The 252,261-nt window shown below is 39.3% G+C and overlaps 5 protein-coding genes and 1 long non-coding RNA gene across 12 annotated transcripts; 4 read left to right on the forward strand and 2 right to left on the reverse strand.

Moving 5' to 3' along the window:
* Positions 1–9,912: 9,912 nt before the first annotated feature.
* On the reverse strand, positions 9,913–16,759 carry LOC121314075 (activated RNA polymerase II transcriptional coactivator p15-like). Its single transcript, XM_041246902.1, has 5 exons — positions 16,652–16,759; positions 15,248–15,320; positions 12,824–12,949; positions 11,814–11,922; positions 9,913–10,288 (listed from the first exon to the last, which is right to left on the reverse strand). The coding sequence occupies exons 2-5, from the start codon at positions 15,317–15,319 to the stop codon at positions 10,209–10,211; spliced, it is 387 nt and encodes a 128-aa protein (XP_041102836.1). The 5' UTR covers position 15,320; positions 16,652–16,759; the 3' UTR covers positions 9,913–10,208.
* A 3,958-nt stretch (positions 16,760–20,717) lies between these two features.
* LOC121314079 (zinc finger RNA-binding protein-like) lies at positions 20,718–41,293 on the forward strand. Of its 6 annotated transcripts, none has more exons than XM_041246916.1 (20): positions 20,718–20,825; positions 21,038–21,119; positions 24,124–24,391; positions 24,760–24,952; positions 25,827–26,039; positions 26,254–26,510; positions 27,118–27,327; positions 27,712–28,015; positions 28,935–29,134; positions 29,294–29,413; positions 29,629–29,774; positions 30,163–30,328; positions 30,738–30,952; positions 32,355–32,505; positions 32,716–32,857; positions 35,490–35,587; positions 36,453–36,548; positions 37,202–37,313; positions 39,602–39,699; positions 39,994–41,293. In XM_041246916.1, the coding sequence occupies exons 1-20, from the start codon at positions 20,789–20,791 to the stop codon at positions 40,174–40,176; spliced, it is 3,291 nt and encodes a 1,096-aa protein (XP_041102850.1). In that variant the 5' UTR covers positions 20,718–20,788; the 3' UTR covers positions 40,177–41,293. The 6 variants fall into 6 exon arrangements, with proteins under 6 accessions (XP_041102850.1, XP_041102869.1, XP_041102860.1 ...); XM_041246935.1 differs by having other exon boundaries at positions 30,738–30,937; XM_041246926.1 differs by having other exon boundaries at positions 25,839–26,039.
* A 7,886-nt stretch (positions 41,294–49,179) lies between these two features.
* On the forward strand, positions 49,180–70,205 carry LOC121314096 (myotubularin-related protein 12-like). The gene is made up of 16 exons (XM_041246981.1): positions 49,180–49,460; positions 53,507–53,570; positions 54,617–54,756; positions 56,562–56,634; positions 57,502–57,638; positions 57,762–57,855; positions 58,227–58,350; positions 58,865–58,940; positions 59,916–60,013; positions 61,828–61,952; positions 62,734–62,812; positions 64,035–64,105; positions 64,950–65,119; positions 65,532–65,708; positions 66,983–67,141; positions 67,446–70,205. Exons 1-16 carry the CDS (start codon positions 49,392–49,394, stop codon positions 68,007–68,009), a joined length of 2,220 nt encoding a protein of 739 aa, XP_041102915.1. The 5' UTR covers positions 49,180–49,391; the 3' UTR covers positions 68,010–70,205.
* A 4,795-nt stretch (positions 70,206–75,000) lies between these two features.
* Positions 75,001–97,896, forward strand: LOC121314099 (Golgi phosphoprotein 3). The gene is made up of 4 exons (XM_041246996.1): positions 75,001–75,424; positions 87,375–87,506; positions 88,067–88,181; positions 95,882–97,896. The coding sequence occupies exons 1-4, from the start codon at positions 75,212–75,214 to the stop codon at positions 96,304–96,306; spliced, it is 885 nt and encodes a 294-aa protein (XP_041102930.1). The 5' UTR covers positions 75,001–75,211; the 3' UTR covers positions 96,307–97,896.
* A 9,355-nt stretch (positions 97,897–107,251) lies between these two features.
* On the forward strand, positions 107,252–230,286 carry LOC121314102 (PDZ domain-containing protein 2-like). 2 transcript variants are annotated; one of them, XM_041247010.1, is made up of 26 exons: positions 107,252–107,788; positions 122,083–122,221; positions 129,448–130,314; positions 173,989–174,448; positions 183,167–183,312; positions 188,150–188,282; positions 189,688–189,858; positions 195,333–195,432; positions 196,785–196,933; positions 198,825–198,944; positions 199,481–199,595; positions 200,537–200,610; positions 201,762–201,984; positions 202,643–202,760; positions 203,024–203,156; positions 206,838–206,925; positions 207,357–207,460; positions 208,252–208,420; positions 208,720–209,459; positions 210,559–210,703; positions 214,879–217,840; positions 218,966–219,083; positions 222,832–222,933; positions 224,091–224,361; positions 224,655–224,789; positions 227,268–230,286. In XM_041247010.1, the coding sequence occupies exons 3-26, from the start codon at positions 129,830–129,832 to the stop codon at positions 227,432–227,434; spliced, it is 7,428 nt and encodes a 2,475-aa protein (XP_041102944.1). In that variant the 5' UTR covers positions 107,252–107,788; positions 122,083–122,221; positions 129,448–129,829; the 3' UTR covers positions 227,435–230,286. The 2 variants fall into 2 exon arrangements, with proteins under 2 accessions (XP_041102944.1, XP_041102952.1); XM_041247018.1 differs by lacking the exons at positions 107,252–107,788; positions 122,083–122,221; positions 129,448–130,314 and adding an exon at positions 139,362–139,838.
* Positions 230,287–230,372: 86 nt separating this feature from the next.
* On the reverse strand, positions 230,373–232,871 carry LOC121314112. Its single transcript, XR_005950078.1, has 2 exons — positions 231,930–232,871; positions 230,373–231,371 (listed from the first exon to the last, which is right to left on the reverse strand). It is a non-coding gene; the product is annotated as an uncharacterized LOC121314112 (long non-coding RNA).
* Between the last annotated feature and the right edge of the window lie 19,390 nt (positions 232,872–252,261).

The raw sequence follows: 252,261 nt of genomic DNA on the forward strand, positions 1-252,261 counted from the left end.
TATATATATATATATATATATATATATATATATATATATATATATATATATATATATAAAAACAAAAAATAATAAACAAAGGGGCGGGACACTCCGCCACAGTTACCCACACTACCAAACTGCTGAGTTACTGAACAATACTGAAATGATGATAACATTAACTTTTTTACTTGTGAATAGCTCAGATCTCAAAGCTGTAAAAAAAAAAAGTATTTTTCACTCTGGAAACTTTGTAACCTTACAGGTGTACAATATTTAAATTTAGAAAAGTATTTTCAAAACATAGCCTGATAATTTCACAGTCCTCCTCATAAGCCTTGCAATTGATCTGTCTGTTTAAAACACTTCATCCCATCCAATTGAATGCACATTATTTATATTGTTAATAGACAAAAAAAAAAAAATCTCCTCAAACTGAAATAAATAACTGAAACAAAAATCTATCTTAAAATAAAAATTATTTCAGAAGTTAAGATTTTTTATAAAATGCTAACCACACTAAAAGCTTTTGTTTTATTAGGTACATCGACAAAACGTATTAGATAAATTAAATATCAATCAGTCCAGAGAATAAATATTTTGCAGTGTATCGTTGTAATAAATAGCATTTTGTATGTTCACTGTTACCAACACATATTCCCATTTTGACAAAGATGACATTGTGAATTATTCTCATATATGGGAACTAATATATATATATAGCCTCCATATGGTTTTTGTAATTTACACCAGCCAAACGTTGAATCCAACACGCTGCCAGCCCTGTATCTACTGAGTCCTGTTTTCTATCAGCACTTGTGACAGACGTGTCTTCCAGGCAGAGTATTACAAGTGCATGTGCCTGCCTTGTTAACAGCACCCACTCAGACAAGCACCTTGTCAGAACTGTATCAGCCAGCATCTGCTGAGGAAATATTGTATACCTGCAATACTGTACATGCTTTTCTTTCCAGTGAAAGCCTTTCCATTCCCCAATCTGAACTTGTTGTGGGATAAATGCTAGTCTCCTATGTTAGTTACTAGTTAAAAGCATGATTGAAATGAAAAATATTCTAGGAGCCCAGCTGGGTTGTTTTGCACTCAAAAGGTCCCTTTTTATTGGCAAGCCTTAGTTCTCAAATCTACGCCTCAGTTCATAAAGGGGAGGTTTCCTGTCGGGTGCTAAAGAATTCCTTTACAATTATATTGGGCTGTAAATATTGAGGCTCAGACCAAAATAAGTGTCCAGCTGTCTGTCCCAAAGACGAGCCACTGTATATCACGACACGATTCAGAGCAGTGTCCTGTTGTGAATGGAATGCACCTCTCCAGCAAAGAAGACCAAAGAAACAGTGAAAGCAATGTTTAAAAGGATAGGGCTTCATGTTTTATAAATATTGAACACTTGCACAGCACATATTTGGGCCTGCCCCTGACAGAGTTTGCTGTTTTTCCTGTTGAACTGCAGACAGCTCCCGCTGTTTTTTTCCTCTTCTTCCTCAACCAGTGCGGTTCAGCTAACTTGGGGCCATTCTTGGAGACGACTGAAATGAAGCAATGGTATTGTGTCAGCATTGCTTGTAAAAACAAACCATCAAGGGCAAGATAACAGGACCCCGAGTCTCAAGTACCTGAAATAGAGTGCTTGAGGAATGTCATTCAAGAGGGAGCCTTGTTTACCATTGTAAACATGGGACTATGCTTTTAAACACTTACAATACCTGCTGGGTACATGACATCGGTGGTGTAGTAAATCCAGAACCACCCACACAACAGGCAAGCTAAGACACATGACTCACATTAGGAACCTCTTCTATTACAATCTACTTCTTTAAGAAGGTTCAAAAGATGACAGCAATGACAGCAACAGCTCATCAACTTTGAAAGGGGACACAAACACAAACGAAGCCACTGACACAACAGACACGCACATAAAGTAAAGCATTCTGACAAGATGGAGGAAGACACTTTGTGGAAACACTTGGAGTAATGAGATGCTTTACCTATTATATGTGTTACTAGAAGTCCAGTATACAATTAAAATGTGAATTTGTAAATTCTTGTTTAAGAAAATCAGTATTTTAGTGGTGTTCCGGTACCTTCAGATTTAGGACGAAGCTGCATGACTTACGAATTTCTGATAAGCTGAATTTTTTGCTGGCCCTTTGAACTTTGTATGAACGAGAACTGACTTGAATGTCACATTTGAATGTATTTGTTATGACTTTGGTTCATTAACCCTTTTGAGGGTCACTGATACACTGGCTTCCAGCTCACATTGCCCTTACACTGGTACAAGCCATGCTGTTGTCAAGTCCACAAGGGGATGATGTCTGCTTAGACACATCACTGTTTTCATTGCTCTTGTCTGCCTCTCCACAAGGCATGCAATTATTATTGATACCTTCTTTGAATGCAGAGTAACAGCTCTCTGGGTTTCCTCAAACAAGTGTTACCAGACTGAATAATATATTATTGAAATGTTTTCAACAACCTTCAAATGACCTCAGTACAAGGTGTGCCTGGTTATTATTATTATTATTATTATTATTATACAAAAAAGGGCCTGTCCCTACAACCCGAGGCAGACTACCAGGGAACTGGTGCAACTGAAGCGAGTATTACAGTGTTGTTAAGAGAACCTATAAATACTTCCAGGCAATCGTGTGTTTTTAGTTCTTGATGGGATAAAGGGATTAAGCTGAGCCCAACTCTCCCCCCTCCCTCCTCCAGTTTAGTGCTACCATATGACTCCATGTACACTAGAACAGTTTGGGGCAGTTCAGGCTTTTCAACTCATATCCCAGTGCATTCTGGGAAGTTTAGTCCTGCTGTGAAAGGTACCCGAGACAGGTAAAACGTACCTGAATGCATTGTGATGAGAGTTGAAAAGCCTCCTTCTGCTTTTATGAGTACAGTTTTTTACAACCCAACAGTCGCAGATGTTTAATAGCTGACTGCACTAGTGCAACTGGATCTGCTCATTGTATCCACTGTGTCCCTTAAGGATCACTGCCCCAAGAGAATGCCACATGAGGTCTCCAGAGACTCTTACATGCCATGTTCTTCTTGTGTTTGTATCCTTGATTGACTTTACTAACAAGCCTTGAGCTGCCACCTGACAATCTTAATTTTAATCTTAAATCACTGCTCATTTAATAGCCAACCAACATCAGTTGGTGTGATTGAGACTCTGGTCTCTCATCCTGTTATTGTAATTGATTGGAGTGAAGTTATTAATCCCCATTAAGATGTGTTTATCCTACATTTCTCTTTAACCTTGGTGATGAAAAATGTGTTTACAAAACGGATGGTAGTTCTCCTCACGACAATCTGACTTCATTTAGGTTTAAAAGGTGCACATTTAGAAGAATCTTATGATCCATTGCTGGCATTAGGGGTTTAAATCTTCATCAACCACCATACTTTTTTTGTTTTCATTCAGATCAACATTTCGGAATTTAATTTGCTTATCTTTATCAGGATAAAGACAAGTTTGGAACATTCTCTTTGTTTTACACACAAAGAACCTTCCACAATAATAATAATAATAATAAAACTACAATCACTGCTGTTAATAAATATCTCATAAATCAACATTTATTTATACACACATCATTTTAGTTCCTGGTAAACAGCAATAAATCTCACATTGAATTGTTTCTACATTGTTTGTGCACATCTTTCACTATTTCTTATTGGTACCCCAAATTTTTTTTCCCAACATTATTTCACATTCGACCTGGTTTTCTGAGGCACTCGGAGCTTGCTGGGAACACACTGGTTCACTGTCTTGAACCAGACGGAAGGTGAGTCGGAGGTAGAAGAGGTGAAGTCAGCTGCACGGCACAGGCTGGACTCTGTTGTGACTGGTTGTTGCTGAATGCTTGGTGATTGTACTTGCCTGGCTTCAAGCTTGTTTCCACGAGCACGGACTGACCGCGGGTTCTCTTGCATTGCTCCTGAACTGGCATTGATAAACTACCTGAGTTGAGTGAAAAGGCATGTTGGCGGTTCTTTCCCAGCAAGCCTTGCGGATAAGGTCGTAATTTGTTTACAAAACCGAGAGAATAAGCACTATTGCTTTGCTTCCAACAATCCTAACAACTCTTGGGAGCTTTCTGTTACAAGAGTATTAAAGCATGGAGAAACCTGCTCACCACTGAGGTGGGTTACATGTTTACACCCACTCCTCACTTGATTGGTCAGTGCTGTGCACTTCCACCAATCCTGCTTTGGGAAAGGTTCTGACAAAAAACAGGAGCAGCTCGGACTGGCAGCCAATGCAGGTCGGCTGAATGAACATGGAAACGCAGTATCAGGGGCAGTTGGGTTTTCAACCCAGATTTGAGTTGTGCTTGGGAATGAGTTATTAGTCTTTTCTTCTACCCTCCTTCATGGGTGCCTCTTCATTTTATTTATGTTTGTAGAATATATTTTCCTGTCTGAATGATTGCTTTTGCTAAACATTTTAATTTGGCAAACATTTAAGAAGGGCCAGATGACATGATCAGGGTAAATAGGATAAAATTACAATAAACGTCTTTTTCCAAACCTTTATCTTTCTTTCATTACATATGGTAGGTTTTCCTTAGAAACAGCATGAAATCGTAGGGGGAAACTGTACAGGCAGCATACACTTTCCAGGTCCCTAGCCAAAAATGACAGATTGTACATATTATTTATTAAATCAAATTAATAGTGTTCTATGTGCAGTCAGGTCTACAACTCTTAGGGAGTTAATGGAATGGCAGATTTTGCACGATATAAAATAAACGGGGTTGCACTGCTATGTGAACTATGGGGTTATAAACAAATGAGCCTAAATAAAAACAACCCATATATTCGCTTATTTGAGTAAGGGTTATCATTAATTAAATACCGAGTTTTTGTTGGCAGATTGAAAACAAAGCGATCCTTTCCTCCCTTACTCCTCCACGGTCACACTGCAGGTGCAGATGGTTTAACTTTTGGAGATTTAAAAATAATTGGCATTTAAATGTAGAACTGCAAACGTCAAGTGCCAATAAATGAAAGATATTTAAGGTAACAAAATAATCCTAAAAACAGTCCCTGTTGTGCCCTTTCATCTGAACCAAAAACACATTGGAAATGTGAAAAGTTATCAAAAGTGCCCAGCCATTTAAAGTGGAGATATCAAAAACACAAGCCAAGCCAAGAAACCATTGGGGCAACCTTGCCCAGCACAAAGCAAATAGGCACAACTGTAAAACCAATGGGGGCCAAGGTTACCCCAATTGTTTCTTCTAACTTGTATCAAAAACACAATCTAAATTAGAAAAAACAAATGTTAAGAAAATTAACTGTTTTCAATAACCTTCTCCTCCATTAATCTCCTCCATTGTAATTATAGAAGGTTCCATTTACCTTAGGATTCCACCTCATTTGACGATCGAATCTCAAATTTTATTAAAAGTGAAAGGGGAACCAATGACAAAATCAACAGATTCAAACTTTGAAAATGAGGTTTTATGGGGCTCCCGAGTGGCGCATCCAGCAAAGGTGCTCCACGTGGATGTGCCCTATAGCCTGGGGATCGCAGATTTGAGTCCAGGCTATATCACAGCCGACCGTAACCAGGAGTTCCTAGGGGGTGGCGCACAATTACCTCTTGGGTAGGGAGGGCTTAGGTAGGGAAATCCACGGATCACCGCGCATCAGCGAACCCTGTGGCCGATAGGGCGTCTGTGGTTCTGCAGTGCAGCCTCCAGATCTGTGTTGTCCTCTGGCACTATAGGTCTGGTGGCCTCACTGTGGTTCCACAGTGCGAAAAATGGTTGGCAGGAGCACGTTTCCGAGGATAATAATTGGGCACACTAAACTGGGGAGAAAACCGGGACAAAAAACTGGAGAGGACTAAATTTATTTTAAAAAATTTAAAAAAAGAAAATGAGGTTTTACCAAAAAAACATCTGCCTGCAAATCATGTTCTTACTTGAAATATCCTTAACACATAAATTGCTTATGTGGTGTTTTTTCTCATGTATTGTCCTGTTTATGAAGGTAATAAGCGGTGAAAGAATAGACAGCACCTTCTCGGTTATTTCGCAGCATTTAAAAACCGCTCACAGCTACACGTTGCTATTCAGCCTTTGTCTTTTTTTTTTTTTACTACTAGACTGTTAAACTACTAGACTTTGCACCAATCACTTTAAGCTAGTTTAACCATCAGTACTGGTTTGTAAATGCATGGACTGTTTTATTAGATAAAAGAAGCACTTACCATAACAGTGTGAAATTGGTGGGGGTAACCATGGGCATTAATAAAAACATAAATGAAGGTAGAGTTTCCAGTACAGCAGCCAGGGGAAGTTTCTGTTTTCTAAGCATCATTACATTGTAAAGACTGTGCCTGCTTTGTGCCAATTCCCAGCTCTGTGTAGAGGAGACTTCCCAACCTACAAGTACTTACCAAGTTAAAATCAAATGTGTAACAAAGTCTACGATACCCATCACTGACAAATCACTGAAAACTCAGGTCCGTTGCATTGCTATGGCAATGTATGCAGAAGTCAAGCCCAGTATCATTTCCTCACTAATATAAATGTTTGAAACAGCTTTTCAGCAGTAGCTGCATTAACCTGTTGTTTTCCATATCTCTTCAGTATTGTTCAGTAAATTCATCACTTTAATACCCAGACATTAAACAGTGATGAGCCCTTCCACATCATTTAAGCCTGACACTGTACATTTCACATTTTAATTTGCACAGTGGCAGTCCATAATTACCCTATGATAACCATTACTTGAGCAAACAGGCAGGCTCCTTCACAGAGTAGCACCTCACACTTAAAAAGGTTAATGACAGGGGGATACATGAAGGTACTGTAATTGCCAATGCTGTTCTATTAGAACGGTTATGAAATTCTTACAGAATGACAAAGCACATCACAGCTTTGGGCAGCATATCCTGCAACAGTACACAAAAACACATGGAGTTGGTTCAGGTGAACTGGAGATTGTACCACCTGAGGCCAGGAATAGTTCACAGCTGTGTGATAGTAATGTGGTGAGCCCAGGATTACATTTGCTTGTGTTTTATACTTCTATTAAGAATATGCAGAGAAGTTGCTGCTTCCAGGTACCTAATCGTTAATCATGGGTTGTGTTTAAACTCTCTCCAGTCGTCGATCTGCAATCAGACCATGTGATCTGCAGTAAAGGTACCATTGCGTTGCATTACAAGTATTTACATATCATGAATTATTGTAAAAAAAAAAAAAAAAAAAAACTATTGAAGAACTAAAAGATTCTCCTTGTATTAAAAAAGGGGGATAATTAATAATATGTTTATAGAAATAAGGCGCTAGGAAATAGGTTTTAATGAATTTGCTAGCACTGCTTGTATGATCTCGGAATGTGATGATTTGTGATCCTCTCAAGGATTCTTACCTTACACTGACCTCTAATGGTCATTTTAAGATTGGTGCAATTTTCAGATGTTCACATGCCAGTGTTATTACAATGGTACAGACCAAAATAATCTGCTAAAGCACTGTAGTACTGAACACTGCACAATACATGTTACAAACATGTGCATGGTCCAGTGTTGAAAGTTTCTCTGATTTGGACTACTGTTGCTTGTCACAATAAGTTGTCTTTAGGATTAAACCACCATGACCTGAATGAGAGTGCAATGCTTCTGCAAATTCTATATATATATATATATATATATATATATATATATATATATATATATATATATATATATATATATATATATAACACACACATATGCACACATTTCCACTGTTCTGCTTCAGCCCATGTCTATGTACACGCATTTGAATTTCCATGCTTGGTTACCATGTGTGATAAAGAAAGATAAATATCACATGATTGTAAATCCTGCACCTGAATGCTTCAGTGTCAGTTTTTTTTTTTTTTAATGAAACTGTTTAGCTAGTCTGGTGCAGTTCAAATAAGGTACAGCCAATTTTACAGCCCTGAACACACAGCGACAGCAGCATACACTGCACAGCAAGAGTCATCTGGTGGCAAGAAGGAGGGCATGTCTCTTCACATATTTCAATATTATTTAATCAACTACCTGAATTGATCAGACAACAAAGGGGCTGAACATTGTGGATGGTTAAAATGGGAGGTTTTGTTTAAAAAACAGAACTCTTCAGTACAGGTGGTTGTAAAAAGTAGGTTTTTCTGTAGTTTTACACACTGTATTCCCACCCTTCCAAATACGTTCATGCGGTTATACAAACTGTGAAAGACTATCACAGCATGTAGTTATAAACAGGCACTGAAACAGTTAAAGTTCACAGAACTGACATGGGAGTTGAAAGAAATACTGCAGTAAAATGGTTCCTTTTTACTAAAACAGAACTGATTATGGAAGTTAGAAAACCAAAGAATACAGCTGTGTGCCAAACACTAAGACAGTAACTCCAAGGGCAAAGATCTTTATTATCCAGAACCCAAGTAAAATGAACCCAATAATCTTAGATATTTGATAGAAATGGCCAGCTAATGGTGTGTAACAGGGGTGTCCAATCATGATCCTTTGTCAACAATGTGTTGGTCAAATATTAAAAAGTGGGCGTCTGCAAATAACGACTATTTTTTTGCATGTATTATTTCCTACCTGTCACGTGGAATCATTGTCATTGGATGTTCATCTCCCAATATCCAGCATGCTTTTGGTCACGTGACTAGTCAGCTTCTATGACAGATAGGGAAAATTTAGGAAATGATAAAATTTGGGCTGAAAAGAAAACACGGTTGATTTATTGAGACGATTTCAAATGGCAGTTTTACTGCGGTCAGTCAGATAAGTACAAACTATTGCTATTAGTGAATTATTATTTAAACAGAATATTGATTTTTTTTAATTAACGTGATACTGTACTTGGAATAAAGTCAGTTTGGCAAAGCCTTTTTTCATTACAAGCAGAACATACAAACAAGATCAACACATGATAATAAGCAACTAATCTATTAAAGCAATACTGAAAAATAAAGCGTTTTGCTGGACACACTACTACAATCGTTATGACGAGTAACTAATTAATAGTGTAAAAACTGTAAATTAATAAGGATTATTAATTTAAGACTTACCATTTAAAAGTCTGTTTAGTGGTTTCACAGGAAAAAAACAGACCTAACTTACGCCAATTTTTCTATTAACTTGTTTCTCAGTTGTGATTGAGATACACAAATGGATTAGCAGGTATCAGTTGCATTTAAGGAGTAGAAAAACCAATGTAAAATACCTATTTATAGACATATATGCGGTAATTTACAGAAAGCTAGTTATTTTAAAATGCTCAGAGCCTTTGCACGTAACGCACTTCCACCAAGATGGCCGACTTCCTGTTTTCTCCTGTTGTCAAATTTAAACTATATATTTGTAAAAGTTTAAACGTGTATTAAAGTAAACGTAATCTAGCACCCCTGATTACCATCCATTAGTGCAAGTGTGACACACACAAGCACACATGGATGGATGAACGAACGGAGCCCCTACTTATCCTCAAAGTACTTAACTATAACATTTTAAAAGTAACTTTAACTCTGCAACTATTTAAGAACTGAAAAAAAGGTCTAATTAAGTAAATTATCAGTTCACTTAAGGGTCTAGATAAGTAACCGAGCTCAGTTGGAATGAAAACCAGCAGACACGGGGTCCCCAGGACCAGGATTGGGAACCACTGATTTAGAGGACAGATCTCAAACCCTAGTGCACTAGCGCAGACACTTTCAACAGATCTTTAGAACAGACTTTGAAGTTATAAGTGTAAAAAGTTGTTATGATGTTAACAATGAAAAGAAAATGTACAGGTATGTTAATTAAGAATATATTTTTCGGAACCCCACTACTTGCTCTTTAAGAATGTCCAAACCAAGCCTTTGGATAAGTTTGACATGGGAGCCTTCCAACAAAAAGTGAGACATGAATTCAAGCTTTAAACAGCTTTTATTGTACATTAAGAACCACTGTGCTCACAAAAAAAAAAGAAAAAGAAAAAAAATTCAGAAGTACCAACCTGTCTTGCTTTTCACACGTTTGGATGCACATGCATAGAAAGTTACAAAGAATACTTAACTGCAAATATACACACTTTAGTTTAAAAAAAAGTCTAAGTTTTTGTTTGTTTTTTAATTGTCATTTAGAAAACATATGCCAGTGTAAAAGTTTGTGGTTAATAAGATCTACAAAAAGAAAAGCAAGCTCAATTTCTCAACAGCGTCCACTAGATTTTCTTCACAGCATCATCAATTTCAGAAATCTGATCTTTGAGCTGGTTCCACTGCTCTGGGTTTAAAGAAATTCCTGAAATAACAAGGACACATTTCTCATGAAAAGGGATAGCAAAGGCCTAAACCATTTATGCAAATGCATGTTTATTGAGTGCTCAATTTTTCAACGTTTTGCCGTGTTACGAGCAGGGTGGAATCTGGGTGGGATATGAATTACATGTAAAAGGTATGCAGTTTGGGATTAGTTAGGCATGGAGAACGCTTCTGCCCAGTCACCCAGTAGCTATAAGAGAACGTGACTGGGTGGCAAGCAGTTTTGAATGATGTCTAATGAAATTATTCAAATTGATTCTCCAGCTGCAAGCCCAAGGCAGACTTTCTAAAATGTTATTAGCGTGTAATTGGTTAAGAAGTCTTTTCAAAGAAGGTTAAGGCAAGAGTCTTAATAAAAGCAAACATTTAAAGAAACCATCAAAAAGAATGCACACAAAACAGTTGACGTATAGTTATATTTTCACTATTATTGGTGTATAGGTACATTTTCATTATTTATTGGTATATAGGTACATGTTCATTATTCTGTGTGTACAGGTATATGTTCATTATTCTTGTTTGAAGCATAAAGTTTAGTTATTTGGGTTCAATAGTGCACATTATAAAGGTCAACGGGCTTTTGTGTAGTAGAAAATCATTTTTAATTTTTTTTAGCCCTTTGCAGTCCATTTATTCAGCGATTGTCAGGCGCGTCAGGTCCAATTTATTTTCATGTGCGCTGTTTATTTTAAACGTGCTGTTTAAAAAAAAAATTTTCCCCCAGAGTAAAACAGGCTTAAAAGGCACTGAATCGCAAAAGGACACTCAGTACTGTATCTCCAGCCAAGCCCCACCCCTTGTTCGCTGTATTTTTCACATACCTCTTTATAGATGTGAATACTGATTGCTCATTTTACCACCAAACTTCTCAATAATGCGATTCAAGTCATTATTTTATTTCTGTAATATCAAATAAAAGCTCTGTAAATGTCTGTGATTTTCTTCGCGCGCTGGATGCAGAAGCAGCTAGTTCCTTTGTTGCGTCCGTGTTATCTCTGTAGTGGATAGGGCTATGAGATATTCCCTTTTTTTCGGTTTCATTCAGCTCCTATCGGTCTCACTCGGCCATTGAAAGGTTTTCTCTGCTTTTTCCAGAGAAAAAAAGACTGGAGACCTGTGCTTTACGTCAGGGTCCGACATCGGGCTGGAAAGGGAAAATTGTAATGTCGGACCTGGTCCGACATTGGACTGCAAAGGGTTAAAGGTTAGGGGTTTATTTTCCATTAGCCATGAACCAATAAACCTAAGAATGATTTTGAACAGCCCTTAAAACAATCCATAAAGTAACACAAGAGTTAACTTGCTCAAATTAATTAGCACGAAATGATGTTTCTCAATATGGCTTCCATATTTTGGTCAGTAAAGCACAACAGCATGTTATGCAGGATGCTTACTGCTGACTAAGCAAAAGAAAGCTACACACTGCAATGAAAGCATTTGCGTCCATTAGAAACTTCCCCAGAAAACAACATGTAAACAATACTTAAAACTTCAGTTTCTTTTACCTTTTCTTCCAGGTTTCATCTCGCCTTCTTGGTCCATCCAGTATTCTCTGATGTCTATCAGGACTTTGCCTTTAAATTCCCGGACACTGACATACCTCATCTTCCCAATCTGTGGGATTAATAACAGTCAGTCTCTTTCTCTACTAGCATGATACTGTACAGAAAACAACACTGTAATACACGCCGTGTATAACCCACAAGTACAAATAGCTACACTGTTTAAACATGACTGACGTGAAGGAGCACACAGGGTTACGCACAGGTTTTCAGAAATCAATCAAACTGATGTACTGTAGAATACAATGGATTGTGAGCATTTTCTTTATTAAAGAAAAAAAACAATCTAGCACCCCTAACATTGATATTATAACAGTCAATAAAGAACCCCCCCCCCCCCCATATAACTGACACAACAAATCATAGGATACTCCTTGTAGCTTCTTTAAAAAAGCTCAAAAAAAAACAAACAAAAAACCAATAGTAACTATTAAGTTGACAAAAAAAAAATGTTGACAGTTTTATGGCATTAATTATGCAAGGAGCAATTGACTACTATTGTGAAACTGCTTTATTAAACAAATACACACATGCAAATGCCAATGTAGAGGCTACTAAAACTATTAAGCAATCACTCCTGTTTTTCTTTGCTGAAAATTGTGGGTCAATTCTTATAATATTCAGAACACTTCTCTTGCACATTCTTACTCTTGCACTGTAAAACTGCTGACTTCTGCTGGTTGCACAGTGGCTCCTGCATCATGCAACACTGGCTGTGGAATTTGCCACTGATGTTTTCCCTGGGTGCAATGGTCATGGAGTTGCTGTATCTGCAGTTGCAGGACTGCAATGAGAACCGCAGCAGCAGAAACCACTACTGTTGGGGTTAACAACAAAAAGGAAAGGTGTCCAGGGGTTTACGGACTGCCAAGAACAGGAGGCTGTTTACGCAGGTTCTACTCCCTGGACAATGCCAGAGAATGGGGCGCTGGTAAAGGGGGTTGAAGTGGTACCTGAAACATGTTGTCATCCTTTTCATTGCTGCTCTTGGAGGAAGCTCCTCCCCCAGCTCTGGAACTCTCACCACTCTTCTGCCTCTTTGATGGCTTCTCTGGGGCAGATGGCTTCTTCCTCTTTGCCTATGGAAACAATACACACAGATACAGTCAGTGCCCCACATAAGCTGTACACAGGGGATTTTACGCACTGAAAACACATGAGTTATGTATGGGGGGGGGGGGGGGGGGGGGGGACAATCAGCGTGAAAAAGGGTTCATAAGAAAATCCAAGATACTGTATTGAACCACAATTGGGAGAAATCTTGGCACTAATTGGCTGAAAATGTTTGTGTAAATCATGAACCAAGTACAGCTCTGTATCACCCTATACAATTAACAAATTTTGCTTCATAGTCGAATGAAACCTGCTGAATAATGTTACGTTAACATATTGAACTACATACTGCTTTGTTGTTTTCCATATACTTAACGAAAAACTGACAATTGAAAAAAATGTGACATTTCAAAATCTAACATGAAATATTGTACTACTATTATGGCTTTCAGTAGATTTTTGCAATATAATTTTGTAGTTTCTTTGATTACATGATATTAAATAAAATACCTAAATTATGATATATATATATATATATATATATATATATATATATATATATATATATATATATATATATATATATAAAGACCTGGGATAAATAGTTATAAATATGGTTTGTGAAAAGTAACTTATTTGAAAATAAGTAAATACAAATTGTAAATAATTAAATACAGATTACAGAAAGCAATTATTATTTGAAAATATTTAATATGGGTAAAGTAGTTGAAATACTTTAAACTCTTCATCAATATGTAACTGTAACATACAGCAGCCTAATTATGATCCTGCATTCCAAGCAGGTTAAGCTTTGTCCTTGTTAAACACTCAATTATCTTTTGGAAACTGCTCTATTTCAATTAGATTTTATTTGATCAATTAACTGAAATATTTGAAAACAATTGCATCTTTAACTTCTGGTTTAATTACCTGTTTTGAAGTTACTGAATTGAACATGTTAAGCATTTTCCTCGTTAGAAATCTTCCTCAACCACCATGTGGTAATTGTAAAACTTGGTACATAATTATACATTTAGGGTAATAATTAGGTTTTACCTTTTGATTATTCATTAACTACTTGGGAATAGCTGAAGATTTTTTTCCCCCCCAAATAACTTACATATATTATTTTCAAATAAGTGACTGTGCAATTAATATTTGAATATTTAAAAACAAAATTGATAAACACCAAATATTTCAACTATTTGAAATAGCTGGTGTTTACAAATAAAATATTAAATACAACTATATTTGTCCCTGGTCTGAGATTATAACAGAGTTTAACAGAACAGTTCCTTGGATTCCCCTAAATGTTGTAGACACCACAAATTGCTCAGATTAAAACACAATCTGAAATATAATACAGACTTTCATTTAATTTTTTGACTTGCTGGATTCCAGACTGACAAACACAGAGAAATCCTATAGGCTAGTTTAGCCGTCACTCATCCACTGTTTAAATGACGTAACCGATACACCATTCACACATTGAGAGATGAAATCCTCCACACACTTAATACAATTTTTGAAGCGTGAAATATGGGAAAGACTGTATGAAATATGGGATGAGGTATGCCATAGCACTGAAGGGGTTAATTATGGATCAATCCTAAAATTCGAGGTGCAACCATAGCTGTACATGAAATTCAGTATAGCTGTGATAACTCTATTCAATGCTGTGTCTTCAGTTAACGGCAATGCAAAAACATTTTACATTTACTTTCAGGTTGAGTTCCAAATGACTGAAAAGCAATAACGACCATTATATCTTATATCTTGAAATCCTCAAATCTTCAATAATGTACACACGTGTTTGTTATTGCTTAACTAAAAGATGAATGCTTTGACTAATAAAGAACATTTCCTGACTTTTTTTTTTTTTTTTTATAAACAATTGAAGGGTAAATAGCTTCAAATGTCATTTGACTTTGTGTTTGCCTTTTCCTTGTCATGGTGCTTACAATTATGGAGAGGTTCTGGGTTCTGTTGCTCCAGTATTTGATTAAAATGCTTTTTCTCTGTATCAGAATCCACCTAGCATTATCTGTGCCTGTGGAATCCTAGCTGCCGACTGCTTTTTAGGACTTCCTGTTTCTTAGGAAATGTTATACGGCTGCGACCTTTTCAACTCTGCTGGCTCAATACGATACAATTCACATTTCTGAAGCGCCTTTCATCACAAGGATCCAAAGCGCAACAGTAATAGTATGAACACGGTATTAGACATTGCATAATACAACCCAGAGCTGCTTAGAATGATTCAAAACACTAGAATAAAAGGAAAGCATGAAAAATAATAAAGTTCTCGGTGTAAAGAACCATACCTTCTTATCCACTTCACTGTCTGAATCAGAGTCAGAAGAGGAACTGGACAGAACTTCCTTTGATTTTGGCATTCTGTACGTAAAGGAAACAATTAAAAGCACTGGCCTAGGTTATTAAGACAGTCAACAGCACAAACACAACACTTCTCCCTACCTCTGGTAGGGAAAATGGCCACCAGAACAGAACTGTCGTTGGAAGCGACTGTCTTCTGAATGGATTAACTTGAGGTGAGGGAACACTATGCCACTTTGTGGCTTGGAATTTGGGTTCAGGAGACTAGGTTGCAAGCCACTGCATGGCACACCAGGGGAGACCTGAGGTTTGATACAGCACAGTTGCCTCAAACTAGGTCTCCCAGTCTCCTGCTACCAGGTTTCCGGCCACTGCTCCAGAGTGGCTTCGTGCTCCCTAGGCTTTAAAGCTTTGTAAAGGGCCCCAATTGAAATGAAATCAGCAGGTGGCTCCAGGGTCACTCTTTCAGAAGGTGATGGGATTATAATCAGGGCTTGTGTATTTGTTTTCACTGAACCCAGTGATGTAGTCATTGTATAAGGAACTTGAAAAATAATGAATTTTGAAATGTGGAACACTAGCACGTGACTTTCTGACAGTGGTGTGTAGATATGGTTTATGCAAGTTATGGATATTTCATAATACCCCTACAATAAGAATAAAGCTGGATCAAGTGTATTGTATCTTACCCTAGACTGAAAATCCAATTCTGTACTAACGGCCACCATGCGTCTTGGACGCTGTATTAAAACTGTACAGCTTTGCTCAGGTTATAATAATAATTGCCAACTCACAGGAGTCCCCACTTGAGACATAATTAATTTTTTTTTTCAAGGGTAACGTTTACCTGAAATTATTATAATTGTTATTTTTTTTAATTGTATTATTTGCCAATTTGTACTCTTTATTACAGAATTGGAAGAATTAGGTTATTTTTTTCTTAAGGCCTTTTTTGTCTTTTAAATGGATCATTTAATTTTCTACCTTTCTTACTTTTTTGCAAGCCCCAAAATCCTTTGTTTTGCACGGAACCTTAAATTAATTTCATTACAGAAAGCGTTTCAAACCAACGAATAAAACGCCATGATAAAACCATCATCAACACCCTGCAAGCCCGTTTTTCGTTTAATTACTTCTACAGCATTAGTAATTAATCACATTTGCGTCTGGGTGCGTAAGAAACCATCCAGTATTGGTGCAGTACTAACACCCGGCTACAGTCAGTGTTCGAGAGAGCGCATCATTTCTTTACGACTTCGGGCCTGTGCTTGTCTTTCATTGTAGCTACCTGTACTCCTAACCGAGGGGAAGCCTCGTTTATTTATCCTAGCCGGTGTACTGAAATGAATACTGCTGGGTCGATATCGCGCAGAACAAAACTGATTACTTACCTACAGCAGTACTAGCTGATTTGAATATTGCTGGTACTGATCTTAATGTCAGGCGGGAAGTTGCAGCTGTATGTAGTCAACTCGCAGTTGCTAACCTACTTTGCAGCTATTGGACTGCACCGTCATGCGGTCATCGTATTGGCTTGTGGGAATTGGAGTTTTGTTAAACAAGGGCTGCTAAACTGAGGGAAAAGCGAAGCCACTTTGTGTCTTGAAACTGGTTTCAGGAAACTTGCTAATGATATCACAAATTAATAAATATATCACAATCTGGGTCTTTATGGAGGCTCTGTCTGTCCATCTTACTGTTGATCACTCTGCATGTTTAAATATACCATATCTATAGAACCGTTTCTCCAATGACTATGACATTTGAAAAGGAAATGATTTAGCTATTGCACGTGTCATAGTAGTTTATATCTTTACATAAACGTACATTTCTACATAAACATGCAGTTGATGCATACAGGCCACCGTGCTAAGCGTGTTCATGTTCCTGACGGCTCTCATTATAAACGTACATCCAAGTGGGGGTAGGGGGATGGGAATCATCCTGGGAGTGGTATTGCGCCTGTTGTGAATTCTAACACTATAAATAATGTGTTCTAAAGAGTGTCCTTGTTAAGTTCCATCACAGTTGGCTATATGGTTCTCCATACTGGCATACAGACAGTCACACAGACCGATTATAAACCCCAAGAGCATCATACACTTAATAGCTTATGCTAAAGAATGCTCTATCAAGTTTCATCTTATTTGGACAAGTGGTTCTCTAGCTATATGCAGAGCTCTAAGGCACAATGCGGTGTGCGTGTGTAGGCTCCATTCATTGCCTACACCTGCCTACACTATAACCTGTCACTATGGGTTATGAATCTCCTGCTGGGGACCATTGTTCCCAAACTCTTCCCTGCTGCACACGCCTGCTAGTTATTTTTATTTGAATGCATGATATCTGGTACCATAAAGATGTGTGTGCATGTCCTCAGGCAGTGGTGGACTCAACACAAGTGGAAGTGAAATTGTCCCCACCCCTTCAACACCTTTCCTTTCCTAAACCAACCAGCTGCTTCCTTTAAAGACTGACATGCTTTGCAGCCAATGCCGTACAGTATGTGTAACACCCACTGAGCCTGTCAGGGTAATAGGTTTGGTTCCAGTCACCCAGGTTCTTTTACTGCAAGAGAGCAGATTAGCCTGACAGGGCAAGTACCCAGGAGAGTGTAACGCACACACAACACAAACACACACACACACACACACACACACACACACACACACACACACACACACACACACACACACACACACACACACACACACACACACATGCACGTGCGCGCACACACACACACACACACACAACCCTTGAGTTATGTTTCGAGTTTAGAGAACTGCTTGTCCCATTCTCATGAAGCTTGCAAGTGTATTCTTTTACACACATTACTGGACACATGGAGGCTGTTTTTGGTCTGTATTCTATTGCTATGGACCAAAGTTTTGTATCCCCTATTATATTATCATTGTGAATTCTTAATCTATACTATTTTGTACACACTATCAGCATGATTTTCAAAAGGGGCAAAATAAGCACTAGGTCACAAAATTATTTTTAAAGGCTGATTAATGTAACCACATCACTTGATTTACACTGAACAAAAATATAAACGCAACATGCAACAATTTCAAAGATTTTACTGAGTTACAGTTCATATAAGGAAATCAGTCAATTGAAATAAATTAATTAGGCCCTAATCTATGGATTTCACATGACCGGGGATACCTTAAAAAAAAAAAGGTAGGGGCATGGATCAGAAAACCAGTCAGTATCTGATGTGACCACTGTTTGCCTCATGCAGCGCGACACATCTCCTTCGCATAAAGTTGATCAGACTGTTGATTGTGGCCTGTGGAATGTTGTCCCACTCCTCTTCAATGGCTGTACGAAGTTGCTGGATATTGGCGGGAACTGGAACACGCTGTAGTACACGTTGATCCACAGCATCCCAAACATGTTCAATGGGTGACATGTCTGGTGAGTATGCAGGCCAGGAATTGTGTACAGATCGTTGCGACATGGGGCCGTGCATTATCATGCTGAAACATGAGGTGATGACGGTGGATGAATGGCATGACAATGAGCCTCAGGATCACATTACGGTATCACTGTGCATTCAAATTGCTATCGATAAAATGCAATTGTGTTTGTTGTCCGTAGCTTATGCCTGCCCATACCATAACCTCACCGCCACCATGGGGCACTCTGTTCACAACGCTGACATCAGCAAACCTCTCGCCCACACAACGCCATATACGTTGTCTGCCATCTGCCCAGTACAGCTGAAATCGGGATTCATCCGTGACGAGCACTCTTCTCCAGCATGCCAGTGGCCATCGAAGGTGAGCATTTGCCCAATGAAGTCGGTTACGATGCCGAACTGCAGTCAGGTCAAGAGGACGACCAGCACGCAGATGAGCTTCCCAAGACAGTTTCTGACAGTTTGTGCAGAAATTCTTCAGTTATGTAAACCCACAGTTTGATCAGCTGTCTGGGTGGCTGGTCTCAGACAATGGCGCAGGTGAAAAAGCCGAATGTGGAGGTCCTGGGCTGGCATGGTTACACATGGTATTCGGTTTTGAGTCCAGTTGGACGTACTGCCAAATTCTCTAAAATGACGTTGGAGGCGGCTTATGGTAGAGAAATGAACACTTAGTTCTCTGGCAACAGCTCTGGTGGACATTCCTGCAGTCAGCATGCCAATTGCATGCTCCCTCAAAACTTGAGACATCTTTGGTATTGTGTTGTGTGACAAAACTACACATTTTAGAGTGGCCTTTTATTGTAACCAGCACAGGTCACCTGTGTAATGATCATGCTGTTTAATTAGCTTTTTGATATGCCACACCTGTCAGTTGGATGGATTATCTTGGCAAGGGAGAAATGCTCACTAACAGGGATGTAAACAAATGTGTTCACAAAATTTGAGAGAAATAAGCTTTTTGTGCATATGGAAAATTACTGGGATCTTTTATTTCAGCTCATGAAACATGGGACCAACACTTTACATGTTGTGTTTATATTTTTGGTCAGTGTATATTTTTTAAGCGTCAACAAGTAAACAAAGGACTGATTTCATCTAAATCCTTTGACAGCCATATACTTAGTGACCAAAATCAGCTTTTAGAAATCACTTTGCAACCTAGTTCTTAATTTATCTCTTTTGAAAATCATGCTGTATATGTCGTGATCATTATTTTTTATATCATACTGACTGCTCTAATTTTGAATTTACATGTATGTTTCAGTTCATTGTTATTATTATTATTATTATTATTATTATTATTATTATTATTATTATTATGATTATTATTATTATATTATTAGTCCCTCAGGGATGGAAAAAGGCTACCATTGTTAGCAGGTCTGGTCCATTCCAGATTTTACTATGAGCTTAATTAACTTCATTAACCACCATGTACAGGCAACAAGTCTCAGAGATTGACTGGTTAACCAGGGGTGCTAATACAGCAACGGGAGTCTTATTTCTGGTGTTGACCTTGTTAATAATAATAATAATAATAATAAATAATAATAATAATAATAATAATAATAATAATAATAATAATAATATAGAGACAAACAAAATATATATTTTCTGCAGATGAGATGTAAAATTAATGTCCTATTGTAAGTGACTCTGCATATAATGCACAGTTCACAGCCTACCTCTGTAAAGGGCTTTGTGATGGTGGTTTACTATGAAAGGCGCTATATAAAAATAAAGATTATTATTATTATTATTATTATTATTATTATTATTATTATTATTATTATTTATTGTTGTTGTTGTTGTTGTTGCTGTTGTTTTCTGCCAGTTTTTATTACATTAACGTTCATCCATATAGATAGATACATATATGGGTGGATAGATAATACCATTAGATAACTACATTGCACTGTGTAACTGCGACCTTGAAAAATAATCCGATGCAGAGCTATCTTTTTAAAATAAAACTACATTTCCCAGACGGCCTTTGGTCGCTGCGCGTATTCAGTGATCGCCATTTCCTGGTTCGACCTTCGCGTATAAATGAGAAAGGGTGAAGAGTCAGAGTTCGTCAGAGAAAAGGAGCCCAATGATACCTATATGCCCAGTTGTCTCCTTCACCTATGGTGGGTAAAACACAATAAAATGCAGGAAAACGATGTTCACTTATGGTAAAAAACGCGAAATACAAGAGTTAATGCAATCATCTGGAAGAATGCGGCGGTTGACGGGGCGTTGCTTGCGTATTTGTGTGTTTATTTTGCTCTCCGTTTTGTGTGGAGGGTTTTCACGGTTACAGACAAACGCTCAGTCTCCATGTCTCTCTGTCTCTCCGCAGTGCCCAGCCGGCTAGGTGAAGATGCCAAAATGGCTACCAGCAACTACTTTGGCTTCACCCATAGTGGTGCTGCGCAATACAGGTGAGAATGTCTACATTCACTTCTGTGTGGAAATGAATCCAGCGAGCCTGCTCCAACAGCACAGGAATCAACCGTGGTTGCTGCAGTTTGTTTAGCAGTGTCCGATTGAGGAGAGTGATGGATGGGGGCGGGGGAATGAGTATGCAGTAAAGATGCATCCTACATACATTACAATCGCAAGCGCCAGGGCACGAATGTGTTATTTACACATTATGTACCGGTCAAACTGGGGTTATAATCGCATAGAATTGTTATAATGTCACTTTGTTGTTGTTGTTGTTGTTTAAATTTATTATAATAGATTTAAAAAAAAGACATTTGGTCGATCCCTTATTGTGCTGTAAACATAAAGTATATTTACGATGGTGGTCCGGCGCTTTTAAAACACCAATGCGGCAGCTTAGCAAGGACTTTAATGACGGTATTTTTTTTTTTTTATATATATAACTGTCACTAGTTTTTAGTTATGTATGCAGTTTTGATGCTATTGTTGCGGTTTTGCATTATCTGATAAATACATTCCCCATACCCGTAAGTCATGCATGAAGAAAGTGGAAAGGTCAAATATGCCACAACAAAGGGATTGAAATTGAAAACAGATGTCTAAAAAGGATGGGCCTAGGATTTAAAAACAAAAAAGGCCATTTTTTTGCACGTCTTTTTTTTGTTGAAGAAAGCACTGTCGTTTTACTGTGGTGTTCTCCAGTTTTTTTAGTCCTAGGGAGTGAAGGTTCACTGTGCCATGTTATGACAAGCGTGTTTTGTTGTTTTTAAATAAATGCATTGCAGTTAAGCCTACTTGTATTTTTTTTGTAATCTTCTCTTATTGTCTCGCATGTCTAGATAACACTTTTTTTTTGTTTGTTTAATAAAATGTACTAGTAGATCCTTGTTCATCCTGGGGAAATGAAATCTGATCAATATAATACAGTACAAAACCACAGTTCTAAAGATGTAAACATGGTGTCAAGCAATATGAACTTTAAGGAGCTTTTAGAAAATTGATTTTATATGCACAATTTGGAGGGCAAGTTGACATGTACAGAATGTGGACTTCCATAACCTGAATTAAATCAGATTTATGAAACAAATTAATATCAGGAGTATAAGTAAAAAAAAAAAACAGTTGCTCTTAAGTGATTAATGGTACATCTGGTCATTGTTTCTCAAGCTTGGCCTAATCATTTTAGTGTCCTCCCTTGTCCCAGTTGAAGTTGTTTTATTAAAGTTTTTAAAAGGCAAACGAGAGTACCGCATGTCTCACGTCATTGAGCAATGAATAAAGAATCTGAGCTTGTTTTGTGTAAAACCTGCAGGAAAGCTTCTGCTTCTCATTGGGACAGAAGATGAGAGGGAGGTGGGTATATTGATCAAGCATTACCATGCTTTATCAATACCCAGGGTTGGAAATGGGGAGCTTGAATGTGTTGCTTGGATTCTGAGCCATTATCTAAGAATGGCTAGCCGGTGCTCACTACACGAGATTGAAGTCTTGTTAAAGAATCAGCTTCCTAAAAAATATGGTTGCATTCAGCATACTTTTAGTGAAATCCCCCTCCTATCAGAACTACACGGAGTAAATAGAAATGTATGCAACTGAATGGGTGAAATGAGTGGCTGCAGAATTACACAGGAATACAGCTCTCTGGCTTGTTTTTGCTGCCAATGCCAACACGTGTACAATGTTTATGGTTATAGAAATGTATTCCAACTGCACCACTGTTTTAAGCCTTCAGCAAATATAATGTGTTACTTGTGTCCTATTGCAAACAGTATTTGCATGCACTGTTGATGTAGATCAAACACCCTTTATATTTATCAATACATGATTGAGCAGTGCATGTATCCAGTCCTCCTTTTCCTATGATGTTTGAGAAGCAATGGGCTGCAGTTGTAATTTGTGGATCCAGTGAAGAGCTTTCTTAACCCTTTCTTGACTCAAGGGGATTTGTTATTCAGATGCTGTTTATTTGTCATTACCACTCATTCTTCAAACTCCCTCTTTTTGTGCAGAACAACTTTTAAAGTGATTGTGAAGAGGTACTGTTTTTAAAGTGTTGCACTGATCAGAAATCAGGTTTATATTTACAAAGACTAAATGCAGTTTGTCTATGGAGAAAACATCTCTTTACTGTAATGTCTTCAGACCACAGCACAGTGATATGTTACCTGTACCACAGTCTAGATGCACAGTCTTGGACCAATGCTGAATTCTCAATATTGGCACAGTATAATTGACACAATAATGCCTAGGGAAACCTTTTAGAACAATGTCTGTACAAAATCTTTACCTGTTAGCATGGGCCTGTTGAACGCGTTCCCATAGAAGGACATTCACTTACTCATCCTGTATCTGCATGCAGGATTCAGGCTTTTTTTGCTGGCATTCAGGTTTTCTCTGGTGCTTTTAAGTCAGCATCTTTGCAGAAAATCTGAAATGGTTTGCTTGTGTTCAGAATTTCACTTGCTTAGTGTTATAAAAACTCTGCAGGTAAAATGTAATGCTACCCATAATTTTTACCTGACAGACTAATATGAGATCTGCCAAATCTTGTAGTCCAGTGGTTAAAGAAAATGGCTTGTAACCAGGAGGTCCCCAACAGTCACAATCACTGTATGACCCTGAGGAAGTCCCTTAACCTCCTTATGCTCTGTCTTTTATGTGAGATGTTTGTAGCTGATGCATAGTTCACACACCCTAGTCTCTAAGTTGCCTTGGATAAATTAACAAATAATTAATTAATATTGGCTTCATGTTTGTTGCACAACGGTATTTTGGGATTCTCTTAGCAAGTTTGATCGTGGGTATTGACAGAGCACACTCAACAGTAGTTCCAGAATGATTTAGTGTTGACCTTTCTGGAGAGGGGTGGGGTGGGGTCACAAATATCATCTTTAAAATAAAACACACACAAGCTCTTGTCCTGAATAACACTTGCGCTAATGTCTGGCTAGTTCAATCTGCAGTTGTCCTTGTCTGAGTTTGCTACTTTTATCTTTCCAGCCAGCAGCCAGCAGCTGGGGTAGCCTATTCCCACCCAACAACAGTGGCCAGCTATACTGTGCACCCGGCGCCGGTTGCCGCACACACTGTGACGGCAGCCTATGCCCCAGCTGCTGCCACTGTTGCTGTGGCCAGACCAGCCGTGGCTGCCACTGCTGCAGCCTACGGAGGGTACCAGCCAGCACACGCTGCTGCGGACTATGGCTATGCACAGAGACAGCAGGAAATGCCACCACCACCACCTCCGGCCACATCGCAGAATTACCAGGTGACCTGTCGCTGAGTAAACATTTTAGTGCTGACCTCGCTCATAGTTTTTTTTTTTTTTTATTTGAATGACCCTTAAGTATATTCTTGCTGCTTTTCAAACGTGTTTGTTTCCTTCATATGTGACTGTTTTGAACAAGTATACCTTTATTTTCGGAGGCGGGGGGGGGGGGGGGGGTCTGTTTTGTAAACCAGTAGTAGTAAATCTGGGTAGGAGCACTGATTTGGAAAAAACAAGTGCACCCTCTAAGATATGCAAATGTGTGTTGTTGGTGATCAGCTGTAAACCTAACCTTGGCTCGCTGTACAGCATTTCCTCAGCTTCACTTCATTCATCCTAATCCGCTCAGTTTGCATGTGTGATTTCAGGATTCCTATTCCTATGTGAGGTCCACAGCTCCGGCTGTAGCCTATGACAGTAAGCAGTACTACCAGCAGCCTGCTGCCACAGCGGCTGTGGCTGCAGCAGCTGCCCAGCCACAGCCTACTGTATCAGATTCCTACTATCAGACAGGTACGCTTAACACAGCCTGGGATTCGTCATGGAAGAAAAGTCTCCAAGGTCAATACAACTTTCTTTTCTTTTTTAAATCTATATAGATGTATCCAATAAGTCCTGGCTAGAATGACTGTGTGCTGATTTGATTGTGTTTTTTTAATTTAATCTTGTGTTTATTGCAGCATGTGGCACTACAATAGGAGCAGTAATGCTGTGCCTATTGGATTATTGTATTTATCTTTTCCATCAGTATACTGTTTAGAAGTTTGGTTTGGTAAAGATTCTTTTTTTTTTTTTTTTTTAAATAAACATAGAATGATTCTGAATGTGACATATATCCCAAATTACTTTGTAATTTACCAGCCCAAACACATTATGTTCAGGTCATAGTTTCCATTCATTGCTTGTTTGTACATGATTTTAACTTTATAATTTTTTATGTGACAAATGGGTTTAGACCTATAGTGGTAGCGTTTTCTTGGAATACATAGGAAGATTGCTGTTCCATAAGAAAATAAATACCAATGCTATATTAAAAATGAAGTGTTGACATGTCTTAAAGCTAGAAACAAACTTGCATACCAAGTCAGTAGAATTTCAAAATGTTTTCTTCTGTTTGAAGCTGCTGAAACACATTCAGTTTAAATCTTTGGTGGGAGTTATAGCTGTGTATGAGTACATGTTGAATTGTTAAATGATTGATTTGCAATGTGAAATATAGATTAATCCGTAATGCATGTGAATGCAAGAATTTTCATTGCGTGACGTTTTTTTTTTTTCTCCAGCAATTAAAATGTTGATAGTTTAGATAAATTGTGTTTTCAGTCTAGTGATATTGATACATTAATTACTAATCTGATCAATTTAGGTGACTGGATTTATTTCACTTTGTATTTTAAATTGATGCTTGTTTGTTTATGCTGCGTGTTCTTCTTAGCACCCAAAACAGGATACAGCCAAGGTGCAACACAGTACACCCAAGCCCAGCAAACTCGACAAGTGACCGCTATAAAACCAGCCACTCCTAGTCCTGCAACCACCACCTTCTCAATATACCCTGTATCTTCAACTGTGCAGCAAGTGGCAGCTGCAGCAGTGCCCTCCTACTCCCAGAGCCCCACCTACAGCACAACAGCTGTTACTTACTCTGGTAAGCTGGAGGGTTCTACAGAATTGTATTGCTTTTATTGTATCCATTTTAACCAGTTAACCATGGCTGGGTGTAACGTCTGAGTGCCAGAGTCGATGACGTTGGGTGATATTTTGCTCAATGTTATGGAGATCAGTTTCATCTTGCAATCCAAATAACTGGATCTTGTATCAAACTCTCAAAGTTGATTCTATGCACTTTTTTTTTTACCCAGGCACATCTTATTCCGGGTATGAAGCTGCAGTATACTCGGCTGCATCCTCTTACTACCAGCAGCAACAGCAGCAGCAGCAGCAGCAGCAGCAACAAAAACAAGTGGCAGCGGCTGTAGCAGCTTCAGCAGCCTGGACAGGAAGCACGTTCACCAAAAAGACTCCATTCCAGAACAAACAGCTCAAACCAAAACAACCCCCAAAACCACCCCAGATACATTACTGTGACGTCTGCAAGATCAGCTGTGCAGGGCCTCAGGTGTGTTCTGTGAACTATAAGGCAATTATGAGGTTTTACTGACATTTTGGGAAACCCTAAACGGTGTGCACAAACTTGCATGTACGTTTTGCTTGTAAAACATACAAAAAAATCTTTCAATGTTTTGATTGGAAGTCTTCTGTGGTATAATAAAGCATCCACTTAGAGCACATGTAATTATGTGAGTGATGTTTGATCATGGCTGTTGTAAGAAATTAACTCTTGTGGTAATTTTATAAAGATGCCTCATTTATTTTAAACACTTGCTGTACAGGTTCATTTTGTGAGCACCAACATGTACATTGCTTGGCATGTCAAAATACTATTTAATGTATACTGTCACAGTTGGTGGGTGGTTTTATGCTTGGGACATGACTTGCATTACGGAAGTTAGTGTGACCAAGATGAAGCCACAATTTTTACTTTTTCACTAATACAAGAATAATTGTGTTGTGTTTTTTTTTTTTTTTTTTTTTTTTTTTTTTTTTTTTTTTTTTTTTTTTTTTTACAACCCTTTTAAAACTGTATGGAAAAAAGTCCTGTGCATTATATTCTAATTATATTTTGTTTAACTAATTTTTGTTTCTTAACTTAAATTTCTCCCCAGACTTATAAAGAACATCTAGAGGGGCAGAAGCACAAGAAGAAAGAAGCTGCTTTAAAAGCATCCCAGAGCAGCAGCAGCAGCAGCACCAGCACCACCAGTGGCAGCTCTGCCCGTGGTACCCAGAACCAGCTGCGCTGTGAGCTCTGCGATGTCTCCTGCACTGGGGCCGATGCGTACGCAGCTCACATCCGGGGAGCAAAACACCAGAAGGTAAGCATGCCCAGCCAGCTCACTGTATACTCTGTGGTCTCCGCCCTAGCTTTCCTTGCTCTAGAGCTGACGTCATGTGCTGCACTGCAGTTGTGTTGGCTCCATCTCTAATCACTGTTGCATCTTCCAATGCTGTTGGTCCACTTCTATGATCCTGATATGGGATTCGGGGTTATTTTCAGTGCACGGTAAATAAAGTGAAAGGCTTTCTGATATTTCATTAATGTGCCGTTCTGGGGATTATATACAAGCAGAATTTGGATTACAAAGCTATTAGCATTCATTTTTAGAAATGTGTTCATCTTGTAGTACCCAAAAAGGAGCGCTGCATGTTGTACATAATTAATACTTCTTTCTGTTCTGACTTCTTTATTTTTTAAATAGGTGGTTAAGTTACACACAAAGCTTGGCAAGCCCATTCCTTCAACCGAACCCAGTATGGTAACCCAGACTTCCACCTCTTCAGCTTCCAGCAAGCCAGCAGGTCCAGCCACGGCCAGCGGAACCAGCAGCACTGCTTCTGCTGCCTCCTGTAGCTCCTCTTCATACTTGAAACCTGTCAATATAGTGAGCAGTAGTGTACCGAACAAAACCACTGCCTCTGCTGCTGCTGCTGCTGCTGCTGCTGCTTCCATAGTCAATGCTGCCACTGTGAAGAAAATAGCTGCCCCGAAGATCAATTTTGTGGGTAGGTTCTCAATGTGCCAATTTGTTTTGCCCAAGGAAGAAAGTAAATGTGATGGATACATCGTGCAGTATGACAATCTGCCATATCATGTATTGGTTATGGAGGTCACACAGTGGAGTCTGTAAGACTGTTTCAATAAAGCATTGCATAAGGTAGTCAAACGACGGCCTAAACAATTAAGACATCTCTTTTTGGATTTTTTTTTTGTTTTGTTTTTTTTACACCTGTGACGTTGAGTGGTGGAGAATCATGCATGGCTTAGCTTTTTCTCTGTCTGCACAAATAAATGTTCGATTCAAGCTTGCCAATGATAACCTGATTTTACCCAGAGTAAGTATGCTGTAAGCCAGTTAGTCATTGCCAGAGATCCAGTCAGTACTCACTGAAGGGCGCTCAAGTAAATCTGCTGTGTCGGAGGGTGGCAAGTCTGAATAAATGGCAACCTCTTTTCTGTTGGCATGTTGGGTCTTATGCCACCTCCTTTGTGTCCAGAGAAAATATTGAACTGTATTTCTGGGTCAGATCTGGTACACTTGTACCAGGGAACCTGGGATTCCATGATGTGTTAGACTTTTTTTTTTTTATTAATTGTGCATCTTGCCATCCATTTACATTAATAAATATTTTAGCAGTAACTGGTGTCTAACAGGAAGCTGTATAAGGAGAATTCTGTTAGTGAGTTTTTACAGTGTTCATGGTAATGTGCACTTGTCTACCAGTTGAAGTGCCTTACACATTTATTGGGGGTAGGGGGCAGGGGATAATGTATTCTGGCTAATGTGCTGGTTTATGTTCTTTTGGAATACTGTGCTTTTTGTCAAAGGGGAACCATTTTATAATGTAATGTCATTCAGTTGCTGTAACAAATGTAATGTTTTCTCAGAACTAATGATTTCCTTTCTCTCATTCCTTTCATAAGGAGGTAACAGATTGCAGACTACTGGTGCTAAAATAGAGGAGATTAAAAATGATGGTGCAAAGTCAGTGCAGCCTGTGATGCATGCCACCCAAACACAGGAGATGAAGGTTGACGTGGCACCGGAGCCAGTTTCGACACAGTCTACACTTGCTGCTTTACAAAGTGATGTGCAGCCTGTTGGACATGACTATGTGGAAGAGGTAAGAGTTATTGATCTTGAAAGGATGATTGTATATGACTGGAAGAGGTATGATTGTTGTTCTTGGAAAGATGATTTTATATGACTGGAGTGTTGGTTGACGGGCGTGGCTGTGAATTTAAAAGCTGTTCTGTGTAACCTCAGTTTTGTTTAATATCAGGTTCGCAATGATGAGGGCAAAGTGATCAGATTCCATTGTAAGCTGTGTGAATGTAGCTTCAATGATCCAAATGCAAAGGAGATGCATCTGAAGGGAAGGAGGCACAGACTACAGTACAAGGTCAGTGGGGGGGGGTCTGGGTTCTGTTGAATATTGTGCTTTATAGTTTGGATGCTGACTTGCATGGGCACATAGTATCCTGAGAGCCTATTCCTTATATCATGTGCTTCAGGAAACCAGTGACTTTTAAAAATAAACCTTATGATTGTATTGTTGGATGGATGCTGATGTCTTAAAGATCAGCATGTGCATTACTGTCTCTTTATACAAAACAGAAAAAAGTAAATCCAGAATTGCAAGTTGAAGTGAAGCCCAGCATCCGAGCCAGGAAGATCCAAGAGGAGAAGATGAGGAAACAAATGCAGAAGGAGGAATACTGGAGGAGACGTGAGGAAGAGGAGCGCTGGAGAATGGAAATGAGGTACAATGAATGGACAAAGAGCGCTTTTAAATAGGAACACACTATGCAATCTCTTCCCCTTGTAATACCAAGCTAAGGGATTGGGGAAACTTTAGCTTCTGCCTAATTTACGAATGGCTTGCCGTATTGTGTAGTGATATTACTAGCTAATGAGAAGTGAGAAAACGTTGAGACACGGATAGCTGTAGTGTCCTTTTTTTTGCCCAATGGTCATACAGATGATGGCCAAGTTAAAATTTACAAGCAGGATATCCTGTGTTTTGTTAGTGCACGCAAATCGATAGTGTGTAAAGTTTGATAGATGGTGCTTTGAGGCGGGTAAGTGTTTTGAAACATGAAAGGTGTTTATAAAAGTGAATTGCTTCAGGGAATGCTGTGTTGGTTGCAGGCGATACGAGGAGGACATGTACTGGCGCCGGATGGAAGAGGAGCAGCACCACTGGGATGAGCGCCGCAGAATGCCAGATGGGGGATATCCACAGGGACCCCCTGCTCCCCCAGGCCTGCTGGGAGTCCGACCAGGCATGCCCATTCCTCAGCCACAGGGACCAGTGGTAGGTTCGGTATATTACCCTCATCTAACAGTAACCCAAGCCATACAAGTGTTTCAGATATATAGTGCGACCCTCATCTACTATAAACCATGCAAGGGTTTCAGATATATAGTGTGACCCTCGTCTAACACTAACCCAGACCATACAAGTGTTTCAGATATATAGTGCTACCATCATCTAACGCTAACCCAAATGGAGTGTTTCAGATATGTAGTGCTACCTCAGTAGTTTGGTTTGTTCCCAGGTACTCCTGGACACTGCAGTACATTTACTGTACTTCACTGTAGAAGAGCCCTTTGCAGACTCACTATTTCAGTATTTCACATCTTTTCTGGTGTAAGTTGGTAAGCAAAATAGAGGGAACACTGTATATAAAAGCTCCCCAGATTAAACTTTGTACTGTTTTCAGCCCCCTCGGCGCCCAGACTCGTCGGATGACCGTTATGTAATGACCAAACACGCTGCTATTTACCCAGTGGAAGAGGAACTGCAGGCTATCCAGAAAATAGTGTCCATCACTGAGCGAGCTCTCAAACTGGTGTCGGATATTATTACTGACCAGGATAATAAGACCAAGGAAGATGAAAAGAAGGATGCCCAGAGAGACAGGTACACAGGAGCAAAGTATGTGTTCAGTTTCTATATCTACAATATCACTCTGTGTGTGTATAACTTCATTGTTAACGCTTTATGAATATCTTGCCCATTTACCACCGGTAAAACAAAAGCCTTTGTGTTAATAAGTTGTAATCTTGTCTGTATATAACTATGTAGTTACATTGATGGTACCGATAACACTATGTAACACAATTTTTGTTCCTGGGTAGTAAGTGTTATTTCCTAATTGCTTATGCCTCAAAAGTATAGAAATTGGCTATTATTCCCCACAAACTTTGCTTTTGTGACCAGGACAGTGATATTTTGAAATATCACTATTTCCAATGAGAAAACGGGCGAATGTGTGTAAATACAGTAATTGTAAATCTCAAAACTACTCACTTCTAAATCTTAAACTTGATGATATTATTTATTATTATTATTTATTATTTAGCTGCTGCCTTTTATCCAAGGCAATGTAACAGTGTTGGACAAAATAAACTTTCATTGTTGTAAGATACTGGATTAATGAAAGTACAGCTGTTGTTTAACACAAACTGAAGTACGGACGTATCATATTCTGACATTCAGAGTTTTTATAATGTTTTGGTTAGAAATAACTTCTATTTAATGAGCTCAACAATGCAATAAAATTTAAATAACCACTGCATTCTAAGTAATTTTTTTTTTGTTTGTTTTGTTTTTTTCAATGTAATTGACGTGTGAATGCCAGAAAAAGACCCGTTATTTCATTTTCGGTTAAGAACGCACTGAAAACGTAAATAACAAAGGAGTTTCTTGATTAAACATACAAAATTTATGACCTGCCCACACACACACACGCACACTTATTCATATTTTCAGGAATTCGGGTATTGGATATTTTTGGAACAGTTTTTTCGTGTTCTGAGACATAATAATTTTAAGCTGCTAATTGGCTGCATTATGCAAATAAATTGAACTAAGGATTTTAGGGATTGTAATATCTAGTCTTTTTATGGGCTGTTAATGTTTTATAGATGCCTCATACACTGAACTAGAGTATCCAGGGTTACTAAAGATACAATGTCCTGTTACACGCACCAAGTATAAGCCTGTCATTCTTGGCCTGCTACGTACAAATCAATAAACTCAGCAATATATGAAGGCATACAGTTCCTTTCAAAGTACCATAGATTAAATTCATAGTGATTCTGTTCCAGGTCAAATCAAATTGTTCTATTTTTATAAACTAGCTTTTTATCTTGGTTTTCAATCAAAACATCTTACATTTTTGTGTATGAAGTGTTTTGGGATCCTTGTGATGAGAGGCGCTGTAGTTTTTGGGAGCATGATTGTGAAGAATGGAAGTACAAGCTGATTGTATTAGTGTTTTGCATTGCTGTTCGCTGGCTTCTGTGTGGTTACCAAAGCAGTTTGTTGCACACAGGGCTCTGAAGGGCGTGATGCGTGTGGGAGTGCTGGCTAAAGGACTGCTGCTAAAGGGAGACAAGAACGTCAACCTGGTCCTCTTGTGCTCGGAGAAACCCAACAGCAATCTTCTGACGCGCATCGTGGAAAACCTCCCTAAACAGCTTGCGGTATGGAGTCTTCTGAAACTTTGTTCAGGAAGATGAATTGGAGCTAGCATTTAATGGGGCTCCATGTGAACAACATGTGGTATCCAGGGATGATCATAAGCATGTCATCATTTTGAGATTATGACCAATTACATTTTTTTTGGTTGAATTTTTCCTGAACTATAATTCAATCTGTCTTGCTTTTCCTTTTTTTTTTTTTTTTTTTAACAGCTGGTCACACCAGAGAAATACGAGGTCAAGGGTTCTAATGAAGAAGCAGCCATCATCCTGACTTCCTGCGTCGAGCCTAGAATGCAGGTGATCATCACCCTGACGTCTCCAATCATCAGAGAGGAGAACGCATGCGACGGAGGTTGGAAAGAGATTCTATTTCATACGTTGTGCTCTGACATTAACTTCTCAGAAAATATACACTTGATCGTGTTGAGCATTGTTGCTGGCACAGCAGGAGCAGTAATGACATTTCTAGGAATTCGTAGGCTTTTAGTAGCTCGGAATGGTTCTGTATTTGCAAGTATCTTTTGCGCTCCAGCTTTCAACTTTTTTTTTTTTTTTTCACCAAAACATTTAAAGTAGTTTGAATAATATGTCTTCAGTACTGCCTTCAAAAAGCCTTGGTGTGTACAAGCTGTGCCACCACCAGTTTAAGCAGACTGAATACAGTTCACCCTGCACAGCGACGCACGCCAGCCAGCCTGTTGTGTCCTTGTTTACCATGGAGCGCTAGTTTGAGGGCTGTTCATTGCCAGTCTTCGTTTTTAATTTTTTTAATTTGAAGTCAAACGGTGTGTTTGTCAAGAGATCCATTCCACATGGAGGCATCTGAGACATTACTCTGCCCCTAGTAAAGAACAGGGCCTTAGAGGAAGGCTACTGCATTCCAGTTACACAATACAGCCAAACTAAAAGCATAGTTCTCCTGTGCCATTTGAAATGCACAGCCTCATTTTTGTTGATGTCTTTATTTTATGCACAAACCACGTAGGTGCTCTTGCACGGCAGATGTGCCGATATACCTTAACCCTGTTTCACTCTTTTATATGTAGCAGTTGCCCATTCAGCAATGTGCTGATGTTGAATACGTTTATTACTGCTTCTCCTGTGCCAGTTGGAAGCTCTGGGCTCTCCTCTTATGGTGCTTTTTATATAGGTTTCTGAAAATTCTCAACAAGCATGATCAGTGTTTGCATTCTGGTAAATTGAACTGAGATGTCCTAGGTAAGATTAACTTTTGTTTCCTGTGTACCAGTGGGATTTGCATGACTTTTTTTTAATTAGAAATATTTGCATTGAGTTAGTTAAAGTAATGCATTCTAGAAGCAGTGTTATGTTCATGTGACAATGGATAATGAAATCATCTAGTCAGATCACGCTCTGTCTGTTCGATTGTAAATGGTCACCTTATCGTCTGAATATTCCCAGGGAATGGGTGGAAAGACATGACTGTTGCATAAGTGCGTTCATCAATAACAACTTCCCCCACAGGAAACAAATATTACTTTTGTCTGGATAAGTGTATATATGTATAAAAAAAACATCACCATTCTGAGGTCCCCCTGTCTTAAAGTGCTCCCCTGAGAATCAATATGCTCCTTTGAAAATCTTCACTCTTTATTTTTTACAATTAAGAGTGGTCACTTTATTAAACATAATACGTTTAAGGCTTAGACAAACCATTCTAATGAAGATCCATTACCTCCGACTTGGTGATTTTAAACTGTTACATAAATGGAGTGGAGCTGTGCAAATTGATGTGATTTTTTTTTTTTTTTTCTGCCTAATGGATGGCCTTGGGGGAGTAATTGAAACGTTGAGGAAGGCTTTGTGAGAGGAATCCTTAGCAGGATCTGGGGTGGAGGAGACTGTGTTGAAATGTGTTCTGGGTTTGAAGACAACCAAAAAAAATGGAATGCATGCAGTAATGTTCTAACCCTTGCTGGGAGCATATTTATTTATTTTTTTCCAGCAAGATGGCTGTATGTATCCATAGCTTATGAATCCAGTCCAAAGCCTTCTTTAATCATCTGCAAGAACTATATTCCATCAGGGGCTGCTGCTGCCACGGCTTCGGAAGGATTTTTGACCAAGGTTTTTCCCTGAGCACATTGCCACACCTAACACGCACTACTAGGAACACGGAAGGTCACACCGCACTAGCGTTCAGTGTATCAGCACAGGCAAGATCTAGATCTCCTTCATGCTGTGCAATACAGTGTTCACGTTCTAGCTGGGCACACTTGGGATCTTTTTGGATTGCCCAGCATGGTCCTTTACTTGTTTGAGGGACTGTATGGTGACTGAAGGAGAGAGGAACAAAAACAAATTATCTTCTGATGACTTCTGGAGTCCCAGTGTAAATAGTTTGCCTGGGTAGGTCTCTGACTACGAAGTACATGTTCTACTGTTCAGTGTGAACACAGCACATGTCTGAATGTCTTCATTAACCTCTTGTGTTGATTTGTATTGCTAAAGTATGCATTTAGCGCTTCTGTAGGAGCCAGCTCTTGCCCTGGTTGTTTTTTCAGATTCTCTTTTGATCTGCATACCCTAATCTTCAAGAGGTTAATCTTCTTTTTTTGTCTAATGTAGATTTTTGATTTGGTTCATTCGTACATTGTGGTGGCAGTACCGTGCTGGTGTAAAAAACATGCTCACCATAAAATATAGCTTTGCATCTGCACAGGTCATATGAACTTGTCATTGAAGATTTTCAGCATGGATTTTTTTTCCTTTTCTGCCGTCTTACTCTAGTGAGGTGTGACCCAGCAGTCTTCCTTTCAATCTCAGTTACTTCAGCATTAGTCACACAGGTTATTGAAAGTTTCCACATTGTTTTGTGGTGTTGAAATTGCAAAATGCTAGTGTAGTTTTATGGAGTGATCCTTTGGTATGTGTGGCATTGTGTTTTGTGTTTCAAAGTGTCTTGCTCTCCTGGTCAAACACCCGTTCCTCACCACACCTTTGACAATTCGATCCATTTTTAGATGTACCCTCGGGTATGGTGAAAGACCCAGCGGACGTCTTGGACAGGCAAAAATGCCTTGACGCTCTGGCTGCTCTCCGCCACGCTAAGTGGTTCCAGGTTCGGAACATTTTACTTTCTTATTGTAGCCTTATGAGATCCTACGTTTTAGATGCAAACTACATTATTTATTTTTCTTGTGGTTTTAAAATCAATATATAAATGAAATATTTTACATTTTTGTTTTTACTGAACACACATCCAAGGATGCCTGAAGTAAGTTCTTATGACCAGAAAACATGTTACTTCAGTGTCCTTTTTTATTTTTTTTTTGTTTAATTTTCTAGTACTTTTGAAAATTGATCGATTTTTTTTATTTTTTTTTTTCTGGTCATTTAAGTCTATTGTAACATAAGGCATCCTTGTATTGCTTCAACATTTTTTCATGGTATTTCTTATTCTCTATCGATATTGTGTAGTTTTAAAACCTCGCTCCATAAGGCTGCAGAGTATCTTGGCTTAATATATATGACCCCTCCCCCCCTATAAGCTTTCATGTGAGCTTTTGTAATCCTGTATTGATTCTTCGAATAGGGAATGACAAGAGAGGACAATCTGATTGGTTTACTGTGACATTGTGCTCTCAGGGAATGCACAGCGAAAGTAAAGCAGATTTCCTTCACCTTTTCAGTCCCTATGCTTTTCTTCTAAGCTGTTTAACAGAAATTATACTGTAGTATGTTAAGTATGCAACTACTACTAGAGGTCAAGGTTTGTAAGGCGACAGAGTTTTCTTGTGCGTCTTGCAAACTTTGAGCTCTGTTACTAACGGCGAGGTAAAATACTGCTGTGAATGGCAGCTGCTCTTGTTGAACCATGAGATTTCATATCGTTTACAAGCTTCCATTGTGAACAGTAGTGTTAAGCCTCTAAAGAATATTTGAAGCTGCTTTTACTAACTGCTTGTGAATTTATTGCACTCAAGGCTAGAGCCAATGGACTGCAGTCGTGCGTGATTATTATTCGCATTCTACGGGACCTTTGTCAGCGTGTCCCGACCTGGGCTGCGTTTCCAAGCTGGGTAAGTAACACAACGTTTATTTTTTTTCTAGCTCTGTTTTGGCATCATTACAGAATCTAAGATGAGCTTCTTTATGCTTGCAGATGGGGCTGTAGCAGCAGAGCTAGCATTGTTCCCAATAGGGACACCTTGTAGGGTGATTATCATTTGGGAGGTGTGTGTGTGTGTGTGTGTGTGTGTGTGTGTGTGTGTGTGTGTGTATATATATATATATATATATATATATATATATATATATATATATATATTATAATATATTATATATATAGATATTTCTATATATATTATATATATATATATATATATATATATATATATATATATATATATAATCACATATTTCGTGTTTAATAACTGGGTAAACAAAAAAGCAGGATGTTAAATATCAAACCACATGACATTGTGAAAATGAGCAGTGTGGATAATATCGGTAGAAGAAAAAGGTCTGATTTTGTTGTAATACATGTTTCTGCTGTTAAACTGGTTGATTCGTCCCACTTCTATAAAGATCAGAGTTGTACTCCTGGTAAGCCTGCAAACAAAAATAATCTGAGTGGAATTAGAGTGCACCAAAGAGTTTTCTGCTGAACTGCAATTTTTTCTCCAGGGTAAACTAAGAGCTTCATTGTGTTGTTGTGTGTGTTTGTGCTCAGGCTATGGAGCTACTTGTGGAGAAAGCTATAAGCAGTGCTGCTGGACCCCTGAGCCCAGGAGATGCATTGAGAAGAGTTTTTGAATGTATTTCTTCTGGGATACTGCTTCCAGGTAAGACTGTACAAGAGGGTCAATTCAGTGGTCTTTAAGGTACTTTGCAAATAAATCATTTTTTATTTTAGCAATGCATTTCACATTGACTCCTCTTCGAAGGTGGTCATTGTACAATTATTGCATACAGCCCTCAAGTTATAGAAGAGTAACCGTTTTGCGCTACATTTATTCAGCACCTGTCAGGCACGTCGGGTCCAATTTATTCACACGCACTGTTTATTTTATACATGCTGTTTAAAAGTATTTTTTTACAGTAAAACCAGGTTTAAAAGGCACTGCATAGCAACATTACACTCGGTACTGCATCTCCAGCCCCGCCCCACTCTTTGCTTGCTGTATTTTTTCACATACCTCTTCATAGTCATGCATACTGATAAGTCATCTCCTGATCACTCATTTTATTACCAAACTCCTTAGTAATGCGATCAAAGTCATTATTTTATTACTGTAACGTCTCAAAAAGCTTGCCAAATGTCTGATTCTTTGAGTGCTGGATGCAGAAGCAGCTGTCTTTATGTCCATGTTCTGTTTGTGGTGCAGGGGCTATGTGTATTGCTCAGATCCACTCCCTGTTTTTTTTCTTTGCTCCTATTGATCTCACTTGGCCATTAAAAGCTTTTCTCTGCTTTTTCTGGAGAAAAAACAACTACACCTATGCTTGACGTCTTTTTAGTGATATCGGACTGGAAAGGGTTAAATGTGTTATGTAGCTGAAAAACACCAAATCCATTTTTCAGAAGCCTTTCACTTATTAACTTGTTTATAAATGTAAGAAGTATTTTGCTGAACAAGATAGCCGCTATCTTGAAGTTTATCATGCATTGTAATGTTTTAAAGTGCACTATATGTAAAGGAAGGTAAACCAACTGGATGACTATTCAGTCCTGTCAATGTCTTTGCTGTTAATGTTATTTTTGAAAGTCTGAATTCCATGTGACTTCAGTGGATGTCAGTTTGAAATGGTCAGTACGTAGAATACACAATTTGAAAACCCCCTCTAATTTTCCATCTTGTAGCTGGTATTCTTGAAACCCAGAAGAAAATGCTGCTTTTCTTTTTTTCTCTCAAGTTACTGTGGAGAACCACCAAAATATTAACATTGTCTGGGCTCAGGCTGGAATGATAGGGGGTAATGATGTCACCACTGCAACTGAATACCCTCTTCATTTTTATTAGTTTGGACGTCATCCTAATATGTAAAGATGGGTTTTTCACTGGGGTACCCCTGGAGGTACTTCTAAGGGTAATAGGGGGTACACAGGATGACTCGGAAATGCACAAATGAAAATGAAAGTAAGAGAAAGTAATAATCTTGAGTTTAACGGTATGATGTATTTTCTAAACCACGATGTATACTTAGTTAATTACTTATCTTACTTACAGTGCAGACTATTTTATAACGACTTTTCACAATAGAAAGCGAAAGATTCCTAAGCACTACATTTTTAATTCTTTTGCATCCAAGTTACGAATGAAGCCTTTGGTTTTCTGTCTCAGCAATTTGTCAGTCTCAGACTGTTTTTAAATAAATTGTGCTTGCTGCGTTTCTCTTGACTGATACGATAGATAATAGCTACTGTTGCTACTTTGGTAAATTAATAGGAAGGTGGTGATGAAGTGTTAGTGCCTTGTTCTTGCTGATATTTTTGAGTATTTGTTTCATTTACTAACAGTCTCGCAGTTGTTTAGTAGGACGGTTCATATTAAATGTGACTTCTCTTATTTAATAGCCTTCATGGATATTCTCGTGCATGGCAGTTTTCAGAACTTGATGTCTGTGTTCATTAGTTGGTTCTAATGAACACAGTAGCTCACCGATGGACAAACGTTGAATAAAAAAACGCACCCATATCGCCTTAAACTGTGTGAACTCTGATCTTGGTATAGAAAAAGTTGCGGGTTCACAACAGTGGTAGTTTATACCACGGTTTACCATAAAACTGGTATACCGTGACATCCCAACCCATTACACTTGCTTGTTAGCTTTTCAGAATACATTGTCATCGCTCGTTAGATTCGGTACAATGTTCTCATTCGCTGCTAGTCGAGATGGACTGTGCGTGTGTGTAGCACTGATACAGCTATGTTAATGTTGCACTAGAGAAACAAGTGTCTACAGATAGCTTATTGAGTGGAGTAGTACCTAAATGTAATGAATTGATTTTACAGTGCTGACACTTTGTAACCTTCAGCAGTGACAGACATGTAATATGTGTAACCATGTATTCCTGTGGCAATTGATTTAACCTATTGATTTGCTTAATCTTGCTAACTCTTGTGTGTAGGTGGTCCAGGCCTGGTAGACCCCTGTGAGAAGAATCCCACTGATACACTAACATCAATGTCCGAGCAGCAGCGGGAGGACATTACCTCCAGTGCACAGGTATGGCTTTTATGTTCTTTTGTAGACACACGATCAGTGCCTTGGGAAGACAGTCTGTGGATAAGTGCCGAGAGGCCTTGCATCTGTCATTTTACAACAACCTTGCAAATGCTGCTGTTGTACGTCTTGTGATTTTAATCCAGTTATGTAAGTATTATAAAATGAGTCTTGTAAATCGTAGCACTGTAGAAAGCCCCTTTCAGTTTTAGTATGGATGTGATCAGAGCTACACACAGAAAATGCGTGATCAGGATTTTCTGTTAAATGTGCCTTGTCCTCCTCTCCCTCCTGCAGTTTGCTCTGAGATTGCTTGCGTTCCGGCAGATCCACAAAGTCCTGGGAATGGACCCCTTGCCGCAGATGAACCCGCGCTTCAGCGTCCGCAACACCCGGAAGAGGAGGCGGGACAACAGCGATGGCGTGGATGGGTTTGAAGGAGAGGGAAAGAAGGACAAGAAAGATTATGACAACTATTAGAGTAGCATTGAGCCTTCTTTCTTACTGACCACAACATGCTCATTTAAACTAGTGTCTGCATAGAATTTTGCTTTTTTACTTTTTTTTTTTTTTTTTTTTTTTTAAATTGTGTGCTATCTGTATTGTAGTAACACAGCATACAGGAGTGTGACTCGCCCCACTAAAACGGACAGAACTGGGTATTGCAGAATGAAAACGAGCCCTTTTGCAGGCAGACATTTAGTTTTGGTTCTTCCCCCTAGCCCGCTAATAATGTCTGTGCACACCATGTCCTTTTGATGATGGCTCATCTTTGCAAATAACTGACTTTTATATTAGTGTGTGGAGTTGTTTTACCACTTAAAATACTGAGATATAAATAAGCCCTATAAACACACCAGTGCAACATGAGCTGTTGGTGGTGGTTGAACCCACCTAAATGAGTGGTGTAAGAACTGCTTTAATATTTAAGTTTAGGAAAAAACTTCATTTTTAAAGACGCCACAAATACTACTTCAGTTTGTTTTGTTTGTGGGTGTTTGTTTTGTTTAAGTCTTTTGATTTTGTCAAGTGGTCGTCTTCCTTTGCACATTGCAAAGTGTGTGTAGTTGCTTTAACATTTGGGCTAAAAATGGTTTCCTTTTCAAGGTCAGATTTCTTTTGCCAGACACCATTGAATGTGTCTATAGATCCTGGCTCATTGTGTAGTCCAGTTCTGAGGTGAAGGCACAGATTGCTGCAATTTTAAACTTTGTGTTTTGGTAGTGAATTTATAAAAAAAAAAAAATAGGTCTAATAATATATAGTCTTGCAATAGATGTTACAAAGCGTAGTGTGTTGGCACCCTTTTATTACCTAAACCAAACTAGCATGGCTTTTCATTTTGTTCTTGTGTTATGGCTTTTTAAAGTTTTGAAGGTTTTATTTCCTAATTTTTGAAGATTAATGCATAGCTCTCCACATTGCTTTAAATCTTGCATAGTACCTTAAAAGAAAAAAAGTTTGTGCCTGTGACATTTGAGTGTCACTGTAATGTTGTAATTGCGGTTTAAATGTAAATCCACCCTCTCCTCTTTGATGCTTGTTAGTCCCTGTCAAAGTACTACTGCGTTACAATGGGCAAATAAACTGTTCAAAAGAAGAAAACCTGTCTTCCTATTTTGTACCCACACACAGATATGTTGATATGCTTCCATTTCGAATGATTACACCGCGTAACAGTTTTTTTTTTTTTTTTTTTTTTTTTTTTTGGTTCCTGGGTAGTAAGTGTTATTTCCTAATTGCTTATGCCTCAAAAGTATAGAAAATGGCTATTATTCCCCACAAACTTTGCTTTTGTGACCAGGACAGTGATATTTTGAAATTTACCTATTTTCCAGAACATTCCAGATAGATTCAGTGCTGAGTAAACTTGGAGTAACTTCTAGAACTTTCCAGTAATATAAATAGTAGTATAAATACAGGGGCCTTAAGCCCACCAGTTCAGTTTAGTTCCAGCTGCTTAAGTGGATACATATCTGCATTTTTCTGAGATGGCATCAAGAGGCTGCAAGCATCCGGCAGACGCATTTTGCTATGTCTGGCCAATTTATCAAGACAAGAGCGAAAAAGTACTCCATGGAAGCATCTGCTAAGATGTGTGAGGTCTACAAGGCATATTTTGGGATGCCTGTCAGGTATCAAGACAAACTCTGGGCACCTCATTTCACCTGTGAGCACTGCAAAAAAAACTCTGGAAGGTAAGATGAACAATTGTTGTTCTGAATTTTATGTTATAAAATTTTATTTTTAAAATTGTAAAAGTTTTTAATTTTAAAATGTTTTACAATTTTCAATGTTATTGAAAAAATATATCATATATGAAAAATGTTGTGAGAATCTCTTACACATTAGTCATGGGTGAAATAAATGTATTTTTGTAGGATGGTACAGAGGGGAAAAGAGAGCCATGAAGTTCGCTATCCCAAGAATTTGGCGGGAACCCACTGACCACTCAAGCAACTGCTACTTCTGCATGGTGGACCCTTCCAAACGTCGGACTGGCAAGAATGCACCTGCTATCACGTATCCGGACCTTCCTTCATCCATCGCCCCGGTGCCACACTGCCATGAGCTCCCCGTACCCACTCCTCCGGAGAGAGAGAGAGCAGCCGTCTTTAGAAGAGAGCAGCAAGTCAGAGAGCGAGGAAGACGTTGTAGATCCAGATGACAATTTCAGAGGTGGAGCTGAGGAGAGAAACCCATACTACCCCAACCAAAAAGACCTCAATGACTTGATTAGAGATGTTGGTCTCTGCCGTCAATGCCGAGCTTTTGACGTCTAGGCTGAAGCAGTGGAACTTGTTGGATGAAAGTGTGCAAGTCGCAGATCAGAGGAAGCGTCGCCAACCTTTTTCCAGCTTCTTCACCCGTCAAGATGGGCTCTGCTTCTGCCACAATGTGACCAGTCTGTTCAAGGCAATCAGAATCGCCTGTAACCAGAATGAGTGGCGCCTCTTCATTGACAGCTCATCCAGGAGCCTCAAAGCCGTGCTGCTCCATAATGGTAACAAGTACCAGTCTCTTCCCCTGGCTCACTCGGTGCACCTCAAAGAGGATTACAGCAGCATCAAGACCTTGCTGGACGCCTTGAAGTATGATGAGTACGGCTGGGAGGTCATAGGAGACTTCAAAATGGTGGCATTCCTGATGGGTCTCCAAGGCGGTTTTACCAAGTTTCCCTGCTATCTTTGCCTTTGGGACAGCAGGGACACCAAGGTGCACTACCACAGGTGGGACTGGCCACAGCGGACCGAGTTCTCTGTGGGGAGGAACAACGTCAAGTGGGAGCCACTGGTGGACCCCCGGAAGGTGCTGATGCCACCACTGCACATCAAATTGGGCCTTATGAAACAATTTGTCAGAGCTCTAGATAAGGAGTCGGCAGCCTTCAGAAACCTTCAAGACTTCTTCCCTAAGCTGTCTGAGGCAAAGGTCAAAGCCTGTGTCTTTGTCGTACCACAGATAAAGAAGATCCTGGAGTGCAATGAATTCCTCAAGAAGCTCACTAGTAAGGAGAAAGCAGCTTGGAACAGCTTTGTCGTAGTGGTTCGGGGCTTCCTGGGCAATCACAAGGCCGAAAACTATGTGGAGCTGGTTGAGACTGGTGAAGAACTACGGCACAATGGGCTGTAGGATGTCCTTCAAAGTCCATATCTTTGATGTTCATCTTGATAAATTCAAGGAGAACATGGGAGCGTACTTGGAGGAGTAAGGCGAGCGCTTCCACCAGGATATACTGGACTTTGAACGCCGCTACCAAGGGCAGTATAACGAGAACATGATGGGAGACTACATTTGTGGGCTGATTCGTGAAAGTGATTTACAGTATAATCGTAAATCTCGAGAAACTACTCACTTCTAAATCTTTTGTAGTCATTTTTGTATTACTTTAGTATAAATACATGTTAATTTGGAATCACGTTTTTTTCTGACTTTGTGAACGAAAAGACACATTTGCCCGTTTTCTCATTGGAAATAGGTAAATTTCAAAATATCACTGTCCTGGTCACAAAAAAAATAGCCATTTTCTATACTTTTGAGGCATAAGCAATTAGGAAATAACACTTACTACCCAGGAACAAAAATTGTGTTACATAGTGTTACTGCTACTTGTCCAGTCATATTTATATTGTGGAATTGCGCTTGCAGTAGTGCATAGAGGGGTACATTCACCGTTCTTCAACTCCTCCCTTCTATTCACAAAACAAAGACCTTGAGCAGCACATCTTTCAACTTTAAATCTTGACCTGTAGAAAACGGTGGTGATGATGACGGTGGCAGGGAGAAGCTAGTCCATAAACAGCAGTGAGTGTAACTTTAAGAATGAGGAGTTGAAGAACATGAGCAGGGACAACAAATGAGGAGTGGCATGACATGCAAAAACAACAGCAAGGAGGCAGTGGAGTTAACTGTTGCACTTTACGGAGGAGTGGGACCAGACCATATTTCAAATTAACAATGTTGGAAATACCCCACTACACTATGTGTCACAAGTATTAATAAAGATAAGCAGTTAATCAGATTATCTGGAGCGACTGATTTACCAATGGTCCATGATGACTCTGGAGGTATTCCTCCATGCCTTGTATTTATACTATAGTATGCTCAGGACATACATGTCTACAGTCTGATTCTGTTCTCTTACTAACTATCAATACAGCTGTTGCTCCATTCAAGTGCAACTAACCACCCTGTTTTAAATGGTTACTGTAGTTAGTTTACCATATTCCCATACATTTCTGCACATACCTTCTCTCCAGTCATTTTAAACCTAAGTTACCGCAGCAGCTCTACTTGCAAAGTCACCTCCAGCAAACTAGTTTAATAGTGCCAGTACCTTTTCTCTTGTATCATTATCCACCGATTTGCATGAGGTAGCTGAAAATATGATCAGTGTAGAAATTGTTTCAAACAAAACAAATGCTAAAGTAAATTAATGTGACAATGTCCCAATATGGTGGGTGGTGGTTGCAGTTGACCCATAGGGATTTAAAAAAATAAATATTTGAAAAAAAAAAACTCTTTCTGCCTTTTTCCCCTCCCGGCCAGGAAGACTGGTTTAAGCATAATCAGACTAAACCAACGATTGATATGCTGACTGCTTTGTCCTAGCACCACAGGTTCTCCTTTTATCCATTCCTTATTCCCTTGCTCAGCCTCGTGAGGGCTGGTGAGTACACTGACATACACACAATCATATTGAAACCAGGTCTTAGAAGCTCATCATATAACGTATTTGCTATAGATATCTAGTGTGCAAAAGCGAATTCTTCATATGCAAAAGAATAGGGAAAGGAGGTTGGAATATGTCATGGGAAAATCGCTGGGCATTAGTGGCATTTCCTTTGCTTGTTTTTGTTTTATAATATGTTTAGTTGTAGGATTTTTTTTTTTTTTTTCTCCATAAATTTTACTCCTGTTCTACCCAAGTTAAAATGGCTAATTCCAATGGAGTCTCACCTAACCAATGGATGTTATCCAGTTACTGAACCCTGGAGCTAGGTGCCCAACCTGGGATGTTTCTGTCTAGACTCACTGGACACCTGCGAGGGGGGGACCGGTGCAGCGCTCCGTCCCTCCCTGATCCAGCGAGGGGGCCGGTGCAGCGCTCTGATTCAGCGCACCATTTGGGTCCCCAACCAAGATCGACAGTGTGTTTCTAACCACGCTTACATGGCTGACCCTCCACATGGCACTGCCTTTACTAACACTATTAGAACATCTTTGTAATGTTGCTGCAAAAATCTTGCCCAGTGTTAGGTATTACTTAAGTTCACATGAGCAGTTTTCTTTAATCATATGAAAAGCACACTGCTCAGAGCATTTTGAACCTCAATCTCAACTGCTTTTAGTGAAGGAGATGCACTGCAGTCTTGTAAGGCTCAAAACAAGAACTGAGTGTAATTACAAACCAGGAACTAGTGAGTGAAAGTGTAACAGGAAATAAAATACACACAACTTTTTCTCAAACCATGCATAATGTGCATGGAAAATGTAAGATAAAATATCACCTGAAGCAGGTAATAAACTAAAGCTAATTGTGTTAATTTGCATATGGATGTGTTTGTGTTTCCTGCTTTGTGAATTAAACATGATCTGGAAGATAAAACAGAAGCTTATTATCCCTAGCTGGGCACACATATAAGTGGCAGGGATGTAGTGCAGATGGTCTACATCCTATCACACTTTAGAGTCTAGAGAACCTCTTGCCTTGTCTCAAAACCTACTTGGATGTTTCTGCAGCACAGGTATAGTAACTGTCAATCCTGCACCCATAAAATAATTTTTGTTTCAACATTTCAAGAGGAAATTCAGCACCAATGCTTCATATAAATAAGAGTATTGCATGACGAAGCTGGTACATTATTATAACAATAAAAGCACAGGATTTTACAATTCTGTCATGTGCAGGAGCCCAGGACCTCACGCACTCTTTGACTGCTTCTGCTGTTGCTGCCTCAGGGTGTTCAATAAGCCTGTACACTGCACTCGGTGTTCAATAAGCACACTGCACTCAGAGGTGTTCAATAAGCACACTGCACTCAGAGGGTGTTCAATAAGCACACTGCACTCAGAGGGTGTTCAATAAGCACACTGCACTCAGAGGGTGTTCAATAAGCACACTGCACTCAGAGGGTGTTCAATAAGCACACTGCACTCAGAGGGTGTTCAATAAGCACACTGCACTCAGAGGGTGTTCAATAAGCACACTGCACTCAGAGGGTGTTCAATAAGCACACTGCACTCAGAGGGTGTTCAATAAGCACACTGCACTCAGAGGGTGTTCAATAAGCACACTGCACTCAGAGGGTGTTCAATAAGCACACTGCACTCAGAGGGTGTTCAATAAGCACACTGCACTCAGAGGGTGTTCAATAAGCACACTGCACTCAGAGGGTGTTCAATAAGCACACTGCACTCAGAGGGTGTTCAATAAGCACACTGCACTCAGAGGGTGTTCAATAAGCACACTGCACTCAGAGGGTGTTCAATAAGCACACTGCACTCAGAGGGTGTTCAATAAGCACACTGCACTCAGAGGGTGTTCAATAAGCACACTGCACTCAGAGGGTGTTCAATAAGCACACTGCACTCAGAGGGTGTTCAATAAGCACACTGCACTCAGAGGGTGTTCAATAAGCACACTGCACTCAGAGGGTGTTCAATAAGCACACTGCACTCAGAGGGTGTTCAATAAGCACACTGCACTCAGAGGGTGTTCAATAAGCACACTGCACTCAGAGGGTGTTCAATAAGCACACTGCACTCAGAGTGTGTTCAATAAGCACACTGCACTCAGAGGGTGTTCAATAAGCACACTGCACTCAGAGGGTGTTCAATAAGCACACTGCACTCAGAGGGTGTTCAATAAGCACACTGCACTCAGAGGGTGTTCAATAAGCACACTGCACTCAGGGTGTTCAATAAGCACACTGCACAGGGTGTTCAATAAGCACACTGCACTCAGAGGGTGTTCAATAAGCACACTGCACTCAGAGGGTGTTCAATAAGCACACTGCACTCAGAGGGTGTTCAATAAGCACACTGCACTCAGAGGGTGTTCAATAAGCACACTGCACTCAGAGGGTGTTCAATAAGCACACTGCACTCAGAGGGTGTTCAATAAGCACACTGCACTCAGAGGGTGTTCAATAAGCACACTGCACTCAGAGGTGTTCAATAAGCACATTGCACTCAGAGTGTGTTCAATAAGCACACTGCACTCAGAGGGTGTTCAATAAGCACACTGCACTCAGAGGGTGTTCAATAAGCACACTGCACTCAGGGTGTTCAATAAGCACACTGCACTCAGAGGGTGTTCAATAAGCACACTGCACTCAGAGGGTGTTCAATAAGCAACTGCACTCAGAGGGTGTTCAATAAGCACACTGCACTCAGGGTGTTCAATAAGCACACTGCACTCAGAGGGTGTTCAATAAGCACACTGCACTCAGGGTGTTCAATAAGCACACTGCACTCAATAAGCACAGCACTCAGGTGTTCAATAAGCACACTGCACTCAGAGGGTGTTCAATAAGCACACTGCACTCAGAGGGTGTTCAATAAGCACACTGCACTCAGAGGGTGTTCAATAAGCACATTGCACTCAGGGTGTTCAATAAGCCTGTACACTGCACTCGGTGTTCAATAAGCACACTGCACTCAGAGGGTGTTCAATAAGCACACTGCACTCAGAGGGTGTTCAATAAGCACATTGCACTCAGAGGGTGTTCAATAAGCACACTGCACTCAGGGTGTTCAATAAGCACATTGCACTCAGAGGGTGTTCAATAAGCACACTGCACTCAGAGGGTGTTCAATAAGCACACTGCACTCAGGGTGTTCAATAAGCACACTGCACTCAGAGGGTGTTCAATAAGCACACTGCACTCAGGGTGTTCAATAAGCACACTGCACTCAGAGGGTGTTCAATAAGCACACTGCACTCAGGGTGTTCAATAAGCACACTGCACTCAAGGTGTTCAATAAACCTCCACGCTGCACTCAGAGAGTATTCAGTAAACCTCCACACTGCACTCAGAGAGTATTCAGCAAGCCTCCATACTGCACTCAGAGTGTTCAGTAACCCTCCAGGATACATGAAGGAAACAGATGTATAAACTGACATCATTCCAGAGCCATTCATTCTTTCCCTTCACAATGTCCTGCTGCATTTCCTGAAGGCAGGCCTTGTATTGTGCCTTAAAAGCTGCTCTCTCCACTCTGGCGCTATGGGGGAAGGGGAAGTACACTCATATTGTACAGTGTGCATTTGGCTGCATTGCTAGTTGTTTTATATATAAGGGTTCTTTCCATTATTGTTTAAGATTCACATGCAACCCTTAGCCGCAGGCACACGCTGTGGGAACTCCCATTAACATCCACAAGTGGACAACAGCGTTCCGTTGTGAACATAGCTTTTGAAAGTACATGACAGAAAGACAGCTGTCAGATCCCTTAGGGTTGATGCGCTGCCCTGTAAGAGAACCCAGCTGCCAACAGAACACTGCCATTATTTTGTCACATTATTTATACAGCTTTTTATTTCTGGAGTAATTGCTTATAGTCACGAGGGGCTAACTCAAATAGCTGCCAGACATTACATATACCTGTTCAGAGAAGGATATTGAGCACTAAAGGGTTTTGTAGGGCTATGACATTTATAATCACAATCTTAAACTTATTTTCCTTATTTTTCTGCTCGGCACAGAGGTTTAAACACTAGGTATGTGCAGCAGTGCCTTAAGAACAAAACACATTAACAATTCTAGACATTGCAAAACCTTAAACCAGTTTCTGTACACAGGCTGCCACACAACTCCCTCTCGCTTGCCGAAGCTATACACTGCACGAACAGTGCGTTTTTGTCTCCGCCCCGGTATCATTCCAAAGGCGTTTCTCCCATGCGCATATATCAGACCGGCTGTTTTCCTGGGATAAGGAGAAGAGGGCGTATGTACTAAATGAATACGAGTGGTGTTCGGAATGAGTGATGTTGATGGAAACCAATGGTTGTTGCAGCTGAAGCAGTGGTGTACCGTATAAGGAGAAAGGGAAGTTAACTGCGTGCGGTAGCTGTTAGTAATATGAGTGCGGAAGGGGTGCAGCTTGAATTGGATGCAGGTTATTTCATTTCCTCGGCCAGGAGGCGCCTCTCTACACCTGACTGAATAGATTTTCACAAAGTTGCAAAAATGCTGAGTTTGGGAAGTGGGGGAGGAAAATCTACAAAGCCGTCTTTTGTCTCTTATGTCACTCCAGAGGTAAGTATTTTCTAACTAGTTTAGTGTTATAAACGGCGGCAAGGGAGTTAGAAGAAGATTACATCTCTACTACTGTATAAATTAGACTACTGGAGCGTATAACTTGTTCTGGGCGGAATTACTATTTCTGTACTAACTTGTAATGCTGCTGCACCCTGTGCCAGTGATTGCACGTTTGAAAATGCAGACGAGCACATATGTAGTACCTATATACATAATGTATGTGTCAGTTTGTTTATTCATAATGCACATTAGTGTAATGCAACATAATGTACAGTATTACAATGAATATGTACTGTAAATGTGAATATGCACTGTCGTTTAAATGAAAGCAATACAACGAGATGTAACGCTGGAATAATCTCGTGTGCAGAGTCCGTGAAACTCTGTGTAACTTGATGGATTGCCTTCAGTTTTCTTTTTCATGTAACAGAACATGTCAAGCATTATTGTTTAAGTGTTGCACTTTAAAGGTTGTTAACAATGTGTTACTATAGCAGGTAGCCTGGTCTTGTATTTCTTCCTGTAAACGATGCACATTTTGTTGAAGTGTTTTCTTCAACCCAATAGTATGCATATGAAAAGGGGTTAAAAAGACCTGTTTAATGTTACAAAACTACAACCAAACAACAGTGTTATGGAAGGTCTGTCTGGGGCCGTTCCCTTTTCTGTTTGTATGGCAGTTCATTTCAAAGTGAACGTGGTTCTGTTGTTTGAGCACACTTTGCTGCTTCAACTGAACTCTCCTCACCCAGACTGAGTTTGAATTGTATGTTTCAGTGCAATGTCAAGGTCAGATGAGTTTAAAAAACAATAACACGTGACACAGAACCAGCTGAGGGAACTGCTGTGTCTTCCAACTGTAAAAGGGCTTCAAGTTGTTTTTGTTTCAATGTTTTGAACATTTAATGTGGAATTTTCCACTTTAGAAAAAAAAAAGAGTAAATTAAAAACTGTAACGTTTTGAAAGGTGTGTTTTTGTGGGACCAGGGCTGTTGATAGCTTGGCCAACATGTACTGTAATCTGCAGGGTTGGGTTCAGAAGCACGTTTTCATAGCTTTACACAAGCTTTCAAAGGCTAACCAATGTTTATTTAAAACTCTGTACATTACAAAGTGGCGGGATGACAAATAGAAACACTAGCCACATTAGTGCTGTTGTACATTTTTATGTATTTATTTTTAATCCAACCATGTTGCAACTGATATGCTAATTCCCTCAGCACTTGCCAGATTAAACATCCTGCACAAAGAGATTTTGCTGTAGTGTACTAGTTTTGGGGCTGTTAATATTACCAGATCTGTTTCAATGTCAGTAAGAATATTTTCAAGTTACATATTTCTACCCCCCCCCCCCCCCCCCCCCCTTTTTTAAAAAAAAAAAAAAATTAATATGAATATGTTAAAAATTTAAATATGAATATGCTAGTAGTTGGGAAAACACTCCTCATTTAAAAGGAAGTTTTTTTTTGGTAGAAATATAGTTCATACTGTCTGTTAGAAATAGCATGAGGTGATGGTTTTAAAAAAAAAAAAAAGCACCACCTGCTGATTTGAAGGGACTCTTCACTGATGCATTGAAACTCGTTCTCAGACCTTGGCTCTTCAACACAGATTGCAGCTGAACATTCATTGTGGTAAGTGGTACTGGTTATGCAGCAAATGCCAAAGCTGTCTGTGGTTTTCAAACCTGGTCATAAAGTACTCCTTTGTTTCAACCAGGAACTACGTTTGAGGTTTAAATGTGCATTGTTCACGTGCCTTTGAGAATTTAAACAGCCATTGCTCCACGTTCTGTGTTCATTACCAGGCTATAATAAAATGAATTAAAAAAAAAAAAAAAAAAAAAAAAAAAAAAGAAAACTGGTTGAAACAAAACAAACAAAAAACAAAACAGCTATAACATGATGCAGCAGTATGTGTTTTCACAGGCTAATTTTTTCATTTGTCATTCAGGGTCAGATTAAGATTCATGACATTTCACAAGCAAGAATCCAATAGAAATAGTGCTGTGAATTGAGAGATTGATGGGAAGGGCATATTTGCTCTTGGAAGCTAATGCTGGGGGGGGGGGTTGAATATCCATTTAAAGCTCAAGCACATATTGAAGTTACAGTAAAATAAACTAAACCCTGTACCCCTATCAAATTGCCACCTGAACAGAGGACCGAAAGAATCCAGTTTGAATGATTCCAGTGGTGAAGTATTCAGACTCATCAATTGAACACAATTGAGTTGTGTGTGTGCGCTGCTGTGCGCGCGGAGTGCTGTGTTCCTGTTTCAAGGGCTCCTTGTTCATAGTTATTTCTTCTGATGTGGTATGTTTGTATATAAACTTTCTACATGAAGGAGGCTTGGAGGCACTGACATTTGTCTTCAAAGATAACAGTCCCTATGTATTTCTTATTAAAATTGACAGAATTTGTGTTGAAATCAAATAATTTTTTGTTTAACAGCAAGTATTCTTTGCAAACTCAAGGTACAGCTATAGGTTCAACTGTTGCTCCCAATTATGCAAACTAATACATGGGCCACTGGGAAGAACAATTTATGAATGACACTGCCTCCAATCGACATTCACAAGACATTTTATTCTGCAAAAGATACTGATGATACATTACCAGTATGGACAGGGTCTGAGATGAAACAAAAACTACTTTCATGTCCCAATCACATGCTAAATCTAGCGAAATTAAAGGGATTTTTCAGTACTATTTATCCTCAAACTACAGTATATGTAAAACTGTAATCCAGAATAGGTTGTGAATGCTTTATTTTGCTCCACTGAAAGCAGAGGATGTTAAAACTTAACACTTTTCATGTGTGTATTTCAAGCTGAAACAGTACAAAAGTAGGCTTTTTTTTTTTTTTTTTAATCTTTGCCATTGTAGTTTCTTCGCAAGAAATAAAGTGGAAAGTGATTTATTACTCTCCTAATAACAGAAAATAGGATCAGAACAAAACAAAACGTTGATCACTATACGTAACAATTCCCTTGCTAGTTTGGCCAGTGTCTGGAAAGTGTGAAGCATTTGAGTGATGTGCATTACCTGCCCCTGTATGCCCCGATTCTGTCTCGCTTGCCAAATCTGAAGCATCACTTTGTTGATGTTGTGTTAATACCACACATAGGGTTGCCTCCTGGCCCCATAATTCCAGAACACTGGAGATAGAACATGATTTTGAAATTGCCTTTAAACTGAAGGAAATCAACATGTGAATTGAGCTCTAAACCTTTGCTAAATTGATTCTGTTGATGAATTATCTTGAGGCAGCATGACAATACAGTAACAGCTTTTAACAAATTAAATAAGTGCAATCATCAATATTTATTTTATTAAGTTTCAAAAATATATATTAAGTTTCTTTACAGTTTCTAATGGTATATCACCTTCTGCCACTCAAATCATTAATACTGACCAGCTGTTCACTATTCCTGACACAAGACTGCGTAAATGTCTGATCAGTCTTATTTAATTGGAGGAGTTGTTGTAAATTAGTGCTATTTGTTACTAATTAACAGGATATAAATAGCAACTTTTAAATATTGAGAACTGAAATACTAATTTTATAAAACAGTGTCTTTAATAATCCTACACACGTTTATTCAAGATGTTTTTTTTATTTTGTAAGATTTGTATTCTCACAATGATTTGGATAATTAAGCAGTATAAATTAAGCAAGTGTTTAGCGCTCAATTTACATTTTCTTTCAGTTTAGGGCTGGGTTCGGCCTGCGGGCTGCCAATTGAGGAACCCTGGTGTAAAGGGTTATACTGCATTGGCACATGTAAGGACATTGTATAAAGTGCATACTTCTTCTGCCCAAGGGAGGATGGCAGCCCAGCTGAACACTGCTGTGGGTATATCTTGCTGACTCCTGACCTTCCTTTGCCAGCCGGAGGCACTGTGGTACAAGAGCAGTCATACAGTACAGGAGCTGTGTTAGGGGACAGTGACGTACATATGGGACATTTATCAGCATTAATTTTGATCTTTCTTGCCTCTTGTGTATCTTTGTTTGACATGTTGTGTTTTATTTAACAGGACATGAAAATAAAAGAAAAAGAGGAGGGCTTAAAAAGATCAAAGCATCCAGATTTACTGCCAGGTAATGTGTTAAGCCTATTTTACAGTTCAGTGGGTTTCATAACCTGTTGTACAATATACTGTAATCAGTTCCTGTTGATCCAGAGCACAGCAGTGCCAGAGCTTGGGTAATGTTTACATAGCTCCCTGTATGTGAAACAGTGTGAAATATAAATGGAAATCCTCTTCTTGCACCAGTACAGTAAGTGCATTGAGCCAGTGGCAGTGCTGCATTGCTCTTTGTGCTCCCAGTGTGTTATAGAGGGAATGTGTCTGGGGATCATTAGTCTCCCCGCACTTCAGTGACTCCTACTGGTCAGACCCGTCATTCCACAGAGGATTCCCAGGCTGGGCCTCGCTTCCAAGGTTCGCTTGCTTGGTAACCTCCATTGCTAAAGCAGGGGTGTCCTATCCTAGTCCTGGAGGACCATTCCACTCCAGGTTTAACAGGAAAAAGTATAGAATTACCTAATTCTGTCCTGTGTGGAGGTTTAATTAGCCTGTCGTTACAAAGGTAACACGCAATTCTCCTGTCAGGACACTGCACTCTGATTGGCTATCATAATATTTAATAAAACAATGAAAAATCCTCTGGCTAAGGTCCCAAGGTCAGTATCCTATACTGCAGTCATTAAACATCTAAAGTATTTCATGTTTGGCAGTGAATAAGCAATTTTGTGACCAGAGGTGCTGACTTCCTGACATTTCGTGGTACCTTTGTAAGCACTGCTTTAAGCGGTTCACTTAAAAAAATTTAGAACTGTTTTGAAACAAAGACCAGGAGGGGAAGGTCCGTTCACTATATTGGTGTGGACTACAAAATCTACAGGCCACTTGCTATTAAACGGTGTTCAAGTTGTATTTCTATGATTCTCTCAATAAAATTCCATTAGTTAGTAAGACAGACCCTTTGTTTGTTTTTGTGAAATAGACTGTGTTCATGTGGCTAGAGAGTAGTTTGGCTATCCAGAAACCTTTACACTATTTATTATCATACAACAAACACAGCGACACAGTATGATTGTCAGTAGGTGGCGCTGTATTGTAATTGCTGTGACTGTGCTGCAGGTGAAGTGGTGTTCTGCAGTGCGAACCATGTGCTGAAGTACACCCAGGATGATGTGTCACAGCACGGCGTGTACGGGACTCTGCTCTGTACCAACTTCAAGATCGCCTTCATCAGTGACGAGACCTCTTCACAAGAGACGGTGAGTCGTGTTAACTCTTGTACCACCGCTTGACAAACCTGGACCAGCATTCTGAATCCTTTTGTAGAACCTGTTTCTTTACCACTGTTATACATTGACATGAACAATCCTCTCTTTTTAAAATGTGAGGAAATGTTCCTTCCACTAACCTGGAATGAGGGACCTTGATTATAGGAAGAGGAAGTGCATTGTGAGTGTCATTGCCTCCTGCAAGAAAGCTGACAGACATATTGGATCTTTTGGTGTTTCTGTGAAGCAAGCAAATAGACTGCTGTGTAAAATAGTGTAAATAAACATATTTTTGTATCTCTTAAAAATAAATACAGCAACTGGTTTGCTTTGACGCACTACTGGTTACTCTGTTAGGAACCTGGCATCCAGTTTAGCTTGCTTCCAGTAAATGTTTGAAAAAACACATTGCACAATTTCTTTAAAACATCTTCAACGAAAAAGATACTAGCTGCACCAAAGAGTCATTGACTTGGTTGCTCTGTGATATTAGCAGCGGCTTATAAATACTGCAGTGAGCAGGCTTCTTTTCTGTCGCAAGACCTTCATATCTACAAATAGCTGTGCACTGCCAAGATTAGCTGGACAAAGAGCTTTTTTTTTTTTCCTCACAGATCAGCACCTCATTAAACCACAGAAGCAAACCAAGACCTATTAGCTGTGTGTGTATAAGTGGCTTTAAGATGGTTTTATATCTGAATGTATTGTTGTTCTGATAATTTTCCTGAAATAGACTTTTCACTAATTTGCTTATTTTGACAATTTTCCAAGATTTTCAGTTCCAGTGGTTTGATTTAATGTGCACAGCAAATCAAAACTAGAGAAGTAATGGGGTGTTGTAATAAATGTGCACCCTGCTCTGTCACTGACGTAATATTCCTGGAAATTTAAGATGCACTGTTTAACCATTTTTTGCTTCTCAAATAGTTTGCGTCTTAAATTCAAGTACAGTATAATGATGCGTGTATTACAATCGCCAACAAAAGACTTGACTACCTCGGTACACAAACAGCAACATAACTGACTGCCGAGAAAAGATGAATAAAGTCACCACTGCCAAAAACACAAGCAACAACGTAACTTACTGCCGAGAAAAGACAAACCAAAACGTTACTGACCGATCTCCTATCATCCATGACACAAGGCAGCCATTTTCAAAGAAGTGACCTTGGCTTCCTGAGGAATTCAAAGAAGCTTTTACAATCTCAGCATTTCTAAAAATACAGGACCAGCTTGGACAGATCGGAAATGCCGATCAGACCCCTGTATTTTTGTGACATGCCAAACAATACCACAGTTCAGAAATTGGGAGAAAAGCAGGTGTGAATAATCTCCATATGCACATGTTCTGTTAGTTGGTTTTGTACATATCGTTCTGACTGTTGGGTTTGCAATGCGATTAATGCTGGGTTACATGCCTGATGTAGTGGAGTGTTATGTCTTGCTTGCTGTTGCCAGGATGTGTGATGCCATGAGTGAGCGAGTAGTGTGTGTACAACAGAGACACCATCTTAAGTATTATACCGTGCGCAGCACAATAAGAGCTCTGTGGTGAATCTACAACGACGCTGTTTCGGGTCAGATTTGTACGATACGACAGCATAATTGAGGTTGTGTCTTTCTAAAGGCATATTTATTTGATTTCTTTTTTTCTCAAATTTAGGGTGGTAAAATTGGGCTGTGTCTTAAATTTGAAGGAATACGGTACTTGTTTATACTACATTGCTGCAGAAATATGTGTCTGTAGTTTTATAGTTTACATAATGTCGGGAATATATTTTTTTTTTTTTGTTTAGGCACCTCCGTTTAGGAATAAACTTTTAAGAGAAAATGATATTCCCCTGACTTGCGTGGACCACATCTACGGAGGTTTGTGTGTAATATTTCAATTGTTTATTCCTTCATTCCAAGCCCCAGTGTTTGCTTATTGTTTCGTATTTTTGTATGTGTGTTGAATTGATTAGTCAGTTCTGATAAGACGCTACAGCAGCATTTCTGTCTTATTCTTCACACTGTAGCAGCCTGGGAGGGCCCTTGTAAAAGTTAACCAGTTAACTACATTTTTCACGTGGTTATAAAATGCAATTGCCATACAGTGGTTTACCATGGGTTTCCATATTTTTTTAATATGCTTTACCATACCGCGTCTTGGTGAAACAATGCTTTACCATGTTTTTACTGTGCTTCATCATATTTTGCTGCGCTCTTTGGTAAACTTTTAGAAGGATGAGGACGCACTGTTTTTGTCGTAAGAGACATTCAGGCTGTTTTTAGCCATCTAAAGAGGATATACAAAGCTGGTAGAATATTCTAATGTAAATCTCACAGAAGCTGCCACTGTAATGAAACTACAGCTCTATAAAGTGTGAACTTTGTGTAAGGCATCAACAGTAATTTGAGTTGACCTCTATTGCTTTCAATCAGGAAGCATCATCATAATAACACTTTAGACAAGCGGTTGCCTGAGCCAATGAAAAACCTGTATGTCCTTGTCAGAGTCAATCGGTGATACTGGGAGGAGGGCAGATCTATTAGATAGCTTTCATTGCAACCCTTGCATCTCCAGTGTGCTGGGATCCCATTTCCCTGGCCTGCACCAGGCTCGGATATCATGGCTGTATGTGAAAGAGATGCTATGCAAGTTCAACATATTCTACTGACAACTTTACTCCTTTTTATATAGAGCCCTCACCGCACCCAGATATTCCACTAACTACACTGTATTCTTTATTGCAGTGAATGATGAAAAGAAAAAGCTGATAATAGGATGTCAAGTTAAGAGCAAGTACCCTTCAAAACTCATAATCCAGTGTAAGGATCTGAGAGTCTTTCACTTCTCGTTGACATACGCAAAAGAAGAGGAAGCTAAAAAGGTTTGTGGCTGGGAATGTTACACAACTGAGCAGCCTTTGTCTGGTGATTGAGATGAGCTGTTGCCTGTTCTTTTTCTGTATAGAAGTGTACACTTGACTTTTTGTCTTTCACTCCTCTTTCAGATATTCCAAGGAATTGTTCACCACAGCCTTGAACCCAAGTCTCTCAAATGTGTTTTTGCTTTTTCTTACTGTGAAACAGCATCACCATCCCAAGGTAATCAGGTGCATGTCATTTTCCTTTTCAATTTTAAAACTAACAGAATGCCTAACTAAATCAATACCGCAGCCTCTAATGTGCTGAGTGTTGATAAAATAACAGTGCTGTAGAAAGGCAGGTACGTGTCTGTATCCGATCACATGAGTTATTGTATAAGTGGCAGGTAAGATCACTTAACCTACCATACACTTCCAATTCATATATATTGTAGGTCTCAGATGTACAGTTGTGAAAGAAATACATGCATAACAAGCATGGATTTTCCTTTCAAACCATTCTATCTGGTACTACACTAGGTGGAAGAAAGTTCTTGGTTTGCTTGCCTTACCTTTCCAGTTGGGACTGACCCAGTTGGTGCTCTTTTACAGCCTCTCGGAAAAGAAGTTTGACTTCAATGTTTGAAACAAAAGAGGACTGGAGCATGGAGCTGGGCCGCACTAAAGGGAATTGCAAAGTGTCGAGTGCCAATGAGCATTATGTTATCTCTGAGAAGTGAGTGGTGATTATTGTATTCTTCATTCTGTTGCTGTTGGATGACTTCATTAATCATATCCCAGACAAAGTGGGTGGAGGTGGCTGAGTGTCTTTGCTTGTTTTCTTTGTGACACACCTTGCTGATTTATGCTTTAAAAAACATAGGGAATAAGCTATGAAGATAGGTAGAGGAAGTGAAGTCCATTGTTAAAGGAAGATGTGTGTGTGGAGGTGGGGCTTGATTTGAAGTCTAACATCTTTAAAAGGTGTTGCAAAGTTAACCATCACCAATAATCTAAGCACAACATAAAAACCTGGACCAGAAGACAGTTATGAACCTTACTTCACAGTATTCAAGTTCATAGTAATATGTGAAAAGAATGAGTGAGGGAACAGAAACCATAGGGTTCTACATATAAACATATGCACATGTATGTGTATACAATATAGTAATATATACACATACACACACATGGTATTTATAAATGAGTTGCAATACTGAGGTGTGTAAATCGCTTTGCTTTTTTCACAGGCTGCCACAGTTCTTTGTCGTCCCCTTTGCTGTTTCAGACGACGATATTTTGAGATTCCTCGGTAAAGGAATACCTGTACGTATTTTACGTAGTTCATCCAGGGCTTCACTTTATTTGTCAGAAAATGTGTCCACTTGGATACAACGAAGCACAGGACCCCAGGGAATACTGGTTTGTAAAGCAATCTGAATCTGTAATTGTGGGTGTGGTTTCCTGTTAAGAGCTGCAGCTCACCGGTGCTGATTACAGAGAGGGTGCTGAAGTCCACACAGGCAAGTCCAACTATCTCCCCTCTGGGGCTCTACCAGTCTATGTAGGTGTCATGTTGTGGGGTGTAAAAGAAGCAGACATCATGTCTAGAGGTGTAACTATACACTAAAGACACAATAAGATCACTCTATCAGTCGCTTTCTGAATTCTGTTTTTGCAATTGAGGACAACATTTCAGTGAAATTGTGTCGATTTTACTGTATGAATCAAAATGTAGGGTAGCTTGTGTTCATAATAACTATACATCCCATCATTCAGGAAGAGTTTGGTGCTGCATACACTGAGATTGCTGTATCTGTTGCACACACAATGGTTTATTGAAGCTCGGTGAATTCTTCCACCCGTAATCATGACATTTGAAACCTGAAAGCAGGATTGGCTATTTCTGACCTGTGTCTACCCCTTTAACTTATGGTTGTTGAGTTCTGACAGTGCTCACAAGGAAGGAGACGGTCATTGAGACGCTTCAGCACTAGGTGGGCTCTGTTGCTTTGAACCTGGATATCAAAAAGATGCTGCAGTGGACCTCAGCGAGAACACATTCCAAAAGAATACCTAATTAAAGTTTTAAAATGACCGTCCTTATAACACTTACAAATATCGGGCTTTATGTATAATATTAAAATTTCATTTAGGTTCCGGAGATGTATAAATGAGGTTCACGGTTTCTTATTGTTATTGCCGTTGTGCATGCACAGTCTATGAAAATTATACTTCATGTTTCTACAGGCTCTTAGGGTGAAAATGGTGCTGATGTTCTCTGCTTTGTTTCCCACGCAGTTCTGGTGCTGGTCCCATCACAGTGGCTGTGCTCTTTTTAAAATGGCTTGTTTACCTGCCATTCAGGAGGATGGTATTTCACAGAAATACATGCACAGGTCAGTCATTTAATTCAAATGTTTGTTTGATTGGGCTGTACACTGAATATCCATCGGGCTGCAGGGAGCTTTGGATTGGAAGTTAGCTGTGGTTAAGACATTACCTGGACATGGAGTTGCTTCAAAAGCTACCAGAAAGTTAAAGTGCTTTTAGCAAACCAAATTATTCCATTAAAAGTGCACCTCGTACAGACTGCCATCACTTGGTATTTTCCTGTATAAAAGATGCACTCAGTATGGGAGATGTGTACAGTATTGGAATTGTTTTAATGGTTTATGAAGTCTTCTGTTGTCCGTAAACCATTGTGTTGAGAGGCCCATGACATTAGCTGTATCATTTATTTATTATTTATTTATTTGTTCCAATTCCAGTCTCATTGATGTTCCTACATGAGAATTTCATTTTTTCTCTGTGAAAGATGTTAAAACACTGTACAGTGCGCTGAATACAGCAAGTCTTCATAGCGATTATTTTAGTTCCAAAAGTGCATACTTGTTGTTTTTTGACGAACGTTCCAATAATTCCTGTTCATTTCCAGTATTGTGGATCATCTTGGCTTTGAGTGGTATCTGTGCATCAGTGTAGTTGTCATGTCAGTCTACCCAACAAAGAGACAGCTATTAAGATGTTTCTTGGGACGATGCTTGGGACAGCTGTTCCACTTGGAATTGATGTGTTTACCCTCCAGGAGGTTTGTTTACAGCTTGCATAGGGACTGGGTTAATTCCTTTAATGGATATCTCATTTTAAGGCCATCTCATGTAATGGGTAATGATTGTTCTCATGATGGCATATGCTGTATGTATTGAACAGACAGTCTCTGTTCTCACCAAGTATCAAAGCTAACCAACGAATGCAGCAGAGTTCGACAGGATCGTTTTCCAATGATGGTTTCATGAGGATCACTGTCAAATAACTGGACATAGTACCTTGTATTGGAATTTATCCCTTCCTGGAACTAAGACCCATCTTTGAACTTTGTAATCCTGCTATTTTGAATTCAAAGCATTTTAAAATGCACTGTTGTATAGTGAGAAGTTGTACCAATTAATGTAAGGTAAGATTTATGGACGTACACCTGCCTTTACGCAATGTTAGATTTATCTTTTTCAGTAGAAAAAATAAGGAGCCTTAGTTATTCCAAACCACTTGAAAAAGACAGGGTGTGCATATGAAATGTAGTCTAGACTGAAGTTGCTAATTCTGGCAGAAGATCAAGTAAGGTGTTGAAGATTCCAAGGTGCTAAGCTTAAAGGGCCTGATTCATTTTTAGCACAAGTAATGTACATCAATGGCTCTGTTTGTTTTAATTCTAAACATTCCTGGTGGTTTCCAGTTATCTATTGTGCACTGTACAGTATGTGCACATTACCATACAGTACATTCTAGAGCCAAAATGGGCATCTGTTCTGCGTGGTGTTGTATACGGGCCACAACAGGTACATGCATTGCTATTCACACAGGATATACAATCTTACTAACTGTCATGTGCAATTATAAGCGACCATTTTGGAGCCCCCAGATTTGCCTGTTGGGTAGTATTGCACAACAGGGCTGTGTGTAGAGAAACCCTTGAGTGGTGCAGGATTTCAAGTGAATAAAGTGCTTTGAATTGAATGGGATTACTGTAGCTGTATGTACCACCGTGGCATTGGTCTTCTGATAGACTGCTATTCACATTACAATTGTATGAAACACAGTGAGTGGATTTAATGCCAAAACCCCTCTAAAGCAAAGCTAGTTGCAAATGTGAACATATGAGTGCTGGCATTGTGCAATATATTCCAGCCTTTTTAAATGTGCTGTTTTGTAGGATGCTTGATGCAGTTACCCAGGACCAGCTCTGTCCAGTGAAAGTAGAGGACCTGTCCAGCTGCCTCCCTGCCCTTCAGGACCTCCAGCTGTCATACAACAAGTTCAAACAGCTCTTCCTCATTGGTAAGCACTCTTCATTGACAACCAAGCATCGTGTTCTGTAATGCAGATGCAGGGCCCCTGGGTTAAGTTGTGTACCGTGTTGGGATGAAGCACATCTAAGCTTTTGACTGTCACAGACTCGTCTGACTGGTACACAATGTACCAAAGCAATCCATTCCCTTCATAGCTGAATTCATGTGATTGTTAGTCTGTTCCATGAAGAGATCATTTGCCTACTACATTCAGTTGTGCAGTTTGCTTGTCTGGTGATCGAACGGATCAAATGTTGGGATATCCGCCCCCTTACCCACAAACCATACTTTTGTTTAAGGTAGGTGCTTGCATGTCTGCTCGCTTTCATATCTGGCTTGGGTAACATGTGAAATGACTTTGATCCCAATTTAGCATCCGAACTTTTGAAAGCATTCTGTAAAATAGATGCGAAGGAGTGGTTTATTTTCCTGGGGCAGGATATTTAACCCTTAACTGCCCAGGCTATGTTCCCATTCTCAATGTCAAATTAAATGTATCTGTGTTAGATACATTGGACACTGGGCAGCAAAGGATTAAAAGTACTTGCTAGTCCTCCAGGACGCTGTGAGTTTCGAGTGTATGCCCTTGCTTGATTTTTACATTCACTATTCATCCTGTAATCCTTGTATTTCATTAAATGGAATAGTTTTGGATTACATTCAAGATTCTGTTTTTGGGTATTTTTCAAAATGGTTTTTAAAGACAGATTGAAAATGGTTAGCTATGCTATGTAACAGGTTTGTTATGCTTTTTTTTTTTTTTTGTACAGATAGTACTGCTGAATTTTGGGTATCTGATATGAAATGGTTTTCTTCATTGGAAAATTCTGGCTGGCTGGAAATCATCAGGTTGGTAGAAAAAACAACAAAGAAAACTTGCAGTCTTAACCCAGAGGTGTACTAACAGCTCTGATCACATCTAAAACAAGATTTCAATCTTGGGGCCAGCTGAATGTAATTGCAAAGCACACGTCCAATCTTTTACATTAGTCCGTGTGGGAATGTTCATCAGCAGTGGAGATTACACTGCAGTGGCTTGTGATGGAGCACGTGCAGTCTGTAGGTGTTGACATGCCCTGCTGTCAGTGTTCCACAGCTCACAAGATTATAGGCATGCTGGGGACAGGCCTGCCCACGTTTTGTATAAGCAACACCAGTTCAGCACGGAGAATCCGCAGTGAATGAATGATTTATTGATTGCAACTGCAGATGATTTAATGAACTGTGCTGGGCGCTCGGGGCCCGAGTGAATGATAAATTTGGCCGGAGGACTGTTCTGTGGGTGCACGAGGGCTACCTTCGTGAGGCCAACTGGAAACACGTTAGCTTTTACATGCATCCCAGTGCTGCAGATAGGATGTGGCTATGGGCCACCTCCCTCCAAAAGACGAGGCTGCCAAATCATCAATTGAAAAATAATAATAATGATTAACGCACCCCACAGAGACGCACTGCCACTTACCCCCCAAAATATTGAAAAATTGGTGAAAGTGAGCAGCTGAGACACAGCCTATCCCCTAGAGCGTGACTGCGTTGGGGGAGAGACTCCAGCCTCTCCAGCCTGACCACACACCCTGCAGAACTAAATACGAACCACTCCACACTCGGTTAAGGAAAAACCCCTACTCACATTTTTAATTTTTGATGTAAGGGGAAGCCTCGGGGAATCCGTGGCTGAGGGTAGCGTTTCCTCCAGGCCTTAAGCGCTTGACTACCGTTTTGGCTTCCCATCATGTGACAAAGGAGAGAATAACACACTGAGCCTTTATGCGCTTGCTGATGACGTGTTGATTAGGGGTGGATTCTCCTTGCAGAAAAGCAACCAAATTTACAATTCTCTCCAGTCTTGTACAATATAATGAATCTGTTCATTTAAAGATGAACTTCAGAATTGACCAGACTAACATTCAAACTACAGCAAGGCTCAATACCTTCATCTCAGCCTCTCTAGGGTTACTAAACAAGGATTCAAAAGTAGACTTTCTAATAAAGCATTAATATATTGCTGTCACATGAATGAAATATTATATATGAAGTGTATATTTTGACTTTTTTTTCTCTTAACTGACAGGCAGTGTCTTGTGAAAGCAGTTGAGATTGTAGATTGTCTGGAAAGTGCGCACACCAGTGTATTGATCGTAGGTGAGTAGCAACTTCTTTATCCTTTAAACCTGTTTGGTTTTATTCATGTATTTGATAGTTTTTGTTTTTTTCTGGGATAGGTTATCTCGATAGAAAAGGAGGGAATTACAAAGAGCACAGTAGAAGAGCGACTGCCTGATTTTAAATCCTAATAATAATAATAATAATAAAAGGTGCCATATTCTAGACAGAAAGGTGTTAACCTTGTAAAGATGTGACCATAGAAAAGTGTCCAAGGTAAACAAGACAATGTTTGGGGTATCATAATATGACTGACCCCTCTAGGCTAATTTGGCTTGTTGTTTTGTTCAGTATTTATATTTATAGGCCATGCTGTCCTCTCCAATCTTATTTTCTATATTCCAGACTTGGCTTGAGTCACACATTTCCATTCTGTTGCTCTCCAGACCCTATTGTCAATATAAAGTTATTCCAGATATTACATTTAGTTTTGCATGTGATGTTGGTGTCCAGTTGAATGGTGTTGAAGCCACTGGGCTAGATGTGCAATACCCTAGATTCCCCATACAGCTGGGTTCTGTAAAGGAGGTTTCCTATATCCTTTATTCTAACTTTGCTGGAGTGACTCCCAGGAGTCCATCTCAGTAGTGCAGCACTAATACAGAGAGAGACGGAGGTAAACGATACTCAATAAAATAACAATATCATCACAATTCCAAAAGATTAGTATACATCCAGAAGTAATATCTGTGCAGTATGCACTACATGCATATTTGGATTAGCTGCTCTTCATCTGTGTCGTAGTCCCCCTGTCCGTGTGTAGCATGCATCCAGCTGTGTTTTGTACGGTGCACAGAGCGCTTGTTTGTTCCTGCCGTTCCAGAGGAGCACTGCTCAGACCTGTGCTGCGTGCTGTCCAGCCTGGTCCAGATTATGCTGGATCCATATTACAGAACCCGCTCCGGCTTCCAGAGCCTCATTCAGAAAGAGTGGGTGGCAGGCGGCCATAGCTTTCTCGATCGTTGCAACCATCTTTACCAGAAGGAAAAGGAGGTGAGGAAACTCTTTTGTTTTTATTAGTTACTTATGCCTTTCATATACAGGGCATTTATTCCAAATCTGCATGGCACACTTTAATAGACATTCATCTGGTTTGTAGCTGTGTGAAAACGTTGCATTAAAGCTTAACATCTGTAGACCTTTTTAAAGAGAAAATGTAATTACCGGAAAAAGGCTGACTGCTCAGTGTAGGAGAAATAACTCCCAACTGACCAGTTACCCAGTGCTGGTGCTGGATATGCCCTTTTTAAATCTGGCATGTATTTCCATATAGGACGCTGTCACTTTCTTAGTTTCAGTAAGGTTGTCTTTTGACTTTTGTTGCTGTGCTCTGTGCTGAACGGGTTGTGCAGCTCTAGGTCTCTGGAGCTCAGGGAGATTTTATTATGAAGGTTTTCCTTTCCAGGTACCCGCTCCGGTGTTCCTGCTGTTCTTGGAATGTGTCTGGCAGTTACTTCAGCAGCATGCTCCTGCATTTCAGTTTTCAGAAACATACCTGACTGTCCTATCTGACAGCATCCACATTCCTCTCTTCAGCACGTTCCTCTTCAATTCTCAACACCACAGAGACACAGCTATGAAGGTACAGCATTACTAGGAGACTTACTAATGTCGTAAGTTAAGATAAATAGGACCTTGTTTCATCTTGGTCTTTGCACTAATGCTATTAAGAGGTTTTCAGGAATCCTTAAAGGATGACAACCCAGTTATCATTCATTTGTAGTTGGATGTCAGGTATGCTGTATGGAAGAGATTGCATGCTTTTACATGGTGGCATTTGTGAGTGATATTTAATATAAAATTAAAACTGGCTTTATATTGAATAAGCTCCAGTCATACTTTCCACAGACAATGTTTTGCATAGCTATTGTTGAAGTGTGCAGGTGGCCAGATGACTTGGTGCCATCCAGTGCGGAGTTCATGAAAAGCGTACAAATAAATGATTCGTACACTGAAGAAAATAAACCGTCATGAAGCAGAGTCATGAGGAGTCTTTTGGGAAGTGAATAACATTTCCCTGGATTAACAAAAAAATCTCTTGACAGGACTAACAGATAATCGTACAGAGCACACATCATAGGAAATTAAACAGGCTGGGCTAGCTGGTAGAAGCTGGTGTTCTTCTTGCATAACCTTAGACTCTTGTCTTTTGTTGCAGGATCTGACAGGATCTTTCGTAACGAGTGATGCAATGTAAATATGTAGGTCGGAGCAGGTCTCTGTTCCAGGCTTGTTTGTTGTCAGCCCTGCATATATTGTGCCTGTTGCTGACTGTAAATCACTACCATGTTAAGTGGTAAACGCTGTCACAAGAGGTGTTGGAGTTTGATATTTGAAGTAATTCAAGGTGAAGGGGTTTAATTCTGCCTAAAAAAAAAAAAAAGAATCTCATAAACATAGTAGAAAAGTGACAAAGCCATGTTTGGAAATCCTGTGTATGTTAAAAGCGGGCTGTTGTATGGCTAAGAGAAGCAGCAGGCAGTAGAGAGGGATGTGCTCGGTTAACAGACATTAAAAACCTGCGCAAAATCGGCTCCAGCTATTCCAATGGATTCTCAGAAACCTACACTTGAAAACGAACCACTTTCTTGCTAGCCTTCAGGAACATGTGAACCGGGTTTATTAAGCTTTAATGGCACTGCTTGCTCAATAAAATGACAAATAATATATATAAAAAACACCCTGTGTCCCATCTCTCAAGGCGATCACATGTTCATCAAACTGAAAGGTCTGTAACACAATGAATTGGAAAACTTGATGGTGAAAGGGTGGCCTGTTTTGTGTACTGCAGATGTTTTCAGTGGAATGCCCCAGTACCCTTTCTTGCTCGTTTACCGTCTCTGCTTGTTTTGGCAGCCAGGTCACCCTGAAGCACAAAGGAGCCCTTTGAATTTCCCCTCTGTGTGGGATTGGTCAGTGCAGTTCGATTGCAAAGCCCAGTCTCTCTTCACTAACCCCCTTTATGTGGAGAAGCCAATACAAGACAAAACCCTGAGGAAAACTTCTCACCAAAAAGTAAGCATTGTTTGAGCAATCTGTTGTAGTAACCCAAGACTTTACCAGGAGTGAAAAGTCAAATAATCTGATCTGACCATTTCTCCCCAAACGCACACCTCCACAACATGTGCAGTAAATGCCGATGTTGAAAACAGAGCAAAATTATAGGTATTAGGGTTGCAGATTAATATTATATTAGGATTGTAGATATGATATGTATTAGGTTGCAGATTGGGTAGGGTTACATATAGGACTGCCTTTTTGCAGCCCTAATACTGTGAACACATTTCACCCTGCTCCCTTTGTTTCTTTTCTTTTAAAGCACCAAAGACAGCTGTCTTTACCAAATGCCTTGTCCAAGCCTTCTCCAAAAAAGGGCTTCTTTAAGGAAGAAACAGATAACCTCAAAAAGATTTTTTTAGGCAAGAGGATCGGCAAATGGCTGAACCCAACGGAGAGCTCCAAGGAGTTGTATGAGTCCTGGCAGAGGAAGCCTCTGGATTACCAGGGCCTGCTACTGCCCTGTCTGGACGGCCCGGCCATCCGAGTCTGGATACAGAGGTACCTGCGCTGGGTTCCAGAGGCCCAGATCTTTGGAGGTGGCTCAATCACGACTGTCAACAGAGTCTTGGAGCTGGCTGGCGAGATCCAGAACCTGCAGAAGGAGGTCGATAGGCGCTCCTGCAGAATGAACTCTTCCATTGCGTGGACGCCGGTCTACTCGGGCCCTCCTTTGTCTGCCCGCCTCTCTTCCTTCCCCTTCACTGCCATGCATGCCTGGTCTTTCAAACCTGCCATACCAAGCAGCATTCGGCAGAGTCTGGGCTCAGTGAGCAGCCTGGCTGACAAGGAGGATGATGACTGTCAGGTGTCAGGTGTGCTTTAAGAGACACACAATCCAGTTGCTTTCCATTGCCGTGTTTAAGAATCAGCGAGAGGAGGCTGTTAGTCCCATTCAAGCTCATCCTGGTTTCTACTTTCTGATTTGAAAAAAATCCTTGCGCAAAGATCTTCACATGTAAAAAGAGGAGCATAAGAATCCAGAACAGTTCTAGAATTCCGTGACTAATCGGTGTTTCTGTTTGTCTTAACCCTTCATATGGATGCTTGTCATATAAACATGTTTGTAGAGTTAATGAGCCCTACAGTCTCTGTCATTCTCCATGTCTAGTAAAATAGGATTCCTGGGGCACAGTGTGCTACTTTTGTGGATAGTTTATCATCTTGTTCACCAGTTCTGTTCCCCACAGACTGTTTTAAATTGGATTATGTTGTAGGCTCCTGCAGGGAGTTTGAATCGATACAGGAAACCTTGTACTCTTTTAAAATTTTTATCTTAATCACGCAAGGACATTTTTATATACAAAAAAAAACAATTGGGTCCTAAAAAGCTATTTACCTTTGTTTTTTATAAGAATAATAGCAGATTGCTTAATACATTCACCAAATATAATGCACAAGTATTTACACTTCAATGCTGCACAATAATTCTGTCTTGCCTTTGGTTGTATGTACTGTAAGTAAAAGAATTCACATTCTAGTTTGAAACTACCTTCTTAAAGGTTGCTTTTGACTGCATTTTAAATGGTAATTGATGCTCGCTTTACATGTTAAGGTGCAATCCTTTTTAATGAAGAAGAATAATAATAATATTGATCTAAACCTTGTTATACAGTAGAAATGCCGTGCAGAAATACCATGTTTTATTTGTTCAGCTGCAGCCTGGTCATGGCTGCTATGAATATAACAAAGAGGTTAGTATCCTGGCCAGCTATATAGAACAGTGTGCACATGTATTAGAACACCTCATTGTTTCTATATTGCTGACATGAAATTGAAATTCTCACACCCACAGGTTTTCATACAGGCAGGCATTGTGGTTTTTTTTAAATTTTGTTTTATTGAAACAATACAAAACCATTAATGAAAATGCTGATCACATTTAACTTTAAGTGACCCTTTAAAAGCACTTTTAAATTTGGATAGGATAATAATGTTTTAACCAATTAAATGTGCACTGACTTTTTTTTTATGAATCAATGTAAACAGAGTTGTGAATAATGTCAATGCTGTGTGGTGGTTTATGCAGCAAGTCCTTACACTGTTCTCTTTTTCATTGGCTGCTTCATGTCTTTAATACTACTGGTGTATTCTCTGAATAATAATACCATCAATTCTACATGTGTAGAGGTTGGGGTGGCATGTAAATGCAGATTCTGAAACTCTGTCTGCGACAAGAATTTCTCCCTTAAACGGTCAATTATGCGGCAGTAACCAAATTTAAAGTTGTGGTATTCCACAATTAACTATCTTCTTTCATGTCCGTTAACATAGCCTGCTGTTAAATGTGTTCAAATAAATGAAACGTATGAGGCACCTTTTTTAACGATGTGACACTTGCACTCTTATGCTACGCACACGTCACTTCATTAAAGCTGTGCTGTTTACCAGCCGTTATCTTCCTTTCTTTCTTTGTCGTCACACGTGTGTGTCAAGGAATGAAAGCCTTGTAACTGTGCCTTTGCACTGTAACAGAAAGGGGCCTCTATGCAGGGTGAACCTGAGTTTTGCTACTGCTATGGTAAGTTTACATAAGCTATACAAGATCAATATCCTAGAGATTTTTTTTTTTTTTTTTATAGATGGTTTTTTGTTTAATCTCCTATTCATGTGTACAACTGTATTAAATCACAGTGATAAACACTGAAATGACTGTTTTATAGCACAGCACTGATGATGATATGAACGGAAATAAAAAAAAAATGAGGACCTTTGTTTAGCTTGGTGTGTATTGTTGGATAGTGTAGCGGTTGAAGGATGTATTTTTTTTTTCATGTGTACGTTATGTAATTGCTGTTATTAAAGATTAATTGATCTTGTTTTCAGTAGACACTGAAAACATGAACGTTTGGTTTTGTTTTGCTACTTTGCACGTTTGTATCCAAAATGTAATTACCTTCATGTGTGCTAATAACAAAAATAAATAAAAACTGCCAGCAAAAACAGCAGAACAACAGCATAAACAAAACTTAGACAAACTAAAATGTCTCATAACAACAATAAACAGTATATTTGTCCTGTCCTTGTAAAGTGAAAATGAGCTTGTTATTTAGCACTTTTAAAGTTTGCAGTTGTTTCAAATTCACTTAGGGTTTATTGCTCAACCAAGATAAGCCACAACTGCCTTATTTGCATCTGTTCGTGTGTGGATTGCAATTGCCCACTTTGAAGGAGCATTTAAATGGTTGGTGTGTGATTGCAGTTGCTTTCCATGCTGTTGTATTACTTATTGATGTATGTAAAAAAAAAAAAAAAAATCAGCAGTATTTGAGCTAATCGTGCCCACAGTGTGACATTCAGCACTCTCCTGAGGGAAGGGATGGTGTATGTAGGGGATGGGAAACCACTTTGCCAAGTTGAGTCAAGATCTATTTTCAGTGTTTTCCCTATCGCCATGTTTTAGTTAAATCTCCAGAGCTGTAACCCCACCCCCAGTATCTCGGGAGCTGAGCGAACTTTGCCTGAAATGTACTTTAATTAGACCAATAATTGGTCAAAATAAATACATTTAGGGCACAGTGGGAACAAAAGCCACGGGGGGCAGCGGCGCTTCAGGACCAGGATTGAACACCCCTGCTTTACAATGTGATATTTGACACATTTACCTCTAACTTGTCAGAATGAAAAAAAAAACTATATATATATATATATATATATATATATATATATATATATATATATATATATATATATATACACAAACAAACATGCACGCTACACCTTGCACTGAATAACAGAAATTTGTCCATGTATCTGGTTGGAAACTGCAGTGTGATAGCACCCCCTACTGGAATGGTGTGGGGTTATGAGATTAAGTCATGCTGAATGCTTGGTGGGAGGGGATTTTGTTGTTACTCTGATATTTATTTATTTTTTTGTTTGTTTGAAAGAACAAAATGATCTAGACAAGATTCAGAACTGGGCAGACACATGGCAAATGACATTTAATAGAGAAAAGTGTAAGGTACTGCACGCAGGAAATAAAAATGTACATTATAAATATCATATGGGAGATACTGAAATTGGAGAAGGAATCTATGAAAAAGACCCAGGAGTTTTTGTTGACTCAGAAATGTCTTCATCTAGACAATGTGGGGAAGCTATAAAAAAAGGCTAACAAGATGCTCGGATACATTGTGAAAAGTGTTGAATTTAAATTAAGGGAAGTAATGTTAAAACTGTACAATGCACTAGTAAGACCTCATCTTGAATATTGTGTACAGTTCTGGTCACCTCGCTATAAAAAAGATATTGCTGCTCTAGAAAGAGTGCAAAGAAGAGTGACCAGAATTATTCCAGGCTTAAAAGGCATGTCATATGCAGGCAGGCTAAAAGAATTGAATCTGTTCAGTCTTGAACAAAGAAGACTACGTGGCAACCTAATTCAAGCATTCAAAATTCTAAAAGGTATTGACAGTGTCGACCCAAGGGACTTTTTCAGCCTGAAAAAAGAAACAAGGACCAGGGGTCACAAATGGAGATTAGACAAAGGGGCATTCAGAACAGAAAATAGGAGGCACTTTTTTACACAGAGAATTGTGAGGGTCTGGAATCAACTCCCCAGTAATGTTGTTGAAGCTGACACCCTGGGATTCTTCAAGAAGCTGCTTGATGAGATTTTGGGATCAATAAGCTACTAACAACCAAACAAGCAAGATGGGCCGAATGGCCTCCTCTCGTTTGTAAACTTTCTTATGTTCGAACAGACCTTCAACTGGAGACCAATAGTGTATGCACAGTTGGGTTTCTTTTGTTGTAAACTGAGAAGTTTACATTGCCAACAGTGAGTAATAGCATGTCAAAACAAGAACGTCACGTTCAAAAATAAATCCTTTACTTGGAATTTCATGGATGGTCCTGTTAAGAGAAAAGCAGAAGATTTTTTTTGGATACAGTTGTAATCCATGACTGATCACACCTTTCAGAATGGGTTTAGACAAAAGCCTTAGTATGGTTACACTTACATCCAGCAGGTGTTTATCAAGCAATTGTATCTCCTTTTCTAGTTTTCTCATTTTCAGTTGGCGATAAGCAATCTCCTGCCGAAGGTAGTGCTTGCATAGAGACCGCACATCTTCCTGGCTTTTGCTGTCTCTCTAAAAGACAGCATTCATAATTCAGTTTAACGTGGTGGTCAACTGGTCACAACAGTCTTGCCTCTCCTTACTACAATGACACTGGTATGTCCTGAATGAGCAGTCACCTCTCTATTCCCAGCAGGTCAGGCTCAGCATGCTCTGGGTGTGGTTCAGTGCCCTAAAGAAATGTAAAGTTTAGTCCAATGTAGCACTCGATGGAGAGACAGTTTAATCAACTGTGATTAGCACAGTTGAATAGGAGTAGTACTTCTGTTTTCACAAGTTGCTTTTACCTCCTCAGGAATACAGCACACTGATATGGTCTCCACGTCATCGTCTGGATCAGCAGTCTGCTACAGAATATTAGGAATAATAGGAACTCCAGAACAATTTCATCTGTTTTAGACAACACATGCAATGTAGCCTACGCATAGAGTACCATTCCATAACAAACCAGGCACTATTAACTTACATCAGCAGGTCCCTCTGCTGGTTCCAAAATTATTGTGGTCGCTGCAGCAGGGTCACTGAATGTCCTGTCACTGCAAAATGTGCGTAATACGAATTCTGAGAAAGCTCAGAGATTGGGGTGCACTTACCTTTGACATAAGACCTCACACTGCTGCCAGCCTCTTCAGAGGAACTGCCCCCAGCAATGCCCTTCATCATTGGCCTACCCAGATTGTGCTGGAGGGCCAGCTGCTCTGCAGGTGAAGTCAGATGCCGCAGGTCCCCCTCCAGTCTTCTGCCGTTCCTCCCTCTTCTTGTTCGCTGATATTATAGAACACATCTCATTGACAAATCATTCTACACAATGACATGCCATAATTAGTATAAATACTTACCACTTTGAATAATGTTTTTATATTTTAACCTGCTGCCAAGTCCATTTAATGCCCATGGGATTGTTACTACATGCATGGGAAAAATAAATACCTAATCATTTCCTGTTAATTTGGCTACAAAGTTAAAGAAACACCAATTATATCAGACAGATTAATTAGTAAAACATAATACTACAGTATTATATATTAAAAAAAGAACAAGGGCAAATTATGACAAAACAATAGAGAGCTAACCATTCTCATGCAGCAAACTCTCGGTTAAATGTTACATTCCATTATTACAAGCATGCAAATTTAAATTGAACGTGTGTGAAATAATTATATTGGGGTAAATACATAGCCTGTGTAATAAAAAATAAATTAAAAAAAAACAAAAAAACAACAAAACACTTATGCATTTAGCTATCTGCAATTTTTTTTTTCATGCTTCCTCTCTGGACTTGGCAGCAGCAGCAGCAGTTTTGCATTCAGTTGTGATAATGCTTTTATATTCCTCAAAACATTCCATGATAAGCTCTTGCTCAGTCAGGCTGAAAAAAAAGTTCCTCTCTCTTTCGACGTCATCTTTCGTGAAGATCATTGTTTCAGTGCTCTGCGATTCTCCCTTTTGAGGTAGCGTGAGCCCCGCAATTATCTGGATTTCTTAAGTCGGAATCGATTTAACGAGACACTTTTAGCCTGTATTCGCCGTCGAGGAACGGAGATAACCTGACTTCAATTATCGGGTTAATTGAATCTGGCTAACGTCTGATTAGCCTGAATTAGTTAAACCAGCTACGAGGAACAGGGCCCAGGTCTACACACACCCAGGACTGACACAGACATAAAACACACCTTACAGACCTGTTTAGATACATGCCTGCTAAATCCCAGACAGAGGTCCCTCATTAAATGTTAACTCAAGTGATTCCAATGCTGGCTAATACTAAACCTGTGGCATTCTGGGGTATGCAGTCCTGCCCTGGACTACATCTTTCCTCCCCCTACTCTGCCACAATACAGGGATGTCAATAAGACTCCCATTGTATAGCAGTTTCAGCAATTCCTGGTTTTACTATGAGTTTAATATGACACACCTGACCTAGTTACCTATAAACTGAGGCTAATCAAGCTTGTAGTAAAACCTGGAATGTGTGAAACTGCTATGCAATAACAATCTTATTATTTGAGACTTGGCATTTATTTGAAGTTTTACAGTATATATATATATATATAGTAGTGATCTCGGTTAACATAGGCAAGCACATAACACAGGCGGAGGGCATGCGCGAACCCGGGACCTCTCACACAAACACATAGCGCCAATACGGCTGTAGGCAACCCTAGGTGTAACTACACAAAGTAAAAGCAATTTCCACAGGCACCATCCTGCCTTCACTGTGCAGCTGGGGAGTGTGTCATACAGGGGCTGGGGACCTCCGTTCAGGTGACTTGTATACTGAGAACTCACTGGCTTAGGCAGGACCCAAGCCAGGCCATTACAAAGACATTAAGAACCAGCACTCAACTTTTTTAAAAGCAGGCAATTTACAATGCATTTATTCTGACCTGCACAGCATGAGAATTACTAATAAAATCTCTACCTGGCCACTGTTTCCCAAAGACAACTGGGTAAAATCATACAATCTAGGGTAGGAATAATATTAAACTAACAATAATAAGGAAGAGTGGGGTTGTTTATTTGAAGATCTTCATCTTCTTCTTATCTGCATGCTGCAAACCCAAACAAGTGTCTTGAATAGACTCCCTCGAGTTCACAAAAGATAACGTAGTGCTCATGTCGTAAGCGTGGGTCTATGCCGTCTTTAACATTTACACACTGTCACCCAGGCTGTGGTGCTCAGACTGGCTTCTCCTCGACCTACCTGGAGTGCCACATCCACTGCTGTCGTCATCGCTCACCGCCATATTGGGTGAAGCCACTGAAGAGACGAGAAAGAAAGAGTGGAGGCAAAGAGAAGGAGGGGGAGAGACCGAGATCTCGGGTTTATAAACAGCTGCTTTTTAATGCCAAAACGGGAATAAAACGGTAGCCTCTTAGGATCGGAATCGCAGGCAAGAAGAGATCAGGATCTTCCCATTTTTTGGACTTGTCTGGTGAGACTATGACTTCCCTGACCCAGCGAAGCTCGGGCCTGGTGCAGAGGCGAACAGAGGCCTCACGCAGCGCCGTCGCCGACAAGGAGAGGGGATCCGGGGACGAGGATTCTGAGCCCCGCAGAGGGGAAGAGCAGGAGGAAGATGACAAGGGGGATTCTAAAGAAACTCGGCTCACCCTGATGGAGGAGGTGCTTCTTCTGGGACTAAAGGACAGAGAGGTTGACATTTTCTCTTTTTAACAAATACTTATTATTTTATGTAAGGTTTTTAGAGGAGGAGGCATGTTCAACTTACTCATAAGATTTAAAAACAAAAAAAAGCAGTGGGTTTTTAAAAAATCGAAACCGAGGTTTGATCAGATAGGCAGTATGTTTTTACAAAAGTGTGCTTTTAATTTACAAGGTTTAACTAAACAATAACATACCATTTATTTATTTAATGTAAATATTTTTTAAATAAAATTGTCTATTTACGGTTTCTATAGAATTATGTTATGGAAACGATGGCGACGATCATTATGATGTTAATGCATAGATCTTTCATGTATCTTTTTGGCTACTTTGGTCACACTGGGAAAGACAGTCTTGAGAGCCCAGGTGTTTAGTGTGTCTTGCCAGTGCTCTGCGTTCGTTTAATCAAACGAATTCACCAGCTGCACTGTTTTTGTAACATCACCCATGCTGCATTGTTTTTTAAAAAGAAAAAGAAGATAACTGGTGCCAGTATAAAATCTGGGCTTGATTTCTATTAAGTCGCACTCTGCACAGAATTGTGGTGAGATTGTTTATGATTGTCCTAATAGATTCTGTTCATTTCAAAAGCAACAAACAAAAACAGCACTTTATAATACCAGGGTCGGAGTAACGAAACAATGCTGCATTATATTGGCTATGTACTTTTGTTTCTGAACGCCCCATTTTGTAAATGCTTCTGTACAGTACATTCTTCTTGTCCATTCATGGTAGGTCTTGTTGATTCTAGTTTTTCAGGCAGTCTCTAACCTTTGCATACTGGGATATTTGCATATGGAATAAAACCTAATTGCCACAGTTCCTGTTAAATCGGTTCTGTTCTCCATTTCAAATCAACTTACTTTTGCGTTTTCCGACTCATACAGTATGTTGTGTAAAATGTGTTTATTGCAGATTTTGAATATAAATTATACAGACCAACACAAATACAATGCTGCTGTAGTTTGGCGGTCACTATCATGAAGTAGACAAGGCACTGGCATTTGGGTGGGTGGTGCAATTTTTGAAAAACACTTGTTGACCAAGGGACAAAGTGCTAGAAAAATCTACTTTTTATAAATGTTATAAATTACACAACATATTTTTTTCTAATCTGCTAATACCTTAGTGACTATGGTGGTGTTTTTGTTGTATGTTTACTAGATTGCTGCATTTAAATATCAGGTTCATGCATTAAGATAGCAGCATCACATATTTGCTAATTTACAAAAAACCTAAATAATACCTGAAGTTTAAAAAATCTGCCCGTGCACTGCCAGAGGCTCTCTTGGCAGCCATTTCTGGGTTTCTTTGTAATCAATATTAGATAATCTTTTCCCACATCTAGCCAATCAGAAGTGATAGGGGTGGTGCATGAATACTTTTTAAATGTTTGTGTGTAGGTGCTAGACTTCCACAATTCAGTTTTCATTAACTTATGTGGCTCTCTAGAAGTATACCCGCAGTGTCTTTCTAGCAACAGCAAGAACATTGGAAAAATAAATAAATGAAAACTACTTGTCCAACGGGCAAAGTATAACGGCAAAACTTGTTGCCCCTCCCACAAATCTTGTTACCCCGGGCGTCGGGCAATACGAATTGCACACCCAGCACTAGTGTTCTGCAACACCTCATTTAGGAGCATCGATACGATACTATGCACAGTATCATGATATTCCATACTATTGCCATAGTTTGGATCTTACGTCCAATGCATTTTAAATGGCTGCCAAATGTATTTATTTTTTGCAAGTACAAAGTGCATAAGAGGCTAATACACAGTTAATATTGCTACAACATGGTGAAATGCTTTCTGTTTAAATATTTCCAGTTCCAGTGTATTCAAAGGTCGTTGCCTTCTAGAATACACAATTTTCTTTATTTCTTGCATATAAAAAGAGAACTCTGGTGTTTAAGGAACCTTCATATACTCTATTCACAAGGAATGTCTTTATTCTTATATATAACAAAATAATAGAAATACTTTCCCTCAAGCAGACTTTTGATAACTAGGCCAGATGTTTTACATACAGGGGTATCTTTAGAAGTGCCCTAAAAATGTGAGCAAGGAATGAAAAAATGAAACACTGTTGTGGAAGCCGATTTACAGGGTCACTTCAAGAAATGGCTTGATGAGGTTAAAACCGAAACTCAGAAGCCTTAATTATATTTAATGCTATATTTGTAAAATGAAATGGTCTACTAATGTAGATGCCTTCCTCTTACGTGCCATTAGAAAATAATTCTGTTTAAGTGTGTTCAAGCCAAATGTCTTCATCAAAACATTCCAGTGCACCTTAAATAAGAACAGAAGATGTTTTACTAGCGAGAGGGGTCAATTCGCCAAAGAGATTGGGTTGACGATCTGAAAAGCTGAATTCATATTGTTTTTAAAAGCACAAAATTACAGATTTTTTTTGTTTTAAAAAGCTCAAACCCCGTCTCCCCCAAAAAAAACAGTATTGAAAAATCATGATATACTGTAGGTATCAATATACCGCGGAACACTACAAGGCACAGTGTACCGAACAGTTGCATTGATTAGGCTTCATGATCGAGAGCTCCCCAACAGTCCTGTAAAATGTTGTTCTTCTTGTTGTATGTAGTGCACATTATTACTAGAGCAGGCTTTTGAAAGGCATACTTTTAAATATATCAGAGGGATGACATCAGGGTAGTGCATTTTACATTCAAATTGCAGAATGCTCACTGGTTTCCGATTGCTGTGCTTTTCTATGTCTAATGGATTGGCTCTTGCAGTATGATATTGGAAGAATATAGTTTGATTATACATAGTTATTTTAAACAGCTTTAGTTAACTGCTGTTCAAGAGTTAAGTCCAATTTACAGACTACGGCTGTATAGTCCAGCTATCCAATGTGTAAAACGGCCTTGGACTGCATAACACTAAATGTACAGTGTTGCTATTGCTGTCTGAATGCACTCTCACTACAGCCGTTAATCTACATTGTTGCTATAGCTGTCTGAATGTACTGTCACTGTGACAGTGGACATTTGTAAACGATAATGCATATTAAAGAAACATTGTGATCATAGAACTGGCACCCATTTGGTGTACAGTATCTTTATTAAAATGAGTACCTCCTTTTGACAACTTGTAATGCTTTTCGTAAATGATGCAATGTGGTAAATTTATGCCACTCTTCCGTGTCAGCTGCTCAGTGTGTGAAAACTGTCATCTGTACTGATCAGTGAAAGTGCTGAGTGAAAGCTTCCAAAATGTGACCCTACTGATATCTTGGACCCATCTAGCGCTCTTATTTTTAAAGATTTACAGAATTGGGCTCAAGGATCTTCTGCTGCTTCGAGGTTCCAACCATTGGAGCCCCACAGCCAACCTGGAGTGACCCCTGCCTAGACTGAGACTAGTGTGAGATTCCGTGCTGTTAAAAGCATTGACAAACTGCTTTCTGTGTCTTAGTTTTGGGAAGGGGTTTACTAGCACACATATTTGTAATCCTTAAATAACAATGATATGTCAATGAATTGTAATAATTTGATATTCTAGAATGTCTAATGTTTAAAAGACTGGAATCTGATAGTCTAGTCTAGTATTCAATATAGTACACATTTTGTTTTCTAACAAAGTTGAAACAGGTCTTCCTTGTGTCCTGTAAACAGAGATGCCTGGTTGATTTGGTTCTGATAATCTCCATGTGTTTATTACATTAGTCAAAAGCTCTGTGCTTTAATAATGTTAAATAATTCAGTATCCTCCTTGGGAGTGCTTGTATGTTTTATTAAATCAGCTTCTTTTTCATCAGTTTAATATATTAAATGCTTTGAAATGCCAGCTTCATATCTGCAGTGTTGTGGAAATTCCTTGGGTGAAATGGAACGTTACCCTTCACTTTGGTCTGTGACTTAATTTGGCTAGGATACTGAGGTTTTATTAGCTGGATATTGACGTTGCATTGTACACAGCTATATAGGCCTCCTGTCATTCTGTAGGTCAAATTTAACATAAAAGTGAACTACTGTACTGTAGAGAGCTAGCTTCAAAAAAGAACTGCATGATGTCATCTACACACCTGACCCTTGCATTGATTCTTTCAAAACCAATAGATAACCTGCTAATACAGAGCCCTATTCACATTTTTTTTTTTTTTCAATTAAATTTTTTTTTTATTATTTGAAATCGCCAATTGTATTTTACCCTGATTTCTCCCCAGTTTGAAATGCCCAATTTGTAAGCCTGGCTCACAGCTGCAACCCCCGCGCTGACTCTGGAGAGACGAAGACAAACGCACACGTCCTCCGAAACGTGTGCTGTCAGCCATCCGCTTCTTTTCACTCTACAGCCTGGCCATGCAGCTACCTCAGAGCTACAGCATCGGAGGACCACGCAGCTCTGGGCCGTTTGCAGGCAGGCCTGCAGGTGCCCTGACAGTCTACAGGGGTCGCTGTTACGCGGTGAACTGAGGACACCCTGGCCAACTTCAGCCCTTCCCACTCCGGGTGGCGCTCGGCCAATTGTGCGCTTTCCCCTGGAAACGCCCGTCCACGGTCGGCAGTGAGATAGCCTGGATCTGAACCAATGACTACCAGGCTATAGGGAGTGCCTTTACCAGATAAGCCACTAGGGAGCCCCCACAAAACCTTATTTTTAATAGGGCTGGATATCGGCAGTGTCTTTACGATACATACTGCTATACAGGGTTCACGATACAATACGCATCACAATACAGTAAATGAAGCATGAAACATAAAAATCATACAATTGAATCATTTGCTTGTGCAAATGTTTGCAGTAACACTGAAGTACCTAAAAAAATAGATGGTGAGTAAGTAGATTCAAGAAAATGCACAGAGTCCTTTTCTTCAATCAGTTGCCAGGTTTATTGAAATATGCAGGGAGTCTGGTCCCAGGTACAGGACATACAGAACTCAACATTACAATGTTTGCATGACATTAAATACCCTTCTGTATAGATGGTCCACCTCCCCTTTCTCTGACATTAACCAATGGTCAAGGTAATTTAATTTATTGTGTGAGTGTTAATGTGTGTGTGTGTCTGTGTGTGTAGTCTAGTGTGACAACCTCTGAACTCAGTGCATTCTTCACACTCCTGGAGACAAAAGGTCCATACATCTGCCTTTTGTTATCTCCTTGCGACCCCCATTGATGCCAGTGGGATTATCTCTTTTGATCTCTCTGAAGTCTAGAGCCTGTTCCCTTCTAGTCCACAGCATTGTTATCTCATTAGCTTGCAGTCATTGTTGGGCAGTTTGTAGACGCATCGTCTCTATCAGTGGTTAGCAGTACATGCAATTTGAACCAAACAGTCTGCTATCTGCAATATTAGTCTCTTTTCAGAAAAGAACACCAGTATAGCTCTGCTAGTCCACATGCGTAGCAAACCCCTAATCAATTCTCAATCCATGTTTTCCAACAAACACTGGTAAAACACTTTTTATTCTTTAAAATACATTTCTTTAAGACAAAAGGGCTCCAGACTGAATTGTTGCCTTAGGAGCCAGTTGCTGCTCGGCCAAATGCAATTGCTGCATGCAACTTCAGGAGCAAGTTGGTTGCTATCCTATTCAACTGCTTAACACTAGCACTGCCATAGCTGCTTTTTGAGCGGCTTTTGCAATTCAAATTTAAATATCTCTGTGTGTGAATATCTCGTGCAAGTCCGTTCTTAAGTGTTACTAAATATTTGAATTAAATACCCATATGATGTTAAGCTGCAGAATCATAAAAATGAATAAGTTATAAACACTTGCTTCTTCAACCACCAGACCCGCAGTTTATGCGGCATATTGAAATCAATGCAATATAGTCGACACTTTAGTCTGGGCTTTGTAATAAAATCAAAGTCATTGTGAAAGAGCGTATTATATATCGCAGTCAAGCCGTGTGAGCCCCCCTGCACTCAACTACGCTTCTCGGGCAGAACGATTGTGCCACCTTATGCGTGTACAGGTGTAAAAAAAAAAAAATAATAATAAAAAGCTCACTGCACAAATCCGTGACCATCGGGACTAATGCTAGACGAAAGCTAGAGTCTGTTGTATTTTACAACGCAACGAAGTACGGTGTGGATATACTGGATCAAACGGCACGGCTGTATTCTGTCAAAGATGGGACTTGCAGGTGGCTTGTGGCTGTTTTTTATAGTATTTTGGACCTGGCAGCCATCAAAGCTTTGGTTTTGTACAAGGAGTGCACCGGCAACACAATCAAACGGAGGGACTTCATTTTGCAGCTAGCACTGGAGCTACAACAGAAACATTTTGATAAGAGAAATGAAAGCCGGCTGGCAAATGCTCCTCAATCTTCAGCCAGCGCTGTGCCCATTGGCACATAGAATTAAAGGCAATGCCAGGTTGCTAAATGCAATAAAAACAGATATTTTGATGTCTGCGCCTGTTGTGAAAAGGCAGTCTGTGGCAAATGCACTGGTACAGTTGAAAAGCATGTGTTCTGCGTAAATTGTACTTGGAAAGCTGTACTAGAACTCTGAACAGACAGACTGAGCCTTTGAGCTGCTTTATGCTATTTGTATAACTAGTATTTGTTTTATATTTATATATTTGTGTTTACTGCTTTCTGCACCTGTTTACACAGAAGTTTATTGCGTAAAGTTTATTTTATTACACTTTTTCATGTTTATGTATGTGCTCTTTTCCAAAAAAAATAAGAAAAGTTAGTAATTTTCATTGTAAATATAGTGTTTCTGCTCTGTGTTATGTATGATGCTCATAAACAAAAATATTAAGTTGTATCCGATTGTTTTTCATTTTCATATCAAAGCCGTTTTAAAATGGAGCCGCACATCTTGCGGGGGCAGCGATTGTACCTAGTCTGAAATCTCACTTAAGACACTGAAGTGATACTAAAACAGTGACTTAATGTCTGTACTCACTAGTTTGCCACATTCTGCTGAATGGTTGATCTGTGCAGCTGCTGACTGTAGTTAACTCGGCATGTTTATCTTTTACATATTTGCGTCTGCAATTTGTGGTGGCACCTCTAATTGTGTACAGTGTAACGTGAGAAACAGCATTCTGCAATGCAGCAGCTCCCATGCCCGATATCAGTGAAGTCCTGATCTGACAGCGTAACAGGCAGCTCTTATGATTACATATTACCATTTTATTCTTTTCAGTACATTTACGATATCTGCACACAAGACTCCAACATAGTGGCGGATTAGAGTACTCTGAATAATTTATAATTACTTGAGCACTAATTTATTACTCGAGTACTCAAAAAATAAATAAATAAATAAATAAAATAGGTATCTCTTCATGAATGTAAGTTCAATATATTGTAGTGACCCGGTCAGTTCAGGTCGGCAAGACTTCCTTGTTTGTCTTTCTTGTTTGTCTTGTTTCGTCTGGTTCTGTTCTTTCACATTATCTGTATTGTTCCTGGGAGGGACCATACCACTAGTTTCGGTAGTGTGTGTGAGAGCCGCTGTTTGGTGCAGACCATGTCATTTAGAGCCCTTACTCTGCACCCCCCATGAGAGTAGTGGTCCACTGTGTGTGAGGGGGACAGAGAGCTGGAACCTGTGTGTGGAATAGAGCGAGCGAGAAACTGAGCAAGTTTTTGGGATAGAGACAGGAGGAAGGATTTATTGTTTTTGTGGTGTGGTCCTGACCCAAACACAGACCCTGTTTAATAAAGTAGTTTTGTTAGCACCTGGATCCCATCTCCATCTCTTGCTTTGAGCCTCAAGACCAGGGGTCATTACAAAATTGTATTCACATATACCACCTTAACACTAGCCACAGAAGTAATTTGGATGGTTTGGTGTCTTCAAATTTAAATTACTCTGCATGCCAAAATTATATGGTTGTCTGTTTATGATTTTCCTAAATACATGTATTAAATACCCTGATGGTGTTTGAAAGGCAAGATCAAGAAAATAAGGAAGTTATAAGCCCGCCCACCTAGAACCGCCAAAGCCGTCATTTTGACTGCCTTTTACAATACGTGTTTTTACTTTGAATGTAACCTACGGTATTCTATTTTTTTTATATGTATACAAGCCTGTTATCTCTACTGGACCTTGCAGCCTTCAAGTCCTTCGTTTTGTACAAGGAATGCACTGGGGAAAATATCAGTAGGAGAGATTTCATCTTAAAGCTAGCCGCAGTGCTTCGGCAGAAACATTTTGATCAGAAAACTGCAAAGCAGCAGGCTGTAGCAGCTCAACCTGGATTCTGTGCTGCATTGAGTGACACAAGCAAGAGCTTTCGTTTTAAATTAAACTACTTGTTTTTTCAGTTTTGTATGTACATATACCTGTTTACACACAAGCTTCTTTTGAAATGTTTTTTTTATTATACTTGTTCATTTTCTGAAGTAGTGCTTTACATGCGATAAGTTAGAAAATAAACCCTTTTATATTTAATTGTTCATTGAAATAAGGCGTTTTGGCTGTGCAAATGTTTGATATGATGTGCTTACATTTTAATATTGATGTTTGAAATGCACCCTCATAATGACTGCTGGCGGTGGTTTTAGGTATGAGTATAACGGCAGTGGTTCTAGTGTTAACTTGTGGTAATTAACGCTCAAGTATTTCCCATCCCTACTTAAACACATTTGGTCACTGTCACAACTGTTGCATGAAACTGTGGCTATTGTATTCTGCTGTTGTTAATACAGCACCTATCTGCGCTTACAAACATTTGTATTCAATGTTGTTGTTAGTATAACTTCACGCACTTCAGTTTATATCACACCCTTTCATGCAGTTCTTGCAGACTGACGTCCATAGCGCATTCATAAATATTGACACATGCTTTTAAAGGGAGAGGCAGCATTTTTCTGTTACAGGTGCCAATGTGCCTAACCCCTAAAATTAATTATTTTTTTTGTCGCATTTGCAACCATTTTAGTCCAAGTCCAGAGCCCTGCAAATTTGAGCCTTACACATTGTATACACAGCATTACTCTTATCAAGAACATGAGGCAAGGTCACACTGGATTTTAAACTGATCAGTGCAGGTCGGATTTCACTGTCGCCCTGACGAGATTATCAACAATAATAACTTGCCTCCGCTCTGCTTCTGTCTCACGCTGCTGCCGGTGGACATGATAAAACCCTTAACACAGTGATTGATAGGCGAGGCTTCTAGAGTACATGATAAAAATAATATGATCTAATTATCAGTGCAGACACAAATTATTGCATGCTTATGTTTGTTAGCAGGTTCTTAATCGTACCGTCAAAAAAATGTTCACCCCTAATGTTTAAGAAGGGTTTTCTGAGCATGTATACACATTAGTGCTTTGAAACATGAGCAGAAATGTCTAACTCTTCTGAAACAGCTGAAAATGTCTTCATGGACTGCCCACTTGATTTAATCAATCAAAACTAGTGTTAAATATAGCAGTCCTTAATAAATCCTTTGCTAAACTAGTCCCTTTTAAAAGTGATTCAGGCCATCAAACACCACAACACAGGTTGGTGGTGAGAAACAATACCTTATAAAATTCACAGCTAAGCTGTGATTAATACACTGTAACAACTCCTTGAGGAATGTATCCACATGTTGTATTACCTGGAATGCCTTTGTAACAGAATATCAAAACATAAAAGAAGGAAACTGACAATACGACACTTTCAAAAAGGTGTCCATGGGACTTGTTTAGCTGGAGCCATGGATTATTCCTCAGTATTTAGCATTTAGTATCACTCAGTTAATTTTCGCAAACTAAACTGTTTTATCTGCGGCTGCTTTGTTGAGCTGTGAAACACAGTAAATAGTAGATCTGGGACCAATATGTGAGCAAACATAGCCTAAAATATATTTTGATGGGGAGATGGAAGTGTAGCAAAATAAAATTCACCGTAATCGTTCCCTTTTGATATTTACAAACAATAGCTTCACTCATTTACAGAACCCCTCCATTGAGTGAATCGCTTTCATCAATCTCACGCACAGGCATGTGGTGTTGTCTTTTTAAAGTACTTGAAACTCCTGCGGTGGACATGACGGGAATCCAAATGAAATGAAGTCCGACTGCCCTGGGGCTACATCGCCCCACATTAAGACACTGCGTCTTGATGAAGGGACGTGCAAGATAAGAAACAAGTGGAGTCTTATCAAATACAAACTTGTTGGGGGCTTGTTTATTGCCAGAGAACCAGGTTTGTTACAAATGCCAGTACTGAATGTGATTCTATCCTGCGTGTTCTTATTGTACCCAACACTCAATTCACCAAATGTCTGAAAGATTGTGACACTCTGTTAAGAAGTTTCATCCCTTTTGGAGAAGTGGTTCTGTAGATAGGCCTGTATGTAAAACTCTAAAGCATGGCATGCAGTATGTACAGTACGATGCAGTACAGTGAGCAAGCGTGGACCGAGTGAGTCTGTAATGCACTAATACATTTGTATTCCTATTACTATGCAAAGCCTGCCATAAACCTTTCCTAGCACTGGTATCAAACATGGGTTACTGTGGGAGGCATTCAGGTGATTGTGATTGTCATTATTGATTCATTGTGTGTTCCCTGTGTACATGTCTGTAATGGCATCATGGTTTTGGAAGATACAGCATACAGCTTGCATCCAATGTGGACACGCTTAAAGGTATGACAAAACTGGACAGGTTTGTGTTCCACAGCTGTTAATACCCATTAAGTGTGTGGAGCAGTGTAGTTAGTCAGACTAAGCACGTCTCATAGTTTTCTTTATTTCAAAGAAATGAGACTAGCTGTATTGCTCAGCTCTGCCACTCCCAACTATTGTGAAGAAATAAAAGGATGACTGCTCTTAAAGGTCTGCATTTGGGTCTTCTGGGATTGTTAGGAACTTCAAAAAAACTTTTTTTTTGTGGAACAGTATTTGAAAGTGTTGAATTTAAGCCATAAAAGGAAAAAAAGGGAAAAGAGAAGTCACAAGCGTCTTCTTTTGGCTTTCAAATAAGTATAGTTTATTGAAGATAAGTTCTGAGTTTCAAAGTTGCACAGATTGTGTGAAGTTGAAGTTGTGAATCGTTCCCCTGTAGTACTGTATCTGAGAATGACCCTACTGGAGATGTGCAAACCAGACTCTGTGCATTCCAGGGATTTCAATGCAGTGCTTTTGTTATTCACAGTAGAGTGATAGCTGGATTTATTGTGGAAGTGTTTATGCTCCTTGATCATACGAGAGGCAGGCTCCTCTCCTGGGTCTCTGGAGTCATAAAGCCCTGCTGTATATACTGCTGGGGAGGTCCAGCTACAGCACTACACTGTGCAGTTCCAGTGCTGAGCTCAGTGGTAAGGCTTCATTATGTAGGTCTTTTTTTTATTTGCATTTTTTAATGTATTATTAGTATAGCTATTCATAAGCTAGCTGTTCATAAAAGCAACTTTGTCAGCTGTAGTTTGGTAGATGTACAGTAGGACCTATATATTCAATATACAGTCAAACCTGCTCATGTAACCACCTGGTCTTAAGTGACCCCTTTAAACTCCTACCAATGATATCTGTGCTTTTATTTAACTGTATTAAACGATCACCTGTTTAACAAGACCAGTGACCACAGTTTTCTTACCCAGCAACGGACTCAAACCTGTATTAAGTAACCATTTTAGCGGACTTTCATCATTTCAATACTGTAGCCTTTTAGGCAGGAGGCAGAAAACAGAGACACACTTGGTTCCAGTAATCGTTTATATCGGACACTCTCGCACCCGCCAGAGACCACCGCTCTGCCAGCTTCACAGCGACACACCCAGGATAATTGCGTCTTAAATTCAGTGGGTTTGGTGGATATGTTGGAACAAACAACAGACATGCTGCAGTGGCCCAAATGGCCAGCCTTCAGCACTGGAAAGACCCCTGTGCTACACTCGGCCACCCTGGAGCAGTGCTAGAAGCGCAGTTCATTTGTGTAGAACACGCTGAATGATTGTAAAAGCTCAGTGACTCTTGTGTGCATGTGTGTGTGTGTGTGTTCTAGGGCTACACATCCTTTTGGAATGACTGCATCTCTTCTGGTTTACGGGGCTGCATGCTAATTGAACTGGCATTAAGAGGTCGTCTGCAGCTGGAAGCATGTGGAATGAGGCGGAAAAGTCTATTGGCAAGAAAGGTAAGGCCATATGAATTTCAGAACTATTTTCAAGCCTTATTTTCTGCTACACCTTTTTCAGAAATCGTTAACTACTGTGAAATATCTATTTTTAGACTGAAATAAACAATGTTTTACTGTGGGAGAAATAAAGCCTAGTTTATAACGCCCCAATGTTGTTAATGCAACTGTAATGTAGTATAATGATTCCCTCTGAGACGCGACATTGTTACATATACAATGGATTTCAGGAACCAGTTAAATCACAGTTGGCAGGTTCTACTGTATTTTAAGTGTCGTATTTTAGAAATTTTGTTTTAGAATTGAAAGTTTATGAAAGAAATGTACATTCTTCTAAAGAAACTCGTTTTACAACTTGCATGTTTTTTCTCCATATAACATCATGCAAGGGTATATTATTTTTAACAAGCTCACTTATTTAAATTCTGGTCTGCTACCGCCAAAGTATAAATTGGTATTTTATTCTGCCACGCATCAGCAAATAAAACGTTGTATTCGAAGCGTTGTATTCCAAATTTGTGTTTCTTTAAAGCAGTAAGTTTGGTGTTTGATGTTGCTAGGTGATCTGTAAATCAGATGCTCCGGCTGGGGACGTGCTGCTTGATGAAGCTTTGAAACACATTAAAGAGACCCAGCCTCCTGAAACTGTGCAAAGCTGGATCGAGCTGCTGAGCGGTAAGTAGATGATGAGGACCTACCGGGGTCCTACATCCACAACTACTGACAACATGTTTGTTTAGAGGATCAGGAGCCAGGGATTTGAGTAGTCACACCCCTGTTACAGTTCATGAATTGCTATCACCTATAGCTGCATGAACAGCTCTGGATACTAAACATACACAACTGGGTGAGACTTCTGCCTGCCGTGATTGATAAGTGTGTTCAGTTCAGAGCAGACTTAGCAGGGGCTCTGATTGCTCAAATGCCTTGCACCTGGTCATTTAGTAAGAGACCTTCCTTCCTTAAGTCAAGGTTGTTATAATAGCAGAAAACACTTGTGGAGACTTTTTTGTAAATTGTTGATGCTCATAATTCATCAGAGTAGAAAAATGCAACATGTCTAAGACTCTTGCACAGCAATGTATATATATTGTAAAGTTATTTAAAAAAAAAAAAAAAAAAAAAAAGAAGTGTTTGCAATCGACATAAGTGTATGGTATAGATGCTGTGCAGCCAGGACAGCCCTAATTCATTAGCATGGTGTTCCGCAGAGATAGTTGGCTGCACTTGGCTGCACTACCACCTGTAATTGATGACAGTCTGCTCTCCAGAATAATTGTTAGGTCTGCTGATTTGCAGATTGACTGGAACTGTCATGCAACAGTGGCATGCAATTTCAGCGATTCTGCAGAACAAATGAATCGGTCATAGGAATAATAATACTAATAATCTTTATTTTTATATAGAGCCTTTCGTAGTGGACCACCATCACAAAGCGCTTTACAAGATACGAGACTAGGGTGTGTAAACTGTGCATCACTTGCAGAGTCACTTACAACAACTTCTCACCCAAAAGATAGAGCACAAGGAGGTTAAGTGACTTGCTCAGGGTCACACAGTGAGTCAGTGGCTGAGCTGGGATTTACAACGGGGATCTCCTGGTTACATGCATTTTTCTTTAACCGCTGGATCACACAGCCTTACAAAAAAGAATAAAAGAAAAGAATGACAGGTTCCTATTTTATATTGCCCTGCATTGTGGAGCTTTCCACATGAGAATTCTGCTAAAAATGTAATTCATGATTTAATCAAATGGAAACAAACACAGCACACAGAGACACGTATGTACAGTGGCTCTCAAAAGTATTCGCCCCCTTTGGACTTTTCAACAGTTTATTGTGTTACAACATGGAATCAAAATGGATTTAATTAGGAGTTTTTGCCACTGATCAACATAAAGTTCATAATGTCAAGTGAAAAATAAAATCTACAAATTTGTTCTAAATTAATTACAAATACAGAACAGAAAATAATTGATTGCATAAGTATTCACCCCCTTGAGTCAATATTTGGTAGAGGCACCTTTGGAAGCAATTGCATCCATGATTCTATTTGGATAAGTCTCTATCAGCTTTGCACATCTGGACACTGCAGTTTTTGCCCATTCTTCTTTGCAAAATTGCTCAAGCTCCATCAAGTTGGATGGGGACCTTTGGTGAACAGCAATTTTCAACTTTTTCCACATATTCTCAATTAGATTGAGTTCTGGGCTTTGACTGGGTCACTCCAGAACATTGACCTTTTTGTTTTTAAGCCACTCCAGTGGCTTGAGCTGTATGTTTGGGCTCATTGTCCTGCTGGAAGATGAATCTTCTCCCAAGTCCCAGGTCTCTTGCAGACTTCAGCAGGTTTTTCTCCAGGATTTCTCTTTACTTTGCTGCATCCATTTTGCCCTCTATCTTAACAAGCTTTCCAGGCCCTGATGCAGAGAAGCATCCCCATAGCATGATGCTGCCACCACCATGGTTCACGGTAGGGATGGTGTGCTCAGGATGATGTGCGGTGTTAGGCTTGCGCCAAACATAGCGCTTAGCTTTGCGGCCATAAAGCTCTATTTTGGTCTTGGCAGACCATAGAATCTTCTTCCACTTGGTCTCAGAGTCTCCCACATGCCTTCTGGCAAACTCTAGCTGAGATTTGATGTGAGTTTTTTCAACAATGGCTTTCTTTTTGCAACTCTCCCATAAAGGCCAGTTATGTGACGCACCTGGGCTATTATTGCCGTATGCACAGTGTCTCCCAGCTCAGCCGTGGAAGACTGTAATTCCTTTAGAGTTGTCATAGGCCTCTTGGTGGCCTCCCTGACTAGTGCCCTTCTCGCCCGGATGCTCAGTTTTTGAGGACGGCCTGTTCTAGACAGATTCACAGTTGTGCCTTATTCTCTCCATTTCTTAATAATGGACTTTACTGTGCTCCAGACGCATATTCAATACCTTGGAAATGTTCTTATATCCTACCCCTGATGGGTGCTTTTGAAGAACCTTATTCCGGATTTGCTTTGAATGTTCCTTTGTCTTCATGATGTAGTTTTTGTTAGGAAATGTACTAACCAACTGTGGGACCTCCCAGAGACAGGTGTATTTAAGCTAAAATCATGTGAAACACCTTAATTGCACACAGGAGGACTCCATTCAACTAATTATGTGACTTCTAAAGACAATTGGTTGCACCAGAGCTTATTTAGGTGTGTCATAACAAAGGGGGTGAATACTTATGCAATCAATTATTTTCTGTTTTATATTTGTAATTAATTTAGAACAATTTGGAGATTATTTTTCACTTTGACATTATGGACTTTTTTGTGTTGATCAGTGGCAAAAACTTGTAATTAAATCCATTTGATTCCATGTTGTAACACAATAAAATGTGGAAAAGTCCAAAGGGGGTAAATACTTTTGAGAGCCACTGTAAGCCCTTAGAATTTCTGTGGCTTTGTGTGCAACCTCTTGAAGTGCAGGTCATATTACCACTAGAGGGTGCTGTCACCTTTTGTATGACAGTGTACTTTCTTAGGACTTACTGGACAAGAATAATTAAAATGCTAAACAGGAAAACATATCTTTTCAAACTCCTGAATTGCTTATGAGCAAAAAATGTTTTTCCTAAAGTATAAACATGGATTTCCTCTAATGAATCTTTCATTTGAATTGTATGTATTTTTCCCAAACCCTATAGCTGAGGTGTACAGTAAAAGCTGCCACAATAGCATCCCTTTTTTATTTTGTGTGAAACTTTATGTTCTTAAACAGTTTACAAACAAGAGGAGGCCATTTGGCCCATCTTGCTCGTTTGGTTGTTAGTAGCTTATTGATCCCAGAATCTCATTAAGCAGCTTCTTGAAGGATCCCAGGGTGTCAGCTTCAACAACATTACTGGGGAGTTGATTCCAGACCCTCACAATTCTCTGTGTAAAAAAGTGCCTCCTGTTTTCTGTTCTGAATGCCCCTTTGTCTAATCTCCATTTGTGACCCCTGGTCCTTGTTTCTTTTTTCAGGTCGAAAAAGTCCCTTGGGTCGACAATGTCAATACCTTTTAGAATTTGAATGCTTGAGTTAGGTCGCCGCATAGTCGTCTTTGTTCAAGATTCAATTCTTTTAGCCTGTCTGCATAAGACATGCCTTTTAAACCCAGAATAATTCTGGTCGCTCTTCTTTGCACTCTTTCTAGAGCAGCAATATCCTTTTTGTAGCGAGGTGACGAGAACTGAACAAAATATTCAAGATGAGGTCTTACTAATGCATTGTACAGTTTTAACATTACTTCCCTTGATTTAAATTCAACACTTTTCACAATGTATCCGAGGATCTTGTTAGCCTTTTTTATAGCTTCCCCACATTGTCTAGATGAAGTCATTTCAGAGTCAACAAAAACTCCTGGGTCTTTTTCATAGATTCCTTCTCCAATTTCAGTATCTCCCATATGATATTTATAATGTACATTTTTATTTCCTGCATGCAGTACCTTACACTTTTCTCTATTAAATGTCATTTGCCATGTGTCTGCCCAGTTTTTAATCTTGTCTAGATCATTTTGAATGACCTTTGCTGCTGCAACTCCTCCTATTTTTGTGTTGTTTGCGAATTTAACAAGTTTGCTTACTGTACCAGAACCTAAATCATTAATGTAGATTAGGAATAGCAGAGGACCTAATACTGATCCCTGTGGTACTCCACTGGTTACCACACTTTATTCTGAGCATGTTGTCCGTATCCTCCTTTGTAAAAACTTGTGAGAAATAATCATTTAATATATTTGCTATTTTTTTCTTCAGCTATGATTTTGCCATTTGTATCTCTTAGACATTTAACCTCCTCTTTGAATGTTCTCTTGCTTTATTTAACATTTGGCCTGGTGTCTTTCCCCAGGTGTCCTGATTTCATAGATGCACCATTGGTGCAGCATGGCTTTTTATTATGGAAAACTGCAACCCGATTGATTGCCCAGATAGCTCCGTCCCTCTTAAAGGGCACTAATGATGTTTGTGTTCCAGACGCCTGCAACTCCCAAGAACTTTCTTGCTTTGTGGGTCATTCAAATGATTGACACATTGCTTAGCTTCCTATCGGAGTCATGCCTGTAACACCAGCCTATTGATAGCAAGTTCAGCTACGCAGTGCTGATACAAGACAGGAAGGCTTTTCACAGAATTATCAGGTATACCCAGCAGTTCCAGATAAACTGCGTACTTGACGTTGTTACGAGTAAAAAAAAAAAAAAAAAAAAAAAAAAAAATTGAAATGCACACTAAATTTTTAAATTGAATGTGTAAAAATTGGCATAACTTACTTGTCTGCCTCTCTTCTCGCCCTAAAATTTCCACTAACTTCAGTTACTAGGAAACTGTCCACAAGGAAAACCAAGCCAACAAATATTATGCAATCTCTGGCTAGCCCTGTTGTCTTTGCAGCCAATCACAGTAAGAATAGAGAAAAATTTGAAGCTACACAGGTTGAAGTGTAAACGCCCCAGTCCAGCTACAAATCCGACTGTAACCATCGTCGGAGGCAACTGCTAAAAAAAAAAACGGTGCCTATAATATTAAACAAACTATTTTATAACTTAATGAATGTCCTTATTTTATTTATCTATATGACTTTATATTGACATTTTAACATGTTCATTGAGTGTAGAATTTCATGTTAAAATATAAGTTCTGTTTCTGTGCTTCTCTTCAAAGTCATATTGGCTGTGGTGAATAAAGTAAATAAGAATAGCTGTTATCTCTGATTTTATTTTAATATTTTTTGTACAGTAATTCAAAGTAACATTGCAGTTAAAATGGAAGGCTATCTCTCTCTTTTTTTTTTTTTTTTTTAATGCGTACCCCATTATTATTTAAAGATTGTACAGTATTACCAGAGATTACTCATGACTTCAAGGTAATGTTGCATTTTACCCCCTGTGTTAAAATTAGAGGGTAAGTTACTCCCAGACCCAAAACCTTATCTGAAGCACTGAGCATAACCAATGTTCTTCCCAGGAAACTTGCCATAGAACACATCTTATACCAAAGAACAATGCTATTCACTACATACAATATGTCTCTCTGTTGTGCCAAAACATTCCTCTTAACAGCCAACAGATTCAGTTATTTCTTGAATAGTCTGTCTGTGTATTTGGACTATGTTAAAGCATCCAGCTGCACTAACTCATGCATTAGGTGCATAGCACCGTCAAAGACACACGAGCCGTGCAGGCCTCCAAACTTGTCAGAAGAGCTCTGATTTTTTATTTTTTTTTTCCAATTAAACCATTATCCACTAATTGTTACAGGTTACTCTGCCTGTACAGTACATACATATTCTTACAAGGGGAGATTTGCAGAGGTGTCAGCACGGTTTTTAAGTTAATTGGTCATTTAGCAGATGCTTTTATCTAAAGACTACTTGAGCTATCCACACGCCCCGGGTGCTTTAAGTCACGAGGCGAAGCCAAGTGGCTTTAACCGACCAGCGTGTGGATATTGGAGAGTATCCCACACCCTGAAGTGCCTTATTGTGATTATAAAATGGGTCAACTAACTAAATACAAAATTTAAAAAAAGTAAAAACATGTTTTAATGAACAAAAAAGTACATTTTATTAAATATCCTTCCAAAAAATGCATTAATTAAATTAATTTTGTATTATTTAATACAGTGAATTGATTAAAAAAACAAGAAGCACTATTTCTAGATGTTAAAGCTCGGTTTTTAAGTTAATTGGTCATTTTGCAGATGCTTTTATCCAAAGACTAGGTGAACTATACTGCTGCTGAGTCACTTTCAATAGAACCTTGTTTGTTTTGCGTCTCATCCGAAGAATGGAGCACAAGGAGGTTAAGTGACTTGCTTCAGGTCGCACACACCCAGTTAGTCAGTGGCTGAGCTGCTGTATTTATTATAGTACAAACACACGCAGCACATTTTAGTAGTGGTTGGAGTGCTTCCTCTTATCAGCAGTAAGGAGATAACCTGGGAGTCTGGGTAAGTGGAGGACCATATAAGTCTGCTCCCAAGGACAGTAATAATCGCTACAGTGAGTGCATTGTTTTAGTTTTTGTTCCCCTCTGCCCTTATTTTGTAATAAAAAAGAAACGTGACAATGTGCTTTCTTCTCTGTTCTGTGAAAAGGATCTGGATGTGACCATGTCTAGTCAATCCAGGTGTGCAGCTGCAGTCAGTAGCTTAATAGGATATGTACAAATGAAAAGGAGACTGTCGGTGCCAGAAGATTCAGTTGCACTCTGTAATGGTGTAATGTACCTAAATATAATAATACACTATATTAAGCAATTCTTCATTTTTTTTTTTTTTTTTTTTTTTTTTAGGTAGACAGTGAATGTATATGGTAGATTTGAATAAAATACTATAGTAATGTGGAACCCTTTTCCTTTTTTGTATAATTTTATTATGGTTGAGGAACAAAGTGTTCTGAAGAGATTGGTTTGATTTTTTTTTAATGTACATTTTGTAATAACTTTAAAGTGCTGCACAGTAAGATACTGTGTATTTAAATAATAAAGCATGCACATGTGATATATTTAGTTTAACCTGAAATGTCTATGTATTGTGTATTAAATATAAATTAGAACTTAACGTTCAGTCTCAAGCAGCAATTGGCTACCGGCAAGTTACAGTGCATGTATGATTAGTATGCGGAGTGTGCATAAAAAGACATCTAGTAGGCTACGATTATATTATGAATATAGGTGTACTTTTACTTAAATTTGCCCGAATCACGCCTAATGTAATAAAAACACTTTTATCATTTTATCATTAAAGTATTTGCTTTTTTCATATCTTTTCATATTTCTGACTTTTGTTCTGGTTCAATATCTTCAGTGTAGTTTTTTTTTAATCAAATGCTAGTAATGACAATGTACACGTAAATGTCCGAGTTTGTCTTTACACTTTGGAAATTGTGAATTTCCATCTGCATTTGCAATGGCTTATTATGGGTTAGTCCTCATTATCAGTGTAACTTGTTCCACTTGTTCAGGTCAGCTAAACCAATTTTCAGGATTGGCTGTTTGGTACGCTGCAATCAGGACTAACTTGGTACAGATCTGCAGGATTTGCTAGACTGCATTTTAGTCCACTTGATGCGGACTAAGTCACTGGTACACTGCAATCGACCCAGTAGGGTTAGTCGATCAAAAGACATCAGGTAATACTTTTATATTTTGCAGAGTACTGCCTAGTTGTATATACAGCAGGGTACAATGTAACAAACCCACGTTCCAAATAAAAAGCCGATCAGACCAAGGGTGTCTGACTAGCAGATATGTTGTGGCTTTGTATTTGGCTGGTGAGTTTCCAGTGTGTTTGATTTTGTATGTATGTTTTAGTTGAACAAGGAAACTGCATGACTCTTACATATTTCTTTTTTGTTTAGGTGAAACGTGGAACCCTTTGAAGCTACACTATCAGTTAAGGAATGTGCGTGAACGACTGGCCAAGAACCTGGTGGAGAAAGGAGTGCTCACCACAGAGAAACAGAACTTCCTGCTTTTTGACATGACCACGCACCCCCTCACCAACAACAACATCAAGCAGCGCCTCATTAAGAGAGTTCAGGAAGCCGTGCTGGAGAAGTGGGTGAACGACCCCCACCGCATGGACAAGCGCCTGCTGGCCCTCATTTTTTTAGCCCATTCCTCAGACGTGTTGGAGAACGCTTTCGCCCCTCTTTTGGACGACCAGTACGACTTGGCCATGAAAAGAGTACGACTGCTGCTGGACTTGGACCCCGAAGTTGAAAGTATGAAGACCAACACAAATGAGCTTGTTTGGGCTGTTATGGCAGCCTTTACTAAATAGATGTTTGAAGTGGACTGATATCAAACTTGTTCTCCTGTCGCTATGTCATGTAGTTTTCTCTATATTGAATTAGGCCATTGATGACTCCACATGTATCCTCATTTTAATATTTCTTTTTCAGTCCATGTATTTCTTTCTTTAAAAAGAACTTTGCTTTTATGAATGCTCATGTTTTTCTTCTGTTTCAACCAGGACAAAAATTGGTTTGTTTTGAAAGCCACTGGGTGATATTTTGAGCATTACTCTGAGACTGTGGAGGGACCTATTCATAGTATTTACATTTTTATTGATCAACCTAATTCATACTGATTATTTAGTTTTGTTTGTTTTTCAGCAAATATTTCCAGTTGTGTATTGTGCAGCTCAAGATAATTCACTGTGACATTTGAATGCCTGATTCTTTTTCTCAGTGCACCTGTGTAATGCAGTATCATCTGTGTAAGGCCCTCCAGCTGATAGTGCACACTTCTACAAGAAGAGGTACTGAGATTTACCATCCAAGTCAGTCCACCTAGCAAAACTTACATATTGCAGCAGTTTGCAACAATTCAACACTGCTGTAGAAATATCTTTATTTTTAGTTCTTCCAAATCATAAAACTAGATATTTTTAAATCCTTAAATATATATATATATATATATATATATATATATATATATATATATATATATATATATATGATTTTACTAAATACATCCTTAAAAGATTGGTTTATGTGAATTGCTTTTCTATGTTGATGGATGCAGTGTGTTAGCCTCTTTTAAACCTGTAATATTTCATTTTTATAATTTTAAAAAGCGCAACCAACACAGCTTCCCGTTGCCTATACATCACACTATTGAAATAGATCAATCCTGGGATGGGGTACATTCCAGTACACTCTGTATATAATTTACCATGTAGAGTAAACCCCTGTACCCTTGTATTCTGCAAGACACAAGTATGCACGTGGCCCTCATTCTTACTTTACCCAGCAGCTGGGCTTCATAAAGCATGTGTGTTTCTGGTGTAATGTTGAGGTGCACTGTATAGGTATCCCCACCCATGCAGATCATCTTCTAGTTTTGTTTTTCCCAGTGTGTTGTACGAAACAGTTGTGATGTTCTGTTTGTATAATCCATAAAGGAAGCTTTTGTCCAGTTCTCCCAACCTGGAGTGTAAAATAAGATAATGTGTTTCTTTGCAAATCTTCATATACAGTAAATATTCTATGCCTATTTTGCATGACATTTTATTTTTTTCAATATACAGTACTCTAATTCAAACGATTTAATTACTCATTTTGTATTGCATATACCTTTTTAGTTACCAAATTCCTTAAGCAAAATCCTTTTTTTAAAACTTGCTATTGTTACCTCTTATGGCTTGCTTTATGGTAGCTAACTTCATTTAGTGTATATAATACTTTGGGCTGATAAGCCTTCAATGATTTGGGTGTATAGCTGACTTGTGATGGGGGTTTGCAGGTGTCTGACCTTTTTGTTAATATACTAGATAATGTATAACTGTATACAAGAAATTAAAGGGATTCCTAATCTGTATACATGCTTTTTACCATACAATAAACCAAGATCTTGAAAGTGCCTGAAATAGACAGAGTTTATCTTTTTATTTCCTTTTTATTTATTTTATGCCCATAAACCAGGTCATACAATTGTCTAGACCATGGCTGATGTTTTCTAAGGGAGTTCAGTTCATCCTGCATGTAAATCTACTTCTGCTTACACTCTGCAGGGCTATGACGGTGGTATATGGAATCAATAAGGCACGACAGGGTGTGGGATATATATTCTATCCACACGCCCTGGGTGCGTTAAGTCACGAGGCGAAGCCGAGTGGCTTTAACCGCCCAGCGTGTGGATATTGGAGAGTATCCCACACCCTGAAGTGCCTTATTGTGATTATAAAATGGGTCAACTAACTTTAAAAAAAAAAAGTAAAAACATGTTTTAATTAACAAAAAAGTACATTTTATTAAATATCCTTCCAAAAAAATGCATAATTTTTTTTTTTATTATTATTTAATACAGTGAATTGATTAAAAAACAAGACACACTATTTATAGATGTTAAATTGAACACTGCCATTAATTGCAGCTTTGAATTTTTTTTTATCCTTTTCTTTTTCTACGTCCAGAAGCTGGGCTTCGTTAAGTTTGATGCCTAGCAGTATTTTTTTGTTTTTGTTTTAAACACTTGAATAAGTGCTGGTGTCTGATTCAGAATCATCCAAAATCTCATCTAGAGTTTGGTTTCCCAAAATATCAAAATTGATATACACTCGTCGGTCATCTATTTCAAATTTAAATATGGCTACAGTTTCTTAATTATATATTAAATGTGGTTAGTCCTGTTTATTAATAGAAATTTAAATATGGCTACTGTTTTTTCAAAATTCTAGTGGAAAGTTCACCCCTTTTTGAAAAAAGTTCCAACCCATGGGAATATGCTGTAATATTCACACCCTCACGTGACCTGTTTTGACGAATCAGGATAGAGTATTTAAAAGACCCATTTTATAGGTTGGCAGACAGTTGTGTGATGTACTGCAATTACGGATACTGCTGAACACTGCTTGTGAGTTGAGGATGAGGGAATATGTGTCTTCATCCAGTATGGTAGATTAGAGCAGCATAGAGGCCTGGATTGACAAATCCTGAAAAACACTTCTCTCTGCTAATCAGATGGACGTGGTGCTCATTAACTCTCGGAAAACATTGATTTAGACTGTTGGTTGGATTCGTACAATTGTTTGTATATGTCTTCCATGTAAAGGGGAGTGATGCATTTGTTACAAAAGCAGAAGTAAATGCTTTAATGAGATCTTGTAGAACCTCTCTCTATACCTCTCCCAGCATGTTACTGACTGAAATGCATAGAGGCGATGAGGGTTTGTTTCTGATGGCCACCACAGAATCGGCAGGAAGCACTTTCACCACATGTGCACTGGCACACGACCGAGAACGTTGCTGATGTGTCAAAATGTAATGGGGAGATGCACAGTATTAACAAATTGAAAATATAATCTCCCTTATATGTACACAACATTACAATTGTAACAAAGTTCATGTGACCACAGAGGACATCAAGGAAGGTTGCCAGAGACAATGAGAGCTGCACATCAAGAAATCAAAGGTCCCTGCCCGATGATGTAAAATTGTTGCAAAAAAGAAAATAATTTTGGTGTGGATTTTCTCCTCGCTTCTTAATACGATTCTATTGGTATAGCTACAAATTTATTGTTTTTTCTTCCCTAACTTGGCACTCTTAACAGGAGAAACTACACACCTGTCAGCTGTTTTTTATTATTTACGAAGACTAGTTTTATTTGGTAACCAGATATTCAATTTGAGTGAATCTGCAGTCCCATTAATTGTTGCCATTGTTAATTGACAGGTATAGTTTTCTAGACACTGGCAGCAATCGAATTGGAACTTTACCAAGGTATGTGGTGTAAACCTGGCATATACCATCATGCTAATGATCCTGCATCTGGTATGGAATAGTTTCAAATTAGAATAACACATGAAATGGGGCATTTAACTACTTTACCAACACTATTATATTCAGACCAATTAGATGAAATGCATTATTTCATTTAGATGTTTACAATTAAAGATGGTAGACATCATATGTCTGGTCAAAATGTAAAATACCATAGGCATGTCTAAGCAGCAGTGTTTGAAATATAGAATACATGCCATAGGAAATTGCTTTATCTGTGCTGGAATTTTCTCTCAGGGCAATTAGTGTGATGCCTGCAAAGGATGTCCCCTGGTATCCTAGCAACAACAGGGCTCCTTGTGTTTGCAAACTCTCTGGAAAGTTGTGTGCTCAGACAACTTTGATTTAACCGCGAATCTGCCCACATTGATTATGGCTTGGTGAATCAGGGTCACATGCTTAATGTACTAAAATGATTTGAAATGACAGATGTCTGCTAGACATCCACCCCAGAAGTTAACTATGCAGCACATGTGCAAGTCGTATTCTTTAATGAATGAAATATTTATTGAAACATTTTTCACAATGGATTTTCCGTATAAACACATGGCTATTTGTTGTATTGTTTTCATCATATATCACGCATTTCCACATGTTGGCACATGTTTTTATAGGAAGGCCGCCAGCACTTCCTTTGGAGACATTTTATGTACATGTAGTCCATTTGGTTCCTGGTTGAATAAGCAGAGTCTTCTTTAGATACAAGGTGTATATACAGTACATGTGAGTAGGCCATGTGAGCATTGAAAAGCAAAACATGTTCAAATCACATATAACTTAGAGTACAATAAGGGCAACATAGGATTCAAAATCCACTCTGGACTGTCTGTAACATGATTAGGAAGGAGCTGTTAATGTGTTTGCTGGCAGTCCCCACGCTAACCCTGGAAAACATCAGGAATACTGCAGCATTTGAGCTCCTCACAACCTTGGGTGAGGCTCCTGCACAGGGAAGCGTTTTACAGTATGTCTTGCTATGAGCAGTGCTGCCAATGACTGGGAGACTGGACATAATCTAATACCAGCACAAGGAGGAGCAAATACTCGGAATGTGGCAGCAGAAGGGCGAGCACAGTGACAGACAGCAGATGGATTGCACTCCCAAAGTCCTTACTCATATACTTCTATCACATTAAAGTGGCCTATTCACTTTGTGTACATAAAACAGTGTTGGTTTTTAACCACTATGAACATGACATTAAGAACACAATACAGAAAATATGAAAAGAATTCAGAGAGCATAATAATAGCGTTTGGGTTTCTCAACATTTTGGGGGGGGGTGTTTAAATAACACAAAAACTTCCTCAGTCAAAGCAATCTTTATGTAATGCTTAAAAATTATAAATCTTCCCAGCCTGTGCTACCAAACTTGACTAAAATCCATGTAAACGTAACAATCGTTAACATGTACAATTCTTGAGTTACATAGCAGATACAGGCGTGCCGTGCCGTTGGTCGTTGAAGGATTGTGGGTTGGAAACTCTTGAATACCTATTGAGGGTTATGCGGTTTTGTTCTTGCTCCTGTACCTTGTTGCTGGTAAACGCTGTATTTTTAGTTTTGGATATGAAATGAATACAGCTTGACACAATCATCAGTCCATTTTCTAGTATACCACAGGAATGCTTTAAAAAAAATGTGGGCTTGTTTTCTCTCTGATGAATACAGCAATGCGTCTAGAAAAAGAACACAACTCGCAAGTGTGAGCAGCTGTCCTGTGAAGGGTAAGCACACAAACCCAAGCAGGTTTTTTTTCTGGTTCTATTTTTTTTAAGCTTTTAGACATTAAACACTTTCATGTGACCGCTGGCAGCAATTTTTATTTTTATTAAATATTATTTTGTTAAATTATACAATTCCCTTAGCACAGAAATAGCCAGTCCTCAACAAAACAGCCTCTTCCCTCACACACAAAATCACTGACAAACATTGCAGCCTGTTCAGGTTAGGAGGTTGAATCCACTCCCTAATCCCCTCAATGAGTCCTTCTTCTGTGATAATTATTCAGTGCTTTCTGACAGTCCAATCCCACGGTTTGAGGATATGTGTGTTTATAAGAACAGCAGCAAGCTGACTGAGGGTAGCAGAAGCACAAGGCTGGTTTCACAGCCCCACCAGTAGTTTATGACTGCAATACCCAAGGTCTGTGAAACCAGTCAATAGAGTTCTACGAGACACAATCAATAAACCATAAAGGGGCTCTGGAATTACATACAAAATGTGTTTGTGAAGCTTCAATCAGTCAAGTTCATGTTGAGTAAATAATGTGTAATGCAAGCCATGCACAATCTCCACCTTTAGTAACTTGATTGACTGATATGTATATGTGGAAATTACATAAGCCACAGTGTGTAAACAAGTATAGCTGTTAAAATGGAAATCGTTTGCAGAAGCCAATCCAATAACAGGAGAAACTTCAAAATGTATGTATGATCCTTCTTATATGTGCCCCCATGAAATCAAACCCAAACACAGCTAACACTGTATCCAAGGAAACTGCTGAGTATGAGGATGGGGGGGACAAGACTGTAATGGGGTACTGTAATGCACAAATGTAGAGTAACAGCTTATGATTCAAAGATCAGTTCATCGATAATAATACATATGAATTTATATATCCAGTATTATATCATAAAATTAACACATTTGAAAAACAGGAACTTGATTTTTTTTGGTTATTTATTTATTTATTTATTTTTTAATTTGCTGTATATTCTACAGTGGTTTACCATGGTTTTTTTTTTGTTATATTGTCCACCTATGCTTTTCAACCCCTTGCTTATAGACTTCTCTAGTCAGCTGATCCTTTGTTTTTCATATTCCAACCACTGGCCTGCCACAAAACCAGCTGTAATTTTAGATTTCATATTCTCTTCCTCAGAAGATGCAGATGCCCAACGTTTCAGTATTTATGTTTGTAATTTCTAATTCATGATTTATATTGAATAGTGGCTTTTGAGTTTAGTAGCCCTCTGACCTATTCATCTGCACAGCATATGCTGCTAAACATAGCAGACACCGCTGCTCTTGTCTTGTTGCCATGGCAATTAATAAGCAAAAAAATCATAACCTTGAAGCTATACTGTATCTGACTCAGATAAGCTCAGAATTGTAACCTTTAGAACTGTCCTGTTTATGTTCTCTCAGACTGTAAACAGATATGTTTTCTAATGATATTGAAGGTGCTGGGTGAATAGTGTAGAATTATACTTTTTAAAATGTCCATTTCTACGATATTGAAGGTGCTGGGTGAATAGTGTAGAATTATACTGTTTTTAAAATGTCCATTTCTACGATATTGAAGGTGCTGGGTGAATAGTGTAGAATTATACTGTTTTTAAAATGTCCATTTCTATGATATTGAAGGTGCTGGGTGAATAGTGTAGAATTATACTGTTTTTAAAATGTCCATTTCTTTTTCAGTGTGAATTACTGAAATGTTTGCTATTTGTGGTTGGCATTTAATGGAAATCTCATCTACTGAAGTTCGAGTTCCAGTTTGTTTCCAGCCTGGCTAAGCGCTAGTGATACTCCCAAGTTCCTGCTGTATCATAAAATGGAGACCCGTGCCATTTGAAAACCCCTTCTGATGGCTTGTCATCTGTCGATAGCAGCACAGGAACACGTTATCAGACACTTTAATCAGATGAGCTGCGTTGGGTTTGTTTCGTCTTTTTCACATATATACTAACAACTGCTGTAGTGGAAAATGACGTATGAAACATAAAGTTCTACGTAGGAGACCCTTTTTAGTTCTTTTTTTAACTGTTACTAGGACGCTGTCGTACTGTGGAGGTTTGTTAGTCAATGTTGCATCATTTGCGTTGCTCCGTCTGAGTTTAGTAATCCAGCTCCGTTGCATCTGTATATATTGTCACGCATACAATATTTACAACAAGCTATCACTATTATAATGAATAACAGCTAAATTGCAGTTATTTGATTGTACAGGTGCATCTTTTTTTCATAATAATGATTGTCTGTTGCATTTTTTTCCAAAATAAGTGTTTTTTTTTTTTTTTCGACAAGTATTGACGCTCTCCACGTTACGTTTCTTCGGCTGTGTGTTGACGTTGTAAGCACCAAATAAACCAAAATAACGTAAGCCTTTTTATGTCCAACTTTTAAGCTAGGTAAAACTTGGCAAATAAGAAAAACTATGCGACAAACACTACGGAAAACGGTATAAGTCGACTTTTTAAATGAAGTTTTTACTCGCATAAGAAGCTTGTTAGAGTCGTGTTTGTTTTTTACTCGCAGCGACTTTTTACCCGACACTTACCTGGAAAACCGTATCGAGCGTACTGGTCCCAGCGCCCTTCTTGCCGTTATAGTGACGTCATTGTTTTATGCGCAAGCGCTGATGATAAAAACAAGTTGTCGGATTTGGAACAAATAAGAAACACAACTATTTCTACAATTACTGTACGAAGTCTCTGCACTTGATTTCTTTATGTTTTAAAGTTCAAAGTTTATACCCATTAATTTCAATTAAAAACAAAACAAAACAAACAAAAAACCGAAAATCACTCTGTTAAAAAAAAATGCTATTTTCTTTTAATAAAATCTTTGCAAAAAAAAACAAACAAACAAACAAACAAAAAAACAAGCTAAGAACATAAGAGCAAGAAACGTTTTAGCACTAAGATATATAGTATCGGGGGTTTCCCCAAATATAAACCAGTGTTAGTATTTTTTATTTTATCGTGTCACTGCCAGGAATGCGCCGATTTGCCTGACAATCACACAAACAAATGTTATTGAATGCTAATGATTTACACACACTGCATTTTGTAAATCAGAGAACTGCCAGCATTATTTTGTATAATTTCAGATGTACGCAATAATAACACAAACTGAGAAAATATCTGAATTAGTTAATATTTTTATTCTTTATTCAGTAGTTATTTTCTCCCATTTCAAAAGTGGGCTTTTGATTGGCTGATTTGGCGCCTAGTCTCCTCAAGTCTCCACTTGAATGTTTAGTTGTCTTTTTTTCTTAAGAGCGTCCACATATGTAGCACCTGTGTAACATATGTGCATTTTGTGTGTTCGTTCGTTCTCTCTCTCTCTCTCTCTCTCTCTCTCTCTCTCTCTCTCTCTCTCTCACACACACACACACACACACACACACACACACACACATATATATATATAATATATAATATATAATATATATATTATATATATATATATATATATATTTTTAAAAAGGGCCAGTTTCCAGTTGCTATTGCCCTTGCCTTACTGGCTAGGTGTTACGCCTGCCCACCGAAACAGAGCGGAGCAAGCGCCACATAGTGAACAAAACAGTAGCCAGACTACGCCACAGAGGGAATTTCGCTCTCAGAATTAAAGTTATAGATTTAAACAATGAACTAGGTGTCTTAATTTATTAGGTTATTTTATAGGGCGTGGAGTTGGAGTGAAATTAAAGAGGAGAGATGGGCACGCACAATGCATAACAGGAATTACCAGTTTAGTATTAGGAACCAATTAGGATACAGGAACTTGGACGGATCAAATAAACAGCAAACAATAAAAAAGTAAATACATTACTACAATCAAGAACAGTTTCAATAAATGCAGTGTTGTCATGTAGAATTGTTAAAATAGAGCAGCAAGTAGAAAGTGTGCAAATACGCTAAATACATAAATCAAAAAGTTTAAATGTATAAACCTAAAAACAACGTGCCAGTGGAAACCTTATCACAATCTATCGTTAACTATTCTATTTCTGTACACAGTCATAAACAATGCCGATCATTTTCTAGTAAGTAATAATTATTATTTATTGCGAACGTGAGTCGGGTCCTGTACAGGAGATTAATCACAGAAATATTCATAATACACAAATAGCCTACATAAAAACATGATAAAACAATTGAGGTGCATATAAAATACAGAAGCTAAAGCACGTAAATCTATACCGGGGGAGCAGCAGGCTGTCCGCGCATCAAGCCTGTTTGGTGATCCACGAGTAGCCGGCCATGTATCCTAAGTAAACGAACTTGCTGTTTTAAAACAATATTTCTTTTGAACTGGTCGGTCCGTTTAAGGATTTCAGAACAACCAACGAAGGTTGTAACTGACTAGGAGAGAATAATCAAACTGGCTTACTTGGTTGCTGTGATATGTGTAATTTGCATCATATTAGATTGAGTTGACATCATGCGCTTTAATAGTTAAGATGATTGCACTGCATTTTGCTTTGTTCAGAAATCTCCATTGGGTGTCTGTAGTAAAACTAGAACTGTCCCCTGATTTTATCACAATTATTTTTTTAACCCGTTTTAACGCTCATTCTGTGTGTCCTATAGTTTAAAAACACGTTTTTAATATCATTTTAAGAAGGTTACCTCACAAGCCCTGGCTGAAAATGTTAGCTGTGTGGGTGTTTTGTTGTTTGTTTTACATGCAAAGGCACCAACAAGTAGGACTATTTTCCATCTTTACAGTATGATAAAGCAAGAGTTTACAGTTACGTTGTATATTTAGTTTGATCTGCATTAGTGTTCAGTGTTCTAGGAGGGGGGTAATGTGATCTAAACACACCGATAAACCAACAAGGCTGGCTTTAGGAGAAGCGGTGTACAGAAGTCTAAAGGGAGAACACATTCGCCCAGATACTGAACATGAGTGTGCAACGTTGTCTGCAGCTTTGAATAACGAACGGACTAGTTCATGACTCATTTCTGGGACAGTACTGAGCACACCACACAGCACCACATCTTTAAATGGTTTGAACAGCTGGTTAAATACTATAGCAACTTGTCCCCCTTACTCTGGGGTACCCCGTTGCTTTTTATGATTGGTTTACTGTCCTATATAAAACCCCGCCCTTATTGAATATTGACCACCGATTGGCTTAGAACGCCATGAATCACACTTAACACACAGACTGCGGCTCCTCCTCACTTGGTGGAAAAACGCCGGAGTGGAAGTTTTTTGATCGCAGTTGTTAGATTTGAAACAGGCTTTGCAGTGAGTGGATCTATATAAAGACATAACCATTCCATATAAAGCATTATTTTATAAATAAATGAAACCATATTTCCACCAGTAGTGTTCTTTTACATATTTTCATGGAGAACGTTTAAACTTAATACAAATCGCCTGCTGTCTGATTTGTTAATCTGCATGCACCATTAATTTACCGTCATTATTTCCATCGGATAGATAAAGGAAGGGTTTTTGTTTTATGTTGCTTTAGATATAGATTATTGTTAGACGCGGCGTGCAGCTGTAGGGATGCAGTTGATCAAAGTGGGCAATAAAAAACAAAATTACACAGAAGGAAATGACAGTAGCTAAATTCAGCCTATTGGAATAAAACGAGACTGCGCTCGTCTGGTGAGGTAATTCTCTCCGTACCAGCACTGGGAAACAGACTTGTGCAAGCGTGGTGCAGTCTATTGTAAAACTTCACGGGTAGGGAATACACAATATTTTCAACAAACGTATAGAATTAGCGTCTATCCAGTCTTTATTTTTCTTGATAACTTATCCAGTGAGTTCTTGTTATAATGAACCGCGAAAAAGCGCAGTGACATTGGGGCTGGAAATGGATGAATTATATCTTGTGTGGAACACGGTTATTGCTGTATTAAATTAAGAGCGACTTTTATTTTTATTTTTAGGTCTGTCCAAAATTAAAGATAGACTATTGAAAAATACTCAAACGCAACGCCTTTGTGGTCGCCTAACTACTTCGAGTGCATGTTAGTTTTTGCTTTCTGGACGGCGACGTGGGACCCTCAGCAATCGCCAGAATTTGGGAAATGCTAAAATGAAATGTAGAGCGAGTGAACGAGGAAGTGTGTTTGATCATGTGGTCGACTGCTGTGCAAATATCAACACTTTAAAGTAAAAACGGGATTATACGAACAAAGCAACAGAAGAAGCACTCGCCAATTGACTGCACAGCATCCCGCGGAACTGTCGACTCCCAGCCTCCTCTGCCTTCACTGTGTGCAAGGTAAATTCAATCTGCAGCCTGATGGTATTGAGTACTCCATGGTAATGCATTAAAAGTAATAACAATAGCTGATTTGATGCCTCACGTCAATTAGGAATTTCTGTTATTAAGCTTTTTAAAATGATAGTCAAGTTATTTTGATTAGGTCATCGACAAAATTAGGTCAGTTCACCACAATAGGCATTTTTAGCCCCAACACACACACTCATTCTCGTTATGGTGAGTTTGTACTAGCTTTCAGCTATACCTGTGTTCCTTGATTCACGGGTTGGGGTTGCAGTCAGTATAAAGGGTTCTGGAGGTTTCCTGAATGGAACCTGATCTGAAGTCTAATTTCTTGAGGTTTTCATTCTTCAGGATTCTTTAAATGGCCCTAGTTATCAATGCATACTTCATTTTAGTAATTTATTTACAGCTTTAATTATCAATGGCTAAGTGAACTTGAATAATTAGCCTTTAATACCAAAGTCAAACTCACTACATTACTTTATTAATATAAAACTTGTGAATGCTGTGCTTAATAGTATATAGTGTGCATTGAAAAAAAATAATACATCTATCAGTAGAAATGGGAAAAAGTAGAAAAAAATCAAACAAAACAGAATTGACTATATTTCAAGCCTCAGCAGTAATAAAGACAAACTGGTCTGCAATGCCTGGATAGATCCCATTTCATGATGCAGTACTGTACTTTCTGAGTGATATCCCCTCTGATATGGACACATGTATTTTGCATATTCCTATTCATTTCACTCCTGTATCTGGGGAAGTATGACTAACCTGACCGGTCTTTGATAGCCAGTGTTCCATTTTGCTTCATTTGAATAAAAACTCCTGATAGGCAAACATTCAGTGAACAATGCTTACTGCACAGAGACACCAGAGCTGCTGCAGTCTTCTATTGAGACAGTGTGTTTGCTGTGTACCGATCTCATTCTACAAACTGCACTGTAGCCTGGGTTTATTTCTGCCCCCTCAGTGCTCCCCATGCTCCTGTGTTGAAGATCTTTGGCTTCATTACTTCTGTTTTATATACCACAAGCCTGGGATACATGTTTGTGATTCCACTTCAGTGGAATAACATAAGTGGAATACCATGCTTACCTGGACTAGTTTGCAGTGTGTCTTTGCTTTCAGTCCAATCCAGCTGAAATTCAGCACGGAGCTGTGCTTCGCTAGTTCAAACAATACTGCCACTGACACAGGATTTATAACAACTTTAAAATGTCCAGAATCATTTCACATTTCTATTCTTGTTTTGCTTTGGACCCCGATTTTCGTTGAGAACCAGTTTAGTCAAGAAATACCAATTACTGATCTGCCTGCGTCTGACGTAACCTTCATTAACACCTGGAATGGAGCACATTGAGACAGAGCTCAAGGTTTGATCCAAAAAGACGGTTATGAAGAGACCAAGTAAAGGGCATGTTATTGCTATGTATTGCTGGTATGAACAGAATATTGAATGATCGTTCACGGTAACGGTCTTATTCACCTTGCATACACCACTTGCCCATGTTGGGGCTTGTGGTTTACTGGGACAAAGTCCTGTGGGGAATGAAAACCGTACACCATGTACCATCATTCAGTGTCCTCTGTATACTTCACACTCTAAATATTTGCCTTTTGTTTCTGATACCTAACCGCTTCATGTGGTATAATTCTAACTATTCTTATCTTGTCATACCCCCTTCCCCATTGTTGACCAAGATCCCAGTTATACCAGAGGGGCTTTTACAACAGGGAATCCGGTGCTGCTCCTGTACAGGAAACACATTGCAAACTGAAGGCTTGCTTTTTTAGCACTGCCCCTGCTGTTATCAGTTTAACACATTGTACAGCTTCAGTATTTGAGAAGTTAAACTTCTAGTTAACTTCTAATGCTGGTACCGTGTGGTGTAGATTATATTTAAACCTATGCATTTCAGATTGGCTTTGCATACTTGTCTGTACAGAAAATAGCTGTATATAAATAGCATACAAATTAACATTACAGCTAAAATCAGCAATATGCTCAGTTACAACTGTACAACTTGGATTGCAGTGTCGCATGCACACCTGGCAATAGCAAAAAAAAAAAAAAAAGAAGCAGGATATGTTCTCCGAGCAGTCTATCTAAAAAAGAGGCACTGGCTGGACTAGCAAGAATTGAGAGCGCATACAATGATGGTAAAGGCAAAAGTGCCTGCATGGTGAAGCACTGAGAAGTATGAGAATGCATGTTGAACTGTGTTTGGGGAAAATCATTTTACAGCAGAAGTACTGTGCATGTTGATGCTGCAATGCTGGTATGCAGGGTGGGTGTGAATGGGGTGCTGCAATGCTGGTATGTAGTGTGGGTGTGAATGGGGTGCTGCAATGATAGTGGGGACTGCAGTTTGGGATGGATTGCATATGTACTTGACTTCTTCAAGCAAAGAAAATGTCAACTGCTGTCCTATCCATTTTCACCCTCTTGAGAGCACTGCATATTTTATTTTTAAACACTGAAACTCAGAATCAATTATTGTAAGGTGACATTGGTTTTATGTTGGGAAATATTTTTAAGAAAAATAAACTGAAATATCTTGCTAGTATTCAACCCCTGTGCTATGGAAGCTCCCAGTTTGCACCGATGAAAGAAATTGCCCTAACAAGGACACAGTTACCTTACCATTAGCCTCCACCTGTGAACCATTAAAGTTGCTGTCACATTTTCTGGATAAAAACCCCACTGTTGAAGGATCATTGGTAAGGCTGTGAATCTGAAGGAAAATGAAGACCAAAGAGCATTCTACAGAAGTTAGAGATAAAGTAATACAAATGCATAGATTAGGGAAAGGGTACAAAATAATACCCAAGTGTTTGGATATCCCAGTGAGCACAGTTGGATCAATAATCAGGAAGTGGAAGCTACATCACACCACCCAGGTACTGCCAAGAAAAGGCTGTGCCTCTAGACACACCATCCTTACAGTGAAGTATGGTGGTGGCAGCATCATGCTGTGGGGATGTTTCTCATCAGCAGGAACTGGGCATTTTGTTACAATTGAAGGAAGAATGGATAGAGCAAAATACAGGAAAATACTGCAAATCTGCTTCAGTCCGCTAAAAAACTGAAGCTTGGGAGAAAATTCACCTTTCAGCAGGACAATGATCCCACGCACAAGGCCAAAGCAACATTGGAGTGGCTCAAGAACAAAAAGGTGAATGTCCTACAGTGGCCCAGTCAAAGTCCTGATCTCAATCCCATTGAGAATCTGTGGCACTATTTGAAAATTGCGGTCCACAAGCGTCGTCCAACCAACCTGAACAACCTGGAGCAAATCTGCCAAGAAGAATGGGCCAAAATCACTCCGACATTGTGTACAAAGCTGGTACATACTTACCCCAGAAGACTTAAAGCTGTTATTGCAGCAAAAGGTGGCTTTACCAAATATTAATGTGTTGGGGTTGAATACTTATGCAAGCAAGATATTTCAGTTTTTATTTTTCTTAAAAATATTTCCCAACATAAAACCAATGTCACCTTACAATAATTGATTTTGAGTTTGCGTTTTAAAATAAAATATCGAACAGAACGAAATTTCAATGTACCATTTGTAATTCGGTAATATGAGAGAATTGGTCAGGGGTCTGAATACTTTTGCAAGGCACTGTATATGTATGTATGTGTATATATATATATATATATATATATATATATATATATATATATATATATATATATATATATATATATATATTATAATGTGTAATATTTTTTATTTGTCATCAGATATACTTCTAATAATTTTCTTGCCAGTTATTATTTGATTATTTAAAACAGTACCAGTATTGGTTTCAATGTAACCTTCCTACTGCTTTGAAAAGCTCTGTTTTTAATTCAGTTGTATGTTTCTGTCAAAATCTTGAATTTAGTAATCTCCTTATTTATGTACAAACTCAGTGGTTTAGAATGACAAGGCATGCAACCACACGTTTTAAAAATGGCAAAATCGAACACAATAGAGAAGAGCTTCTAAAGACGATGCACACTCTTCTGCTGTGTCTGACATCCCATTGAAGACTGAGCAAGCTGATATTCCAGGACCTTTACAGTTACAGGGTCCAGTTCAGAATGTCTACATTGACATCGGCTCTGATGTGTTCTGTGATGACTCCGGAATGTTCTATCGGTTTTAGGCGTTGTGGTCCTCAATATAATCAATAAAACAAAACAACAACAGTGTTTTGGTTTCGTCACTGGAGTCACATTTTTAACAAACTATCAAAATGTGTTTATTGGAAAACTTTTATTCCAACTAATGTAAAAGTTAAGGGTGGGTCTTTGAGAAAACTCCAAATTACAGGTGACGAGACCATCTCTACTCTCCTAACATTACCTGAGCACTGGACCAGCAGTCCAGCTCTACTCTCTCAACATTACACTGTGTAACAATTTTTTTTTTTTTTTTTGGTTCCTGGGTAGTAAGTGTTATTTCCTAATTGCTTATGCCTCAAAAGTATAGAAAATGGCTATTATTCCCCACAAAGTTTGCTTTTGTGACCAGGACAGTGATATTTTGAAATTTACCTATTTTCCAGAACATTCCAGATAGATTCAGTGCTGAGTAAACTTGGAGTGACTTCTAGAACTTTCTAGAACTTTCCAGTAATTTAAATAGTAGTATAAATACAGGGGCCTTAAGCCCACCAGTTCAGTTTATTTCCAGCTGCCTAAGTGGATACATATCTGCATCAAGAGGCTGCAATGGTGGCATTCCTAATGGGTCTCCAAGGCGGTTTTACCAAGTTTCCCTGCTATCTTTGCCTTTGGGACAGCAGGGACACCAAGGCGCACTACCACAGGCGGGACTGGCCACAGCGGACCGAGTTCTCTGTGGGGAGGAACAACATCAAGTGGGAGTCACTGGTGGACCCCCAGAAGGTGCTGATGCCACCACTGCACATCAAATTGAGCCTTATGAAACAATTTGTCGGAGCTCTAGATAAGGAGTCGGCAGCCTTCAAGTACCTTCAAGACTTCTTCCCTAAGCTGTCTGAGGCAAAGGTCAAAGCCGGTGTCTTCGTCAGACCACAGATAAAGAAGATCCTGGAGTGCAATGAATTCCCCAAGAAGCTCACTAGTAAGGAGAAAGCGGCTTGGAACAGCTTTGTCGCAGTGGTTCGGGGCTTCCTGGGCAATCACAAGGCTGAAAACTATGTGGAGCTGGTTGAGACTCTGGTGAAGAACTACGGCACAATGGGCTGTAGGATGTCCCTCAATGTCCATATCCTTGATGCTCATCTTGATAAATTCAAGGAGAACATGGGAGCGTACTCGGAGGAGCAAGGCGAGCGCTTCCACCAGGATATACTGGACTTTGAACGCTGCTACCAAGGACAGTATAACGAGAACATGATGGGAGACTACATTTGGGGGCTGATTCGTGAAAGTGATTTACAGTATAATCGTAAATCCCGAAAAACTACTCACTTCTAAATCTTTTGTAGTCATTTTTGTATTACTTTAGTATAAATACATGTTAATTTGGATTCATATGTTGTTTTTTTCTGACTTTATGTGAACTTTAAAAACAGAAAAGACCGTTTTCTCATTGGAAATAGGTACATTTCAAAATATCACTATCCTGGTCACAAAAGCAAACTTTGTGGGGAATAATAGCCATTTTCTATACTTTTGAGGCATAAGCAATTAGGAAATAACACTTACTGCCCAGGAACAAAAATTGTGTTACATAGTGTTATCTGAGCTCACTGCAGTCTGAAGCACTGACACTAAAAACATTGTGTGCTTTCTTTAAATCACTGCCATACTGTAGCACAAATTAAAACCAGCACAAATATACAGTACCAGTCAAAAGTTTGAGTACACTTGCTGGAAACTATGTTTTTTTCATAATTGAATGTTTTGCGTCGTATACTTTTCTGTAAATACTTGAAAATGAAAACACATGTTACAATATACAAAACAAAACATAAGGAGTATCAAAGCAATGTTCAAAAAAATTGAAAATTGTCTCTAAATCTTAGATTCCTCAAAATAGCCACCCTTTGCCTTAGTAACAGCCTCACAAACACGAGGCATTCAGTTAACAAGTTTCAACAGGAAATCACCCGACATGTCTTCCCAGCTCTTCTGCAGCAATTCCCAGAGATGCAGGGCACTTGTGGGTAGCTTTGCTTTGCCTCTTCTGTCCAGTTTGTCCCATACAAGTTCTATGGGATTGAAGTCTGGAGACTGGGCAGGCCAGGTTGAGTTGTCCTTCACTTTCCTTCTTCGCCAGATAGTTCTTGCACAACTTTGAGGTGTGTTTCAGGGTCATTATCTTGCTGAAGAATTAAGGACTGCCCAACTAGCCGTAATCCTGATGGAATGGCATGCCTCTGAAGTATGCTAAGATAGCCATGCTGGTTGAGCTTGCCATGGACTTGGTAAAGATCACCACCTCTGTCACCAGCAAAGCAACCCCAGACCATGACACTGCCTCCTCCATGCTTGACAGTGGGAACCACACATGCAGAACTCTCGCTCGCATGTGCTCACCCTCTCTGCGTCTTACAACTACTTGGCGATTGGACCCAAATATTTCAAATTTTGACTCTTCAGTCCATAAGACCGACTTCCACTCCTGAAACGTCCAGTTTCTGTGTTTTTTGGCCCAGGCAAGTCTCTTCCTCTTTTGCTGCACTCTTAACAATGGTTTCTTTGCATCAATTCTTCCAGTTAGGCCAGCTTCACGCAATCTCCTCTTAATAGATGATGTTGAAACATCTGTACTTCTAGCAGCATTTAGCTGAGCTTGTATTTCAGAGGCAGTTAATCGCCGGTTTCGCAGACTTGTGACTCGATTGAACTTGTTTTCTGATTCTGAGGTCACGTTTGGTCTGCCTGACCTTGTTCGGTCCTCATGAGTGCCAGTTTCTTCAAATTGTTTGATGGTCTTGGCCACAGCAGTTACAGACACTTGCAAAGTTCTTGCGATTTGTATTAAAGATTGACCTTCATTTCTTAAAGTAATTGCTGACTGTCTTTTTTTTCTTTGCTTAACTGAGCATATTTTGTCATTTTCTGCTCCCTTACATTCAGGAATGACAAACTTGTGCCTATGCTACCTATATTTATAGTAATCATGGACCTTGCCCTGTTAACAATAATTGGTGACAAAAGGTTAATTAGGTAACATGCTAGTTAACTCAGAGAACATCTAACAAAGACACTTTTATTCTTAGGCCAGTGTTCTAACACCGTGTTATACACATTTCAGACTTTTAACTGACTTGGGCTTCAGACTGAAATCCCCTTGCTTTGGGTGACCATTTCATTGAAATTGACAAGATTTACATTTTCATTTAAAAATTAAAATTTTGAATGCAGTTCACTTATGATTATCAGCTTATATAAATACACATATCATATAATGAAATATTAAGTGTTTATAGACAAGTTTATACAGTTAAAAGCATAGATAATCATGAAAAACCTGGTTTTAAGCAGGTGTACTCAAACTTTTGACTGGTACTGTATATTGAACTGAAAAAGAGCATTTGCTGGGTTTTCAGCTCATGGGCTCTAATAAAAATACATTTGTTGGCTGTTTGTATCAATTTTAATTGACGACAGAGGCCATTAAAACAGTTCATTATGTTGTGCTATGAAGCAGTGATTATTGTCTTTACAGGGAACAGATGTTCTCATTTACAGGCTTACAGAAAGGAAGGTTTAAACTTTACACAGATTTGCAGCCCAAACGCTTGGCTACTGAACTCAAAGTACTGTATGGATCTCAAATAATCATCAGTCTCCAATACATGTCGGGTCTGCTGGCAAATATTGTAAATAAACGCCAGAGGCATTTAATTGAATTTTTATGGTATTTTCCTGACATTATGTACACATCTAATTATGTAATGTTAGCTGACCAGTGTGTCTAATTTACATGCCAAGCATTTGATGTTGACAGGAAGGGGTGAGAAAAGTGTTATAGGGGAATATTCATTGAAGTGGAGCCACATGGGTTTAACACACTGAACTGATTTAGCATGTTACAACATTAGTATTCTAACACTCTTAACAAAGATGTGAGCTGTGACACTGAGTAACACTGGGGAGTGGCAAGATATTTATTCCATCCGCTTTGGCCATTCATTCCACTGTCCAAATGGGGTCAAACATCGGCTGCTTTATGCATGTAATGAACTATGAATAACGTCACATTCAATTAAATAAAGGCTAGAGTAATATAGCTATTGTTGACTGATTGTTAGCCATGCTGTTGTACGATTACCCACTTTTCCAACCAAAAGGCTTCTAGTTCCCAGATTGTTAATCATGCTGGCTGGAGGTTGTCTTCCCTGACTGTGGCTTGTACTGCAGTTTCCCTCTTTTAAAGACCTCTCAACTCAGTTTCTCCAGAAGAGACCCTAGTTGTCCGGCCGCTTTCTAATGAGCACCTTGCCCAACATGAATGGCTTAGTTTATTAGACCCTGGTGGGGAGGAACACATGCAATACATTCCTTTGACCTTACTTGTCATGATTGAGCTGATTCAATTGGACCTGATGGAGATGTGATTTTTTTTTAAAGAAGGACAGCAAAAGGGGGGCTTACTGTCGCTCTCACAAATCACGTAAAAGAGCCCGGATTGTTGCTTTTAACATCGTCTCAATCATGTACAGGGATCAGAATCTGGAGAGACTAGCTTTTAACAGCTTGAACATGTGTGCTAAAAGTTCTATTGCAGTAGCAATACTGGAAAATCTAAAGGAATCCTATATTCATCACCATCATGTAAGATTTCGTAATTTTAGTATTTGATGGAGCATAGGGGGTGTGAACTGGTGATCACATACACCCCAAGTGAGGTGTCCGAACCACCATGCAAACGTGAATCACATGCAGCACACACACCCCTGAGTGCCCAAACCACCATGCAAATAGCAAATTGAACGTCACGACAGGTACGATTTCTGGAATTATTTTGCTGGGTTAAATCAGTTTTTTAAATCCTTTCTAATTTTATTCCCAGGAAGTGAAGTACACAAAGTAAAACATAAACTAATAAGATGGCTGTCGTATAGCAAGGCAGTCTCATAATGTTTTGTTCTGAGTGAAATTTTACTAGTTTGTATTTTCTGTGGCCTAACCTGAAATGCAGGGGTGGCTACTCAACAGAAATTGCTACTGTAACAGGATAAGGGTACATTTTAAACCCAAATTACTAGGTAGTACTTGCTGTTGAGTGCATAAGGATAATCTCTTTACCAGCACATAATCTGTTTAACAGGTTTCTTGAACAGTCTACAATGCTCAAAAGTAAATACAAAAATAAATCGGTTTTGTTATTCCACTACGGAAGATGCTGGAAAAGCATAGCCTCTTAACATTATAGATCCAAAAGGCAACGATTGTAGACTTTGCCCATTTCCTCACTTTTCAATATGACCTTTGCTGGTGTGTATAAAGTTTGCTGAATGAGTAATGGCTTGTACAGGTCTCTCCAGCAGCCTAGCCTGCGATGGGGGTTTCTGGTTCCTTGTGGACTCTTGATGATAAACAGATGTGAATGTCAAAGTGAGATCTTTAACTCTTTCAACTTTGCAAAAAGTCAACTAGAACTGAAGAGCAGCATCAGAACCTGAGGTATGTTCTACTATTTCAGTAATGATACTGTATCTCATTTCTAATAATGCAGTCATCTTTAGCTGTTGCCATGCCAACTTCGTGACAGCTCCTACAGATAATGATTTTACACCCAGGTTGCAAAACATAACATCCACCTGAAAACTTTTTTAGCCAGTGCTTGACTTTTCTGGAGGACTGTGATAAGAAAGTGATTGTCACCTGCTCAGAGTGGCACTGCACAGCAAAACAGCTTGTTAAGCTTGGTTAAATATGTAGCTGTAAATAATTTTCGCACATAATTAATTCAAGCATCTCTTTGTCTCAAAATGCACTCACACCATCATCTTGTTGAAGACCGTACAAATCAAATGTTTTGCTAATTAGCAGTAAGTCACAGACTAAATTTACATCAAGCCTGGTAAAATAAGACAGACATTTTTTAGAATCCCTTTTTTCTGTTCTGATGACAGTGGCTATATGTCTAATCCGGAAATGCATAGTTGCATTTCTGTTCTTGCACTAGTGGTATGTGCATTTGTAATCCAGTGTTCTCTTTAAGACTGAGGTAGATCCGGGAGGCAGGCTTCTGTTGGGGGGTGCTGTTCTGGGCTGGAAGCAGGATATACGACTGTATAAACGTGGATTGTTTTAATTCATATCTATATGTTTTAGAACAAATGTGCAACTTTGCAGATGCTAAAATATGTGTGATCTCACTCATTTAAATACATAGTTAATTATAGACCAGTGACAATCAAAGATTCTAAGTGCACATCCCATGGTATTATATTGCTTGTTCTGGCTGGGTGCACTCAATTGAGTCTAACTGTCCTCGATCAATGAAAGGCATCCCCAGTTATATATATATATATATATATATATATATATATATATATATATATATATATATATATATATATATATATATATATATATATATATATTGCAGCCAATCAGAGGGAGTTTATATGGGAAGTAAGGAACACACCTATGCAGTGCAGATACTGGTTTTCAGTATATATACTGTGCACTCATACACTTTAGTTATTTCTAGTCCAGGCGCACTCTTACTGTCTGCTGAATTAAAGCCTTGTGTGAGAAGGATATCGCCAGATGGTAGAGGAAACTACGTTTATTCCTGTTTTTAGATAAGGTCTGTTTGGAATGTTCATTTGGTAATGGATGAAAGCTTGCAATACGAATTAGGGATACTGTAGTGCTTCGAGAACTACACTGTGTAACAACAGAGACCTGTATCCCAGGTCAAATAAACAATGTGTCCTTTGAATTAACATTTTTTACAAACACTGATTCTATCTGAAAGTCATTGGGGAATCACAGCTGTCCTAATATTATCCATATCCCAGCCTGCTGTACCTCCCAATCCCTCATTCATGGGTGTGGTGTCTTCAACTGATTTGCATGACCAAAGTGGCAAGACTGAATATTTGTTTCCCACAATACAGTACAAAGGAAAGTCATGTAGAAGGCTAGCAGATTTACGTATTACTATATGCATTGCCTCAGCAGCAGACCTAGTGGAAAATGCAGCACTGGGGAACTGGGAGGCGATGCCAGTGAGCTGTGCTAAACAGTATGGAGTTCTGGGCTGGCTGGCACAGTGCTTTCACAGTGGCTTGTTTTGAGTCTGTTGACTTAACAATGTGTAGGTGATGGTAACAGCAAAATGTGACTTCTTATTGCAAACATCTGACATCATCCTGCAAACGGGAAAGTCACACTGCAGGTTTTCCACATGAAGGGAGCACAAACGCAGGCAAATTATTGTCCTTTTTTAGTGTGCTTGTCTAAAGGGTTTGGAGTTGTACAAAAACACAGGTTGCTAGGCACAGCTCAGCAGTGCTGGTTCCTTAACAACATGGCAGCTGCGTGCCTGTTCTAGTGTGGCTATGGTATGGACCTGGTTAATTTATTCAATATTAAACTGTTCCTCCCGTGAGGTTTTAGTAATTGCATGTTTTATTTTCATTGTGTGGGCGCATTATGAGTTGCATAGCCATTCCATGGTATTGGACTGTGTATCACACAATGCACAGCTACAATACCATTTAAAAAACCTCACATTTAGCTGTTCAGTATTACAGTGAAAAAAATACTAGGTACTGCCACTAAAATAGAAAATGTTTGCACTATATAGGGAATACAGGAGACAAAGACCACCTGATCTCCTTGGAAATAACTTCTCTTTGGGTAATTTCCCTTATTCACAATGTTTTTAATTTGCTGTGTAGATACAGTATAGAGTGTAAAGAAACTGATATCTGGGCCCATACAAGGTTACAGAAAGCTGTCAGTTTGAGTTGCTTGACACAGTGAATCCTAGAGTTACACCAGACCCTGGAACATACAGTGCCCTGACATCCAGGAAACAAATATAGAACCTGAGCTTTGCTACAGTAGCAACCAATATTTTCGGCAGATATTGTAAATGCAAGCAGTAAAAGCCATTAGAACGAGTCTCCTGTTCATCCTGTTTTGAATCCATGATGGAGTCAGCCAAGATATAAATACCGGGGGTGTCCTGTTTAAAATGGGCTTGCTGGCTGAACCCTGGGTAGCCACATTTGAATCTTGGAGATAAGCCAGCCTGGGAACACAGCTGCCGACGCATAGAAGCGCTGTGCTGGCTGTTTTGGTATCTGTTTAGCTGCAGGTCAAGCTGCTGTTCTGTAGATTTATTATTTCACATTCCATTCCAGGTTTCAGGATTGCATCCTGGTAGAACGATACATTCTGAGCAATGGTTATATTAACACTTCATACATCGGAATGGGTGGTAAAGGCCATATAGCCCAGGAGATTCAGAGATACCTGGAATACCTGCTCTGTCAATGTCAGCGTGAACTGCAAGCTTGCCTAATGGTGTATCAGGCCAGTCGCAGCACAGGAGCTCAGCTATGTTCAGCTGGTTGTCTTTCAGACACATTCGCTTTTTATTACAGTAATTTTAACTCCTTCTGCACTTGCAAGAAAACTTTGTAATATCTGCAGTATTATACAGTGTTTGTGGGGCTGTAGACAATATGGAGTAGGTTAGTTTCCAGACTGCATTCCAGCAGTTGCCCTGACTGACTAACTTTTCTCACTGTGCACCAACTAATATGAACCAGACCCGGGGTGGGGGTAGGGAGAAAACCATTCCATGTCAGACATCAAGTGGGTTGATCCATATCATGCAGCTATTTCATTAATAGTATCTTAACACCCCAAGAGACACTGAACAATCTGAGCTCTACTAAAACCTGTTAGATTTGAAATGTGTTGTGCAGTAATTACTTTTTGTGCAGCATGGCAAACGCTGTGCAGATACTGAGTTTAACAGCTGCATTGAAACAGTCCTGACACAAACAGGTTCAGTCATCTACAAGCACAGTCTTACAAGAAGGGGTTCTGCGATCTTCAAGCACAGTTCTGTTCATGAAGGGCTTCAGTGATCTGGAAGCAGTTCTGTACATTTAAAAACACCCTTACTGCACCCCCAGGGGTCCTGTTTACTGGCCTCATTGCAGAAATGACACCTTTCTCAGACATGCCCTTTACTGCACATGGTATGTTCCCATATCTGCTGTATTTAATGTCTATTAACTTGATGTCAAATGTATTGGACACTGGGCAGCAAAGGGTTAAGAACACAGGTCATGGGATAATAACAGATACAAATGAAATATTTTTGCAAATTCAGAGGGTATGAAGTATTCCTTTAACTCCCCCATTAGTCGCTTCTCTTTTGTCACACATGAAATAATGAGTACAAATATACAGGTAAACAGTAGTTCTGAATTTCAAAATAAAGTATCCCATCTTTTTCAAAAATCCTGTTCACAAATGAATTCAGCCAGAGAGCCAGACTTAGATCTCTTTTGCTTTATTAATTAGCTTTGCTAAAAGCGATCTGCTCAATGCAGTCCATACAGTACGTTGTTTAAGTGATCTTGTCGGTGAAGTCCTTCATCTTAGAGTAGCAGTACAGAGTGTAGGAGGAGCAGCAGCTGCCTGCCACAGTGACAGAGATAATCCGTGCATGCAGACTGTACCTCTTATTCTGTACTATAATCCATACCTACAGAGGGGATCGGAGCTGTGACTCATACAACTCTTATTGTCTAATATAATATGTACTTTGTTCTTGGTCCCTTTTTAAATGTTCTGTAAAGTGCCTTTTTTCTCTGTATATATTTTTTAATTGATCTATTAAACCATTTTGGCCATTTTCTGGACTGCTGTTTTTTTTTTTTTTTTTTTTTAGCAAAATGTTATTTGACTGGAAAAACAGATTTCTATTGAAAAAACTCCACCCGCATAGTAGATTTAGAAACCACGTTTTCAGGGAGTTGCTAACAAGTTGCTTCTTTTTATAAAACACACAGTATTATGCTGTTACATGCCATTGCATTAAACGTGCATTGCTTTTAGTTGGACTTTTCTAACTGCCAATCAGATTACTTTATTGCATGGTTACCCAAGATCAATATGGGATGTTGTTGTTGGTTCTTCTACAGTTGAAACTGTTCAATTTCAATGTATGTGTATTCAGTCTCATCAGTTCAGAATCTCTGTACATTATAAGCTCTAGCAGTCTCATCAGTAATTGATAGTGTGCACAATCATTATTGCAGGAACTGTATTGTACATTAACTGTGTCACTATCTTTCACTATCTTGCACAGTGTCGTAGACAGCTCTGCTATTGGAGAACATAATGCTGATTGGTCTAAATACCCACGCAAGCAACCAGATGAATGAACACTGTCTTATAGTAAGCCACTGTTTCAATGGAAGCCATACTACAGCAGAATCACATAAAAGGTGAGGACTACTTTAAATAGAATTGAAATGTTATTCTGTTATTCCTTTCCAGTCAGTCACTCACTCCCTTGCAGACCTGCGCTCTGAACTAAACTGTCATGGACTTATTACAACAGCACTGCAGCCTCCCTGTATCAAGTTTTCAGAACACAGAAATAAACGTTGGCAAGTAAATAAAGACAGGGGGTATAAATAGCACACAATGAGAAGTTATCAATTATGGTCAGAGCTGCTGCACTGGGAATGGGCGGGTGGACATGTACAATACAGGCTTGTGGCTATCCACCCATCCCCACTGTAACTCCCTCCTCTCCCAAAGCATTGCAGTTTAAAAGCTTACTGTGGGATATCATGGGGTGGAAAGCAGAGCAAGGTGAGCATTGTGAAAGCATGCTGAAAACATTGTGAAAGCATGCTGAAAACATGGGAAGCAAGGTGTCCTGTTTGAATGATTTGTCTGCTTTTGCCATTTGATTTTTATAATGTTATTTCTTGACCCCTTGTAGAATGAGATGATCTCAAGGGTCCTATGCTTGTTAAATAAATATATTCTATGAGCATGTGAAAGCCATTCATAAGGGTAATCAGTTGGTCATGTTTCCTAAATGGAGACCTGAATGAGGAAGAACAGGGGGGAGGTTTTTGCTCAACAGAATGCATGTATATCTCTGTCCATGACTGCATGTATATCTCTGATGACTGCATGTATATCTCTGTTGATGACTGCATGTGTATCTCTGCATGTATATCTCTGTCCATGACTGCATGTATATCTCTGCTGATGACTGCATGCATATCTCTGCATGTATATCTCTGTCCATGACTGCATGTATATCTCTGATGACTGCATGTATATCTCTGTTGATGACTGCATGCATATCTCTGCATGTATATCTCTGTCCATGACTGCATGTATATCTCTGATGACTGCATGTATACCTCTGTTGATGACTGCATGCATATCTCTGCATGTATATCTCTGTTAATGACTGCATGTATATCTCTGTTGATGACTGCATGTATATCTCTGTCCATGACTGCATGCATATCTCTGCATGTATATCTCTGTTGATGACTGCAAATCCAACACGGTACAGTGCACTGCAGAGGTTTGTCGTCAATGAAATCCTTTCTATGCACGAGGGCTCAATTTTCATTGTAATCAAATCAAATTTTATTTATATAGTGCCATTCACACCAAAGTCAACTCAAGGCGCTGTATAGCAACAACAGTTCATAATGAAATAAAATCCAAAAAACACAACCAATATACAAGAAAACAATGTTTAAAAAGATAGTAAAGGCAGACTAGGATAGATAGGCAAGTGTATAGAAGTAAGGCTTAAGTCTAGATTTAAAAGCTGTAACAGTCTCAACCTCCTTAACAAAGATAGGAAGCGCATTCCATAACTGTGGTGCTTTGAGTGAGAAAACCCTTCCACTCGTTTACTCACCCTCGGGACAATCAAAAGACCTGCGTCCTGTGATCTCAGTAACTGACTGGGTACGTATGGGGTGAATAACTCTTGTAAATAAATGGGTGCCAGGCCATTATAGGTTTTATAGGTTAGCAGCAAAATCTTAAAATCAATTATAGAAAAAAAAAACACAGCAAAAACAATATGCTTTCAATTAAAGAACTGTACAGTAATTCAGGGGATTTTTTTTAGCTCAAACAAACACTTCCCGTTGCCAGGTCCTGGGAATGAATGGAGGCTGTTCTAGACCCATTAACGGTGTTGTTTCGGGACTGACTGTTGAGTTGTGCAGTGAGTGACCATCTTTAATGTCATGTGCATTTCATCTCTGCAGCGGTTTGTATGTACAAGACTTCTGTAGAGTCCTGCTTATTAGGGGAACTACCTTTTCATCACTGGTTTTTATTCAAAGTTTCTCTCCATACAGTTTTTATAAAATAAAGTGTGTGTGTGTGTGTGTGTGTGTATATACACATTAGTATAATAACTAATTGTAGATTTAAAACTGTAGTTAGTACACTGCAAAGGCATGCCATTTCAAAAGTGTGACTTATTTGGCATATATTATAAAATACATTTTATTGCACTAGTTGTAAAAAGTGTGACATTCAGGCATAAACTTTTTTTTTTTTTTTTTATGAGATATGTGTTTTGGGCAAAGGAGTTGACATCATCTGGAATACTTGCAGCTCATAACCCTGAAACTGTTTTTTTGCCACATCCACCTTTTTACTAATAACACATGTGGATTTGTATGATGTTATCTGGGCTATTTTAATAGGAAAACTATCCAGTCCAGTAATAATTTTATAAGGTTAAGATTCAAAATATTGTCTATGTTCTTTCCATGTAATGCCACTACAATGTTAAATGAAGTTTATTCATGTTGACCACACTGTACTGCATAACCCTGTTAAACCCATCTGTCTGACCCTGGCAATATGACCTTGAGAGAACAAAGTTGGGCTTTGATATTGTAGGCCTTTTAAAGATCCTGTATCAGTTTAACCTTCATAGTGTTGTACATCCATTCATTTTCAAGTAGAACCAATTTTCCCTTGCCTTAAAAAGTGTTCAGGTCATGTTGTTTTTGTCATTCTCTCGATTTGTCAAAAAACAGATTATCACCACATTTGACAGCTGTGCAGCCCCTTTTGTAAAAACCCTATTAGGTAAAGTAATTTAAGAGCATGTGTATTTGCACATCCCTAGTAATGCTTGAAAACAGGGGAATGTAAGCAAGGTTGCAGGAGACGGCTATTGGCATATTTCAGTAACCATTTGCAAGGGTGATTTACAAGAGCCTTGCCAAAGTCAGCACAACCCCATGTGGAAAATTGATTGTGTGTTCTGTAAAGGGAGAACCGTACTTCACCTCATTTGTATTATATTAAATGCACCTGGTGGAAATATGATGAGAAGGATTGTAAAACCTAACATAGCACATGGATATGGGTGGAAGCTCTCTTCAAACAATGCCAATGTTGGGAAGGCACTGCTAATACAGTCCCAGTGCACTGGCAATTGCCAACTTTCTGAATCAAGGAATTACATTCCTGCTCTACAATACTGATGAATGTCAATGGAGGTATTTTTCTAGAAAGAAGTCCTTTTTTTAAGTAAAGGAAATGTGCCATGCTTAATTTTGGTACATTGGCTGTACATTATTAAAAGGACAGGATTGCAGTGAAAAACATCCTTCTTGCACAGAAAATGAATGGTGCACACATGCTTTTAAAAGCCGGGTGGGTTGGAATCAGAGAAGATGAAAGAAACCAGAGGAATGATGTCAGATTTCAGTGCAGTTTTTCTCAAATGTAGACCACAACCTTAAGAGGGACAAGATGTTTCCCAGAAGCCAGAATTAGAAACTCTCTCCGAAGGACCATGTGATCGTTTCGTACTTTTAACATGTGGGTGCAGAGGCTGGTCAGAAGATGAGTTATGATCTTGCTGTTCTACTGTAGATGAAATGTTGGATAAATAACTTTGTATTTTCCACATTTCAATCTGAGAGGACAAACCCAAGCAATTCAGCTGCTCACTCAAATTAGAGTGGAGTGGAATGTAAATAAACTAGGACTTTATAGGTCTAACATCAAGGCACAGCGCCTGTACATATATTAATGCTTTATGGTACGCCTTTAATCTGGCTTTTATTACACTATGTAACACAATTTTTGTTCCTGGGTAGTAAGTGTTATTTCCTAATTGCTTATGCCTCAAAAGTATAGAAAATGGCTATTATTCCCCACAAACTTTGCTTTTGTGACCAGGACAGTGATATTTCAAAATATCACTATTTCCAATGGGAAGACGGGCAAATGTGTGTCTTTTCGTTCACATAAAGTCAGAAAAAAACAACATATGAATCCAAATTAACATATATTTATACTAAAGTAATACAAAAATGACTACAAAAGATTTAGAAGAGACTAGTTTCTCGAGATTTACGATTATACTGTAAATACAGTATAATCGTAAATCTCGAAAAACTACTCACTTCTAAATCTTTTGTAGTCATTTTTGTATTATTATTATTATTATTATTATTATTAAATGTAAATACAGTATAATCATAAATCTTGAAAAACTACTAGCTTTTAAATCTTTTGTAGTCATCTTTGTATTACTTTAGTATAAATACATGTTAATTTGGATTCATATGTTGTTTTTTTCTGACTTTATGTGAACGAAAAGACACGCATTTGCCCGTTTTCCCATTGGAAATAGTGATATTTTGAAATATCACTGTCCTGGTCACAAAAGCAAAGTTTGTGGGGAATAATAGCCATTTTCTATACTTTTGAGGCATAAGCAATTAGGAAATAACACTTACTACCCAGGAACAAAAATTGTGTTACATAGTATTATTATTATTATTATTATTATTATTATTATTATTATTATTATTATTATTATTATTATTCAGGGAAGCAACACTTATTACCCAGGAACCAAAAAAAAAAAAAAAAAAAAAAAAAAATTGTTATACGGTGTTATCCATCTGAGATGCAGGGCTTGGGAATTCAATTATTTGTACTGTAGGAAGGGTTTGTTTCAACTCTGTTAAGGATGAGTGTGTGAGTCACAAATAGCTGTTTTTAGTATAGATTACAACAAAACACTACTTACTGTAGCTGCCTCCTCTATTGTACGTATTCCTAGAAAATCACGATTATTTTTATATTATCATTCACATGTCCTTGATCATGAACTACTTTTGACCACTGGTTATCATTTGACATTTGGAGTGTATGAGGTTTTCACCAGCACCTGTTTTTAAAGTCCCAGCATTCAGAGTATGCAAACAGGAAAAGCTGCAGCTTTTTTTTTTTTTTGCTGAGGCTGATAGTAACATTAACTAATAACTATACAGTATTTAGACACCCAGCAGGTAGTGGAATATTTCTACATAACTATACAGTGTTGAGACACTCAGCAGCTAGTGGTATCTTTTTTAAATTATACAGCATTTAGACACCCAGCAGGCAGTGGTATCTTTCTAAATTATACAGCATTTATACAGCCCGCAGACAGTGGTATCTTTCTAAATAACTATACAGCGTTGAGACACCCAGCAGGTGTCTTTGTAGACAGTGTTTGATGTATGATGTATGAAGTAGAGGCTGGAATAGCGGGCAGTTTGGGAACATACTGTAGTGTCTCGGTGTGAACCAGATACACATCTCCCTCTTAAGACATTAATGTAAGTCACAGTTGCAGCTCGAGGTTTATGCAGGGATTAAAGTTTGCTCTCCTTTATCCAATAACCCCAAGAACCTCCTACACTCGGGTGTTCACCTCGTCTGGCTGGGTTTATGAATATAACCTTGGGAGTCAGCTGCATAGCCACAATACTATCTTGCACTCTAGCTGCTAACATGGGTGCCAATGACATGTTGCAGGGAGGCCCAAATCCTTTTCTGTAGCCGCCTTTGTGTATGGAAGTCTTTCATCACCGTGGAGATTGAGGTTGCTTTCTGTCAAGGGGATGCAGACCAAAGATCTTTACCAGCCTTTGCATTTATTGTTATTATTATTATTATTATTATTATTATTATTAGTATTGTTATTACACTGTGTAACAAAATTATTATTATTTTTTTTTGTTCCTGGGTAGTAAGTGTTATTTCCTAGTTGCTTTTGCCTCAGAAGTATAGAACATGGCTATTATTCCCCACAAACTTTGCTTTTGTGACCAGGACAGTGATATTTCAAAATATCGCTATTTCCAATGGGATTTTTAGAAGTGAGTAGTTTTTCGAGATTTACAATTATACTGTAAATACAGTATAATTGTAAATCTCAAAAAACTACTCGCTTCTAAATCTTTTGTAGTCATCTTTGTATTACTTTAGTATAAATACATGTTAATTTGGATTCATATGTTGTTTTTTTCTGACTTTATGTGAACGAAAAGACACACATTTGCCCGTTTTCCCATTGGAAATAGTGATATTTTGAAATATCACTGTCCTGGTCACAAAAGCAAAGTTTGTGGGGAATAATAGCCATTTTCTATACTTTTGAGGCATAAGCAATTAGGAAATAACACTTACTACCCAGGAACAAAAATTGTGTTACATAGTGTTGTTGTTATTATTATTATTATTATTATTATTATTATTATTATTATTATTCAGGGAAGCAACAAAAGGTAACCATTTCAGAATGCATATGCTGTTAAGGGTTTAATAAATTACAGTAAACATCACATTGGAGCAGAGCACAGTTTATGCTGTGTTGTTAGGTTAGTTATAAAGGTCGAAATTGAGTTTGTAGTACTGGCTTGCTTTATTTTATTGATCTACTTATTTAAACAAAAAACATTTCACACTAAGACAGTATGATGTTAAAGTATACCAGTTTGGCTTAGTGGGTACTAAGGATGTACTTTATTAATGATTCAAAGTTATTTGTGCAGGTTGCAAGCACCTTGTTCACTGGGGCGTCCTGTCCACAGCAGCCTGGTTCAGAGAACAGCTCTACAAGCACAGTGTATAACGAGTAGAAAAACAATCATGTGTTAAAACTACAGTACATAGCAGAGTGGAAACATGGGAAACAGGCATGGTACAAAACCGTTGAGTACTACTTGGTGAATGTACAGTAAACTGTAAAATAACTGCAAGTGCACCTTAGCAAACGGTAATACGACCTGGTAACAACCCGCTCTATTTCAAGTATTGTTTGAGCTTTTCCTGTAATAATATGACTGGTTTGAGAGAACCCCTTTCACCTAAACTGGACTGCTGTAGAATGCAGATATTGATGTATGTGCTTATGACCTATTGAGGTGAGGTGTCTGGACTGAGAGCCAAACTGCTGTGGTAGGGAAATACAGTACATATATAGAATGCTTTTAAACTCTGATAACTACAGTATTTTAATAACAAGCTGCTTTTCATTTATTATATCAAAATTCTTTCTTCTCTCTTAAAGACCTGATTGCATTGTATTACACTGTACCGTTTTCCTAAAGTGTCTGTGGTGGTCTGGAGTTTGATTCTCTTTAATATGTTTGACAGATTCAAAGTTTGCACTTCAGAACGTTCCATCTGAGCCCCTCGATTCATAAGAATCTGTGTGGTGTCTCGGTTCAGATGCTTTTGTAGTCAATCCAGTAGTTCTGTAAGCTTTTCAATCTTTTTAAGAGTATTTCAGAACAGAATTATCTCAAATTATTTTGAAGCAATAATAATATTCCATTCCACTAAAATGACCCAACTGCTTTTCTCATTTTAGGTGAACTTCTAAGATTTAATGATGACCCGTCACATGATTTGATACTCTCCACTTCAGCGCTATTGGACTCTCCTCAACCAGGAAGCTAATGGCACTTGTTCTTCAATTACTGCTCTTTCCTTAGCCTGTCTCCTTGGCTGCAGAATCTTCTATTGCATGACATCATGCTTTAACTGGTGCCAGGTTGAATGCAAGGAACCGTTCAGATGGCTGTTGATAGGATTGTTGGCCTGGGTGGTGGGGTTTTAACTTGTTGAGATGGAATTTTGCACAATCAATGGTTTATGCATATCTCCAAGGATTTGTTGGGTTTCCAAAGTTGCCCCAGTGCTTGACGGAAGGCTTTGCACATGATGTTGGGTAACACCAGGCAGACGCTAGGATGCCCATTACCCAAGAGAATGCTGGGAGTCACCTCCCTCTGCTGGAGTGCTGGCTCCAAATCCAGGCAGAACAGGACCCCAAAAGGGAGGAGCAACACTTGTGCCAGGCTGCCATCCAGAAGCTTGTGGAATACATTCACTTAAACTTTAGCGATGGGGAGTGTGCTCTGCAGAGCTCCACTCAGGAGGATGGGATGGAACTCCAGGTCCAAGCTGTGTGCCTCTCCAAGTCGTCCGGGGACGGAAGCGAGTTTGGCCTCAGCTTTGGCAACATCCCTATCTTCGGGGATCCTGATGGGAGGAAGAAAGGTGGGAGGAGGAGGAGGAAGGGGGACAAAGGGCCTGTGCTGGACGTGGGGTGCATCTGGGTGACGGAGGTGAAGAAACAAAGTCCTGCTGCCAGATGTGGGGAGATCAAGCTGCGAGATGAGCTGCTTTCACTCAACGGGCAGCTGATGATTGGCGTTGACGTCACAGGAGCGAGGTAAGCACAGTGTCCTGCACTATTGATCGTGGCTCTGTTTTGATGTCATGGGAAGGAGGTAAGCACAGTGTCCTGCTGTGGCAAAGTGGTTTGTAGTGCTCCGGTGTATAGGTGAGTTGAAGTGCTCCAACAAAGGACAAACACGAAGTCTACCGGTCAGGTTTCTTTTAATGCCCTTTTTAAACCGGGTTTCAAATAATAAAGCTGGCTCTACCCAGCAATGGGTATTGCCAGTGAAAACTGGACCCAAAATAATAAAGCTGGTTCTACCCAGCAATGGGTATTACCAGCTACAAAACAAAGGGGTTGCAGTCCCGAAATAATAAACACAAAAACACGTTTCCAAACTGGGTGCTCTGGTGCAGGTGCGGTGCTCTGAGTGCTGGTGCTCGTGCGCCTTCAGGTCCGGGCTTCTTGCTGTAGCTCCAGCTTCGTATCAGCCGTCTGGCAAAACAAACACAATACTCCTCAATGAACCCACACTTCATTCAAGATTCCGTCCTTGTCTCCTCCCATTAACCACAACAAAGGAGCCGATTACGGCGTCACGTCCCCCTAAAGTACCCTAAGCCCCGCCCCCTCCGATAGCTAGTTCAATCACGTCTCCTCCAATTCATGACTGAAACTTCGCTCACCATACCAGGGCGATGACTCCAGTTTCCGTAACGCCGCCCTCTTCCTGAATGGCCGGCTCCCGACTGTCCCCGGGACGAACTGCCCAACCATTCAGTAGGAAGCCCGCAGCTCCTGTTGTACAGTGCCCTCACTGGTCGAGAGGGAGATTTTTGATTCGGATTCATTCGCTCTCCGTCACACCTGCACTATTGATCGTGGTTTGGAGCATTTACAATGGGAAACATTTGTTTCACCACAAGGATGTTCTCTTAGGCTAAGTGTTCTCTTAGGAGGTGTTCCTATACACGGAGACTACTGTAGTACAGTATGTCAGTTTTTCTTTAAGTATATAGAAAACTACCAAGCGGTATGTAATTTAATATGTTAACGTAATATCATTCAGCAGGTTTCATTTGACTTTATAAAGCAAAATTAGTTCATTCTATCAGGTGATGCAAAATGTTTGGCCATAGCTGTATATCTCCCTCACAGACTGGTAATATCATTAGTTTTAATGTAAATGACTTTGTGACTTTGAACTGTACTGTACATCACAAAAGAGTGAAGTTATGTCAGTATAATGCAGGGCTGCTATGAAAACGTGTATATGTGTTTTTTTTTAAATTTTTATTTGGTCTTATTTTAGCTAACCCTCCAGATCATAATAAAAACAGGCTTGTTTGCTGTAGCCCGCCCTGCTCGTGATTTTAGCTGCCACCCAAACAACTTTGTGCACTTTATTTGTATGTATAGTTTTTATCAAGTGTTGTACTATGAAAGAAGTGTACACAGATTTAGATAGTCACTGTACAGCAAACCAATTTATAAAGGGCGGCCTGACCAGACTAATTTGCCAGCAAACCCAGATTTCAAATCCGCTATTCCCATGAAAAAGTTGGCCTGCATGCCAAGTGGTTGAAACATTGGCAATATTTCAGAATGAACTGCCCTTGAGGGTTGCATCTGAAGCTTTAATTAAAAGAAGTATATAATGAGAGTTTTATTTGTCATTTGAGTGCTTTTCATGCCAATGGTTTTGGTTAAAACTATGGGTCCAGAAATATACCGCAAATGCATCCAGAATCCCTCCGTTCAGAGTGTGTTCCGGTTAGTCTGTCCTCTTTTTAAATTTGCTTTTTTGCATTATATGGAAATATTCCTGTGGTTTAGCTCCAGCAGTCATAGCAAAACATTATACATGTGGCTAAGCTGGGGGTAAGCCTCTATGGTTTGACTAGTGTATAAATAGTAAATAAACAGTAACTGGTGGTGGATCCATGTGTACACGTGTATTTGGCAGGGATAGTATTAACCCTGTCCCTGCCAGACTAGAAGAACAGCAGTATAGCAGGGCTTGCGCATTGTCTGTCACACACATTTTCTTGGAGTAAAATGAAGAAGAGATATCCTACCCAGTTGTTTTGCATTGCTAGTGAAGGATAACATTTGAGGGTTCCACTGAAAATGTGGGACATCCGCTTATTTCATTTGTTCTTTTTTTTTTGTAGTTTATTCAGGGATATGTAGTGAAAAGGGTGTTGTCTCTTGGCGTGCCACTGCACATTAAAATAGTTTTGCAATCATTTTCAGAGCGGGCTATTATCAGTTTATGGATACCCAGTAGTGTATCTCTGTGGGTAAGATGTCCCTGATCATCAAACCTCCCACTCCTGAGCAGAGACAGACTAACCCCCCCAGCGCAGGTATGTGTGACTATCCCAGGCACTGCAGGCCTATGTGGTCAGACACTGGAAACATCCCCAGAGATAATGAGCTGTTTTTAACTGGTTTGGCGTGGTGGCAGATTTGCTTTATTTAATGTAGGCCACACTCTATTTCAAGGCTGTGTTAATTGAACTGATGTGAAGCTTGCTTAGCTTGTTAGCATCATCATCAAAATACAAGGGCCACAATATTATGACCATTCTTTGTGGAAATGGGCAGGTCCTGTATTTACGCACAGATCACTGCAGGGCACAGCATCTCCACCAGGGCAGTTTGTTTATTTAGTGCCATGTGTTAGTTACATTATTCCAATATGGAAGCATTAAAAATTAAAGTATACTGTTTCCTATATGCAAAGATTTAAGGGGGTAGGGGGGGGATTTATTTTTGGGGGCTATTCAGTGAATCAGATACAGACAAAAGTACAAGTTAAATTACCCACACAGTTAGCAAGGGCCGGTTTATGACATTAGTGTGTGGTTCTAAACTGGCTGTTAAGGCCACAGTGCAGTGTTTTTTATTTCATTCTAATGAAAGGTTATGAATCTAGTATCTTGAGCTGACCCACACACTGTGTCCTTACAGTACAAGCATGCTGCTAAATTACCCTGGTTTCTCCCTGCGCCGCTAGTCCTTGGCTTCTTATTTGACTGTACTATACTTCCTGTTGTATCTATCATATTGTGGTCCAGTGGGGCGGCCTACTATTGAAGGCTGTTGAGACGACCAGACTAAGCTGGGTTAACCCACTGTGCCCCCGTAAGGCTAGTGCATTATCCCGTTGTGCTGTAAAACTAATGCATTAACCCACTGTGCTGTAAGACTAGTGCATTAACCCACTGTGCTGTAAAACTAGTGCAGTAACCCACTGTGCCCCCTGTAAGGCTAGTGCATTAACCCACTGTGCTATAATGCTGGTGCATTAACCCACTGTGCTGTAAGACTAGTACATTAGCCCACTGTGCTATAAGGCTGGTGCATTAACCGACTGTGCCCCCTGTAAGACTAGTGCATTAACTCACTGTGCCCCTTGTAAGACTGGTACATTAACCCACTGTGCTGTAAGACTAGTACATTAACCCACTGTGCTGTAAGACTAGTGCATTAACCCACTGTGCTGTAAGACTAGTACATTAGCCCACTGTGCTATAAGGCTGGTGCATTAACCGACTGTTCCCCCTTGTAAGACAAGTGCATTAACCCACTGTGCCCCCTGTAAGACTAGTGCATTAACCCACTGTGCCCCCTGTAAGACTAGTTCATTAACTCACTGTGCTGTAAGACTAGTGCATTAACCCACTGTGCTGTAAGACTAGTGCATTAACCCACTGTGCTGTAAGGCTAGTGCATTAACCCACTGTGCTTTAAGGCTAGTGCATTAACCCACTGTGCTGTAAGACTAGTGCATTAACCCACTGTGCTGTAAGGCTAGTGCATTAACCCACTGTGCTTTAAGGCTAGTGCATTAACCCACTGTGCTGTAAGACTAGTGCATTAACCCACTGTGCTGGGAACTATGAGACAGTCCATTCAAATTGACTATGATACTGAGGAGTGATTTCTTTTTTATAGCCAGTAAAGCCTTCCGACTGTTCTGTGTGTCAGATTATATTAAACATACCGCCATGTCAGTTGTGGTTGCTGGGTGCTTTCTCCTTTTAATTACGTCCCTGTGGAAATTGCCTGTGGAAATTTCAGTTTCATATCCCAATCTGTTTTTCTATTCCAACCTGTTCAGCTCTGGAACATTCATGGCACTGCAAAGTATGATAGGAATTCAACGTGCTTGCGTTTGACATACCTTTCAAATGTACTGTGCAGGCGTTCACCAAATGAACACAGTAGCTCATTTGTTTTCAGCTTCTGTAACATTAAAAGGGATTAAAGCTTCGAATCATCAGCAACTAAAACCTGCATTCACTGCCGAGGGCCGACATTCCACTGCCAGGATTATCCCTCAATTAGCGAGCACTTTCCACTAGGGGGCAGTAGCTGATAATCTTTCTTACTTTTCAGTATCTTTTAATATCTGGCTGAACATCCAGCTGGCCCATGCAGGCTTACACTGAGGGGTTTGTGTGCTGTGTACTGGGGTTGAAGTGAACTGTGATGGGTTCCCCTGCATAAGGCACAGCAGAATGAGTTGTTTTCTACTTTCTGCAGTTCTGCTGGCTTCCAAGACACTATACTGTAGCATGACCTGATGAATTGCATTCAGCTCAGCTGAGAGGCTAATTCTCCAGGTTGCTGTTGTGCAGTCCTGTGTTCTGTAGGTTGTTGATTCGTGCTGTTCTAAGTGCTCCTGGAGCGACCACACTTTATTAATATCTGTTCAAGTGAATAATGTCTCAATCATTAATATTTTGTAATCTGATCGTGATTTTGAGGTTAGTACTGCAGGTCGTTGCCTGTCAATCCTGACAGTCCTGGCACTATTTCAAATCTCTTTCCACAGTTACTTGGAATCTGAACATTGTGCTCAGTTTGTATATATTTTACTGAAGAAGCGTGTGCTGTTTGTTCTGATGGATACAGAGTGCAGATGAAATCGGTTGCTTCTGCAGGTAAAGACTGTAAAACTTGCCTTTACTCATTAGAGATCAGCAAATGAAACCATATGCATTTTCCATACTAAAATGAAGATTGTAATACACACAGTGTAGTCGATGTGGGCATGCGTATTGCATGCTCTAACACCAGTATAGTCCTGTGTAATACACACAGTATAGTGGATGTTGGTGTGCGTCTTGCGTGCTCCAACACCAGTACAGCCCTGTGTGCACCTCCAGCACTTGCTGATTGAAGCTTACATGAAACAAAACAAAATTGTGGGAACTGCAAAGAAAAAGAACATTATTGGCACTATAGCTGCCTTTGTCTGTTGGAACTTGAAAACACTTACACGTAGAGGACGCTGGATTGAGCAGTCATTGCCACTATGCAGTTTATGTTTCCTGTATAATCTAGTTGGCTGGAAAATAAAACCCAATAAAAGGAAGATGTACGTGAATAATGAAATAATTAATGAATATGGACAAGAGAACACCTTTGGTTGTTGACAAACTATTGGCCCCTATAGGACAAAGGTCATCCTTGCAGGTGTCTGCTGGTTTTACCTCCCTAACTGTGCTGGAGCGCCACAGCCAATACAATGCTTCTTATGGAATCCCCACTGAAGAACGGCAACTTCACACAGCCAGAATGTGAGCCTGCCCTCCCTAACTGTGTAGATATAGTGACAGAGGATTGAAACCTGGTCTCTCCAGGCTTTGTGACTAACACACTTCCAAGCTTAGCAGCACCTAGTGTGGTTGCTTCATGTCCAAGCTTTCCTCTGCATGTTGGCGATTGGCACTGCTGTTTCATTTCGATGGCTCGAATTTGGATTTCCAGATTTAAATGAACAAACATGGACACATGAAATCTACAATGCCTTTCGTAACATGAAATACAGGACAGGATCAGTAAGGCTAATTCACCAACACAGGGGAAACGCATGTGATGCCCTTAGATACAGTATGAGGGGATTTGATGAAAATGTGCACATAACTTTTTTGGGAATGATGATGGGAAATGAACTGTTACCAAGCCGATTTGCCTGTTCATACTCCATAGTCTCTGTTCAAGTAAATAATGTCATGTTTGGTGCAATCAAAAGCTGGCACCTCCTGTAAAGTTGCAGGTTCCTGTCATGCGAATAAAGGCTGTATTTCTGAATACAGGGGACCATTGTGCCAGCGTGCCAGCGTGCTGACCAGCAAGTTTCTAACAAGTTTCTGATACAGGTCTACACTCTAGCAGTCTCTTTAGTGTATGGTAATACACATGTTTCACAGAGAGTGGGCAGTGCAGTTGCAGTCTGTGCTGAGAATCTAAACAACTGCTGCGTTTATGTATTTCTGTATTTGTTTTTGTTAAAGTTCTGCCAGTTCCTGTCTTCTGTGGTTAGTGTGCACACTGAAAGACCTTTCATAACTTCACCTGCCAGGACCACATATTTGAAATGAGTGGGCGTGGGTTTTGGAGAGGCCGCAGGGCTCATCACAGACACATTCTGTACAGATAAACACACTGACATTGAATCTGCAGCAAGTCATTTTTAAATACGATTCCCAGGGTTTCTTTCTCATGGTAACCCTTGTGCAAGTCTGGGCAGAAGCCGTCAGTGAAGAGTGTAGGTCTGGTTTCCAGCTCCACAGTCAACTGATACTTATGTATACTGATAATATGTGGTAAAATAATACAAAATATAAGAATGCAATAATGAAATGTGTATAAATGAGACTGGAGACAGTTGGATACTAGCTTCTCTTTATATCATTTTAGAGGTGTTTTATTTATAGTATTTGTTATAATTGTGTCTCTTTAGAAAGAGTCAGGGATGTAACCAGCACTAGAGAATGTGTGTGTGGGAGGGGCTTCTCTAGCACTGGACAGTGTGTGGGCCGGTGCCCGTCTGGTTTTTGTTCAAAGTGTACACTAAATTGATTAATTGGACCAATTAAGCTTCTAATAAGCACTTGATTGGTCCAATTAAGTAATTTTCTGCAATCCTAAAGTTTTTGGTGATGCAAAACTGTTGGCCACAGCTGTATTGTACCTTAATGTATCACATGTGCATCACCAAACACAGCACAACCTGGTAAGCATCATTCTATCTGGGATACTGACTGTGGGTAGAGGAAGGAGCTGATTTATTATTAATATTCCTACCACACGCAGTGCTATTGCAGTGAATTACCCCTTGCATTGCAGCAATGTGCGGCTGTTGTGCGCAAGCTTTTACTTCAAATGAATTTAATAAAATTAAAAAAAAAAAACTAAATAGATTTTTGGATACATAGGCCTGAAGATCTGTATGGGTGGCACTGCTTGCCTATGGTGTTAGTGAAACCAATCACCCAGCTGAAACATGGTACAGACATTCCCCAGCACAGGTTCAGGGAATCGAGGCCATGGAGAACAGCTTGTTTCTGATTTGCTGGGCTGGTGTAAGGAAGCAGCTAAAGAACAGCTTAACCCATTGTGGTAGAACTTTGCATTCACAGTTGTTGCTAGAAGTTATTCACCATATTGAAGCGTTAGTTTTTCTTCATAATGCTGGCACACAAGTGGAACATGTGCATGTTTAATCATGATTTTCTGTCCATTCCCAGCCCCAGGTTGAATGTTTTTGTTGCCGGCAGGGCTCCAGTCGGATTATTAAACCAATAACAGGAGCTGCACAGCCCGTGAGAAACAGCAGCTGCTGCCCCTTCCTCTGTGTTATTCTCAGAGTGAGAGACACACCACCTTGATTTTCATTGTGAGGGTGCTGTATACTGGCCTTATACTTTGCCAAGACATTGTGCAGCACAAGAAATAAGAAATATACACAAATGCACATGGCTCTTCCACATTACAACAGTGAAAACAACAAACAAGTTCTGCAGGGTCCGAGTTTAAGCACGAGCTGAAGTTTACACAAGGCTTCCTCCCTCAGCAGGAAACACTTTACAAATACCACAGTGTACAATAGGGATTGAATAGCTGCTCATGCCTTCAGAGGCAATGCATTAAAGGGTTTATTATTACAATCTGTTTTTGTCCCAGTTGACTATGATTGCTCTTCTTGCCACTGTGGCACGTTTACAAAAGCATTTCAAATACTGTGCTTACAAAGTTTGTTACTTGTTTGGCATTTGGGAGAGTGCCTGTGCTTGAAAAGATTGAAGAATGCAGTTTCAATCTAAACAGCAAATGCAGTAAATTCCATATTGGAGCAGTACTTGACTACTGGATGTATCACCTCCTTTCTTGCAAAAACTGACGGTATTAAAAAATCTCAAACAGGGATTCATTACATGAATTTGCCAAACTACGCTGCACATGCATCGTCATCAGGAAAAGGGCAGTTATGCCAATTGACATTCTATGCATAAAGTAATGCTGATGAACTCAAGGAGTGGCAGTTTGCATACAGTACACACACAGCCCACATATATATGGATATATAATATATATATATATTAGATATATATATATAGATATTATATTATATATAATATATATATATATATATATATATAAAGGATTTGTCACTGAGGTATTCCCATGGTTTTCAGCAGACATGTAGACAGGTGGAACCGAAGGTCGACTATGGTAGTAAATACCAATCTCAGAAGTATGGGAATACTTTTATGTGTGTAGTAGAGCAATTAATAGTTAAGAGGTTTTCAAACTCTGATCAAGACACATGAATAAAAACATAAACAAACAAAAACAGGGATCCAGTTAATCCAGCTATATATTCTCCAAGAGGTCTGTTTTTTCGACGTGCGACCTACTTTTGTTCAATCCCTTTTTTCCCCTGTAGCATTCAGCCGTCCCATTAATGTTACTTGAGACAGGAAGCACTGGAGGAGTGTGATGTAAACAGTTTCGCTGCCCAGATCAGGCTTCCTAAGTGTTTTGCAGCTGGATCAGTTCGCATTTGTTGGTGGTGTGTTTTTTTTCTTGCAAGCTCTCTAGAGTAAGGACTGATTGAAGCTGAGAAGTGCAGTGAGATGGGTCAGACTCAGGCATTTAGACAGTAGCACAGGATTGTGTTCTGGTAGGTATTCTTGCGTCTGCGCTAAACGGTAGTGGTGCATATTTTGAAGTAAAAAGAAACCTTCTCTGTAAAGTCCTTAGTAGCGTTCTCACTTACTGGAAAATTCAAACTGCAGGATAGTTTGCATGAAAAAAAAATGAATAGGGCAGAAAGCAAATAAAATACGTAAAAACAACAAAAGCAATAGCGTGCTTTGTTTTGTTTTGTTTTGCAGTTCAGTTTTATCAGCTCAAATACTAACGCGGGTATTGCAGTACCCACACCGAGTTTCAGACAAGCTCAGGCGGCGCTGCTGCTGCTGGTAATCTCAGAATCACTGAATGAGGGAAGCACGCGTCGTCGCCAATACGCGCGAGGCTGGGTTTGGAAGAAACTGAAACGCATCTGAAGTGCCTCAGTGAGTTGCACAAATCCGTTCCTTCAACAGTGGCCAGTCTCTGGAGGCCAGCGAGCGATTAGACCAATTAAGGACCCCATGGGATTGATAAACCCTTCTCAATGCAGATTAACCCCGAGCGCCGGCTGCTTGTGACAGAGAACTCCGTGGGTACACTGAGACCGAGAGAAACATGACGCTCATTTAAAAGAGCAGGTATGGAAACAATTTTGTTACCAATCTGAACCTGCGTGTGATGCAGTTGTAGTTTTTCTGTGTGGTACGCCTTTTCTGGCAAATCGGGCATATATATATATATAATTGATAGTACCAAATTCAGTACGTAGTGGCAGGTATACACTGTCTGTACAGTAAATAACTAGTTATGTGGTACACACGGGGGCATTTGGTTTTCCATGGGGCAAAGCATTTACTCACCGAGGAACAGACAACCGGTCAGTGCTTGCCTAGAGACCCCGATTTACATTGTATTACTTTTGTGCAGTTATAGGGTTGTTTAATACTTCATAGAAACTGTCGTTAAATACCAGAATAAACGCTTTTGTTTTTAAACAGTTTACAGACTCATTCGCAATTGTAGTTGAAGGCTGTTGGAGCGTTATTTATTTATTTTTTTATTGCTCAGACTTGTTAATTTTATTTTAGTAATGTGCTCATTGTTAATTCATTAATTTTCTAATGTATTTCTTATTAAAAGTTTATTTTTTATTTTTTTTAAATAAATATTTATTGTTTTAATATTGTTCTTTTGCTGCCCTGTAGTCCAATGTCGTTTGGAAGATCCATGACTAAGAGTACCACGCGAGTTTAACGGGATAATTTAATTCTCTAACAGGTTGCACAAACGCATTTAATTATGCATTACTGTTTTACACGATGACATCCGTGTTTTAAAAAATTCAACGTTTGAGTGTAATTTATTAAATATATAGGATCGTGAAAGTTACCAAACAGCTCTCTGTAAACCTGTATTTTGGATGTTTCTTTCATGTTGTCAGCTTGGTGAACCATTTGGAAAATTAAATCTGATGTATGTGTCAATCAAAAGACATACACAATCAAAACAAATAAGTCAGTTAAAGTTTCACATGCATGACCAATTCCATGTCATGCCTTTGTGCAGCACTCTTCATTGCGCGTTGTTTCAACACAGCCAAAACAATGCCTTCTGGGCAGTCGTTGTGAATACAGTCATATCCTCACATTGTAGTACCATAGACTAGGGGTGAGGACTAGATTTGACCTTCAGGAAACAGAACTCAACTGCGTGTGTGTTAGGAGGAGCGGATTAATGATTCATTTGCTAGTAGACACACTTTTTTGTTGTCATTTTAAAGGTTTTGTAAAAAATACAGTTTTGATTATGATGTCTTCCTTTGTTGGGAGTAAAAAATAACAACGCGGAGAACACACATGAAATCGCACTCGCACACTCACTCTTCTAACATTCAGTAAAAGTAATGATTGAGTTTTATTGTCACTTTTGAATAGTCACAGCAGAGCTGGGAGATGGAATTGTATTTTCCCAGATTGCTGGTCTCTCCATAAATCCTCACATTTTGCAGATGGGCACCTTTCATTAAAAAAGCATAGGGCAAGTCAGTTAACAAGAATATTACTTGTAGCTGATTATCTCTTTATTACCCAAGACAGTGAATCTCTGCTTATCATTTCCACGTCTCCTTCCTTTATACAGTAATTACACCGTGTAACAATTTATTTAATTTTTTTTTGGTTCCTGGGTAGTAAGTGTTATTTCCTAATTGCTTATGCCTCAAAAGTATAGAAAATGGCTATTATTCCCCACAAACTTTGCTTTTGTGACCAGGACAGTGATATTTTGAAATTTACCTATTTTCCAGAACATTCCAGATAGATTCAGTGCTGAGTAAACTTGGAGTAACTTCTAGAACTTTCCAGTAATATAAATAGTAGTATAAATACAGGGGCCTTAAGCCCACCAGTTCAGTTTAGTTCCAGCTGCTTAAGTGGATACATATCTGCATTTTTCTGAGATGGCCTTGAAGTATGATGAGTACAGCTGGGAGGTCATAGGAGACTTCAAAATGGTGGCATTCCTGATTGGTCTCCAAGGCGGTTTTACCAAGTTTCCCTGCTATCTTTGCCTTTGGGACAGCAGGGACACCAAGGCGCACTACCACAGGCTGGACTGGCCACAGCGGACCGAGTTCTCTGTGGGGAGGAACAATGTCAAGTGGGAGCCACTGGTGGACCCCCGGAAGGTGCTGATGCCACCACTGCACATCAAATTGAGCCTTATGAAACAATTTGTCAGAGCGCTAGATAAGGTAGATCAAGTACCTTCAAGACTTCTTCCCTAAGCTGTCTGAGACAAAGGTCAAAGCCGGTGTCTTCGTCGGACCACAGATAAAGAAGATCCTGGAGTGCAATGAATTCCCCAAGAAGCTCACTAGTAAGGAGAAAGCATCTTGGAACAGCTTTGTCGCAGTGGTTCGGGGGCTTCCTGGGCAATCACAAGGCCGAAAACTATGTGGAGCTGGTTGAGACTCTGGTGAAGAACTACGGCACAATGGGCTGTAGGATGTCCCTTAATGTCCATATCCTTGATGCTCATCTTGATAAATTCAAGGAGAACATGGGAGCGTACTCGGAGGAGTAAGGCGAGCACTTCCACCAGGATATACTGGACTTTGAACGCCGCTACCAAGGACAGTATAACGAGAACATGATGGGAGACTACATTTGGGGGCTGATTCGTGGAAGTGATTTACAGTATAATCGTAAATCCCGAAAAACTACTCACTTCTAAATCTTTTGTAGTCATTTTTGTATTACTTTAGTATAAATACATGTTAATTTGGATTCATATGTTGTTTTTTTCTGACTTTATGTGAACGAAAAGACACATTCACCTGTTTTCTCATTGGAAATAGGTAAATTTCAAAATATCACTGTCCTGGTCACAAAAGCAAAGTTTGTGGGGAATAATAGCCATTTTCTATACTTTTGAGGCATAAGCAATTAGGAAATAACACTTACTACCCAGGAACAAAAATTGTGTTACATAGTGTTATTTATTATTATTATTATTATTATTATTATTATTTTATTATTATTATTATTATTATTACCCCAAGTCCCGAGTTTAAATCTTAAACTTTATCAATTACTGATTTATAATATTCATAAATACCTTTTTAGTGTTTCTATACTCATGCATACTATGCGTAATATACTTATCATATCAAAATCAGAGGACAAAAGGAGGTGCCTGTCTTTCAGTCTTAACATTAGGAGTGCAGGCTCTGTAGATATGTCATACTTCCCTTTTGTACATGCATACACATATCTGTGAAGAGGATGCATGTAGAAATGGGTGTTCCGTGGATGCAGGCCATTATTGTGAACTTTGTGTTAACAGCGCTGGCGAGGGAAGCATACCGATGACATACTGATGTAGAAACGTAGGGCTGCAGTCCTCCTCATTGTCCTGGCCTCACTAATTAGCAAAGCACTGATTAGAAATCCTTTAATCAGCTGTGTGAGTGTCAGGTGATGTCTGTGGGAATGCATTCTCTCTGATTCAGCAGGGATCATGTTACTCTCGTACACTTCTGGAGCAGAACATCATACACCTCCTGTGATCATGTGGCGATCCAGCTATTTTAATTAGTTGACTGCTAATGTGGAACAGGTATTATTCATTTATTGGTCATGTGTGATATTTACAAGCAGTACACATTTAGCACGTTTAGTTGTGATCAATAATCTTTGTGTTGTAGAACCGTGCTGAGGCTTAGGTTGAGTTTTTTTTGTTTTTAGGCACAAAGGCTTGTGAGCTGGATCTGTGTGTAATATTGAAGACCCAAACACAGCTGCTGGGCATTTCGTAAAGAATGACTCTCCTACCTCCAGTGCTTATTTGGAGGGGAGGGGGGTTATGATGCCACTGATTCGATGAAATAACAAATTCAGTTCCAACATGTTGCTGCACATAATATACATCATATTGTAATATTCAGGTGTTGCAGTAATCTGATAGAATGTGCAGATGAGAACCCCCCCCCCCCCCAAAAAAAAAAAAAAAAAAAAAAAAACAACTTGATGCATTTCATCTTAAAACAGGTTTTAAAACCTTTCAATATAGTTTACCATCCAGCTCTACTTATTACAAATCCATAGCACACACCCTGGAATGTGTAAAATAACCTGACTGTTATATGATACAACGGTTTGCATTTGTCAATTCTTTTTTTTAGTTATTCATACAGACGTTTCCTGTAATATACATTCTCATTACAGCAGCTTCAGGGAAAACACCCTTTTTGTGATCACTCTGAAGAAACCACTGTACCTGACTTTACCCCGTACTTAACTCTGCACACACTGTATTATTAGTTTTTTTTTATTCTAAAGGAAAGGGGAAAGTTCTATCAAAACTAATATAAATGTACAGTATAGTAAACATCCTTCTTGTGACCAGCCCCTAACCAACACCGGCTCATTGCAAGACTCTCTGAAGATTGCCCTGTTAGGTTCAGCTCTTGTGAATTACAATTTGGCACATTTTTGGTGAAAGTAACGTGAAACTGGAAGACAAATTTGTTTCTGTTAGTAAAAGTCCTTATGTACCGAGCATGCCCGTTAAAGCTCCTGTGTCCGCTGTAACATTCATGCTTTACAACTCTGTACAGCTTATGGAGGCTTTCACAGCGGCCACCTAGTATAAAACAGAGCATGTCTAAAATAGACTGTGTTCCTATTTATCTGTGGATGTTCTGCGTAAATAAGAACATAAGAAAGTTTACAAACGAGAGGAGGCCATTCGGCCCATGTACTTATTTAACATAGATTCTTTGCAAAAAACGTTGTCAATGCATCATTTAGGGTTGATATTAAAACGACAAAAGTTGAGAATTGCAATGTTAGGGTTTTAAATTCCTTTTTTCAAGATCAAACATCTAACTGCGAGAGAGCAGTACTGAGCATGCTCAGAACCAAAATTTCAAATCCCTATAATTCAGGAACAGATTTAATATTTTTTCACCAAACCACAAAAAAGGCACTATTCTGAGCCAGTCCCCTTGTACCCTAAATTTGTCAAACAAAAACATTTTGGAGCAGAGACTGACAAAAAAACTCCCAGCAAAAAACACAGATTTTAATTTTTTTTTCACTATGCGGATCTCGGAATCCGCATATGAAATGAAATGGCCCACATCAAGAAATCTAACCAAAGGGAGCACATTTTTGTGCAAATACATTGAACAGGGTCTGTGTTATTAAAGTACATAAGTTGGGGTTTAACATTAAACTGCCTACTCAACCCTAAACCTATGTGTACAGTTTTCCTCAAGGACTTCTGTACTTTGCTCCATTCATTTTCCCTTCTATCCTGACAAGTGCCCCAGTCCCTGCCGATAACGAAAAATCTCCATAACAAGATGCTGCCACCAACATGCTTCACAGTAGGGATGGTGTTCTTTGGGTGATGTGCTGTGTTGGGTTTGCGCCAAACATAACGCTTTGCATTTTGGCCAAAAAGTTCAATTTTAGTTTCGTCAGACCATAAAACTTTTTGCCACATGGCTACAGAATCTCCTGAGTGTTTTTTTGCATACTTCAAACGGGATTCAAGGTAGGCTTTCTTGAGTAATGGCTTCCTTCTTGCCATCCTATCATACAGGCCTGATTTGTGTAGTGCTTAGGATATTGCTGTCACATACACACTTTGACCAGTCTTGGCCATAGAAGCCTGTAGCTCTTGCAAAGTTGCCATTGGCCTCTTTGTAGCCTCTCTGATCAGTCTCCTTCTTGCTCGGTCATAGAGTTTGGAGGGACGGCCTAATCTAGGCAGGGTCTTGGTGGTGCCATACACCTTCCACTTCTAATAATCGTTTTGACCATGCACCAAGGGGTATTCAAGGCCTTTGCTATTTTTTTTTATACCCATCCCCTGATCTGTGCCTTTGAACATCTTTGTCCCAGAGTTCTTTTGAAGGCACCTTGGTGCTCATGGTTGAGTCTTTGCTTTGAAATGCACTACCCAGCAGAGGGAACCTACAGGAACTGCTGAATTTATCCTGAAATCATGTGAATTACTACAATTTAACGCAGGTGGAGACCACTTAATTTGGTGTGTGATTTTGAAGGCGATTGGTTACACATGAGCTAATTTAGGATTGCTATTACAAGGGGCGTGGAGACTTACCCAACCAAGCTATTTCAGTTTTTTTTTTAAATTAATTTTCTACAAATTTCTAGAATATTTTTTTCATTTGGAAGTTGTGGGGTAGGATGTGTAGATAAATGAAAAAAACAAAAACAATATTAAGGCATTATAATTCCAAGCTATAAGGCAAGAAATGGTGAATTTTGAAAGGGAGTGTAGACTTTCTATAGACTCTGTGTGTGTGCGTGTGTATATATATATATATATATATATATATATATATATATATATATATATATATATATATATATATATACATATATACAAACACCATCCACTTGATATATTGCGGGTGTCAGGGTCCACTATAAATCGGCTATATATCGAGGGCCGTGATATAGTGAGAGACCCATAAAGAAACAAATGTTCTCTTGAATCTTCCTTTCTCAAATGTGCAAACACGCTGCATTGAAATAATACATTCCCAACATAGGAGGCTTGTTGCTAGGGAGCTGATGTCACTGCCTTTTGCATTGCTACCACACGTGAACACCTTGTTAGCTAATATAAAAACCGCTTCAGCAAGTAGATATTTAATTTCTTGTGTTATTGTGCAATACGTGTGTATATGATAACCGTGCAATATTATTGCTTTGTTTTTAATTGTTTTGTATGTTGTTTTTGTGATGTGCAGTACGAAATAAAACAAAACAAAACGAACAGTAATTCTAAGTGCATGTGTATATGTATATTGCAGCAAAGGCATACACAGTTAGACAGTAAAAATAGGGAGCCAACTCCAGGACGGCAATGCTACCGGCAATGTCCGAAATTCAGGCAATTTATGAAAGTGAGCATGAGAAACCCCATTGACACTGGATTCAGTTACTGGGTGGAAGATGAATGATTAGCTGATTCACATTAGACAGTGTTTATGTCAAGTAATTGGAGAGCATTAAGTTAAGTACATAATACATATCGAGATTTTAATTATGTGTTTAAAATAAGTTAGTCTTATATATGTCATTCAATATTTTATATAGTCATGTCGTCAATAAAAAATACATTTTTGAAAACATATTTTCTGAAACTGGACTTCCTGTGTAGTTTTTATGAATGAGATGAGTGAGTGAATGACGCTACTCATGTAGGCGGGTCAAACTAGCTGTTCAATCGTAGTTCTGTGTCTGTCCCCCGAAAACATAAATTTAAAGATCTTTGTGATTAATTTTGGACTTTGACCGGGCATTGTTGGGCACTCCTAGATCTGCCTGGGCAAAACCTGGAATGAAAGATTTTTGTGATTAATTTCAGACTTTGACCGGGCAATCCACAGTATAAATAATGATAAAGATAGTAGTCATTGCTGTGAGTACATGCCTGTGTGTCAGATGCACTTAAGAAGTCACTTTAGTTTCAACAGTAAAGATGTACAGTAAAGAAAGACTGCTCTGCAGTGCAGCAAAGATAACACCACTCGAAACGGCAGCCTACTGAAATGTATAATGTATGCTATTTTCTTCCTGCAGATTATTAACTGGTTATCATGCAATAGTATTGTTGTTACAGTGCTTAGTGCAGAAGGATACAAAAATATAATTTTAAGGAACTGTTGCTTTCAGTGACTGCACTTCAGATTGATTGATGCCTACGGCGTCAAAATACTCCTGACACTAACGCTTTGACATGCCACTCTTTGACACGCCATGCTTGCTGTGAAAAGACCTTAAGAACTGTGCACAATGTCACTTCTGGGTGGAATGCTCATTTGCTAGTGCTGAATTGTAGCAGACTAACATTTACTGTAAGCAAAGGTAGGACATTTTCTTAATTCTTCTGACCCGTGACTCTTTAGTGCTTTGTTCTTTGTATTTTGTAAAGGCTGAAACAATAAATACAAATAAAAATTCTAAATGGCACAGTATTTTACTAGTTGTGCATTGCACTGATTTTTGCATTGATTGCTACAATTGAATACTGGATGTGAAGTTTGAAATATATGCAAGAGTAAAATATAAAGATGACTAGAAATACAGAATCAGTACTAGAAAATGTGTATGATAGTCTAAATGTAATCTATTAAACAGAGATGTACAACTTTATATTGAGGGTTTGGCGAGTTATTTATGAAAATGTCCTGCTTTTACAGTAGGTTCCCTTCTGGGGTTAGCAGCTAAATCCCTCCTAAATAATGAAGTAAAATCGGTTTACCCACACGCTCACACACATGCCTTCTATCTCAGATGAAGCTCATTATTCAACAATCACAAATTACAAAAGAGGCACATGTTGCCATGGCAGATCCTTTCATATGTTTACAACCAGCTGACCTCAGTTTTCCTGCAGAGGCTGTTCATTACTGCTCAGCCCACGGGAAGAAATGAAAAGCTGTGTTACTGTAAGTGATGGTCTTATCTTTGTTGCTTGGGTTTATTGTCTGGTGCACCAATGAGCAACGGTGATGCACAGAACAACTGTTAAACTCAAGTGTGCTATAACTGGCACCACTTTATAGACAAATTCATAGTTACATGCTTTTGAAATCAGTGGAAAATCGTAAGAACATCACTACTCTTTTTTTTTTTTAACACTTCGTTTAGGATGGTTTTCAAGCAAGGGGATGTGAACTGTGGGCTTGTGGCGGAGCAAAGCTCTGCCCTTTTTAAATTGGCAGGGATGGGGTTAATTTCTCCTACCTGCCTGGGTTTATTATGTTCAGGTGGCTGGGGTTGATTAGTTGATTAGGTTAATTAACGATCAATCAGCACCCAGCCACCTGACATAAAAGGAGCCCTATGCTTCTCATTTGGGAGGAGGGAGCTGAGGAAGCAGGTTCGTGGTTTTTGAAATTTTGAATCCAGTGAAGGCATTGCCCAGCCTGGAAACCTTATTTTTGTAAGTTTTGTTTTCTTTGTTTAGGTATTTGTGTTTAAACATCTTTGTTTTGCCCTTGTGCATGTTTATTTTGTGTTAATTTATAATAAAAGTATATCTTTTTTTGAACTGCGGTCTGTCTCTGGTCCTCTGTCCACTTGCCAGCCTGCCACAGGGCTCTTTAGATATGATGTGGTCCATTTGTGTCCTTACTACTTACCATTACTCTACTTGTCTTGAGGCCCTTTATTAATGTCACATTATACTGTTCCACCAGTTTTGTTCTTTGTTCTGTTGGTCCCTTGGCTCTAATTTTGCTGAGGTGAGAGATTAGGAGATGCTGGGCAGTTTGATGAGTATGCTTTAGGCTTTTGCAGATTCTTGCAATTGATGTTGGTCATGCTCTGTATCAGAGGTGTTTTGGCTTATTCTTGTGTAAGGGTGTCCTCAGTTTCATTCATTTGCTGTCTGGTTGCCTTCTACCTTGCAAAGCTACCATGTCTAATTAGAGGCCAATTGAGCCTTCCAGAAAAGCTATGGTTCTCTTTCAGCATCTTTGTTCGCCAGCAGTTCCCTGAATCAGAGATGGAGTGTGGGGCATGGCTGTGTTATGCTCTCCTCATGGTCCACTATGCATGTTGTACCTGGCTTCTTTAACAGCAGTTTCATGAAAATCTGTGGAAGAAGAAAATGTTTCCGTCAAGAAATCAAAAGCAGGCATGAGAAACGCCACCCATATCAAAATGCTTTAAAGGGCAGCACCTTTTAACCATAATGTCTTTATTCATAACTGTGCTTGGCTTCGAAACTAGTCGGGGAGTACATTCAAATGGGAAAACTAAAAAAAAAAAAAAAAAAAAAAAAAAAAAAAAAAAAAAAAAAAAAAAAAACAAACACGACGAGAGCATTGGTCTAGCTTGTCACACAGAAGTATGTTTGCATTTAATATTGCGTTAAAGGTAATCAAGAAGTTATTCGCAGTTTAGAATGGGGGGGAAAAAAATATTAAATGTTAACAGTTCCCATGAGTGGCTGTACTGAGCAAAGTCCCATTTCTTCCCTTGGCCCAGTGAAGCAAACGGAAGCAGTGCATGCACTGGCAGCAAACTCAGAGTAAACAGCACTACTGATCCCTCAGCATGATATAGTGTGTGGGATTATCCACAGGGGCACTTTTCAGCTTTCCCACTTATTTTGCATTGCATATACTGTGCAAAACCACTGCTGTTCAGCTGTTTTCAGTTTAACTTTGAACTTCAGTCTAACTTTGAACTAACTTAGCATTTTATCCCAAACAGGAATGTACAACTTTTGCTTTTTTACACATCACACCTACTGTAACACACTGGTGCATGAATACTATGCGATTTTGAATTTCAGTAAATACTTAATAATAGGGCCAGAACTATGTTGAGCATGTTAAGCATGCCTTGTCCAAACAAGATTCCAGCACACGCTCAATCTCTTTAGTCTTCTCATGATACTTGTGATTTTTAAAGTACTGCCTCACAACTCGCCAGAGCCATACTGCAGTTTCACTGCAGCAAACGCTGTCGTGTTGTATTGCTTGAAGACCAGGTAATGTAGTTTACATTTCAGTGTTGTACATGTGTATGTTGTGCCGTTCTCTCCTTTTCCCATTTCGGCTACACCTGCCTCCTTGGGGGGTTACCATGGGGATTCAAATGTGCTTTTTTTTCAAATTAAACGCCGGGAAATTAACTTCCAGGCATCAAAGTGTTAATTAAAATAGAGCAGAGACTTGATATCAGCAGACTGCAGGACTCAAGACTAGCACACTGTGGTGGAAGTTACCTGTCCTTCAAATCCAGCCTCCTTATCACTGAAGGGGAAGGACAGCAGGATGAGCTTTTTTCTAAAATGAATAGTATGATAGAGGCTCCTAGATTCATGTTTGATAGAAACATTTTGAAATGATTTATTAAAGGGTGAGTTTTCAAGCCCAGCTGAGGAAAGGATAAATGTAGGAAAACATACATTTCAAAGTGACCGTTATTGTAATGCCATTGCCTAATAATAATAACAACAACACTTTTAGAGGTTGATATTTTAAAAATTCAAGCCTGCGTTTTGTCTTTTTTAATATTATTACAGCAGCATTACCGTATCATTAAAAATGTGCTGGAATGAGCAGGGTTCTGCTTAGGAGAAGCACACGAGATGACAAGTCTAACACTGTCCTTCAATTTGATTAACAGCTGCATCACCGATGTGGACTGTGCCCTCTTCTGCACCCCACCTCTGGACCTTTTGTGACCCACAGTTTGGAAACTGCTGATCTGCATCTCTTCAGCTGGTCTTTTTGTCATGCAGCTGGCACTGTCAATAGGGATTCTAGTGCACTTTAAAAACAATATGAATCTAAAGTATTTATTATACGGTTAGCAATGTTTTTTTATTTACACAGTATGATTAGGCTTACATTTAGGATAGTACCACACAGAGCAAGGTCTTACAGGTATTAAAAGCGCAGTGTTACCTGGACTGATTCTTTTATTTTAGGGTTTCGTTTCTACAACATGTTTTTGACTGAGGTTGCCCTACTGGAAGGATGGTGTATTACTCTGTGCTTTTACTGTTTGGCAGTTTATTGTAAATAAGAAGAGATTTAAATGCACTTATCAAATAATGGAAACAGTCTTCTTAAATTTTACAGGTATGATTACATTGCAGCTGTCCTACATTTTCTTCATTTTTTTTAGGACTTTTTTAGATTGCGTGATTGAAGTGCAGTACTTGCCTTTTATGTAACCTTTTGTGCTGAACTGCCCAATTAAAATACAGTTATTTTAAATACTTGAACAAAACTGAATAATTTGTTTACCAAATGTTTTGGAAAACAAACAAATGCTGTGGGGGGGAGAAAGTTTTGGTATTTGCATTTAGTTTTTTTAGTTTTTTTTTTTTATAGGAAAAACAGTGTGCAAGATTCACTAAGCATTTACGCCAGCACTGGGTTTGCAGAAGATATTTTTTTTCTAAAGGGAAAAACAAACTGGTAAGGTTGCAAATTAAGCATACAATAAGAAAGGTATACAAATAGCAGGGAGTATTGAAATGACACATGAGTTTATTTAATGTTTTGCAACACATGCCCATCTTGCCTGGTATTGCCTAAAGTTCTGATTATTGTCCATGACTATTGGTACATCACATATACTGGATACCTGCATAGCCACGCATTCTGTAGCTTATCTACATGATGCTTTTGCTGAGTGCTGGAATTTGGTACAGTTCTGGCACAGAGGACTACAGCATATCACATGGTTTATTAAACACCTTGCATTTCAACAACAGCCCTCTCTGTACTATAGCGGTTTCAACTGGGTTTTAAATGGTATAACACAGTATTAAATAATAATGCCTTTAATAAATGTAATTTCTGGACTGGCTGGTACAGTTAGGATCAGAGTCAAGTTAAATTCATGTTACAAGAATGGTGAGGTCTGCTGTCCTGTGTGTAAGGCTTGTGAGGATTGGTGTGCAGTCAGAGGCTGCCCTTGCTCTATACGTATTTCATACTTACATTTTTCTATATAGCTGGTGAACCACTTTTCCAGTTGTCACGAAACTTGCTATTAACATTATTGGTTGAGTTTTAGATTCTGGAGACACATTGAGATGTCAGTCTATTCATCCTTCTTTGTGGCATACATTTACATTTGTGTGTGTGTGTATATACAGTGGCTTGCAAAAGTATTCAGACCCCTGACCAATTCTCTCATATTACCGAATTACAAATGGTACATTGAAATTTCATTCTGTTTGATATTTTATTTTTAAACCCTGACACTCAGAATCAATTATTGTAAGGTGACACTGGTTTTATGTTGGGAAATATTTATAAGAAAAATAAAAACTGAAATATCTTGCTTGCATAAGTATTCAACCCCTGTGCTATGGAAGCTCCCAGTTTGCACCGATGAAAGAAATTACCCTAACGAGGACACAATTACCTTACCATTGGCCTCCACCTGTGAACCATTAAAGTTGCTGTCACATTTTCTGGATAAAAACCCCACTATTGAAGGATCATTGGTAAAGCTGTGAATCAGAAGGAAAATGAAGACCAAAGAGCATTCTACAGAAGTTAAAGAGATAAAGTAATACAAATGCATAGATTAGGGAAAGGGTACAAAATAATATCCAAGTGTTTGGATATCCCAGTGAGCACAGTTGGATCAATAATCAGGAAGTGGAAGCTGCATCACACCACCCAGACACTGCCAAGAAAAGGCCGTCCCTCAAAACTCAGCGCTCAAACAAGAAGGAGACTTGTGAGAGAAGCCACAGAGAGGCCAACAATCACTTTGAAGGAGCTACAGAGTTCAGTGGCTGGGAATGGAGAAATGGTGGATGAGTCAACCATATCAAGAGCTCTGCATAACACTGGTCTGTATGGGAGGGTGGCAAGAAAGAATCCGTTACTCAAAAAGTACCATCTGAAAGCACGTCTGGAGTTTACCAGAAAGCATGAGAGTGACCCAGCTGCGATGTGGGAAAAGGTTTTGTGGTCAGATGAGACCAAGATGGAGCTTTTTGGCCAAAACTCAAAGCGCTATGTGTGGCACAAACCTAACACTGCCCATGCCTCAAGACACACCATCCCTACAGTGAAGTATGGTGGTGGCAGCATCATGCTGTGGGGATGCTTCTCATCAGCAGGGACTGGGCATCTTGTTACAATTGAAGGAAGAATGGATGGAGCAAAATACAGGAAAATACTGCAAGAGAATCTGCTTCAGTCCGCTAAAAAACTGAAGCTTGGGAGGAAATTCACCTTTCAGCAGGACATGCACAAGGCCAAAGCAACATTGGAGTGGCTCAAGAACAAAAAGGTGAATGTCCTACAGTGGCCCAGTCAAAGTCCTGATCTCAATCCCATTGAGAATCTGTGGCACTATTTGAAAATTGCAGTCCACAAGCGTCATCCAACCAACCTGAACATCCTGGAGCAAATCTGCCAAGAAGAATGGGCCAAAATCACTCCGACACTGTGTGCAAAGCTGGTACATACTTACCCCAAAAGACTTAAAGCTGTTATTACAGTGAAAGGTGGCTCTACCAAGTATTAATGTGTGGGGGTTGAATACTTATGCAAGCAAAATTATTTCAGTTTTTTATTTTTCTTAAATATTTCCCAATATAAAACCAATGTCACCTTACAATAATTGATTTTGAGTTTAAGTGTTTTAAAATAAAATATCGAACAAAACGAAATTTCTATGTACCATTTGTAATTCAGTAATATGAGAGAATTGGTCAGGGGTCTGAATACTTTTGCAAGGCACTGTAAATATATATATATATATATATATATATATATTATATATATATATAATATATATATATATATATATATATATATATATATATTACCTCGTAAGCCTTATCAATTTGTTACAAAATATTTAATTGCTAGTTCGTGTTCTCTACTATTTTGCACATACAGTACTATTGAAATATTTAATTGCTAGTTCGTGTTCTCTACTATTTTGCACATACAGTACTATTGAAATCATTAAATAACATAACAAAATAAATAAATTAGGGTCATGTAACTTTCTGACAGACATACAGAGTTTCATGGAAACTCCATGCTTTATCAGTTGAGGCCATCATTGTGACCTCGTGCACAGCAGACTACAGGTGGAATGGTTTAGCTCACAGTACTGCTTGGCAGAATGGCTGGAGTTTCGTCATTTTGCCAGCGAGTGCATACAGCTGTTCTCAGTGTGTCTTTGACTCCATGCCTGTTTAACCCGACTGTGCTGGTTGGGTTCCAGTCTCTCAGACCATGAAACTATTATCCACTAGAGTTGGGATGAAGCTGGCTAGGGGATTCTTTATCCCAAAATCTGGAGGATCATGTATGTAGCTGACTGACTCAGGGTCATGTATGTAACTGACATTATTGTATCACCTGCCAGTTGAGCCACTCTTTTAGAAGTCACATTCACTTTTGTAACCATTGTTTAGTTTCATGTGTTCAATACAATTTGCGGAACATGGTAATGTGTTGTAAGGTATTGTGAACAGTGGAAATTGCTGGGAATTTTTCTATTGTCAAAGGAACAATTGTGGATATTTTACTGAGCAGTGCATTGGTCAATTTAAGATTCCTAAGATGCTTATAAAGACATTCTATAGAAAATGCCATAAATGGACACATTCTCTCCATTGCTGTTATACTCTTTAAATACTGAGAGACTGGAAGAATGGGAGTGTAGTCACATTCAGACACACAGAGGGTAATTACAACCGTGTGCAAGCTGACGATGTTCAATAAGACCATATGGGTTACAGAGTGAAAGAGAGAGACTTTTTAAAAAAACATTATTGAATAAATTCAATTTATGTATATTCCTGTATATAGATATACAGTGAAACTTTTTTTTTAATAAAAGAAAAATATAATTTGAATTACACAAACAACTGTAACTCCCCTTCTTCCCCAAATGCACACAGTCCCTCACTGACACACATAAATCAAGCTGACTACAGTTGGCAAGTAATTGGAATACAGTCTCCTCTCCGCAGAATGCACAGGCTGTGCTAGCTGTGGAGTCAACATGATGGACATAATGCCCCGTGATGCAGTGCAGGATGCACCACTGCAAATCCTCTGAATGCTTAGGGTAGGGGCTGGTTGTACAAAGTCTTCCATATCGGAACAGTATTATTAGCACATTTCATATGGTCCAACCACTTGATGTCAGGCAGAGTCCGCACGGCACCCACATGGCACACCTTCATACAAAGCTGGTATAGTTTTTATTTTTCAATAGTGTGCGTAACAATTCTGCAGTGTGTCAATACTGCACCATCTCCCCTCCAACGTGTCTGTACTGTACCATCTCCCCAGGTACAGCAGGATATATATCTATATCTATATATATATAAATTATATATTATATATAATATATATAATATATATATATATATAGATATATATATATATATATATATATATATATATATATTACTATATATATATATATAAATAACAGCACCTGTCTCATCCTAGTGAGAGAAAAGTTCACTTAACCCTTTGCGGCCCTATGTCGGACCAGGTCCGACATCCCTTTCCAGTCTGATGTTGTGCCCTGTCCGACACCATCAAATAAACACAAAGCACAGGTCTCTAGACCTTTTTCTCCGGAAAAAGCAGAGAAAACCTTTCAATGACCAATAGGAGCCGAAAAAAAATGGCGTATCTGAGCAATGCAGTAGTCCAATGCACCACAGAGATAACACAGACACAAACAAAGGAGACAGCTGCTACTGCATCCAGCGCTCAGAGAACATCACAGATATTTGCAGAGCTTTTTGAGACATTATAGTAATAAAATAATGATTTGGATCACATTATTGAGGAGTTTGGTGATACAACGAGTTATCAGGAGAGGATTTATCAGTATGCATGATTAAAAAGAGGTATGTGGAAAATACAGCAAACAAGGGGTGGGGCTAGGCTGGAGAAGCAGTACTGATGTCCTTTTGTCATGCACTGCCTTTTAAACCTGTTTTACTCTGGAAAAAAATATTTTAAACAGTGCGTTAAAATAAACCGCACATGTGAAAATAAATTGGACCTGATGCGCCTGACAAGCATTGAATAAATTGACTGCAAAGTGTTTAAACTCCCTCCAGTACTCAGAGGGAATGGACCACCAGATGCCTTGCCAGGCTGTCCACTTCTCTCCACTGCCCGGCAGTCACTAGCAGCAGATGTTTTAGTTTGGTGAATCCTCCAGCCATGAACACAGAGCACAGCACCTCTGAGTGGAGACTGTCCATAGGGAACAAAGGATTGAAGAGCAGCGACTTTTCCAACAGTGAGCTTGTGGTTAAATATTCCTCTTGTCTTTTCACTTTAACCACTTACCAGGCATTAAATACATTTCTATAAAACTCTGGGAGCCCAGAGGTGTCTATCCTGGACACATTGTCCAGAAACAGATGCCAGTCCCATCCCAGCCCCCTCACACTGTGAAGGAAAGAGAAAGCAGTGTGTCTCCAGCTCAACTGCTGAGAAAACAGCAGCCGCTGAGCCACCTGCAGTCGGAAAGCAGCTACGCGAATGTGAACATCAATCAACCCCTGGCCCCCCTCTCTCTCGGGGGTAGGTATAAAACAGCAGGCCGGAGCCCGTGATGTCCATTCCGGAAGTGTGTGAGCTCTCTTTGAATCTCAGTTAATAGCTCTGGAGGAGGGTCGGCACACCAGTCTATGCCACAACATGGAAGCCCCCAAATTATTTATTACAAGGACCCTCCCTCTATAGAGAGCTGAGGAAGCAACCATCTCCAGCTGTTCAGCTTCAGCTTAGCCTTCACATTATTCACCAAGCTGTCCCTGGTTCAAATCCCAGCTCAGCCACTGAGTCATTGTGTAACCTTGAGCAAGTCACTTAACTTCCTTGTGCTCCGTCTTTCAGGTGAGACGTTTTTGTAAGTGACTCTGCAGCTGATGCATAGTTCACACACCCTAGTCTCTTGTAAAATGCTTTGTGATGGTGGTCCACTATGGAAGGCACTATATAAAAATAAAGATTATTACTGCTGTTGTCCCCCCAGATACACTCCCAGCACTTTTATTCCATACAGCTTCCTGGACAGTGAACAACCCTGCCTAATCCCCCTCTGTAGAGAGAAGGGACGGGTTAGACTGTTATTAATCTTTAAACCAAAAGGTTCCAATGTTTTAAAAAGATACATGTGGTCCACTCTATCGAAAGCTTTTTCTTGATCTAGAGAAATAACCACCAGATCAAGATTAAAAAATTCACTGGTTGATAAAATGGCTTGGATTAAAAACATATTGTCAAAAATAATCCTTCCTGGGATGCAATAAGACTGATCTGTATTACAGTTCCAATGCATTCCCTTATCCTGTTAGGTAATACTTTTATAACATTTTATAATCGGAGAAGAGAAGGGCAAGAGGGCACCAATTCTTTTTTTTAATTCTCCTTTTTGGTAACAGATTCACCACAGCTCTGTGGCAACTCAGGGGCAACTCCTCCTCTCTTAAACTTTCCTTACAAACCTGGAACAGATCCCTCCCAATCGCTGCCCACATTTCTTTAATAAACTCTCCTTGCAGCCCATCAATCCTAGGAGCCTTCCCTGTTGACAGCTGGCTCACAGCCTCTGTCAGCTCTTGCAGTGTCAGAGGGGCCTCCCGGGGACAGCTTGGGCAGATCTTCGAGTAGGAGGGCAGTCTGCTCCTCATCTCAAGGCTCTGCCATAAATAATTGACTATAAAAGTATACAGCTTCTTTATTATTTTCCTCTTGGCTGCATACCTCTTCCCCACTAGACAGACATACACAGTACAGTTGTTTACTGGCCACTGCTCTATGCTCCAAGTTAAAAAAGAACTTTGTAGGGGCATCCATGTCACTAAATTGAAAGAATCTTGATCGATTCTTGATCCTCCAGCATACATCTTGGCGCCTCCTTCTTCTCCCTCAGACACAGGAAGGTGTTTTCATTGCTTTCCACACTAATACTTTGCTCAAGACTTACAATCTGTCTCTTCAGCTCTCCAACTGTCTGATTTAATAATGTGATTGAAGTAAATTGTATACTGCTGGCAAAACATTTTTATTTGGACTTTGCCAATGTCCCACCACTGTCTCAAACTGTCAGACCTCCCCCTTTGCTGCCTCCAAGAAATCCAAAACACTTTAAATATTTTTTTTAAAAACCGAGTCTTCCAATAATTTAATATTAAAATGCCAAAAAGGACATGGAACGGGCAGCTGCTGGTAAACAGACAGTGAACAGCACACAGTGGTGGTCTGAGATCATGGTGGAAACAGTGTCACTTTTTACAACCTGATTAAGGTGTTTCTTTGAGAAGTATAACCTGTATAATCTTGCTTTTGATATCTGATTAACATTCATTTTTATCCATATATATTGTTTCAGGCTGGGGTTAAGATTCCTCCAGACATCAACCACATCATTAAACTTTAAAATATTTAACAGTTCTTTGGAGGACTGGGTATGTGGCTGTCCATGATTCCCTGTGAACCCCAGCTCTGGGGCATGATCTGTTCCCCAGAGACTATTTTAGAGTCCCGGAACGACTCCTCTCCTTCAACTGCTGTGCCTAAATTCTGATTTTTTTTTTCTAGAAACAGTTTTAACTTCTAAATGTTCACCATCAGCAGTATATGTGCTTGAATCATTGTTCATTACTGTTTTCAGACGGGGCGGCTCAGGTCTCACTGTCTGCGGGTGTACTGGAAACTCCGCTCCCAGTGCCGTTTCCAAGGTTTCCGAGGATCCCATATCCTCCTCATTCTCACCCCTTTCCTCCTTTTTTGTCTGGGCGATTTCTGCTAAGGTGCCCCTGTTTTATGCATTGGAAACATTTAATTGATTCAGTACTTGCAAACACAATACAGTTAGCGCCATCAATTCTGAAATTCCAGGCCACTTGAATAGAAGTGCCAGGATTATCAAGTAGCATGTAAACCTGCCTCCTAAAAGACAAAACATGTTTCACATCAGTGTAAAATTAGTTTAATTGGAGACATTAACTTTCTGTACCTTACAAGTTCTGTATTTAACATCTCGTCTTTGATAAAAGGTGGTACATTTGAAAGAATAACTTTTGGAAAAGGTAAAGCCAGTGGAATTACAATTTTTTATTTTATTGTCAGCCATTCCTCAACAACTCGGTTCACTAATCCCTCACTATATAAGAACACCACAATAGCTTTATTTATTTGTGAAGCTGATTTAATATTATTGTAACTAACTTTTTCTCCAACTGCCAATAAACATTCCTCTATTGTTAATAAAGTGTTAGGAACACATTTAAAAACATGCCTGCGGGTCAACAACCCGCTCCCCCCCTGAACTAGAGCTCATAGCAGCTCTATTCAATAAGCTATACATATGAAAAATAAATAAAATGGACAAATAATAAATATGTAAATAAATAAATAAGATATAACCCTAAAAGTTCCACTCACACAACTCCGTCCAAACCCTCTCACAAATCTCCAATCCTCAAAGAGAGAGAGAGAGAGAGAGAGAGATAAGGAGGGAGTGCTTGTTTTTGGTCAGCAATCACAGTTGCCCAGTGCCCCACAGCACAGTTCATAATCAGTTCCCCTGTGGGCCTGTTACTAACTCATCCCCGGTGGATATGTAAAAACACCCTGCTCAATATTTATGCTTTCAGTCACAATACCTGACAGTACTGTGGTCTGAAGTGATGAGGACCTGCATTCCATTTTCTCTCGTCAGAAGACTTGGTTGGCAATGTGTAAGGGAGGAGGAATGTGTATTATAATCTTTGCAGGGTGGTTGTACTTTGATCTGTAAAAAAGCTTACCTAAGCTATTGAGAGTATGAGAACCCGATACCTGTCCTCTTGATCATACTGACTGACGTACAGTGCCAGGCATGGGTCTGATCCTACCACCAGGAACTTCTCTGAGGTAGACTTGTGCCAAGCAGGATTGTGCACAGGTGCGGGGGAGCTGTTGTTAGAGATTACCCTGTAAACGCAGTGTGCTAGTTTCTAACTAGTTAAATCACACCACCCTGTACAGCCAGTACTGTATTTATGTTGCATTGCAAAATCCACACTCTTTTTGCTATTTGTAGGGTTTTTGGTGGCAACATTTTCATGTAAACCACATCCCTAAAACCTCCTTTGACTGTCTTATCACTGACTAAAGCACCATACTCCTGCACCTCTGCAATTATTTCAGGAGACCTTTTGAAACAATTGAAAATCAATATTCTCCTAATAACACAATCCTGCCCTGGGTGCCTTGACCTTACAAAAGGGGTTTGACTGTAATGTTCCCCTTAACGCTTCAGTATCACACTTCACCCCTTTCTCTTCAGTATTCCTTTCAATACACCAGTCTTTGTGAAAAGCTATTGCAGAAAAGTGCTCTGGAACTCAGAAAATTCTAGAGAAGAGGAAAGTTTACACTGTACTGTGTGTTCACAATGTTCACATCCTAGGTGTTACAGAGATCTGTTAGAGGCATGTCTGGAAGTTTCGTGGAATTGCACCACAAATCAGAGTAATAGGTCACTTTTTTTTTTGATTGAATCCACCAGTAGACATTGATATCCTTTTGGAAAAGAGCATTCAGTGTGGATAAATGAAACTGCATATATTCTAGCCCAGTACTGAGTACCAAGCTTTAGCAACTTCCTCGAGAATAAGAGAGCATGTTAATAATAATCATGGAGTGCATTAAAGAGCTTCTTGTGCATAATCACAAGGCACTTAATAAAAAACATGTGTATCACGAGCTACGAGACAGTCGACACAGCGCCACCCCAACGACTGTGAAAAGGCACAACAAAGAGTAAAGTGAGTCCAGCGCATTCACAGCTGCACACCGCAGATTAAGATAATTGGTTGTTCTGCGGTATTCCAAATGGGATGAGTCATCATAGCTTTCCTTTGTTTAATTGCTCCAAAACTGTATTCAGTAACTTGTTCTAACATGTTTTCATGTTAGAACACAAAAAAAAAAAAAAAAAAACAAAAATAAGAGTATCTTTATAGTAGTTTTATCTTCATGCTATTAAGCAGGATTTTTAGCTATCTGTAGCCTAAAGTTTGTCAAGATGTTTATAGGGCAATCTTGTGCATTCTTTGTATGCAAGGCCTGGACTTATAATAGTCAAGAAGTTCATACCGCTCATCTGTTTGCAGTGTCTTGGGTCTGTTTTCATTTTAAGTTGAATAACCAGTTGCCACAATTGTGCACTCAAGCAAGTGGAGTTAAAAACCCACACTACTGTATTCAAACTTGCTGTGCTTTGTTTTTCTAAGCCAGACAGCTTGCTTGTTAAAGACTTGCCTTCAGAGTTTTCATCATGCGTATTTCAACCCCAAGTGTGCTTCCTCTTCTCTTAGCTTTTGTTCGTTTCATGCAGAGAGTTTTTTTTAGGTACTGTATGGTTACATTAGCTATGTATTTCTTAGAGGTATAGACATCTGTTTTATGTGTGCACAATAATGTGGCAGATAATCTAATGTCTAAAATATATTATGTACAGTAATATTGTTATTTCCATTGGCTTCCGATTCTAACTCACTTTTGCACACAGGCCATAAACATTTTCCAAACCATTTTCCAAATAAATAAAAATAAATTCAGAAATTAAATTAGATTTTAATTATTTGTCAAAAAAAACCCTAAATGTATCCAAGGTTTTGATGGATTTGTCTGAACGGTTACTGCTGGAAGAGTAACAGGTTTCAAGTTAAAACTTCGCCCACTAATGACTGCATCTCTGCAGGTTAACAGACAGGAAACCTAACACTCCAGTTCCAAGGAGTTCATAATAACCGAAGCTGCAATTTATCTGTAGCCTGCTGTGCAGAGTTGTACTTTTCAGCAAGGCCAGCATACCATTCTTAAAAATATATGACAATAGAGTCAGTGTGGAATAATATTTGAAGCTATTTGCCAACACAGTATGCTTCAAGCACAGTGCTTCTAAGCCTGTCAGCTGACCAAAGGTTACTGAGCCATGAGTGTTATTTAATGTGCAGCACTCGAGTGGAGTTCCCTTGAAGGGACTGTGTTGTTATAAAGAACGTGAGCTGAAAATGACTTCATTTGTACCGTCACTGTGTAAACCGTTAGTATGCAAGATACATATATATACTAAACTGATTTGATGCTGTGGCTGGTTATTCGACACAGGCTGGCTGTAACAATAACAGGTATTTGGATGCATTTTTTTTCCTACTTGATCAAGGACTGCCAGGTTTTTAAAAGCATGCTTGTCTGAGTGTGGCGAATGTGTTTTCTTCTCGAAAGATCACCAGATGCTGTTGTGCTTGGCTGATAGGCTTGAAGACTGCTTAAAAATGTCAGTTTCCAGACATTAAAAAAAGGGTTTGCTGTAGGTGTCGTGCTGTATTAATAATGCCTTGTTTGGATCAGTGACTAAGATTAAAGATGGTGGTGGTCCAACTGACCCCGTCTCTTTCTGTAACTGGACCTGAACAAATATTATAACCCCATTCATCCTCGAACCAGGACTGCAGTATTTCACCAAGAAGCAACAGCCAAGTTGAAATATATTGCATGGTCATTCAGAACTCTGCACATCGAATTACAGTAGAAAGTGACACGTTGAGAAAATTTTGTAGGAACTGAAGTTTAGTGTTAAGACACGGAGTCCCAGGTTTGATGGTCTGTAATGCTGGCGAGGTTTCATTGCTTTAATGTCACTTTTAAATTGCATTAAATAACGTCCAAAGGCTTGGACCTGCTAGAGTGCTGCATGGCCCTTACATGTAACCAGGGTGTTGTGCACCACCACTATGCAGATACTGATTGTATTATTGATGGAGTAGTTTCTTTGTTCAGTGGAAGGATTCAGGATCTTGTGACACATGCTCGGCTAGCAGACGTGGCAGTTTGGTAAGTTCAGTGGGTTCCAGAGTTGTGTTGCTTGCAGAGGAAACAGTTCAGTAAAGGGATGTCACACCACTGGACCACACAGTCCAATGGAAAGATTACAGGCACTAGTACAATATTGTGTTCTATTCTGTTTTGTAGTGAAGTCAAAACAAGTACTGTACAATAATAAAGGATGTTCAAGTATTAAATCAGTTTTCACCAATTTCACCCTTGTACAGTACACCAATGTACAATTTCACAAGCACATTGTTTTAAAAACCACTTGTGATCAGAGATGCTATTCCTCTTACATTATGCCCCTCAGGATGGTTTGTTTTGAGATGCTTTTTATTCCAGTATGCTCTACATGTTCAATAAGAACTTGCACGTGGTCCCTGCTCATGTATAATACACCCAAGTGTGATGGTGCTATTGTGAACAATTGTGAATTGGCTATTGCGAATAGTCAGGCTTGAAACGCTCACAACTTGTTCTCAATGTGTCTGCTAGTGAATAAAGAGAGACTGTGGGGTTTTGACATAGGTACATTTATTTGTTTATTTATTTTCTGCCTTTATATAGAGCCTTTTATACAAACGTATTGCAAAGCACTGTGCAGTACATAACAGAAAAAAAGAACAAACCCCATTACTTTTGTATAACATGTCACACATACAACTGCCACAGTCAGACCATTTAAAGAACAGATTGAAATAACAGTATACACAATACAAAAACAGCAATTTTAAAGTTACATTAAAACCTACTAAGATAAGAAAGCCATTTTATAAAAGTGCATTTTTAGTCTTGACTTGAAAACTGTAACAGTCCCAGCTTCCCTAACAGATGCAGGCAGACCATCCCATAATTTAGGAACTCTACAACAAAAAGCCCTACCTCCCGTGCTGCTCTTGTTGACCCTAGGAATAACCAGCAGCCCCACATCCTGTGATCTCAGAGTGTGGTTTGGAAGATACAGTGTCAGTAACTCCTGCAAATAACTAGGTGCCAATCTATTCAGGGCCTTGTAAGTTTACAGCAAAAGCTTAAAATCAACTCTATACTGCCCAGGGAGCCAGTGTAAAGAGGCCAAAACAGGGGCAATATGTTCCCTTTTCCTGGTTTTAGTCAGAATTCTAGCGGTGGTATTGTGAACAAGCTGCAAGCGGGATACAACACGTTTTGGGACACCATAAAAAAGTGCATTACAGTAATCAATTCTTGATAAAATAAAGCCATGCATTTGTCTCTCTGCATTAGATACGGAAATAATTGGTCTAAGTTTGTCTATATTTCTCAAATGGTAAAAAGATACTTTAGTAACTTCCCTAATATGAGTCTCAAATCATAGAGCAATATCAAAGCCCCCTCAAACTCTTAATTTCTAGTTTAAGTTTTGATGACAGACTTTAAGGGTCGAGCTCATGTAATCCCACATTTCCTTGTAGTTGGTTCTATGATCCCACTAGCATTACCTCTGTTTTATCTGAATTCAGCAATAGAAAATTCTGTGACATCCAATGCTTGATGTCTGTAAGGCAAGTAGCTAATAACACCCAGGCAGAATAAATTCCTGGCTTTAGGGACACATATAGCTGTGTATCATCAGCATAGCAACGGAAGTTCACTCTGTGCCTGTGGATAATGTCACTTAACTGTAGAATTTATAATGAAAACAACAAGGGACCAAGAATGGAGTCCTGTGGAACTTCACAGACAACTTGCGATAATGCAGATTTTACCTCCCCAATAGAGACGAACTGAAACCTATCAGAAAGATAGGCCAGACAGTCCCACTGTGCTTTCAATTAAAACTGATGGAAAGCCAGAGTCAGAGCCTATCAGCAGATCGTTCACAACTCTAACAAGGGACGTCTCGGTGCTATGTGCAGCACGAAAACCAGACTGAAACTTCTCGAATATACCATTAAGTAATTGAATTGCAACAACTCTCTCTAGAACCTTATCTAAGAATGGTAGGTTGGAGACTGGCCTATAGTAATTGAGGGCTTTATGGAGGAAAGTGAACCATTTATAATTTTTTAAATGTGGGTATTAATAACGCCAAGAACATCTTTTACTAGTTTTTGTAGGAATAGGGTCAAGAGAGCATGTAGTAGCTCTCACGTGTTGAACTAGCTCTGTCAGTTCCTGTAATGTAATCAAAGCCCCCATAGTAGCCTTAATAGGTGTACTTGGTAAAATTGTGCTGGAGTCCTCCTTAATAGAGGTTCTGTGGAATCTTGTTTCTTATGTCCAGTATTTTATTTTTAAAGAAATGTAAGAAGTCATTGCAGCTGTGAGAGGAGCCAATGTCAAGGGTAGGACTATTAGGGGAAGGATAAATTAATTTATCTAGAAGCGTCAAACCTTGCAACATGACGACACAATTGCGTGCGTAATTTCTATAAATTTAATCTATGATGTTTAAATACGTTATTTGAAGAAAAGTCACAAAAGTACTCTTAATCACTGAGACGCAGAGTGTTTTTAAAAAGAGAAAGCTGTAATGCCGGGCTGTAAAATCTCTGTAACATCAGCCTCTAAATAAATGTAACGCATTATTCATTATTCAAGTACACAGCGTTAGTGGTGGCAGCTAGCTAGGGAGTGACCCACAGAGTTAGGGAATTGGGGTCAGAAGATGTGATGAGTGAGTCAACTGGTAAAGCCTGCTTTTCAACTTCACATGCTTCTGCTGGACGTCTTCAGCCTTAAAAAAAAAACAAAAAAAAAAAAAAACCCAAACACTTCAACAAGGGGGACAAATGAGAGGTGAAACAGTCAGTCCATTTTCTTTTAGCAACAGTGTTCTCCAAACCAGAGCTATCCAGCACAGCAGACCTGGAGGGATGGTAAGTGTGTTCAGGGCCCTGCAGGAGATACAGGTACAAGAAAAATAGTTTGATGTGTGTGTGTGTGGGGTGGGGGTGTTAATTGTACTGCACTTGGAAAATGGCAACAGAAAACAGAAATGTTGGTACTCACTTCCTTACAGTGTGCTGATTTTGTACTGATTTTGTAAGATTTAGCAGATGATGGAGTGATTCAGTGTGCTGCGTGCTCAACGCTAGAGGAAAGATGCTTTCTCTATCTCAAGGACTGTATCCGTGCTTTGCTCTGTGCTTCCTTTATCCTTTAATTGTCCGTGGTGATTACTACAGACGCATCATCAGTATCTTGCCTCTGGAGTTGAAAAGAAATGAAAGCAGTTAACACAAAAACTAGGTGTTGTATTTAGGTTTATACCACAAGCGTGGATATATGTAGCGTGGGACACATTTTTGTAATATGTCAATTGGTATGAAACTAACCCAGTGCTTAGACTTGGAGGTTATGGAGTTTTTGGATCAGTTGTAGCCTTTATCATGTCCTTAACTCAAATCGATGATAAATTAATTTGTGAAGGGCATTAATTCTGCCTAATCAGCAAGAAGGTGGTAAGAAATTTCTTCTGGCCTATAGCAGAAACCTGATCAAACTCCCATTCAATGTGCTCATGCAAATGCTTTCTTCTTTTATTTTGTAGAAAATAATCTATACAAACTTGTTGAGAAAAATACAATTGAACATCCCAGTTAAGTTGAGGTGTATCTACCCACTCCCTCGTGTCTAAACAACAGTTTGCAAATTACTCTTTGTGTCAGTAGTTGTCTTGGTAACACCAACTAATTAATGTTTAACTCAGTCTTTGAAGAACCAATGTTGCAGCTTTTTATGCCTCTTAACAAATCTATGAAAGATCACAGGGAAAACGCTACATCTCCTTCTTTAATAAGCAGTAAGGAGCATCCATAGCCGTTTGTTTGGGCTTGCTTTGTGAATAATTCGTGTATTCTTACCCTTGGCACACAATCACTAATGTTTAATATGATAAACACACACAAGTCATTGTTGTGAAAATGCACTTCATGGTTGATTTGAATGTTTCAAAGCTCATCCACACTTTAGCTTGCCGTGACATAATATCCCTTTCAGTGGAGTGGATTTGATTCTTCTTGCTCTGTAATAAAAAAGGGACTATTTTAGGACTGAGCTGCACAGTTGAATTAGAAATGGCTTGCTTTTCTGCAGCAGCACCGTGACTCCCTTCAGCTCCTAAGCTTAGGAGCTGAAGGGTTGGATGATTTATGGCATCCTCAGTTATCGATGAGAATTAAAGCCCTTCATAGCAGAGACCATTATTACAATAGTACAATGATAATGTCTAACATACTGAAATACTGGGACCTTATCAGCTTTTCTGTTCAAAAGTAGAACAAACAAAAAAAAAAAAAAAAACTTGAAATAATGTGTTCATCTAAAATGTAAAACCAGAATTGCATACAACTGAGTACATTATTACACTGGAATGGAATTGAGATGTTGTTGTCATTCACTTGAGTTTTGAAAGCACCTGTGATTGAAGCAGGAATCTGTCCTCTGGATAGTCTATGATTGAAGCAGAAATCTGTCCTCTGGAGAGTCTATGATTGAAGCAGGAATCTGTCCTCTGGAGAGTCTATGATTGAAGCAGGAATCTGAACTCTGGAGAGTTTGTTCACTTCTGTTTAGAAGGCAAGGAACAGAGCAGTGCCTTTTGAGAGCTCCTTTGCTCCAAAAGTAATGGCATTGTTTTAACAGGAAAATGATATTATTATTATTATTATTATTATTATTATTATTATTATATTATTATTATTAAAAGCCCATCCCTCTAATGAGAATTCTTTTTTTTTTCTTTTCAAATGACTGCTGGAGATGTCCTGTACATTGGACGGTCCCATTTAATGGGCTTTAAATAGGACTACTACTACTACTACTACTACTAGGTGGTCCATGCCTATTGAGTCTGTTGTCCTGTTGTTGAGTCTTTAGTCTCTCTTGAGTCTGTAGTCTCTCTTGTTGCAGCATGTGTTAGGACTGCTGGAGGGAAGGGGATCCCTGTCCTTGTGGTTCATATCACGTTATATTAGGAGCTGGAGCGCCATACCTCGCCTTTTTGTCTGGTTGACAGAGCCAGCAGCAGTAGCTCAGGAAGTCTGTCTCAGTGACAGTGCTGTACGAAGATTGGGATTGTCTGTCTTTTCATTTAGTTTAATTATAAATGTTGATCTGCTACAGTAGTGAGCATCCCCATCATACTGCTGTGAAGTAAATGATACAACAGTAACCTCAAAAGCAATAGAGAAGTGTCTTATAAAATTTGGAAAGCTGTCTGCCACATGTGGAGGAAGTTGGTGTGCAACATTAGATAGTCCTGGCAACTGGACAGGATGCGAAGAGCAAGGCTTGATAACACAGACCTCAGACAGGGATCTTCAGGGCTTTCAGGTGTGGATTGGAAACACTGCAGGTGATAGAGCTGAATACAAGCCAGTCCTAATTAGGTAATCTACTTCTCACAGTGCTGCCTTATTCTACTGCAAATTCAGATTTCAGCACATTGCTAATGGCAGTCTTTCAATAATTTGCCTGTGGATTGTGAAATGTATTTTGGCCTCTTTTTTTTTTTTTTTTTTTTTTTGAGCAAATAACGACAAAAAAAAAGAATGTATCTTTTAAACATTTTCTTTTTTTGAGAAATGTTTAGCACATCTTCAATATAAATCATCCCTGGTAATAGTAAAAAAAAAAAAAAAAAAAAAAAAAAAAAAATATATATATATAACTATTTCCTTCCTGAAGGACATACGTGATTACGTTTGTCTTCACTGTTATTATTATTATTATTATTATTTTTTAGAATGGTTTACAACATGCTGAGCTCTGATATGATGTTTTTTTTTCATCCAGAGCCTTGTTAATTAGTGCTTTGATAAAAGGGAACAATGTTTTTTTTTTTTTTTCTTCAGCTGATTAATGTTTGAATGGATTCTCAAATTGTTAGACTGCTATTTCTTGAACAAGTTACCCTGTGGGTGGTTATTAAAGATTACGACCTTGTACAGTAATGAAAGGAAACTTTGTTAATTTAGCCAAGTTAATGCTGTCTGTTTTTGTCATTAAAAAAAATAAAACTTCTGGAGGGCTAAATAACTGATAAATCCTGATTCCATTGGAGTGACTGGGTTGAGGGACATGGTGCATACTGTTATAAAGCACTACTGTTGTGCTGCTTTTCTTATGGGTGTCTTCCACATTAATTATCAGTATCTGCAAAAGCATTATTAACAATCAACAAATACTTAAACTGAAAAGCATCTCTTCATACTGTGTGGATATGGATGCATTAAATTACAACTTCTATTTGAATAATGTATTTGAATTGAAGGTTTGGGGATTCTGGTCCTCTGCTTTATTCAACTATATGTTTGGTGTTACTGTATATGTTTACATTTGTGTACGTTGTCTGACTTCCTTGTGGAAACCCTAGACTGTGTAATAAAACAGTAGCAATAAATGATATGGACACTGGAATCTTTGTGCTGTAGTTCTGTAACACATAGCATTCAACAGCACTTATCCACATGAACACTGAAAGAAGCTTTGTACTGTAGTTCTGTAACACATAGTATTCAACAGCAACAGCACTTATTCAGTGTTCATTACAGTTTCAGTGTTGCTGCTTAAAGAAAACCTGCCCCACCTCCTCTAGTGTCCCACCAGTGAGATAGTCTGCAAGGCTAAAACAATCTGTTTCACTTCCATTAGCGTGATCTATAAACTCTTACATTAGATTAGTGTTGGAACAGTGCTGCTTGGGTTTCATCTATTTTTGGTTTAGGGTAGGATGTTTCTACAGATCTTTACAAAGCCAGAAACTTGCCGAATGCGCTTTGTTGCAGAGTAGAACAACCCAGTTCTATCAGTAAAGTGAGTGCTTCAAACCCAATCCTGAACAGCACTGTGCTGTTTGCCCTTCTCTTGTCTGCTGCTGGCTGTTGTAGGGATCTCTTTGGAAGTTGCTAATCCTAGTGTAATTGTTGCTTTGCTGTGGCTCATTTGGGGTTTGTTTTGCTGAGCTACAGTGCCTTGCAAAAGTATTCAGACCCCTGACCAATTCTCTCATATTACCGAATTACAAATGGTACATTGAAATTTCATTCTGTTTGATATTTTATTTTTAAACACTGACACTCAGAATCAATTATTGTAAGGTGACATTGGTTTTATGTTGGGAAATATTTTTAAGAAAAATAAAAAACTGAAATATCTTGCTTGCATAAGTATTCAACCCCTGTGCTGTGGAAGCTCCCAGTTTGCACCGATGAAAGAAATTGCCCTAACGAGGACACAACGTGACAACCCAGCCATTAACAGAACCTCTTGTGTGAGCAAGATCATTGTCATGTAAACAGTTGCTGGAGAGACTTTCAGAGTTTAAAAATAAATGGGTTTGTCAGAACAAGGGAATAGAAGCCTTTCCTGTTTATTGGAGGGACTATATGATAAGAGTTCGAATGATCATTGTCTTTCGTATGATTGGTGTTTTTCTGTTGTGGTAAACCTTGATAAGATCACACAGCAAACAAATACAAGTTATTAGTAATTGTGGTTGTTATAATAACAGGGAGCCCAATTTTTTCATTGGGCTCATCCAGTTGATATTTCCCATAATAACCGAACAGTTATAGGAAACACGTACGCTCATTAACACCAGCAACAGAGTGTGACCCCACTGCGAGCAAATTAATTTAATAACTCACTGACTAGCAGAGTAAGCCATCCACAATAAGCAACACGGAACTGTAGAACTCTGGCAGGAAAACCATTGCTCACCAGAGATCATAAACAATAGTGCATGGGGTAGTGTGTGAGAAATGAGAATGGAATGGCCACCCTCAGGGTGGGATGCTTGGGTAAACACCTTGGGCTTTGTCCTCTGGGTTTACATAACATCCCACCCCTCGGGTGGGCATTCAGTTCTCATATCACGCACTACTCAATGCTGTATTCATTAAAAAGAAAACAAAATCATTTAAAGACTTTTAAAAGAGTTCATATATTTGTGGATTTTTTCAATTATGTTTCCTTCCAGCTTCAAACTGTTGTTTATATATTATTGTAGTTTCTTTGAGGTAATTCTGTCTGGCTTCTGCTTAGTCTAGCATTACAACCTGAGATCTGCACATTCAAAATTGACCATTTTCTCTGAAGTTATTATACAGCAAAAGTTCTTAAATATTCAAATGCTTACCTGAAAAACAGTAAATGCTAAATTGTAGAATATTTACAGACATTATGTTTTCACCATGAGTGAATTACCAAACAAAATAAATACATAAATAAATGTAAAAGTAACAACAGACATGTGAAATGTCCCCTTCTTGTACTGGACAGAGCGATCTTTAGCAGAAATATTTCTGATGTTTGATGTAGTGGGCGTCTTTTTCATTAAAGACATTGTAAAGAAATCGTGCAGCTCTGTGCAGTGTGTGTTCCATTACTTACTGGATGCAAACTAAACAGGCTGCCAGGTTCCTAAATTGAGGTAGTGCGGCAATAATGCAAACGTTTGTTGTATTTATTTCATCGTGAAATCTGTGATAACTGTGAAAGAAAATACAGCCTTATGAATGAGCCATCTTATAATACAGCACTTTTTAACAAAACCTGCTTCAAACACTTTTCAGTTACGCTTGGACTACAGTACATGAAATCAAGCATTCACTGGGTTAGTCGTTTATCACAGGGAAAAATAAAGTTTAAAAAAATACTGAACTCTTGATAATAATCTCAGTTTATTTATTAACTTTTGTTTTCAAGTGCTTTCTTCCCGTGCATTGTTTCATAGTGACTGTGGCCAGGAAGTGTAAGGTAGGATTTCATGGGGAGGAATTCTAGCTGTTTTTTCAAGAAAGTTCAGAGCAAAAAATAAAAGAAAAACAGAGGTAAAGGGTTACATGTTTAAACTGTAAATGAAAATGATTTTATAGGGATGTTTGATTGATTTTAAAATGTGTTAAAGTATCTTGATGCACTGTAAACCACTGTAATTGAATTTTAAATGGGGAAAGTCAAAGTCAAATTTGAAATAAATGCAAAAGTAAAATAAAACAATGACTATAAAAAGTAAAGTCGAAGGTGTGTATGCAGTACAGTACTGTTTACACCCTTAATACTAAGGAAAAAGGACAGCCAGCAGATTGAAGGAGGTTACAAGCTCAGTTTGAAAGTGCTAGATGTAGGTGCGTGGCGCCCATAGCTCCTTCCCACCAATATCAGCCCCTGGATGAATAGTGATGTGTTGCTCTAGTGCAAGTGCTTCTTGGAATGTATGAGAGCACTGACAGCCTGGTCCACATCCTGCTCCTTGTATTCCCAGTCCATTCCTGTCCTAGGAAAACTGCATTGCAAGGTACAGTTCCCGCTTTCTGTTTCTGTGGCAACAGTGAGGGGTTGCCATTTGGTGGTAGGTTAGGTTTCTGTTTTCAAATGCCCTCGGCCTGTAAGTTGTTGTATAAAATCGTTAGGCAGGGTTTGCTTCTGTGAGCAGGAGCAATCAGTCCACAGTAGTAGTTAGGTTTCTGTTTTCAAATGCCCTCGGCCTGTAGGTTGTTGTATAAATTCGTTAGGCAGGGTTTGCTTCTGTGAGCAGGAGCAATCAGTCCACAGTAGGGTACAACAGTAGCACCTGCCTGGTTCTATCATTTCTGCATGGAAATTAGAGGAACAGTTGACTCAACAGAAGCTATTTTTGTAATATGCTTACTAAATATTTTGTCCATTAGGTAATGTAAGATGTTTTTGCAAAATGATTAGTGCATCCTGACAGTTGATAAATGACTGACTCTCTCTCTCTCTCTCTCTCTCTCTCTCTCTCTCTCTCTCTCTCTCTCTCTCTCTCTCTTCTCTAATATATATATATATATATCTATATATGATATATATATATATATAATATATATATGGTTTTATACATGCCATGCATGTAAACTGGGCTCTCAGATAACCTGATTACACTGGTTACTGCTGCCTTCTCAGTAGTTTGTGAGATGACTCATTTCCACATTATATAATTTAATCACAGTAAAAAGAAGCAGCAGTGAAAGTTGATCTGGATTTAAGAGGTAACATCATGCATAACCGAACCAGACCCCTAGACTTTCTGAGCTTGTACAGCAATACATGTATTTAGGGGTGCATTCACAAATCATTATGCTTAGAGATCTTATTAGCTGGTGGGTTTGTGGTGTGTTTCGGAGAGCTGGGTAGTTATAGAAATTTGCCGCAAACACATTTTCAGATCAATCCAACAAGGAGTTACTGTATAATCCTCCCAAGCTTTCATAACAAACATCCAAAACCACATCCGTGTCATATCCAAACATTGTGATCTGAGTGACTGAACTCCTCAGGGGATTTTAACAGCGCTGTTGTGAACCTCATCTGTCACTGTCCTCATTCACTGTACTTTTTTTTCTAAGAAGCCTGACTAAGAGCTCTCTAATGGTGAGTCAGTGTAAGAATCTTCAGCACACTCTTGTTGATAACATCACTGAATATTACAGTGTAAAAATCTTCAGCACACTCTTGTTGTTGATAACATCACTGAATATTACAGTGTAAGGAACTTCAGTGCACTCTTGTTGTTGATAACATCACTGAATATTACAGTCTAAGAATCTTCAGCCCACTCTTGTTGTTGGTTGGTTTTGTAATTCAGTAAATCGGTTTTACTGTACTGTGTAAGGCCGATACAAAAAAAGAGGGAGCACTGTCTTTGACATTCTGTACATTTCTGGACTAGCTACAGTAAGTCTTTCATTCTCCATCATCTCATCAGCCTTGCTGTCCTAGATTTTTGTCCATTATTTTAACTGAGTACTTAATTATCAGATAGAACAAACTTTTCAGGATACCGCTCTAGTGCTTCAAATAGAATAAGAGAACGTAACCCCTGTGTCACACTGGTTACGGAGGAAGTGTTGATGTCATTTTTTTATTTCTTTGTTTTGCAGTTACCTGGCTGACCAGTGCTGGAATGGCGGATTTATCTACATGATCATGCTGCGTCGTATCAAACGCAAAGCTTCTCTTCCTCCTTGCAATGGCGCCAGCGGCGGTGGTGAACACAGGGCAAGCATCTCCTCAGAGCTGAGTGGGAGCCCTGCTCACAATGGGAAGAGGACCCGGAAGTTCGGGGTCATCTCCCGGTCCTCCTTCACCCGGGAGAGCAAGGACAGTGGCAGGGACAGCCGAGACTCTGGGCACGAGAACGGATACTGCAACTCCATGGACGTGGAGGTTTCGCCTAGAGAGACTGTGCACCCCGCGGAGCAGCGCTCGGAAGGGAACACCAGCACTGAGCCGCCGCTCCACAATGGGACCTCCTCTCTGACTGTGACAAGTGGGCTCCCCAGAAGTCGGCTCTCGGAAGGTGGGAAAACAGACTCCCTGAACAGCGAGCATCCTGGTCCGGTAAGACATGTACCTGGATCAATCGGTAATTTAACACAAAACTCACTCAGTGCTTTGTTAGGCTGATAAAATGGTGCTATGGTCACAACTGGAGCCCCTAAAGCTGAGGTGACATGAAGCCACTTTGTGACATTGTTTCAGGAGACTTGGTTTCAGGCCACTGCATGGCACACCAGGGGAGACTTGGGGGTTTGATACAGCAAAGTTGCTGCAAACAAGGTCTCCAGGCCTCCTGGAACCAGGTTTCAAGCCACTATTCCTGAAAAAGTAACTTTGTCTTCCGTCAGCTTCAGATCTGTATTTTTCTACCCCAAACGAGTAAAAAGGTTCATCTTATGGCAGGAACTGGAGGTTTGTTTTAATTGTCATTTTCTCGCTTGCATTTGGCATTTAGTGATGGTCAATTTAAACAGTGTTTTTATTCCAATTGAAACAGTGCTGTCCTTGTGCTTTGAAGTGAAACATACTTAGAGGCATACAATAGTAAGATGTGCATGTGATGTTGAGTCATTGAGCTAATACGTCATTAAAAAATTCTGAATGAAATGTATTGGTCAACGCTGAAAGAAATCTATTTCTGTATACTTTGTCTGTATTCTTGGTTTCAGGGGTAGAGCAGAATAGAAACGAATGCATTGCTTATCTGATCCCTATTTGATGACTGCGTATTGAAGCTGCCTGAAGTGCCCTCATTTACTGCCTAAGTGGGATGGGCCCGGTAATTACCTCATTGTGGTACAGTGGCTGCTTCGTTGTCCCTGCACAGGAAATGCGATTTCAATGTGTCTGTGTGCATCTAGATGGAGCTGCACTGCTTAGAAACTGAGTTATAAAATCAGCTCTTTAGTCTCAAGAAAATAGTTTGGATAAAAACGGAGCTGACAGGCTCATTTTTGATAGGGATTTTAATGAAACAGCAACCTTTAGTTCAAGACCTCTGATATTGAACTAAAATGTGTTCAGGATCAATAGTGAATTTAAACTACAGTATTATCTGTGAATGAAGCACACCCTCTGAATTACTTGTATCCCAACCCCCAGCTGCTTTTAAATTGTTGGATATATCCCTCCAAAGCCATCAATGGTGCAGTCTTCTTCTAGAGAATACATTTTCTATCGCTGTGTTGGAAACCCTAATACAGTTAAACCTGTCCACTCAAAGGACAGTCTAACAGTGGCCTCTTAACACAGATGGGCTCTTAAAAGAGGGACCATAACTTAAGAATTTTCTATTTGTCTCTGACATGCTTTCCTGTAATTATGTATGTCTTGTATACACTGTAAAAGCCAGTAGATATAATATGAACAAAAGGAAGTATGTAATTTAATAATGCTCATTTAGATAATGCATTTACAAAACAAATGATTTTGTGAAAGTAATGAATGCTTGCCTGTCTCAGGTCACACCACGTTTTAAATTCTTTGCATATTTCAGTACCTGTGTCTGCCTTTCAGGTACGTGTTGATTCATTGAAACCAACGCCAGCGTAAGCAGATGATCTGTTTGAATTAATTGCACTGTTTTCATACTCTTATAAGTATGACTTTAATTTTCCTGTGTATTATTTTCATTTTAATGGTTTGCCTTTGTGTCTTAAGCTGCTACATCCTAGTTATGAGAACATTCTGTTAAATTAGCAGGAAAGAACAAAACAGCATGAAACAGTCACATTGGAAGCTACATAGTTCTCAGGCAAGTGCGAGAACGAAATGCAAGTTAAAATAGCATCTGGGGGAAGTGATTAATGTCATTGCTTGCTCTTGTGTTCGAATAATGAAGAAGGTGAAACAGAATCAGGAAGTCAATCAGGACATCAATGTAAAAAGAAGCGACTTTGTTTAGTAATTTAACTAGTTTCATAAGATATCGAATCGGCTCAAAAAATGGTCACGTGAACAAAAATAAAAAACTTAAACTTCAAGCCCCAGTTCTTTCCGTTTCACAGTGCTGTATCTGCGTCTTTCTAGTGCCGAAATTTTCAGCAGTTTTTCTGGCACTTACTTTCTCTACAAGTTTAATAACTTGATTTCTGTCATCTAGGGAGGACCTTTTGTTTCTCCATGTTTTCTCTTTTTCTTTGCTAAAGAGCGCTGTTGTTTTATTGATTATAGATAAAATCAGCTAAAATGGTTACCGTATTCCTTTGAATTTAGGACGTACCATTTAAAACAACAGCCGTGTGTAAGGGTGCTTAATACAGGTTTGAGCCCGTTGCTGGGCACAGAATTGTGGTCGCTGGTTGCATTACACAGGTGTTCGCTTAGTTAAATAAAAGCACAAATATTATTGGGAGGAATTTAAAGTGGCTGCTTAGACCAGGTGGTCGCTAAATAAAGTTGGTTGCATGAGCAGGTTTGCCTGTACTGTAAACCTCCTGTTTTAGATTTATTGAAAGGCTCTAATGGCCTGCATGTATTTTTAGTTCATATTCATGTGATTGTCCACATGTGTTTCTGATCTGTTTCCAATGCCTGATCCTGAGTTGACGTCATGATTTATTTACATCTTAAAATAGTGACTTGCCTTGAGCAAATAAAAAAACAACAACAACAACAACAACAACTACAACTACAACAGCAAAAACACTGCTGGCACTTGAGCTGCACTTCATTCTGTGCCACTGATCTGCTATCACAGATACTGTGCTCCCTGTGCTGACCCCTTTGTTTCCAGTGGTTTTGGGGTTTTCACTTTGCAGAAAGCTATGGTCTTAATTCACTTGGCTGTCTTTGTGTCAGGCAAAACCTATATAAAAAACGTATTAATGTACCTTGGGCACTAAGACGTTCTACCTTAGTCTATGAGTAAGTGTATTTGACATTGTGGAAAATAATAAATAAAGAGAACTAAACTTGTTAGCAGTGCCACTGCAGTGGGTGCAATCTGTAATTGCAATTTTACAAATGTTAAAATGACTAATGTAATTTTTGAAACTGCTATGCTAATTGTTTCAATGGAGCATTTGGTATGATCATTAGTGTAACTTTATGGAAATAGCACCATGTGCAGACTGATCTGCGTCCACTTTCTCTGAACCCTTGCAGTCAGTCTTGACTCCGTTGTCAGTAGTTAACTGCAGCAAACAAAAGCAGAGCAGCCCTGCCTGAGGTGTTCTGTCTCATCTTTCTAGCTCTTCAGTCTTCTATATAATAGAGAACATTTCTCTGTGATAGAATACAAAGAAAGAAAATTCCAGTAACCCCAGTGTCTCTTTTTACTGCACAGCCCTTAGGGAAATACGTCATGTTTTGAGTTCAACTACCAGTCCTGGGAGATAGATATACAAAAATACAACATAAACAGGAAATATCCAGTCTCCAAAAGAATCAACAACATGGTCAAACTCCCAAACAAACTGTGTACCAAATTACACTATTTTAGAGCATGACTTGCAAGCAATCCTGCATTCCCTCTGTCAGTTAACATTGCACAAGAGTCCTTACAGTTGTGCTTACCTTATAGTTAACAGGTTAAATAGGCATAATACAGGAGGACCCATATCTGCTTTACTGCTGGACCTCCATATTTCTGCAGAGGTAAAGAAACAAACTAGTGCTGTACAGTAGCATCTGATACAATGTGTGAACTTACATCAAGAATCAAGCAATCAGCAGTATTGAGGTGCTACAAACATGCATGTTTGAAATGAAAGCGTATATGACTTATTGGTAATAACATTTTGAATGCAGTGTCTCTGTTCTGTTGGTAATGAAAGGACACCTCATTAGATAAATTAATACAATTAATTCAATAAACACAGCAGCAAAATCCATTCCTTGGACCAGAGGCAGTGTGTTCCACAATGAACCACCATTAAAGAAGAGCAAGACTTGAACGTGCCTGTAATGCAGTGCATTCACTGCTGCAGCGATGGTGTGTGAATATGTTACGGTAAAAGTTTGAATATTGGCAAGTCTTAAGATTTAGTGGTAAATGTCCATAATAAACGTGATATCACTTTACTGCGTACGTTTACCGGTAACCAAGTGCCTTTGGGTAATGACTGAATGCTTTTCTAATCGCTTTCGTGTCATGCCATGAGTCTACCATGCTGCAATAGGTATGCATATCTATTCACTCTCTATCTTTGTGACATTTTGTGTTATAACCAAAGGTCCTAAATGATATAATTTGCATTTTACACAATGTCATTGTTCATCAAACTACTACGTATTTGGAGTACAGTATCCTTCAACACCATTGTGAATAGTTTTATACGCACATTTACCAGAATGTTGGTTGTTGTATGTAAGTGGATCATAGTATTGTTCAGTGCCATGTTGAACTAGTTTAAAATGCATTACTGTAAGCTTATTAATGACTATTTTGTTAATGGAAAATACATGCAGAAATACATATATTGTTCAACATCAATGTTTTTTGTTAATGGGCCAAGGATCGACATTAACCATGGCCCAGCGGCCTGAGCCGGTAGAGATCACAGTTTGGCTTGTAGTTAGGACTGGGCAGGCTACATTTTTTATATAGTATAGTGCACATGGCTTTCATTTTAATGAACCCAGGAAAATGGCCAGTATGCCAAAAAAGATGAAAAAACTAATTTACAAACCAATTTTTTAAAACCTAAGTACTGTACGAAACTGAGCATTCCCTCCGCACGTGGTATTTGTTGTACAGTCAGAGTCTGAGACTATACCGAAGTGCTGTCGGTTACCTCCACGTGACACATTTTTACCATTCAGGGTTTCTACAATTAAGCAACCAAGTGCACCAATAACTCAATAAAGATGAAAAAATACATTATGAAAAAAATTAAGATGAAAATGTAGAGTGGAGTGGAAGAAAGACTTCACTTGGCTTCATCATGACCGTGAAAATATTTAATGTTCGATCTTGTTTGCTGTCAGTTTCCCAGACTTGCAGATAAAAGTAGTTTTTTGGTGGGAATTCAACATTTTGTTTACATCATGTCCAGTCTCACACAGTAATAGTTCGCAATATAGCAGGTTTGTCTGCTGTGACTGCAGCGAAAGAAAGATGCACCTTCCCGATCCACTGCATGGAATCTGGACCATATGGTGGATTTGTCAGACTTCTTGATTTGAATCCGGTATGTTCAGGTCAGAAATGCCATTCCAGGACTCGTTGGTATCAGCATTAAGATTGGTTCTAACTTTTATTATTTGTATTCTTGTTGTTTTTATAGTGTTTATTATTAGGATTGTTATAATTCAGTTAACCTTTTAGCGTTGCTGTTTTGCTTGTGAGGAAATAAGTATCATTTGTACACGTACATTTTTAAATCGTGAATGCTGTGATTTCATTTTCTAAGAAGCACACCAAATGGCTGATTATTTAAAGCAATAAAGTATATATATATATATATATATATATATATATATATATATATATATATATATATATATATACACACACACACACACACACACACACACACACACACACTGTATATATTGGGCCAGATAAAATTATATCCAGGCCAGTAAAAACACTAGCTCAATGGCCCAAAGGGCTAAAACTCTAAATGTAGAGCCCTGAATGTGTATGCAGAAATAAATATATTCTGCGACACTAATGATTATTTTCTTAATTGATCATTTACTTGCATGAATAAGTAAATTATTTGATGATATACCTGCATTTACTAATAAGCTTTGATAAATCATAAGATTAAGCAGTAAATGTCTGAAAAGCAATCTATTTCTTCATTAATTTCAGCTATTTACCACTTTGTTTGGTAAATGTTGAGCTTTACCAGTAAAATTTAAGATTTGGAAACTTGTTGTCTTTCCGAAAGGAGACCCCACCCATCAATCTCATACGTTACCAGTTTGACCAGTTAAATAGGTCTCTCTGCCCACAAACCCCTGTCGTTTCTTTGTTTGGTCCTCCTCCTCCCTGCCTCCACCCTGAAGCATGCCTTGTCTAGGGGGAAGGTGGCCCCAAGCACCACTTGTCCTGGCCGCTGGCTGAGCCATTCTTGATCACTGTATTGCATTCATCTCAGCTTGGCCAGCATAGGGGTGGCTATCGAGCTCCAATGGATAAGGCCATGGGCCAATTGTAATGTGAATGTATTATGTATCTGTCTGTTATCATGTTCATGTCGGGCATAACTGTTTGCCAATTGTTCATGTGCCATCAGGCATATCTTTCACAACCAATAAACTATTATTTTTACTACTAAGTGGATATCTTCTTTCTGAATGACCAGATTCAGACTTTTACTGTAACATCCACCCCTTAGTTCTCAGTTAAGAGAAACAAGGATCAGCTCTTAATACTGTGCGGTGTGTTAAACCCATTCCCCGTGGGAACTGTAGTTAAACAAACGATTAGTGTTTCACTCAAACCATTTTATATTTAAGTGGCTGCTTAAAACAGCAAATCAGCAAATGTCATAAACACACCTCACATAAGCAAAGCTGTTAAAGGCTCCTAACCCACAGCAATTGTTCTCAAACATTGTGTACCTCGAGGGAAATACTCAGTTATTATATGACTTGAATTGAAGAGCTTTGTAACTTGTTATACGTGTGTGTTATCCAGGACGTGTTTATTGGATTTATTTTTCACAAATATAATTAAATTTTTCTAATTTAATTTTATTTAGTTTTATTACATATACACATTAATAGAACAACTAAAATAGATCAATAATAGTATAGCATACAGCATGTTTTAACTACTTACTTACTTTTTTTTAAAAACATTATTTGCTTTTTTAAAATGTTGACATAAACAGACCTCGCACAGAAAAATAATTTAGTTACCATCATTTCTCATTAACGGCAGTAATGGTAACGTACAGTCCCGACTCTTTTTAATTTACAATAAATACTGCCCATGCCCGCTGTAAAAATACAATAAATATATATATATATATATATATATATATATATATATATTATATATATATATATATATATATATGTATATATATATATATATATATATATATATATATATATATATATAGATATATATATATATATATACTGTCCTACTATTATGGGGCTGTCATAATAATTGCACATGCAGCAATCTACCCATTAAATAAGTGCAGTGGGATTTATTCATTCAAAATCATTCCAAACCAAAACAGCATTTGCTCCAGTGCAAAGTTTGAATCTCTTGAAATAAAACAAAAATTAGCATACTAATACAAAATATAAACAAACAAGCCACATTTTCCCCAAAAGGAATAAACAGCTAATTTAGACAGTTGCAAAATGCACATCATTATTTTGTCACCATCAGCTGCTTACATCCCCTCGTGTTCAGATTCTTTGCAGCGTTGTTTAATTGTTATGCACGGTGTAGGCATTTTAGAAACAAACATCGCTTCACTTCCATCACAATCTGAATTTCCAGGCAACTCCCTTCAAATTATACATCTGCGCAAGTCCTAGTCAGAGCTTCAGTTTCTCTTCAGACCGTGTCTATGGTAACGGTTGAGCCTTGACAACTACGACTGCAAGTATTTATTTAAAGTATTTTTTGTATAAACCTCCCAATTTAAAAATGTCATTCTATGTAGCTTTTATAATGATCTTTCATTTTATATCTTTGCATTTTGTTTTATTTTGTTTTTTATGTTGCTTTTTGTTTTATTTCGCATTTGCAAAAAACACGGCACTCTAATTGTTTGCTGTGATGTTTTCAATTGAAGAGCTTTGTAGCTTGTCATATGTGTGTAATATCCAGGACATGTTGACTGAGTGAGATCTGCATTCCTGCCAGAATCCTGATATCAGGAATGAGTGAGCAGAGGAGGGTTCCACTGAGTCCGGTCTGCAACTCTTATAAACACTTCAAAATCTCTTCCATCTGAAGGAGGAACCCTTTCCAGCTGTCTGCTCTGCACTATCTTTAAACTGTTTTGGAAGGGTGTGTGACTATTCCTCAGTGTGTGTGACTATTCCTCAGTGGTTTGTGTTGTATTTCTTTCAGGGATGCACAGCACAGTAACTTCTATGAAGGCCTTCTAACGACAACAAGCTAGTCTTTTAATATGCTAATAGGGCATTACTTTTGCGCCTTTTTGAAGCCAAAGGTTAGCTGGCATAATATCTGTATACCTTGTGCTGAGTGGCTGGGACTGATTGGGCTACAGTCTTCCCTTCTAGTTGATTTTGTGTCAGGAAGTGGTCCTGCATTCACAATACTTTATCCAGTTGGTTATCACAAGTCCATTTTTGTTTAATGCTTCTTATTATACCTAGTGCGACAGGACAGAAATGCTGGCACAGCATGTGCAATCTATCAGAATTGATGTCCTACCCACTTGCTATAATAAGTGTGAATAAGTTCAAGAATAAGACAGCATATCATGTTGGCTTATGCGCATATCTTCAAATACTCACTAAGATAAAACACAATAGTTTTTCTATCTGAAGTGACTGAGCTCCAAAGTAGCTGCTTATAACTCTTTACTGCATATGCGTTTTAGTAGTATAAATAACAGTACAGTAGTGTCTACGTGTAACTTCAGATTTCTTATCCTTCATTTAAGAATAGTTTGAAAGCTTGAAGGAAATCTGTGTGGAGCCTTTGAGCTTGTTGAAGCAGTCATCTCATCAGCAGTAACTTAATTTGTTTGTAAATCTTGCTGCATCGTCATTGTGAATTCCATCTACAGTAACTATTGTATTCCATCTAGCATGTAACGTTCATGAAAGGGTTTGTAAAGAAAGACATGTGTGAAACAGATCTGTCTTGCTTTGTCACCTCAGCCCAGAGAAGGCAGTCGAATATGGAAGATGCACATGGTGAAGGGACAGGATGGACTGGGGATCCAGATTACTGGAGGCCGCGGATCTAAGAAGTCCCCTCATGGCATCATCGTGACTCACGTGGAAGAAGGAGGAGCAGCTCACAGGTACCGGCTCTATTGTATTCTGTTGTTGTAAGGAGGGGTCTCCTCATCGCTGCAGGAAATGCTAAGTTCTGGGACATCATAAGAATATAAGAAAGTTTACAAACGAGAGGAGGTCATTCGGCCCATTTTGCTCGTTTGGTTGTTAGTAGCTTATTGATCTCAGAATCTCATCAAGCAGCTTCTTGAAGGATACCAGGGTGTCAGCTTCAACGACACTACTGGGGAGTTGATTCCAGACCCTCACGATTCTCTGTGTAAAAAAGTTATTTTCTGTTCTGAATGCCCCTTTGTCTAATCTCCATTTGTGACCCCTGGTCCTCGTTTCTTTTTTCAGGTCGAAAATGTCCCTTGGGTCGACATTGTCAATACCTTTTAGAATTTTGAATGCTTGAATTAGGTCACCGCGTAGTCTTCTTTGTTCAAGACTGAACAGATTCAATTCTTTTAGCCTGTCTGCATATGACATGCCTTTTAAGCCCAGAATAATTCTGGTCGCTCTTCTTTGCACTCTTTCTAGAGCAGCAATATCTTTTTTATAGCGAGGTGACCAGAACTGAACACAGTATTCAAGATGAGGTCTTACTAGTGCATTGTACAGTTTTAACATTACTTCCCTTGATTTAAATTCAACACTTTTCACAATGTATCCTTCAAAGAGACCACACTCCAGCTAGGTGCTAGAGAAGACCGTTTTTAAGGGGTCCTCATTCAAAATGACGCCCTGATTTATGACTCTCTTTCCGACTCTATATACTCTATAGACTCTATATAATACCTGTTGAACATGATAACTGTTTTGAATTGTCTTAAATCCTGTGTAAATTCATTTGCTACAGTACAAACAGAGCATTCTGAGTGAGGACCCTAAAGAAATGAAGTACCATCACTTTGTAGATCTCCTGTTTTCCTATGTGAAAAATGCACACGTTTTCATAAACGCATCATAGATTTTGTTTTCATAGCAATTGGTGAAGAACATTAAGTAACAAGTTGTGATAATGAGGGTGAACTAAAGCATTGAAGGATTGCATTGGTTCCTGGAAAGAGAGTTGCTCTAACCCCTTCAGCTAGACAAGGAATTGGGCGCTTGTTCAAATGGTTTCTTCTTAAAACATCTGAGAGCGACTCAGATATCATGAGGAGGAAACAAAATTTGGACGACCAGATCCAACTTGTCAGTAAATTTGAAACCTTGTTTCGTGCACTTCATTGCAGAAATAAGAAAATTAGCATAATATGTATTTGGGGGACACACTTGTCCCTTGTGCCTTAAAGGGTTAAAAGAAAAAATGCTTTTTAATCCAAACAGAACTTTCTACACTCATATGTTTTTCAATGTTTCTGCCAGCTTTCAAATAATATATTTTGCCCCCTACTAATACACAAGAAGAAAACTGTCTGGCCTGATTAACTGTTTTAATTTACTCTCTAATGACCTGAGAATTGAGTTGAAAGACAAACATTTAATTTTATAACCTTTTAAATCATCCCCAGCTGATAATATTTAAATTTAACTTGAGCATAGATTGTCAAGCAAAAACCAGTAAATGAAGGAAGGTTAAAACTAGAGTAATGTTTGAACCTGGAGAACTCGTGTCAGGTCACACCGAGACTTTCTTCTAACCCATTCCAAAGGGAAAGCCATGGGGTGCACATATTCTGTTGGACTGCCTTGACTCTAATGTTAGTGTGAGTTATAGGTGAGAATAAACTGTCTCTGTGTAAAGAGAATAATGGGACTTCTTGATACAATGGCCAGCCATCTTGAATGTCAATTTTACTAATGGTCTTTGATAAAGGATTTGTCAGAATGGGTACACAAGTCTTGGTACACAGTGTGCAGGGTCACATTGACTGACCTTATTGGATAGGAAAGTCACCAGTGTAATTAACCATCTCCACATCTCCATATTAGCAGCGACAGTAAGAGGCAGCGGTCAGGGAATCAGAGTCTGGAGGTGGCAGGAGCAGGAGCAGCATTCAAAATCAGTTACAGTACCTATAGAAAGTCTATACCCCCTTTCAAAATGTTCACTTTTTGTTGCCTTATAGCCTGGAATTAAAATGCATAAATTTTTTTTTTTTTTTTCATTTATCTACAAATCCTATCCCACAACTTCCAAGTGAAAAAAAATATTCAAGAAATTTGTAGAAAATTAATTAAAAATAAAAACTGAAATAGCTTGGTTAGATGTGTCCACCCACCCTCGTAATAGCAATCCTAAATTAGCTCAGGTGTAACCAGTCGCCTTCAAAATCACACACCAAGTTAAGTGGCCTCCACCGGTGTTAAATTGTAGTGATTCACATGATTTCAGGATAAATTCAGCAGTTCCTGTAGGTTCCCTCTGCTGGGTATTGCATTTCAAAGCAAAGACTTAACCATGAGCACCAAGGCACTTTCAAAAGAACTTTGGGACAAAGTTGTTGAAAGGCACAGATCAGGGGATGGGTAGAAAAAAAAATAAAAGGCCTTGAATATCCCTTGGAGCACGGTCAAGGCGATTATTAAGAAGTGGAAGGTGTATGACACCACCAAGACCCTGCCTATAACAGGCCATTTCTCCCAACTGGATGACTGAGCAAGAAGGAGACTGATCAGAGAGGCTACCAAGAGGCCAATGGCAACTTTGCAAGAGCGACAGGCTTTTATGACCAAGACTGGTCAAAGTGTGCATGTGACAGCAATATCTCAAGCACTACACATCTGGCCTGTATGATAGGGTGGCAAGAAGGAAGCCATTACTCAAGAAAGCCCACCTTGAATCCTGTTTGAAGTATGCAGAAAAACACTCAAGAGATTCTGTAACCATGTGGCAAAAAGTTTTATGGTCTGATGAAACAAAAATTGAACTTTTTGGCCTAAACGCAAAGCGTTATATTTGGCGCAAACCCAGCGCAGCGCATCACCCAAAGAACACCATCCCTACTGTGAAGCATGGTGGTGGCAGTATCATGTTATGGGGATGCTTCTCTTTGGCAGGGACTGGGGAACTTGTCAGGATAAAAGGGAAAATGAATGGATCAAAATACAGAGAAGTCCTTGAGGAAAACCTGCTGCCCTCTGCAAGAAAGCTGAAACTAGAACAGAAGTTCACATTTCAGCATGACAATGACCCAAAGCACACAGCCAAAGCTACACTGGAGTTGCTAAGGAGCAAAAAGGTAACTGTCCTTCAGTGGCCCAGTCAGAGCCCCGACCTAAATCCAATTTGTGGCATGACTTAAAGATTGCTGTCCATCAACGCTCCCCAAGGAACTTGAACAGTTTTGTAAAGAAGAATGGTCAAATATTGCCAAATCTAGGTGTGCAAATTTGGTAAAGACCTATTCCAACAGACTCACAGCTGTAATTGCTGCCAAGGGTGCTTCTACCAAGTATTAACTCAGGGGGGTAGAGACTTATCCAATTATGATCTTTCAGTTTTGTATTTTTAACATATAATTTTTTTATCATTAAAACCTTTTTCCCCTTAATAGTGTGGAGTATAAATGGAAAAAAAAATTATCATTTAAATGCATGGAACTCTGAGGCACTGACACAACAAAATATGAAAAAAGTTCAAGGGAGTGTATACTTTCTATAGGCACTGTATCTGTGGTGCCTGCTTGAGGTCTATTTCCCAATGAAAGTGTCTGAACTGAGATCCACGCAAGTATTACCCAGGGGTCACTTCTTGTACCAGAGTTATCTTTCAATGAAAGTGTGAACTGAGATCCTCACAGAAATAATTACCCTGGGGTCACTTCTTCTACCAGAGTTATTTCCCAATAAAAGTGTCTGAAATCAGATCCTCACATGAATATTACCCAGGGGTCACTTCTTCTACCAGAGTTATTTCCCAATAAAAGTGTCTGAAATCAGATCCTCACATGAATATTACCCAGGGGTCACTTCTTCTACCAGAGTTATCTCCCAATGGAAGTGTGAACTGAGATCCTCACAGGAATATTAACCAGGGGCCACTTCTTCTATCAGAGTTATTTCCCAATAAAAGTGTCTGAAATCAGATCCTCACATGAATATTACCCAGGGGTCACTTCTTCTATCAGAGTTAACTCCCAATGAAAGTCTGAACTGAGATCCTCACAGGAATATTAACCAGGGGTCACTTCTTCTATCAGAGTTATTTCCCAATAAAAGTGTCTGAAATCAGACCCTCACAGGAATATTAACCAGGGGTCACTTCTTCTACCAGAGTTAACTCCCAGTGAAAGTGTGAACTGAGATCCTCACAGGAATATTAACCAGGGGTCACGTCTTCTCTCCCAGTGAAAGTGTGAACTGAGATCCTCACAGGAATATTAACCAGGGGTCACTTCTACCACACAGGAATATTACCCAAGGGTCATTTCTTCCAGAGGCAGGATTAGAGGGAGCAAAGTTGGAAACATTTTGTTTTTCTCCATTAGTTATGTGGATTTTTTTTACCAGTGAGTTAATAGGTAACTGTTCCAGCTGGTTTTAATTTTTTTTTTTTTTTTGTAATTCAATTTTTATTGAAAAATTATATACAAAATGAACAGAAAGACATTGGAAAGATTCCTTTCCCCCCACGTTCCAGCTGGTTTTAAACGACATTAAGGACATTTCACTTTTCTTACCACAGGAAGACTTTTCATTTGTGGAATACAGTCATCATACTCGGTTGCTTTTGACTCAATAGTGTTGGCTGGAATCTTTACTAGTGTTTTTAATGCTTGTCTCAATAGCAACGTTTGCACGATGCTCTCATCTCAAGCACTGCAGGCCAGTTAAACTGGGTTCTTTACATCTGTGCAATAATAATTCACCCACCCTGAACCCTTTCCATGGTGATTCCCCTGGCTCTTGCAGGGATGGAAGACTGAAGTCCAGTGATGAGTTGCTGATGATCAATGGCCAGTCTCTGGTTGGCCTCTCTCATCAGGAGGCTGTGGTGATTCTCCGGTCTGCGGCAGGGCTTGTGCAGCTTGTTGTTGCCAGCAGGGTAGGTGGATTTCATTCTCAACCTTATCATTATTATCACTATTATTACTATCATCATTATCATCATCATTTATTTCTTAGCAGATATCCTTATCTAGGGTGACTTATAGTTGTTACAAAGTTACAGATAAGAGCAGTTGTAAAATACAATAAAATCAGTAATAAGTAAGAGCAAATTCAAATGAGACAAAATAAAAAAGAAATGCAGTAAATAATTACATTTGAGAGAAGCTAAACTAAGAGCAGCTAAACTTACAAATGTTTGGTTATAAGAGTAAATGCCATTAAGAGCAAGGAGCAAGTACAATAAATGGATAAGAATGATTTCAAATAAGAGCAACTACAGAACACGGTTACCTTTAAGAGTAAAATCAAGTACAAGATACAGAAAGTATAATTATGATTGAGAGCAGTAGTAGAACACAGCAAAGTGTGGAGCAGTTCAGTGCGAGTACAAGCTGATGCAAGTACTGGTACAGTCAGGTGCCATATAGTCCAGTAAAGTGGAGAGTTGAGAGGTTTACAGATCATCTCAAGTAACAATGTTTCCAGCAGAGACCACCAGGTGTACCAGTAACCATGTGCAATCTTAAACTGCTGCTGTAAAACAGAAACCACCCCTAGTACAACAGGTTGATTGCAAACATCACAAGGAAACACAGCTCCTTCACACAGTACAGTACCACGAAGAATGATTGCAAACATCACAAATAAACAGTACAAAAATTAAAAGAAGAAAATGTAGTTTGAAACTATTTGCTCTTTAACGAGCACATACTGTACATACCTGCTTTTACTGCTATAACCTGGTAATGCACATTTGATTTGGAGTGGGGCATACCAATACCGTACTTTGTAGCTGGATTTGTATTTATTTGTTTAATAATTGTGTTCATCAGCGCTTGGTAAATGTCATCTCCATTGCTCACAGTTGTTGTACACAGATGTTATTTCACGTCTCCTGGTGCATACCACAGCGACTTGTCAAGGATAAGTAGAAAGTGTTAGATTCTGGAAACCTCCTGTGGCAATCCCCTAGGGCAACACAAAAAGCTCCTTGAAAATAACATCCTGAAAAGTATTGCAAAGCGTATTACAGAAGTGTGCCCAGTTCAGGCTGCATCCTCAACCCCCTTTCCCAGATGTATTGCAAAGCGTATTACAGAAGCATGCCCAGTTCAGTCTGCATCCTAACCCCCTTTCCCAGACGTATTGCAAACTGTATTAAAGAAGCATCCCGAGTTCAGTCTGCATCCTAACCCCCTTTCCCAGACGTGTTGCAAACTGTATTAAAGAAGCATGCCCAGTTCAGTCTGCATCCTAACCCCCTTTCCCAGACGTATTGCAAAGCATATTACAGAAGCATGCCCAGTTCAGTCTGCATCCTAACCCCCTTTCCCTGGCAGGAGGAGTCACAGGTGGATCTCCAGAAGTACCCCTCGACCAGCCTGCCTGATTTAGTGAGTACCTGCTCGTCACAGGGCAGCTCCCCATTCCCCGCGGAGAATAAAGAGAATGTGAACTTGAATGTGAAGGATGTGACAGCCAGCTGCCTCTCTCTGCCCTCTCAGGACTCGGTATGTTGGACTATGCTTTCATCAAAACTATAAGAAGGTTTTTTGGTTTGTATGTGGCAGTCTGCTTCTGTGTCCATGTACTACTGTATTTTGGGTCAGCTTTAGCAAGCTTCTCTGCAGTGTTGCAAACCTACAAACAGACGTCGCAGACCGGGGATTGACAGGCCCTGACGCACACCTAGGATGATTCTTACCAGTTTTGTTTTACTGGAAAGTGCATCCAGTAAATCTAGCCTTTTTGTGTACCCTTGTACTGTAATAATGTAGATATAAACCTGCTGAATCAACCTTCACTGCATTACACAAAACAAACAGAAGTACTTGCAGGGAGCAAAGACTCATACGTCCTTTACTTTGAAATGTGGAAGTTACAGTGTTGCTGCTTTATCCTTTTTTTGCTGGAGGCACAAAACGAATCCACATACCAATGTAACAGAATCACATTTGTTTGTTGAGTTAGCATACTGTATGTCATTTTTGTAAAGCTTTCAGAGTCTGGCATAGCACATCTCAACAGGGAATGACTCAAGTCTAATTAAACTGGGGAAGAAATAACACCAATGATCTGCCTCTTCAAAAAAAACCTTTTTAAATCTAGCAGACTGGGTCAGGGTGCCCACAGTGTTACATACGGCGTGCGATGCTTCTCAGTGTTAGTGTCCATGGTTTGAAATTAACCACTGCTCCCATCTGTGACACAGTTATCTGATCAGTCTGTTGGGCCTGCTGATGAAACATACAGATCATTACAATTAAAAAGTACTCAAGGCTTAGATGACAAAAGTACACCAGCTGCTTGGGTTGTTTGATATATTATCTGTAGCAATTTTTGCCTCTGGAAGGGACTGTAATTGTCTTTTCTTTTTTTTCTGCAAGTAGAGGGATGAGTGTGACAATTAAACAGACAGGAAATCCAGATTAAAGGCAGTGGTACTGTATGTAGGTGGGAGAATAGCGAACACACAAAAGAAACTATTTGACATTCCAGTGTGCCACCTATCCGCTTTATGAATCATTGGATGCTGCAGGCAGAAGTTGGTGTAAACCTGAGGATCCAGGGCTGCTCCTGCTGTCTGTCCTCTAACATGATTTCTGGAGTTTCGTAATGTTGACCTTTACACCACGTATTATCTAACAACACTACTTTCTGCAGAAGCGCTTCACAGCTCGTGAAGCTGGTTCTCTGCGTCACAGCCCCTTGTACATTGAGATACTAAGAGGAATGAGAGGGACTTGCGAGTGAGATACAGGGAGGTGATTCACTCGAGGGCTGAAGTGGTTTATAAAGTATATGCGAGAGAAACACAGGGAGTAAATTACTTATTTTTTTCTCTCTTGGTACGTATTGTTTTCTTTATATCAGTCAGTGTTATGTTGCTGTGCTTACGGTAGTGGATGCACTAACTTCTAAAACTGACAGGAATTTGTCAGACATCTTCCAGTTATCTCAGAACTGTTTTGTATTCAGTTTCAGTGTTTACACCATGGCTAATCCTCTGCAGAATTACAATTTTGCATTAAGTAAATATTTCACTGAAAAAGAAAACTGAATGCAAGCATTTAGAAACTAAGCAGTTGTAGCTTTGCATGGTTTTTACTACCTAACAGAGTCTGTCTGATTTTAGTATCAGTACAGCCCTACTGTCTGCAGGAGTGACTGTGGGCAGGGGAAGGCAGCGGTGGGGTGAAAGTGCTGGTGAAGGACATTTCAGACGCTTCAAAATGGATTCAGTGAGTTATATAAAGACTGTGAATGCGGTATCAGTTTAATGGTGGATCTCAGGACCATGGTGATAACACACACACAGCTATGACTGTCAGGCTGCATCCCCAGTGCTGTGTAGGTGTTTGATTTTCAAAGCTATCTGGCTGCCTGGAGACTCAGCTCTGCTGTCATAGCTGTTCAGGCAGATGAAACAGGCTTTTGACAACTGACAACCCCCAGATCAGTGTCTCATCAAATTAGTTCTCTTTCTGTGTTTTTCAAATTGAATATCAGGTGCACATATTATGGTAATAAAAACAGATTCATTAATCTATATAAAGTCAGAGCTCACATATCCGACCCTATAAAATTTTGACTTTGACTCAAATAAATTGTAAGATGGGCTTTGTATGAGAAAACTGATGCCGGAGTTGGAAATCGCAGTGACGGGCAAGCGCATTAATTTGTTACACATACATATAATGGGGATTGATTTTATTCTTAATACAAGTGCGGTAAAATGAGACTGACATGTGTCTGGGTAACAAATATCTGAGTGCTGACTGTATTACATTGTCGTGGACAAACAGAGTATTACATCAGTACTTTGTGATATTAAAAATAATTTGTTCTTAGCTTAAAGTACAAATTAACAATCAAAATATTGCATTAAACAATTGGTGTAATAAATGACAGGCTATACAAACATTAGTTAAAAATAATCTTGCATCAATTTCTCAATTTACAAAGCAGTAAATCAGAGATATGAGCAGAGATCCAACATTTCGTTCAGACCATGTGGTTCCATAGTTTTTAAAGTAAAAATCCAAAATGACACTCTTCTTATAAGTTGGTTAATTATATTGCCACCTCTCTCAGAAAGTGAAACTTTTTCGATTGCTGCGAATTTTAAGCTTGAGGCAGAAGTGTGGTTCATTGTTTTGTAGTCTAGCTACAGTGTAATCCAGATTGTTATTTCGCATTGCAGCTTTGTGTTCTGTTATGCATACTTAAACATTTATTTTTGTTTTTTCTATATAAGCCAAGCCACAAGGGCATTTCAGCTTATGTATCATGTGAGCTGTATCACAGTTAATACTGTCTTCATACATATATATATATATATATATATATATATATATATATATATATATACATATACATATATATATATATATATATATATATATATATATATATATATATATATATATATACATACACACACACACACGCACTGCTGTGCAAAAGTCTTAGACACTAAGAGGTTTAAAATTTAAATCCACTGTCAAACTAATACTCTGTTTCAAAGATGTCTGTTGCATTGCCTGGGATCACTATTTTAGCTGTATTGGGCTTTTTATGGCAGGGTAATTAACTGTAGTCTGTAAAATCGACTGCCATTTACTCCTGGGTGAGAGGTAACACACAATAGTAAATTAGAGGGTCAATATTAACATTGTGTGAAAGGTTTTGTTTGCCCCTTTGGAACAGACCCAGACACAGGATTGTGAATTTTGCAAACACTTTCATGCCTTTTATTATTTTAAGAGCAATAAAAATTTAACTCCCCTCAGAGTACTAACTAAACATTTCTTCACAGTTCTACTACAACCGGACGGCAAAGCAGTTTACCGATAAACAAAAACAATTTTTCAGACACACACAAAATGGTTTACCACACAGGTCTCTCCACAATGACACCCTCTCACAGACTGCCCAGGACAAAACCTTTTCCCCTGTTTTTATACCTCCCTGCTAATCACAGACAGGTGATATCAATCAAATTAAACACTACAATGAAAGATGTGGCTATGCAAACACAGCCACACCCACGCACACATTTATCTGGCAAGGACAGAAATTAACCCTATTCCTGCCAACCCCCTACACATTTTCCCAGGCAGGGATCCACCCTGCCACAATTGTTACACATAATTGAAGTCACTCTTACTGTGGCTAACCAAAATGCCACATCTCATTTTGCCATAAGTTGTAATCATGTCATGTATTATAGATTAAAACAGACATTCTGAAGACATTGATAATGGCATTAAGTATGTATCTGGTGAGTTTTTGGGTCCTGTAGATCAGACTTAACTGCGTACTTAAAAGGAGGTCTGATAAGTTTAAATTTGCTGTGTAATACTGACAAAAACATAGACTGCAGCTTCTGAAAGGACCCCAAGGGTTTCTGTAAAGTTTAATTTTTTATATGATTGTAGGATAATAAAACACACATACAATTCTAAAATGCATCCCTGCAATCTGTCCATCTGTGTTAATCAGGTCGAGAAATAAACACACACAAATAACATGGCGGCTGCCAGCTTTTACCACTTCAACCCTTTTTAAGATTGTGAAATGGAAGAAGTGTCTGGCAAAGTGTTCACCAATGACAGGTTCCAGCACCGTAATCTTTATTACCACGGTTCGGCTTGGTTTAGTTTCCCTGCTCCTCTGAGAGTCTGTCTGCTTGTGTGGATTGTGACACACTGCTGTATGGTAATCATCCCACTTACAGGAGAAGATGACTGGCAAGCCTTTCTGTAAGTGGCAATGAAGTCACTGGTGGCAACAGCGCCTGGAGAAGCCATTGGCTGGTAAAACCTTTACCTGCCGAAGATCCTATGAATACTAACTTCATGGATCCGGAATAAATCATGTGCAGAGACATTTTATTTATTCCTTGAGTAAAGGGCTTCTTTACAACCCTATGAAAACACGGTAGAGTGCTATATAGAATACTGTTAGCAATCTAGTGTTGCACATTTTATGTTTAGATGTACAGTAACAGTTCACACAATGATTTACTATCTGGATTACAACTTCAATTGAAGGAAGCAATACAGAGAAGTTTTTGCAGAACGTTAGCCTTTGCTGGGATTCCAAATCCAAACAATGTCTTCCTGCAAGGCATCTCTTTACAGTAGATAAAAGGCTGTCAGCTGTGCCAAAAATTTAACACAGATTATCCTGCAAAATCATTGTCTCACTTCTACTGTCTTCTCATACTGAGACTGTCCCACATGGAAAGGATCATTTACCCTTCTTTATGGCTTTATCTAGTACAGAGGTTATGCCTGTTCTGTGTGAGAGCATAGAAGCCCACAAAACCTGGGCAACAGTCCCAGGTTCCTATGCATCACCATATGGCCACAATTTCAAAAACAGAGATGTAAAACTAAACTATAAAGATCCTGCCTTTGATTACAGAGATGAATAAATATACATGTATTACAACTTCAGAAAAATTGGTTCGTTACGTTTAGACAATTTGTCCGATTTCAGAGGTAATAAACAACTGAAGCAAAAACTGTTCAGTCTTAAAATCTCTACATAACCCAAAGCATTCTTCAATAGGAAATGGAACCAAAAAGCAGATATACTGTAGGCTAGCAGTCAGCAGTATTCATATTCATATTCCATATTCATAGACCATATTCATTCCCACTTCATTAACTATAAATCTACTGTACGAAGTGACATTTGAGGTACGAGCACCTGTGTGTGCAAAACACATGCATGAGGTCTTTGTTTGTATCAAAGGTGCAGCTCTGCAGTATGGGAAATATTGCATTACCCTTCCAAACAGACTCGCATAGGTGACACTGGGTAGTGCTGTGGAAGTGTGATCTATCTAGCAAGAGAACCAAAGCCTGCTGTCACATTCTTACTTATTCAAAGATGGCGTCTTCTGCAAATTGGCAGATGTACTGCATAGCAATGGTTACAGCAATCCTATTATCTTCGTTGTCTTCTGCTGCAGCTCACAGAAGCTGATAGGATTGAGGATCGAGGAAAGACAGAGGGACCCAAGGGATGCTGCCGCAGTCCAACGCCAATGAAGTTCAGAAGCAGATCTCAAGGTCAGTAACATAAAGATCCTCTTAATGAACTTCCAGCAGCTCAGCAGTTGCATTTGTTGCATGTGTGCCAAGGATTCTTCTTATTTTTAATTTAACAATGTGTTGGCACTTGGGTGTGTTGGTTATTTCATCAGTGCTACCCATTTGTGCTGTTAACGTTTTCAGTTGGAATGATTTAAAGGTCTGAATTTGGCTCACTCATCAAAGTTTTCAGGATTCGTTTTTTCTTTCTTGGCTTTCTTTGTTTTTGCTGGAATTCTCTGTTGGCTTTTCACTCATAAAGAAAAGGTCAAGAATAAAGGCTGCTTCATACTTAAGTTTTGTGACTATTGGGTGATTGTCTTGCAACGCAACCAGCTACAGGTAAGAAAAAATGTCATGTGTGTAAAGATGCTCTAATCTAACAATAAAACACATTGCACCTGATTTGTATCCCCATTCCAAATAAACTGTATGCATTGCCACTGCTGATACTGACAGCTGCTTTTCTACCAAAATGTGGTATTGATATTAACTCGTAAAAACAACCCCATGATGCATCACTATGTAAGAACCGCACAGTGTAATAAATATACATTTATATTGAGTGCATAATGAATAACACAGTTACAATGTTATGGTAATGAAGTATATTGCACAACAGCTGTTCTCATCCTCCACTGCCTTGGATATAGTGTATATGAATATATAAGGAACCGCTGATCTAGTATAGTATGTAAGACTCCTTGGTGAGGACCTTCTCATTGAAGATATTGTGGATGTCAGAATTGATTGTTATATAAGGACATGTACAAGGTGAATGTAGGTGGTGTTTTTCATGACACTGATAATGATAACCCTTACAGTCAAGGCAGGATTAATACAAAATAAATTTAAAAAAAAACAACTGTTGTCTTCATATATGTTTATATATTACTTTTACATTATTGCTGTGTTTGTATTTGTTTGGTTTTTAACTTGAAGCGTCTCGGCCCAGAGACCTCACCAAAAGTTAGACCTTTGCCTCAATGATTAAACAGCCTGGTTCCCTTAGGAAAATAAAATAAATGCTCACTAAGCATGACCCTACTGTTTCTCTGTGTATATGAGATTGAAGGGCAAATGGTACTCTTAAGAATTTGTTTCAAAAGCAGGTAGATTATATTTTGACAGTGTGCAGTTTGCAGCAGCACAGTGTGCACTGCAGGCTCCTCTTGGTTACTGACTGTGACGTTGTTGTCTCACAGGGGGATGAAGCCGCTTGGAGTCAGTTGGAGAGGACGACAAGCTCATTGTAGAGAATGAGAAGGGTTAGCGTTAGGGTTAGGGTTTGGCTTCTGTTGGTTACTGAATGTGAAGTCGTTGTCTCACAGGGGGAGGGAGCCGCTTGGAGTCGGTTGGAGAGGACGACGAGCTCATTGTAGAGAACGAAGAGGCTGGCTGCAATGTGTCAGAGAAACACTCCCGAGGGGGTCGCAAGCACTCCCTGCCACAGCAGCTCGACACAGTGGGCATCCGGCAGGTCAGGACTCAAACACTCCTTTAATATACTGTCTTTATCATTACATTGTATTTCACTAAACATGCCACGCTGAATGGAATGTTGTGGGACAGCTATTGAGCTACTCTGCTATAAACTGGGCAGGGTTGGAGTCTGGGTTGACGATAGTAGTGTCACATCACCGCCTGCACCCTATTTGTTTTCCTGTTTGTCTGTTGTTTTTATTGATGTAAGCAGTGCTATGACTGACTAAGTGGGCACATGTGATGAATGCTGGCTCACGCGTGGTTCAGCAATCTCATGAGTCGCACCCTTTCAAGGGGTTGAATAGACCTCTCATATTCCAGCTCTCAGGGTGTATGCAGAAGTGCACATTGAACCTAGGATCTGTGAAGAGCAGGGGGCGTCAATCAAATAGAAATGAGTTTCCAAAGCAATCATTAAACATCTGCACAACCATGAAACAAGTAAAAAGGCGTAAGCAGGTGTATCTACAAGTAACAAGTGCACAAATAGTAGTGTCTAAAAAACAGCATTGCAATTACAATTTAAAAGTCTTCAGTCTAATGACAGGTGGCAATATGTTGATAATTTAAATGACCATTATAATATATCTTCCTATTCAAACAAGCAAATCTCAAAGCTTACCATATTATGTGAATGTGCAGCAGTCATGGTTTATCCATTCAGGGAGAAATTCAGGACTCAGTGTAAATAGAACATGCTATACAAATGAAATACACTCTTAAGTAAATATGACCAGCCTTCAGCAGTAATTAAAGCACAAAGTGGTCTAATACCTTCTCACCAGTGCTTATTGTTTCTATAGCACTGATTACTGACTGAAAATGTAAATTCTCACACCCAGAGGTTTTCATGCAGGTAGGTATGTAAAGGATATAAATGACACGCCTTGAGGTGCCCTAATAAATGTGCTCACTACTGTAATACTGGTAACAGTCATGGAAATGATCAGTCAGTGCTTTGCCGATTGACAAACCAGGGGTTGAAATAAACCTGGAATCTTGGTATATTAAAAGTCCCATTAAACACTCTCCACGTCGTACAAACTAAAAATGAAACTATTAATAACTTTGTTATTCTGTACCAGCACTGAAAGAAACACATTCATAGCTAGGCTGTTAAATTCTGCAAGTGCTATAAAGAATGATACACAGCCAGCTAGAGTGAGAGCATGGAATCATGTAGATTTCCATTCTCCTCTTGGAAAATGCTTTTAATTCTTGTAACAGTGCCCTCTGTCTTCTTGCTTGGAAACTGATCCCATCATTCAGTGGAGTCTCACAAACACGTTACGTCTTACTCTAACGTAATAACTGACTGTCTACATCATTCTTCGTTAATGCTACATCGTACTACTCTAACATGTGGTAGCTGTCTAGTTACAACATTCTTTGTTAATGTAGCCTGGATGTCATTTTTGATGAAGGAATACAATTCACCCCATTTGAAATCTGCTTGCTTGAGCTCAGAAAGAAAAAAAATAACTTAAAAAATGAATTCTTGTTATTCTAATAAGAGTACAGGAAACATCTACAGAGTGGATGTTTCCAAGGTAACAAATTGAAAATTATATATTTTTAAGTAGCATGCGGAAAACTACACATGTAATGCTCAAATTTGTTGAGCCCCTCCAGCAGTACATGAATCTCAAACGGGGACAGCACTCAGTTACCATAGAGTTCAAACAGTTACCACTTTTACAACCGTCTGAGCAAACTGACTTTTCAGAGCAGTCTCAGAAATGCACACCCTGCATTGTGTATTTAACATGCAGCTTGAATTGTCTGCAGCATGGTGGTCACTGTGTCTTGATAAGAAGGTGAGTAGTAGAGAAGGCCTGATCATTGTGTTCAGGTAGTCTCTTCTTCTCTCCCTTTACTGTTTTCAGGAATACCAAATTGTGAAGAAATCAGCACGCTCCTTAAGCACCGTTCAAGTGGAGTCTCCATGGCGACTGGCCCAGCCGTCTATTATCTCCAATATAGTTCTGATGAAAGGGCAAGGCAAGGTGAGTTTCTGACACTTCCAGCAGCTTCTCTGGGAATCGGGGCATTCAACTCACTGTCAGCTCTACTTTTTCACACTCAAGCCAGGTTTGGGGAACTTATGAACATGGTTTGCCTTCAGACAAAATATATATATGTGAATCCCCTGTACAAACCGTTGTAATGTAGTTGGCCCATGCTCTAATTGACATTCTACAGCCCTTTTCATTGAAAGCCTCGCACCATAGCGACGACTAAGGTCATTTCAAGCTTGAAAGAACAAATGTCAAAACATAAGATGGGTCTGCTGGCTTACTACAACCTTCTGACAAAATGAATTTCTAGGAAATACCAAGACCCGCCTGGCACCTTGCATGCCACCGGCATTTCATTCGCATCTGGCACGACATTCCACTGGCTTAAGAACTCATTGAGCGGAGTGTCCCTGTACTGCAGAAGCGTTTAGTAAAACATGCTGCTGCCCCCCCCCCTCCCCCAAGTCACACAGAAAGCGGTTCATTTGTTTTAATGTATTTATTCATTTCCTGTTTTCTATCAGGGTCTTGGCTTCAGTATTGTTGGCGGGCAGGATTCAGCTCGTGGAAGGATGGGGATTTTCGTGAAGACAATCTTTCCCAGCGGTGCAGCTGCTGCTGATGGGAGGCTCAAAGAAGGTAAAGCGCATCTCTTTCTTTGAAGCATCAAGCTGTACTTTACACTAAACAGTTGAGCGCTATTCGTTCACAAGCACTGCAACTCTACTTTAATCCCTGAATTTCACTGCTTTCATTGCACTGTTCCACTCCCTCCTTGTTTAGTATAGTGGGCTTCACTTGTCATGCTCATCATAGGTTTCGAGAGACAAAAATAAAACAGACAAGAAAAATAAAACAGAATAAAACAGACAAGAAAAGGTTCTTAAATACCAAACTACATTTTTTGTAAAAATTAATTGGACTGGTTATTTAGAGACGAGAAACACATGCCACAAATTCCCTGTGAAAGTATGTATCTGCTTGTCAAAATATACTTACTGATGTATCTATATTCCCTTAAAAATGAATTGTTATCATTAATAGTGAAATATAAAAATTGTAACTGAAGAATTTTGATTATGCCTAGAAAAAAAATGACAAGCAGACCACTGAAATAGGCTCACTGTGCCATCTGTGTTATTTAAATGTAGGTGTTTTATGTAGTGTTACTAGTAGGCTGTGATGGGGGAATAATCATTATAGGGTCATTAAATGCTGTCCTTTAAATCACTCAACAGGAACTCCCTGACAGACAGTAATGCACTTGCTTGAGCTTTAGTGAAACGGACCACAGCCTTTGTTTTAACGAAAGGCAGAATGAAAAGATTGAAATGTGTTTTTTTCTGAAAAATAGCGGGCAATTAGTGCATCATGTTTTAAAATAAAGGCTACTGTATAAACCCTTTTGCAAAATAGATTTGATCAAACCACATGTATGCACCAGCTTAGAATCACCGTGCTGATCAGGCAGGTCTTTTCTCCGATGCTGTTGGTTGATGTCCATTGCTTGTTGCATTGTAAAAGCTATTCTTGATTGCAGCACTAACTGTTTGCGTTGCTCTTGCCATTGCCTCTCTCAGGGGATGAACTCTTAGAAGTAAACGGAGAGTCACTGCAGGGCCTCACTCACCAGCAGGCCATCCAGACCTTCAAGGTATTTCAATTCATTCTGAACACGGGCTGCTGTAAATGCAATGACAGATATGTCTTAATCAAGTCGCATGCAACTCTACTGTGTTCAAGCATAGAGTCGTGTGCACATGTGTTAGAACACCCTTTTGCTTCTGTTTTGGTTTTGTTGTGCATATGGAACAGGGTATGGACGCTTTAAGCCAGGGCAGGTCTTTTAACTCGCCTCTCTAACCACAAATTAATTGATTTTATTGAGAATGTATAAATTGCGTGATCTGTCGCTAAAGGAATATAATTGTTTTGCTAACTATTACTAAACGCACACAGCTGTCTGGGGGCAGGAATTACTTTCTGTGAGGATTGTTGCTATCAATCAGACCTATGCAGCTTGCTGTTTGTTGTATTTGTTTGATTGAGGCAGGACTGTGCGAAGCAGAAATAAGTATTACATTAATAGAAACTTAACCCCAAAGTTAAACGAGAAAGAATGCGGGTGAGTGCTTGACTCTCTGTAACGATGGAATTGCACTATTTTGATACATATTGTTTACCATATAACATTTCAAGCAATATGATCTGAATACATGTTATGGTGCTCTCTGGATAGAATAGACACTGCAGCTAACAATTGAACACATTTATTGAAGCCGCTCACGCAGTTCACACCCACTTTACTTGTTGATTTAACAGCAATTCATTTGTGGTTTAGTGGCGAGGCAAAAAACCTAACCTGGCTTAGTGTCCGTAAATTCTGGAGCCAGTTGGCAACCCTGATAAGAAATCAAACCACTGGAACTGAAAAACATGGAAAATTCTCTAAAAAGGCAAATTATTGATTGGCTAATTTAACTGATGACTTTACAGGCCACTCATGCAATTTATTTAAATTAGTAAGAGAAAAGGAACAGAGCCACAAATGGTAAAATGCACAAGACTTTTTAGAAGTTGTTTAAGATGCCTAATTAAAGCACAGTGGTCTAACATTTTCACTCGAGTGCCTATTCTTTCTATATCACTCGATTACTGACCCGAAATGTAAAAGGATATAAATGACAAATCTTGAGGGGTTTTAATAAATGTGCATACTGCTGTGCTGTATGTGAGCAGGACACAGAGTAACTAGGTACTGCAGCCTGCTTTGTGATCCTGCGAGCTGTGATGTTGTTCTTGCAGCAGCTGAAGAAGGGGGTGGTGACCCTGACAGTGCGGACTCGGCTGCGCAGTCCCAGCCTGACCCCCTGCCCGACCCCCACCCTGCTGAGCCGCTCCAGCTCCCCCAACTCCAACGCCAGCGGGGGGACCCCCGTGCCACCCTGCTCCGAGGACGGAGACGGCGCCTGCCGCAGAGGCCCTGGGCCCAAGGACCGCATTGTCATGGAGGTGACACTAAACAAAGGTAAGTACAGCTGCCTCCATCTCACAGGGGAGGGGAATGAGACTGGCCAAGCACTGGCTGTATTTACAGAGACCATCCATTGCCATGTCATAGAGAACAGCAGCAATGCTGTATATAATAGTATACCAGTAAAGCAACGCCTTAAACACTAAACAAAAGTGAAATATTGTTAGACATGCTGCAGCATGCTGTGTCGTGGCTCTCATTGACGCTATATTCACACACACACACACACACACACACACACACACACACACACACACACACACGCACACACACACACACACACACACACACACACACACACACACACACACACACACACACACACACACACACACACACACACACATAAGTCAATATACATTTTTACAATTCGTAGGTTTAAAAGCTGAAGCTACTTTAACAACTCACCACCTGAGCTCATCATCAGATCAGGCTGAATAGAGCTTGATAAGAGATGATATTATCTGCTGTCATCAGCAGTGTATTCTATATAATATATTATGAGAAACATCCTCCCTTGCACAGCGGACAGTGCATTAGCATGACTCACCATGAGCACGTGTTGATGTCATTGCTGTTACACACACAAGCATGTGTTGATTTTAGTGTTGTTACACACACAAGCACATGTTGATGTCAGTGTTGTCCTCAGAGCCTGGAGTGGGACTGGGAATTGGGGCTTGCTGCCTGACGCTGGAGAACAGTTATCCAGGGATCTACATTCACAGCCTTGCTCCCGGCTCCGTGGCCAAGATGGATGGCAGGCTCAGGTGAGTTGCACTTCCTTGTTTTAGAGTACTGGAATCCCGAGGTTGCCCCTTACTTGGAGACACAGCCATAACCCTCTATAGTCCATTACTGTATCTGTTTGTACACACAATGCACATGCCTCATATCGGTTCAATGAACACGGTCACTTGCCTGTTACTTGCTGTTCGAAGCTAAAAATGGTCACAACAGATACATTGATTAAAATACCCCCCCTCAGTCCGTTACAGATATCTACACATATGTCTCTGTTTTTTGCTCTTAGTCGTGGAGACCAGATTCTAGAAGTGGACTCAGTGAGCCTCAGGCATGTTGCTCTGAGTGAAGCCTACGCCATTCTCAGCGAGTGTGGACCGGGCCCAGTCAACCTGATCATCAGTAGACATCCCAACCCAAAGGTAACACCAGGAGCACCTTGTACAGAGCATGCCCTGTAACATGGGCTGATCACCTGAACATGCCCTGTGCCATGCCTCGGCTGCTCACCTCAACATGCCCTGTGCCATGCATGGGCTGCTCACCTAAACATGCCCTGTACCATGGGCTGATCATCTGAACATGCCCTGTTCATGCATGGGCTGATCACCTGCACTATCTACTGGATGTGGGTCGCTCTAGCTCAGTAAGTGACAATGATTTTCCTGAAACCTTTGGTGTTCATTAAGAAAGAGCTTTCAGTGCCATAAGTTTGCAGCACAACAGAAACTGCTCTACACATCCATCATGCTATGCTGTTTACATTAGCTTGTGTTACAACAGAATTAAGCCCATGAAACACAAGGCAACTTGCAGACAACCTATTCTGGCAACTCTTCAAGCAACTGGTTAGAAGGAGACATTTTCCATCACTTCTCCTGTTAAAGCCAAGCCAGTAAAACCATTGTGATTCGAGCAGCTTAGTCTTGTTAAAAAGACCACATTCAACTACATTAGCACTTGTCTGAATGTTGCCTCATGTTACATGGGCTTTGGTGTTCTGGTTAATTGCAATTTGTTTTGCAGCATTGCATTCAGATTTTTAACTGCCATTTGCATTCAATCTTCATTTTCTCCTTCTCTGTTCGGCACAAGAAGCCATTCCCAGCTCTGTCTCGTGTGGAAATTGAATCTGTTTCATATCTCCTCCCCGAAACTCAAACGTCTCCTTGAATTGATTGCAGGAAGTAAAACATTTGTTGTCCCTGCAGTGAAAAAAAAAACTTCTGCTTCCTTTAAGTCACAAAGAAGGCTTTGGCATGGCTGTGTTTCCAGTGCTCTGCCGAGGGGATGACGACATTGTTAACCTGATACTGGGTGCATCATATACATCTGTAGGGCTAGTCAATGCAACATACATTTGATACTAGAGCTACACAGTGATGGTCGGCTCCTTTGGGTTTTCCTGGTTGATATGATTTATTAAAAATCGATAGTCCTAAATCAGTTCAGTCTCTTTACATTCAAATGCATCCTCTATGGGTTTGATCGCAGAACAAGAACACTGTACAGTGGTTTCCTAGCTTCTTAAACTTCTTGTTTGTCAAATAAAAACATTTTAAAATATACTTTGTTGTAAAACTCAAGTCAGTCACACAACACAGTATTATAGTTATTAAAAAAAAATTATTCTAATAAACAGTATTTATTTAAATGTGAATAGAAATAAATAGGGACTTCTGGGTCAAATAAAACAAACAAATAAAACAAGTGCAGCTTTCTCTTTAGAAGGTGGGTTACAGCATCCTCCCATGGCTTCAATCTATGGTATTGCCGTGGAAGTTTAGAGCAGAACAGAATACAGACACAATATAGCAGTCTTCACAGGCAGTGTCTGGTCAAGTGTTGAAAAGGGCTTGTCAGAAAGTAAATAGGCATCATGCTGTTGGTTTCTAGTTGCAGCTGTACTGAGTGTATGGCTCAGGACCCTGGTGGCTATGGTATATATATATATATATATATATATATATATATATATATATATATATATATATATATATATATCTGGAAAAAATTAAGAGACTACTGCAAATTTTTCTTAAATCAGCATCTCTACATGTATGGCAGCCATTCCATTCCAGTGTCTGTTGAATTCCAACACAGGCACACCTCATTCTACTGAATGAGGTACTGATTAGGGGATCACCTGAACCAAATCTTATTTAACGAGGAAAAGTATAAAAACCACTCCTGTGGTCATCACTATCCTCTTGCAATAGGACCAGCTGGATGGCAAAACAGTGCTAGTAGTACCTCAAAAGTAATTGGAATCAAAAAATAACTATTGACCATGCCCAAAGAGTTGAAAAGGAAAGTTTTGAGTGAGGAAAAGAAGGGTTCAATTCTGGCTTTACTGGCAGAGGGATACAGTGAGCGTCGGGTTGCTTCCATCCTTAAAATTTCAAAGACAGCGGTTCATAAGAACAAGGTCAAGCAGCACACATTGGGGACAACAAAGCTACAGACCGGCAGAGGGCGAAAACGACTCTCCACTGACCGGGATGACCGCCAACTCATTCGAATGTCACTCAGCAACCGTAGGATGACATCAAGTGACCTACAAAAAGAATGGCAAACGGCAGCTGGGGTGAAGTGCACGGCGAGGACGGTTCGAAACAGGCTCCTAGGGGCAGGGCTGAAGTTGTGCAAAGCTAGAAAAAAGCCCTTCATCAATGAGAAGCAAAGAAGAGCCAGGCTGAGGTTTGCAAAAGACCATAAGGATTGGACTGTAGAGGACTGGAGTAAGGTCATCTTCTCTGATGAGTCCAATTTTCAGCTTTGCCCAACACCTGGTTGTCTAATGGTTAGACGGAGACCTGGAGAGGCCTACAAGCCACAGTGTCTCGCACCCACTGTGAAATGTGGTGGAGGATCGGTGATGATCTGGGGGTGCTTCAGCAAGGCTGGAATCGGGCAGATTTGTCTTTGTGAAGGACGCATGAATCAAGCCAAGTACAAGGTTGTCCTGGAAGAAAACTTGCTTCCTTCTGCTCTGACAATGTTCCCCAACTCTGAGGATTGGTTTTTCCAGCAGGACAATGCTCCATGCCACACAGCCAGGTCAATCAAGGTGTGGATGGAGGACCACCAGATCAAGACCCTGTCATGGCCAGCCCAATCTCCAGACCTGAACCCCATTGAAAACCTCTGGAATGTGATCAAGAGGAAGATGGATGGTCACAAGCCATCAAACAAAGCCGAGCTGCTTGAATTTTTGCGCCAGGAGTGGCATAAAGTCACCCAACATCAATGTGAAAGACTGGTGGAGAGCATGCCAAGACGCATGAAAGCTGTGCTTGAAAATCAGGGTTATTCCACCAAATATTGATTTCTGAACTCTTCCTAAGTTAAAACATTAGTATTGTGTTGTTTAAAAATGAATATGAACTTATTTTCTTTGCATTATTCAAGGTCTGACAACACTGCATCTTTTTTGTTATTTTGACCAGTTGTCATTTTCTGCAAATAAATGCTCTAAATGACAATATTTTTATTTGGAATTTGGGAGAAATGTTGTCAGTAGTTTATAGAATAAAACAAAAATGTTCATTTTACCCAAACACATACCTATAAATAGTAAAACCAGAGAAACTGATAATTTTGCAGTGGTCTCTTAATTTTTTCCAGAGCTGTGTGTGTGTGTGTGTGTGTGTGTGTGTGTGTGTATATATATATGTATATATGTATATATATATATATATATATATATATATATATATATATATATATATATATATATATATATATAATTAGACCATTCAGTTGTTTCTCATTTTAGGGAATATCAAACTAGATTTTTTTTTTCATATTTAATTGTTGACTCTAGAAGTATAAAACCGATATCATTTACATCACACTGATGAATATGAATTCCGGACATCCTACAGCTGGTTCTACAATTATTCTCGGAGCATGTTACTTTAAAAACAATAAAACAGTGGATTCTCCTTTGTTTTAGAAAGGGGGAAAGAAAAAATGCTTCCCAAATGAGTTACACAGTTAGCAACTGTATATTTTATCTTGCTCGCAAAATCACAAGCTGATGAGTCAAGTGAGTTTGCAACATGACGCATCTACTACTTCTTCATGCTTGTGTCTTCCAGGTTTCAGAGCAAGAGATGGATGAAGCGATTGCACGCCCCACTCATCGGGAAAGCCTGAGCAGAGACAGCCATTCTTCCCATGTGCTGGGTATGCAGCGGCAGCACCCAGTCGTTTCATATTCCACTTACACACTGTAGGGCTGAGCATCTTTCCATGTGTGTCTCCTGAAAATCAGCATTGTGCTTTTACAATGATGGAGCACTTGTCTGGAAGTAGTATAATATTCTGATGGAAATATTCTGTGAAAAATATGCAGCCTTTATTATACATTGTTTTATTGTAAGGTTGAAACAGTTCATAACAAGCTTGGGGGATGTTTCTAAACCTGCATAGCAGGATAGCAAATACTGAGCACAAGAAAAGCTTAGGATATAAATCTGTATTTGAAAAAAAAAAAAAAAGCTTACCGGGTTTGGATCACAATTATCAAATATAATATTGTATGGCATTTTAGCATTTGTATACATTGCTTTATATTTTTTGACTTCTAAGCAAATGCTTGTTTTGTACATATCTAGGACTTCCCTCCAAGAGTCCATCTCCCACTGTGAAGCCCAAGCAAAGTGATGGGGCCTCCTCTCTCAGCTGGACAATGAAACGCTTCCTCGAACCAGCTAGCAGGGTGTGCCTTTCAATTCACATATCATCTACTGCACACGTCACGAACTAGGGCAGTGCACACACAGTCAGTGCTATTCTTACACCAGTGCACTGGCTGTTTCATGCAGAGAGGCTGCTAACAGACAAAAGTTTTGCACTTAGGATTGAGACATAATTAAAAATATATATGAACATAATTTAGATCTTTTATTTCAAATGTATTAAAAACAAAACAAAACAAAACAAAAAAAAAATTACAAAATGATATTGCAAAAGTCTACCGGAAAAGCCATACTAGTAGTACAGCATTTCATGTTAGATTTCAAATGTCACATTTTTCAGTTTGTCAGTTTTATTGTAAAAATATGGAAAACTACAAAGTGGTATGTAATTCAGTTTTTATGAAGCAAAATTAGTTCATTCTATAGGGTGATGCAAAACTTTTGGTCATAGCTGTATATTCATCCATAGATATGTCTTTTGTGTGCAGCAGAAATGAAGCGTGCTTGGCTTGCCACTTTGTTTTCATACCCTTAGGCAGTTTTGCCTACAGACACATGCACAGTTTTCACTCTGAGCAGCCATGCTCCTGCTATACCTGCTGCAGCAGGGGGTTAGAAATGCAACTTGTAAGTTCTGATTTAGTCAGGGAAGCAAAACAGAGGGAACATCTGAAATACTAAAAAAATCTTCATGGGATACTGCACTTTTAAGGTAATGTTTGTACACAAAAATACACTAGGATTATGTTGGCCCGCTTTGCAGTCATGTTTGTGTGCTTGTTCATTTGTAATAAAGGTTTATTATTTTCAGCAAGGGTCCCTAAGCTCGGAAGCGGAGCTCTCTCAATACTTTTCACATGTGCCCAGCCAGTCATCTCTCTCGGATACCATGGTAACCGGCTCCAGTGATGAGGAATTGCTCCGCAACAAAAGCTGCAACACCTCACTGGACGACAGCTCTGCCCCGCCCCTTAACCCAGGTATCTTAAATTCCACTTAGACACAGGGTCTGCTTCTGTGAGGTGGATTTTCATTCACAAGTACAGTAATTAATAATGACACACTGTTTGAACTCTCAGTATAACTGAGGCTTGGTAAAACACCTAGGGTTTTCCAGTACATAACAACCCTACACTATTAAAGGAGAAATGTACACAATAGCAATAATGACAGCCTTGGTTAAACACCCTATCATTAAGCTAGGGATGCTCATCGATAGCCGCTATAAATTCTGATGTGTTTGTTTAATGTATATTTATATGGGTTCACTCTCCCGCAGCCTTTAAAGAGCCAGCCTCTGCTTCTCCAGGCAGCAACGGGAAGACCCCTGTGAACAGGCATGTGGAGGCCGCCCGGCAGGCCAGTCTGGGGGGGAGCCCCAAGTCTGTGCGCAGCCCCCTGCTGAGGCAGCGCAGGGTCATCGGCTACGAGGACGAAGTCAGTGACGAGGACGAGGACCTGGTGCTGGCGGAGGGCCCCGGCGCTGCTGTGCGCTTCAGGAGGTCTCTGCATGTGGACGGAGTGGAAGAGGACTCTACGATTGTGATAGAGGGAGGTGCCCGCAGGATACTGGAGCAGGACTCTGGGATTGTGATGGTCTGCTCCTCTGTGGAAGTGGAGGACCAGAGCCTGGACAGCGAGGCTCCCGCTTCTCTCTACGGCAGCTCCGTGGAGACAGAGGACGGCCTGGGGGCAGAGCAGCTGCAGGGAGGAGAGTTCCCCTCCACACCCGTCCACTCCTTAGATCACGACACGGGCGGCAGCAACCTGGTTGTCAAGAAAGAGCAGCACCGCGGAGGCCAGCTGGAGTCCAAACGCTCACCCAAGCTGGAGCACAAGGCAGTCACCCGGGTCAAAAGCATGATGAGCATCGAGTGCCCAAACCTGCCCCAGCGGCAGAAGAACGAGGAGCACCACTGCCTAGCCGGAGGCAAACCGGTAGCCAAGCTGCTTCCTCACAGCAAGATACCTGAGGCTGCAGAACCCTCAGGGCCAGGCACTACAGAAATGGTGCATCTGGTAAGGAAGGAGTCGGAGTCCTTTGGCCTGGATTTGGAGATCAAGGCTTCTCCTCTCAGGGTGTTGGTAGCGGCTTTACGGCCAGGAGGTGCTGCTGATAGGGTACACTACAGTCATTCACTGTTTTTTTTTAAAGACGTGCAAGGCCCATACTTACCTCTGATCTAGATGCTTGCTCTTTATTTGAGCCTTGTTGCGGCCAGCCCTTTCCAGTATTTTTAATTTCATTCTGTGGGCCATGCCATTGCACCAGGACAAATGTACAACTTCTCTGCTATGATGATTTCACAAAAAAAGTCACCAAGGAAATTAAATTAAACTGTGACACAATGACACATGTTTGAAATGTTTTTGGTCCTCCTGCTGCAGATTTTCCTTGGTCGTAGTCTTTCTAGAGGTGGCATTACTGAGTTATAAACACGAACATCGACTCAGTTTGCAATTCTTTATACCCCAGTGATGTCAACCCTTTAGCAGACAGGTCAATCCAGTGATCAGCAGCAGAGAGGACAACCATTTGTTTTATTTGTTTCAAAGGCCAGAGCATTTTTTAATGATTGCAGTCAATTTGCTTCATGGTAATGTATCACAGTGCAGGGATTTGTATCAGTTTGTTTCATGGTAATATATCACATTGTAGGGATTTATATTGTTACAGTAACAGTTCTGTTTTTTTTTTGGCAGTGGCTGTGTGATGTTGGATTTAATAGTAATAAATCTTCAAACTGAGATACAGTACAGAACCACCAAGTGCATTACTCACAATTATTACCGTGGCAGTTCACATTTTCTCATTTAATAATATACCAAATGAGGTTTACAGTGTGTTTGATAAGCTTGGAATTTATAACCCCGCATTTCTGTGGATTAATATCTGCCACTTCCTTGTCCAGTTGTACCTTTACACTACAGAATGATTCTGTTCTTCCCTCTTTTTATATTCTAGCACATTCCCATGAAAAAGCATGCCCAAAGTTCGCTATCCCGCCCATGTACGTAGGTCAGCTGGCTGTAATTGCTCCAGACTTTACCCTTTACTTGCGTGCTGCATTGTGGCATTCCTGACTGGCTTATCTTTTTCTGATTGTATGTATTTCAGGAATCTATGGGAAAGCTGAGTCCTGGAGATGAGCTAGTATCAATAGGAGACACTCCAGTTAGTAGCATGTCATACCAGGACGTATGTAACCTCATGCAGACCCTGCCTGCCTCTCTCTCGTTAGAAGTAAAGAAGCCACTATCTGGTAAGTGTATATCTGGGTCTTATTTATGGAGAATAACCAAAAATGCATTAAATATGAAGCACTGAATAAAGACAGGGGATAGTTGTGGGGTTACATGGAAATCAATTTGTTGACTTTAGTAGGTGTACCCTAGCAGCAGGTGTTCCAGATTGGCTACTAAAGGACTGTTTCAAATTATTTCAGTTTTAGAGGTAAAAATACTGGATGACTTAACAGTGCAGATAAGAGAAAAAAATGTTCGAAACAAAAATTCAGTCATAAAATCAGGATTATTCTGAAGATCCTGCTAGTGGGTTTGACAAGTGACTTTTTCTTTTTGTCTATTTAATTGTTTAGGTGAATTAACAAATCACTGTTAACTGCAACAAGTTTATTGAACTGAGTCTAAGAGTCTACGATGAGAACTTCCTGCCAGAGTGTTCACAGTGCATCTTAAATGCTGTGGACTACAGTTACTGCGTTAAAAAAACAAACTGCTGTTGACAGTCATATAGAATCCATTGAAATGGAGGTAAACGCGTCCTCAGCCTTAACCCCTAAAGTACACAATGAATGTGAAAAGATCAGAACACAAGCTGTATTTATCTAGTTTGGTACATTACAGAATGAATGCTTCTTTGAAAAGATCACAAGACAAACTGTATTTATCTAGTTTGATGCAATACGTTTATACTTCAGCTTTTGTGGTTAATACAGTTAGAGTAAGTTGTCATAACACAGTTAAAGAGAACATTTAAATAACAAGTAGATGCCAGTTTAAAATGCTCTTAAAAAATGACAAAGTAGCCCGTCCTCAAACGAGGACAATGGCACTTAATGGGTTAATATACAGTAATTGCAACATAACTGTGGATCAGTTAAATTACCTTGTTTGTTGTAAAACAAATTTGACCTTACAAAAACTCAAACATGGTTGTGATTAAAAAAAAAAAAAAAAAAAAAAACAAGTCAGTCATTTTTGCCTTTAATATTCTTATTTTCCCAGTATTTTGAAATCACTGGACACCATAATGAGGTTTGACAAGCATACTGTGAAGTAAATAAATAGTTCAGTTTGTCTTTTCCCATGCTGCATAAAGAAGCAGGAGCACAAGAGCCTTGTCCTTGCTGGTAGTCCCCTTCTCCAGCGCAAAGGGAACTGCAGGCTGGGTTTGTTACCATGGTGACTATGTATCTCTCTCTCTCTCTGTTTCAGTTATTATTTCCATTATAGTCACACACTGGGGTCTATTCGGTTGATCTGAGCAGTGGTGGGTTTGAATTTTGATGTCATTTAAAATCAGATCCTCCTTGGGTTTTGCATACTCTTTACAGAGACATGGACTGAACAGGCTCAGGGTTGAGCTTTCATAACCATGGTAAACAAAGAGCCGTATTTGAATGATTGGAACGATGGCTGCATTTAGATCAGCTGCTGTTTTGGATCAGTTTAATAGACCCCAGTTTCTCTAAAGTACACACTGTAGGCTTGTACAGTGAATCCTGAATTGACTGGTCATTTAAGGGATGTACAGTTTGTGGCAACGTATTGAAGGAGACCTTGTCACTTACTGTCACGTCGTGTTGATTGGTAAACTAGCACTTTATTCAAGAGACCAGACATACAGGTTTTGACTGTATTTTTTGTCTATGTCACTGTCATTACAGTCTTATTATTTATTTAATTTCTTTGACCAGCATTTAAATAACAATCATATGTGCATTTGTTTTACATAGGAGGTACGTACTGCAATGTCTGTACTTGCCAGTAATAACACCTGCATTATCCTACACTTCATGAGTGTTCAGTGTGTATTCTAGGTGTGCTGTACTGGGGGTGCTGTTCACAGAAGAATTCTTATCTCAGACGTCTACACGGTTTAATACCGACTGGGGGGGAGGTGCTGGGGGGGTGAATGCTTATCTAACCAAGACATTTCAGTTTTTTATTTTTCATTAACTGTTGTTTGACAATACAAATTATCTTGCGTCTTTAAAGTGTTGAGTAGGTTGTGTAAATCAAAGGGGAAAAAAATCCCATTTAAATGCATCAAGATTTCAGGTTGTAACACAACAAACTGTGAAAATGTGTGTATGTGTATATGTATATATATATATATATATATATATATATATATATATATATATATATATATATATATATATATATATATATGTGTGTGTGTGTGTGTGTGTGTGTGTGTGTGTGTGTGTATATATAGTTTTTTTTGCGTGTGTAATTGCAATAAGAGGCACGATTACAAACATAAAAAGGGAAAAAAAAAGCCATCTAGTAAGCTTGGAAACTTTCTAGTACAGTTTAGATATAGGATACCTTATCATCTGAAATGTTCCTTGAACTTCTTAAACCTGGTTTTTTGTGTCTGTGAACAGCCAATGACAATCCTTCTTCTTACACATCCCTTTTCAGATTCGGGAATGTGTGACAATTCTTCTGCTTACGTCATCCCCCTTTCAGATTCTAGAATGTATCTCAATTTGTTCTGCTCACACATCTCCCTTTCAGAGTAACCTTAAAAAAGAATGAAGGAAAACATTAACCTGGTTGTGTAGCAGCTGAAATATTTTCCTTGACCACATTAGTGAAGAATACTTAAGTGACTGCTGGTTAGTAAGAGACACAGGTGTGAACAGGTACTGTTGCACTGGACTGGATGGTTTATCAGGAGTCTGTAAGTAAAACTGCAGATGACTTGAAAGATTCTAGACGATTTCCTGCTTTCTGTGCAGACAGCCAGGTTGCACAGTGCATTTTGTGCTTGTTGAGGTTGTAGACAGAAGCCATGACTGTATAACAATGTTCTAGCAGAAAACAGCAGCTTCCTTTACAGAAATGCTCTTCTTAAGAGTAATCGCATTCATCCAAGAATTGCTCTTTTGAAAACAAATTTAAAACCATCTGCTACTTAAGAGACAAGGTGACGTCATTCAGCAGCATACCAAGAAAGTGCAGCAGCAGGAGAGCAACTGTGCAACGCTTTGGAACGCTCCAAGTCTCTCTGACGCTATTGTCTGGGTTGGATATGCATATTAGTTACCCTTAATATAAGCATTATATACCATAAATAATATTGTATAGAAAGTTGAAGTATCTTTCGTACCCTGAGAGCCAGATTGCTCCTCTGTTTATAGATATATACATATAAACACGGCGGTCTAAAGATATGATATGAGTGTATTTACTATAGCAAAGTACAGCTTGTGGCATCTATATACTGTATGTACAAAATTCACAAAGCCACTGTTATTTGCAGCATTCTTTATGAAAAGAGAGAAATCCTGTTTAATATTACAAAACAAGAAACAGACAGATTTTGTATACTTAAGAGCTCTTAAATCCCTTGGCTGTCTATGCTAAGTCATTGTCACTTCAATGGGTGTTTTGATAATTTCAGAAAGAATGGTGCAAGACATGCTGCAGTAAATGGTTTGTGAATTTCCCCCTGCAGTATGCATTCTGTTATGAAGTTGTTGTGAATGGTTTGTGAATTTCCCCCTGCAGTATGCATTCTGTTATGAAGTTGTTGTAAATGGTTTGTGAATTCCCCCCTGCAGTATGCATTCTGTTATGAAGTTGTTGTAAATGGTTTGTGAATTCCCCCCTGCAGTATGCATTCTGCTATGAAGTTGTTGTAAATGGTTTGTGAATTCCCCCCTGCAGTATGCATTCTGTTATGAAGTTGTTGTAAATGGTTTGTGAATTTCCCCCTGCAGTATGCATTCTGTTATGAAGTTGTTGTAAATGGTTTGTGAATTCCCCCCTGCAGTATGCATTCTGTTATGAAGTTGTTGTAAATGGTTTGTGAATTCCCCCCTGCAGTATGCATTCTGCTATGAAGTTGTTGTAAATGGTTTGTGAATTCCCCCCTGCAGTATGCATTCTGTTATGAAGTTGTTGTAAATGGTTTGTGAATTTCCCCCTGCAGTATGCATTCTGCTATGAAGTTGTTGTAAATGGTTTGTGAATTTCCCCCTGCAGTATGCATTCTGTTATGAAGTTGTTGTAAATGGTTTCTGAATTCCCCCTTGCAGTATGCATTCTGTTATGAAGTTGTTGTTTTTTTTCATGCTGCTCCAGATTCAGTTTAGCACTGCAGTCACGTTGTTCCTCTTGTGTTTGGAGTCCTAATCCATGCATTGATCCTTCTTCTTCTTGTTGATTAATCTTTCTGCAGCTGTAGACAGACTCTCCAGCGTCATGATGTCATCGAGTCCTGATGGAGCATCCCACCCAGATGCCAACAAGAACTTGGTTACTCAGAAAGGCCACGTGGAAATCCCAGAGGATGCACCTGCAAATAAAGAAGATGTACAGCCTGGATTAGTGCTGCCACCTGCAGATGAGCCCTCACAATTACAAGTGCATTTAATGGACTGCAATAGAAGTGATATTCCTGTCACCGATATTGATGACTTTATAAGTGAACTAAACTTTACAGAGGAAACAACACACTTAAATGAAGATGAAAACGCAAGCAAGGTTGATGCTTCTTTGGACAATAGTATAACACAGGAGAACAACAGCAAGTCTGGTTCTCCTGGAGCTGAGCAAAATAGAATGGATTTCTCATTTCTGGATGCTGGGAACACTGGCAAGTTCATCACTGTCAGTAAGACATTTTTAAATAGCTACTCCAGGAACTTCAGCAGTCTGAATGAAGAAGAGCTTTTCAATTCAAAAGGTGCTGATGAGTGCATGGACACAGGGCCACTGAAATCTATGTACTGTACAGTAGATGAGAGTGATTCAGAAACAGACACTGCTGCTGACGCCAGTCCCCAGGCCATGAGAGCTGTAAAGTGCCATGCTAATAACCAGCATGGGGAACTGCAGGTTAGATCAGACTCAGAAGACGAGCAGATTGAGATTTGTTACGATTCAACACACGACTCCAGCACGCAGTGTCACTCAGACAAAAACAACGTTCAAGGCAGACCTTTCTCACCTTGCCATGGAATCCCAGACAGGGCCAATGTAAAGACAGTTCATTCCTTTGCAGCTAGCCGAGAAGAACTTCCGTTTACACTACAGCAGAGGTCCACTTCAAAGCCAGCCTCACCACCCATTAAATTTAAGTCTACAGGTGCCTTTTCCATTTCAGATAAAAAAGACATAGCCGGTGGGTCTTCCAGAGACAATGTGTCTGTTAGCAGTGGACTCTCCTCACAAGACTGCAGTAAAGAGGTGGTCACAGTTTCCTGTGACAAGGAGGTGGGACCTGACAAAGCCCAGCCAACTTCACCAAGGCAAGCTGAGGTCAGTCATTCTGCCTTAATGCACACAGACTCTCGTTTACCTCCCAGAATTCACAGTGAGCTGTATAGGTCATCTTCAGATGCCTTACTGACATCACACAAAAGTAGCAATTCACATCTCTTCTCCCAGGGCAGTGAACCTAGGTGCTCCCCTCTTAATAATTCCACACTGGTGGGGGAAACATTGACAGCACTGACCCTTAGAGATCAGGTTAAAGTGAATCCTTCCCTTGGTTCAAAGTCATCTGTTTCACACACACAAAACAATTCCTGTCAGTTTCCTTGGGCCTCCAGTTTGAAAACTCAAAGTGAGAGCGCAAGTGCAGCACACACAAGCAGAATGAAACTCCAAGATAAAATACAGAGATTGAACACAGCACCCAGACTGAAGGGACTCAGTATTAAAAGTAAAAACAAGGTACCAGAGGGGTCTGTGACCACAAAGTCCACAAAGGTTGAAGTGGCTTCTCAGAAGAAAATGTCAGTGTCTCCGCTGCAGTCACCAAAGCTTCAGCCCAAGAAAGTATCTTTAACATATGACCTGAAAACAAGCAAGCAGCTTGAAAAAAACGCAACAGGTTTGCCAAAACCGAGTGGGCAGAAGAAAGACCACAGACCGCCTGAGCTTGAGAGAAAGGGAGTGGAAGATCATCCCAGTTCAAATCCTGTGGCGAGTGACTCAGCGGCACAACAATGTGACCCATTAGCAGGAGAAACACAGCTTACACATGCAGCACCATACTCCCTGGTGACTTCATCTGACAAAGAACAGCCAGAAACAGTGACGACTCAGAGGAGCTTCATTGAAGTAAGGCTGTCTTCCTCATCTTCACCATCATCATTAGCATCAACACCAATTCTTGAGCGCAGGGAGACTCCAGAAACAAATGCAGTCCCTAAAGTGGCAGGAAGAAGCGAGTCTCTACATGAAGAACAACACAGTGGGGCTGAAGCAATAGGGCCCTGTCTCAGTGATCAAGCAAATCAGCTTGATAAGCAAGACCCTTGTGCTTTTACAGAGGCTGCAGTGGAGCCAGAACCTTGCCACAGTTCATCCAGCAGCAGTAATATCATCAAACAAGACAATGATGTTTTCAAGAGCTCAACAACAATGGAACAAAACAAGTCCAACAGACCCAAACCAGAGGTCTTGAAAACAGAGAGACGGAGTTACTCAACTGAATCCAGCCTCCCTCTGGATCACAACTCCTTCTCGGTCAGGCAGCGGATAAAGTCTTTCGAGAACCTGGCCAGTTTTGACAAGCCAGTAATCCGAGCCATCGAAATACAGTCATTCGCTGTCACTTCTAAACCTCCAGTGGGCAGGAGATCATCAGGCAACATGACAGCTTCAGCAGCATGTGCCCACTCTGTGGACGGTTCCCGGTCCTTAAGAAGGAGTCTGAGCTCATGTGCTGATAGCTCGAGTGAGGCTCCAGTGACGTCCCCTCATCTCAAAAAGTCTCCATCCACCATGGCTCTGATAGGGTTTGAATCCAACCCTGTTGAGAATATAAGAGAGACCCATACTGAAGAGAAAGCTTTGGGTGTTGCCTCAGTGAGCAAGCAAGACCCTGTATCCCAAACTCCGCCTGTGTCCCGTAATAGGAACACCAGGGGTCATTCATCCCTGTCTCGTTCCAGGCTTAGGGAACTGAGGGCACTAAGCATGCCTGACCTGGACAAGCTGTGCACTGAAGACTTTGCAAGTGAAGCTAACACTGTCACTTTCAAAACTGAGCTGGAAATCAGACCTAGAAGGTCCTTGGGTGCCCCAGCAGAGAGGCTTACCAATCTGTACAGGAGCGTGACCCCTGGCTCATTGTCTGACGAGGAGAGGGACAATGACAAGAAGTTATCAGACAACAGCTGGTCAATCAGGTGAGTGAAACACACTGTCAGTGCACTGAACAGAAGCGTGGATTGAAAAGGTAAGTAGAAAAAATGTTTCATGGAAGAAAAATAAGCCAGGATAGCTGTGTTTAGCATTGATAACCTACAGTACTGTAGTAAGTGTCTTTGTGAAAGAGGCACACAATGTTCTGGCATTTTCTTTGGTCCTGAGTCCTACTACCCATCCATGTGACAGCAATAGTGAAATGAGGAATCCTATCATAGATTTGAAATCCTCTGTTGCAAAAAGGGTCATTTGTGATGCTGGTAATAAACATGCTGTGCCCTTGCTTACCCTGCTGTGTATGAGCCTGCGTGGACTAGGGAAGGAAGCACTTGAGGTTCTCTCACAAGGGAGCATTGAGCTAGGTTTAGGGTTGAATCCTATAATGATTTGTGATGCTGGTAATAGACATGCTGTGCCCTGCTTACCCTGCTGTGTATGGGCCTACATTGTCAGGAGAAGCACTTGCTGGTGGCTGAGAAGATTCTGTCATAAGGGAGCTTTATCTGAATCAATATAGGTCAGTGTAAAGTTGTGTAAATGTGGGGGTTGACACATTTGATGTGTTTTCTATGTGGCTAAGGCATTTCGTTTCAGGTATTTTAGTTCAAAAGACAAATATCTTTCTAGTAAGTCCTTGGTGCTTAGTATGAATTGGCAAAAAAATGTTTGAGTCAGTCTGGAAACAATTATCAAAGAATCACGAGAACTAGGAGAATAACTGTTAACAGATATTGCCATTGGTTTTTTTTGTGGGCCCCTTATAAATATGCAGGAGTCCTGAAAATGACCCTGCATGGTACTGACAACCAATTGGTTATGGAAAAGGGTAGACTTAGCCAGGACACAGAACTAATATTGGCTAAAGGGCATGGAACAAGGTAAAAGAACATTTGAGCTAATATAGAATTATAAGTACAGCTCCCTAAAGTGTGCCGGGGAGGAAAGAAGGCATATTAAGTACCACTGATATATAGATGACCTCAAAATCAAATGTGTACAGGCCTAACCAATGCTTTATGTCACCTTTCTTGCCTCTTAGAAATGCTGAAACTAAAAGCTATTTGATTGTCATTCTTTAAATAGTAATTGTTCTTTTCTTCCTCTAGTCTAAGTGAATTATCAGTCTCCACCCTTGACCAGAATAAACTGCAGGACGTTTTGACATCCCTGATGTGTAAAACAGATGTGGGGACCTTAATGCAGCAAGCCAAGGCTCTTGCAGAGGTAATTTAAACACATGGCTCCATCAGTCCAGGAAACATCACAGAGCTCTCTCAATGCAAGGACCATCACAGGGCTCCCTCAGTCCAGGGAACATCACAGGGCTCCCTCAGGCCAGAGAACATCACAGGGCTCCCTCAGGCCAGGGAACATCACAGGGCTCCCTCAGTCCAGGGAACATCACAGGGCTCCCTCAGGCCAGAGAACATCACAGGGCTCCCTCAGTCCAGGGAACATCACAGGGCTCCCTCAGTCCAGGGAACATCACAGGGCTCCCTCAGTCCAGGGAACATCACAGGGCTCCCTCAGGCCAGAGAACATCACATGACTCCCTCAGTCCAGGGAACATCACAGGGCTCCCTCAGGCCAGAGAACATCACAGAGCTCCCTCAGTCCAGGGAACATCACAGAGCTCCCTCAGTCCAGAGAACATCACAGAGCTCCCTCAGTCCAGGGAACATCACAGGGCTTCCTCAGTCTAGGGAACATCACATGTCTTCCTCAGTCTAGGGAACATCACAGGGCTCCCTCAGTCCAGGGAACATCACAGAGCTCCCTCAGTCCAGGGAACATCACAGGGCTCCCTCAGTCTAGGGAACATTACAGGGCTCCCTCAGTCTGGGAAACATTAGCAATTGGTGCTCACAAGCCTTGAGAACCACATAGGGCAAACAGTGCACTTTTTTCTGAACTTTTATTCTTTTTTTATTTTAGCTTTCTGCTGTGTTTTAGTTGTCTCCTTCAAATTTGGCAAGTTACTTTTGATATTTAATCAAGAAAGGAGCCAGACAGGAGAAATAAATTCCATACAGCTGCATTAATGAATGCAGTCACGTTGATGAACAGCTGTGCCTAAAATAACACGCCAGTGCGTTGTATGAATAGAAATCACTGAACACACTGTTACTTTGGCAGGTTATAACTGCCAGTGAAACAAAGTTTATTTAGTCCTCATTAGGAGCTGTCTGGGAAATTCAGTTTAGACACCTTACTGAAAAGCCACATCAGGCTGTGTCTTTTCTATAGTTCAGTGGTTGATAAATAGCTTATTTCACCTGACAAGGTTGTTAATATTGATTGGTTACTCCAAATTGGTATTTATTTATCACCACCCCCAGCAATGCATCCACCCCACACTAGTGCGTTGAGTATATGTACAGCTTCCCATTGCAGCCCATTCAGAGTTATCAGAGCCCAGTGCATTGTGTCACACAGAGCCCAGTGCAATGTGTCACACAGAGTCCGGTGCAACGAGTCACACAGAGCCCGGTGCAACGAGTCACACAGAGCCCGGTGCAACGAGTCACACAGAGCCCGGTGCAACGAGTCACACAGAGCCCGGTGCAACGAGTCACACAGAGCCCGGTGCAAGGAGTCACACAGAGCCCGGTGCAAGGAGTCACACAGAGCCCGGTGCAAGGAGTCACACAGAGCCCGGTGCAACGAGTCACACAGAGCCCAGTGCAACGAGTCACACAGAGCCCAGTGCAACGTGTCACACAGAGTCCAGTGCAACGTGTCACACAGAGTCCGGTGCAATGTGTCACACAGAGCCCGGTGCAACGAGTCACACAGAGCCAAGTGCAACGAGTCACACAGAGCCCGGTGCAAGGAGTCACACAGAGCCCGGTGCAAGGAGTCACACAGAGCCAAGTGCAACGAGTCACACAGAGCCAAGTGCAACGAGTCACACAGAGCCAAGTGCAACGAGTCACACAGAGCCCGGTGCAACGAGTCACACAGAGCCAAGTGCAACGAGTCACACAGAGCCAAGTGCAGTGTGTCACACCCTTCCATCCATGCCTTACTTACCAGGCAGCTGTGTGGGGAGTGAAACGAATGCAGACCAGTAAAACGTACAAGAACCCAACAATTCTGGATATGTTTTCCCAAAGTTTTGAGTAGAATTGAGCCACAAAAGCTATACAGTGACGTCTCCAATTATAATACTGTAGACAGGATTATAAATGAAACCTCTGATTTAACATAACTTTCATGATGGAATGAATAAGAAAAAAAACAAACTGGCCAGCATTCGATGCAGGCTGAATCTGTTAAGTACAGCAACAGCTGTATAAAGATTTGTCAGAGTAATAGGATTTTTATTAAACTTTAGACAAGCAGCGGTACTTGACATCTTTGAAGAAAAAAACAAAAGGACTTTTATTCCTGTGGAAACTTGGAGAGATTTTAATTATAAACACTAGAGATTTAAATAAATGAAACTGAAACCTTACTTTGATTTTGTAGTTCTTGGACTATGCATTTTCAATGTCTTTCATTCTTTTTTTAAACAAATAATAAACAAAACACATGTCTGAAAAAGACATCTTTGAAAAGTTGCTGGAGTGTTTTCACAGGAGGTTTTTTTTGTCTATTGTTTGGTTCATCTTCTGTCGACATGTTCAGGTGTCTTATATAAACAAAACAAAATAAAAAGGATTCTGGTGAAAATGTGATTGAGGAGTAAAGGCTTTTGAATTTTTTCTTTATTGAAACAGATCTACTTATGGTGCATTCTCACTGTCCCTGTGGGAGTTATGCAAAATCAAAAAAACAAAAGGGAGGCAACATTCCATCCAGAATGCCCAGACATTCTGTGTAAAAATAAAAAAGTAACCAAAGTGTAAAGTGAGCTTTAGCGTCGGTGTGACGTTAGCGATGTAGATCGAGTAACAGCAGAGGCAGCAGTGAACCACACAGTAATTACTGGAGTCTATTCAACTAAACAGAGGGCACTGTGATCTGTGATCCTTCCTGTATTTACTTTTTAATGTGTATGTGCTATCTCTGGGTAATGTGATAACAGCATGGTTTTAATTTCCACTCTTATGCCTGACACCCAGATTTATTTTAACAGATAATGTAAATGTAAACTCCAGACTATCAACTTGCCTTGACAAAATAGGGGCTTGGATATCAAAAATGTTTTGCAGTTAAATGAAAATAAAACTGAATTTCTTTTAATTGGCTCTAAAACAGCATTAAATAAAATCCCACAACCAATGGCCTGTAGTGAAGTCTGCTTATTATCATTTGTGGAATATATCTCAAGTCCGTTTGTATCTTGCAGAGTCTGACGTAGAAATGAATTCATGCGTTTGTTTCATTTCGTCGGGACTGCTGTAACGCCCCATTGGCTGCTGTACCTTGTAAACTTGTCAATCGCTTACAGCAATGTTTTTATCTCCACTTTGCAGTTCTGATTCAGTGATCTGTATGATTGGCATGCTTACCTTTTAAAGTGTTTCATTTGCTTTAATAGATCTCACTTTTTTTTTACTTTTAAATTTGTTTTCAGGTACTGCACATGGTTAAAGAAATTGTTACAAGTTTACAAGCCTTGCTTTTAGGTCAGGTTGCACTTTGAAAAAATGTCACAACCCTTCAACACCTTCTTATCTGCCATTGACCAATCAGCTTCTTCTCATTTTGACTGACTTTGCTTTGCAGCCAATGACATGTGTTGACCCTAAAGACACTGCTGAGGTGAAATGGCGTAGGAAGTGAAACACCATCAGACTTCTTAAGATTAACTTTCTTTAACCTAATGTAATACCAGAGAGGTTTTAAAATCCATGTCTGCTTCAAAACTGCACATTGGTGTGCTGTACATAGTGTAGCGAATGGAACAGACCAGGGGTTATGGAATGATTTGTTTTTTAGGAACAACGACTCTGAGTCTGTTTATGGCTAATGTCGATGTAGCTGCTATGCTAATATATGCTATATTGTGTGTCTGACCATCTAGGATAAAGAAGAGGTTTACTTCGTAGTCTTGACCAAAGAAGAAGGCTCAGGTCTGGGTTTCAGCATTGCAGGAGGAGTGGACTTGGAGCAGAAATGTGTAACAGTGAGTAACTGATCTGTGTTTGTCTGTGTGTGGAGCCAGATCTTGAAAGTGCTCTGCCAGAATGTCTGCTCAAGGCTGTGCCCAGAATTTAGATTCCACCAGCATTTGTATTGTATTCACTGAGTCCTGAAAAATCAGTCGTCTTCAAAACTGTGCTAGGGCGCCACCTAGAGTTTACAAACTGTAATTTCAATCGGGCATGTTTTTGATTGTTTTATTGACTCCTAGTGTGTGTGCTAAACGTGGTAGAATTGGAATGGGGGTAAAGCAATGGATTTTTTTTTTGTCTGTTTAAGAAGTGGGAATTAGATGTACTTTGTTATGTTAAGGGGTGTTCTGTTGTTGTGTCTGGAACGCAGCCACTGTAATGTCAAAAACGGTGTATTGTGAAACTCAGGATAACTGTATGTGCCTCTGGACAGAGATAACCAGCTGGGTTCTGTTTGAACAAAACAGTAAAACACAGAGTAGCCATCCCTTATACAGGTTTACCTTAGCAAAAGCAGAGCAAAGTGCAAAGAACAGTAAAGGCATGGGGAAACTGTTATTAATTGCTATTGAGTCGTTTTGCAGATGCCTTTACCCAAAGCGACTCACAGAGACATGGAGATGAACTATATGCATCACTGCTGGTTCAGAGTCACTTGCAATAGGACCTTGTTTATTTTATGTCTCATCCACAGAACGCAGCACTTTTTTAAACTTTTAAATTGCATTCCCTGCAACAAGATGGCTTCACATGTACCTGCATGGGCCTCTCAGGAACTACATTTCCCATCATCCTTCAGCTTACTGGTAAATCCAACTCAGTTACACATATGAGCAGGAGGATGATGAGAAATGTAGTTCTGAGAGGTCTGTGCGGGTACAAAATGTAAAAAAATAAATAAATAATTAAAACAATATGAACACCTTACATAAACAGTTGTAGCAACACATGGGAACATGTAGCACAATAAAACAAATATATCCTTATGTACCCTTTAAGTGACTTGCTCAGGGTCACATACAGTGAGTCAGTGGCTGGGATTGAATCTGGAACCACTTGGTAACAAGCCCCTTTCTTTAACTACTGGACCACCAAACCTCATCCATTCCAGTGAAGATTTACCGTGTTAAACTGTTATAAGGGGTCGTTGTCTCTCCGGCTTTTGCAGGTGCACCGTGTTTTCTCAAGAGGTATAGCAGGTCTGGAAGGTACCATTCAGCGGGGGGACAACATTATTTCAATCAGTGGAACCCCCCTGAGGGGAGCCTCCCATGCAGATGCCCTTTCTGTACTGCATCAGGCCCGTCTCCCTAAACAAGCCCTGGTGGTTATCAGAAGAGGAAAGGAGTCTGAGCCATTGTTTCCCAGACAGGAAGTGACTGCTTCCGGAGGAAGGCTGTCCCAATCTGCAAGAGACGTTACCATGGAAACAGGGACAGGTGGGAAAGTTGCTTGCAGCATTCTACTGTGGAGCTATTTCTATCCCACAGTAACAGTGATGCTGCAGCACTGCACTGTAGATTCAAATGCAGCACCTGTTTGTGCGCCACATGTACAGTATAGTAAACTACTGAATTAAAGATGCATGGAATCCATCCATCCAATGCTGTACATTTCAAGTTTCACAGCAAATGCTCAGCCCCTTTGAAGGGATCTAAAAGGGTTATGGTTTAGGATTAGAAGTTTGGGATTGTTATTCAGTGTGAATACATTTGCTTTTAATATGTTGCAGGTCCAGCTGTGGACTTGGGTGATGCCATCAGTGTAGAGCTACAAAAGACCTCTGCTGGCCTGGGCTTCAGTCTTGATGGAGGAAAGGCTTCAGTCCATGGGGACAGGCCTCTGTATGTTAAACGCATTTTCAAAGGTACGTTCCTTTGCCAAAATATGAATTCAATCTTGAACGAAGTGAAAGTCTTGTCTAACTATTGCTGGTAGTAGAAGTAAAGGTAAAACTAGGATTCAGGGGCTCCCGAGTGGCACATCCGGTAAAGGCGTTCCTCGTGGTGCAGGATGCGCCCTATAGCCTGGACATCGACGGTCTGAGTCCAGGCTATTCAACTGCCGACCTAGACAGAAGTTCCCAAGAGACAGCGCACAATTGGCCGAGCACTGCCCGGTGGGGGCGTGGGCGGGGGGTCAGGGTGTCCTCAGCTCACTGCAACCAGCGACCCCTGTAGTCTGGCCAGGCGCCTTTGGGGCTTGCCTGTAAGCAGCCCAGAGCCGCGTTGTCCTCTGATGCTGTAGCTCTGAGGTGGCTGCATGGTGGGCTTGCAGTGTGAAAAAAAAGTGATCGGCTGACAGTACACGCTTCGGAAGACAGTGTTTGTTCGTCTTCGTCGCTCCCGAGTCAGTGCAGGGGTAGCTAAGTCTAAAAATAATTGGCTATTCCAAATTGGGAGACAAAATTGTAAAAACAGTTGGCGACTACTAAATTAAAAAAAAAATAATAATAATAGGATTCAGATCTGTTTGGCATAGTCTTTCTACTTCCATTCTGAGCAGCTTTTGTGTACTGTAGGGATGCATCTCTACTCTCTGCTCGTGCCGCCTCCCTCTCTGTCCTAATTCTCCTCAACCTCTCTGCTGCCTTTGACACTATCGACCACCTATTCTACTGTCCTCCCTTGCTCACCTGGGACTCTGTGGCATTGCTGTTGCCTGGTTCTCCTCCTACTTCTCTGATCACATGTACCGGGTGTCCTGCTGTGGCTCACCCTCTGCCTCTTGCTCTCTGTCAACAAGTGTCCCCCAAGACTCAGTCCAGGACCCCTCCTGTTTTCTGTCTACATCCGCTCCTTGGGTCCCGTCCTCCTCCCATGGCTTCTCATATCATCTCTATGCTGATGATGCCTAGATGCTTCTCCCCTCTGACTCCCACATCTCCCGTATGTCTGTCTCTCGGCCATCTCTTCCTGGATGCACTCACATCATCTTAAACAACCTCTCCATCTCAGACCTCCTTTGCTCCCCCCTCTTCCTCCCTGCTGATCTCTCTATCTCTATTCCTGTTGAATCCCATACCCTTTCTCCTTCCTCATCAACCAAGAACCTCGGTGTCACCCTTGACCCCTCCCTCTCCTACTCTCATCACAGCTCTACTCTGGCATGCTCCTGTCGCTTCTTCCTCAGCAACATACTCAGAATTCACCCCTTCCTCACCTGCTTCATGCAGCTCCTAGTTTAGGCCCTAGTACTGTCCCACCTTGACTGCTGCAACTCCCTCCTTGCCAGCCTCCCTGCCTCTGCTATCCGTCCGCTCTGAATCATCCAAAACTCTGCTGCTCGCCTTGTCTTTTCCCTTCCTTGTTTCTCCCACGCTACACCGCTTCTCCTCTCCCTCCACTGGCTCCCTGTGACATCCAATTCAAAACTCTTGCCAATCACTGCCTTGACCTTTCTGCTCCTTCCTACCACCGTCATAGCCAAAGCTGACATTCTACCGAGGTCAAATTTAGGGTTCAGTCTATAGCTGCAGTATTTATATGACTGCTTGGTATTTACTATTCAACCTCCAAATCTATGTTACACAGAAAAACAAAAAAAGTTAAGGAGTCTTTGTACTTTACCAGAATTTTTACATGAGCATCAGCATTTAAGCAACAAATTAAAAAAAAAAAAAAAAAACTACCTCTGTGTCCTCATAGCTAGTTGCGGCCATGCCTCCTACCCGACTGTACCAGTACTTGCATCATCTTGTACTTGCACTGAATTGCTCCACACTTTGCTGTGTTCTACTGCTGCTCTCAATCATAATTATACTTTCTGTATCTTGTACTTGATTTTACTCTTAAAGGTAACCGTGTTCTGTAGTTGCTCTTATTTGAAATCATTCTTATCCATTTATTGTACTTGCTCCTTGCTCTTAATGGCATTTACTCTTATAACCAAACATTTGTAAGTTTAGCTGCTCTTAGTTTAGCTTCTCGCAAATGTAATTATTTACTGTATTTTTTATTTTCTCTCATTTGAATTTACTCTTACCACTGATTTTATTGTGTTATATAACTGCTCTTACCTTTAATGTGATACTTTGTTGTGTGATACTTGGTACCAACTGTAAGTCACCCTGGATAAGGGTGAATGCTAAGAATTAAATTCATAAATACATAAATAAATAATGTACAGCAGGAAGTATAATATGTGGCCACAAGATGGTGCTATGAGAGTAAAAAACATCCTATTTGAATAAGAGGTCAACTTTACACATTCGATTGCTTTCCAGTGCAACCCAGTCATACTGTACTGCCATGGGCTCCAAGCCAGTCATGAGAATGCTGCCTCGAACTAGAGCAGGACTGGTCGCACCGCAAAGCACCTAAACGTACATCCTTGTGACCCACAGGTGGTGCTGCCGAGCAGTCCGGGGTGATCGAGGTTGCAGATGAAGTGCTGGCCATCAATGGAAGGTCTCTGCAGGGACTCAAGCACTATGATGCCTGGAACATTATCAAGGCGGTCTCGGAGGGGCCAGTCCAGTTAATTATAAGAAAACATCAAGCTTCTGTATGACCATGAACCTCTGCCTATTCTGTATATAATAGCTGGAAATGGAACTTGATCACTGTGGTGCCAAAAAAAGCATAGGTGGCAGGCCACTGTATTGCGTAAATAAGAGGAGAGGGTCTTTTCACTTTTCTACCTAAACACATTTGTTGCTGTGTATATAAATATTCCCATTTGTTTATATATCTGAGGCATTAGCACTGTTGTCAAGCCCCACAGAGCTGGAGTGTCCTCATGGTATGTCACCTGATCAGAGGGTCTTAGCCTTGATCCTGCTGTTTATATACACAATCCTGCCTTGCATTGCATCCCATATTTATATGTTGTGTAGACGTGTGGGGCTAAAAGCACAACAGTCCTGTACATTGCAATAAATGTACTGCTCTGTCTGTTATGACTTTCTGTAAGAAGAATCAAGTGTATAAGAGGTAGACCCCTCATTCGTGCTGAGTAAATGAGGCTGTTATTAGTACTCGTGTCTGGGTTAGCTTGCCATCCCTCTCCCACTATGCCCCAACCATACCACTTCTGTATGACGATGAACCCCTGCTATTCTGTATGCAATGGTTAAGTGCCCTCGTTGAGCTGAGCTTGCTTGCAAACAGCACTACAATTCCGATCCACCGCAGTCTGTAACACCCAGCTTTTGTTTTCAGAAATGACCACAAGTCTGTCATTTTATAATCGGACACACAGGGATTATCTAATCAGACCTTAAACTGAAGGAACAACTGTGGCTTGAAACTTGGTTTCAGGAGACTAGGTTTCAGGCCACGCCAGGGGAGACTTGTGGTTTGATCAGTGGTTTGATCACCTCAAACTAGGTCTCCCTGTCTCCCGGTCTCCTGGAGGTCTCCTTCAAGCCACTGTTCCTGAAAAAGTGGCTTTGTATTCCCTCAGCTTAACATGGACATTTTCAGAACTTTTATACTTGACCTTTCCAATGTGGACCAGTATGATACACTATTTGAAACACCACAGCCCAGTGTTTTAGAGACTTCGACTGAACCCCTGATGCAGTGATTGCTGAGGTTAGGTGGTTAAGTACATCAGTGTCAGTGCATCCAGCTTTTGCACCAAATTAGTTTTATTCTTTGCTAACCTGAAAATGTGTATTATTTTTATATGAATATTTAATGTAAATTGCAATAATAATTTTAATGTAAAATTGTTTAAAAAAAAAAAAAAGAAAAGATATTTAAACAAATTGTGTCCGGCATCCTGTTGTTTTATGGTGGTTATGTTTAAATTAAAACATTTATTTATTGCAAATATTTTGATTACACATCAAACACAAAATTGTAGATTAGAGACCAGTTCTACAGTAGTGTGCACATTTATTACAACGCCTGACTGCTTCTGTTGTTTTGATAAGAAACCAAACCACTGGAACTGAAAATCTTGGGAAATTGTCAATATCGGCAAATGAGTGATTATCTAATATAGTTCCTGACTTTAATAGACCACACATGCAATTCATTTAAAATAGTAAGAGAAAATGAACATGTAACCACATGTGGTAAAATGCTTGAGACTTTTAAAAAGTTGTTTAAGATACTGAATTAAAGCACAAAGCAGTCTTAACATTTTCACACAAGTGCCTATTGTTTCTATATCACTGACTACTGACTGGAAATGTAAATTCTCCGTGCGGTTTTCATGCAGGCAGGTATATAAAGGATGTAAATGAGAAATCCTGAGGTGTTCTAATACATTTGCACACTGCTGAATCTCAAAAGATATCTAAAAAATGCTAGTGTTCTGTGTAATCCATAATCAGGCATGTTCAAGTGCTTCTGCATCGAAAGGCTTGTAGAGAACTAGAAAAGAGAAAACTAATCTATTCTGTGCATCTTGATATGCATTGAGAGCCACCACGATGTGCTTTTATCCCAAACTATGGTGCCATACTTGATTGTCTCCTTAGTCCCTTCCCAAATGTATGAAACAGTTTGTGTACTGATAATCATGTTTTGTCCATAATAAAAATGTATGTCCTGGAAATAATTACAAACATTAAAATAATGTTCAATTATACTTTATTTATTTATTTATTAGATTAAATAAGTATGTAAAGATTTTGACATAGGTTTTAAAGTAACACACATATTTTTGCTTGACAATTTTGATAAACAGGTATTTGAAAACTATTTAGGAAAGTGGACAATGGCACTGCCTGTTGTGTCATGAGTGTCTATAATAAAAAAGAAGATAAGCTCTCAGTGCAATTAAAAACAAAGGGGGATTCTGACTAAACTGATCAGTTTTGTTTATCCTGCTCTTGAAAGAAGGGATTGCATTTCAATCAGATGTTCCATGAATTCGATTGGTGTTGTAAGTCCGGGGTGATGCATGTCTGTTCTGCATACTCACTCATTAAAGAGAGCACACAGTGGATTTGGGGGTCATGTGGTATAATAGGGTATCAACTGCTGTAGCTTTTGACAGTCACAAAAATGCCTTGAGTACCACATGAAGTGCAAAATAAAAAAAGTGCAATACATGCTGTGATCTGCCAATCCAAAAACTGGGAGCTGTAATTTAAAAATATTTTGAAGAACAATTATAAATCAAATAAATTATGTTTTCCCATGTCACAGGCTTATTGTTTGTATACCATAAAGAAATGTTATCTTTATTTGTGCTCTAAAGTGATGATGATTTCTGTACAGTAACCATGTTTCATATGGTTTTACTAATGGATTTATAAAATGCTCAGTAGCTGGGATTAGGATCTGCAGCTGTCACCACAACCAGAATGCAAAAGAACTGGACTCACCTGCATTGGTGGTTAGAGAACTTTTAACCTCATCTCATCTCACAGTCCCTAATGCCGTTCATTACACAGCACTGCCCGTTACATTAGCAAATAGGTTATTAAAATCGTACTTGGCTCTTTACAGTATTTTACATCATCTGTACTATTAAAGACAAATGCTACAACTACAACAATTATGCATTTTATTGCCATTAAGAGCATGCACGTGTTATTTTACAATGAGCAAAAATAATGACAAAAATGTTTAATACATTTTATGTTATTTTACAATGAGAGAAAAAAAAAAGTACTGACAAAAAAATAAATAAAATTAAAGCAGTTGATATTGTTTTGCAATCAGTAAAGGTAATGACAAAAAAAAAAAAAAAAAAAAAAAAAACATTTGCAGAAGAAAAGTATATTTTTACATAACAAGCATAACTCCACCAACCAAAAACACAAAGCATATAGACTTTAATCTCATGCATGTACCTTTTTTAATCTCATGGTTCCAGAACTAGACCAGTATATACTGTAGCAGGCGTGTGCTTATTTCCGCTACATTAAAACGTGTTATCAGTAAACTTGCTGTTCCTTTATTATTATCACACAGCAAGTCAATCGCGACATATAAAGCAACACGTTTTCATGTAATTAACCAAATATAGCATTGATATGGAGGATCGAGTCCCGCTTTCCTAACCCCTCCAATTTTAACCCATGAAAGCTCGTGGACATTGTGCAGGGTAAAGGCATGGAAATCCTCAACACCCAGTGTACAGTTCACCAGCATTCCTTTGCTTCCCTTTATTTTGACATGAGATATAGATAGGTTAACATGTTTTATTTCCCAGTATCTTCTGAACAGGAGCCCCAGCAGAGTTCCAAGAAGAACAGTCGTTCTGATGAATAGGCTCGGGAACTCCCAAGCCTCTTTCAAGCCCAGTCTTCGATCCTTGTTAACTGTTCTTGCGTTTCTGATACATCACAAAGAAGGTTTTACCTCTTTTCTTTCTCTATGGGAAGGACCCAACAGCAAACATTGTTGTTTCATATATTTGTTTCACTTTTTTTTAAGCACCGCCACGTTATTTTTGGCTAAAATGTTCAGAAGTTTGTGTTTTAAGTTGACCACATCTCCAATTTTTCTGAGGTTCACGCCGCATTCGGTGATGCTCTTTTGATCTGCAATAAAACAATAAAACAGTTTCAATTAAAGAATTGCAAAAAATAAAAATAGCAAATCACATTAATATAATTAACTGTGTTACATGTATGAGCACCCTTCACCGCCGCCCCCTTGTCTTCGTAAACGTACCTGCTAATAACAATGTACACTAGTGATAATATCGGTATATCACTGACTAACTAAAGGGGACACTTGTCCTGTCAATATGTTATAGAAAATAAAATAGTATTAATAAAACTTAGAATTAAAATTACGATTATAAAAACGTATAGCAAATACAAGTATTTTCGATGTGCAGCCTGTGCGCACTTTAGAATTTGAAAATACACAAAAACAATTCAAATCCATGTAGTATAGTGGTAGAATGTAGATAATTGCTTATTGTTCCATAAGCAAAAAATCAATAGTTTTAGTTTCATAATCGTTAAACTAGTTTTAGTACTTGTATTGAAATACACTTGTGTTTATCTTATAAGTAACCATACAATGCCATTTAGCTAGAGTAAACGTTCAGGTTTATATTAGTTGTAGTAGATACAATATATTATAATTACCTTTATTTGCCATTTTTTGGTTGTCAGGCTTCTTTATGGAAGATGTCTTTATTTCTTGCTTCATGTTGTTAAAACAATGCAAGTCGCGCGTTTTGTTTTTTTAAAACGTCCAAGCAGCTGATAATGTACGTCCTATCCCGGCCGAGATCCAATTCGTCTGTCAAACTTGTTGCAAATAAAGGAAACTAAGAGCGAGTCTCTGAAGGGAAACCCCGAATGCGTCATGTGAAGCTTAACACGTGACTCAACATGTCAGTTCTTGTTTTCACCTGCTTTGTAGAGAAACGATTTAAGCAGCTACCTATATGGTAAGAGTACTATTACAATGAACAAGCACACGACGATTTGGACGAAAGTTCAATTTATTATTTACGATTCTGGATCCATATATAAATAAAATACTCTAGTATTGTAGCAGGGGCCCCAGAACTATAGTTAACTATTGAATACTACTGGATGGACATGTACCTAATAATATATCAATACTTTTTATAAGGGAATTTCTAACAATACTTACTGCTTCTGTTTTTTACGTCTTTCTAATAATATGTATATTTATTCATGAAATGACTGCCAGAAAAGACAATAGGACTATATCGTGTGTTCTGCAATAGTATTCAAACCGGTAATTCCTTACAGCAGTTCATATGCTGGAATCAGACCTATCATCCCACGACTGGTTAAATGAACGTGTTTTCGTGTGTATGTATTATATCTTTATCTCGGTGTACTAGCTGCTGTGCCTTATGAGAGCAAAACATGTTTGTACAGGCAAGTTACAGACAAGCATCTGAAACAACTAACATAATTGAAAACAACACAAAGGCTCAAAGTCTTTGGTATCGCAATACCATGCCCCGTTAGATCAGTTAAATCCTTTTGCAGTCTTGCCACACACTTCTACTGTCAACTTGTTTTCCTGCACATATCCCAATTCCTGTAAACAGGCGTGGTTCAGAAGCATTTGTACACTCAGTGTGTTCTATACAGGTATCAGAATCACTACGCAGGTACATGACGCGATTGATCATGTGCCCCGCCTCCCAGAATTTCCATTCAAAGCGAATACATAATTACTTCAGTACCTTTAAAGGCAGAAAAAGTTATTTAAGGGCAGATGTTTTTATTCATTTATTTATTTATTTAGCGTCGTTTGTAAGCCGTCAGAGTCTAACTGTTTTCTACAATCATAAACAGAAAGAAGCTATGTAAAATGTCAAAAGGAAATTGTGTTTGTGCTCAGCAGGGCAAAGGAACTTTTCTATGACAGGTTTTCAAACGTGGTAAAAAAAATGTACAGAATAACTATTTGTATTTATTTAATTGGTACATGCTTTTATCCAAGGCGCCTTACAGGCGTGAAAATATGAGCAATCCTCCTTGCAGGCTTTCCGTGTGGGTCTGTGGAGGGGAAGCTCTGCCTGCAGGGCACCAGATGTACTGCAGATTGATAGTTCTGTCAAGTGTTCACTTTCCAGCACCCCTATTTAACAGCCAATGATATTAACTTTAATTGACGAATAAGTCACAATTTGAGGGGTCATAGAGTTATCACAAAATGTAATAAAAACAAGTGCTAATTTTCCTGCTCAGTTCTAAGGGTTCCTTTAGTTTATCTTTTTGCACCCTATATGCAAGCACACGATTGTATCAGAAAAGAGTTAGGGTTAGGGTTAGGGTTAGGGATAGGGTTAGGCTTTTATCTGCTAGGCAGAGTGACTTGTGACCGTTCCATTGCACTGAATAGAGAGACATGGAATATATAGTTCAGCACACACGAGTCACATTTATGTTTCTGTCTGAATTAAAACTGGTAATCAGTGATAATGTTTTTTGTGTTTGTGCTTTTAGGAAATACTGTTTTCATTTTCCCCCTCTAACTTTTGTTGTTATTGATGTTTCCCTGCATCAATCTCTAATGTTACAGATAATATACTCTATTGTCCTGTCCTCCCTCGCTGACCTGGGACTCCTAAGCACTGCTCTTGCTTGGTTCTCCTCCTACCTCTCTGAGTGCATGTACCGGGTGTCCTGGCATGGCTCACCCTCTGCCTTTTGCTCTCTCTTTCAACAGGTGTCCCCCAAGGCTCAGTCCTGGGAACCCTCCTGTTTTCTCTCTACACCCACTCCCTGGGTCCCCTGATCTTCTCCCATGGCTTCTCGTATCACTTCCTCTCCTTTCCCCCTCTGACTCTGACATTTCCTCCTGTATCTCTACCTGTCTCTCAGCCATATCCTCCTGGACACATTGTACTTATGTTTAAATATTTACAAAGTACCTGCTATGTAAATACACCATAAGTAGAGACACTTAATGTAAAGCAGTACCAAAAAAACTTTAAGGAATACACAAACTACACAGCGTTCCATACAGATGTACTGCAGTTCTTCAGGGTTCCATTCTTGGTCCTGTATTGTTTTCTTTATATATGCTACCGCTGGGGGAGATATTTCCTAAACATAGTGTACATTTTCACAGCTATGCTGATCACACACAGCTTTATATTTCTGTGAAACGTGAGGATTCCTCTGCGGTCTCTGATGTCATTGATTGTCTAAATGATAATTGAATTGAGTGTCTGGATGTCTCAATTGTTTTCAGTTAAACTCAGAAAAGACAGAAGCTTTAATTAGAATTTGCCAATTCCCTAAAAACAGAGTTAAGTAATTTAAATTCAAACCCAAAATCAGAGGCCAGAAAACATAATTCTGATTTATATTTTGAGGCTCATATCTGTAATGTCATCAAAGTGTCTTTTTATCATCTATGAAATATTTTTAAGATTAGGTCTTGTCTTTCACTGCCTGATTCTTAAAAGCTAATTCTTCTTTTGTCTCATCTAGACTGGAATGCTCTTTTGTCTCATCTATACTCTAATGCTTTTTTTGCTGGCTTACCAGACCAAACCTTTTGACAGTTATAGCTTGTTCAAAATGCAGCAGTGCAGGTGCTTAGAAAAAAAAAAAAAAAAGAAAATTCACCACTTAACTCCTGTGCTGGCTTCTGTACACTGGCTTCCTGTAAGATATAGAATTCATTATAAGATCCTACTTTTGACTTATAAAAGACGTCATGGCTTGGCACCTGATTATCTAAAGAGCTGGTGTCCCTGTCTGTACCTAGAAGTGCTTTAAGGTCGGCTGATTCTGGTCTTCTGTCCCTCCCAAAGATTAAGACAAAAAGGAAAGGAAAGAGCTTTCAGTTACAAGATCTCAGCTTATAGAATAAACTACCATCTGATCTCAGAGATGCAGAGTCACTTCATATTTTTAAATCAAGGTTAAAAACTCACTTTTTTTAGACTAGCATTTTATACAAAATGTTAAAAGTGTTATTCTCTGTTTATTTATCTAATAATAGTGATTTTTTTTTGGTGTTTTGGTTTATTTTAGTACAACTTGTTCATGCTCATGTTTTAATTGATTTTGTCATTTTTTTGTTGCATTGACTTGTAAAGTGCTTTAAGATATTGTTGTATGAGAGGCGCTATATAAATAAATACACTTACTTACAAGTCTCCTGGGACGCTAGTGAAACAATAAGTTTCTGGTCAAAAGTGGATAAACAAATGCACTTCCTGTTTTCTGCTTTGCATTAGAACAAGTCATTTCCTGTTCACATTCCTAACCCTGTGTGTAGCGTTATATGTTGGAACATGACTCAGATTTCAGTTTTAAAGAAGTCGTATTGTAATATCTAATTACCTTACATGGAAAAAAGGTGTGTCATACACAGAAGTATCTAAAGCAGGGGAATTTGTTGACTAACCTGGATTCTTTCTCCTTCTTTTTTTAAACTGACACAGCGTTATTGTAGTCATTTCCACACTTGCTGATTTATTCTATTATAATCGCTTCTAGTTTTCTTTACTTATATCACCCCTTTTATATGTTTATATTAAGAAATTCCCCTTTCTGTAGATGCCCACAATTCTGTGTTTTCCACTGTTCTCTCTGTGTTTATTGGATAAATACTGTTTTTTGTTTTGTTTTGTTTTACCTGTGAAAACATCATTATAATGTTACAAGCACTAGAGTGCCTCAGTGTTGTGTCACAAGCGCCAGAGTGATGCAGGGTTGTTTTGTGCCTATGTTGTTTCTAATTTATATCAACAATGTAGAGTAGAGCAGGTACCAATGATAAGAATGCTGTATATAATCTATGTGTATATCACTGTGCTACACCCTTTCTACCCTTTCTTCTCACTATTGTCCGTAAACAGATAATCCAGAAGGACTGACATGCTTATAAACCATACTGAAACACTGATATACAGTATATCTACACAACAACAACCTCACTGTTTTAACATGTTTTAATAACACCTACCCAATAAAATAAATACACAAATATACAACTACTACTGCTACTACTAATAATAATAATAATAATAACAACATTCACATTCTTTTCTTCTCAGTGGTGCTTAGTGTTTCTGACTTGGCTAGAGGTAGGTGTTGACTTTATTTTATTGCTATCTTCTTTGCCAGGTTCATGAAACTGTTTCAGATCAAAAATACAAAAAAAAACCCACCAATAGCCTGGAAGAGTTTCGTGGATACCAAAATGTATTTTATGTAATAAATCTGACTTGAAATAACTCCTATTTCTCTGTACCTCTGCATCCTTTCCACTGGTTCATTCTTACAAATCAATGATCCAGGCTTCATGCAGGGTGCAGGTCCTGTAAGCAGGAGTTGAATGAAAGGCATCTCTTCCAGAAAGGGCCCCAGCAGTAACAAAGTGTTTAGTAGTGCACTGGTAATGACTTCCAGTAGCAAGGGAAGCATAGGAAAGTTAATGGATTTGCAGTGAAATGATTCATCACCGGTGCTGTGAGATCAATACCAATAAACAAACCATTCATGTAAATGGATCTCCAGCCCTTTCTTTAAGGAATCAGCTACAAGGCTTGCTCTGGGGCAGAATGTACTGTATGTGAGGCAGTCAGCTTCTGGTTTGAGTAGGAAAGTTGTTGAACAAATCTGCTTCCTGTTTTTATGCTGTGATGTATGTCATTTCCTGTTCACATTTGTAAAACTGTGTGTAGTGTTACACGTTGGAACACAACTCTGGTTTTAGTTTTAAAGAAGCCGTCTTATATAATCTAATTAATAACTCTGTGTCATACACGAAAGTGTCTAAAGCAAGACCAAACTATGAGATCAACTGTGGGACCAAAATAAATACTGGAATTCACAAATGAACAGACTGAAACCTGGTCGCTTGTTTGTAAAACAAAAATAAAACATACCGGTAATAAATTGCTTTAGAGGGCGCTTATTACATTATTATTATGTAATGCCAAACCTAAGAGAATGTTTGTAAAAACACTCTTAAAAGCATTCCTTAAAACAGCCTTAAAGGCTTAAATGAACTCCAAGACCCCACCAAGTCTCGCTCAGGTCACTGTGGGATCCCAGTTGTAAGAACTTGTTCATAAAACACAGAAATTCACAACCAAATATTAAAACAATGTTGTAAGTAATATTGTTTTAATATTTTGTTGTGAATTTCTGTGTTTTATTTTGTGTTTTGTTTGCCCTGTTTTTTTGGGGGGGGGGGGGTAGTGAAACCTTGCATTCCATCAAAAGCCTAGTAAACGTGCTCCACTGTGTACGCCTGCCCCCCTTGGCTGTGCCCAGGCAGGCCTTTACCCATGCACTTCACACCTATGTAAGAAGTGGAAATGGTAATGAAGTGAGGACATCTGGGACTGTGAGGTCTGTAATTGAAGTGGCTCGGAATGCTCCTCTGTCATTTCTTTCTAGAACATTCTAGTTTCAGCACACCTGACTTTGGAGTAACTGTCTAAACAGCTTCAGGTTGAAATGCCTTGTAACCCTATAAACGCCCTGCTGTCCCTTTCCTCCAGGAACTTCACTGCAAGCGTATTTCCAGTCTATTATTTATTTATTTATTTCCTAGCAGCCCTCCTTATCCAACTTACAGTTGAATACAGTAAATAATTACATTTAGAGGGAATTTGACTAAAAGCAGTTCTAATAAAATATTTGTTTATAAGAGTTAATTCCATTGCGAGCAAGTAGTAAGTATGATAAATGGATAATAAACTATTTCAAATAAGGGCAATTACAAAAAAAAAAAAAAAAAAAAAACGTGAGTCCAGATACCTTTAATAATGCGCACTGCAACCACTCTGTCATAATCATGAACCCACTTAGTAAAACACATTCCAATACCAAACTGGGGCTCATTTATTGTGCCACTCTTCTTTACAGATGCTTGTATTACTTTGCAAATGTGCCACCACTGGACTTGATAATATCTCAAAGAAAAAAAACGAAAACCTTTGAGATGACGGCACTGCTTCATTGCTTTTAACTTCAGGACATGACAATGATACAATATATTCCTGTTTGATTCCCGCACAATTATTTTATATTTAAATTATTATCTAATTATTGATTAATTAAGTTAGTGATGAACTACAACACCACTGGTAAACTCTCATGAATACTATGAAATTGACTGCTTTACTGATCAGTCACTGTAGTATTTTTGCATGTATTGGGACTGTTGATTTTCAGGTGAAGTATTCCTTTTGTTAATCACTAAAATGTTACCATGAACGGAGCCCGTCACCAATCAAGAATCGGACAACAGATCAAGAATCGGACCACAGATCAAAAACTGGACCACAGACCAAGAACCGGACAACAGATCAAGAACCGACAGATCAGGAACCTTGATGTTTCCACCGCTGTGTCAACACACAAAAAAAATGGTGAACAACTTTTTCCTTCAAGGCTAATTGTGCAATACTGTGAGCACACTGCTTCTATAGGCTGTAGAACAACATGCAAGCATCTTTCCTCTCATGCCATCTGCTGGTAGACTTGAATATGTTCTCACTCTGCACATAAACAGCTTTGCTTTGAAATTGCATTGTTCTAGTGCAGGGGTCTCCAACCCTCGTCCTAGAGAGCCCCTGTCCAGCAGGTTTTATAGGTGTCTTTACATCATTGGTGGCTAAAGATCTGAATCATCTGTTAATCTTGACTAATTAAGCCAATAATTGGCTCAATTAAGTAACTGAGAGATTGGTTGAAATGAAAACCAGCACAGTAGCTCTCCAGGAGCAGGGTTGGAGACCCCTGATCTAGTGACTGCAAGAGTTCCTTCATTTTAGCTGAGTTCAATTGCAGCAGTGGCTAGAGATTTGTGACACTGACTTGTTTTTACAGTATGTGCTATTTCTAAAACTATAACCTGGTCTGACCAAATCCCAATACAGGTCAATGAAACCCAGCTACCAACCTTGTATTAATCCCACACAAGTATTAAACTCTATATATCCAAGTGTCCAACTTGAAAATAAATCCAAAGATAAACAACAATGTTACAGAAGTAGAAACATCTCCACCAAAACTTCTAGTGCTGTTTGTATGAAAACTAACAACAGGCATGCACACTTTGTGAGGAAGGTCACAAGCTATTTTCTTACTAGTTTAATTGCACCCTGGATCAAATATTGAGGGGCCTACAGTAAAGGTGAAAAGGAGATAAAAGCTTAGTAAATCTATCCCATTGTAATGCAAACCTAAGTAATAAACCTGTTTCCAATAAACACAGATGATTACATTGACCTGCCCTCCACAGCACTGTAAACACAATCTCCAGCTGCACTTGTTGCTTCTTTTGTGATTCTGATGTTGCTTGGTCAGTCCTGACCGTATGTCTTCAGCACCCACAGGAATCTCAGACTTCATCACCTGTAGTTTTCAGTGGAGTTGCTGCATGTTATGTTTTGAGGGGTCACTAAGTCCTATTAGCACAATAATGCCTTAAGAACCCTGGAAGGGGTTCTCTTACTACAGCACATCCATATACCGTTAAATAACACCAGTATGCAACTTTCTCTCTGGAGTCTGTTTTTGTCATGCAGGCAGCAGTCAGGTGAATAAGATGTGTGTTAGCATCTGCTAGGAATCCTAATGAGATTTGAAGATCATTTGCATTACAAGACCAGCAGTCAAGCAGTCAAAGCACTCAAGTGTCATTATAAAACTTTATTAACAGGTCTGATTTAACACTGTAACAGTGGGTCAAAAGAATAAAGAAATGAGACAGTAGCTTCTTACATATGTTAAGTGGCTCACAAGTCTTATTTTGTGGATTATTATTATGGATTTACCTAGAACAATTTGCTCAATAAAAACAATTAGTCAGTTTATTAAATAGCATGCAATATGAGAACTCTAAACAAGCCTTTTTATACATAACCTTCTGTAGCAGGGGGAGATCTGTGCTGACTCTGCTGGCGTGTTCACGGGCTGCAGGAAGAGGGCAGCAGTCGTCCAACAACCGCCTGTGAGTCATGGCAGTGACACGGGGAGGTGGGAAAGTGGGTGTGTGGACTTTCCCCCTCTCTGAATGGCTGAGAGGCGGGTCTTGGGGGAGATTGTTAGCCCTATAAGTTAACGCTCTGTTGTTTCCTCAGGTCTTCCCTTTTAAACGCACCGAGAGTGTGGAAGCGCTGGTCCACGACTGAGAACCAGTCGGAGAGAACGGAACGGAGGTTCAGAGCGAGACAGTGAGGGCGGGGAACCCTTGGGCAGACCCCTGAATAGTATAGCTGAGCAGGCTAGTTAGCCGGCAGCGTAGGACGGTGATCCGGGTCGCACGGGAAGCGGCGACCGGGATATCGCTGCAAAGCGCAGCACCTTTTCTTTATAGTTTTGTTACTGTTTTATTTTACCTTTTTCTTTTTGCCTTCTATTTTTGAATTATTGTTTGAAGCACCTGCGAGTGCGCGTGCACCCTGAACTGTCTTACCATCATTTGGTATTCCATTGGTTCTGTTTACCATAGCTGGTAAGCAGACCACGGACCAACAGCGCCCTCTGTGGGCTAAAAATAAACAAGACACCCTTAAAAATAAAACCGGGCACCTGTGTGGTGTTTTCAAGTACACCTGTCTGTCTCCTGGTCAGTGATTTACCTACCACCCTTCCACACATTCATGCATTTGACATATACACCCTGCTAATAATAAATATTCTGCAAGAGATTACAACAGAAGAGTACCAGACACTGACAACCTCCATAGATCAAACCTGAAAAAGGAATGTGTCTATCAGTAACTTTCCACAAGCTTGCCTTTACATGTAGTTAAAGACAATACACACACAAAGCATAGCAACAAACAAAACTGAAAAACACACAACAGCAATGCCCCATCTTCCAAACTCATAGAATAATACACAGGACTCTTTCTATTCACGTTCATATTACAAGATGCGAGAGGATCCATTTTATTTGTTTAGAAAAGTGAATTTCCTGCTCAAAATGTAATTTTTACAAAAAAAAACCAAACAAAAAGCCCTTTAAAACTGCTTCCTTAAGGACGTGCAATGACTGCTGGGATACCACTTGAACAACTGTATGGCTTTTAAGAAACCAAAAGCAATGTACAGAATAGAGGAAACTGGGAGTAAGGTTGAAAGAAAATAAGAAGTCGACTGGACTTCATTTCTTACAGCCCTACCTTCTAAACAGCCACCTGTGGCTGCACCCCTCCACATTTCAATTAAGTACAACTTGGATATTATATGATATTATGTTATATTGTAATTCCTTTATCCAAGCAGTCAATCAATTTTAAACTAATAGTCATTATTTAAAGTTTAGCATAATAAATGTGGAAAGTGATTTTGCAGTGTGCTATTTTCCGTGATTATAAAATGCCTTTACCATGGTTTAGCATGACTTGACTACATTGTGTGATTTCCCTGATTGTCATTTACCACAGGAACCATGGCATATCACAGCAAGGAGAACACGGTCAACCAGTCTACAGCTCAGCCTCTTTAAACAGACGCCATGCAATCTTGAGTGTCCAGTGTGCCTCTTTCAGATTTATGCCCTTTATGTCAAACGTCATATTTCTGTTACTGTTGTGTACGTAGAGATGAAATGCTTCTTCATAAACACTGGCCACCCAGTCCACACAGCTTTAACTGAGAGGTTTTTAGTATGGTTCAAAGAAAAAGTCTGGAAACTTTTCCACACTGGTGTTAATAACCCCCATGAAATGCTGCGTTAAGCTATGTAAACAATGCTCTCAATGTCAGCTGTTAAACATTCAAACTCAAGGCATGCATTACAACTAATTCTACTGTCAAAGTGATGCTTATCTAGCCTTCAGATTACTAGGCACACTGCCACTTCAGTACAAAGAACTGCCTGTGCATCTAGCCAGGAGAGGGTGCTAATTACTTTAAATCCTCAGCAGTAACATTAATGTTTTTACAGTGTTTACCAAAGGTCTGAACGGGATTTGATCAATTCCTGTAGTTCAAAGTTTAAACATCAGAAAAACACAACAGGAATGCAGTAATGTACCTCTTAAAATGGTAAAGCCACATACAATCGGGTGTGCAGTGCATAATGTGTAGATAGATAAGTATTCACAGACCCTAATCACAGCGTTGATAGTTGAACTGAAACTATTTATTTTTTCCATTTAGTCAAAGAATCTTGCAAGGGCAACTTCAAGCAGATCGCAATAGTTAATAAAGAATTGCTTGGCACAGCCTTTAGTTATAGCAGAAAATTGCACAAGGTTAAATCACAACCAGGATTTTCATTGCTGGAGTCTCGGGAGCATAAAGTATGGCTTTTGAACATTTCTGTTGAAAAAAAGAGATTTGTACAGTTCAATTGTACAGTTTTTAGCGTGAGAAGGTGATTTCTAAACTGCATGGAAACCTGGCCACTCACAACTGGGTAAATCTGATATAAATCCTGTGTAACTGTGTATTTTATTTGATCTTGTTTACATATTAGGTTACAAAGCTATCAAATGCTTTATTTTAACAATAATGGTTCTCCCAGTGCTGTCTGTAACTGAGAATACACAGAATACAGGACAGCGGACTCAGCACTTAAAAAAGACTGCCAATGGATGATGTGTGTTTTGGTTTTAATAGCCTTTGAAATGTATCGTTTCCATATGCTAATGAATTGTAAAATGCTGAGCCTGATGTAAAGATAATTTTTGCGGAAACCAGTCCAAATAAGTAAAAATCAAAAGTACAGTGTTTCAAATTACAGTGGAATGTTTTAAAATAGTATATGATCCAACATAATATTTATTAAAGCAGAAAAAAATAGTGCTGTCACATTAAAAAACTATCATTTTCTCTAGTTATTATTATGCAATAAATGTTTCTAAATCTTGAAATGCTTACCTGAAAACTGGTAAATGTTAAGTTTTTATTTTTTACTTAGTTTTTATGTCCACCTTTTAAAGACATTCCATTTACACCATCAGTGAATTATCAAACAAAATAAAAACATAAATAAATGTAAAAGTAACAACAGACAAGTGAAATGTCCCCTTCTTGTACTGGACAAAGTGATCTTTAGCAGAAATATTTCCAATCTTTGATGCTGCTGGTGTCTTTTTCGTTGAAAACATTTGAAAGAAATCATGCAGCTCTATGCAGTGTTTTCTATCTTGTACCGGAATCAAACTAAACTGGCTGCCAGGTTCCTAAATGCATCAATAAGACAAATGTTTGCTGTATTTATTTTTAATTGATAAAAATATGTATTTTTACGCTATTTTTCAGATATGGGAATCATGAAATCTGTCATAACCGTGAAAAAAACATACAGCCAGGTATTTTTCACCCATTTCCCATTCTAAATCTGTTTAAGTATAAACACTGCAATCAAATACATACAAACAACAATAGTGTTACTTTTGATACATCAGTAAACCATGAAAATCGGAAAGAAGGGAAGCCCTGTTTGTGCTTTGGAGGTCATGTGACCTTTCCCCCTCTCATATGAAAAAAGGGGAAATGTTTGATGTCACTTCTCTTTGTAAATAAGTACATTGTCTTGTTGTTTGTTGTTATTAGAGAGCATCACTACAATATTAAAAGAAGCTTGTGGATGGATGGCATATTTTATATAAGATTGTGATTTATTTTAAATGCACTCTCCTTTGTTTTTGTTAATATACATATTTTGAAAGTGACAATTTTATTTGTATGCATCCATATTTATATAAATGTATTGACTAGTTATTTTCTGCTTTAAAATGTTTTATTTTTACTTTTGAGCTGCCCACGTGGGTCATGTGATGCCTGGGCCGGTATAGAAGATGGCAGAGTGGCAGAATATGGTTCAGTTGTGATCTAACAAGGGCAGAGAGCAGAGCTCTGTATAAGAGTCTGTTTGTACATGTTTGTTACTGCGTTATATCTCCCTCCCATTTCGCACACAATCAGTACAGACAACCATTTAATACTTCTGTTGTTTTCTATAAACAGAAAGCTAGTCAATTCATGTTGCTGTGGTTAACGGCTAGCTAATCGTGCGTTACTATATTTGATCTATTAACAGTTGGATTACTCAGTCTGCAAGAAGGGTCACATTGCAATAAGAGAGTTCTGTTTAAAATATCCATCTGTATCTAAATACAATGACTTGCCACTGATCCAGTAGAAGTACTGTGTATATAAACTGCCTTTTGAAATGTAAATGTGACAGGAGAGTGTGTGAGTGGCAGCTATGATTCTGAATGTCACAGTTTCTCAGTCATACTGGCTCTGAGTGAGTTCTTAAGAACCTTCAACGATTGCTGATCAGTCATGTGATCAGGAAACACATGAGGCCTAGCAGAACAGATGGTCACTTTTCCTTCAGTATCATTGTTCATGATCTGTGGTTAGTTTTAAAACAGCAAATACAAAGCACTCCTGTGAAACTTTTTGATAACATTTGTTAAATGTCATATAAATTAATCATTAGGTTTGGCATCAATTTGAGGGCATGAAAAAAAAATTATTCTAATACCACACAGTGGATGTGCTTGTGATGCTAATATATCTGATGTTCCAGTGTGAGCAATGACATGTCAGAGGTACCAATCTCCCTGTACTGGGGAGTGCTTGTGATGTATTGAGTTGTTGTGATGTGTTCAGTGTTTCTTTTAGTTTAACTGACACTAAAGGGATTACTGGGGTTTAAAATGTTTGAATATGACCATGCAATGTATATGTATGTAAAGTATGTTATGGACTTTCTATGTAATTATCAGTTCATGCAGAACTAATTCATGTAACATCCATCATTTGAACCATTCCGAGATTCTAGAGAACAAAGATATATGCGTATAAAGAACCCTATTATAATATTATAATATATATATATATATATATATATATATATATATATATAATAATATATAGTTATATGATATCCCCAAACGAGGCTATATAATGAATGTCATTTTGCTTCCACAGAAATGCACAGACTTTTATTAAAATATAACTTAGCATTCCTGGCAGGATTTAATATATTAAAACAAAGCTTTATCAAGATGTTTTTAAAGTAAGCCATCACATCCTCTGCTTTGTGTATTTTAGATTGCCCCAGCTCATTCCTATTTACCGAGCATTTAACTACAGGTGCCATAAAAGCGTAATGCTATACATAACTCTAGTGGGGGGACTTGATGTAGTCCAAGAGGCTGTTTGGATTGCTGGCCAGAAGTAGGATGTGCTTACTGCATGGAGAAGAAGAACTAAAGATTTCAATAAAGTGTCTGATAAATTAGTGACGGCAAGAATCCCAAAGGGCTATAAAGTAGAGGGTTGAGGCAGAAATGCCAATACAGATCTTTTACACAGTCTACAAAGAGATGTACTTTCCAACAGCAGCAGCTGTAGTTTATTTGTCATTTTTCAGATCGTACTGAGGGGTGTTAACCATTAAGAAGTGCTAACCACATTATTGTTCTTACCTCTCATTAACAGTATTATCAGATCTCCCCATTTTCTTAGATCTTGTGGTTCTTTGAATGTGTGCTTCATGCTTTGCAATATACAGATAAGCTGGAATATGTAGAGATTTCAAAGACAACTTTGATATAAAGTTGCTGCCAATGCCATATCCATATTTGCCAATGTATTAAAAAATATATACTGAACAAAAAAGGGGAGCCAGTATTAATGTTAATGAGAGGTAATAATTTATTTAGAAGCACAGAGTTTGGGGACCCCAGTGACTCAGCTGGTAAAAGCATTGCTGTTTGAAGTGTAGTTTGGATACTCCTCGTACCGAGTTGCTGATCTTGGCTGGGTACCTATAGAAAGAAGTGCTGCATTGGCCTCTGAAAATGGAGGAATTGCTTTTGTCTAACACACAGGAGCACCAGAGCCAATGAGATGCTCCGTGTGAAGACCAACAGATTAGCTCAGCAGCTCAGTACAGCAACTCAGCTCAGCTCAACTGGGGTGCTAACCTGCGCTTCCCTGACTGTATGACTCACTTGCATACCCTATAGTGGGGCATTTTCCAAGTGAACCTGTTTGGGGCCCCGGGTCTCTTTCTAAGATATCACAAGACGATGGCTGGTAATTCTCCCTTTGCATGAGCAAATAGCAAACGCAGTACCTCTGCTGCAGGTTATTTATGTCATTTGCTTTTTACTGCACATTGACAATATGTCAGAGAGCAGCCCATATTTCTCCTCCCAGTGTGTCAGGAAAGAGAGCCCTGCTCCCAGCTCAGCTGAAAGCACTGCTTGTGTATTCAGAGGGTACTGCTGTGATGGAGGGTGTTGCCATTAATATCATACTGTTCCAAGAAGAGCGTGGAGGCTGACACTGGTTTCCTGGCTAAATCACATCAATATTCCAAATATCTGATGTGGTTCTGCCCTTCCACCCTAGAGTGGTTGCCTGTCAGCATTGTAAAGACTGTCACTGGAATCACTTTCAGAATGGGTCTATATACGTGAAAGTTAATTTCCTTTTCCAAGTCAAGCAAAAGTTATACTATACCACACCTACAGGCATATGGCAATAATAGCCCGGATGCTTCACAAAACTAGCCTTTATGGGAGAGTGACAAAAAGAAAGCCATTGTTGAATAAAACTAACATCAAATCTTGGCTAGAGTTTGCCAGAAGGCATGTGGGAGACTCTGAGACCAAGTGGAAGAAGATTCTATGGTCTGATGAGACCAAAAGAGACCTTTTTGGCATTAACATTAAGCGCTATGTTTGGCGCAAGCCTAACACCGGACATCATCCCGAGACACCATCTCTACCGTGAAGCATGGTGGTGGCAGCATCATGCTATGAGGATGCTTCTCTGCGTCAGGCCCTGAAAAGCTTGTGAAGATAGAGGGCAAAATGGATGCAGCAAAGTAAAGAGAAATCCTGGAGGAAAACCTGCTGAAGTCTACAAGAGACCTGGGACTTGGGAGAAGATTCATCTTCCAGCAGGACAATGACCCCAAACATACAGACAAAGCCACACTGGAGTGGCTTAAAAACAAAAAGGTCCTGGAGTGGCCCAGTCAAAGCTCAGACCTCAATCTAATTGAGAATATGTGGAAAGAGTTGAAAATTGCTGTTCACCAAAGGTCCCCAAGCTTGACCAATTTTGCAAAGAAAAATGGGCAAAAATTGCGGTGTCCAGATGTACAAAGCTGGTAGAGACTTATCCAATTAGACTCATGGCTGTAATTGCTGCCAAAGGTGCCTCTACCAAATATTGACTCAAGGGGGTGAATACTTATGCAATCAATTATTTTCTGTTTTGTATTTGTAATTAATTTAGAACAATTTGTAGATTTTATTTTTTACTTTGACATTATGGACTTTTTTTGTGTTGATCAGTAGCAAAAACTCCTAATTAATCCATTTTGATTCCATGTTGTATCACAATAAAATGTAGAAAAGTCCAAGGGGGCTGAATACTTTTGAGAGCCACTGTGTGTGTATATATATATATATATATATATATATATATATATAATTCACGTTATATATATATATATATATATCATATATATTTATATAATATATATATAAAAATACATATTTGTCAGACTGAATTGCACAGTTGCAACAACTACTAGCATATTAAACATACATACAGAAGAGAGAAGCCAATCTAAGACAATACAAACCTCAGAGACAAACAGCACAATAACAAAAAGCATAGTTACACAGAGGAGAGAGATTGAGTTAAAATAAACCAGAACAACCAGATATGAACTCCCACCTCAGCACTAAACACAGGTCAGAAGTAATCTGGGGTGTGTGCACTGGAATGCACTATTCTGCACACTCTGTATCAGTGCAGCTGGGGTGTGAGAATCAACTGTAATCCACTCAGCACAAAAACTAGTGGGAGAAGTTTGGGAATTCATTTTTTGATTTACCATAACAGTACACCTAACCGGTAACATACACGCTTTAGTTTAACAGATTGCTTTCACTTTCAGTACTGATTTGTTTGGAAACTTGTGGGTTTTCCCAGTTCCACAGTTTCTAGAACTGAAATACTATGGATCACAGTGTGAGTTAATTAAACCAGCAGCAAAACCCCAGGACTACTCCACCAACTCTTTATTCAAATGGTTTCATATATGAAAGATTTCGGTTTAAAATGGGAGCAGTCTGTAATACCTAATTCCATTGTATTGAGATTCCAGTGGTGATATAGTTTTAAAGTTAAGCAGTCTTAATTAAGCACAGTTTACAGTGAGACGTGTTTTTTTATGGTAGTTTTCCATTACATAACATTATCTGCCAATGGTACACTATTTATCTAGAATCATGGTTTCATAATTTTTTGAAAATCAATTGGAACCAAATAAGAACTGATAGGAATCAAAAAAGGAGCTGTGCAGTTGTATTAATACATTTTGAACAAGCTGAAAACACAATAAGTTTGAAAACAAATGATGGCTTGTGGGCGACTGTCGTCTTGTGTCTTTTTCACAAATTTCCTTGAAGTTCCTGTATGTTTCTTTGTACTGGATCACTGCTTATGTTCCTATTGGACAATGTTGAAAACAGGACTGACCTGCTGTAGTAGTTCCTGGGGGTCAAAGGGTTCCGCAGGTATTTCATTTAACCTGGTCTACAGTACCAGTATGTGGCCTACAGTACTTTGTTTGTGAGATAGGAAGCATGGACAGACAGACAGACAGACAGCATCACGTTAGTATACTTTGCTGTGCTTCACAAGGCTGCAAAAAGAAATGATGAAACCTTGATTGCATGGCAGCAAAATAGAAAAGGAAAAGCTGTAAACACCTGCGATTGAAATAAATGATTACATGTTGTTGTTTTTATTTTTGCCACATAATTCAGGGAGTAACCTTTACTCTTATTATTGCTCCCAAATTGCTTTCCATTTGTTGAACGGGCTCTTACATCCTGTGTGAGCCATCTTGCTGTGCTGTTATATTTAATAAGTTGTGCTTTGCCCACAAAGTGTACAATCATAGCACTTTTACCATTTGCTACTTGAGTGTGAGCAGACTCTCTCTCTCTGGCTGTTGTGCTGAAGTGAAGTATGAGCTCTGATAAGAAACAGGCACACACTCTCTCTCTGGCTGTTGTACTGAAGTATGAGCTCTGATAAGAAACAGGCACACACTCTCTCTCTGGCTGTTGTACTGAAGTGAAGTATGAGCTCTGATAAGAAACAGGCACACACTCTCTCTCTGGCTGTTGTGCTGAAGTGAAGTATGAGCTCTGATAAGAAACAGGCACACACTCTCTCTCTGGCTGTTGTACTGAAGTGAAGTATGAGCTCTGATAAGAAACAGGCACACACTCTCTCTCTGGCTGTTGTACTGAAGTTAAGCATGAGCTCTGATAAGAAACAGGAACACTCTCTGTGTTGGGTGTATCTATATTATAAAATATAGCTTCAAATGTCTCTTTATTGCTTTGTAATATTTCCCTTAGCCTTTTATGGTGTTTGCCATCATTCTGAGGGTTTCTGTCACTTGAATATTTAGTTATTACCTGTTTTCTCTAAATCTGCCTTTACTTTGCTTTGGGGCTTCTTTGAGCTTGTCTGGAGAATCCTAAGTGCCAGGACTGAACATTCCATTCTTCCTTCATTCCATTTAAATCAAGTGTCAATGTAACATTTCATCTTTGCTCTTATTGTCTATATGCATGTTGAACCAGTTCCTATCTAGCAATCTAGGCTGTGACCAAACGTTACACAAAGATAAAATGTTGTGCATGTTTTGTTCTGCAGTTTGAAGACTGACACCTGCTTTAATATAAGCCTTTCATATGCATACCATTGTTAAGATACCATAAATCAGGAATCCATCAGAAATGGCAAGGCACAGGGGAATTCTATAGGAAAGTACCTGATAATATCTCTTGTACCAATGCAGTCGTAGACGTTCTTTTCTATCAAGCAAAAAGTATTTGAGTACAGCATCATAACCTCAATTCTGTGCTATTCTCTGCCTGCAGCATGAACAGTATACTTGTGTTATACAATGGATGGCATTATTTTTGTTTGCCTTTTACAAATTTCATGCAAAGATTGTTTGGCAAGTCTTGGGTCACCCCAGAATTGTGTTATTTTTTCATCAGCTTGCGTTTTTAAAAGGTTGTTTTTACCAGTTGTTCATTTATTAGTTAACTGTAATATCTTACATACAGCTTTGATAAATGGCTTCTTTAAACTGACACTTTTAGACATCTACAGTTTTGCAATGTTTCATTTCTTACCTGTTTTAGAACTGGTTGTGTATTTTGTGGATGTCAGATAGATAAACCTAGAAATACCACATGAACACTAATGTCAGAAAGCCATAATGTTTACTTACTGTATTAATAATCCCCTTTAAACTTTTGTAAATATCCTGAAACATATAAAATGGGCAAACTGACTCTCAGCTGTATCAATCTTGCAATATCACAGATATTAGCATGAAGGATAATCAGACTGCGACACACATACAACAGCAAGGACAAAAGGAAGTATTTATGTATAAGCCCCTCTAGAACCTTTCAATTACTTCAGTCTACAGCTTGCATTGCAGAACCTGCACAGCTGTACCCATTCACTTACTACAATACTAACTTTCATTATCCACATACAATGAACAAAACTGTCTACAGCCCATACACTATTAACTCAACTGCACTGGAAGTGTGGATGCAGTGGTGTGCAATAAATACATTCATGGAATTGTTATGAGTTATTGATTGACATCCAGGTTACAGTATCAATGTAATAAAGTACTGTATTAGTACATGCAGATGTATATTGACACAGATCAAACAGGCAATGCACTCAACAGTTTTATTAACTAGCTAATGTCTCAAACAGAGCCACAAACAGCTCCACCAGATTGACATTTGTTACAAAGGATCCCACTAGAAAAAGATTTATCTATCATAATGATATTTATAATGGCAATTTGTGTAAAACATTCATTTGGGTATTAATGGTACCAACAATCTTGCTCTTCTGAAACGTTTAATTAGTGATTTAGATGCAATTATATTTCTCCTCGTTATTTTGTCAAAACACAAGAATCCTTTATTCTTTGAAGAGATGAATGCTAGGTAAATAAACCAGTAAATACTACCATTAACTTAGAATTCAAGGATTAGTGTCAGAATCTAGAATAAGAAGGAAACTATTTGAATCCTGAAACATTCCATTTATATTCTCATATTTTTTTGTTTTAATGAAACAATTGATTGGAATATTGAACCAGTGCAAAATCCATGTTTCAGGATTAAAATATAGGATTCCTGAATCATTTATTTCTTCTTCTAAACTGGAATATGACACATCACACTGAAATATAACATTTTAAAGGCAGGTTGTTATTTACTTGTTTACCAAGTTTCAACAAACATTTGCAATAAAATAAAATAAACATGGATAGGTCTTATATTTTACACACAATATTTTGTAAAATAATATCAGATAATATATTAGCTTTAGACAATCATCCACCACTATTAAACTCTCAAGGGTGGTTCAGAGCCCTCGATTCACACATTTTCAGTGACCGTATCTTACATCAGGCAGCATTAGAGAGTTCTACATTAGTTTATAGGGTCTGTAAAACCTTTTTCCATATATGTGGGTGTACTGTCAAAGTCTACTACTTCTATGAATGATCATGTGTGTGTGAGTGTGTGTGTGGTTTCCTTTTCTTTTAACAGAACTAGTCACACGACCGCTTTCATTACTGCTCCCCCCCCCCCCTCAATAAGCAGCACAAAAAATAGGCAGCTGACTCCTGCTACAGCTTGTAAAGCAGCTAATTGTTTGTGTGACACTTCTACTAAAACAGAGTTTGCATGTGTTAACATGTTCTCAGAGACATGCATGGCAGTGAGGAAGGACTAAGCAATGAGAGGATATTTAAAGCAGTGCTGATCAAGTACAGCCATATGCTCCACTCCTGGTCTTTGTTCCAGCCTGTTCTAAATTGTTTAATTGAACCACTAAACCTCCGCCCAGACCCTGAAGTAGATCATTATCTAATTGTACC

This window comes from Polyodon spathula, chromosome 1 (assembly GCF_017654505.1).
Source record: "Polyodon spathula isolate WHYD16114869_AA chromosome 1, ASM1765450v1, whole genome shotgun sequence".
NCBI classification, from domain to species: domain Eukaryota; kingdom Metazoa; phylum Chordata; class Actinopteri; order Acipenseriformes; family Polyodontidae; genus Polyodon; species Polyodon spathula.

Excerpts from the sequence above, each read along its gene's own strand:
- LOC121314099 (XM_041246996.1), top strand. The coding sequence starts at position 75,212 with ATGACTTCCCTGACCCAGCGAAGCTCGGGCCTGGTGCAGAGGCGAACA. Across the intron at positions 87,507-88,066 it reads AAAGTCTATTGGCAAGAAAG|GTGATCTGTAAATCAGATGC; the intron begins GTAAGGCCATAT and ends TGATGTTGCTAG. Across the intron at positions 88,182-95,881 it reads CTGGATCGAGCTGCTGAGCG|GTGAAACGTGGAACCCTTTG; the intron begins GTAAGTAGATGA and ends TTTTTTGTTTAG.
- LOC121314079 (XM_041246916.1), top strand. The coding sequence starts at position 20,789 with ATGATACCTATATGCCCAGTTGTCTCCTTCACCTATG. Across the intron at positions 36,549-37,201 it reads GGGCTGCGTTTCCAAGCTGG|GCTATGGAGCTACTTGTGGA; the intron begins GTAAGTAACACA and ends GTTTGTGCTCAG. Across the intron at positions 39,700-39,993 it reads ACATTACCTCCAGTGCACAG|TTTGCTCTGAGATTGCTTGC; the intron begins GTATGGCTTTTA and ends TCCCTCCTGCAG.
- LOC121314075 (XM_041246902.1), bottom strand. The coding sequence starts at position 15,319 with ATGCCAAAATCAAAGGAAGTTCTGTCCAGTTCCTCTTCTGACTCTGAT. Across the intron at positions 12,950-15,247 it reads ACAGTGAAGTGGATAAGAAG|GCAAAGAGGAAGAAGCCATC; the intron begins GTATGGTTCTTT and ends TTGTTTCCATAG. Across the intron at positions 10,289-11,813 it reads GATGAAACCTGGAAGAAAAG|GAATTTCTTTAAACCCAGAG; the intron begins GTAAAAGAAACT and ends TTGTTATTTCAG.
- LOC121314096 (XM_041246981.1), top strand. The coding sequence starts at position 49,392 with ATGCTGAGTTTGGGAAGTGGGGGAGGAAAATCTACAAAGCCGTCTTTT. Across the intron at positions 58,351-58,864 it reads CATTATGTTATCTCTGAGAA|GCTGCCACAGTTCTTTGTCG; the intron begins GTGAGTGGTGAT and ends CTTTTTTCACAG. Across the intron at positions 61,953-62,733 it reads CAAACAGCTCTTCCTCATTG|ATAGTACTGCTGAATTTTGG; the intron begins GTAAGCACTCTT and ends TTTTTTGTACAG.
- LOC121314102 (XM_041247010.1), top strand. The coding sequence starts at position 129,830 with ATGCCCATTACCCAAGAGAATGCTGGGAGTCACCTCCCTCTGCTGGAG. Across the intron at positions 199,596-200,536 it reads TGATGGGAGGCTCAAAGAAG|GGGATGAACTCTTAGAAGTA; the intron begins GTAAAGCGCATC and ends TGCCTCTCTCAG. Across the intron at positions 219,084-222,831 it reads AAGCCAAGGCTCTTGCAGAG|GATAAAGAAGAGGTTTACTT; the intron begins GTAATTTAAACA and ends CTGACCATCTAG.